This window comes from Ovis canadensis, chromosome 24 (genome assembly GCF_042477335.2).
Source record: "Ovis canadensis isolate MfBH-ARS-UI-01 breed Bighorn chromosome 24, ARS-UI_OviCan_v2, whole genome shotgun sequence".
Taxonomy (NCBI): Eukaryota; Metazoa; Chordata; class Mammalia; order Artiodactyla; family Bovidae; genus Ovis; species Ovis canadensis.
This window is the reverse complement of record NC_091268.1, coordinates 33,695,528-33,939,320: the sequence shown is the minus strand read 5'-3', so window position 1 is coordinate 33,939,320 and position 243,793 is coordinate 33,695,528. Positions and strand designations below refer to the sequence as shown.

The 243,793-nt window shown below is 39.8% G+C and overlaps 5 protein-coding genes and 1 pseudogene across 19 annotated transcripts; 2 read left to right on the top strand and 4 right to left on the bottom strand.

Annotated features, from left to right (window-relative positions):
- Positions 1 to 1,091: 1,091 nt before the first annotated feature.
- LYRM1 (LYR motif containing 1) lies at positions 1,092 to 39,983 on the bottom strand. Of its 6 annotated transcripts, none has more exons than XM_069570313.1 (5): positions 39,808 to 39,983; positions 30,295 to 30,465; positions 8,683 to 8,841; positions 4,668 to 4,760; positions 1,092 to 1,722 (listed from the first exon to the last, which is right to left on the bottom strand). In XM_069570313.1, exons 3-5 carry the CDS (start codon positions 8,839 to 8,841, stop codon positions 1,606 to 1,608), a joined length of 369 nt encoding a protein of 122 aa, XP_069426414.1. In that variant the 5' UTR covers positions 30,295 to 30,465; positions 39,808 to 39,983; the 3' UTR covers positions 1,092 to 1,605. The 6 variants fall into 6 exon arrangements, with proteins under 6 accessions (XP_069426414.1, XP_069426412.1, XP_069426410.1 ...); XM_069570311.1 differs by lacking the exon at positions 39,808 to 39,983 and adding an exon at positions 38,893 to 39,032; XM_069570309.1 differs by lacking the exons at positions 8,683 to 8,841; positions 30,295 to 30,465; positions 39,808 to 39,983 and adding exons at positions 5,783 to 5,868; positions 8,458 to 8,605; positions 38,893 to 38,983.
- Positions 39,388 to 87,898, top strand: DCUN1D3 (defective in cullin neddylation 1 domain containing 3). 7 transcript variants are annotated; one of them, XM_069570300.1, is made up of 5 exons: positions 39,388 to 39,611; positions 44,336 to 44,427; positions 45,845 to 45,920; positions 84,366 to 84,901; positions 86,281 to 87,898. In XM_069570300.1, exons 4-5 carry the CDS (start codon positions 84,471 to 84,473, stop codon positions 86,762 to 86,764), a joined length of 915 nt encoding a protein of 304 aa, XP_069426401.1. In that variant the 5' UTR covers positions 39,388 to 39,611; positions 44,336 to 44,427; positions 45,845 to 45,920; positions 84,366 to 84,470; the 3' UTR covers positions 86,765 to 87,898. The 7 variants fall into 7 exon arrangements, with proteins under 7 accessions (XP_069426401.1, XP_069426402.1, XP_069426404.1 ...); XM_069570303.1 differs by having other exon boundaries at positions 39,398 to 39,611; positions 45,887 to 45,920; XM_069570305.1 differs by lacking the exons at positions 39,388 to 39,611; positions 44,336 to 44,427; positions 45,845 to 45,920 and adding exons at positions 58,093 to 58,196; positions 59,271 to 59,537; positions 66,533 to 66,663.
- Positions 62,245 to 63,687, bottom strand: LOC138429118 (mitochondrial import inner membrane translocase subunit TIM44 pseudogene; annotated as a pseudogene).
- A 6,970-nt stretch (positions 87,899 to 94,868) lies between the features above and the next one.
- Positions 94,869 to 155,078, bottom strand: REXO5 (RNA exonuclease 5). Of its 2 annotated transcripts, none has more exons than XM_069570286.1 (20): positions 154,476 to 155,078; positions 146,305 to 146,417; positions 145,244 to 145,370; positions 144,045 to 144,141; positions 140,728 to 140,871; positions 130,433 to 130,521; positions 129,096 to 129,211; positions 126,798 to 126,936; positions 126,561 to 126,655; positions 121,855 to 121,957; positions 118,303 to 118,394; positions 117,441 to 117,561; positions 110,441 to 110,545; positions 109,820 to 109,957; positions 105,760 to 105,852; positions 101,635 to 101,851; positions 101,197 to 101,381; positions 99,939 to 100,057; positions 96,726 to 96,793; positions 94,869 to 95,152 (listed from the first exon to the last, which is right to left on the bottom strand). In XM_069570286.1, the coding sequence occupies exons 1-20, from the start codon at positions 154,614 to 154,616 to the stop codon at positions 95,121 to 95,123; spliced, it is 2,334 nt and encodes a 777-aa protein (XP_069426387.1). In that variant the 5' UTR covers positions 154,617 to 155,078; the 3' UTR covers positions 94,869 to 95,120. The 2 variants fall into 2 exon arrangements, with proteins under 2 accessions (XP_069426387.1, XP_069426388.1); XM_069570287.1 differs by having other exon boundaries at positions 101,773 to 101,851; positions 154,476 to 155,061.
- On the top strand, positions 154,812 to 169,516 carry ERI2 (ERI1 exoribonuclease family member 2). Of its 3 annotated transcripts, none has more exons than XM_069570288.1 (9): positions 154,812 to 155,194; positions 158,950 to 159,017; positions 159,102 to 159,185; positions 159,812 to 159,939; positions 160,547 to 160,703; positions 162,090 to 162,190; positions 163,848 to 163,929; positions 167,210 to 167,298; positions 167,503 to 169,516. In XM_069570288.1, exons 1-9 carry the CDS (start codon positions 155,172 to 155,174, stop codon positions 168,838 to 168,840), a joined length of 2,070 nt encoding a protein of 689 aa, XP_069426389.1. In that variant the 5' UTR covers positions 154,812 to 155,171; the 3' UTR covers positions 168,841 to 169,516. The 3 variants fall into 3 exon arrangements, with proteins under 3 accessions (XP_069426389.1, XP_069426391.1, XP_069426390.1); XM_069570289.1 differs by having other exon boundaries at positions 155,130 to 155,194; positions 159,107 to 159,185; XM_069570290.1 differs by lacking the exons at positions 159,102 to 159,185; positions 159,812 to 159,939; positions 160,547 to 160,703 and having other exon boundaries at positions 155,127 to 155,194.
- Positions 169,517 to 169,671: 155 nt separating this feature from the next.
- On the bottom strand, positions 169,672 to 226,591 carry ACSM3 (acyl-CoA synthetase medium chain family member 3). The gene is made up of 14 exons (XM_069570294.1): positions 226,096 to 226,591; positions 222,207 to 222,475; positions 221,197 to 221,407; positions 194,238 to 194,445; positions 191,338 to 191,481; positions 187,573 to 187,729; positions 187,008 to 187,087; positions 185,464 to 185,587; positions 184,230 to 184,310; positions 174,286 to 174,387; positions 173,170 to 173,297; positions 172,966 to 173,065; positions 170,315 to 170,434; positions 169,672 to 169,922 (listed from the first exon to the last, which is right to left on the bottom strand). Exons 2-14 carry the CDS (start codon positions 222,405 to 222,407, stop codon positions 169,836 to 169,838), a joined length of 1,743 nt encoding a protein of 580 aa, XP_069426395.1. The 5' UTR covers positions 222,408 to 222,475; positions 226,096 to 226,591; the 3' UTR covers positions 169,672 to 169,835.
- Between the last annotated feature and the right edge of the window lie 17,202 nt (positions 226,592 to 243,793).

Below are 243,793 nucleotides of genomic sequence, written 5' to 3'. Positions count from 1 at the left end.
AACTTTAAACATTAGAACCACCTCTTGGCAGGGAAATACTTCCACAGTGAGATCAGACAGAAAGAGACTGACTGATGGAACAGCATATTGATGTCTCCGAATTCAAGCTGGGTTGGGGTATGTGCTCACTGAATGGCTGTGGAGTGGCCAACATGCCAACCAACATATTTAATCTCTTCATCAAAGGCCTATAGCTATATTTTTATTAAATATGTATGTGCTATATCTCTTTTGACACAGTATTATATTTGCTTTCAATGTTATTGACAAACCCTGCGTCAATATTTACTTAACCTGCATGAGAGAGCACGCTCCTGCTCACAGCAACATTTTTGAAACTGAAATATATATACTTTAAATTAAAGAATCTGTGTGACAAGGGTATGGGCAGGAAGTTATCAGCTACTACTTCTGAGGGTCACAAGGCCATTTTGGTAAATGGTACAGAGAGACCAAAATAAATAGAGATTTTTCTTTATTGGTGATTACCCATCCGCTCTGGAGGTAAGAGGGAAAGTGAATGTGAAGTCGCTCAGTTGTGTCCGACTCTTTGCGACCACATGGACTATAGCCTATCAGGCTCCTCTGTCCATGGGATTTTCCAGGCAAGAGTGCTGGAGTGGATTGCCATTTCCTTCTCCAGGGGATCTTCTCGACCCAGGAATCGAACCCAGGTATCCTGCATTGCAGGCAGACGCTTTACCCTCTGAGCCACCAGGGAAGCCCTAAGAGGGAATGATGCTGATATACAAATAACCTGCCATGGGATTCTCATCTGTATCCACACATGCAAGGGTATAAGTAACTTGTTTTGATCTCTACTTGTTCCATTTCTGTTTGGACATAATTTGAAAGCCAGCTTAGCTCTTGTACTTCCTAATTATGTTAAGATAAAATTCTCATAATGAACGCAGTATGAGTTTCTAGTGAGCATTTCAGGTCTTGGGTGTATCCAAAGTAATCACAGGCTTTAAGATAAACTAAATATATGCATTTACCTAAGATATGCACTTTTGTGTATGTGTACATCTAGGGCAGAGATGTATCTCATAAAATTTCAATGAAAAACCATGATTGATCCAAAGATGATGCACTTTTTAAGGGAATTTTATCTGGAAATGGTAAGTTCCAAAAGACAACAAAGCACACACAAAAAGTCTACTTTTAAGTAAATCTATAACTTGGAAAAAAAAAAAAGGCCTAAAAATATTCTGAAGGGTAGTGTATAATCCTAAAGTAGCCATGAGAACTTCCATCAACTGGCTAATTTCTTCATATCAGCTGGCATGTCTAGTGATTGGCGTTCCCCTGAAAGCTTCTGTCACCCTTCAGTCTTCTGCCCACAGGCCTTAGTTTTGTTTCCAAGTGGTGCTTCAGTGAGGATATAAGGTCCATGACCTCTAAGGTTAGTGTTTGTCTCGTCAGGCAGCAAGATCCTCAAAAACTGTAGTGATGTGTGAACACACATCATTCGGACAGTACCAATATTTCAGAGGTTTTAAGAAGATAATTGGATTTTTGCTCCTAATCAAGAACTGTTAACTGGTTTATATTCAAGGCTTAGTTGGCTCATCATTCTCAGAAAAAAAACAACTTTATTCTGAGTTAGGAAACTTCATCATGAGATTTGAGATATATTGGTTTGGAAAATTTCCTCAGTTTCTCCTGGCTTCGAAGTCCCCGGCCTCGTAGTGGGGTAAGGCCCATCGGAGGCAGATGAATCTGAATAATAAGAATAATGATAATATTAAAAATTATAGGACTTCCCTGGTGGCACAGTGGATAAGAATCTACCTGCCAGTGCAGGGGACATGGGTTTGATCCCTGGTCTGGGAGCCACTAAGCCTGTGTGCCACAACAACTGAAGCTGTGTGCCCTACAGCCCACACATGACAAATACTGAGCCTGTATGCTGAAACTACTGTAGCCCGTGCTCCCTAGAGTCTGTTTCACAAGAGAAGTCACTGCAATGAGAAGCCCATGCACTGCAACGAAGAGTAGCCACCGCTTGCTAAAACTAGAGAAAGCCCACACAAAAGCAATCAAGGCCCAGCACAACCAAAAATAAATAAATAAAGATAATAAAAGAATTGCAATCATTGCAGTAGCTTATATTCACCAAAGATTTACTAGGTACTATGTTCTCTGCTAAGTGCTAACTCTATGTTGTTTTTCAGTTGCTAAGTTATCTCCAACTCTTTGCAACCCCATGAACTGCAGCATATCAGGCTTCCCTGTCCTTCACTATCTCCCAGAGTTTCCTCAAACTCATGTTCATTGACTCATGACGCCATCCAACCATCTCGTCCTCTGTCACCTTCTTCTCCTCTTGCCCTCAATCCTTCCCAGCATCAGGGTCTTTTCCAGTGAGTCAGCTCTTTGCATCAGGGTCAAAGTATTGGAGCTTCAGCTTCAGCATCAGTACTTCCAAAGAATATTCAGGACTGATCTCCTTTAGGATTGACTGGTTGGATCTCCTTGCAGTCCATGGGACTCTCAAGAGTCTTCTCCAACCACAGCTCAAAAGCAACAATTCTTCCATGCTCAGCCTTCTTTATGGTCCAACTCATACATCCATACATGACTCCTGGAAAAAAAATAGCTTTAATTATATGGACCTTTGTCAGTAAAGTGATGTCTCTGCTTTTTAATATGCTATCTAGGTTTGTCATAGCTTTTCTTCCCAAGGAGCAACCATCTTTTAAATTCATGGCTGCAGTCACCATCCATAGTGACTTTAGAGCCTAAGAAAATAAAATCTGCCACTGTTTCCATTTTTTTCCCCTTCTATTTGCCATGAAGTGATGGAATCAGATGTCATGATCGTAGTTTTCTGAATGCTGAGTTTTAAACCAGCTTTTTCACTCTCCTCTTTCACCTTCATGAAGAGGCTCTTTAGTTCCTCTTTGCTTTCTGCCATTATGGTAGTATCATCTGCATATCTGAGGTTGTGGATATTTCTTGAAGCAATCTTGGTTCCAACTTGCGACTCATCCTGCCTGGCATCTCACGTGATGTACTCTGCATATAAGTTAAATAAGCAGGGTGACAATATACAGCCTTAACGTACTCCTTTCCCAATTTTGAGTCAGCCTGCTGTTCCATGTCTGGTTCTAACTGCTGCTTCTTGACCTGCAGACATGTTTCTCAGGTGGCAGGTCAGGTGATCTGCTATTCCCATCTCTTGAAGAATTTTCCACAATTTGTTGTGATCCATGCAGTCAAAGGCTTTAACATAGTCAATGAAGCATGAGTGTTGGCAATTTGATCTCTGGTTCCTCTGCCATTTCTAAATCCAGTTGGTACATCCAGCTTGTAATTCTATACTGATTCATTATTCCTTATAGTCCTTATACACATTAATTCTCAATATAATCTCACAAAGAATATTATTCTAATATTCACAGATGAGAAAATGAAGGCTCAGAAGGATGAATAACTTGCTCATGATTATATATTAAGTGGTAGAATGAGGATTAGAATCCCGATCTGACTCCAAAGCTTTTGCTCTTCTTTGCCCTATTTCCTGCATGGAGGGGAAGAACTACAGATCATATAGTGAAATGAGAGTCCAAAGAAGGTGAGGAGAAGTGTGTATACAAACTTGTTCTGTGCAGAGTGAAAAACTGGACCAACATAAATGTCCACTGAAAGGGTACTGGTTAAATTAGGGTATATTCTTACAAAAGGATACAATGCATCCATTTTAAAAGATGGAAGCAGAGATATGCAAAAAAGGGAAGTAAAATAAATGGGCAATAACAGTATGCCTAGGTTCCCATGTACTTTAAGTAAAGAAAATGTATGTACGCAAGTATAGAAAAAAAGACTAAAAGGATATATTACCAAACTATTAGGCTGAGCCAATAAAATATAAAATTGCTGTTTCTGTAGGTCAAGAGTAAAATATTGGCAGTTTCATATGGTCCAACTTAAAAGTTATAGTGGTCACTCCCACAGGGTGAGAATTTTTGACAATTTTCACTGTCTTATGCATTCCTTTAAAGTTTGAATTTTATTCATTCTTTTTTAAAAAATTATTTATTTACATTTTTCTGTGCTGGGTCTTCAATGCTACATGTGGGCTACTCTCTAGTTGTGGTACACGGGCTTCTCATTGTGGTGGCATCTCCACTTGCAGAGCATGGGCTCTACGGCACCCAGGTGTAGTAGCTGCAGCTCAAAGGCTCTAGAGTGAGGGCTCAGTAGTTGTGATGTACGAGCTTAGCTGCCTTGTGGCATGTAGAATATTCCTGGATCAAGGATTGAACCCATGTCCCCCACATTGGCAGGTGGATCCTTAACCACTGGGAAACCAGGGAAATCCTGAATTTTATTTTTTTATTAACAATAAACCTGTTTTTTAAAATAATAGAAATAAAAATCTTTCCAAAGAAAAGGTAAAAGTTAGAAAACTATATAAATGTGAGCTGGATTTCCTTTCCATCTAGGGGAAAGTTTTACAAGTAGGAGAAGTCAGGCATTCATTGACATTTTAGCTTGTTGTAATGGGTTGGTGGCCATGCAAGCATAACTTATTTCCAACAGGCCTCCTTCAGGGGCTCTAGGCTTTTCGGCAAACGCGAGCCCTCCTGGTATATATTCTTGGAAATAACTAGGTTGACAAGGATAGGTACACACCACATGTTAACTGAAGTCACACTTACTGGCCTTGGATAAGGAATCTGGTAATGTAGTCCAATTTCAATCCTGGCTGTGCATTCATCTATACACTGTTTAATCAGGTCTGTGTCTGTGAGCTATTAAAAGGGAAAAAGAGGTGAGATTGTTAGCGTCTTTCCAAGGCTACATAAAGTAGAGGTGCATATTTTCTTAAACTTTTTCAGTTCATCAGCCACTAATTAAATACTGGTCATTTGAAATATCAAAAACAATTTAAGATTTCCTGTGGATTAAACTTTAAAAAATCATTTAGCTAATACAAGCACATAGTAAAAATAATTCAAATGATACAAAAGGATATAATATAAAATAAAATCATCTTCTTCTTCTTCCTGTCTCTCAATTTCCCTTCTCAGAGACAATGATCACAAGTTTGTTTTTCCAGGGATATTCTATGCATATATAAGTATACTTCTATAAGACCTAGTAGTTTTTCTTATAAAAATGAAACCTCTGAACCCTGCTTTTTCACAAACAACTTGAAGTTCCTTCTATATTTACACATATAGAGCTGCTTCATTCTTTTTAACAGTTGCACAAAATACCAACATATGACTGAATTATAATTTAACCAATCTTCCACCAATGGACATTTAGGTTATTTCCAATCTTTTGCCATTTTAAACAATGGATCTTGTATTTTTAACTCTTACAGATAGTCCCTGCAGATTCAAATTACTCTCTAAGAGGTTATACCAATTTATATTCCTATGAACAATCCATGAATTATATTCCTACCAACAAAGAACGAGAGTGCTTCTTCATACCCTCCCCATGTTGATCAAGTGTTTCAGCAACTGCTGTCTAGACACACCCTGAGTAAGATATTGGAGAATGATCCACCTTCTATTTTGAACTGTAAACTGTTTGCTCATTACTGAGAAGAAGAAATGATGTTTGAAATTTCCAAACAGTTAAACTGTGGTAGTCCAATTTCAAGTAAAGGAATAAAAAGTTCATTCTGAAAACAGAAAGCCAGGGAGTAGATGAGGAGACAATGTTTCGAGGATGGAAAATGAGTCAACACATGTCTCTACCAAGAGTCTGAAAGTGGGCTTCAAAGCAGAGGTGGGTTGCATCAGCCCCAGATGACACCCACAGTGAAGCCTGGGCTACCATGACTTGCAAATTCCAAGGGCGTTCCTGTCCTGTGGTACCTCTTGGAGCACAGAAAAGTTCTAGGACCTGCAATGCATAAAAAAAAAAAACCACAGCTGAGCCCCCTGGGACAGAGGCTCAGCTTTCTGACCTCTGTATTTCTCAGAAGCTATTCTTCTGCTTGTCTACCTTGGGGGTAGATTTCCATGTTCTCATTTGCCTATTGGGATTCAGAGCAATTAATAAAATACATTTGAGTTATTATTAAGCTCTTATAGCAAGTGAGGTTACAGGAGACTACTTAGGTCTACATGAGGGATTAGGGAGAAAGAAGCCCCTAATAAAGATATGGGGACTGAGGGCTTCTAGGGCTCCAGCTGTCCATTTAAACAAGCTGGATTAGAGTTCTCCAAATTCAGTCATTCAGAGGCGCCTGTGTGATTTTGTCATCTCCACAACTACCTATACTAATATTAAACTTTCTCTTTAAATGGACTCTGTTAAGTACAGTACTTTCAAAATTATATGATATTATGTTTCCTTTCTAAAACATGGTAAAACAGTACATATTTTTAAATGACAAACCCATGTACCTCCCCCAACACAACAACATTATCTCATTTATGTCCTAGCACATACACCTCTCTCTGGCTCATACTACACTGGGCCAATTCAAGCAGAGGCAAATGAAGAATTATTATTACCTTAACTGCAAGCTCAAAGGGTATTGAGTAGTCCTTAGGTGATCGAACCTGCAAAGCTTTACTGGTCATATACTACTATGATATCCCCATCCCCAGGTTAGACACTGTGAGGCCATGGTACCTGCCTTCAACTATCAAGGATGGTACCTGTGCAGAACAAATCTGACACATGAAGCTACAGAAAAGGCACAATGGTACATAATCAACAGGGCAATGACTGCAGACTGCTATACAGGAATTCAGAGTAGGTGGTCATCATGGGGTTGGTTGAGGGCAGAGGACTTGAGGAAGACTTCCTGGAGAAGATCAATTGAATCAAAGTATTTGTAAGTGCTCATTAATTTAGTGACAACCACAGACAGGGCCATGAGATATACTAGAAAGGTATAAGAAACTGTCTATGTGCTCAAGGAACTGACAATCTGGTTAAGGAGACCATACCAACATAAATGAAACAAATAAGTAAAAAACTTATGACTGTCTAATTAGGGAAAGGTATAGGTCAGTGGTCTACAAAGTTTCTGATCATCTACTTCTTTCAATAAAAAAACTTCTGAGCCCTGAGAATTCCACAGTGGTTCAGTGGTTAGGACTTTCACTGCCGTGTCCCAGGGAACTAAGGTCCTACAAGCCACACAGTGTGGCAAAAAAAAAAAATCCTGAGCCCATATCCATAGCTTCCATACGTGTATTTATAAATTTATTAAACTATTAATAATCAATAATATATATATATAATAGACATTTTTAAAGGAGCAATAAAAATAAATAGAAACAGCACTTACAATATTTTATTTCTATTTCTCAAAGGACTGTTCAGGACCTCAAAGGGTACACACACACTGATGTGGTATGCATGGTCTATACTAAAATCAGAAAAAGTTTGGGGAAGTTGGAGGATGGTCAGAAGAGAGGAAAGGAGTTTCACAAGCAGGTTGGTATTAAAAGCATGTAGGCTTCAGGGATTATAAGAAGAGAAGGATATTATAGATTGGGAGGGTTTCTCAGGTAGCACTTAACCCCAGTGGTAATTTTACACTTCTTTCCATCTAACTCTGAAACATCTTTCAGGGACCCTGTCTTGGTTTTCCTCAGTTAGATCCCTGATGTCTAGTCTGATGTTTGGAACATGGTAGACACTCAGCAACTTGTTGAATAAAAGAACGACAGCAAAGGGTCACAAAGTAGTGCAGAAATGGGAAATGGGCAAAATGGGAAAGGGAGGTGTTCTTGTGGAAAGATGAATTCTGCTTTGGGCTATTATGCTTGTGGTGAGTTCCTAAAGGTGGCTGATGAGAGACCAACACATGGGATCTGGAGCCATGGTCTTTGGGCCTCAGTATGGAGGGGTGACCTTTAGAGGACTCTTATAGCTGGTAGGAGAGTGTGTGAAAAAGACAGGGCAGAAAGAAGACTGAGACAGGGGTCAGAGAGGGAAAAGCAAAGAGAGTAGATTGTCAGGAAGTTTCACAAAGTGAACAGCGACAACACTGAATCCATGAGATCAACAAGAAAGAGGCAAGGAAAGTCAGGAGCTGAAAACGTCTTTCCACGCTTAGAGCCAGACAGTCTTCCCAAGAGCTGACAGATAATACTTTATGGTTTGTCAAATCAAGCCTCTTAGATGTTTTTGGCTCCCTGGTATTTGGGTTCAGCTAGCTAATGGAGGCACTATTTTACTCAATTCTGAGGTCCCAAAGGGCAAAGCCTCTCTGTTAGCCAAAGAGGCTTGAGTTCAAAGCTAAGTTATAAAGGGAACTTTTGCCTTAATCCTATTCTCTTTCCTCTTTATACTTGGAGACTCTGAATAGCTTATGAATTGAAAAAACCAAACACAACTCTGAGCACTTCCTGTGGGAGTGACCGACAACAGGCACAGTGTGTGAGGAACCGATTCTACCCTGAAAATTCTCACTGGACTGATTTACGTCACCTGGCTCACGCAGTCTTCTGAGGATGCTGAGCCACTTACCAGCTGGACTGAAACTTGAAGAAAGTGAAGACAGAAACCCAGGCTGGCCTCTGTTTTCCAGTGGTTGGGTAAGCCAGCTAGGTTGTGCCTCTGGCCCCTTCTTGCTCCACATTCTGTCCCTCTAATTTGTGCTGCTCAGTCCTCTCAACTATAGGATAGAAAAGAAATGAACAAACACCACAAGAATTGCTCTCCTCCTTGCAATATCCAACGGGGCCTACTTACATTTTTGTTTTTTTGGAACAGCGTTCTGGCTTCATTTAATATGTACTGTTTTTCTTTAATGGTGTCTTCCATCTGCCCTGATGCAGCCTGCCATTTCCTCGCAAGCCTGAAAATTCTGCGGTAGAGGCCAAGAACTTCTTGTCGTGTTGCCATTGTCATCTTCCGACCCACCAAAATAGAAGGGAGGATAATTTGCATAAAAATTCACTTTGACAGTAGGCAGTACAGCAGCTGTACATTTTAAATAATCAAGCTCTTTAATTAGTCTAGAAAATAACTGCTCTTTCTCAACAGATATGTTTGGTAACATTGCCAGAATGGTGCTGTATGAATATCAGCAATCTCTTAGATAGCCTTGTGCATCATCCCTTAGTTGAAGGTTGTTCAACCTTGCTGTTTGCCATGATGACTATTTTTATGAATATGACAAATCAAAAATACACATTTAATGTTCTTTAAACCAGTATATTCTTTCCCAGAATATCTTAGAAATGATGCTTTTACTGTATATGCTGGTAAAATTACATTACTAACTTGAGTGCACAGGAGAAGGCACATTTTGAATAACTGAATTTTCTAGTTATGTGAGAACTTGAGTTAAATGCAGGGGTGGTAAACTGAAGTGCCTCTGGGGCCTAGCAGGCAACAAAATGAGGAAATTTGGCTAGTGGAGACAGTGGCCAACTAGAGATATGCCCCCTTGAAACAGAACAGTTCTACTCAGTCCCAGCCAGCTATTCTTGTGTAGAATTGAGGTCCTAAGGGTGCCAGATTTCCTGACAGCTTAACAATAGGTGGCAGTCAAGATGTTTAAAATAAGAAATTTCAAAAAACACAGTATTTATTTTTGAAAATGCAAGTACCAAGAGGGCCAAATAAAATGAGTCTGCAGGCTCAATTCCACTTGCCAGGTTGCAATCTTTTTTAGTTCATCATAATCTTGTTGAAAAATATTTCTCAAAATTGTTGGCCTACTTCCTTCCTTCCTTGTCCACATAAGAACTGTATAATAAATACAACTGAAAATCTTTCTGATGACTGAAGATCTTGTGGCCCCTCTTGAGTTTTCACTCTTAAATACATCAGTTTTAATTTCAGAGGCTTTGGCCAAGGGAAGCAACCCAAGTATATTCCTGAAAGCTAGCAGTATTTTTAAATATTAAATTCCTGTTAAAGTCATTTTTATTATAAAATTTTTCAGATCTAGAAAATATATAGTTAATAACATAATTAACCATCATATATTCTTAAATAACCTTAAAGAGTAAATTATTTATATAGTCAAAACCCCATTGTACCCCTTCCAAATCAAATTTCCTCTCCTCTCCCCTAGAAGGAATCACTATCCTGAATTAGTTTGCCTTTCTCACATACTGGGCTTCCCTGATAGCTCAGTTGGTAGAAGAATCCACTTGCAATGCAGGAGACCCTGGTTCGATTCCTGGGTCAGATCTGCTGGAGAAGGGACAGGCTACCCACTCCAGTATCCTGGCCTAGAGAATTCCATGGACTGTATAGTCCATGGGGTCACAAAGAGTCAGACACGACTGAGTGCTACTTTATGCTTAACATAATATTGCTTAGCCAGTTAAAATTTATATATATATGAGGTATTATATCCTTCCACTTGCCTTTTTTGCTCATACTTGTACAATTCATCCATATCCTGTAGCTGTGGTTCATATATTCTAACTACTGCAATTCAGTCCACTGCATGAAGCTATCCCAACATACTTGTCTATTCTCCTACTGATGAATGTTGAATTTTTTCCCCTTCCCTCTCTTTTTTACTTTGCAAAAACTTCTGCCTATTTTTTGAAAATAATTTTATTTATTTCTTTATGGTGTGCTGGGTCTTTGTTGCTGTGTGGGCTTTTCTCTAGACTGGCAAATGGGGGCTACTCTCTAGTTGTGGTTCCCGAGCTTCTCATCTCGTGGCTTCTCTTGTTCTGGAGCACTGGCTCCAGAGCACACAGTCTTCAATAGTTGCAGCCTGTGGGCTCAGTAGTTTTAGCTCCCAGGCTCTTGAGCATGGCTCAGTAGTTCTGGTGCACAGGCTTAGTTGCTCTACTGCATGTAGGATCTTCCTGGACCAGGGATCAAACCCGTATCTCCTGCACTGGCAGGTGGACTCTATCACTGAGCCACCAGGGAAGCCCCAGCCAATTTCCTTACTGTTAACTTCTATATCTAAAAGAAATTCAGGGATCTTGGGCAAGATGGCACAGTGGGAAGACCCTGAGCTCACCTCTACAGGCACACCAAAATTGCAACTATTGATGAGAAAGCCTGGACTATAACAGAAAAGATCTCCTACAACTAAATATATAAAGAAGGAACACAATGAAATGGGTAGGAGGGGTGGAGCTGTGGTATAGTCAAGATCCATACCCCTAAGTGGATGACCCACAAACAGAAGAATAATTACAAGTGCAGAAGTTCTCAAGAAGCAATAGCTACAAGCTCCACATCAGGTTCCTCAGGTTGGGAGTCTGGCACAAGGAAGAAAGGCCGCTAGAATGATTGGCTTTGAAAGTCAGAGAGGCTTACTTTTTAGAGATCCAGAGAGTGGTGGGATATAGAGACTGTTCTTAAAGGGTACATACAGACTTTCACATGGGCAGAAGCATTTATGTGAAGGAGCCTAGGTAGACCCACATGCTGATCTTTAAGAGTCTTCTGGAGAGACAAGAGGCAACTGGAGCTCATCCTGGAGTCATAGAAACTGATGGAAAGTGTTTTGGGGAGCTCATTTCACCACGTGGACCTATTGCTGGCAAGAGTCACTTTGGAATTCTTCCTTTAGCTTATTAGACATCAACCAGACATCACCAACCTGTCTGGGATGTCTCAGGCCAAGTAGCTAGTTGAGCAGAGACACACCTCACCAACCACCAAACAAGCTGCCTTAAGACTCCCTGAACCCACAGCCATCTCAGGACATGGTTCTATCCACAAAAGGGCCAGGAACTTGCCCCACACACCACACACACTAGCCCCAGGACTTCCAACACCCTGTGGCCTACCCTGAAGGGACATTTGGACTTAGCTCTGCCTACCAGTGCGGCAACACTAGCCTCAGGACCACTACACTACAGCCCTGAAGCCTGCCATGGCGGGACCCAACCCACCTACCATCAAGCTGGTACCAGGCGCAGAATCCCTAGGCTACCACCACCAAGCCAGTATCAGCTCTGAGACATGTTGGGACCTTTAGAGCCAGCTGCCCCAGGATCAGGCCTCATCTACCAGCAGCCAACACAAGCTTTGGGACACCCTGTGCCCTGTAGCCAGCTGTGTCAGGAATCAGCTGCACCTATCAACAGGTAGATGCTAGACTGGGGAACCATGACTCTGCGAACACCCACCCTAGAACCTGGCTTTAGCCACCAGTGAGCCAGCATTAGCCCTGCAGCCCCTCATGATTTTATAGCCAGCTGTCTCGTGACCCAGTCCCACCAATCAGCAGTTGGCAGTATCAGAACAAGTCAGGGCCTAACTAGCAGTTAGACAAGGGGCCAGCCATGCCTACCAGACTGCCCAAAGCAGTCAGCCCACCATAACTGAAGGACCCATGCAGTCCACCTAGTGGGTACCCCTTGAGCATATAGTTGTGATGACCAGATAAGAGTATGGTGGAGGAATAGAATGTTTCCTACAAAAGACCATTTTTCCAAGGTCGGGAAATGAAATCAATCTACCAGATATATAGACATAAAAATGGCAAATTAGGCAAAATTAGGTGATAGAGGAACATGTTCCAAATGAAGGAATAAGATAAAACCCTAGAAGAAAAACTAAGTGAAACAGAAATAGGCATTTACCCAATAAAGAGATCAAGGTAATAAACATAAACATGATCAAAGAACATGGGAAAAAAGTAGATAAACAGACTGAGAAGTTAGACGTTTTTAACAGAGAGAAAATATAGAGTTAGAAAATATAAAGAAAACCAAATAGAGATGAAGAGTATAATAACTGAAATAAAAGACACAGTAAAGTAAATCACTGAAGGTGAACAGAAAAAAGAAGAATAAAAAGAAATCCAGGAGACATTCAGGAAAACAACAAGCACACTAACATTCACAAAAAAAGGGTCCTAGAAGAAGAGAGAGAGAGAGAAAGGGGCAGAGAACATATCTGAAGACATAAGAGCTGAAAATTCCTCTAGCATGGGCAAGGAACCAGACGTACAGGTCCAGAAAGCACAGAGTCCCAAATAGGATCAACCCAAGGAAGGCCACACAAAGACACACTGCAATTAAAATGGCAAAATTTAAAGATAAAGAGAGAATATTAAAAGCAGCAAGGGAAAACTAGCAAGTTACCTACAAGGAAACTCCCATCAGACTATCAACTGACTTTTCAACAGAAACTCTGCAGGCCAGAAAGGAGTGGCATAATAATATGTTAGTGTTTTGAGGGATGAATGGGAAAAACCTACAGCCAAGAATATTCTACCTGGAAAGATTTTCATTCAGATTTGATGGAAAGATCAAAAATTTTATAAAGAAGCAAAAGCTAAAAGGGTTCAGCACCACCCAAAACAGTTTAGAAGATGTTAAGAGAACTTCTCTAAGTGGAAAAAAAAGGCCACAACGAGAAACATAAAAATTACAAAAGGTAAAAAGCTCACTGGTAAAGGCAAATATATAGTAAAGGTAGTAAATCAACTATATACAAAGCTAGTAGGAAGGTTAAAAGACAAAAGGAATAAACTCATCTATATTTGCAATAAGTTCAGTTCAGTCGCTCAGTCATGTCCGACTCTTTGCAACCCCATGAATCGCAGCACGCCAGGCCTCCCTGTCCATCACCAACTCCCAGAGGTCACTCAGACTCACGTCCATCAAGTCAGTGATACCATCCAGCCATCTCATCCTTTGTCGTCCCCTTCTCCTCCTGCCCACAATACCTCCCAGCATCAAAGTCTTTTCCAATGAGTCAACTCTTCGCATGAGGTGGCCAAAGTACTGGAGTTTCAGCTTCAGCATCATTCCTTCCAATGAAATCCCAGGGCTGATCTCCTTCAGAATGGACTGGTTGGATCATCTTGCAGTCCAAGGGACTCTTAAGAGTCTTCTCCAACACCACACTTCAAAAGCATAAATTCCTCGGCGCTCAGCCTTCTTCACAGTCCAACTCTCACATCCATACATGACTACTGGAAAACACATAGCCTTGACTAGACAGACCTTAGTTGGCAAAGTAATGTCTCTGCTTTTGAATATGCTATCTAGGTTGGTCATAGCTTTCCTTCCAAGGAGTAAGCGTCTTTTAATTTCATGGCTGCAGTCACCATCTGCAGTGATTTTAGAGCCCCAAAAAATAAAGTCTGACACTGTTTCCCCATCTATTTCCCATGAAGTGATGGGACCGGATGCCATGATCTTCGTTTTCTGAATGTTGAGCTTTAAGCCAACTTTTTCACTCTCCTCTTTCACTTTCATCAAGAGGATCTTCAGTTCCTCTTCACTTTCTGCCTTAAGGGTGGTGTCATCTGCATATCTGAGGTTATTGATATTTCTCCTGGCAATCTTGATTCCAGCTTGTGTTTCTTCCAATCCAGCATTTCTCATGATATACTCTGCATACAAGTTAAATAAGCAGGGTGACAGTATACAGCCCTATTTGGAACCAGTCTGTTGTTCCATGTCCAGTTCTAACTGTTGTTTCCTGACCTGCATACAGATTTCTCAAGAGGCAGGTCAGGTGGTCTGGTATTCCCATCTCTTTCAGAATTTTCCACAGTTTATTGTGATCCACACAGTCAAAGGCTTTGGCATAGTCAATAAAGCAGAAATAGATGTTTTTTGGGAACTCTCTTGCTTTTTTGATGATCCAGCAGATGTTGGCAATTTCATCTGTGGCTCCTCTGCTTTTTCTAAAACCAGCTGGAACATCTCGAAGTTCATGGTTCACGTTCTGTTGAAGCCTGGCTTGGAGAATTTTGAGCATTACTTTACTAGCGTGTGAGATGAGTGTAATTGTGTGGTAGTTTGAGCATGCTTTGGCATTGCCTTTCTTTGGGATTGGAATGAAAACTGACCTTTCCAGTCTTGTGGCCACTGCTGAGTTTTCCAAATTTCCTGGCATATTGAGTGCAGCACTTTCACAGCATCATCTTTCAGGATTTGAAACAGCTCAACTGGAATTCCATCACCTCCACTACCTTTGTTCATAGTGATGCTTTCTAAGACCCACTTGACTTCACATTCCAGGATGTCTGGCTCTAGATGAGTGATCACACCATTGTGATTATCTGGGTCTTGAAGATCTTTTTTGTACAGTTCTTCTGTGTATTATTGCCACCTCTTCTTAATATCTTCTGCTTCTGTTAGGTCCATACCATTTCTGTCCTTTATCGAGCCCATCTTTGCATGAAATGTTCCCTTGGTATCTCTAATTTTCTTGAAGAGATCTCTAGTCTTTCCCATTCTGTTCTTTTCCTCTATTTCTTTGCATTGAACGCTGAAGAAGGCTTTCTTATCTCTTCTTGCTATTCTTTGGAATTCTGCATTCAGATGCTTAAATCTTTCCTTTTCTCCTTTGCTTTTCACTTCTCTTCTTTTCACAGCTATTTGTAAGGCCTCCTGAGACAGCCATTTTGCTTTTTTGCATTTCTTTTCCATGGGGATGGTCTTGATCCCTGTCTCCTGTACAATGTCATGAACCTCATTCCATAGTTCATCAGGCACTCTAACAAATCTAGGCCCTTAAATCTATTTCTCACTTCCACTGTATAATCATAAGGGATTTGATTTAGGTCATACCTGAATGGTCTAGTGGTTTTCCCTACTTTCTTCAATTTAAGTCTGAATTTGGTAATAAGGAGTTCATGATCTGAGCCACAGTCAGCTCCCAGTCTTGTTTTTGCTGACTGTATAGAGTTTCTCCATCTTTGGCTGCAAAGAATATAATCAATCTGATTTCAGTGTTGGCCATCTGGTGATGTCCATGTGTAGAGTCTTCTCTTGTGTTGTTGGAAGAGGGTGTTTGCTATGACTAGTGCATTTTCTTGGCAAAACTCTATTAGTCTTTGCCCTGCTTCATTCCACATTCCAGGGCCAAATTTGCCTGTTACTCCAGGTGTTTCTTGACTTCCTACTTTTGCATTCCAGTCCCCTATAATGAAAAGGATATCTTTTTTGGGTGTTAGTTCTAAAAGGTCTTATAGGTCTTCATAGAACTGTTCAACTTCAGCTTCTTCAGTGTTACTGGTTGGGGCATAGACTTGGATTGAATGGTTTGCCTTGGATACGAACAGAGATCATTCTGTCATTCTTGAGATTGCATCCAAGTACTGCATTTCGGACTCTTTTGTTGACCATGATGGCTACTCCATTTCTTCTGAGGGATTCCTGCCTGCAGTGGTAGATATAATAGTCATCTGAGTTAAATTCACCCATTCCAGTCCACTTGAGTTCATTGATTCCTAGAATGTCGATGTTCACTCTTGCCATCTCCTCTTTGACCACTTCCAATTTGCCTTGATTCATGGACCTGACATTCCAGGTTCCTATGAAATATTGCTCTTTACAGCATCAGACCCTGCTTCTATCACCAGTCACATCCACAGCTGGGTATTGTTTTTGCTTTGTCTCCATCCCTTCATTCTTTATAGAGTTATTTCTGCACTGATCTCCTGTAGCATATTGGGCACCTACTGACCTGGGGAGTTCCTCTTTCAGTATCCTACCATTTTGCCTTTTCATACTGTTCATGGGGTTCTCAAGGCAAGAATACTGAAGTGGTTTGCCATTCCCTTCTCCAGTGGACCACATTCTGTCAGACCTCTCCACCATGACCCGCCCATCTTGGGTTGCCCCACGGGCATGGCTTAGTTTCAGTGAGTTAGACAAGGCTGTGGTCCTAGTGTGATTAGATTGACTAGTTTTCTGTGAGTATGGTTTCAGTGTGTCTGCCCTCTGATGCCCTCTTGCAAACCCTACCATCTTACTTGGGTTTCTTTTACCTTGGGCGTGGGGTATCTCTTCAGGGATATACAAAACAAAAGTTGTAAAATATAATGTCAAAAACAGTAATCATCAGGGAGGGAAGTAAAAGTGCAGGATTATTAAATGCATCTGAAATTAAAAGATCAGCAATTTTAAAAAATTAATTTATTTTAATTGGAGGCTAATTACTTTACAATATTGTAGTGGTTTTTGCCATATATTGACATGAATCAGCCATGGGTGTACACGTGTTCTCCATCCTGAAACCCCCTCCCACCTCCTTCCCCATCCCATCCCTCAGGGTCATCCCAGTGCACCAGCCCTGAGAACCCTGTCTTATGTATCAAACCTGGACTGGCGATCTATTCCACAAATGATTATATACATGTTTTAATGCTATCCTCTCAAATCATCCCACCTTTGCCTTCTCCCACAGAGTCCAAAAGTCTGTTCTTTATATCTGTGTCTATTTTGCCATCTTGTATACAGGGTCATCGTTACGATCTTTCTAAATTCCATATATATACATTAATATACTGTATTGGTGTTTTTCTTTCTGACTTACTGCACTCTGTATAATAGGTTTCAGTTTCATCCACCTCATTAGAACTGATTCAAATGCATTCTTTTTAATAGCTGAGTAATATTCCATTGTGTATATGTATCACAGCTTTCTTATCCATTCATCTGGTGGTAGACATCTAGGTTGCTTCCATGTCCTGGCTACTATAAACAGTGCTGTGATGAACACTGGGGTACATGTGGCTCTTTTAATTCTGGTTTCCTCACTGTGTATGCCCAGCAGTGGGATTGCTGGGTCGTATGGCAGTTCTATTTCCAGTTTTTTAAGGAATCTCCACACTGTTCTCCATAGTGGCTGTACTAGTTTGCATTCCCACCAACAGTGTAAGAGGGTTCCCTTTTCTCTGCACCCTCTCCAGCGTTTATTGTTTGTAGACTTTTGGATAGCAGCCATTCTGACTGGTGTGAAATGGTACCTCATTGTGGTTTTGATTTGCATTTCTCTGATAATGAGTGATGTTGAGCATCTTTTCATGTGTTTGTTAGCCATCTGTATGTCTTCTTTGGAGAAATGTCTGTTTAGTTCTTTGGCCCATTTTTTGATTGGGTCATTTATTTTTCTGGAATTGAGCTGCAGGAGCTGCTTGTATATTTTTGAGATTAATTCTTGGTCAGTTGCTTTGTTTGCTATTATTTTCTCCCATTCTGAAGGTTGTCTTTTCACCTTGCTTATAGTTTTGTTCATTGTACAAAAGCTTTTAAGTTTAATTAGGTCCCATTTGTTTATTTTTGCTTTTATTTCCATTACTCTGGGGGGTGGGGGGGGTGGGTCATAGAGGATCCTGCTGTGGTTTATGTCGGAGAGTGTTTTACCTCTGTTTTCCTCTAGGAGTTTTACAGTTTCTGGTCTTAAATTTAGATCTTTAATCCAAAGATCAGCAATTTAAAATAATCATGTGTGTGTACATGTGTGTGTACATATATATATATACACACACACACACATATTTATGGCTATACATAAACCTATATTGCACATATATATATTTATATACACACATGATATTTTTTAATACCCAGAGATAAATGAAAACAAATACACAAAGATCCAAAATCTATGGGAGGCAGCAAAAGCAGCTGTAAGAGGGAAGTTTATAGTGATACAAGCTTACCCCAGGAAACAAGAATAATATCAAACAACCTAATCTTATACCTAAAGGAAGGAATTAGAAAAAGAACAAACAAACCCCAAAGTTAGTGGAAGGAAAGAGATAATAAAGATCAGAGCAGGTGTTTCCCTGATGGTTCAGTGGTTAAGAATCTGCCTGCCAATGTAGAGGACACAGGTCTGATTTCTGCTCTGAGGAGATCCCATATGCAGTGTAGCAACTAAGCTCATGTGCCACAACTACTGAGTCAGCACTCTAGAGCCTGTGAGTCACAACTACTGAGCCCATGAGCTGCAACTATAGAAGCCCATGTGCCTAGAGCCCATACTCTGCAACAAGAGAAGCCACCACTGAGAAGCCTGCACACAGCAACTAGAGAGCCCATGCACAGTGATTAGAGAGTAGTCCCTGCTTCCCAAACCTAGAGAAAGCCCATGGGCAGCACCAAAGACACAGCATGGCGGAAAATAAATAAATAAATCTGAAAAAATCTCAAGAGAGCAGAAATTAAAAAAAAAATAGAGAAGTCAGTGAAACCAACAGATTTCTTTTTTAAAGAAAAACAAAATTGATAAATCTTTAGCTAGACTCATGAAGAGAAAAAGAGAAGGCCCAAATCAAAAAAATCAGAAATTAACAAGGAAGAGTTACAGTCAGTTACAAGTTACAGAGTTATAAGTGATTACTAGGAATGACTATATGCCAATAAAATGGACAACAGAAAAAAAATGGAGAAAATCTTAGAAATGTACAATATGCCAAGACCGAACCAGGAAAAAAATAGAAAATAGGAACAGTTCAATTGCCAGTAATGAAATTGAATCATAATTTAAAAATTCCCAATAAACAAAAGTCTAGGACCAGAGGGCTTCACAGGTGAATTCTACCAAACATTTAGAGAAGAGTTAACACCTATCTTTCTCAAGCTATTCCAAAAAATTTTGGAGGAAGGAACACTTCCTAACTCATTCTATGAGGCCCCTCGCATCATCCTGATCCAAAACCAAACAAAGACATAACAACAACAAAAAAAATTACAGGCCTGTATCACTGATGAACATAGATGCAAAAATCCTCAACAAATTATTAGCAAACAAAATCCAATGATACACTAGAAGGGTAATACACCATGATCAAGTGGGATTTATCAATATCTGCAAATCAATGTGATACCCTACAATAACAAATTGAAAAATTAAAAACCAAAGGACCATCTCAATAGATGTAGAAAGAGCTTTTGACAAAATTCAACATCCACTTATGATTAAAGCTTCCCAGAAAGTGGGCACAGAGGCGATATCCCTCAAAATAATAAACACCATATATGACAAAATAACATATTCAAAGGTGAAAAGCTGAAAGCATTACCTCTATGCTTGTGATGAGGAACGAGACAAGGATGCCCATTCTCTCAACATAGTTGAGAGCAATCAGCGAAGAAAAATAAAAGGAATCCAAATTTTAAAGGAAGAAGTAAAACTGTCACTGTCTGAAGATGGCATGATACGATACATAAAAAATTCCAAAGATCCCACCAGAAAACTACTAGAGCTTATCAATAAATTCAGTAGAGCTGCAGGATACAAAATTAACATATAGAAACCTGCTGCATTTGTCTCTACTAACAACAAACTATCAGAGAAATCAACTAAATAATTCTATTCATCATCATGTCAAAAAAATAAAATATCTCAAAATAAACCTACTAAGGAGGTAGACTTCCCTGGTGGCTCAGACGGTTAAGCGTCTGTCTATAGTGTGGGAGACCCGGGTTCAATCCCTGGGTCGGGAAGATCCCCTGGAGAAGGAAATGGCAATCCACTCCAGTACTATTGCCTGGAAAATCCCATCGACAGAGGAGCCTAGTAGGCAGGCTACAGTCCATGGGGTCGCAAAGAGTCAGACATGACTGAGCAATTTTACTTTACTTTCAAGGAGGTAGAAGATATCTTGGACAGGAAGAATTAATATTGTTAAAATTATAATACTACTTAAGGCAATCTACAAATACAATGCAATCCCTGTCAAAATACTGATGGCACTGTTCACAGAACTAGGACAAATATTTAAAATTTTGTATAGAAACACAAAAGACTCTGAATAGCCAAAATGTCTTTAGAAAGAACAGAGCTGGCTCCCTGACTTCAGACTATACTACAAAGTTATGCTTATCATAACAGTATCATACATCACTCATGAAGATAAACTTAAAATAGGTTAAAGAACTAAATGAAAGACTGAAAGCCCTAATACTCCTAGAAAACACAGATAGAACATTCTGACATAAATTGTGGCAATTTTTCTTGACTTGTCTTCTAAGACAAAGGAAACAAAAGCAAAACTAAACAAAATTGGGCCTAATTAAACTTAAAAGCTTTTTTACAACAAATGAAACCACTGACAAAATGAAAAAACAACCTACTGAGTGGGAGAAAATATTTGTAAATAATATGACTGATAAGAGGTTAATATCCAAAAATATAAAGAGAGTTCATAGAATTAAATATCAATAAAAACAACCTGATTAAAAAATGGGCAGAAGACCCAAATAGAAGTTTTTCTGAAGAAGACATACACATGGCCACCATCACATGAAAAGACACTCAGCATCAGTAATCATCAGTAATCCCTGGCAGCTCACAAGGTACGGAATTTGCCTGCAATGCAGGAGATGCAGGATTGATCCCTGGGTCAGGAAGATCCCCTGGAGAAGGAAATGGGTACCCACTCTAGTATTCTTGCCTAGAGAACTCCATGGACAGATGAGCTTGGCAGTCTACAGTCCACAGGGTTGCAAAGAGTCAGACGTGACTGAGTGACTAACACTCAGCCTAATCATCAGAAATATGCAAATCAAAACCATAATGAGATATTACTTCACACCTGTCAGACGGCTATCATCAAAAAGAAGATAAGTAATAAATATTGGGGACGACATGGAGGAAAGGGAAAAGTTGGTAGGAACATACCCTGGTATAGCCACTATGGAAAACCTATGGAGGTTCCTTGAAAGCTAAAAATGGAACTACCATCAGTTCAGTTCAGTTCCACAGTCATGTCCGACTCTTTGCAACCCCATGGACTGCAGTATGCCAGGCTTCCCTGTCCTTCACCATCTCCTGGAGCTTGCTCAAACTCATGTCCACTGAGTCAGTGATGCCATCCAGCCATCTCATCCTCTGTTGTCCCCTTCTCTGCCTCCCTTCAATCTTTCCCAGCCTCGGGGTCTCTTCCAATGAGTCAGTTCTTCATATCAGGTGGCCAAAGTATTGGAGTTTCAGCTTTAGTATCAGTCCTTCCAGTGAATATTCAGGACTGATTTCCTGAATCAGTCCAAGGGACTCTCAAGAGTCTTCTCCAACACCACAGTTTAAAAGCATCAATTTTTCAGGGCTCAGCTCTCTCTATAGTCCAACTCTCACATCCATACATGACTACTAGAAAAATCATAGCTTTGACTAGACAAACTTTATGTCAGCAAAGTAATGTTCCTGCTGTCTACGTTGGTCATTGCTTTTTTTCCAAGGAGCAAGTATCTTTTAATTTCATGGCTGCACTCACCATCTGCAGTGAATTTGGAGCCCAGCAAAATAAAATCTGTCACTGTTTCCATTGTTTCCCCAACTATTTGCAAGAAATGATGAGACTGGATGCCGTATTAGTTTTCTGAATGTTGACTTTTAAGCCAAAATTTTCACTCTTCTCTTTCACTTTATCAAGAGGCTCTTTAGTTCCTCTTCTCTTTCTGCCAAAAGGGTGGTGTCATCTGTGTATCTGAGGTTATTGACATTTCTCTCAGCAATCTTGATTCCAGCTTGTGCTTCATCCAGCCTGGCATTTCTCATGATGTACTCTGCATATAAGTTAAATAAACAGGGTGACAATATACAGCCTTGATGTACTCTTTTCCCAATTAGGAACCAGTCTGTTGTTCTATATCTGGTTCTAACTGTTGCTTCTTGACCTGCATACCAGTTTCTCAGGAGGTAGGTAAGGTGGTCTGGCATTCCCATCTCTTGAAGAACTTTCCACAGTTTGTTGTGATCCACACAGTCAAAGGCTTTGGCATAGTCAGTAAAGCAGATTTTTTTTGGAACTCCCTTGCTTTTTGGTTTTTTGATGATCCAGTGTTGGCAATCTGATCTCTGGTTCCTGTGCCTTTTCTAAATCCAGCTTGAATATCTGGAAGTTCACAGTCTGCATACTGTTTAAGCCTGGCTTGGAGAATTGTGAGCATTATTTTGCTAGTGTGTGAGATGAGTGCAATTGTGCAGTAGTTTGAACATTCTTTGGCATTGCCTTTCTTTGGGATTGGAATGAAAACTGACCTTTTCCAGTCCTGTGGCCACTGCTGAGTTTTTCAAATTTGCTCTCATATTGAGTGCAGCACTTTCACAGCATCATTTTTTAGGATTTGAAATAGCTCAACTGGAATTCCATCACCTCTACTACCTTTGTTCGTAGTGATGTTTCCTAAGGCCCACTTGACTTCACACTCCAGGATGTCTGGCTCTAGGTTATCTGGGTCAAGAAGATCTTTTCTATATAGTTCTTCTGTGTATTCTTGCCTTATGACCCAGCAATTCTACTTCTGGGTATGTATCTGGGAAAAACAGTAGTTCAAAAAGATAAATGCACCCAATGTTCATAACATCATTATTTTTAAGACAAGATAGGGAAGTAACCTAAGTGTCTGTCAACAGATGAATGGATAAAGAAGATGTAATATACACAATGTAATACTACTTGCCATAAAAAGAATGAAATTCTGCCATTTGCAACAACATGAATGGACCTAGAGGGTATTGTACTTAGTGAGATAAATCAGACAGAGAAAGATAAATACTCTATGTTATCACTTATATATGGAATCTAAAAAAAAAAAAGAAATGAATGAATTAAACAAACAGACTCACAGATATAGAGAATGAACTATTGGTTACCAGTGGGGAGGCAGTGGGGCATCAGAGAGGTAGGGGATTAAAAGCACAAACTATGAAGTATAAAATCAGTAAGCTACCTGGATATATTATATAGCACAGGGGTTAGAGTCAATATTTTATAACAATTTTAAACAGTATAATCTATAATAATTTTGAATCATTATGTTGAACATCTGAAACTGATATTATAAATCAACAATACCTCAATTTAAAAAATGATTTAAAAAAGAAATTCAAAGAAGATAGGAAAAGAAAGCTCACTACTGGAGGGCTGTGATTAGTCAGATTTAGGAGAATGAATACTATATTTGCCTTTAAAACAAATTAGCAGGCTGGGAAGATGAGGATTTGGCAAGTGAGTAGCAAGACCAGGCAGTGGTACACCTCATTAGGAGTCCAGGACTTTTCTCAAACAGGTCATCTGTTGAGAAATATGCTGCTCATTGCCCTTTGAGAACAAGACCCATTTCGAACCCAAGGTAATACATGGAGATTCCACACTTTAGGTTGGTCCTAAGCTTATGAGGATTTAGGCAGCTAAAGAAAGCAGATGGGAGCTGGAAGGAGCTGTGTTATCTAGAAATTCTGAAGGAATTCACCTGAGAGAGAATGTCTGAATGGCTCCACCTCCTACTTATCCTGACATTGATGAGCTTTCTTAAGCAATGAGGAATAAATCATGGCTTAACCATTTCTTCAAATGGTTAAGAAATCACTACTTCACCCAAATACAAACATTAAAAGGGCTAAAGTTATATCCATTATACCTGATATTCATTTTGACATGGACTATGCTGTGCTATTATATGGCCTGGAAAAATATAAAGCATTTTATATTCTAGAAATAATTTATTTTGGAAGCACATTTTTATAATGGTCTGATCTTGTTTTTAGAAAATGAAAGTGCAGTAAGTGATGGGTCCGATTTCCGTGAACAAATGGGTATATTGTTTCAGTACAGTATTTAGTCCTTGTGCATTTCTAGTTGGTGCTTTTTGGGAAATGGGTCATGTGTACCACTTCACTACATAAAGGAGAGCATTCTTAAGTTTTATCCACAGAAGACTTATCCCCCAAGCCCCTAGCATGAAAGAAGGCTCTTAAGAGTTGAGGGGAGAAGAAAAGGCTGTGATTTTATTTTTTTCCTCTTTCTATACCTCACTGCTTGGTAGCATCTTTCCTGAAAGGCTAGACCTTGACCTTCCAGGAAAGATGACCTTGAATCAGGTTAGAGTGTTAAGTGTCAACATGAAGAATTCACACTTGGCAGCATCAACTGTTTTTCAAGTATTACCTAAAAGTCAGCTTATGTACTTGTACAGAGTAGAATATGTAGCTAGGCTTCTTGAGATTTTCAGAATGACAGTACCTTTTAAGGAATTAAGAGGGCTTCCTGAAAGTCATAAAAAAATGAGAAAGCAAAATATGCCTTCCTTATACAAAGAACTTTGGAAAATATTTTGTTAACATGTAGCTTAATGTCATGAAACGAACGAAATTGGAGAAGGTAGAGGCAGAGCTGTGTTGAGTATTAGTCGACTTTCTTACCTTAATTTTGAAGGATCCCTACTCACTAAATGTTATTCATAGTTCTTACTACAAAAATCATTAACTTATTTTTTAGAGTAGATTTTCTTACTTTGGAGGATCAGGAATAAGTCGACCTTCTTATATTTATGATATGACAGTGAAAAAAAAATTTTTTTAATATACTCAGAGGCTATTTTCGGAGAAGGCAGTGGCACCCCACTCCAGTACCCTTGCCTGGAAAATCCCATGGATGGAGGAGCCTGGTAGGCTGCAGTCCACGCTAAGGGTCAGACACGACTGAGCGACTTCCCTTTCACTTTTCACTTTCATGCATTGGAGAAGGAAATGGCAACCCACTCCAGTGTTCTTGCCTGGAGAATCCCAGGGACGGGGGAGCCTGGTGGTGAGAGAGTCATTTCCTAGGCAGGTTGATAAGAAGTTTAGGGGTCCCCAAGGAGAGAGGGGTCTAGAATTCTCAAGGAGGAAGAAAGGACAAAGTTTTTTTCCTTCTCTACATTCCTTAGGATTATATAACAACAATGTATTATGCCTGAGGACAGTCTTTGGATTAAACCTTCTGGCTAATTCTGTTATCTTAAAATGTAAATTATGGGAGTAGGTCTGGTGAGGTCTTTACAACCTCCAGACATTCTTTGGATTCATTGGAGAGTATATAAACTCATTGCTAACACTAACAAGGGGGTACTCTTTCTACCCCCTTCTGATGCCTATGTCAAAAACTTTCTCTATCTCCTTTATACTTTAATAAAAACTTTATTACACAAAAGCTCTAAGTGAGCAAGCCTCATCTCTGGCCCCGGATTGAATTTTTCTCCTCCCGCGTCGTGATTCAACAACAACCTTTCAGTGGGCTGCCGTCTATGGGGTCGCACAGAGTCGGACACGACTGAAGTGACTTAGCAGCAGCAGCATGCTGTGCTATACTTAGTCGCTTAGTCGTGTCCGCCTCTGTACAACCCCATGCACTGTATCCGCCAGGTTCCTCCATCCATGGGGATTCTCCAGGCAAGAAGAATACTGGAGTGGGTTGCCATGCCCTCCTCCTGGGGGTCTTCTCGACCCAGGGATCGAACCCAGGTCTCCCGCATCACAGGCGGATTCTTTACCAGCTGAGCTACCAGGGAAGCCCAACATCCGTTACACCTCACAGGAAAAAACACTTAAAAGGAATTCATACAAATTAAGAGAGATCATCATGCATTATGGCTAATCATAATGAAAACTCATAGAATTGATCATGTTTTCCTGGTAAAGAAACAGGTTTCTGAGTTTCTGGCTATCCTTAAAACTCCATGGTTTCATACAAAAATACATGAGTCAGTTCCTGTGAGGAGCAGAGTCTGCAACAAACTTCTATTCACAACTGCTTCACTTCCCTGTCATTAACAGATTAAACTTCCTTGACTGCACAATACCAAAAGAGGAAGGTGAAGGCGATCTGGCATATTAAAACAGCAGCAGCCTTCTCCAAAGTCTGACTTTCATTTCTTTCTTTCAACTACTCTAAGAACCACAGCTTCATACTTTAACTGATCATACTATATATATCTGATACACAAGCCTTACCATTACAATACTTGAGGTAACAAGCAGAACTAACAACTCGTATTTAATAGGACCATTTTCAAAACACTTTAATGTTTAAGTGTTTTGAAAACTAATCCTGGCACTTCCCTGGTGATACATACAGTGATTGGGAATCTGCCTCCCAATGCAGAGGAAGCTGATTTGATCCTTGGTCAGGGAACTAAAATCCCACATGCCTAGGGGCAACTGCTGAGCCCTTGTGCTGTGCTCTACAAGAGGGTCACACGCTGCAAAAAACCCTAATCCTGAAAGGGAAATAAGTGATGTCTCCCTTTCCAACACTAGGTGACCCAGAAAAGTTAAGTCCAAAAGATTTCCACAGACAGACTAAGCTGTACTACGTACTATTAACAAGTGGGTGTTACAAAGCTTGTGATTCTAGAAAAAAAATCAGCCATGTAAGTAAAAAAAAAAAAAAAAAAAATTAAGCTATTTTCTTTTTGGTTTATATTTCTATTCCTAGAAAGGAACGTATTTAGGAAAAGTGCCTTTTCCCTAAGAGTTTTCTTCCTTTTGGATTTAATGGCTTGAAACCAACGTTTACTCCCCTAATTATCAATTATCTGTCACTATTGATGCAGGGCTAAATCAGCCCTTATCCTTCTTCACTAGTATCAGGGGTTGATCTGATACAGCGGGGTCTGCTGGGATTCTACCATGGGCGATATAAGGAATATTCAGTTGTTTAGAGGACCACAAATGAACTGCAGTCACAACTGCCTGTGAAATCAGTTCTTATATTTAGAACTTCTTAAAAGTCTTGAGAAACCTATATGCAGGTCAGGAAGCAACAGCTAGAACTGGACATGGAACAACAGACTGGTTCCAAACAGGAAAGGAGTATGTCAAGGCTGTATATTGTCACCCTGCTTATTTAACTTCTATGCAGAGTACATCATGAGAAACGCTGGGCTGGAAGAAGCACAAGCTGGAATCAAGATTGCCGAGAGAAATATCAATAACCTCAGATATGCAGATGACACCACCTTTATGGCAGAAAGTGAAGAGGAACTCAAAAGCCTCTTGATGAAAGTGAAAGAGAAGAGTGAAAAAGTTGGCTTAAAGCTCAACATTCAGAAAACAAAGATCATGGCATCTGGTCCCATCACTTCATGGGAAATAGATGGGGAAACAATGGAAACAGTGTCAGACGTTATTTTTTTGAGCTCCAAATTCACTGCAGATGGTGACTGCAGCCATGAAATTAAAAGACGCTTACTCTTTGGAAGAAAAGTTATGACCAACCTAGATAGCATATTGAAAAGTAGAGACATTACTTTGCCAACAAAGGTCCGTCTAGTCAAGGCTATGGTTTTTGTACTGGTCATGTATGGATGTGACAGGTGGACTGTGAAGAAGGCTGAGCGCCGAAGAATTGATGCTTTTGAACTGTGGTGTTGGAGGAGACTCTTGAGAGTCCCTTGGACTGCAAGGAGATCCAACCAGTCCATTCTGAAGGAGATCAGCCCTGGGATTTCTTTGGAGGGAATGATGCTGAAGCTGAAACTCCAGCTTTGGCCACCTCATGCGAAGAGTTGACTCATTGGAAAAGACTCTGATGCTGGGAGGGGTTTGGGGGCAGGAGGAGAAGGGGACGACAGAGGATGAGATGGCTGGATGGCATCATTGACTCTATGGACGTGAGTTTGAGTGAACTCCGGGAGTTGGTGATGGACAGGGGGGCCTGGTATGCTGCAATTCATGGGGTCGCAGAGTCAGACACGACTGAGCAACTGAACTGAACTGAAAAGTTTTGTAACTTTTATTCTGAGACTGATAGTTCTTCAAATTCTGCTTTTCACTTCCTTAACCCTCAAATCCCAGAATGAGGAAAGGTGAGCGATAAGAAGTGTGCCTGGGAGGAACTGTGACTGGAAATTGGGCTCTTTTCTTCAAGTCATACTTCATTTATAAGCACAGTGCCAGGATAAAACTTGTTATCAAGCACCTACCATGTGCAGCCTGTACTATTAAGAAAAGGCTGATAAATGTCACTGCTAGTACATTTTGGCCTCAAGACATAGTCAGAACTTTCCCCTAAAGCAAGTATCCCAAAGATTGGTTGGTGAGGTAATTTCTCATGTATAATAGAATATTTATTTTCTTACTGTGACTCTCTTAATGTGTTTTAATAGCCCACCAAATGCATGACCCAGATAATCATGATGCTGTGATCACTCACCTACAGTCAAACATTCTGGAATGTGAAGTCAAGTGGGCCTTAGGAAGCATCACTACAAACAAAGCTAGTGGAGGTGATGGAATTCCAGTTAAGCTATTTCAAATCCTGAAAGATGATGCTGTGAAAGTGCTGCACTCAATATGCCAGAAAATTTGGAAAACTCAGCAGTGGCCACAAGACTGGAAAAGGTCAGTTTTCATTCCAATCCCAAAGAAAGGCAATGCCAAAGAATGCTCAAACTACTGCACAATTGCACTCATCTCACACGCTGGTAAAGTAATGCTCAAAATTCTCCAAGCCAGGTTTCAGCAATACATGAACTGTGAACTTCCTGATGTTCCAGCTGGTTTTAGAAAAGGCAGAGGAACCAGAGATCAGATTGCCAACAACCGCTAGATCATCAAAAAGGCAAGAGCTCCAGAAAAACATCTATTTCTGCTTCACTGACTATGCCAAAGCCTTTGACTGTGTGGATCACAACAAACCATGGAAAATTCTTAAAGAGATGGGAATACCAGACCACCTGACCTGACTCTTCAGAAATCTTTATGCAGGTGAGGAAGCAACAGTTATAACTGGATATGGAACAACAGACTGGTTCCAAATAGGAAAAGGAGTATGTCAAGGCTGTATATTGTCACCTTGCTTATTTAACTTACATTCAGAGTACATCATGAGAAATGCTGGGCTGGATGAAGTACAAGCTGGAATCAAGATTTCTGGGAGAAATATCAATAACCTCAGATATGCAGATAACACCACCCTTATGGCAGAAAGTGAAGAACTAAAGAGCCCCTTGATGAAAATGAAAGAGGAGAGTGAAAAAGTTGGCTTAAAGCTCAACGTTCAGAAGACTAAGATCCAGTCCCATCACTTCATGGCAAATAGATGGGGGAAAGATTGGAAACAGTGGCTAATTTTATTGTTTTGGGCTCCAAAATCACTGCAGATGGTGATTGCAGCCATGAAATTAAAAGACACTTACTCCTTGGAAGGAAAGTTATGACCAACCTAGATAGCATATTAAAAAGCAGAGACATTACCTTGCCAACAAAGGTCCATATAGTCAAGGCTATGGTTTTTCTAGTAGTCAGGTATGGATGTGAGAGTTGGAATATAAAGAAAGTTGCACATCGAAGAATTGATGATTTTGGACTGTGGTGTTGGAGAAGACTCTTGAGAGTCCCTTGGACTGCAAGAAGATCCAACCTGTCTATCCTAAAGGAAATCAGTTCTGAATATTAATTGGAAGGACTGACACTGAAGCTGAAACTCCAATACTTTGGCCACCTGATGCGAAGAATTGACTCATTAGAAAAGACCCTGATGCTGGGAAAGATTGAAGGCAGGAGGAGAAGACGTCAGAGGGTGAGATGGTTGGATGGCATCACTGACTCAATGGACATGAGTTGGAGTAAACTCCAGGAGTTGGTGATTGACAAGGAGGCCTGGCATGCTGTGGTCCATGGGGTCGCAAAGAGCTGAACACCACTGAACGACTGAAATGAACTGAACTGAAACCCATGACTTAAAGTGATTTGTATTTTGTAGTTCTACCTTTACACATATTACAGAAAATTTTAACCTGGTATAAAATATAGCAATATAATAGTAAAAATTATGATGTGGAGTCCCCAAAAAAACCAAGTTTGGGAAATGGAGCTCTATGGCACTCTACTGTGCTGTTTGTTCTGGCTAACCTTTTCACTTAGGATGCTTGTTTTGGCTGGCCATGGCAACTTGTAGACACTAGTTTACTCTCAAGCCTTTTTTGGAGCACCTCTTTCTCTGCTTTTATCACATCCGGTTTCACTGTGTCTTTTTCTTTCTTTCTTCCCTTCTTCTGGAGGGCAGGGACTGCATTTTGCTCACTAAAAGAATAAAAATAATAGTAATAGCTATCACCAACTCAATGGACATTAATTTGAGCAAACTTTGGGAGACAGTGAAGGACAGAGAAGCCTGGCGTGTTTCACAAAGAATCAGATATGACTTAGTGACTAATCAACAAAAACACTTACTTTGTAATCTGTGCCAGGCTTTCTAGGTACTTTATATACATATATATTAATTCCCATAATCATCACTGTTCTATAAGGTAAACACATTATCCTATTTTATAAAAGAGTATCCTGATGCAAAAAGAGGTTAAGTAACTTGAGTACAGCCACAAGGAAAGGAAGAGGTGGAGCCAGATTCAAAATCAAAGTCTGGAGTCAGAGCACCAACTTTTAATCACTAAATAGGCTGATCAATCTAAGTAAATGTGGTTGAATGTTTGCTGATTGCTTTAAAGAACTTAGCCAGTTGTGACAGTGGGAACTAAATTCTGTTCCCTTCCTACAAAGAGCAAAAAACCATTCTTTTTGCACCTAGATATGAATTGCAATTACCCTTTTATAAGGTCTCCACCTTATAAATATGTTATCCACCCCTCCTGTGCAACTGTCCTTCCTCAGTAATGATGTTACACATCAGCACCTTTAGAGGAGGCCGTGCACTTGGCTGGACTGCTTTAATCTTCTGTTTCCTGTACCAACACTGTTCCTGACACTTCAAAGGGAGCTGACATCACAGAAGAGATACCAGCACTCATTACAGTACTACTACCCTGCAGGTCTTACTCTTCCCTTCCAAGAATCTATCCATCTATCCATCCAATATTTATTCAGTGCCATGTGCCAGGTACATGCAGCTCTAGGCATACAGTGATAAACAAGGAGCCATGGTCTCTGATCTATAGTTTATATCCAAGCGGCAGAGGCAAATGATATACAAGAAAAACAATTTTTCTTGGTGATATGTATTCTCAAAGAATGAAATAATAATATGATATAGATGAGAAGAGGTGGTGATTATTTTGGGTAGTCAGTGATGTTTGAGTTGGGTCTTGAATGGTGTCAAGGAACCTATAAATGGTAAGAGTTCAGGGGAAGAAGATGCAGGAAGAAAGAACAGTAGGGACAAAGGCTATGAAGTGGGAACCAATCTCAGTGTTAACACAACTGAAAGTCTATGGGGGAAGTGAGGTGATAGGTGTATAGAATCCAATACAGGTTGGGAAAGCAGGCCTTGAAAAGCAGTTTGATTTGTAGTCTAAGAGCAAAAGAAGACATTGGTAGGTTTTAGGCAAGTAACAGTATACTGGTCTGACCTGATTTACATTTTTTAAAACATGCTGTATTTCAAACTATACCGTAAGTATTTGTGATTCTACCAACCTTGCAGATGGTGAAGAGTCTTGCTTAATGCTACCTAATTGACCTGAAAACTGGGATTAAGAGCCAAAAAAGCTATATGGTTATTTTTCTAGCTGCAACTTTTTCCCCGTTTTCATTTTGGAGTCAGTAATGGGGACTTGAGAGAAGCAATGATCAATTTCCTTTAAAAAGAAAAGCACTACCCACTCACTCTTCCACTTGCTATTGAGAATGAAAATACATGCTAAGCACTTGGCATGTCTAAATCTAGTTTTGCAGGAGGCCTATGGGAAGATTGGGCTTCCCAGGTGGAGCTACTGCTAAAGAACCTGCCTGCCAATGCAGGAGACAAAAGAGATGCTGGTTCAATCCCTGGGTGGGGAAGATCCCCTGGAGGAGGGCATGACAACTCACTCCAGTATTCTTGCCTGGAAAATCTGATAGACAGAGGAGCCTGGCAGGCTACAGTTCATGGGTGGCTGAGAGTTTAACATGACTGAAGCCACTTAGCAAGCATGCACGCATGGGAAAATCTGCTAGGACTAGGGGCTTTATCCACTTCACCATTTTCCCCACTCCTGAAACACTGTCTTTCACCTTTGGAAAGACATCAACCGCATGAACACTAAGGAGTTAAGAGCAGAGATGAAAATCCCCTTTCCTCAGATGAAATTTATAGAAGAATGACTCTGGTCTCAGGAATGTCAAAATTTCAAATGTTGCACTCCCAGGAGGCTTTGCCATCTACTGAAGAAAAAGTATTGTAGTACAAACAAGGGACAGAAAGGCAAGGGAAGTTAACTGACTTCCAAACCCCAAGTGGAAGGAGACTCTTTCCATCCATTCTTTCAAGATCTGTCCCTATGTATAAAATTTTAAAAATCGTCACCAATGAATATAATGTAGCCAAATTTCTCTCCCAACTACTTTATGATTTGTGGGGGGAGGGTGACAGGGAAACTCACAGAGAAATCCATTTTTATGTTCACCAAGCACCAGCTGTTGCCTGTCCTGTATGCTGCCTTGTCTCCTTAGACCTGGGAGTCCTCCTTTTTGCCAAATGGAAGATTCCAACTCATATAGCTGAAATATTCTGTTATTTTTTGCTTAATTGCTGATTCTCATCCTTTGGCTTTCATCACTTTTAACAGACTGTCTTCTTCACACTAAGCCAATGTCTTCATTCTAGGTTCTTCCTACTCTATTGTAATTTTCTGTTTGACCTGCATTTCGTCCTTCACTGTGTTTTGGGAGGGGGAGAGAGAATAGGTTGGGACCTTGTCTTATCCATTATACTCCCATGCCTGGCAGAGTTGGAGCTTAAAATACTTTTGTTAGAAGAAAAAAAATTACCCACACAGAATAATTACCAGTAATTTTCATTCTCATCCTGAGATATTTGCATTGGTATTTTGGGCCAGGTTTCACAACAGAAGACCCTAAGGCATTTAAAAATACTAATTAACCCTCACAATGATGTTTTCAAGAGTGGCACTGTGGGTATCAACATGAAGAACTGAAGATTTAAGTGTTATTTGGGAAAGCAGTCTTATTACTTCCACGCAATCCACTCCAGTGTTCTTGCCTGGAGAATCCCAGGGATGGCGGAGCCTGGAGGGCTGCCATCTATGGGGTCGCACAGAGTCGGACAAGACTGAAGCGACTTAGCAGCAGCAGCAGCAGAGCAGTCTACAGAGCTATTACCTAACCCTCACTCTTAAGTTCTTTTAAGGCCACTTAGGGTATGCCTATAGGACTGAAATGATATACTATGTTTCCACGAAGCTTTGAACTGTGAAATTGAATATTTCCTGCCATATCAATAAACAAGGATGTAAAAGCCATCAGCAATTTCCGGCCTCCAAATGTGAATGAGGGCTTCCAAAAAGGGACACAACGCCTATGATCTAATAGATCACATGCCCCCCCACTCTCCATGGTGATTGCTGAGGAGCTCTGGGGTTGAGGGGGTGGGGAGAAGGGAATACTGAAGAAAAAAAAGAGCAGGATGGTGGCCCCAGACAGCTGAGATGCATATGAAGAAACGACTTCAATAATCTCATATTCTTGCATCTTCCCATACGTAGAAGAGTGCTAAATTCCTTTAACTTGGTATCTGGTTTTCCTTACTTAACAATAATTGATGTTCAGTCTGCCTGCCCACTTTGTTGCAAACTTGTATGTAGCCTGACTCTCTCTTCCGCTTCCTCAGAGAAGTCTCCCGGGCTTGGAGTCCTAACATTCCCACCAAGTAAAACACTCTACTTTCAGGTTGTGAATGTATTTGTGGTCAACAGAAACAAACACATAGAAAAATGAGGTTCTGGTACTTTTTTTTCATAAAAACAATTCTTTGGGGGAATAAGGTCCATTGCACGCAAATGATCAGGGTTCAAAACCAGCTTCCAAAATTATAATTTAAAGCTTTAGTCATCTGGAAAAAACTCAGGGAATTGAAGTGTTCTTATAATGTCAAAGCAAACAGATTTTCTTGCCCAGGATAGCAGAATAGAGAATGACTACCTTGATTTCAGGCATTCAAAAATTTTCCACACATGTAAAGAAGAGAGATATAATGCAAACAATGAACTAATTGGAGTTTGAATACTGACTTCACCACATTAGGCAAGATATTAATCTTCCAGAGCCTCAATTTCTTAAAATGGGGTAAAAATAGAACCTTCAAAGAGTTGCTGTAAGGATTATTCATAATTATCTATGTAAATCACTTAGCATTGGGAGTTAACAAAGGCAAAATGTTACCTGAAATAGGAAATAAAGTAGGAACAGTGAGGCCTCTTTTATCTATGCTAAACTTTGTCTGCAGAGGAGGGAAAAGAAATGTGTTGTCTGTTGGTGAATTTATTGCTTTGTGGTAGTAATGGATTTTCCTAAAGCTGTTTCCCTCTGATTATTAATAATCCATGTACAGTAAAGAGCTATTGTTCTTCATTATGACTAACCAACCCTGCTGGAGGCATTGCTTATCTTTAGACCACAGCACATACTTCTTACTGGAAATACAATGCAGGTGCCAATATCAAGAGCATGTCCAAGCTTCCCTTCCTATTTTTCTTCCTTTATCTCTTACTCCTTGCTTACCCTTCAGTGCACTTTTCTCCTACATCTGTTATCCTTCCCTACTTTCTAATGTATTTCCATATCCTATACAGTATCATCTTATCTAAACTGAATAACTTTCAAGATAAACTATGGACCTCATCTCATTGCCCCACACATACCCCATGGACTGATTTCCTGACTGGGATTCAGTTTTTGGTTACTAGAATCCAAAAAGGGAAGTGTAATGCCACACACTGCTTTGCATATCTCAGGATATACTTGTGTGGTGTACTTAGTCATACTACAGCTATTCTCTGAAACAGCATCTTTTTACAATAAATTGACAATATGGTATGTCAGAGTTAAGGGTCATGGAGGAGAGGATAGATTATGTACATAAAGGAAGAGAAATTAAGTTAGGCTTTGTAACACAGGAAATCTTTAGAACACAGGGAAAAACTAAAAATATTTATGTCTGGAAGGTTTCTAAACTATCCCAAACAAGATCATATAAGGCACATATATTCATTCTAAATATATCATCACAGGAGCACACAAAAGATTATACTTGTAAGGGGAACTCCAATCAGGCTATAGCAACCATTGAGATGTTCGGCTATTTGCCCCCTCAGGGATAGAAACTCTAAATGGACATCAAGTTTCAGTCTCTCAATTAAAAAGAAGTGGAAGTAACTGCTTTCTTATCATACTTTAAGAGACAAAGACCAGATCAATCAGAGAAATGAGAACAAGTTACCAAAAGTAGGAGGTGTTTTTGGAAGTGTGTTGTACGTGCGGGCACTAGGCATTGAGTTATTTACTGTCGTGTCTGACTCTTTGCAACCGCCAGGGTCCTCTGTCCCAGGAATTTTCCAGGCAGAGGGTAGCCATTCCCTCCTCCAGGGGATCTTCCTGACCCAGGGACTGAACCTGCATTTTAGGCAGATTCCTTACCATCTGAGCCATCAGGGAACTTGGTCAATGCTAAAGATCAACCCCAGTCATTCATTCATAACTTAACTATCCAAGATTTGAACCCTTCAAAGGAACTAGGTAAGTCAGAGAACATGAAACATTTAAGACATTCAAACCCCTTCTTTGTGATAAGTCCTAAGGAATTGGATTAAGAAGCAGACAAAAGGGCTCTGGTTATACTTAGATACACCTGACCCCTGATCCAACCATTTGATATACAGCCCTTACTCGGCACAGGGGGTCTCCGCCTTCATGACAGTTTCCAAGTACCCGCCAACTATTGAATGAACCACTTTTCCCATCTGCAGAGGCACAGGAGCTCTTTACTAGACAAATTTCCTTCAGAGTAGGAGCAATGACTTTACTAGCCATGGATATCCGCACAATCTATCTTTAGTGTGCAGAATGATTAGACCTGAGAGCATCTTTAAGTTCTTCCAGTCCAATAGAATTTTCTTCAATGTTGGAAATATTTTCTATCTTTGCTGTCCAACAGGGTAGCCACTGGCACTGGGCGCCTGAAATATGGTGAGTACATCTGAGGAACTGCATTTTTTATTTTACTTCATTTAAATTGAAATAGTTACATGTAGTTTGTGCCTACAGACAGACAGCAGAGCTCTAAACCAAGAACTGCAAATCAAATGTCCATAGGGGTCAGGCAGGTAGAGGAAGGGAAAAGAATCTCACTGGCTCCAGCTGACTATTGCTGTGCAGGAAACTCAGGCTGGTGTTGCCAGATTGTCACTTTTTCAAATGAAGCTGAAAATTGTATTTTTTAATTTGGCAAGTAAATTAAAAAAAATAATTTAGATCAATTTATGGGCCAAACCATGTTTTCAGGCAGTTTGTAATCTGTAATCTAGGCCAATCTGTAACCCCTTAAACTCAAAGAACACGGCCATTCTGCAGGTCAGTAGTGACCCAAGATAGAAATCCGAGCCTTCTGATTCTTCTTTTTTTGGTATATGGGATTTTAGTTCCCAAATCAGGGATCGAACCAGCAATCCCTGCAGTGGAAGCAAGGAGTCTTAAACGCTGGACGGCCAGAGAAGTCCCTTCTGATTATTCTGATACTCTTTCTAGATTTTATGAAATCAACCATATCTAGTGATGGAGGCAGCAGCAACATCAGGGACAAACGTTCCTTTGACAGAAGGTGTTGAAATTCATGGTTTATACATTAAGGACACACAGTTCCTATACCCTGGGCTCTATGGGCAAAGCTCTGAACTAGGAGTCAACAGGGCACAAAGAAGAAATAGTTCACAGGATAGTCAGACCCATAAACAATAAGCAAAGTAAGGTTTGTTACAGTGAACACAAACCATCTAAGCAGGAGTCAAAAAGCACTGACAGCTGGCAGAGGAAAGGAAGAAACAGATTTGAGCCAGAACTTCCAGGCTGAGTCTCAATGATTATGAGGGTGGGTCCTATTATTCAAGAATATTACAGGGCCTTCTTTTATCTTTGAGGCTTTATATGTACAGTCTCCTCTGCTGGCTTTTCCTTCTCTGGATCATCTCTTAATGTAAAGAGCCCCAAGGAGTTTAGTGGCCTTCCTCTCTCCCACTCCGCCAAGAATATGTTTTAACACATAAACATTTAACAGCACAATAGCTAAGCCAAAATTGCCCAATTTCAAAACTTCACCAGCATTCTTACTTTTTATTCCTTGATTAACAAAGAAAAATAGGGCTTCCCACAGAGGACTTCCTCTCTATCTGCACTCTTCTTAGGTAATTTAGGAATAAATCGCTACATTTATTATCTCGAGTTTTCCCTTGATTTTCACATTTAACTTCTCAACGTCTTTACCTGGACAGTTAACAAACTTATCAAAACTAGTATGTTTAAAAGAATAGAGTGCCTTCCAAACTATTTTCTCTGAGGAGTCATCTTTGGTTCCATTCTTTCACATACACTTCATATTCAATTTGCCAACAAGTCCTGCAAGTTCTAGTTTCAGAATATATTCTGAATTTAATTCTTCCAGTTCACTGTCACCTCTCCCTTGGCCTACTGCAACACCTGCCAAACAGGTCTGACCACTTGTACCCTTCTCTATCCAGGAGCTAAGAATGATTTTCTAAAACTGTAAATGAGATTTGTCACTCCTTCTTAAACCCTCCAGTAGCCCAACAGTTAAGCTCTCGCCCTGGGCTAAGCTATGCTTGATCAGGCCATGCCACTTCTCCATCACAGACCACTCTGGCTCTTGTTCTTCCCTTTCTGATCCAAGCATCTGACTTTCTCGCCTTTTCCTTCTGTAGATACCTTCCCGTTGCTTCTTTTCTCCACCTATAAAGCTCATTCCCTAGCTTCCCTCTTTTCTGGGATTTTTGCAAACCCGGCCTCCTCTGAACAGCCCTATCCGATTTAGAGTGGTCCTCCCCTCATCTTCTGCGCTTCCCTTGTGGCTCAGCTGGTAAAGAATCTGCCCGCAATGAGGTAGACCTGGGTTCGATCCCTGGGTTGGGGTCCGAAAGAGTCGGACACGACTGAGCGACTTTCACGTTCCCCTTATTTTCTACCACTTCCCCTGATATTACTTCCTTTGGGGCATTTACTTGCTGATATCTACCTTATTGATTTACTTTTTAAGTTACTCCCGGACTCGAAAAATTCACGTAGCAACGTCTTTCGTGGACCAAGGGATTCAAGAAGCTAGTTCTCATTATCTTAGAAAATCTCAGTATCGTGCAGGGTACTCGTTTGTCAACCTTCCTCGGCTAGACGCCTCGCCTCCGGATTTGCCCCTATTAATCTCCCATTCATCAATACATTGGGGGAATCCAAAGGACTCAGAGATGCGCCCCAAATCGGCATTTCAGCGTTCCCAAACCAGGCCTCCCCTTCCTGGCCCTCAAGCCGCTTCCTTTAGCAGGTTCCTGAGGCGAGCGGCGGTGACACCAAGCAGCCCTCGCGAGGCTGGGGTCACACTGGCTCGTCTCCTAGCAACGTCGTACCCCCCACCCCCACCCCATCCCTGCCCCTGAGGAGTCCACCCCTTCCCCGTTTCCCGCGCCAGGAGTCGGCGTCTCCATCCTCAACACTCACTCTGCGTCAGTCCAGCCTTCCCCCACCCACAGAAGCCCCGCAGCCTCCGGCAGGCTGGGAGGAGGCGGCGCCGGGAGCGCAGCTGAGCGGCGGCGGACTGAGCTCTCTAGCAGGTCTGGTAGGCCAGACCGGACCGAACCACCGGACGGACTTCTGTGGGAGCATTAGTCCCAAGTCGAGGGTAGGCTCGACCTTTCGTTAAACTTCAAACTCTAGATCACGCTCCGCCGTATACCCAACAAGATAGCCAAACTAATCCTTTCTTTAATTCTCTTTTCCACTTTCCGTTCTCCTCTCGCCACCCCATTCCAGCGAAAAAAATGGTCCACTCCATCTCTTCCTAGCCCTCCCTCCGCGTTGCTAAGTCTTTGCCCTTACTTGGCGACAGCTTCGTACGTCTTTGCGTACGTCATGACGCAAACTGCCACTCGTTCCCTCCTCTCTCCTTTCCTATTCCGCCTGCCGAAGCGGGCGGCCTGCGGGGTTACCGGAAGTGATGATGCAGGAGGCGATGGAGGGGGCGGGGCTTCGGGGCGGTCGCCGCTGGTGGGCGGCAGATGAAGGGGAGGCGGCGGCAGTGGTGGGAGAAGAGGCGGCGGCGGCGGCAGTGGAGCGGGTAGGGAACCTGGAAACGCGAGCGGGGATGGTAGGTGTTTTGGACCCGCCGGGCCGCCGTCGTTTCCAGAAAGGGTTTGACTGGAGGAACCTCTGGAGCAGCTGTGAGTTTGAGGGGGGGTTTGAGGAAAAGGGGAGGCTTTGGGAGATGAAGGGGCGGGGGCTGGGTACCTTCGAGAAAGGGAGGGGGGGTGGAAGGGGAGGCGTGGAAATCAGCTTCTTGTCTGGACTGGTCCCGCTGGAAGGAGAGGCTGTGAGGGGAGCCTGTGGCGTGTCAGCCGCAGGGCTCAGAAAACTTACCTACTGTCCCTGCCTCCTCACCGCCAGCACCCCTCAACCCAGGGCCTGGGGCTCTGGTGGCCGGAGCTGCCCTGGAGGGGGTACAGACTCTGGTTCTCTGCGCCTTGTAAGCGCCGTGAGGTAGGAGCCCAAACGAGAGGTGGTGGGTGAATCTCCAGCTCCCTCCGCCCTCATCTACCTCCCCACCCCCATCTTCCTCTTTAATCATTAACAGCCCTGGAATTAAGGGGCTCAGACCTGAAGTCCTTCCTATGCACCTTTGCTGTATACGATAACCATCTGTGCCTGAGGTGATGGGGCTGGAAGCTTTGCCCCTATCCTGTATAGGAAGTGGGACAGAGTGACAAATGTATTGTGTTTTTTTTTTTCCCATTCCCCCCCCCACCCCCCACCATCTTCTCCCGTGCTTAGCCCTCCTTTCCACTTTAATTCTCCGTGACTAGGTGGTAATTGTGGTGTTTTTTTTTTCTTTATTGCTTGGTATCTTGGTTACCTCTTTTGAATTTGGTGTTCCGCCTCCATCCCAGGTCTTAACTGCAAGCTTTGTAATACTTCAGTTACAAGCTGTCTTTGGGAGTACCTCTCAATCCATGGTTGCTTCCGATTAAACGAGCGTTTTATCCTCTGAATACTGGAATTCCAAAGCCCTTGCAAAGATTCCTAAATGGCATCATAGCCCAGGAATCAAGGTCTCTTGCTCTAAATACTTTATGTGTGAGGAATTTAAATGTTGTCAACTCTTTCCAAAATGATTTGATGTTAGGCTAATTCTAGATTGCTTGTTTCTCTCCACCCACACTTCATGATGCACTTTGGAGAACAGAAAACTCCGTATTACTCTTTTGTTTCTACAGTTGGACAATAGCTCTCTTATTTTTTCTTTTGTGTGTCTGGCACACAAGTCTTCAGTGACACATTTGGCTTGTGCAGATTTCCATATTATTTATTTAGCTTATTCTTTGTGTATAGGTGGTCTTACATGAGACAGCATGATTTGCTTAGTTTTCTTTCAGGGAAGAATACGAACCAGTAACAGATGTGAAAAAATTATTTGGCAAAGAATGATTTGAAAAGAAGATCTCTTTGTTGATGTTTTGTTGGTTTAAGGGGGGAAAAAAGTGCTTCTTTAGCCTGTAGTACGGATTTCAGAGTGAAGTGTAATGATTTCTACTTTGGTGTTGATATTTTCTTTGGAAGTCCTTTTGAGTCTGGAACTGTTTTCTAAAGAACTTGAAGAGGTGGTTCCCAAATTTTAGGGATCCTTTGATGATTAGAAAGTGTCTGTAAATCCTGTCCCTCTGTAACTGAGTTTATGTGCATATTGCTAGAATTATCATAACGGGTTCCATCCTACTCATCAGGGCTTTCAGGCCTGATAAAACAATATTTAATGCTTTCATTGTACAAGTAACAGCATGTTTGGATGTTTCACAGAAATGCAACAAAAGAAAAAAATGACTACTGTTCTCACCTTAACTGATTTGAAATCATTGAGTAAAAAGTCCAAACTTCATTCATTCAGCAAACATTTATTGACAGGGCTACTGGTTGCTAGCCAGTATTTTAGGCAGTGGGCATTCACAGAGGAATATAGCAGTAAGGTCCATGCTCTCATGGAGCATACATTGGAGTGGGGTGGGGACAGATACATAAGCAAATTGGATTTTGATAAGAGCTGAAGAAAATCAGCTCTTATCTGTAATTGTGAGTGCTGTGATAGGAAGTGTCTGACTGAGATACAGTCTAGACCTTTCTGAGAAGGCAGCACTGAAGTTGAGCTTTAAATAAAAAGGAGCCAGCCTTGCAAAAATACAGGAGGAACCTTCCAGGTTTAGGGACTAGCTAGTGCAGAAACTGGGCTGGAGTATGGCAAGTTCCAAGGAGTGGGAAGAAAGGGATGATGAAGAGGAGGTCAGGGAGGATTAGGGGTAGGAGTAATAGCTAGAGCCTCGTGATCAAAGAGAAGAGTGAAAAGAGTCTAGGTCGGAGAGATGGAGGCTGAGCTCAGAATGCTATGCTATGCTAAGTCGCTTCAGTCGTGTCCGACTTGGTGTGACCCCATAGACAGCAGCCGACCAGACTCCCCCGTCCCTGGGATTCTCCAGGCAAGAACACTGGAGTGGGTTGCCATTTCCTTCTCCAATAGGTAGACAAACTAAGAGCAAGAAGGAGAAGGATATAGAAAATGATGTTCCTTTTAATTCTTTTGTTTTTCCCAGAGTCTTGCCACATACTATTTTAAGGATACTCTTAGAGTATTGTCTGGAGAAGGGAACAGCTACCCACTCCAGTATTTTGGCCTGGAGAATTCCATGGACTGTATAGTCGGACACGACTGAGCGACTTTCACTTTACTTAGAGTACTGTAGGGGAAAAAAGGTCACCTTGCTGAGAGTGGGAGAGGAGGAGGCAGTGGTTATTTGGGTCTTTTCTGGCAGATGAATCTCAAGCCATGAGTTAAGAATTCAGTGGGATGTTCAATTGAGAGGTTGCCTTTTTCCTTACAGGATTTTCTCTTATATGCTTTTTAAAATTGCATAATGGGTACCCCAAATGTGTTCTAGTATATGAATCCTCTTTTGCTTCTAGCTGTGAATTTAGGGCTGAAGATTGGGCAGATGATAATAAAATGCCCCTGTTGGTCTACAAGATGACCATTACAATCTAAGTTTGAAGTTGTTTTTCGTAGGAAGGCAGATTTTATGTTGTGCTATTTCCATTTTTGTCTGGTCTGTCTGATGACTAATAACATTCAGCTGAGGTGTGTGTGTAGGTTGGTGCTATAAGTTCACTCTGGATTACATTAGATAAGTGACCATTGTGGGCATAATCCCACTCTGTCGGCATCTTTGGGCTGGCATGTAACCAAGTGATGTAACCCACTTTTGCCTTCTGTTGGGGCCATACATCTCTAGTAGGCCAGTTGCTTCTCAGCCTCACCTTGACCAGATTGTCCACTTGAGAGGCCCAATCAGGACTCCTTAATTTAGCCCTGTTGAGCCAAATGTTTCAGTGGGCTGAAACAGTTAGAATATGCTGTTTTCTTCTTTTGAACACCACAACAGTGACTAGTGTGTTCTTTGAGTGAATTGGCTCTTTGAGCTAGGCAGTTGAGAGACTTAAATGTTGCCTGGGCTGTTTGTAGTAAAGTTAGTATCAGAAATGCTATGTAAAACTTTTTCGTGTTTGCGAAAAATGAATCAGAAATTTTGGACTTGTCACCTGTTTTAAGTTCTAACATAAGTAGATGGATTATCAAAAGTAACTTGAATAGTCCTGGGCAGTCCTGGGGGTAATGAAGGGGTTGGAGTTGAGCCTGAACTGACTTACTGAACCCAAACTTGAATGTAAATAGGAAGTCTTTGGTTAGCAGGCAAGTGAACAGCTAGTATTAGGCAAACAATAGACTCTACCCTTTATACTGCAGAGTAACTCAAAGAACTGAGAATTGATTATATATGGGGGCTTCCCTGGTAGCTCAGATGGTAAAGAATCTGCCTGCAATGCAGGAGACCCGGATTCAGTCCCTGCAACAAGAAGATCCCGTGGAGGAGGGAATGGCTACCCACTCCAGTATTCTTGCCTGGAGAATTCCATGAACAGAGGTCCCTGATGGGCTACAGTCCATGGGATTGTAAAGAATCAGACATGACTGAGTAACACTTTAACTTACACATATACACACACAGGCTTCCCAGGTGGCTCTAGTGGTAAACAACTTGCCTGCCAGTGCAGAAAATGTAAAAGACTCAGGTTCGATCTCTGGGTCAGATCCCTCCCCTGGACCCCCTGGAGGAGGGCATAGCAACCCACTCCAGTATTCTTGCCTGGAGAATCCCATGGACAGGCCCCTGGTGGGCTACAGTCCATCAGATTGCAAAGAGTTGGACAGGACTGAAGCGACAGTGCACATGTGCGCACACACACACACATATGCACACATGTGGCTTTGGTCTAGGTTGTATCCTAATGTTGGATTTTAATCTAGCTAATGGATTATTAAGCTGTCCACTATTCATCTTCAGTTATAACTTGAGTATGAAAATGCCCTGTAGGCCGAAATTTCATCAGTCAGTTTGGGGACAGGTGGCTCTTATTTGTGAAATGAGTTGGATAGGTAGGAGGGGAACTTGAATACAGGGAGAAGCCATTGACTCCTGCATTAGCCACTAATTGTGTTTGGGGAAAGAATCTACAAACCTAAATGAATTTAGATTCTCAGAGCTGAACTGGCCTTTTAATCTAGAGTACCCGTGAGTTTGTTAAACTCCTGGGGCTTTTGGACAAATTCATCTGAAGAGTTGATGCCACTTACTTTTGGAGTTGTGGGTTTGCATTGCATTAGATGACTTAAAATTAATCTGATTTCGCTGTTTTGTGCTGCAGTAAGAAGAATTAATTGTACACTGGCTGCCAGTTGTTTTAAGGTGAAGATGTGGTAACTGAGTGAAACAATGGTAATTACGTGGTGACTCCTGTTCCCCCAGCTCTTGATTACTTACAGCTACCTCTTTGTGTCTATTTACAGATGTTGATACCAGTGAACCAGGATCAATCCTCCCTAAATGTCGGAACAATGTTCTGAAGTTCTCTGCACAATGGACCAGAGTGTTTCATTGAGTTAGTGTCTTTCAATTCAAATCTAGTTTTACCAGTTCTTATGTCTATTTTTCTTGGTGATGGAGGAACCTACTTATTTTGGGGGGGAAAGGAGATTACTATAGTACCTGTCTTATTCAATTAGTGAATGATTGCAAGTAAGAACTTAGCATATTAATTATCTGAAGTGGCTCAAACTAATCTTTTGAAGTTGTGATATGTAGAAAGGGAAAAATGGGAGGAGATAAATGCCAAATCCGCTTCCTTAAGATGAAACTATTTAAATGCCATACATCAGAATAGGGAAGGTCAGTAAAGGGATCTTGAGGTGGTAAATAGCCCTTGTACCAAAATAAATCATTATGGTCAGTGAGTGCCCTGATACCAGCCTGATTATATGAAAAAAGTAGGCATCATGTTGATGACTCCTGACTTCCTGAGGGCTTGTCCTTGCTCAGCAGTGTCCTTTGACCGAAGTGTGTTGTTGGGTTTTGGGCTGGATTGCATCATGGAAGCTTAGGTTGCATACTGCTGCAGTGCATAATCCTTGTTCCTGTTCTCCCTGCTCTGCTGGAGGATTCAGCCTCAGGACCTGGGAACTGAAAATGATTCTGTCACCAAGGCCTGAAAATCCAGACCAGATATGATGACTGACCAAGGATCTTGGGTAGCAACACTGCATAGTATAGGACTTGTCATTTTTGCCTTAATCTCTGCTGGTCAGTCTAGGATACAGTGTTTTGGAAAAACTTGCTCTCGTTATTTTAAAAGTAGATCACTTCCACCATATCAAGATCACAGAGTTTGGTTATAGCTTTTAGCTCTTTTTGGTTGATGAAGTGTTTGGGTTCTGCAATGTTTGCCTAAAAGTGAGTTGATATGTGACCTATAACTTTGATTCTGAACAAGACTCAAGTCATAGCATTTACTATATTGAATGCATTTAATTCTTTGTCCAGCTAAGAATAAGCAGGAAGAAGACCCTCAAAGAATCTTAGAATATCTGGCATGATAATTTTTCAAACTGGGCTATATAGAGCCTTCTCAGGGGTCATTTCTGGAGTATATCCATGGTAGACATGGAAAACCCCGTCATCTTGGTGTCTAGCTTCCATTTCACTGCTCCTGCTCCCCACCACCACACCCATGTTTGACTCTGCTAAAGTTGCTGTTACATTGGGTTTCCCCATAAGATTTCAGTCGATCAGAATGTTTTGAGGCTGAAAACAGATCAAAAAGCAGAAGGTAAATGGGAATCTATAAAGGTTAGTAAACTTGCTTAAAGTTACAGAGAAGGTACTGGCAGGTATAGGACTTCTCTGCACTGATTTTGTTTTCTCATTTACACTGCCTTAAATATATCCTTGTAGGCACTCAATACAGTTTGTTTGAGTTTAATTGAATCCTTGGTGTTTCGTCTCTTCTATATGCTGTCCAGAATGCCTATGCAAAATGCTGACCTGCATATTCCCATTTCCAGTGACCTGCCTTGGAATATGAACAGGAAAATCCAGGTATATCCATGGACAAAACATTTTTAGAATGGCTCTGTGAAAATATCTACAATTGCTTTGTTCTTAAAAAAAAAAAAATCTGAAACAAATTTGTTTCCAATTAAACATTTACTTTATATCTACTTGATGACTACCTAGTGGCTGCCTTTAAACAGGAAGGGAAGGCAAGGAATACCACTCCAGAGAGGGTGCTGGGACTCTAGCAGCATATATTCTGGGTGGCAAGATTATAGACATGCTACAAGTTCCAGATTCTCAGAGTGGTGACGTTTTCTTTATTCTAAGTGAGTACAGTTCAAAAGTAAGGAGTGATGTGTTCATTTTAAAGGATGTTTCTGTGATTCCTTTTCTCCTAGTAAATTAGTTTTTCTTTGAAGTAACTAGTCACTTGTCCAGTCATTTACTCAAAACAATTGGTTATAGCTGATGTCAATGGTAGGAGAATTTTGTTTGGGGGTTTACTAACATTATATGAAAGAGAAAAGTCTGAAGACCTTTCCAGAGGCATTTCGATATGTGGGTTCAGTTGCTTGGGAGGAGAACATTTCAGGAAGCAGGCCTTTGGGAGTGCAGAGTGGTGGCAGTGATGATATTGTGGGCCATGTGCACAGGGTGAAGAGAAATTCCATTGGTTGTCCAGCTGGGAAAAGATGGAAATTGCTAACAGTGGCACTTGATAGGAGAAAAGTGGGTCAGGAAGGAACAGGCCCATAAGGTTGCCCAATGCTGGACAACACCATTTACAAGGAGGGGAATGGGGACCTTTGGAGTTGGGTAATCTAGTGCCCCTGACCAGGTCTCTGACGATAGTACTCTCTCCCCTGATTGAAAAGTGTGTTTGTTCCTGATGGGAAGGGATGAGTGCATTGATGCAGTGTCTGGTTTGACCAGATTGGTCTTCAAGATTGACTAGTTGGTCATGATGATCTCTCTTTTGACTTTTGTTTTTGACAAATAAGAAGTTGGCAAACCAGAGGGAACGTATTGTTCCTGGGTCCATTAGAGTTTGAGTTAAGTACATAATACTGTGTGGTGGTGATTGTCATTTTAACACTGTCTGTTATCCAAAGGGAACGGTTAGATGTAAACTATTGAGATAATTCATGATTCTCTCATGGGGACTAAATGTGAGTTAAACAACAACTAAAATAATTAAAGAAAACATATTTTGACTTCATATTTCTGTAACATTACATGGTGTCTTTAGCAGGTCACATTAAATCGTTAGTCTTTTAAAAGAAATTTTATTCTACCAGGTACTTGTGAATCTGACATAAGGCCAGATTTTCTTCTAGTGCTGAAAATGGCAAGTACTGTTCTGAATTGGTGACAGCTACAGATTTAATGATTAGATCAAGGGAGGTGGCTTCAATTAAATAAATATCAGTTAAGTTGGTTGTCATATGGACCTCTTCTCCTGAGGTTAATTATGCTGTCCCTTCAACAATTCTCTCACATCACTGAGAATCCAACAATTCACTTCTGACACAAACTGCCTGGAGTTTGTGCAGATCCCACAGGTTAGTGACTCAGTCTCAGGAGACTGCCCCACTTCAAGTGCCAGCCGCAAGTATCAGGTTGTCTCAAATTCCTCCTTGCACTTTTGCCTGGCAGACCTCAAATTTAGGGGTTCCCATGACCACCCTCCCCCACTATGGATGATTTGCTAGAACATATGACTCATTTAGCTGGTAAAACATGATATTTATGAATTCAGTTTCATTATAAAGGCTACAACTCAGAAACAGCCAAATGGAAGACCTGAATAGGGCAAGATTTGAATTAGGGGCATAGAGCTTCCATGTCCCCTCTGAGCATGCCAGCCTCCCAGCACATCAGTGTATTCACCAATTCTGAAGCTCCCCTGTGTGCTAAGTTGCTTCAGTCATGTCTCACTCTTTGCAACCCTAAGGACTAGCCTGTCAGGGTCCTCTGTCCTCTGTCCATGGGATTCTCTAGGCAAGAATACTGGAGTGGGTTGCCATGCCCTTCTCCAGGAAATCTTCACAACCCACGGATCAAACCCGCATCCCTTACGTCTACCTGTATTGACAAGCAGGTTCTTTACCACTCGTGCCATCTGGAAGCCATAAGCTCCCCTCAGTTCAGCTCAGTTACTCAGTCATGTCCTACTCTTTGCAACACCATGGACTGCAGCACACCAGGCTTCCCTGTCCATCAGCAACTCCTGGAGCTTGCTCAAACTCATGTCCATCGTGCTGGTGATGCCATCCAACCATCTTATTCCCTGTCATCCCTGTCTCCTCCTGCCTTCAATCTTTCCCAGCATCACAGTCTTTTCCAGTGAGTCAGACCTTCGCATCAGGTGGCCAAAGTACTGGAGCTTCAGCATCCATCCTTTCAATGAATATTTAGCACTGATTTCCTTTAGAATTGACTGGTTTGATCTCCTTGCAGTCCAAGGGATTGTCAAGAGTCTTCTCTAAGACCACAGTTCAAAGGCATCAATTCTTTGGCGCTCAGCTTTCTTTATGGTCCAACTCTCACATCCATATATGACTACTGGAAAAACCATAGCTTTGACTATACGGAAGCTCCCTTAGCCTTGTTTCAGTTTCAGTTGTGGTTCCTTTATGTAGGCATAATTTATTAAAGTATTGACCTTTGTTGATGAAACTTCAGCCACCCTTCCCTTCCTTAAGGGCTAAAGGTGGGACTGAAAGTTCTAGTCATTTGCCTGGGCTTTCTGACAAAGGTAGCTTCTCTTCAAACTATCAAAAAGAAACTCAGGTGTGGTCCAAACCCTGCTCCTTAATGAATAACAAGAAGTCTATCTGGGGACAAAGTAGTAACTGGGGACAAAGACCAAATGTTTTTTATTATACCCCATTAGTACTCCAGTTATATCCCAAAAGTAGGAATAAGGTTGTAAGTGTGCTCAATCGCTCAGTCCTGTCCAACTCTTTGCAACTCTTTGTGATCTTGTGGACTACAACCCAGTCTCCTCTCTCCATGGAATTCTCCAGCCAAGAATATTGGAGTGGGTTGCTACTTCCTCCTTGAGGGGATCTTCGACACCCAGGGATTGAATCCCATCTCCTTGCATTGGCAGGCAAATTCTTTACTACTGAGCCACCAGGAGTAAGGTTACCGAAAGTTGATTTTGGTGAAAAGTAACAATATGCATTTAGTTTTAATTTGATGGCTTGTGTTTTTTTGGTCAAGAGAGTGCAAATTGCATAGTTTCAGATTACAAGGAGCAAAGTCTTCCCTCAATCAGTATGAAATGGCACTCAGAATGTGTTATATATATGTTTTAATTTTATATATGCATTCCCTAACGCAATAAGGAAGCTCACTTTTAGGAAATTAGATACACAGAAATCATATTTCCTTTCACTGTGAATTTAAAGTTTCAAATGTACATAGTGCACAGGTACTATGCACTATGTGTGTGTAGAGTCTGGGTTTGCATCTGAACTTTACCATGTACTTGTCACTTGACCTTGGATGGGCCACTTAGCATCTCTAAGCCTTGTTTTCTTCATGTATTAAGTGAAAATAATCACAGTAAATAGTTGTGAGGAGTCAATAAGACATTTGCAGGACATGGCACAATGCCTGGCATATAGATAAACATTTAATAATGGTAGTTATTATTAACTGCTTGCATGTACAGTGAAACTCACATGCATTGGCAGCTTCCAACAGGCCAGGAACTATACTATTTTGCCTTCTCTTATATGGGAAGTATGGGACAGTGTATAAATCATTGCTGGGCACGTAGTAGACACACGTTATCTATCACTTGAAAATAAAACCTGGTCTGGGTATCTGGGAAATACTGGAGTAACTCTGTAATGGAAACTTCCAGCTTGTTTCCAAAGCTAGCCTAAAACCCAGAGATGGAAAATCTTCCTCCTGAAACCATATAGAGCATGCATGAATCTAGCAATGGGGACAGGAGATCAGTGGCTAGGATATTGTTGGATCCAAAAGTGGGAAACTGATCCAGGAGACATTTTTATCATTGGCAGCATGCCTTGAGATTCAGTGAGTTTGGGAAAACCACATGAGAGTTCAGGAAGGAAGCAACAGATTTATTTCAGCCCATTGAGACACTCTTTGAGAGTCCACTGGCAAATACCATGTTTTGTGTATTGCTTCTCAGAGAAAATGAAAAACCTGGATCTGCTGTCAAAGGGCTTAGCAACTCCTTGAAGTTCACTTCTTGGGGAAGTCCCTAAGGACTAATTCTCCCTGTATCTTACCCATCTGTAGATTCTACTTTAGTAGACCACCACTGGACTAAGTTCTAGTCTAGAGTCTGACACCAGTTCTGTGTGTCCTTGGGCAAGTTACACCCCCTCTATGAGCCTGTTTTCTTAGCTGCAATGAAGGATTTGGTACTAAATCACTGTTCCCCAAAGTGTGGCTTTGGTTACATTGTTAGTGTATGTGCTGCTGAAATGAGTGTACAAAGGGGTGTTTTTTAATACATGAGATTATTTTTGCCTGATGAATACTTTTTATCCTATATTTTTATTAACGTGTATTAATGAAAGTGTAACTAGCATATTAGACCTATGACTTCATGGATAATGTTACTTTCAGTTCAGTTCAGTCGCTCAGTCGTGTCCGACTCTTTGCAACCTCGTGAATCACAACACGCCAGGCCTCCCTGTCCATCACCAACTCCTGGAGTTTACTCAGACTCATGTCTATCGAGTCGGTAGGGTGATATTAAAGTGGATTTTTTTTTATCCTTTCAAGAAAAGCCTTAGAGGAACGATAGTTGGGATGGTAAACGGATGTAGAAGATCATAAAGGTTGTGTAGGAATAGCTGATGTGTTTATAAGTTCTAAGACTGAGTAATTCTAGTGCATTGCCATACTTTCATAAAGCCTTTGTGGTGATGGACTCAGTAGACAGGTCTAAATTTGAGTGGCTTTTAAAAAACTTGCCTAACTTAAGGCAAGTTGACAAATTTATTCTTATGCATTCATGGTGAAAATGCCCATGAGTTCGTTGTGTAGAATTTGAATTAGCATAGACTTTAGAAGTGGTGGCTTTTTTTTAAATAACAAAGAATGAATAATGTTGCTTCCTCTCACTTTTAGCAGATTCCTCAAAACCTGGATTGATCTTTAGTTCTTTTCACTCCTTGTTGGGGAACTCCCTAAGACAGGAGTTAGGGGTTCCCATTTGTTCTGTTGGGGGGGAAGAAAAAGCCACTCCCTATCTCTTGAATGCATGCCTGTGCCTGCTTTCTCTGTTCTGGAGATGCTGAGGCTGCCCCATCCTAATGATCTCTGCTTTACTTCTTCCTGGAAGCCACTTTAAAGGTGCAGTGTGATGTGTGCCCTAAAATGAACATAAATTCTGAGGCAAGGTTTTTGAAAATTTCATATCACTTTTTGTTGTATTGGTTTTCACATAGTGGGAATCTTGAGAAGTGAAACGAGCAGTGGTGGAAATGAAATAAACTTGTGGGAGGTACTTTCTTTTTAAGCAAAACCCAGAAAAAATAGTGCAATCTTGATTGTGTAGTAGGAGCCAAGAAATCTGCTTTCAGATGTAGTCTGTGGTTTAGATTTTTTTTTTAAAGTATTATCTGTGTTACCTTGACATTTTCTGTGTATCTTAACACTGTCATCATTCATTATCTACATTTAGTTGTTGACCTCTCTTCTGTAAATGATATTGTTCTGTTTCATTCTCAACGTAAAGGGCTATTCATTTGATATAGCGTCTTGTAATAAATTGTTGCATGTTTCAAACTGTATAGTATTTAAAAATTGCTATAAAGATGGCTTCAAGTCTTTTATTTTTCTGATCCATGTGTTATCTAGTCAGTTCAGTTCAGTTGCTCAGTTATGTCTGACTCTGCAACCCCATGGACTGCAGCATGCCAGGCTTCCCTGTCGATCACCAACTCCTGGAGCTTGCTCAGACTCCTGTCCATCGAGTCGGTGATGCCATCCAACCATTTCATCCTTTGTCATCCCCTTCTCCTCCGGCCTTCAATCTTTCCCAGCATCAGGGTCTTTTCCAGTGAGTCAGATCTTCACATCAGGTGGCCAAAGCTTTAACATCACTCCTTCCAATGAATATTCAGGGCTGATCTCCTTTAGGATTGACTGGTTTGATCTCCTTGCAGTCCAAGGGACTCTGAAGAGTCTTCTCCAGCACCACAGTAAAAAAGTGTCAATTGTTCGGCACACAGCATTCTTTATGGGCCACCTCTCACATCCATACATGACTACTGGAAAAACCACAGCTGTGACTAGATGGACCTTTGTCAGCAAAGTAATGTCTCTGCTTTTTAATGTGCTATCTAGCTTTTCTTCCAAGGAGCAAGCGTCTTTTAATATTCATGGCTGCAGTCACCACCTACAGTGATTTTGGAACCCAAGAAACTAAAGTCTGTCACTGTTTCCATTGTTTGCCCATCTGTTTGCCATGAAGTGTTGGGACCGGATGCCATGATCTTAATTTTTGGAATGTTGAGTTTAAACCAACTTTTTCACTCTCTTCTTTCTCATCAAGAGGATCTTCAGTTCCTGTTCACTTTTGCCATAACGGTGCTTGTCTGAGGTTATTGATATTTCTCCCAGCAGTCTTGATTCCAGCCTGTGCTGCATCCAGCCTAGCGTTACTCATGATGTACTCTGCAGATGAGTTAAATAAGCAGGGTGACAATATACAGCCTTGATGTATTCCTTTCCCGATTTGGAACCAGTCTGTTGTTCCATGTCCAGTTCTAACTGTTGCTTCCTGACCTGCATACAGATTTCTCAGGAGGCAGGTAGGGTGGCCTGGTAGTCCCATCTCTCTCAGAATTTTCCACAGTTTATTGTGATCCACACAGTCAAAGGCTTTGGCATAGTCAGTGAAGCAGAGGTAGATGTTTTTCTGGAACTCTCTTGCTTTTTCTGTGATCCAATGAATGTTGGCAATTTGATCTCTGGTTCCTCTGCCTTTTCTAAATCCAGCTTGTACATCTGGAGGTTCTTAGTTCATGTACTGTTGAAGCCTGGCTTGGAGAATTTTGAGCATTACTTTACTAGCGTGTGAGATGAGTGCAATTGTGCGATAGTTTGAACATTCTTTGGCATTGCTTTTGGGGTTGGAATGAAAACTGACCTTTTCCAGTCCTGTGGCCACTGCTGAGTTTTCCAAATTTGCTGGCATATTGAATGTAGCACTTTAACAGCATCATCTTTTAGGATCTTTTAGCTATCTAGTCAAAATTAGGTTAAAATAGAACAAAATGGTGACAGTGCGGTAACTTAAGATTCTTTTCTTCCTTCATTTTCTCTCTGTCATTGGTTTAATACAAAGTTTTTACATGATTTCATAATGAGAAACTCTCAGATGTTCCCCAATCGAGGTGGCATCTAATGTTCCAAGCCACAAGCTCTCAAACTTTGTAAATTTTGGTTTTGTCATCCATACTATCTTGTCTCCCGAGAAGAAGTAGTAAACTGTATTACTTAGCATATTGGAAGAATCTGTATTCAAGACTGTATTTTGCAGTATTAAAAAAAATCTCTTTCTTACTAAAATCTGTTTCATGACTTGCACAATACTCATCCTATACACACATTTACAAGACCCACCTTACTCAGGGTAGGTGTCAGGTTTTTGACAGTCTGTTTCCCTTGGGGCTTCCCTGATGGCTCAGTGGCAAAGAATCCACCTGCAATGCAGGAGGTGTAGAATCTATCCCTGGATTGGGAAGATCCTCTGGAGAAGGAAATGGCAGCTCACTCCAGTATCTTGCTCCTTTCCTGTCTCCTGAGAAACCTGTATGAAGCAACAGTTAGAACTGAACATGAAACAACTGACTGTTTCCAAATTTGGAAAGGAGTGCGACAAGGCTGTGTATTGTCATTTTGCTTATTTAACTTATATGTAGAGTACATCATGTGACATGCCGTCCTGCATGAAGCACAAACTGGAATTAAGATTGCTGGGAGAAATATCAATCACTTGAGATGCAGGTGATACCACTCTAATGGCAGAAAGTAAAGAGCTTCTTGGGCTTGGCTTCCCTTGTGGCTCAGCTGGTAAAGAATTTGCCTATAATGCAGGAAACCTGGGTTTGATCCCTGGGTTGGGAAGATCCCCTGGAGAAGGGAAAGGCTATCCACTCCATATTTTGACCTGGAGAATACCATGAACTGTATAGTCTATCGGGTCACAAAGAGTCGGATATGACTGAGCGACTTTCACGAAGAGCCTGTTGATGAAGGTGAAAGAAGAGAGTGAAAAAGCTGACTTAAAACTCACCATTCAGAAAACTAAGATCATGGTATCCAGTCCCATCGCTTCATAGCAAATAGAAGGGGAAAAAATAGAAGCAGTGGCAAATTTTCTTTTCTTGGGCTCCAAAATCACTGTGGACGGTGACTGCAGCCATGAAATTAAAAGAAGAAAAGCTGTGACAAACCTAGATAGTGTGTTAAAAAGCAAAGACATCACTTTGCTGACAAAGGTCCGTATAGTCAGATCTAAGATTTTTCCAGTAGTCATGTATATATGTGACAGTTGAGTCATAAAGAAGGCTTGAGCACTGAAGAATTGATTCTTTCGAATTGTGCTAGAGAGAAGGTTCCTAAGAGTCCGTTGGACTGCAAGGAGATGAAACCAGTCAATTGTAAAGGAAATTAACCCTGAATATTCTTTGCAAGGAATGATGCTGAAGCTGAAGCTCCCGTACATTTTGGCCATCTGATGCAGAGAGCTGACTTGGAAAAGAGCCTGATGTGGGAAAAGATTGAAGAGGAGAAAAGGGGTGGCATCACCAACTAACTCAATGAACGTGAATTAGAGCAAACCTGGGGAGATAGTGAACTGGCATGCCACAGTCCATGGGATCACAAAGAGTCAGTCACGACTTAGCAACTGAATAACAACTATTTCCCTAGGTGCAAAGGCTAGTCATTATTTACAGGTAATTGCTGATGAGTCAGGAGAAATTCTGAAAGGGGATATGTAAGGATTGTGACTTTCATCCTTGATCTGTAGACTAGAATTTGCAAACCTAGAGTGAGGTTGTTTAATACCTTCTCTTCTTGGGAAATTGCCATTGGATCAGTCAGTCTTGGTTCAGGTCTCTTGTGGGCAGCTGAATAGTTGGACTTTTAAAAATGAAAGGCACATAAAAAACACTTCTTTCCCAATCACACAAATAGTTATCTCCATGATAGTATAATCTCCATCTATGGAGTGTAAGTACTCAAGACCACACATTTAAAAAGATAAATTTAATACTGAGTCAGAATGAAAGATGTGCAAACGTAGTGGTAGAGTTCAAAACCTTTTCAGGCCATTCTTAACATGTTTCCAGCGCCACTTTGGTTTTCTCTTGGTAAACTAACCTTTTATTCATTGGGAGCCTTTTCACTTCTAAAATAAAGCCCTTTTAGGATGCTGAAACTTGAACTTTCATGGTGAGTTAAAGTAAAAAAAAAGGGGGGGGGTATACTCAGAGACTTCTCTTGACTTCAAACCTTCCTATTAGAGAACCAGAATTGCTTAATTTATTAGAGCATTTGCTTTTCTAAGTTTCCAGCTCACAACCATTCCGTGGCCTAGCAGAAAGAGATAATAAAAAGTTAAGCAACAGGTAAAAATCTTTTACAGTTGCCTTTTCCCCAGTTGGAAGCAGAGTTTTTCCTTCCCTCTGGGCAGTTTGGCCTCTAAGCTCCTCCTTTTTCTGATTTGAAACTTTACTATTTGCATACAGTGTTTAAATTGATTCACTCACCACCAGGTTCTGAATGTCTCCAGCAGTAGTACCTTTGACTCAGGCAGCTTAAGCAAAAGATTATAATAGTGGTTTAACAGGACAAAATCTTTAAAAACACACTTGAAGGTTGTTTTTACTCAAGATTTCCAAACAGATACAAACTGTTTTCAAAGAAGAGCCAGTCTCTGTGGTTTTCAACTTAGACATACATGAGCAGGGAAGCAGCTTTCCCAGATGGAATGTGGATCTTTCATAGAGAACTTGTGAAGCTGAAAACTCATCTTGTTAAGTCTTGGCCTCCAGACTTGATTCTTTCACCGTTATATTCAAAGTAAAGTATGTGTAGTCTGAATTTTTCTTAAGGATCAACTCTAGGATGGGGTGCATAGTGCTTCAGGGAAAATAAACGTGTTTATATGCTGCCAGATTTTCATTCGAGTAAATTTGAGTGTCTTTTGTGGACCTTGTTTTTAAAAACTTTATGGTAAGAAAACAGATATAAAAATAAGTGAAAGTGTGAAGGGACAGAGACTCTAGGTCAACTTGAAGGAGTCAGGAGAGGAGTCCTATAAGAAGTAAAATCTGATCTGGGATTGAAGTACCAAGAGTAGAGAGGGAGGAGGCATTCCAAACACAAGTAACAGTATGTGTAAAACTACAGCGGGTTGAGAAGCCACGGCATCTTGGGAAGCGGCAGACGTTTCAGTATGCCCGAGGGATGTGGAGTGAGAACAGGAGAATGGCAGTAATTGAGGCCAAATTTTAAAAAAAACCTTGTATACCTTATTAAGGTTGGATTTGTAGGTGAAGGGGAGCTATTAAATAATTTTGAGTAGAGGCATGGCATATTCACATGGGCTATGTGTGTGTTAAAAAGATCACTCCAGTGGCAGTTTGGAAGAGAGATTGAAGGGAGCAATCCCAGAAGCAGGTAAATACTGCAGTAAAGATGGCAGAGGCCTGAACTGTAAAATTATTGAGGGAGGGATAGATATTTAGGAGTTAGAGCTTAACAAAGTTTGGCATAATCTGTTGAAAAGTTTATTGCTTGCATATCCCACGTGGGTTTTAGGCTAAAAGGTGCTCAGCTCCTGAAGTTGCTCAGAGACCCGAGCTGATGTGGGTTCCACCATCATGTGTTGTACCATCTGTATTGTCTTGGTTACCATGGCAAGGGAAAAGATGGCTGAGATGTCTTGTGCCACCTTTAGGCTTGGGCTTGGAAATGATAAGTATCACATCTGCCTACAGCTCATCATGTCATTTCTGCCTATACCTGTTTGGCCAGAAATGGACACATTTCCTCATCTAACTGAAGAGGCTGGGAAACTGGGGGAACTGATGGCATGTTGGATGAGCTTCTCTGTCTGTGCTACAGTGTAGGGTCTTAAATAAGGTGCTTTATTTCTGAGTGTATTCCCTTATTTGTAAAATAGGAATATCAAGAGTACCAGCCTCACTCCCGAAGACTCTTAGAGGATCCCCAAGACACTTTTCGTAGAATCTGAAAGACCAGATTCTCTTCTTAGTAATACTAACATCATTTGTCCTTTAGACTTTGAGTCTACATGGTGTGTTATATCACAAAAGATTGAATGAGAAGCACATACAGGAAATTAGCTGTCTTCTAAGCCAGACCTTAGAGACATTTTCAAAAATGTAAAACAATGTCGCTGTTCTTATTAAGTTTTTGGAAATACAGTTATTTTTCATAAAATTGTCATTTATGTTAACATATAATGATTTATTATTGATATTTAGTTTTTAGAAGCTATTATTTTCTTATGTAGACTTCCTCTTTCCCTAATTCTTCAATATTTTTATTCTTTGTACTATACATACTTCGATAACCTTGCTTAAAATGCATACATATATAATAACAATTATGTGTCTTTATTTTTATTTTTAAAATTGTTATATTAACAGTGTTGTGTTAGTTTCAGACATATAGCAAAGTGATTATCCAAACACAGGTATCTATTCTTTTTCAAATTCTTTTCCCATTTAGTTATTACAGAATATTGAGCAGAATTCTCTGGGGGTGCTTGTTGAAGGTCCTTGTTGGTTATCTATTTTAAATATAGCAGTGATGTTTTAAGTGAATTAATACAGTATTTTTAAATTTTTCAGTTAAAAAAAGTACCAGCCTCATAGGGCAGCTTTAGGGATTAACTGCTGTCACAACTCTAAAACGCCTAGCATTGTGTCTGGCACAATAAAGATATTGGAGGGAATCTTTAAGTTTGATCTTGAACTTTTCTTCTTATGTGCCGTAGGTGGGTGTCCTCAGTCATATCCGACTCTTTCGCGACCCCATGGACTATAGCCTGCCAGGCCCCTCTGTCCATGGGATTTCCCAGGCAGTAATACTGGAGTGAAATGCCAGTTCCTTCTCCAGGGGATTATCCCAACACGAGTCAAACCTAAGTCTCCTGACTCTCCTGCATTGGCAGGGGGATTCTTTACCACTGAGCCACCTGTGATTATTTACTTAGTGGATTAAAAACCAAGTTAAAAAAAGAAGCAGCGTAAATTAGAGTTCATCATCGAAGTGAGAGTAAGTGTGCTTCATAAGGTGTGTGTGTGTGTGTGTGTGTGTATGGCATTTGGTCAGCGTGTAACTTGTTTCGTCACTGATTGTTGCAGTTCAAGTCGGAAAGACACTGATTTAGTTCAAGCTCTCATTTTACAGTGACTGAAAGACTTAAATATACTAAACAAAAAAATGAGTGTATTCTACTATACTTTTTTGAAAGAGGCAGTTTAAACTGCGTTAATGTGTTTACTTATTTTTGGTTGCCCTGGGTCTTCGTTGCTGTGCGCAGCCTTTCTCTAGTTGTGGCAAGTGGGGGCTTCTCTCTGTTGTAGTGTGCTGGCTTCTTATTGCAGTGGCTTCTCTTGTGAAGCTTCTGGGTGCCTGGGCTATAGTAATTGCGGCACGTGAACTCAATAGTTGTGGCTCATGGGCCTTAGAAAGTGTGGGCGCCAGTTGTTGTGCATACTGGCTCAGTAGTTGTGGTGCAGCACACTTTAGTTGCTCCACAGCATGTGGAATCTACAAATATCAAGGATCAAACCCATGTCTCCTGCATTGACAGGCAGATGTCTATCCACTGTACCACCAGAGAAGTCCATAGTTTTAAAAAGTAGGCTTGAAAAAAATCATCCTTAACTTTGAGAAAGAGTAGAACATGGATTTGAATTTCCAAAGTGTTTGTTAGATGCCAGTTAGCCCTTTTCATTTTACCATATACACTTCCTGCCTTCTTGGAACTTTAATCCAAGATGTAGTCACTAAAACAGTAACATCTTTTCTGTACTTGTCATTTTTTGCTATCTCCTTGAGAGCCATGAATATATATGTTCCATAGGGGTAAAATGCATAATGCATTCAAGCCTTGAATCCATAGTAGAAATAATTATTTATTATAATAGGGGGTCGTCATAGACAATAAAAAATATTCAGTCAGAAGAACTTACTGAGGAAGGAGTTAATGAATATTTTTTTTCTGTTTTTTTCTCTTTTTGACCTGTAAGAAACAAGTACGAAAGTTGTATTTAAGTTTAACAAAGTATTTAAGTGACTTCTCTTTCAATGAATAGTGATGTCAACCTGCTGTGTCTTTTTCAGAGCAGTGGTGGATAATAATGCTTCCATTTTGATTAGCCCATGCTGAGTGAATAGGAGTTAATCCTGGCTGCCTCGCAGAAGTAGATTTGTTACATAATTTATGGTACCCAGAAGCCCTTTGAGGAGGTCTTTATCATCTTATTATCCGGACAGTATCCATCTAGGCCTGAAGATTAATTTTTGTTGTTCTCATCTAGTTCCACCAGACTGATTTAACAGCAACTTGCTGTTAAATGCTGGCACTTGGTTTTTGCTTTTGACACAAAGGTATGCTAATCAAGAATGGCTGTTAGGAATCCTGTAATGTTTCAATTAGTGATTTATTGTCATTTAGAGGGTTCCCCCCCACCCCCATTAAACCGATTTAACTTCAGAAAAATGAGTCAGTTCAGGGTTTCAAGCATTTCTTCTTCAACTAGCCTCCAAAAAAGGTTTATTAATGATTCTGTCTTGTAAATTGCTGCTGCAGTTCATTTGTGTCAGTCCCGTCGCTGCTGAAACAAATGCAGGAGGAATGTCAGTTTAGTTTTCCTTCATCTGGCACATGGACTTCTTAACTCTATTACTGGTAGATGCCTGCTGTTAAACAAGTCTGTACTATTTTTTATGACTTGCTGAGAAGTCATGTGGTAGTGTGATCCCTGTCCCCAACTACCAGTGCTTAAACTTATAATTTTCAATGTATTGTGTTAAAACAGACTTCTAATTCTGGATATTTTTCTTTTCAGTTTTAAACCTAAAGGTGGAAGTTCTATTTTTAGAAAATACTCTCCTAGAAAAGTTACTGGTGTTGCTACCCCAAATACTAGGCCTAAGGGAAATACTAGGCCTAAGGGTGGGAAGAGCAAGAGCTGACTGTTTCACATGGCTAAGCAGAATGTGTGGGCTGGTCTGCCAGCCAGCAGAGGTGAAAGCTGCCCTTTGCTTCCTTGGCAAGTACAACTGGCTGTGAAGGCCCTGATTAGGACTTTAGGTTTTGGCCTTTTCCTGGCAGTTATATGAAACATAGTCTATTGTCTCCAGTGGTTCTGAAGAGATGCAGGGCCTTGATGGTCCACATCCCTTGTCCTCTTTGCAGGAAATGTGCTTCATCCCTCAGAATTAAAAGCCAATCTGTCATCAAGCAAATTTTTAAAAATACTACAGTGTAAAAAAATAAGTAGTGTAAAACTTGCTGTGAGTTCTTCATGTTCATTATATAGCATGCAAACAAGCTGTTGGCTTTTGCCCTTACATCTGTAGACACCTTAAAAGTCATTCCTTTGTTTATTGTGATAGAGAAAAAGCAGTTTGGACCAGCACCAGAAGGTTTTTCATTGCTTGGAGAACCCTTGGAGCTTCCTACAGTGCTGCATGGCTATGGCTTGAATAAACTGTCTGGACTTTCACCCTTGCTTGAAGGACAGGCAAGAGTGATTTCCATTATTATGTGGATTTTTCCCAGGGGACTAAGTTGCAGGTCAAAAAGAGGTACTACAGGGTGAACATCTCCCAATTTTAGCTTCAAATTTTGGCTTTTGCTGTTCGAGGTGAAAATTAACTTGCAGAATAAGGAGAGATAGGACTATATACTGCTGACTAAGAAGGTGTGTTTGTATCACATTATCTGGTTAACTGATGAGGTAGGGAATAATTTGGAACAATGAGACGATTTCCTCTTTTCTCTCTGATGGTAGTAGGGTGTTGAGAGGCAAGGTGTCCAGGAATTGGATCTTAGGAACCAGCTCTTGAGTGGTGAAATTAAGGCCTACTCTACATCCTTAGGGCTTCGGTTCCTTGACTGTTGAGTATTTGATAACAACATAGAATTGGTATATATAGCTATCATCTATTGAAAACTAACTGTGCTAGGGACAATGCTAAGCATGTCGTACTCATCATTTATTCAATCGTGAGTTAATACGTTTAAGTGCATAGACTAGTACCTTGTACAGAGTGCTCAATAAATATCAGATTATTATTCAATAGATATTTTCAAAACATTTACTTACATGATAAAGCTTAGGTGCCCAGGACAAAATGTTGAATAAAATAATTTCCACTCTCCTGGAAATTGCTTTCTAGTAGGGGGAGTGGAAAATAAATAAGTTAACCAGAATTTCAGAGAGTGGTATGTGCTAAAGAAATAAAATAGTGTGCTGGATCAGAGGGAGATGGTACTTTAGATTGGTTGGACAAGGAATACATCTCAGCATTTGAACTGAAATCCTCTGATACGAAGGAGCCATTTATTCTTCACAGTGACCCTTTGTCCCAATTTTCAGGTGAGAAAACAGAGATGCAGGGTGACTAAGTATGTGTGGAAAGTGAATAGAGCTGGGCTGTACAGACCCTATCATTCTGCATCCAAAGCATATCATGTCCTTCCCAGAAGGGCAGCTGTAGGAGTTGAACTATATGCAGTTGGTTTTGAGTAAAAGAAATGGAGTTGGTTGCAATACAGGTAAAACCCTCAGGCAATTTAGAAAAGTTGTAATTTCATGGACCCCCACAATCCTGGGATGCAAAATTTGAGTATGAGTGTGTGTATGTATGTATATTTTATTCTAGAATCCAAAGCTATCTTCAACTTCTCAAAGGTGATGACAAAAACAGCCTGTGCACCACTGCTTTCTTTTAGGATGTTTTTCATATTGTTTTTTTGGAAAGTAAGGCCTACTTGCTAGGGCAGAGTTTTGTTTTGTTTTTTTTTCACTTTGGTGATTTATTATTTACAAATCTCTGCTTCTATACAGGATAACAATTGCACTGTTTTGTTTTGTTTTTTTTTTTTTTAAATGAGATAAAATGGCATCGCTGATGTGGCCAGTGGGCCCAGGCCCCACTGCTCGGTCCTGGGAAGGAGTGCCTGGTCTGGAGCCCTCTGGCCAGCAAACCTGCCAGGGGCCAGGGGCTGATGCAGCCCCCTACCCTCCCACCTCATCCATCTGGGGTTGCAACTGGCCTGGCAGAGTAGGGGCAGAGCTGACAGAGGTCCTGGTGCTGCAGGTAGACGCCAGTCCCCCACGTGTCCTCAGTGAGGGTCAGTCCCAGAGGGCCCAGGGGTGGCCGCCGTGCTCAGAGGACCTGCTCTGTGCTGGAGGCTGAGATGTCCAGGAGCCACCTGGCCACATAGGGGTTTAGTTCGTCCTTGTCTCGGCAGAGTGTCCACATGTACAGCGTTTGCAGTACCGTCTCCAGGTCGCCCTAGACCACCTTGCCTTTGGAGTTCTTGATCACCATCACCATCTGGGCCTGGAAGGTGATGATCAGCACAGACCCCTGCTCTATTATCATGCCCATGGCCATATCGATGTTGTCAGTGTCCACGATATGGGAGTGCAACTGGAGGGCCAGACCCTTGGCCTGCTGGATCAGTTTGGCCAATTGGCTGTAGACAGCTTCATAGCACCAGTCTTTGAGAATGTCAAGCTCCTGGGAAATCATGGCCTCTAGAACGTTGGGGATGATGTCGTTCTCACACTGCTACAGGAACCAGTCCTTATCGATAGCGGGGTCTACACGCAGGATCTCTGTGAGCACCTCTGACATCTCCATCTTCGAGAACAGGCCTCCCAGCAAGCCTGTGATCTTGTCTGTCAGTATGTGGGACTCCCAGATAAAGTCGTCATCGCTCTCTTCATATTTCATTTTCATCTCGAAGAACTGATTGAACACGCATTGTTGTCCCTGAAGTTCTTCCACTGCTGGTATCACTTGGAGTCCTTGTGTAGCACGACCCCCAGTGCCTCCTCGTTGCCCTCAAACATTTTCTCTTCCTTGAATTTCTCTCTGTCGAATTCCTTCCTTTTCAAGGGCCGTTCAGGCCATTGGTAGGGTCTGGTCTGTCCCAGGATGCTCTCGTTGATCTCCTTGACAGACTCCACGCCCTGGGAGAGGACTTTGAAGGCAGTGGTCCAGCCGAGCTTCTCCCCACCTTTGGACACTGACTTGGCAGATTGCTTGGTGGTCTTGGCTGCTTCTTCCACACTCTCCTTGATATTTCTGCCAAGGTCACTTTTACTGACTTCATCAAGACTCTCTTTGACAATGCCCATAATCTCCCCTAGCTTCTTCCTGATCACCTCACTCCTCCGCTGTGTTTTCAGTTCAGTGGTTTTGTATTTCCTCCTGGCTTCCTGGAATGCATCTGACTCTTCCAGCTTCTTGGCCTTATTTCAGAACTTTTTTATACTTTGTTTCATTTCTTTGTTTTTGGCTAATTCCTCTTTGATGTTATTGAGCAAACTGGAGAGAAACCCTCTTCTGTTTCCAGAGGAATAGGATTTGGACAGGGTTAGTTCTCCCCTTGGCTGGGCAGCTGGTAGGTACCGTGGGGTAGCACCCCTAGATTGTGGCTGGACAGGAGATGGACTCCGCTGCCAAAATATCTCTGTGGGCAGTGGCACCAGCCTGCCCACAGCGCTGCCACTGCCATGGTAGAGGATCCTGTGTGCTAGGGCAGAGTTTTAATAGAAAGCATTGCAAATGACCATTCAGTTCAGTTCAGTTGCTCAGTCTATTCACCTCTTTGGGACCCCATGGTCTACAGCATGCCACACTTGCCTGTCCTTTACTATCTCACGGAACTTGCTCCAACTCATCTCCATTGGGTTGGTGTTGCCACCCAACCATCTCCTCCTCTGTCATCCCCTTCTCTTGCTGCCTTCAGTCTTTCCCAACATCAGGGTCTTTTCCAGTGAGTCGGCTCTTCTCATCTGGTGGCCAAAGTATTGGAGCTTCAGCATTACTCCTTCCAACGAATATTCAGGACTGATTTCCTTTAGGATTGACTGGTTTGATCTCCTTGTAGTCCAAGGGACTCTCAGGAAGCTCCATCACTACAGTTCAAAAGCATTAATTCTTTGTCATTCAGCCTTTTATCCAACTCTCACATCCGTACATGGCAACTGGAAAAACCACAGCTTTGACTAGACAGACCTTTGTCAGCAAAGTAATGTCTGTGCTTTTTAGTATGCTGTCTAGGTTTGTCATAGCTTTTCATCCAAGGAGCAAGTGTCTTTTAATTTCATGGCTGCAGTCACCTTTCGCAGTGATTTTGGAGCCCAAGAAAATAATGTCTGTCACTTGTTCCATTTTTTCCCCATCTGTTTGCCATGAAGTGATGGGGCCAGATGCCAGATCTTAGTTTTCTGAATTTGGGGTTTTAAGCGAGCTTTTTCACTCTCCTCTTTCACTTTCATCAGAGGCTCTTCAGTTTCTCTTGGCTTTCTGCCATAAGGGTGGTGTCATCTGCATATCTGAGGTTATTGATATTTCTCCTGGCAGTCTTGATTTCAGCTTGTGCTTCATCCAGCACAAGTACATCTCATGATGTACTCTGCATATAAGTTAAATGTCTGTTGACAATACACAACCTTGATGTACTCCTTTCCAAATCTGGAACCAGTCCATTCTTGGACTGCATACAGGTTTCTCAGGAAGTAGGTAAGGTGGTCTGTTATTCCCATCTCTTGAAGAATTTTCCACAGTTTGTTGTGATCCATAGTCAAGAACTTCAGCATAGTCAGTGAAGCAGAATTAGATGTTTTTTTTCTGGAATTCTCTTTCTTTTTCTATGATTCAACAGATGTTGACAATTTGATCTCCGGGTCCTCTCCATTTTCTAAATCCAACTTGTGCATCTGGAAGTTCTTGGTTCACGTACTGTTGAAGGCTCGCTTGGAGAATTTTGAGCATTACTTTGCAAGCGTGTGAGATGAGTACAATTGTGCAGTAGATTAAGCATTCTTTGGCATTGCCTTTCTTGGGGATTGGAATGAAAACTGACCTTTTCCAGTACCGTGGCCACTGCTAAGTTTTCCAAATGTGCCGGCATGTTGAGCGCAGCACTTTCACAGCATCATCTTTTAGGATTTGAAATAGCTCAACTGGAATTCCATCACCTCCACTAGCTTTGTTCGTAGTGATGCTTCCTAAGGCCCCCTTGACTTTGCACTCCAGGATGTCTGGCTCTAGGTTAGCGATCACATTAGCATGGTTATCTGGGTAGCTAAGATCTTTCTTGTACAGTTCTTCTGTGTATTCTTGCCACCGCTTCTTAATATTTTCTGCTTCTGTTAGGGCCATACCATTTCTGTCCTTTATTTTGCCCATTTTTGCATGAAATGTTCCCTTGGTATCTCTGATTTTCTTGACGAGATCTCTGGTCTTTCCCATCCTGTTGCTTTCCTCTATTTCTTTGCATTGTTCACTTAGGAAGCCTTTCTTCTCTCCTTGCTATTCTTAGGAACTCTGCATTCAAATGGATATATCTTTCCTTTTCTCCTTTGCCTTTCACTTTTCTTCTTTTCTCAGCTATTTGTAAGGCCTCCTCAGACAACCATTTTGCCTTTTTGCATTTCTTCTTCTAAGGGATGGTCTTTATCACTGCCTCCTGTACAGTGTCACAAACCTCTGTCCATAGTTCTACAGGCAGTGTGTCTATCAGATCTAATCCCTTGAATCTATTTGTCACTTCCACTGTATAATCATAAGGGATTTGATTTAGGTCATACCTGAATGGTCTAGTGGTTTTCCCTACTTTCTTCAAGTCTGAATTTGGCAATAAGGAGTTCTTGATCTGAGCCACAGTTAGCTCCTGGTCTTGTTTTTGCTGAGTGTATAGAGCTTCTCCATCTTTGGCTGCAAAGAATATAATCAATCTGATTCTGATATTGACCATCTGATGATGTCCATGTGTAGAATTGTCTCTTGTGTTGTTGGAAGAGGGTGTCTGCCATGACCAGTGCCTTCTCTAGCAAAACTCTGTTAGCCTTTGCCCTGCTTCATTTTGTACTCCAAGAACAAACTTGCCTGTTAATCCACGGATCTCTTGACTTCCTACTTTTGCATTCCAGTCCCCAGTATTTTTAATTTAATTGTCTGCTTATCTTTACCCTCATTAATGTGCCCTTTGGTCTCATGCCATATGAGTGCACATTTGTGAAATAAGTAACTTGACCAAAAAAAAAAACATCCAAACATTGGGGCCTCAGGTTTCAACCTACAGGGAATATATTTCCAATAAAGACACACTAATGTGAGCATTTCCTATCACTGTCTTCAAAACCTGAATACTTTCTAAATAGACTTTTTAGTACTTGACACCGAAGAGAAATTGTTTCCACCATAGTAATTGAAACCAAGAGAGTAGCAAAGTTATGGTCAGGTCTGGTCTTTCAGTTTCATAGGATGTGGTTTAGATCCAGTAGCCTATATTAGTCAGAAGATTGATCATGTTATTGCATAGGGAAAGACTTACAGGAGTTTTTACTTTGCAGTCATTCACGTGGTATCTGAGTGCTGGGAGGAGGTTTTTCCTTGGAAATGTGAAGATGACAGAAGCATACACAATAGGATAAAGCAGCTGAAAGTGCTCTGTGGTACTTTTGCTTGAACGAGGCTTAAGATGGTAAGAATTGCAAGAAAGATTCTTTTTCTCTTAGTCATATCATCTTTCAAATAGCATCCTCCTGGTCCACCCAGTTGTCATGAGATTTTACAATTTGCTCAAGCTTGGGATCATTGGTCCTAATGTTCAACTAAGAAGTTTCTTGATATATTTGGTTGAAATTGTGGCCTGCTAAGTTGGTCTCTGACCATGGTATCAGATCTTCTGTTTCTTTGCTCTGTAAGTAGATCTGAGTGACATAGTTGTGTCTTGGTCGGGACTGTTTCTGTTGTGACAGGAAAACTGGCATCTGGCTTATGCTAAAGGAGAATTAATTGGCTCATACAACTGTGAGGTTCAGGCTTTGATCTGACTTTAGGTACAGTTGGATTATACAGATCTTTTTTCTGTCCCTCTTCCTTTTCTTATCTACTAAGCTTTAGCAATCAGCTTCCATCATGGAGCTCTGGAAAAAAATGATAAATGTGGCCTTAATGAATTTGGATTTTTTTTTTTTTTTAAGAATCAGCAAACATTTAAATGTTAGCAAACATCACCTTTGTTACCATGTGATGAACATGAGAGCCGTTTAGTAGAAATGTGGCTCTAGAAACTACATCTGTACATTTGTGGTCATTCAGGTGCCCCTCTAAGAAGACAGCTGCATGCAGTCATTTATCATCTGTATATTGGATTCCTTTCTCATCTTTTGACTCATTTCATAGTTTCCTTTCTTGCCTTTCTTAGATACAAAGACCATATCTCAACTGCAGTTAACTATTTTTCATCAGTAACTACTGAATTCTACAGGTGACTGAAAAGTGAACAGTTGATGTGGCGATTCGGTGTTTGAGGAATGATTATCTAGTAAATGTAAATTATCAGGTAGATGTCTGGGATGGCTGGTACCATATGCTAATTGGAAGCAGGCAGTTGGTGCCTAACCAGTGGTTTTACCTTCAGTGTGACATAATGAGGCCTGTATTCTGAGGATGAGCTACAAGCTAAAACCAGAGTTAAAGAGTATAGCGGTCAGGCTATTTTTATTGTGGTACCATGGAGCAACATCAGGTCAAGAAGCAACAGTTAGAACTGGACATGGAACAACAGACTGGTTCCAAATTGGGAAAGGAGTACATCAAGGCTACATATTTTCACCCTGCTCATTAACTTATATGCAGAGTACATCATGTGAAATGCGGGGCTAGATGAAGCACAAGCTGGAATTAAGATTGCCAGGAGAAATTTCAATAACCTCAGATATGCAGATGACACCACCCTAATGGCAGAAAGTGAACAGGAACTAATAAAAAGCCTCTTGATGAAAGTGAAAGAGGAGAGTGAAAAAGTTGGCTTAAAGCTCAACATTCAGAACACTAAGATCATGGCATCCGGTCCCATCATTTCATGGCAAATAGATGGGGAAACAACGGAAACAATGACAGACTTTATTTCTTTGAGCTCCAAAATCACTGCAGATGGTGACTGCAGCCATGAAATTAAAAGATGCTTACTCCTTGGAAGGAAAGCTATGATCAACCTAGACAGCATATTATAAAGCACAGACATTACTTTGCCAACAAAGGTCTGTCTAGTCAAAGCTATGGTTTTTCCAGTAGTCGTGTATGGATGTGAGAGTTGTACTGCAAAGAAAGCTGAAGAATTGATGCTTTTGAACTGTGGTGTTGGAGAAGACTCTTGAGAGTTCCTTGGACTGCAAGGAAATCCAAAGAATTGGAGCTTTTGAACTGTGAGCACCAGAGAATTGATGCTTTTGGACTGTCGTGTTGGAGAAGACTCTTGAGAGTCCCTTGGACTGCAAGGAGAGCCAACCTGTCTATCCTAAAGGAAATCAGTCCCGAATGTTCATTGGAAGGACTGATGCTGAAGCTGAAACTCCCAATACTTTGGCCATCTGATGCAAAGAACTAACTCATTAGAAAAGACCCTGATGCTGGGAAAGATTGAAGGTGGGAGGAGAAGATGACAGAGGATGAGATGGTTGTATGGCATCACTGGCTCAGTGGACATGAGTTTGAGTATGCTCTGGGAGTCGGTGATGGATAGGGAAGTCTGAAGTGCTGCAGTCCATGGGGTCACAAGGTCCATGGGGACACTACTGAGTGACTGAACTGAACTGATGGAACATAAACCCAAGATGGCCCTCTGTTTGTAAACAGTAAATTTAGCTAATGAAAAAGCTGGTGCAGAAACACAGAGAGTAACCAGCTTAGAAATCTGATGCCCCTTATGATGTCCACTTTGCACATAAGTGTACAGTCAGACTTATCCAGATCAGTAGTGACAGCAAAAATATTCCAAGTGTGGGTCACTAAAATAATTCAGCTCTTTTTTGGTTATTTAGAGTCATGTGGGATTAAATATGTAGCAGTTTTGGAACCCAGAGACCAAAAATGCTTGATTCTTTGGTATTTGGGAACTTTATAATATGTATGTATTGACTTTGTTGAATTTGGCAAGTAGTATTTGTTCTGGCCAGCGCACAGTGGCCTCAGTCCTCAGACCTCAACTGCATATATATTCTCAGTATATTTGAAGTATGCAAGGTAAGGAACATAAGAATCCTTCAAAAAGAAGAGAGAAATTATTTTGTATAAAGCTAACTGGTCTTAGTCCTGTGACCTAAGATTATTTTACAGAAATATAACCAATTGGTTTATTTTCTTTAAAAAATAATTTATCTTCCCTTCCTTCCTCCCTGTGTTCCCCCATCCCTTTCTTTTTGTAGTTTTGAGATTGGTGGATTTAGAAAGTCATGTGTTCCTACCCATCCCTAACTGGAACTGCTGTCTTAGCTTGCAGTACATTTTAGGACAAAAAGTCTTAAAAACATGAAAATAGCAGACACGCCTCATTTGCTTTGGCAGAGGGAACAGCTTTTTCTTCCAAGTAGCTCTAGGTAAGACCTAATCTCCAAAGGTGATCTTGTAAGTTCCAAATGACAGAAAGCAGAAGACCTTGTGTTTTAAAGTACTCCCTCCAGTCTTTCCTCCTTGTTTGTTATTTTCGCAAGTTTACTTTCTAAGAGGTAGTTTAGAAATGGATACTACCCATTTCCTGACTGTTTCTCAGGTCATTCAGCATTTACATTTGCCAGCTGGTATCAAAGAGACTCTTGTGGTCTTGCTTTGAGACTTCTCAGGGGGATGGCTTTTGCCACTATAGCTGCTTCAGCCCCTGGCAGCTGGGTGTCTGGCATATATAGTGAGAAGTAAAAACATGTGCCCAATTAGCTATACAAATTGTTTGGATGAAAGTTGGAAAGATGGGTTTCTTACTGCTATAATATGTAAAAGCACTAACATTTGCTAGTGGCTTCTTGCTTCTGAATAGACTCTATCTAGGTGGGAACAAATGGGACAGGTGGACTGGATCATTTCCTTCTTTCAAAGAAGTCATCAGAGTAGACGTCAGGTGCCTTGCTGACATTGGCTTTTGGTACCAACATTTGCCTCATTTTTTTTTAAGCTCCCAACCAGGTACAACAATGAACCAGCTTGCTTGCTCTGTTTTCCATATCATCTGTGCTCATTCTTAGTCTTGTGTTTGACTCTTTGTGACCTCCCCCCCCCAGACAAGCTTGCCAGGCTCCTCTGCCCATGGAATTTTCCAGACAAGAATGCTGGAGTGGAGTGCCATTTCCTCTTCTAGGGGATCTTCCACACTCAGGAGTTGAACCCACGTCTCTTGCATCTCCTGCATTGGCAGGCGGTTTCTTTACCACTAACGCCACCTGGGAAGCCCATATGTTTTATGTCAGGGCCTTTTTCTTAGCCTGCAGAAATCAAACTAAGATGATTAGGAGAGCGAAGGCTGCAAAAACAGTGTCACCTCTCACCTCTTGTTCAGATTGGAATAGACTGACTTTCCCATTTTCCTTTGGCTCTAGTAGGCTTGGGCAAGAAGTATGAAAGCTGTTCACTGAGGAGGCAAAAGCCCTGTCCTCAGAAGACTTGCAAATTTAGAACTTCTGCCTCTTTGCATGTCAAAAAATAAGATTGTCCCAGAATATTGGACTTCAAAGGATTTTAATGTTGGGTACATAGAAACTCAGAGAGGTTAAGAGACTTGTTCAAGGACATTCGTCACTTAGGGACATCCCAGACCAGAACTGAAGGCTTTCTGAGACTTTACTCTGATCCTACTGATTCAGTACCTCTGGAGTACAATCACGTATTGATAATGTATTTTTTCTTCTTGGGCCATTATCGTCTCCTTAGGGGAAGAGTATATCCTGGCTTGTGTATGCTCAGTTGCTCAATTGTGTCTGACTCTTTGCGACCATGAACTGTAGCCCACCAGTCTCTTCTGTTCATGAAATTCTCCAGGCAAGCGTACTCGAGTGGGTTGCCATTTCCCACTCCAGGGGATCTTCTCGACCCAGGTACTGAGCCTGTGTCTTGTGTCTGCTGCATTGGCAGGCAGATTCTTTACCACTATGCCACCTGGAACAGCATAGTGAAGAACAGTAAGTAGTGAGACCAGTGATGTAATATGATGAGTTTAGAATCAGACTCCTGGGTTTGAATCCCTTACATTTATAGATTGGCTGTGTGACCTCAGGCCAAATCCCTTAAACTTTGTTCAGTTTATTCCCCTGTAAAGTGAAGATTTTATTTTCTTCCTCATAGAGTTGTAATTGGTTAAAAGTGATAATTCATGTCAGTCTTCTCATTACATGCAACCAACTTAAAAGATTATTGCTATTAATAAACATTTTAAAATCCTCTCTCAACCTGGACCAACCAGATTGACCGTTTGCCTCTTTCCTTTCCACTTTTATGCTCCCAGTCACTGAAGGACCAGAACAAGACTCATCATCTCTGTGAAATTTTCCCACTGAGTAGATTTTGGAGCCTGACAAACTGATTTTATTTCCTAGTCCCATTGCTTAGTGGTTAAGAAACCTCAGTTTCCTAATCTGTAAGACCTCTGACATCATGGGTTGTTGTGAAGTTTGAAGATGATGATGTATATGAAGCATATAACAAATACCAATTCCTCTTCATCAGTCCCTCCACCTTCCTCTCCATAACACTGGTTCATACTCCTCTCTCCTTACGCTGTCTCCATTTGTCTTTGTGTGGTTTAGCCCTTCATGGTCTTTCTGTACATAAGGGGTGATTCTGTTTCAAAGGCAGACTGTGAGTCCTGGAATACAGGGGCTTGCCTGATTGTCACTTCATGGAGCTGCCTAAGAATTAGAAGCACCTTCCTGAGCTCCCTTCTCTGGCTGTCTGTGGAGCCAGAGCATTCACTGGGACCGTGATCTCTGGGACTGCCCTTAGCCCAGCAGTGCGAGCCGCAGACCTGGGGCCAAGCAAGCAACCAAGCCCATTCCCAGGAATAGCAGCTGGGTCTGCCACAGGAGAGGAGGGAGGCTGGAAGCTGATGCCGAGAAGGAAAGAGAGAGGCAGAAGCAGTTAGAGCTGAGATTGGAGGAGAAAAGCTGGAGGCTTATCTTGGTCCAACATAAACTAAGCAGTTACTGCCTTTGATCTTTCAAGTAAACCCTCAGAGCTATGCCTAGAACTATGTTTCCTAGTTTGTAGCTTTTTTCCTCCCTTTATTCTTCCTGCCTTTCCTTTCTTCCCACCCCTTCTTGTCTGACTCCATTTCACTCGTGTATGCCACTTTAGCTGAAACAGACTAGAGTCACTTACTGCAAGAACAGGAGAGCTACTGTGGGCATTTGGGACATCAGCATTCCTGAACTGCCCCAGGAGACCTGGCCTGGCGGCTGATGAGCACTTTTCGAGGAAAAGAGGAGCTTGATCCTGTCACCAGCTTTCTGATAATAACAATTACAATAAAAGCTAACACTTACTGAATACTTTTTATGAGTCAGGTATTAGGGCAGAGCATTTTACATGGGACATCTAATTTCCTCTATCCACCAGTCCATGACGTACACCTGTCCCATTTTAAAGTTATATGCTGATGGTCACAAACTTGGTGCATCACCATGATTCAGATACAGGTTCGTCTGCTTGTGGAGCTCATCCTGTTAATTACTCTGCTCCAGTTTCTCCTTTTCTAGATAGCTGCTTGACCTCTGTATATTTACATTTCTTTTACTATGAAATGGCAGTAATTATTTCCTAGAGCTACACTTCAGTGTAGCTCTTACAATATACTGACAATGAAAAGTGGGATTAATTAATGATGATATTCTGTTAGTAATGAAATTTGGTTCTGGGGAGCCCAGATTGTGCTGAGGCTATCCAATTCAGAGGGATAGCAGGAGACTACTGGGAAAGTAGTTCCATTAAATGAGTGTAAATCAGTACCAAGTTAGAATCCTGGCTTTCTCCAGATCTACACACCTGGAACCTAGTGGAAAGGGAATGAAATTTGGAACTGACTGGAAGATTGCCCCAGATTAGGGGCAAAATTTAGTTCAGTTCAGTCACTGAAGCGAGCCTGACTCTTTGTGACGCCATGGACTGCAGCATGCCAGGCTTCTCTGTCCCTCACCGACTGCCAGATCTTGCTCAAATTCATGTCCATCAAATCAGTGATTTCATCCAACCATCTCATCTGTTGTCCCCTTCTCCTCCTGCCTTTAATCTTTCCCAACAGCAAGGTCTTTTCCATTAAGTCAGTTCTTCGCATCAGGTGGCCAAAGTACTGGAGCTTCAGCGTCAGCATTAGTCCTTCCAATGAATATTCAGGAATGATTTCCTTTAGGATTGACCGGTTTGATCTTCTTGCAGTCCAAGGAACTCTCAAGAGTCTTCTCCAACACCAGTGTTCTAAAGCATCAATTCTTCGGCACTCAGCTTGCTTTATGGTCCACCTCTCACATTCATACAGTTCAGTTGAGTTCAGTCTCTCAGTCGTGTCCGACTCTTTGCGACCCCATGAGTCGCAGCACGCCAGGCCTCCCTGTCCATCATCAACTCCTGGAGTTCACTCAGAGTCGCGTCCATCGAGTCCGTGATGCTATCCAGCCATCTCATCCTCTGTCGTCCCCTCCTCCTCCTGCCCCCAATCCCTCCCAGCATCAAAGTCTTCTCCAATGAGTCAACTCTGCGCATGAGGTGGCCAAAGTACTGGAGTTTCAGCTTTAGCATCATTCCTTCCAAAGAAATCCCAGGGTTGATCTCCTTTAGAATGGACTGGTTGGATCTTCTTGCAGTCCAAGGGACTCTCAAGAGTCTTCTCCAACACCACAGTTCAAAAGCATCAATTCTTCGGCGCTCAGCCTTCGTCACAGTCCAACTCTCACATCCATATATGACCACAGGAAAAACCATAGCCTTAACTAGATGGACCTTATTTGGCAAAGTAATGTCTCTGCTTTTGAATATGCTGTCTAGGTTGCTCATAACTTAACCAAGAGTTAGGCATCTTTTATTTCATGGCTGCAGTCACCATCTGCAGTGATTTTGGAGCCTCTAAAAATGAAGTCTGACACTGTTTCCACTGCTTCCCCATCTATTTCCCATGAAGTGATGGGACCGGATGCCATGATCTTTGTTTTCTGAATGTTGAGCTTTAAGCCAACTTTTTCACTCTCCTCTTTTACTTTCATCAAGAGGCTTTTGAGTTCCTCTTCACTTTCTGCCGTAAGGGTGGTGTTATCTGCATATCTGAGGTTATTGATATTTCTCCCGGCAGTCTTGATTCCAGCTTGTGCTCCTTCCAGCCCTGCATTTTGCATGATGTTCTCTGCATATAAGTTAAATGAGCAGGGTGACAATATACAGCATTGATGTACTCCTTTCCCAATTTGGAACCAGTCTGTTGTTCCATGTCCAGTTCTAACTATTGCTTCCTGATGTGCATACAGATTTCTCAGGAGGCAGGTCAGGTGGTCTGGTATTCCCATCTCTTTAAGAATTTTCCACAATTTGTTGTGATGCACACAGTCAAAGGCTTTGGTGTAGTCAATGAAGCACAAGTAGATGTTTTTCTGGAACTCTCTTCCTCTTTTGATGACCCAACAGACGTTGGCAATTTGATGTCTGGTTCTTGGCATTTTCTAAATCTAGGTTGAACATCTGGAACTTCACAGTTGACATAGTGTTGAAGCCTAGCTTAGAGAATTTTGAGTGTTACTTTGCTGGTGTGTTATATGAGTACAATTGTGCAGTAGTTTGAACATTCTTTGGCATTACCTTTCTTTGGGATTGGAATGAAAACTGACCTTTTCTAGTTCTGTGGCCACTGCTGAGTTTTCCAAATGTGCTGGCATATTGAGTGCAGCACCTTCACAGCATCATCTTTTAGGACTTGAAATAACTCAGCTGCATCTCCATCACCTCCACTCGCTTTGTTCATAGTGATGCTTCCTAAGGCCCACTTGACTTCACATTCCAGGATGTCTGGCTCTAGGTTAGTGATCACATCAGCATGGTTATCTGGGTCATTAAGATGCTTTTTGTATAGTTCTTCTGTGTATTTTTGCCACCGTTTTAAAATATCTTCTGCCTCTGTCAGGTCCATACCATTCTGTCCTTTATTGTGCCCATCTTTGCATGAAATGTTCCCTTGGTATCTCTAATTTTCTTGAAGAGATCTCCTGTCTTTCCCATTTTATTGTTTTCCTCTATTTGTTTGCATTGATCACTGAGGAAGGCTTTCTTATCTCTCCTTGCTATTCTTAGGACCTCTGTATTCAGATGGGTATGTCTTTCCTTTTCTCCTTTGTCTTTCACTTCTCTTCTTTTCTCAGCTATTTGTAAGGCCTCCTCAGACAGCCATTTTGCTTTTTTGCATTTCTTTTCCATGGAGATGGTCTTGATCCTTGTCTCCTGTACAGTTTCTTGAACCTCTGTCGATAGGTCATCAGGCACTCTATCATATCTAGTCCCTTATATCTATTTCTCACTTTAACTGTATTTGATAAGGGATTTGATTTAGGTCATACCTGAATGGTCTAGTGGTTTTCCCCACTTTCTTCAATTTCGGTCTGAATTTGGCAAGAAGGAGTTCATGATCTGAGCCACAGTCAGCTCCCAGTGTTGTTTTTGCTAAGTGTATAGAGCTTCTCCATCTTCGCCTGAAAAGAATATAATCAGTCTGATTTCAGTACTGACCATATGGTCAATGAGTAGAGTCATCTCTTGTGTTGTTGGAAGAAGGTGTTTGCTAAGAACAATGCATTCTCTAGGGAAAACTCTTTTCAGCCTTTGCCCTGCTTCATTTCGTACTCCAAGGCCAAACTTGCCTGTTTCTCCAGGGAAATCTTGACTTCCTACTTTTTCATTCCAGTCCCCTACAATGAAAAGGACATCTTTTTCTGGTGTTAGTTCTAGAAGGTCTTGTAGGTCATCATAGAACCGTTCCACTTAAGCTTCTTCAGCATTAGTGGTTGGGGCATAAACTTGGATTACTGTGATATTGAATGGTTTGCCTTGGAAAGTAACCGAGGTCATTCTGTTTTTTAGATTGCACCCAAGTACTGCATTTCGGACTCTTTTGTTGATTGTTAGGGCTATTCCATTTCTCCTAAGGGATTTTTGCCCACAGTAGTAGATATAATGGTCACTTGTGTTAAATTCGCCCATTTCTGTCCATTTTAGTTCACTGATTACTAAAATGTCGATGTTCAAATCCTTGCCATCTCTTGTTTGACCACTTCCAATTTACCTTGATTCATGGACCTAACATTCCAGGTTCCTATGCAATACTGTTCTTTACAGCATCGGACTTTACTTCCATCACCAGTCACATCCGCAGCTGGATACTGTTTTCACTTTGGCTACATCTTTTCATTCTTTCTGGAGTTACTTGTCCACTCTTCTCCAGTAGCATATTGGGCACCTACTGACCAGGGGAGTTCATCTTTCAGTGTCCTATCTTTCTGCCTTTTCATGGGGTTCTCAAGGCAAGAATAATGAAGTGGTTTGCCATACCCTTCTCCAGTGGACCATGTTTTGTCAGAACTCTCCACCATGACCCATCCATCTTGGGTGGCTCTACACGGCATGGCTCATAATTTCATTGAGTTAGAGACGGCTGTGGTCCAAGTGACCAGTTTGGTTAGTTTTCTGTGATTGTGGTTGTCATTCTGTCTGACCTCTGATGAATAAGGATAAGAGGCTTATGGAAGGTTCCTCATGGGAAAGGCTGACTGAGGGGGGATCTGGGTCTTGTTCTGATGGGCAGGACCATGCTAAGTAAATCTTTAATGCAGTTTTCTGTTGATGGGTGGGGCTGTTCCCTCCCTGTTGTAGACTGAGGGCAAACTTGACCCATGCCTTCACAGGAGACTCTTCTCCTGGCTCTTAATGTACTCCAAGAGTCTCTTTCCCCATTCCTGTTAAAGTACTGTAATCAAATCCCACTGGTCTCCAAAGTCAAATTCTTTGGGTGTTCTCAGTCCCTTTGCTGGTTCCCTAGGTGGGGAAATCTGTTGTGGGTCCTAGAACTTTCTTAACAGTGCAGGAATTTCTTTGATATAATTGTTCTGCAGTTAGGGACAGAAAGTGAGCAACAATTCAGATATCCAGAGGGCACAGCAAATAGCCAGCTTGATTTTATTCAGGATTATTCACAAGTCTTATCCTATGGAGAATCTGACCGCCCCTCCCCCCATGTATTTCTGATTGGTGGTGCATTTGAGGAGGGTTAGTTCTGTAGTTTAAGAAACTGTTTTTGAGCGATACTCATGTGCATGACTCAAGCATAGGCATCCTGTCCTGTCTGGGCCTGGGGAAGCCGAAGCCTAGACCCATTGTTCAGATGGGACAATTTGGGATTTCCATCAGGGTAAGCAGATATTACTTGGCTTTTAATAGTAGCTTTCCTCTGTGGAAGTCGTAGTGCCAGGTACTCTTTATCAGTGTATCCTGACTGAATCCTTACAACTGCTCTATGAAGTAGGTACCGCTTTTCAGGTTGATGAAATTCAGGTTTTTGATCAGGGTCAAACAGCTGGTAGCAGAGTTGGACTTAAAGAGCTAGAGCTTTTAGCCATGATGGGGTCCTGAAACATCACAGGTTTAAGGACTCTGGACTAATTCTAGTCCTCAGCCTCTGATGAGGCTGAGCCTAAGGGCATCTTGCCTGCTTGCTTCACAGGTATGGCTTGTGGGAGAGAGAACAGTGGCTAGGACATCATTCTTAGCTCTGGGCACAGACCATGTGCTGTTCTTTTTCCAGTAGTTGTTGTTTAGTCCCTAAGTTATGTCCGACTCTTTGCAGTCCCATGGTGTGCAGCAGGCCAGGCTCCTCTGTCCTTCGCTGTCTCCCACAGTTTGCTCAAATCTATGTGCATTGAGTCAGTGATGCTGTCTAACCATCTCATCCTCTGCTGCCCCTTTTTCCTCCTGCTCTCAATCTATCCCAGCAGCAGGGTCTTTTCCAGTGACTTGGCTCTTTTGTATCAGGTGGCCAATGTATTGGAGCTTAAGCCTCAGTCCATCCAATGAATATTCAGGGTTGGTTTCCTTTAGGATTGACTAGTTTGACCTCCTCGCAGTCCAGGGGATTCTCAAGAGTCTTCTTCAGCACAATTCAAAAGCATCAATTCTTTGGCACTCAGCCTTCTTTATGGTCCAGTTCTCATATCTGTACATGACTACTGGAAAACCATAACTTTGACTGTACGGATCTTTGTCAGCAGAATGATGTTTCTGCTTTTTAATATGTTGTCTAGGTTTGTCATAGCTTTCCATCCAAGAAGCAAGTGTCTTTTAATTCATGGTTGCAGTCACAGTCCACAGTGATTTTGGAGCCCACTAAAATAAAATCTGTCACTGTTTTCATTTTTTCCCCATCTATTTGCCATGCAATGGTGTGACTAGATGCCATAATCTTAGTTTTTTGAATGTTGAGTTTTAAGCCAACCTTTTCACTCTTTTTCACCCTCATAAAGAAGCTCTTTAGTTTCTTTTCACTTACTGCCATTAGGGTGGTATCATTTGCATATCTGAGGTTGTTGGTATTTCTCCCAGAAATCTTGATTCCAGCTTGTGAGTCATTCACTTTGGCATTTTGCATGATGTACTCTGCATGTAAGTTAAATAAGCAGCATGATAGTATACAGCCTTGACATACTTCTTTCCCTATATGGAACCAGTTCGTTGTCCATGTCCAGTTCTAGCTGTTGCTTCTTGACATGCACTTGTTTCTTAGGAGACAGATAAGATGGTCTGGTACTCCCATTTGTTTAAGAATTGTCCAGTTTGTTGTGATCCACACAGGCAATGGCTTTAGCATAGTCAATGAAGTAAATGTTTTTTTGGAATTCCCTTGCTTTTCCTGTGATCCAGTAGATGTTGGCAATTTGATCTCTGGGTCCTCTGCCTTTTCTAAAGCCAGCTTGTACATCTGCAGTTTCTTGGTTCACATACTGCTGAAGCCTAGCTTGGAGAATTTTGAGCCTTATCTTGGTAGTATGTGAAATGAATGCAATTGTGCCATAGTTTGAAATTTTTTTGGCATTGCTCTTCTTTGGGATTGGAATGAAAACTGACCTTTTCCAGTCCTTTGACCACTGCCAAGTTTTCCAAAATTTGCTGACATATTGACTGTAGCACTTCAACAGCATCATCTTTTAGGATTTTGCATAAGTCTGCTGGAATTTCATCACCTCCATAAGCTTTGTGGAGAAGGCAATGGCAACCTACTCCAGTACTCTTGCCTGGAAAATCCCATGGATGGAGGAGCCTGGTAGGCTGCAGTCCATGGGGTTGCGAAGAGTCGGACACGACTGAGCGACTTTACTTTCCCTTTTCACTTTCATGCATTAGAAAAGGAAATGGCAACCCACTCCAGTGTTATTGCCTGGAGAATCCCAGGGATGGGGGAGCCTCATGGGCTGCCATCTGTGGGGTCACACAGAGTTGGACACGACTGAAGTGACATAGCAGCAGCACCATTAGCTTTGTTCTTAGTAATGCTTCCTAAGGTCCACTTGACTTCACATTCCAGGATGTATGGCTCTAGGTGAGTGACTACACTCCTTTTGTTGTGGTTATCTGTGTCATTAAGACCTTTCTTGTATAGTTCTTCTGTGTATTCTTTCCACCTCTTAATATCTTGTTAGGTCCTTAACTCATTCCCATTCTTGGATGAAATGTTTCCCCTACTATCTCTAATTTTTTTTGAAGAGAAATTCTCTTCCTTAGAGAATCTTCCCCATCTTGTTGTTTTACTCTATTTCTTTACACTTCATTTCAGAAGGCCTTCTTATCTCTCCTTGCTTTTCTCTGGAACTCTGCATTCAGTTGGGTATATTTTTCCCTGTAAAGCTATTTGTAAAGCCTCCTCAGACAACCACTTTGCCTTCTTACATTTCTTTTTCCTTGTGGTGGTTTTGGTCACTGCCTCTTGCACAATATTATAAACCTCCATATATAGTTCTTTATGCACTCTGCCAGATCTAATCCCTTGAACCTATTCATCACCTCCACCATATAATCATAAGGAATTTGATTTAGGTCATACCTGAGTGGTCTAGTAGTTTTCCCTACTTTCTTCAATTTAAGACTAAATTTTGCGATAAGAAGGTCATGATCTGAGCCATGGTCAGCTCCCAGTCTTGTTTTTGCTGACTGTATAGAGCTTCTCCATCTTCAGCTGCAGAGAATATAATCAGTCTGATTTCAGTAGTAATCATTTGGTGACGTCCATGTGTAGAGTCATCTCTTGTGTTGTTGGAAGAGAGAGTTTACTGTGACCAGTGTGTTCTCTTGGCAAAACTCTGTTAGCCTTTGCCCTGCTTCATTTTGTACTTCAAGGCCAGACTTGCTTGCTACTGCAGGTTTCTCTCAACTTCCAGCTTTCCATTCCAATTCCCATGATGAAAAGGACATCGTTTTTGCTGTTAGTTCTACAAGGTCTTGTAGATCTTCATAGTCAACTTTAGCTTCTTCTGCATCAGTGGTTGAGGCAAAGTGATGTTGAATGGTTTGCCTTGGAAAGGAACCGAGGTCACTGTTTTGTTGACTGTGAGGGCTACTCCATTTCTTCTAAGGGATTCTTGCCCACAGTAGTAGATATAATGGTTACCTGAATTAAATTCACCCATTCCTGTCCACTTTAGTTCACTGATTCCTAAAATGATATTCACTCTTGCCATCTCCTGCTTGATCACATCCAATTTCCTTGATTCATGGACCAAACATTCCAGGTTTCTATGCAATACCACCAGACACATCCACAGTTGAGTGTCATTTCTGGTTTGGCTCAGCCAGTTCATTCTTTCTGGAGGTATTAATAATTGCCCTCTGCTCTTCCCCCATAGCATATTGGACACCTTCCAACCTGGGGTGCTCATCTTCTGGTGTTACGTGTTTTGCTTTTTCATACTGCTCATGGGGTTTTCATGGCATGCATACTGGTGTGTTTTGCCATTCCCTCCTCCAGTGGACCACATTCAGTACACTTCACTATGACCCGCCCATCTTGGGTGGCCCTGCACAGCATGGTTTATAGCTTCATTGCATTACAAAGCCCGTTCACCAAGACCATGCTGTGATCTATGAAGGGGCTTCTGATATGGGTGTTAAGCAGTCTAGCTTAGTGGTAAAATTGAAAGTGAAAGTCAGCTCAGTCACGTCTGTTTGCAACCCCATGGACTATACAGTAGAAGTCCATGGAATTCTCCAGGCCAGAATACTGTAGTGGGTAGCCTTTCCCTTCTGCAGGGGATTTTCCCAACCCAGGCGAACCCAGGTCTCCCGCATTATGTGTGAATTCTTGACCAGCTGAGCCACAAGGAAAGCCCAAGAGTGCTGGAGTGGGTAGGCTATCCCTTCTCCAGTGGATCTTCCCCACCCAGGAATCGAACTGGGGTCTCCTGCATTGCTGGCAGATTCTTTACCAACTGAGCTATCAGGGGTTTTTCAAGTCAGACATATCAGGTTCTTCTTGTGATCCTGGGTAATCTTCTTTGTACCCCAACTTTTCTGTCTTTGAATGGAGTTGTGGTAAGCATATATGAGTCTTATTGTCCATAAAGTGCTGTGTATAATGCATGCTGTGATATCCAGTGCTCAGTAATTGATAATTGCTCTTATTGGGAATTAGCCAACAGCTAGTGTGTTCAGGGAAGCTTGCAACTTTAAAACACTTGAAGTGTGGCCATCCTGTGACACAGGGCTGAGCCCCTGATTAAACCTGAGAAATCTCTTGGTGCAGAACTGTTTCCCAAAGAAAAGGTAGACAGTAAAGAAGGGAGCCCATTAGGTAATCAGGGGACCACACTCACCATCAGATCTGTAACTGGCTGAAACCATCACTTGCTTCAAAGGAAAGGACTGGAATGGAAGGAAGGGATCCAGCCTTCTGGCACTTTCTGACTAATCATCTGTCTAAATTGATTTCCTACTCCTTTTTTTCTTTTTATCTTTTGGATATGTAAAATACCTTCAGGTTTCAGCTGGTTCTGCTATGTCAGGTCATCAAAGATGCTCTCATGTGGAGGGCTTGTAAATGGGTAAATGGATTAGAACCTCTTTGGTAGGTCCATCTGTTCTGTCCCTACTTGAAGGCCTTGGCACCAGGATTTGGAGGAAGCCGGTATAATATAGCATCTGTCCAATGGGAGCAGAGGTGAGTGGCCTAGGGTAGGTGAGTCAGTCAGAAACCAGGAAATCCTCTTATCGTGCCAGATACCTGGGCTTTCCTCAGCAGCAAGAACTGAGCAGCAAAATCTGGTGAGTCAGCGTGTCTGGGAATTAGAGTTGCCAGTCTGTGAGTATGTGGGATTTGTGTAAGTTTGGGCCTTTTGTTTCTTTCAGCATTTCAGTCTTAGAAACACAGATCTGGAAACCAGACAATCCATGTGGTATGGTGCTGTTTGTTTTGGATAATTTGGCTTGAACAGGTTGCTTCTCATGTATTCTGGTCTTCTAAGAATTAACCCCCTTGCCTTTAAAAATTATTAATAAGTTGTGCTATGACTTACTGGCTGTACTCTAAAAGCATAAAAAGGCTTCAAAAAACTTACTTGGGTCTGTCATTTTCCACACTAAAACTCTTCTGAAGGGGCTTCAGTGTGTTTTTGAAACGTAAGTGAAACTGCAAATCCAAAAAGGGCATGTATAGTCATGTCTGTCATTTATTCTTTTTGAAGGTAGAGAATGGGACACACCCTGATACTATATGATTCCAATTAACACAGGAATGATTATGGTCTTCATTTTAAACTTGTACACTCAGAACATACCCTTAGAATCCCTTTTGAAAATAACTCTGAATTTATGCAAGTATTATTTGGAGGAAGTAAAGTTTAAAGCTTCAGCTTTCCATTAAAACACCCTTTTACCCTACTGCCAGTCTCATTAGAGCTTTGAATTTGGATTGTGAAGGTCCATGACTCTAGAGCTGGTGAGACATGGGTCTGACATTGATTTGGTCCACTTTCCCTGCTATACTTCCAAGTTTCTATTAACATAATTTCAGAGGCTGCAATTATTATGCTCTGCTGTGCTGTGCTTAGTCACTCAGTTGTGTCCAACTCTTTGCAAACCCATGGACTGTAGCTTGCCAGGCTCCTCTGTCCTTGGAGATTCTCCAGGCAAGAATAGTGGAAAGAATACTGGCAAGAATACTGGGTTGCCATGCCCTTCTCCAGGGGATCTTCCCAACCCAGCACTTGCACCCAGGTATCCCGCATTGCAGATGGATTCTTTACTGTCTGAGCCACCAGGGAAGCCCAAGAATACCAGAGCAGGTAGCCTGTCCCTTCTCAAGGGGATCTTCCTAAGCCAGGAATTGAACTGGGGTCTCTGGCATTGCAGGCAGATTCTTTAGTTAGCAAAATTTTACAAGCACTAAATTTTAGATGGATTTTCTGGTAGCCTAGTTGAAGGTAAGAATGAGTCTAAGTAGATAAAGTGTCTCCAGAGAAATCACTCCTTCCTAGCCAAGAAATTTCTAGCAATCTTCCTATAAAACACTTTTTAGTTAAAAATAAGTAAATCACTGTGATATTATGTATTAGTGCAGACTTCTCTTTTTCATCTATATGTTATCCTATCATTTAGAGATTGTATTTGGGTGAATCAGCCCTTCTTTTAAAATGGAGACACCTTCTTAGAAGACTAAGCCTGCAGGCCCTGTAGGGCATTCACATTTAGTGTGAACTTGACTTTCCTTCTACATACTACCTTTGTGAGAGGGGTATTTAGAGAAGAAGCTCAGCGGCTGGGACCCTTGGCATGGAATACAGTCCTGGTGGATGGCTCCCATAGGTGGATAGAGTCAGGGTGGTGGAGAAAGGGCTTGCAAATTCTTTACCTCATCTTTAGGGCATTATGAAACTATATATAGTTATTTTGGATGTGACCACTCTTTCTCCTTGTTCATCCTACTTAAAAAGAAAATCTGGGAATTTTGACATTAGAGACTAGAAATGAACCTTTAGTTTGTACCTTTGGTGTTAAGACAGGTTCAGATAACTTTCTTATGTGATGGCAAATTGGCAAGACAAATTTCCTTTGGAATATTTCTGGCAAACCCATAGTCTTCCTGATGCATTCTGCACATGAATTCTTTGTGATCTATGTTAACCTTAAGAATTTTAGGAATTTCCATTATTGGTTCTCCATATGTGTTATAGCCATTACATTTCCAAGGTGAAAGTGTAGGCTTATGAGGAAGGTGATGGTGAACTTGGGGTATTTCTGCTAGTTCATGGTTGACTCATTGCAAGAATGGTGTTGCACCGTGCAGTCTCTGGAGGAGAGCTTGCATACTCTGTCTTCCTGTACAGTGGTGATTGCTCTTTAATTTTCTTCTAGGTTGGCTGGCTCCTCTGGCTGATGGCATGTTGAGGCACATGGGCCAGTGGCAACGAGGGCATCCAATCCAGAGAGGGCCGCTCTAGAGGCCAGGCCACCAGCATCATGGGCCAGTGTGTCACCAAGTGTAAGAATCCCTCATCAACTCTGGGTAGCAAGAATGGAGACCGTGACCCCAGCAGCAAGTCACATGGTAGGCGGAGTGCAAGCCACCGTGAGGAACAGCTGCCAGCCTGTGGCAAGCCAGGTGGAGATATCCTTGTCAATGGGACCAAGAAGGCAGAGGCTGCTACTGAGGCCTGCCAGCTGCCAACATCCTCTGGAGATGCTGGGAGGGAGCCCAAGTCAAATGCCGAGGAGTCTTCTTTGCAGAGGTTGGAAGAACTATTCAGGCGCTATAAGGATGAACGGGAGGATGCAATTTTGGAGGAAGGCATGGAGCGCTTTTGCAATGATCTATGTGTGGACCCCACGGAATTTCGAGTGCTGCTTTTGGCTTGGAAGTTCCAGGCTGCTACCATGTGCAAATTTACCAGGTTAGTCACAAATACTTGGTGTCACCAGGTGAACAGAGGAGGAAAGAGAGCACCATTGAGCAGTGGTGCCCAGCTAGGATAGAAGTGGGCACCAACGATCCTTGCCTGAAGTTGTAAATCCATGTTGCCAAGCTGCTGTCCCACCCCACTGCTATTTCAGACTTTTATCTTTTCTTTCACTCCTTTTGTCAACTCACTTACTTCCTTACTCAGGGTTTATTGTGCACCTATCATGTGTCAGGCATTGAGTGCCACTGGGGACGTGCTTTAGTCACTGTATGAAGCTTGTTTCCCCTTTTAGCTCTCCGAACAATACCCTTAGCCACCCCATGTGCCAGTAAGGACAACTGGCCCCAGTTATCAGCTAGTGCGTGCGTGCACAGTCACTCAGTCATGTCCAACTCTTTCTGACCCTGTGGACCATAGCCTGCCAGGCTCTTCTGTCGGTGGTATTTTCTGGGTAAGAATACTGGACTGTGTTGCCATTTCCTCCTCCAGGGGATCTTCCCAACCCAGGGATCGAACCCATATCTCTTGCGTTGGCAGGCTGATTCTTTACCACTGAGCCACCTGGGAAGTCCTGTCAACCTGTAGTTATGTCCATTGTTATGATCATGCATCGTGATAGAGATTATTTGTGGGAGACAACATGGCAGGGTCACTGCAAAGTGTGGTTTGCAGAGCACTGGATTATAAGTAAGAAGAATTGACTTTGAGAACCCCTAGATAAAACTTGTAGTCCCTGGGTAGGTTACTCAGCAGATCTCAGATGTTCTATCTTCAGAACATACAGAATCTTGAAGAACATGATCAGTGTGAGACCATGTTGTAAGCCAGAAGTGTTAGATAGAGATGTTAAAAAATATGCATACAACTTTTGCTTTTTAGTAAAAGAACTTTGATCCCTGGTGGCAGTTTCCCCAGGTTCATCCAGAATCTTTGGACTCCAAAAATTTTCCTTGGCAGTAACCAAAAATATTCCCAAAACAAACAACCCCTATAGAATCAAAAGGAAAACAGGAAGACTCCCTCCCCATCTCCAAGGAAAGTCTACAGCTTAATCACTATTGTAGAATGAAAAACAGCACAGAGCAGGAGACTTTGAGTTTAGCTTTAGAAAGATGAATATATGAATGAATGAACTATTATCAGCTGCCTGGCACTATTAGAAGTTGATATAATAACTTGTTTAGTTAAACCCTATGAAGTAAGGTAGTATTCTCACCATTTGGCAGATGAAATAGGATCGCAATTAGTAGAGGAGTTGGAGTTCAAATCCTGACAGCCTCATAGTTATGCTCTTAATTATGATACTGTATCGCCTCTCAGTAAATGATATCATTTGCAATTATTAATTGTGCCCCTCCTTCCTGTTGCAGGAAGGAATTTTTTGATGGCTGCAAAGCAATAAGTGCAGACAGCATTGATGGGATCTGTGCACGGTTCCCTAGCCTCTTAACAGAAGCCAAACAAGAGGATAAATTCAAGGATCTCTACCGGTTTACATTTCAGTTTGGCCTGGACTCTGAAGAAGGGCAGCGGTCACTGCATCGAGAAATAGCCATTGCCCTGTGGAAACTCGTCTTTACCCAGAACAATCCTCCGGTATTGGACCAGTGGCTAAACTTCCTAACAGAGAACCCCTCGGGGATCAAGGGCATCTCCAGGGACACTTGGAATATGTTCCTTAACTTCACTCAGGTGATTGGCCCTGACCTCAGCAACTACAGCGAAGATGAGGCCTGGCCAAGTCTCTTCGATACCTTTGTGGAGTGGGAAATGGAGCGAAGGAAAAGAGAAGGGGAAGGGAGAGGTGCACTCAGCTCAGGGCCCGAGGGCTTGTGTCCCGAGGAGCAGACTTAGTGGCTCTGTCTCAGGAGCAGCAGCAAGGATCTGCCTGCTGCCCTGCAGTCAACCAAGGAATTGGACCTTTCTGGAAATTACTGAAGATCCGGATATTTTCTACTTTACACCTTTCTCTGCCTTGTATCTGAAAGGGCTCTAAAATGCTGTATCCTGTTTTAGGCACTTTCTTCACTTTTGGTTATTTTGGTTATTTCCCTTTTTTGGGGAGGGGTCCCCCAAAATATTTGAACCTGGCTACATGTTGTATATTTTTTTTTTGAAGCCTTCAGATAGAATAAGCCTGCCACTTCTTGCACAAGTTAGATTTTTTTTTTTTTTGGTGGGGGAGGGTGTAGAGCAGGTAGTAGGGAATGGGACAGTTAGGTTGAATTATCATTATAAAATGATAGTGCCAGATCTCAGTTTTGCATATTCTTGTTTTTCAGGGCAGGTCTGTACTGTGTGTAGTGCTGTTTACATGGTTGAATTTAGGTTGTAATAATTACTTTTAAAGATTTACACAGAGTTGAATTTTGAATTAGCAGTGTTAACTGTTAACCACATTGCATTAATTCCCAGGCGATTTAAAGTTCTTGGAGAGCCAAGGCCGGCCAAGAGCGTTTGTAGTCTGGTGACGACCCCCTTTTAAGCTAATTTATCTGAAACTCTTTATTTTTCTCACTTCTTGCTCATTCCTTCTTTGACCTATTGCATTTCATGTTGAGTTTATCCATCAACATGCTACACCTGTCAGTCAAGTGAGCAGTTTTGTTAGAACACATTGTACTGAGAACCACTTAAGCATTGAATGCAGAGAAAGCAGTGCTACCTCAGTTTTGCTGGAAGTAGACTTTGATAGTTTTCTTTCTTTGATGAATTTTCTGTATTTTCATGTTGTAAGTGGAAATACGTTTTTTGTTGTTTTTTTTTTTTCATTTGCTTTGGAGCCAAAGTTTCTGTTCCTGGTGGTCGGAAAACTGTGCCTGCCGGCCAACTGACTTGAAGGAAAACTGTGGTATGGAGCTCTGCTTGAATTTTGTTGTTTTTTTTTTTTTCCTTGAGTATCATCAGCTTACTTGTCTGGCAAGTGCAGGAGCCTGGGGTTGGCCTGAACTCTGCCAAACAAATACATAAGTGTATTTAATAGTTAAACGTGTGCCCTTTCCCTTCTTGCTGCACCTGTGTTATCACTTAACCCCCAGAAGTTATTTATTTTCTTCTTTGTTAATGTCAGGCTTATTTGGGGTAATGTGATGACTATTTAGGTTTACATGACCCTCCTCACCTTATCCTACCCCCAAATATGTATATATACATATATATGTATATATTTTACCTATATAATATATATATATATATATATATACACATATATGTATCTATATTCCTTTGTTTCTTTGCCTGCTAAAACTAGCTATAAAAGGGAGCTGCCTTCAATATACAAAGTATAAGAGTGTCAGGGAGAATCATAGTGAAGGCTTTTGAATCTGAATTTAGATCATTTTCATTAAAGATGAATTTTCTCAGTCCTTTCCTCACAAGAGGGAGTCCCAGTTCCCTAGACACCTCCACGTGCTTGCTCTGTAAGGCCAGCTTAGGCTAAACTGCCACACAGGAGCTGACTGGTCCTACCTGGTTTTAGTAGAGGGTCCTCTTATTTTTCCATTAAAAAACAATGTCTTCATAAAACTGTACTGGAAGGATGGATGGCAGGAACTTGTACCGTTCAGCTTCCAATACTTTGGAACAGATTCAAAAGGGAATTTTTAAATAAAAATTTATAAAAATATTTATACTCTTGAGGCAGTGAGAGTTTGTCTATTAAATATTTGGAGTTTCCTCCCTCAACTTACCCCCCATCTCCCTCCCAGGTATATGTTTCTTAGCCTGGGCAGGAATTGCTTATTTTGAGTTCTTTTATTACTAACCTATGGCTCTGGGCTCCCATCTTTACAAAGATGATTTAAGGAGCTTCTGCAGTCAATGCTTTTGTAAAATTGGTATTGTCATAGGGAACATATATATATTTTTTAATCCGAACCCTGAGAGTTGCCCCCTTTACAGGAGTGGATGGGAAACTAAAGTCAGCCACAGTAGTTCGCAATACTGCTGGAAAGGTCCCAGTCCAGATATCTGGCTTTGTTCTAGCCTAAGACACAGATCCTTGTAGACAGTTTCTAAGGGTCTTAGCAGGTTCTGTGGGCTCAGTTGAAGTCAAGGTACCTAGGCTGAGGTATTGAGACTGCCATCTCATCCAAGTCAATTTACAACCCCATTTTTCCTCAGTTCTGGATTGGGCAGAGGTTAAGGTTAAAACCTTAACCTAGCAAGCTGCTTCTAGCCAGGTAAAGCTTTTTCTGTCTCAGATCAGAAGGGTGTATGGAGAGGACACAAAATGCTGAGTATCCTAAGGACTCCGGAGGAACTGGATTCCTTCCCCAGCCTACAAGAAAGCATTCCATGCATTAGGTGTGCTATGATGGATTTTTAAAAAAACACTCAGCTTCCTCATCAACAAAGAGCCATTTAAATATTTTTGGTTATATATTTAATGGTCTGTTTGTTAACAAATGCAAATTAGAAACGTGAAAAGGGAGTGGTTAGGGAGGGACTTAGTTTCCTTCCAAGTTTGAGTCTTTGATGCAAAGAATTCAAGCTTATGCAGTCACGTGGACCAATGCTTGACTTTCTCGTGGCTATAGGAAAAGCAGTTTTCTGCAGAGGAATCCAAGATGGAGTGTGTGTGTAGGGTTTGCAGTTACACTTCTGGGAAATGAGAGGTTGCTGTTCTTCACCTACAGATAGGTTTGCTGCTTAATGAGTGAGCAGTAATTGTGTTGAAGAGGTCAATGCATGCCCCTCAGGTAAGCCAGTGCACACTTCACTTTAAACAATAGGACACCAGAGTGATGTGGTGGTGGTTGGTCAGGGGCAGGATGTGGATGCTATTTAGAAAACAGGCAAATACCAGAGCGACTAAAACAAACGGGGTGTGTTGGGTAGTTGTTTTTTGGCAGTAGTTTTGTGTGTGAGCTTCTACGGTATTTCTTTAGCAGTTGATTAGAAAGCAATATGAGATGAAGTGTGCTTCACTGCATTGCTCTTCCCCTATACCTGCCAAATGTGAATGTATCCTTCTTAACCCTGCCTCCTGTAATGAAACTTTGCTGTACTTAGCCTCAGCAGTTCTCCCTGCCAGATGTGCTCACATGTGTGAGTTTGGTTCAAGATTCCATTTCTACCCTTCTGGTAAGAAAAAAATGTAGAGCTAGGTAGAGATCCAAATTTCAGCCAAGCCCTCAGGTTCAAGGAAATCCAACAGAAAATGTACAAGGCAGTGTTTTCAATATTAAACTTTCCTAAGGAAGGCACAAACTAGCCTTCTTGGAGAGGAAGAAAGGATTAAGCCACACATTTATTAGTGGGTCTTAAAACAGTATGGAAATTCAGTTCTCAGTGCTGGAGCCTGCAGGGTGTGGGACTCCACAGTTCATGTGATGGCTGCATATAGTATACTACACCAAACTGTATTAAATAGTGACGGGAAATTACTTAGAGAAAGATCTGGTATAAAAGTTTAAAAACCAAAACATCTGTATTTTGGGCCATGTTTGGTTTGCATTGAAAGTAAAGTCTTCAGTGCAGTGAGCCCCAAAGGTATGAAGGCTGGAAGAAAGCTGCTGCTAGGTTTGTTTTGCTGTAGTAGCCCACTTTGCCACTCTTCTTGTGTGTCTGTTTGGTTAGTGATGACCTGAACATCTTGTTAACTGCCTAACTGACAAAGGTCTTCCCTGGGGGACTCAGAGTACCTGGGAGGCCCTTGTTTAAACAAGATGGACTAAAAGGACTATTAAGTTATTAAAGTGTTAATTGGGACTCATTTGAGAACATGTAACATTGATCCTCCTCTTACTCCACAGTTTTCTGAATCATATAGAGGGGTTTCCCACCCACTCCCCATTCAGAGTTTACACCTTTGTTAAGTTGTAATCATTAGCATTTATCCAGGTTAACCTTGACTAGCACTGCCTTACATTGAGGATCTGCAGGTGTTTTTCCTCACTGAAAAACAAAATTGAGTAACCATCAGATTCTGTTTCTGATTCAGGTGCTGGAGTTATCACATCCTTCTCCCTATTCCTCTCTTTGAAAACTGAGCCTGCTCTTTTACCACCCACCTTCCCTACAACTTTCAACATAAATCTTGCATATTGCCAAAGGAAGCCATTCAGCAGCTGCTGTGGTTTTTTCCCCCAACACATTTATTCTGGGAGAAGTGTCTTCCTTCTGACCCTGGTCCTAGCCCCTTGAGTCTGTTATTAATTGCTCTTACGTGTTGCACTAATGAATATGATTCTAGGTTTCAAAGGAGGGATTTGAAGCAATAGGCAAATGGGGCTTGGATAAACTCGTACTACAAATAAGATACCCTGCCTTATCCCGCTGAGGTGATGAGTCCACTGCTCATGTGACCCTCCACCTTTGTGGATTCCTCTTGGTTTGTGACCAGCGTGTCTGTTTCTTGAAGTTGTACAAACTTGTTGACAAAAGTCAATACTTTGATTTGTATTCTCTGCACTGTTGCACTCTCCAAATGGCTCCTTGAATATTTTTATTAACTTGTTACACACATTATTGTCTACTTTTTTATTTGGAAGGTAATCTGCTGTTGGACTTAATAAATTTGTTTACTTGACTAATGACAGTTCTGCAAGAAACAAAAAACCACCCCCCAAACAAAAAGATATTTGTGACTTCATTCTGGGGTGAGCTTTACCCACCAGGAGCCTCTTCCAACATAATGGATGGCAAATCCTGTGCTTTGGAAAACCGTCCAGATCATACAGGATCCCCAGCTACATATATGGATGTTGATCTCCCACTCACCAAGTTTAATGGCTTTTCAAGTCCCAGTACTTACAGGCAAGAAGCAAATGCGCCCTCACAGGGCCACTACCTAAACTGTCTTACCAACTGATGTGGATTCCCATGAAGAATAAAAAGTGAATTAGAACTCTTAATAGTTGGCTCCTATATCTACTAGGTTGGCAGTGATTAAGGCAAAGGAGGCAAGCTGAAAACTGTTAGGTGCTACTGTTCTGTGATCTTTGGCAAGTTAGTGAAATTCTGAGTTTCCTTTTAGTCATCTATAAAATCAAGAGAGACCGTTATTTCTATCAATGTTAGGATTTAAAAGAACATCCATGATTTATAAAGCATCTAAGACACAAAGTTTAAGGTTTCCAAAGGCTGTTAGGTAATGCAGGGAATCCAGATATTAGGAGGATTGGAATGGTCACATGACCTTTCAAAAGTCACTGCCTCTCTTGGGGACTCAACTTCCCTATGCCAAATTGGGAGGATGGTGGGCTTAGAATAACATGGTCCCTAATGGCTCCCTCTGGCTCTTACACTCTAGAAGTCTAACTGTAGTAGACCTTGTTTAGTCACTAAGTCATGTATGACTTTTGCGACCCCATGGACTGTAGCCTGCCAGGCTCCTCTGTCCATGGGATTTCCCAGGCAAGAATACTGGAGTGGGTTGCCATTTTCTTCTCCAGTGGATATTCCCAACCTAGGGATTGAAACTGTGTCTCCTGCATTGATGGGTGGATTCTGGACCACTGAGCCATCAGGAAATCTAGGGGATGACTTTTTCCTCACTTAAAAAATGGACTTATTTTGCCAGTTGGCTCTTGAACTTGTGTCTTCTTTGGCTTCTTGAGTTAAAGAGCCCAATCAGGGCCTTACAAATAAGAGGTATGGGAAATAATAAAGTGAAGATTACTGATTTGGGTGCTTGTATAGAATACGGGACCATTTACTCAAAGTGTTGTCATGGTGCTATATGGCTAAAAACCAATTTTTGACTAGATAAGGGATAAGCAACTAATACTATTACCAGATAAGTATGTGGAATGGTATACTGAAAGTAGTTCTGAGGGTTCAGAGTACTGTAGTCAACTAACTCAGCACTGGCCTCTTCCTTCCCCTCAAATCCAGCTGCCAAAGTACATGGCTGGGTTAGCTTTGGAAGTCATTCTCTAACTCTGGATTTTAACCTAGACCCTAAAGGGTTACTCTGCCTGGGAAGTTAAGGCAAGGGAGCCAGCCTAACCTCTCCCACCTCCTTTGCTATTACTTCCAAGGATGCCCTCTCTTATGAAAGCTATAAGGCTCTTCTATTACATTCTTCCTATGTAATATTCCTTGATTCTCTTCTTAGCTTGTGGGATGCTGGGAAAGTTAGTGAAATATGGCAGCAATGCAGTCAGCAGCAGAGCATCTAACGCTAATGTTTTGTAATCCGTGCTGATGAGGACTCTGGGCCCATGTTTATCTGGGGTGTTGCTGCTGAGAATGTGAGTGTATTACAATACAGAGCTACAAAATAATATGGTACTAGTGTGAGACAGGACAAAAGACACAGACATAAGGCTCTTGAATACACAGACTACAATAAAGCCTCCTTTACTGTGTAAGTAAAGATGAGTAATTGGATAAAATATAAATATTTGGTGAAAAGTTATGCCAAAGTAAGTTCTAGGAGGAATAAAGGTATATGTGTAAAAAAATCATTTAAAAAATATGTAATATAATCAGTGGATATTAAATTATCTCTGGATCAGTCAAGACTTTTTACGCATAAAAGCAAATAGAACAATATCATTATAGACAAGAAGAGACTTCTAAAACTCTTAAAAAACTAGAAACATTTTTGCAATAATTGACAAATGAACACTACATTTGTAAAGAGAACTTAAAAATTCAGAATGGAAAATTCATTATGGAAAAGACAACAGAAACATGGGCAAAGGATATGGACAACTCTAAAGAAAAACAATTGGCCAAAAGCTTCTGGAAAAAATAGTAGATGACAATCTAAAGGGTATTTGAATAAATAGATTTTAAGTCCTAAATTAAACCTAAAATGAAAAACTTTTAAATCTATCAAATTGACAGAGATTTGAAAAAATGCTAGCAAGGTAAAAACTTTTCTGGAATCAAAAAAAACCTTCAGTAGTTCATACTCTTCAGCCCAATTAAATTCACTTCTAGGAATTTTTCCTCAAGAAATAATTATCTGCCAAAGATGTGCAAGGATATAATTGGCAGCATCATTTGGGGATAACTTGGGACTGGTTTAGAAATTATGGCACACATCAGAATGTTGGAATATTATGCAGCTATTAAAAACTGCTTTTGAATAGTGGAAAATGCATGATAGAAGATTGTAAAATAGTGGTCTGGTGGGATTAGGTATGATTTTAACTTCTGGATTTTTCAAGTTTCCATTAATGGGTTTCCTTCATAACAGAGATGAGAATTTACAAAATGGGGGACAGAAGGAAATGAAAGTAACATGGCTGAGTGTTTTACTAAACAACCCCATATGGGTGAGGAGGCTAGAAAGTTTGGGAGTAGTATGTTCAAAGCCTAAACCAAGTATTCTGTGAAAATCCTTCAAGTTGCTTTTTTTCCCCCAAATGAGAAGTTGCTTCTCTAGCAGCTGCCTTGGCAGCTCAGCAGTGGCTGCCTAGAAGGGTGTGGGAGGAAAAATGTACAAACGCACTTATGAATGGAATGTGTTTTGCAAGAGGCCAAGTTGGCAGCTTTGGCTTCCAAAAGGTGGGAGCATCAGAAAGAACAATGTGTGCAGACTGGAGCCTCAAGAGACTTTATGGTCTGGGCCTATCTCTGCAGAGTTCTAGAGTTGGAGGCCCATGGGGAAACTTCACCCCACCCATCAAGAAAAAGGAAAGCCTTGGCTGCCCCTAGGAGCAAAGGGAGTGCTCTTGGCACGGGGAGCCTTGATCTGTTCTGTGAGTCTGCAGTTCAAAGATGATTCTCAATAAAATGTAGGGTTTCCCTAATTTAATTCTCATAACCACCTTATTAGGTAGGTAATTATGTTGGCATCTTTAAAATGAGGAAACAGCGTTCCCTGGTGGTCTAGTGGTTAATATTTTGCACTTTCATTGCTGTAGCCTGGGTTCAATCCCTGGTCAACCCTGTTTGGGGAACTGTCAAGGTGTGTGCTGTGGCCAAAATGAAAAAAAATTTTAAATGAGGAAACAGGCTCAGAGAGGGAAAATAACTCATAACACATTCCACTAAGTCATTTTTCACAAACTGAATCTTTGAATATTCATATCCTTAAAAGTAGATACATCCTCATTTTACAGAGCTGTAGGAATGGGCTCAAACAAGGTTAAGTGACTGGCCCAGCAGCAGAGCTGAAGTGCCAACCTTCATGCAGACATTTATTTTGTGTCTCAGGACTGGAGTCTCAAGAGGTAAACAGCAGCTAAACTCCCACAGCTTTGGAGTTCTGCAGTAGGAAAGAATCCAGCAACACTGTTTCAAGATGTTCTCAAGGCCTTGCAGCTGAGGTCAGCAGTCCACCTAGGGAATTTACAAGGGAACTTCAAATGGTAGTATCTCAATCCAAAATCAAGCTCTTCAGTTCTAGCTTCTGGTTCCCAACTTTCAAATCTTGTGGAAGTTGCATTTAAAGGATTAAACATGGACTCAAATGCCCAACCAATTTTAAGTAAATTGTACTTAAGTAAGTAAGTAAGTAATTGTAAGTAAACCAATTTTAAGTAAATTATTTTTTTCTGATTATAAAACAAATATGTGCTGATTTTAAAAAACAAACCAGCCTACTTTCAGAAAAGCATTTGGTAAAACTGAATCTGCCAGTCCCACCAGCCAGAGATAAAAACTGTTCATATTTTGCCATATAGCCTTCCAGGTTTTGTTCCAAGCCTATGCATATCTTTTTTCTACTCAACTATACAGAGTATTCTGTAACTCTCCATGCATTATACAACCTATGATATACTATGAATGCATAATCTCATCTTCACAACAATCCTGTAAGATGTATACCATTGTTATGTACCAAGCACAGAGGTGTTAAATAATTTATTCAGGTTCACACAACTAAAAGTAGGAAAGCTGGAATTCACAGTCAGGTAGTCTGGATCCAGAGGTCTGCTGCTGCTGCTTGTAGATCTTTCACTAAATTTTATTTACACACACACACATAATTTTTAAAGAATAGAATTCCACCAAATAACCCTTTAGCATATCCTCCATACATGTTTTTGAGAAACTATCTTGTTACTGTAGGATAATACTCTAGGAGTAGAACTGCTGGGTCCCAGGGTAGGGAGCAATTTACAGAGCTTTTTGGAATGATACATACTGCTTGACAGATTAGTTCATCTTTCCAGAAGGGCAGCTAGTATCAGCTATCAGTTTTGGAACTGTGTGTGCCTGTGCCCATGTCCTTTCCAACACAGAATGTTGATAATTTGAAAGTTAATTTTTTTAAAAGCAAAGGTTTTTTTAACTGAAATTGAAGCTTCTAAGTTAGGACTGCTGGTGTTGGAGGCACCTACTGGTAAAGGGTAACACTGCAGTCACTCTGGAAGGAAGCGTTCCTAAAAACTGAACTGAAAGAGGGTTTCCTGGGTTGGTAAAAGCTAAGAGCCTTCTATTTTCCTCTGTGGACCTGCCAGATTTTCAGTCAGCCTTTTTCTTTCAATTTTATAACAGTCATTCAATAGAAAGTAGTTTGCCTTACAGAAATTTGCTTCACAGATGTTACAACTTTGACAAACCACATACTGTCTGGGTTTTCTCTTCCTGGTTTCCTTACTTACATACAGTATACCATTTAATAGGAGTGCTACATGAAATAAGCACCTGCTAGAATACTTGTATATAAACCCACTGACACCAAAGAAAGTACAAACTGGTAGCCTCCCCTCACTCTTAAGATGAGGTTTGAATTTTAGGTATTTATTGAAAATTTGTACATGCCATATAAATGGACTAGACTATCTGCTATATAGAGAGGTCTGGCAGCCTGTGGAGTGCCTGCAGCCTGACCACATTTTCTGCCATTGCCCACAAGGGATTAAGAAATGACACCTGGAAAGTGGTGGGCAGACTCACAAACACATACTTGGAGTGGTGCTTTCCTCTTCATCTTTTATTCCCATCAGTCCTAGGCCAGAGAGTGATCCATGAGTGCTGTAATGGAGGAGGAGTAGACAGTTAACCATTCATTCAACCCTGTTGACAAAAAGTAAGGTAAAGGAGAAACGGTTTTTTTGTATGTGTGTGTGCCATGGGGGTGAGGGTCAGGTAGGTAGACAGCCTATGGAAAGGTGCCTGCTGAAAATAGTTCAGTGGAAAGAATACTGACTAGTCCCAGATGCCCAGAATCAAATCACTGCTCTGCCACTTAACAGATGTGAGGCACATCTCAACTAAGGGTGAATGATCTCAAACTCAGTTTCTTCAATGATAAATATTAAATATTTAAATTACTATCTCACGAGGCTTTGGGAAGGACTGTAGACTGTAACAGCTAATATTAATGTCGATGGAGCACTTACTGCAAGTCAAGCAGTAAGAACTGTAGATGTGTCCTCGTTTACTCCTCCCAAACAGCTTATGTACCTTGAGTAGGTACTGCTGTAGGTAACAACAGTCTGTCATCAGAATCCTTTTAAAACTGCTGTTAGAATGTTGTTTTGCTAAAACTACTTCTGTAGCACCTAACACATGCCAGGCACTGTTTAAAAACTTTATGTTAACTTTTAATTATGTTGTGAAACACCTAGCACATTGCATAGAATTTAGAAGCCACCTGATATATTTTAGTTTCCTACGACATCATAGTGAATACTCATGGAATTGGGTGAGGGGCTGAGGTGCTCTCCAAGGCGGAGGAGGCAGAAATGAGCAAAGACAAACACAGAATCTGTCTCCACCTAATGTCTGAACTAAGCTAACAAGCCACAGGCCTTTTGGGTATGGAGAACTGGAGTTCTGAGTACTGGAGAGTGGCTCTGGAATTAAAGACAATCATAATTCAAACACAGTAAAGAATCTGCCTGCAATGCAGGAGACCAGGGTTCGATCGCTGGGTTGGGAGAACGGAATGGCAACCCACTCCAGTAATCTTGCCTGGAGAATCCCATGGACTGAGAAGCCTGGTGGTCTCTAGTCCATGGGGTCACAAAGAGTCAGACATGACTGAACAAGTAACCGTTCACACTTCATAATTCAAGTATTAATTGTGCACTTACTAGCTGTATGACCTTAGGCAAGTTGCTTAACCTGAGCCTTTTCCTCATCTTATTAAAATGGAGATGCAATAACCTTAACCAAAACTGCATGTAAAACACTTAGCAGTACTTTGACATTTATTAAGGGTTTGATGAATTGCAGTAATTATTAAGAGCTGAGTCAAGCTCCCAGCATGAGGGAAAACCTTCTACTCTCCTTGCTACTCCTTCCTGAGCCACTTTTACTCTTTCCCAAATGTTATCTGCTGGCATCATGGAGACACTGCACAGAAGAGGCCAAAAGCAGTCAGTCACACAGAAGGCTTATAGCTTGGGGAAATAACATGCTCCTGCTGCTGGCTACAGATCATTATGACTACAGAAATGAGAGTGTAACTTTTGAAACAAAGGACTAACATCAGGTTTTGTTACTACAGGATTTGCTTTTTCCAGTTTTCTCCTGACTTGTCAAACATGCCTTTGGGACCTTTGCCTCAGTCAGAACTTAAGCTTTTTTGCTCCCTGACTCAATGTTCCCGCCTCTTAAGCCTTCATCCCCTGAGAACATCCCAACCACTTCTAGAAGAAGGAAGCTTTGACCCTCTCTTGCTTAATTTACCTATACAATGGGGGTAGAATACTTACAAGCTAAGTATTCTACTTGGTACATGAAGACTTGCCTATTTTACCTCAACCTTCATAGAACTAGGTCCAGGCAAGTTCAAGTTTGCCCCTTTTAGAGACCACACTGTTAACCAAAAAGCATTTTTTTTCTTTGGCAATTTTGGGTCACTTTTTTAACCTCTTACTATTAAGTCTACCTATAAGCCTGTTTCAAGTGTATCAGTCCAAGATTTTTTTTTTTATTTTTATTTTGATGTAAACACCTAGTAATTATTTCTGTTTCTCAGAGACAGTAATTCTCATAAGCTGCCCAGCAGGTAGCCTGTTTCACTAGTAGCCCTAATACATATTATAAGAATTTTATGACAGGAAATTAACTTCTGATCCAGGATTCAAAGCCTGAGGCATTCATGTTTCACCACCTGGAACCCTAGGCCTGTGAAATAATCCTAGAATGTCAGAATTTTAAGGGACTTATTAGAAATAATACAGTCTAGTGATTTTCAAACTGCTTATTTCAAAAGAGCCACTGCCCTCTTTCCCTCCTCCCCCAGTACACATGTTCATTCATATACCTACTCACCCATTTCAGAACTGTTCATCTTTATGCCTCAGTAAAGATTTAACATCAAAATTTTTCTCTTTAATAAAGGGTTTTATAGTTTAAAGAACTGATTCCTGGTGGCTCAGTGGTAAAGAATCTGCTTGGAATGCGGAAGACTCGGGTTCGCTCCCCAGGTCGGGAAGATCCCCTTGAGAAGGGAATGGCAACCCACTCCCGTATTCTTGCCTGGGAAATTACATGAAGCCTGGTGGGCTACAGGTCTATGGGGCTGCAAAGAGCCAGACATGACTGAGCTATTAACACTTTCATTTTTATAGTTTAAAGTATTTGAAAATTACTGATTTATTTTAAATCCCTTATCTTACCAAAGGGAAATAGATCCATAATGGGAAGGTGGCTTGGCCACTACTTGTCAGAAAAGTTAAGTGATACAGCTGGCACTAGACCCAGAGTCCTGCTCCACTACTCCTCAGGCTTAGAATCAACAAAACAGGCCTTATCTCTTAAAAGTTAACAGAACTGGTAATGGGGGAAAGGGCAGGGAAGACAGGAACACGTTCCTTATATGTGGGAAAGGTAGGCTCTGGTCACATCTGAGCCTGTGCCTTGCCTAGAACTTTTTGACCAGTTTTTACTCAAATGCTTCTTGTTCTAGAGAGGCTGTAGGATCTAAGATCTCTGCCTTTTAAACTGGTATGAGCCATCTCCTTGAGGGACCACAAAATGTAGTTATAGAAGAGCAAATACATGGAAAATAGGAATACAATAACCTATCTCTTAGAACTGTGAGAGTTAAAGAGATGATTCATTTCAGTCTTCATTTATGTGCCTGGATATCAACCAAAGGCCTTTCTCCAATAAAAGCTTAAGTCCAGAGGTCAGAATTATGAAGGAACAACCCTTCAATCCTTACCTCTTAGTTCCTGGCAGCAAGATCAGGCAGAGGGTGCCTGAACACAGGTTGTGGTAGAGCTTTCCTATCTTCCGGCCCCAGTGCCAGGCAGCTATCTTTGGGTGGTCCACCTTCAGCATCTAGAATCAAAGCCAAATATAGACACTCAGCCAGGGTACCCACTGCTCACTTTTGGACAGACGTCAACATTCCTCCTCAGGCTCCCAGGAAAGGCTCTGTTCAAATCCTCAGTGTGAAGCCAGAATCTATACTATAGGGTTCCCGGCCCATCCCAGCCTCCCCAGGCTTTCAAGTCAGTTTAGGACAGCTGCTGTCCATTCCTCCAGATGGATCTTCCAGGGCCCTGAGTTAGGGGAACCAAATCACTAAGGAGAGCTCTAGTCTGGCCTCTGCTATTAAGCATATTTGTGACCTGGGTAAATCATTCACTAGTTCTCATCTCTGTTTCTCATCTGCTAAATGTGGGACATGAGACTAGGGCAGAGTTTCCCAAACTTAAGCCACTCACCTCCTATCTTCACCTTTCTGCTGGATATTCCCTAATGGTTTTCTTTAAAGTGAATCACCTTCTTCCTTAGCTTCATCTAAGTAATACTAGGGAACCCTGGTGGCTCAGATGGTAGAGTCTGCCTGCAATGCAGGAGACACAGGTTCAATCCCTGGGTCAGGAAGATCCCCTAGAGAAGGAATGGCAACCCACTCCAGTATTCTTGCCTAGAAAATCCCATGGATGGAGGAGCCTGGCAGGCTACATTCCATGGGGTCGCAAAGAGTTGGACATGACTGAGGGACTTCACTTTCACTTTTAAAATAATACTATCCATGTAATCATAGGTTCAATGTCATGGTTGTTACCTTAAATAAATGTTAGAAAAAAAAGTTCATAACTAAAAAAAAGTGAAAAATGAGGTCCACCTATGACCACCAAAAATCATCTTCTGTATATATACACTGCAGGAAACCGTAGATTACTTAAGACTTGTCCAGCTCTCCAACTTCCTGTATCAACCCCTCAAAATCCCTTGGAGAGCCACCTCGAAAACTTGATTTTAGCAAGTTTGGAGGAGACAAAGTATGAGATATCCTGGAGAAAGAAAGGTGTGTCCAGGGCTGGAAGAGCGGGAGAGTGAAGATTAGTGCCAGGACTCTCATGACTAATTTCCATAAATATAAGAAGGCCAACACCAAGACCAAGAAAACTAAAGTATTGAGCTACCTTTCCCCTCAAGCCCCAGGATACACTCATTAACTCACTCACCTGCAAGGCCTCCTGCTCCGAAGGGGGAGGTATGACACGAACCCCTGGTAGCCTTGATTCGTGAGGTAAGCCCCTGAGCCAGGCATGGAGGTGCCTGGGTGTTAGGGCATGCCTGCCTTTCAGCTTCCAGTCCTTGCCCGTGAGAATGTTGAGGGCCCTCTGGGCACTGCCAAATGTTTTGAACCCTGAAAACAAGAATACTCTGTTCTGTTATTAAGGACCAAAAAAAAAAAAAAAAACCACCACAAACCCAAAACAAAACTGATCACCATCCAAGTTGGAGCTCACCCAGAGCCAAGGAAGAAGGACAAAATCAGGAGATGCTGACCTGATCCAGCCCAGGAGAGCCTATTTGGTAAACATTTCCTTTCTCTGATCTCATGTTATCACCATCTTTAATCTCCTTCCCCAAGGCTATATTTGGTGGCATAGACTTACTCAAGAAACAATATCTTTTATGCTTTCCACTTTTAAGATCTTTAGGCAAGATCATAGCTTCCAGGCCCAGGAAGAGGCTACACTGTTGCAACAGGTGTTCTTTGAAGGTTTCACTCACTCCAGACAGGTATATAGTACCTCGGTTCTCAGAATCTTGTTCCAACTCATTCACAAGGGTGTCACAATCAAGGGTGAGTTCTGTCACAGGCCTCTGCACCTAACCAAGGAAAGATGGCATTAGTGCTAGAATCCACACGCCTGGTACATACTAGCAAGTAACTTAATTCTTCAGATTCCTTATCTATATACAGAGGCTAATGATAACTGCCCCAAAGGACTATGGTAGAAACTTATAAAATAGATAAATAAATACAAAATGTAAATATTTTTGTGTAAATAATACTCTCTTACCTTTCCTTTTCACCTCACCACCTGCAATGGGAATCAGTTCTCTGCCTTCTACACCAATGAAATTCTGGTTTAATTACATAAGATTAAGATACCATTGATTTCCCTAAAAGCTAAAGGGCAACCATAAAACAAACAAACCATTTGGATCTAAGTAGTGATAAGAGTCCAGAAACCCAAATAAGATGGTAGGTGTTGCGAGAGGGCATCAGAGGGCAGACACACTGAAACCATTATCACAGAAAACTAGCCAGTCTGATCACATGGACCATAGCCTTCTCTAACTCAATGAAACTAAGCCATGCCGTGTGGGGCCACCCAAGACTGGAGAGTCATGGTGGAGCGGTCTGACAGAATGTGGTCCACTGGAGAAGGGAATGACAAACCACTTCAGTATTCTTGCCTTGAGAACCCCATGAACAGTATGAAAAGGCAAAATGATAGGATACTGAAAGGGGAACTCCCCTGGTCGGTAGGTGCCCAATATGCTACTGGAGATCAGTGGAGAAATAACTCCAGAAAGAATGAAGGGATGGAGCCAAAGCAAAAACAATACTCAGTTGTGGATGTGACTGGTGATAGAAGCAAGGTCTAATGCTGTAAAGAGCAATATTGCATAGGAACCTGAAATGTTAGGTCCATGAAACAAGGCAAATTGGAAGTGGTCAAACAGGAGATGGCAAGAGTGAACATCAACATTCTAGGAATCAGCGAACTAAAATGGACTGGAATGGGTGAATTTAACTCAGATGACCATTATATCTACTACTGTGGGCAGGAATCCCTTAGAAGAAATGGAGTAGCCATCATGGTCAACAAAAGAGTCTGAAATGCAGTACTTGGATGCAATCTCAAAAACAAGAGAATGATCTCTGTTCATTTCCAAGGCAAACCATTCAATATCATGGTAACCCAAGCCTATGCCCCAACCAGTAACGCTGAAGAAGCTGAAGTTGAACGGTTCTATGAAGACCTATAAGACCTTTTAGAACTAACACCCCAAAAAGATGTCCTTTTCATTATAGGGGACTGGAATGCAAAAGTAGGAAGTCAAGAAACACCGGGAGTAACAGGCAAATCTGGCCATGGAGTACGGAATGAAGCAGGGCAAAGGCTAGTAGAGTTTTGCCAAGAGAATGCACTGGTCATAGCAAACATCCTCTTCCAACAACACAAGAGAAGACTACACATGGACATCACCAGATGGTCAACACCGAAATCAAACTGATTATATTCTTTGCAGCCAAAGATGGAAAAGCTCTATACAGTCAGCAAAAACAAGACTGGGAGCTGACAGTGGCTCAGATCATGAACTCTTTATTGCTAAATTCAGACTTAAATTGAAGAAAGTAGGGAAACCACTAGACCATTCAGGTATCACCTGAATCGAATCCCTTATGATTATACAGTGGAAGTGAAAAATAGATTTAAGGGACTAGATCTGATAGACAGAGTACCTGATGAAATATGGACGGAGGTTCATGACACTGTGCAGGAGACAGGGATCAAGACCATCTCCATGGAAAAGAAATGCAAAAAAGCAAAATGGCTGTCTCAGGAGGCCTTACAAAAATAGCTGTGAAAAGAAGAGAAGTGAAAAGCAAAGGAGAAAAGGAAAGATATAAGCATCAGAATGCAGAGTTCCAAAGAATAGCAAGGAGAGATAAGAAAGCCTTCCTCAGCGATCAATGCAAAGAAAGAGAGGAAAACAACAGAATGGGAAAGACTAGAGATCTCTTCAAGAAAATTAGAGATATAAGGGAATATTGCATGCAAAGCTGGACTCGATAAAGGACAGAAATGGTATGGACCTAACAGAAAGCAGAAGATATTAAGAAGAGGTGGCAAGAATACACAGAAGAACTGTACAAAACAGAGCTTCACGACCCAGATAATCACAATGGTGTGATCACTCACCTAGAGCAAGGCATCCTGAAATGTGAAGTCAAGTGGGCCTTAGAAACCATTACTATGAACAAAGCTAGTGGAGGTGATGGACTTCCAGTTGAGCTATTTCAAATCCTGAAAGATGATGCTGTGAAAGTGCTGCACTCAATATGCCAGCAAATTTGGAAAACTCAGCAGCGGCCACAGGACTGGAAAAGGTCAGTTTTCATTCCAATCCCAAAGAAAGGCAATGCCAAAGAATGCTCAAACTACTGCACAATTGAACTCATCTCACACGCTAGTAAAGTAATGCTCAAAATTCTCCAAGCCAGCCTTCAGCAGTACGTGAACTGTGAACTTCCAGATGTTCCAGCTGGTTTTAGAAAGGGCAGAGGAACCAGAGATCAAATTGCCAACATCTGCTGGATCATTGAAAAAGCAAGAGAGTTCCCAAAAAACATCTATTTCTGCTTTATTGACTATGCCAAAGCCTTTGCCTGTGTGGATCACAATAAACTGTGGAAAATTCTGAAATAGATGGGAATACCAGACAACCTGACCTGCCTCTTTGGAAACCTATATGCAGGTCAGGAAGCAACAGTTATAACTGGATATGGAACAACAGACTATTTCCAAATAGGAAAAGGAGTACATCAAGGCTGTATACTGTCACCCTGCTTATTTAACTTTTACGCAGAGTACATCATGAGAAACGCTGGGCTGGAAGAAGCACAAGCTGGAGTCAAGATTGGTGGGAGAAATATCAATAACCTCAGATATGCAGATGACATCACCCTTATGGCAGAAAGTGAACAGGAACTAATAAAAAGCCTCTTGATGAAAGTGAAAGAGGAGAGTGAAAAAGTTGGCTTAAAGCTCAACATTCAGAAAATGAAGATCATGGCATCTGGTCCCATCACTTCATGGCAGATAGATGGGGAAACAGTGGAAACAGTGGCTGACTTTATTTTTTGGGGCTCTAAAATCACTGCAGATGGTGACTGCAGCCATAAAATTAAAAGACGCTTACTCCTTGGAAGGAAAGTTATGACCAACCTAGACAGCATATTCAAAACCAGAGGTATTACTTTGTCAACAAAGGTCCGTCTAGTCAAGGCTATGGTTTTTCCAGTGGTCCTGTATGGATGTGAGAGTTGGACTGTGAAGAAAGCTGAGCACCGAAGAATTGATGCTTTTGAACTATGGTGTTGGAGAAGACTCTTGAGAGTCCCTTGGAGTGCAAGGAGATCCAATCAGTCCATCCTAAAGGAGATCAGTCTTGGGTGTTCATTGGAAGGACTGATGCTGAAGCTGAAAGTCCAATACTTTGGCCACCTCATGCGAAGAGTTGACTCATTGGAAAAGACTCTGATGCTGGGAGGGATTGGGGGCAGGAGGAGAAGGGGACGACCGAGGGTGAGATGGCTGGATGGCATAACCAACTCTATGGACTTGAGTTTGAGTGAACTCCAGGAGTTGGTGATGGACAGGGAGGCCTGGTGTACTGTGATTCATGGGGATGCAAAGAATCAGACACGACTGAGCGACTGAACTGAACTGAGTGATAAAGAGTAGAAGAACAATGCCAATGTAGCCCAGGTTGATTTTGACAAAAATGAAAATTATCATGTGCCAGGTCACCACTATAAGAATACCGGGCTTGGATGAAGCCTTTCCATAATAGAACGTCTCATGTCTAAGCTTCTGAAGGGTGCTTTTCTAAGCTGTTATGTCTTACAGCACTGTAAATACAAGGTTGAGTAAATATGGATATGGAAAATACAGGGTTGAGTGAAGAGTACTACTTTATGCTTTCTCTGGTGACCTTACCTTGATGCAGGAACCCTCTACCAGGACGCCATCCAAAGACTCTATGGCCAGCTGGGCAGCTTCCAGGACTTCATACTGTATACAGAGATGTGGCTGCAGGAACACCAAGATTTTCTTACTTTGGCTTTGTAGGCTCAAACTGCCAGAGAAGGGGCTGGGAATAGAGTCCCCCTACACTACAGTGGCAAAGTCACCAGAATGGATGTCCCTGCTGTGCTCAGCTAGACAGTGATCACAAACTGTCATTTTAAGTAGAATCACCACATGCAGGACCTGGTTTCTCAGAAAATAACCTTAAATTTGTCACTTAAAATTGAAGCCTTTCTCTCTTTGGGTGCTATGGGGTAAGCAACAGAATTATTTACTACCTAAATTGCTTTTTATATTATTTATATTAATCACTAAAGTCATCACTCTAAGTCACAGACAGAGATTCCCATTTGTCTTATTAGCTTAATTTTTAAAATAAGCAGCTTTCCCACAAATTTCTGGAGGTTAAGTTCTTCCACTGGATTTGTGTCTTCAAATTTACTGCTTTTCCATTTGATCAAACCAGAATAGCTGAATCTATGTCATAGTCTAAGCCAAAACATCATCATAGAGATTAAAGTGCTCCCATAGAAAACCTTCATTTTATTGGATTTGACAATGATTTCTTGAATATGACACCAAAGACACAGGCAACAAAATAAAAAAAGGAGAGAGAGAACTAAATCAAAATGTGCATCAAGGAAGAACCATCAACAATGTCAAAAGGCAGCAGAAAGAATGGGAGAAAATATTTGGAAATCACATATCTACTGAAGGAGTCAAAATATATAGGGGACTTCCCTGGTGGTCCAGTGGCTAAGACTGTGTTTCCAAGGCAGGGGAGCTGGGTTTGATCCCTGGTCAGGGAACTAGATCCCATATTCTGCAACTAGCAAGTCTGCATGTCCCAACAAAGATCAAACTGCAAGTAAGACCTGGTATAGCCAAATAAATAAGAATTAAAAAATAAAATATATAGAGAACTACTAAGACTCAAACATCAAACAACTCAATTAAAAAATAGGCAAAGGACTTGGAGAGGTGTTTCTCCAAAGAAGATATACAAATGGCCAATAAACATACAGAGATACTCAACATCATTAATCATTAGGGAGATGGAAGTCAAGAAAAACCACAAGATATTACATCACATCCATTGTGAAGTGAAGTGAAGTCGCTCAGTCGTGTCTGACTCTTTGCGACCCTGTGGACTGTAGCCCACCAGGCTCCTCCGTCCATGGGATTCTCCAGGCAAGAATACTGGAGTGGGTTGCCATTTCCTTGTCCAGGGTATCTTCCCAACTCAGGGATCGAACATTGTAGGCAGACGCTTTAACCTCTGAGCCATCAGGGAAGCCACCCTGGCTCACACCCACTAGGATGGATCAAAACAAAAAATGCCCCCCAAACCAAAAACAACAAAAATAACCAAGTGTTGGGGGAATTCCCTTGTGGTCTAGTGGTTAGGATTCTGTGTGTCCAATGCTGGAGGCACAGGTTTGATCTCTGGTCAGGGAACTAAGATCCCACATGGGGTTCCCACCCCTCCACTCCCCCCCAAAAAAACAAACACCAAGTGTCAGCTGGAATATGGAGAAGCTGAAACCCTTGGCATTGCAGGTGCAAGTGTAAAATGATGCATCTACTATAGAAAACAGTATGGCAGTTCCTCAAAAAATGAAACACAGAATTATCATTTAACCCAGAATTTCTATTTTAGTGTATATACCCAAAAGAACTGAAAACAGGGACTTAGATACTTTTACATCCATGCTCACTTCATAGTAGCACTATTCAGAATAGCTAAAAGGTGGAAACAATTCAAATATTCATCAATGGATGAATGGATGAACAAAATGTGGTATAATCATACAATGGAATATAATTCAGCCTTGAAAAGAACTCTGATACGTACTACATCATGAGTGAACCCTGAAGATATTATGCTAAGTGAAACAAGCCAGACACAAAAGGACAAATATTGTAGGATTCCACTTTCATGGTAATATAGAGTAGTCAAATTTATAAGACAGGAAATATGATAGTATTTAACAGGACTGGGGTAAAGGGGACTGGGGAGTTACTGTTTAATGGGTACAGAGTTTCAGTATGAGATGATGAAAAAGTTCTGAAGACAATGTACTTAAATAACACTCGACTATATTTAAAAATGGCTAAAAAGGCAAATTATATGTGTATTATACAAAAAGAAAGAAAAAATAATAAGACTTAAAGGAACGAGTTACAGTCCCTTGACATACCCTTTCTATCCCTCATTCTATCTTCCCAGGGATGATCTTTTTATTTCTATTTTTAGGTGTAGGAAAGACATTAATAAAATATTTGTGGAAAGAACATTTTAAACACCTAGGATTCTGCACTTAGATCACTATGGAGACTTTAATTTTTGCTTTGATTTAATAGTTACCAAACTTAATAGTTATTATAATGTTATATTGAATAGACATTACATGTAATAGTTTATTGCACCAGAAAACAGTTACCTATGTCAAAATTATAAAGGTACTAAAAATTTATAGTGAACAGTCTTCCCCTAACCTGTTTCTAATCACCTAGTTCCTCTCTCCCTGGAGGCCCTCATTGTTACCAGTTTTTGTATATAATTCTACAGATATTCTAAGTTTTTATTTTCAATTCTTTTCATGGTTTTCTGTCTCTATGTACTGAGCTTATAATGTTATTATTGCTTCATATAACAATTTGTCTTTATTCAACTTCTTCTAAACCGTGAAGATGGAGGCTTGCTCATTACATCCTTCTAAAAAAGTAGGAGTTTTTAAAACCATGTATAAGTATTATTTCTTAAAAAGTAAAAGTAATTAAACTATCAGGTTTTTTCCCCCAGTGGTTCAGTGATAAAGAATCTGCCTGCAATGCAGGAGACACAGAAGATGTGGATTTGATCCCTGGGTCGGGAATATCCCCTGAAGGAGGGCATGGCAACCCATTCCAGTATTCCTGAGTGGAGAATCCCATGGACTGAAGCACCTGGTGGGCTGCAGTCCATATGGTCACAAAGAGTCAAACACAACTGAAGTGACTGAACATGCACTAACACATGCAACAAACTAATAAACAAACCTTAACTCCAAGAGATTTGAGAGCTAATAGCAACAAAAAAAGAGGTCGTGTTCCTCCGATATCTTAACCCAGTTATGAGCATACTTTGGATTTTAAGCCCTACAGACTTACAACACATGGAAGCTACTGGTCTTTTTGAAAGGGCATTTTATCATTTAAAGCTGAGGTCACAATCAGGTACCCAATGTACATAAGATACATTAACCCAGTAGATAAAATTTTTGTCTGGCAAGGCTATGGTTTTTCCAGTGGTCATGTATGGATGTGAGAGTTGGACTATAAAGAAAGCTGAGCACTAAAGAATTGATGCTTTTGAACTGTGGTATTGGAGAAGACTCTTGAGAATCCCTTGAACTGCAAGGAGATCCAACCAGTCCATCCTAAAGGAGATCAGTCCTGGGTGTTCATTGGAAGGACTGATGTTGAAGCTGAAACTCCAATACTTTGGCCACCTGATGCGAAGAGCTGACTCACTGGAAAAACCCTGATGCTGGGAAAGACTGAGGGCAGGAGGAGAAAGGGACAACAGAGGATGAGATGGTTGGATGGCATCATCCACTCAATGGACATGGGTTTGGGTGGACTCTGGGAGCTGGACAGGGAGGCCTGGTGTGCTGTGGTTCATGGGGTCACAAAGAGTCAGACACAATTGAGCGATTGAACTGAAACTGAACTGAACATGATATTTAAGAAAATTGGAGGCAATATGAGTATTGGCAGATTTCTTGATTCTCAAAAAATCAGATCTTGTCAATACTGGGCACACATTCTTGTGGGTCAACACTGTTCCCATGAAACAGAGCATGTCTCATATTCCAGTTGGTGACAGTCAAGCTCAAATCACTAGTATCTGAATGGCCCTAGAAGGCATCTGAATTTACCACAATAGATTAGAAGGTCAAAAATCTAAGTTTTCTTGTCTCATTACCTGATGTGTTTCAAGAACAAGAGTCATTGACCGGACTGGACCAAAACTCTTAAACAGCCTCTTCAGAGCCCTGAGGTTACAATTTTTGTTAAATGGCCCAGCGTAGACAGTTGACATCTCTGTCCACTTGATCTTTATCTACAAGAGAAACAACAGAATACAGTGAGGAGATGGATGTGGAAAGAGAATCAAGTCAAATCTAAAGAAACCATAAGTTGAAATATGGGATAAATCCTTTCAAGGAATTTCTCAACACAAACACCTGTCAAATGTACAAGGATTTGTTTACAGGGATTTCATGGCATAATTATTTGGAATAACAAAATTTTATCAAATCCAAATGCTGAAATTAATAGGTATATCCTACAACAGAAAACTAGGCAGCACAAAGATTATATAGTGTTATGAACAGATGTTTAAGATATACTGTTAAGTGAAAAAATAAAGTTGCAAAATAGAATACAGTCTGATTCCCATCATAAAAATGTAAATGGTAATATACCTATAGAAAAAATTTAGAGAAATATATAGTAAACTTAATATAAGTATGTATTACTTTCCTTAATTGGAGGAGATTATAATGTCATCAAATAAATCATCTAGTAGAACCCATTCACTTACCCTTTTGTTCATCTCTTCAGTGAGGTTGGGTGAAAAGGGTTCAAAAGAGAACTGCACGATGCTGAAGGGAAACAGGGGGATTTCCACTCTAGCCTGCTCAAGAACCTGTAGAAAACAGCACAGCCTGGATGAGGCAAGAATCTAGTCTATTGTGGCTTGTGGAGGTGAGCCACAGTAATATAAACAATGGTTGTCTTCTTACCCATATTAAAAAGCAAGGCTGACTTCAAGGTCTGGAAAAAAAATGGTGACACCACACAGCCTTATAAAAAACCATCTAATCAGTAAAAAGAACAGAATCACATATGACCCAGATCTCTAGCATTACTAAGAAGCAGACTATTACAACCTTCAAATTACCTCTAAGTAAAGAAGCAAGTTAAATTCCAACAGAGCTACCATCACCCCACACTGCTGCAAGCCTGTGAATAAAGAGGGAGAAGAGGTGCAAGAGACTTTGAGGGGCAGGGAACCAAAGGGCACAGAGGGCTTGGGTGAAACAAACAAAATCAGCCCCAGAAAAAAGTACAACTAAATGCCAAAACAATGAACACAGGTCACAACTTTGAAGGTTCAAGCCCTTGACTACAAGGAAGAGACTTGACAGCCTCAGAGAAACAGTGTTTCTGGGGAAAAATCAGATATATAGAGAAGAGGCAATACCCTATTGGAGCCACTGCAGTGAAGGAAAAAAAAAAAGAAATAAAGAAATAAAGACAGAAATTAAGGAAAAACGAGAAATAAAAGATAGGAAAAGATAAATACCAATCCCTCACAAGAGCATTATAAATTTACTCTTCGTAGTACATCTTTCTCAAAAAAAACCATCAACACTTTAAAAAAAGAAAAAAGAGAGCCTGACATCAGTAAGAGTACAAGGAAGCTTTAGGCCCTCAGTTTCCCACACAAGCCACTTTAATACTATGTAAGCCAAAATATCTTTGCAAGAATATAAGAGACCAGTGGAGAATTACAGCAACCAGACACAACAACAACAAGGGATCCCAGCAAAAGGAAAAGGAAAATATGCAGTTTTGTATACCCATCTATGCCTGCACTATCTGACTTAGAAGAGCTCAACATGGAGGAAACTTCCCATACTGAGGATCTTCCCTCTGGACAGAAACAAGAGTGGACCATGCACTCAATGTCATGGTTAGATTGGGCATTGCCTGAGGGACTAGTTTCTGTCTCACTTGACTCAAACCACTGATAGGACTGGCAGCCTTGTTTGTAAGCCACTGAAAACAGATGTAATCACATCTTATGAACTTGTAATCACTGCACATTAGAGCTGTAGTTCCAAAGGCAGATGTCAGGAGGAGCAACAGATTACAAGTTCTGAAAGGAAACAGGGACAAGCTGCTCAGGGAGTATGAGACAACTAAAAGCACCTGCACAAGCTCAGTGACAACACATCCTCAAAGTAGGTTTGAGAGGTCCTGAAACCTCACTCTGAGCTGATCAGTGAAAGCTTTCCTTTCTACAATGCCAGGCCCTAACAATGGGAGAGGTAGCTGCCCTAAAGAAATACAGAGTGAACTAAAAAGAGGACAAAGATAAACAACTAATGAAATCAGGAACAAAATGAGAATTTCATTAGAGACAGCAACTATATAAATAAACTCTGGAGCTGAAAAATACGTTAAGTGAATTGAAAAATTCACTAAAAGGTTTCAACATCAGACTTGATTAGGCAAACTTGAAAATATATCTTTGAAATCACTAAGTTAGAGCAAAAAGAATAAAGAAAAGCAAATAGCATCTAAGAGGCTTACAGGACATCATCTAGAGGACTAATATAGAAAAATGTAGGCATCCCAGAAGAAGAGAAAAAGGGACAGAGAGCTTATCTGAAGAAATAATGGCTGAAAAACCCCCTATATCTGAGCAAAGGAAAGAACATACAAATTCAATAAACTGAAGGGACTCCAAGCAGGATAAATCCAAAGAGACCAACACAAAGACATATTACAGTCAAATTTGTTAAAAGACAAAATTAAAGAGAGAATCTTGAGATCAGCAAGAGAAAAGCAATTAATCACATACAAGGAAGCTTTCATAAGATTATCAGTGGATTTCTTTACAGAAACCTTGCAAATCAGAAAAGAGTGAAAAATTCAAAAAGCTAAAGAACAAACAAACAAACCCCATCAACCAAGAAAACTATCCAGCAAACTATGCTTTAAAAATGAAGGTTAAAAAAAAAACACTTGAGGAACTTTATCATCACTATGCTTGCTCTTATGAGAAATGCTACGGGGGCCGGGGGGGGGGGTGGTCCTTTAACATGAAAGGATACTAGACAACAACATGAAAGTATTCCACTTAAGGTAAGTACATGAACACACATAAACATAATACACTTGTATTGATGTAATTTTGGTGCATAAATTCACTTTTAATTATCCAGAACTTAAATTGACAAAAACCTGGAAAAAATAACTACATGCCTATGTTAATTGTTGTTCTGATATGGAACAATGGACTGGTTCCAAATTGGGAAAGGAGTACATCAAGGCTGTATACTGTCCCCCTGTTTATTTACTTACATACAGAGTACATCATGCAAAATGCCAGGGTAGTTGAAGCTCAAGCTGGAATCAAGATTTCCAGGAGAAATATCAATAAGATAGCGGATGGCATGACCCTTATGGCAGGAAGCGAAGAGGAACCAAAGAGCTTTTTGATGAAAGTGAAAGTGAAAGTGGTGACTACAGCCATGAAATTAAAAGACACTTGCTCCTTGGAAGAAAAGCTATGACAAACCTAGACAGCACATTAAAAAGCAGAGACATTACTTTGCCAAAAAGTTCCGTCTAGTCAAAGTTATAATTTTTCCAGTAGTCATGTACAGATGTGAGAGTTGAACCATAGAAAAGCTGAGGGCCAAAGAATTGATGCTTTTGAACTGTGGTGTTGGAGAAGACTCTAAAGAGTCCCTTCAACTGCAAGAGAGCCAACCAGTCCATCCTAAAGGAAGTCAGTCCTGAATACTCATTGGAAAGAATGATGCTGGAGCTGAAGCTCCAAAACTTTGGCCACCTTATGAGAAGAGCTGACTCACTGGAAAAGATCTGGATGCTGGGAAAGGATGAAGGCAGTAGAAGGGGATAACAGAGGATGAGATGGTTGGATGGCATCACCAACTCAATGGACATGAGTTTGAGCAAGCTCCCAGAGATGGTGATGGACAGGGATGCCTGGCATGGTACAGTGCATGCAGTTGAAAGGAGTCAGACGTGACTGAGCCACTGAACAACAACAAATAGGTTTGATACAGCTTTCCTGACAAGAAGCAATTGCCTTCTAATTTCATGGCTGCAGTCACCATCCGCAGTGACTTTAGAGCCTATAAAGAGAAAATCTGGTACTGCTTCCACCTTTTCCTCTTCTATTTGCCATGAAATGACGGGACCACATGCCATGATCTTAAGTTTTTTAATACTGAGTTTAAGCCAGCTTCTTCACTCTCCTCTTCACCCTCAAGAGGCTCTTTAGCTCCTCTTCACTTTCTCCCATTTGAGTTGTATCATCCACATATCTGAGGTCGTTAATGTGTATATAATATATAAAAATGCAATTTATGATATCAGTAACATAAAGTTGAGTGGTGTTGAGCTTATAGGAGTAGAATTTTTGTATGCAATTAAGTTGTTATCAAGGGAAGGGGCTTCCCTTGTAGCTCAGTCGGTAAAGAATCTGCCTGCAGTGCAAGAGACCCAGGTTCGATCCCTGGGTTGGGAAGATCCCCTGGAGAAGGAAATGGCAACCACTCTAGTATCCTTGCCTGGAAAATCTCATGGACAGAGGAGCCTGGTGGGCTGTAGTCCATGGGCTCACAAAGAGTCGGGCACGACTGAGCCACTAACACAATAAGTTGTTATCAGTTTAAAATAGAATGTTTTAACTTTAAGGTAACTGCAATGATGACTACAAAGAAAATATCTACAGAACATACTCAAAAGGAAATGAAAGGGTATCAAAGTCACACCCACATACAAATACAATCAATGAAACTCAAAGGAAGACAGCAGAAAAGAGAGGAGGGACAAAAAGCTGTAAAAGATACAGAAAACAAAAAAATGGAAATAATCCTTCCAATCCAATGATTAGACAGCAAAATGTTATTAGCAAACTGAATTCAACAACACATTGAAAGTATTACACACCATGACCCAGTGAAATTTATTCCTGGGATGCAAGGATGTTTCAGTGTATGAAAACAATTCCATATAATATACCACATTAACAGAATGAAAGACAAAACCATATCATCATTCAACTGCAGAATAAGCATTTGACAAGATTCAACACTAGTTCATAAAAACAATAAAAAACTGAAAATAGGAGGAAACTTCCCAAACACAATAAAGGCCATATATGAAAAGCCCACAGATAACATCATACATACGTACAGATACATCATACATAGTCAAGGCTATGGTTTTTCCAGTGGTCATGTATGGATGTGAGAGCTGGACTATAAAGAAAGCTGAGCGCAGAAGAATTGATGCTTCTGAAGTGTGGTGTTGGAGAAGACTCTTGAGAGTCCCTTGAACTGCAAGGAGATCCACCAGTCCATCCTAAAGGAGACCAGTCCTGGGTGTTCATTGGAAGGACTCATGTTAAAGCTGAAACTCTAATTCTTTGGCCACCTGATGTGAAGAGCTGACTCATTGGAAAAGACCTTGATGCTGGGAAAGATTGAGGGCAGGAGGAGAAGGGGACGACAGAGGATGAGATGGCAGGATGGCGTCATTGACTCAATGGACATGGGTTTGGGTGGACTCCGGGAGTTGGTGATGGACAGGGAGGCCTGGCGTGCTGCAGTTCATGGGATCGCAAAGAGTTAGACACTTTGAACGACTGAACTGAACTGAACATCATACTCAAAGGAAAAAGACTAAAAATTTTTTCTCTAAGATCAGGAACAAGGATGCCTGCTCCTGCCACCTCCATTCAACACAGTATTAAGAGTCCTAACCAGAGTAATAAAATATCCTCTGAGGAGGATACCTACTAATATTTAAGTTTCATATATAAAAAACGCTCAAATTGTCCAGAAATGAAATACCCATTTTGGCTTCACAGTAGTTATTTTGCATAAATGTATAGACATCAATAGGGTTTCCCAGAAGCTGCAGTGGTAATGAATCTGACTGCCAGTGCAGGAGGTGCAAGAGATGTGAATTCAATCCCTGGGTTCGGAAGATCCCCTGGAGTAGGAAATTGGAACCCACTCCAGTATTTTTGTGTGGAAAATTCCACAGGCAGTGGAGCCTGGTAGGCTAGAGTCCAATGGGTCACAAAGAGTCAGACACAACTGAGCATACTGAAATAAAACAGGAATCCACAGGTCCACATGAAATTAATTAATGAATGAACAAATAAATAAGGTAATGGGAGGACTCTTGCTCATAGAATGCTGAGTAACAACTAGTAAATATGGAGGAAGTATATAGAGTTGGAAAGTCATCCTTGTACAACGATCACAGTAAAGTTGGTTCAGCTAAGAATCATCAGTTCAGTTCAGTTCAGTCATTCACTTGTGTCCGACTCTTCACGACCCCATGAATCACAGCACGCCAGGCATCCCTGTCCATCACCAACTCCCGGAGTCACTCAAACTCATGTCCATTGAGTCGGTGATGCCATCCAGCCATCTCATCCGCTGTCATCCCCTTCTCCTCCTGCCCCCAATCCCTCCCAGCATCAGAGTCTTTTCCAATGAGTCAAATCTTCACATGAGGTGGCCAAAGTACTGGAGTTTCAGCTTTAGCATCATTCCTTCCAAAAAACACCCAAGACTGATCTCCTTTAGAATGGACTGGTTGGATCTCCTTACAGTCCAAGGGACTCTCAAGAGTCTTCTCCAACACCACAGTTCAAAAGCATCAATTCTTCGGTGCTCAGCTTTCTTCACAGTCCAACTATCACATCTATACATGACTACTGGAAAAACCATAGCCTTGACAAGATGGACCTTTGTTGGCAAAGTAATGTCTCTGCTTTTCAATATGCTATCTAGGTTGGTCATAACTTTCCTTCCAAGGAGTAAGCGTCTTTTAATTTCATGGCTGCAATCACCATCTATAGTGATTTTGGAGCCCCAAAAAACTAAAGTCTGACACTGTTTCTACTGGTTCCCCACCTATTTCCCATGAAGTGATGGGAACAGATGCCATGATCTTAGTTTTCTGAATGTTGAGCTTTAAGCCAACTTTTTCACTCTCCTCTTTCACTTTCATCAAGAGGTTTTTGAGTTCCTCTTCACTTTCTGCCGTAAGGGTGGTATCATCTGCATATATGAGGTTATTGATATTTCTCCCAACAACCTTGATTCCAGCTTGTGCTTCTTTCAGCCCAGTGTTTCTCATGATGTACTCTGCCTAGAAGTTAAATAAGCAGGGTGACAACATACAGCCTTGACGTACTCCTTTTCCTATTTGGAACCAGTCTGATAAGAGCAAGAGGGGATTTTGATGAAAAGCAGGGTATCTGCTTTTCTTAAAGTATATCCTCACATAGTACTTATTTGAAGTAAGGAGGAAAAAGCAGTAACTCTCTAACAGAGAAAGCAGACAACATCTTGTTAAGATCGTCAAAATAAAAACAAGAGAGGGACAGATGGACAAATATGCCTCTTGATGTGGTACCCTGAAAAGGACATATTACTTATGTATGATCAGGCTAAAACCTATAGTCTGCATAAACTGAATCTAATTATAAGGAAACCCAAAATGAAATTACCAATGTCATGAGAGACAGAACTTCAACAGCCAAAGCCACAGGCCTGCTGGAATCTGGAAAAAGACACTGGCAGCTATTGGGTAACTAAGACTAAAAGTGCTCCAGACAAAACTTGAGACAGAAGAAAGACTGGCTAATGGTACACAAGGTTGCTGATGAATAACATTTTGATACTGGCATAGGTTACAAAGGGTTATATTACCCTCTACTCTGAATATAACCTTCAAAGACACAGTGGGTCACTCACCTCTTTATTTGAAAGGCACTTAATAGTTTGACAGTTTTTGGAAGAAGAAAGTGCACTAGCATCTGCCTCCCGGGTCAAGAAAAGGAGCTTCTGGCCCACTGAGTCTAGGCATTCTAAAACACTGTAAAGAAGGAGAGGTTAAGGTAGGAATAACAGTTTTCCCTAACCTAAGAGTTACTTCTTTATACTTGTACTGTCTAACATGGTAGCAACTAGCAACATATGGTTATTTTAACTAAAATTAAATAAAATGAAAGTTCAGTTCCTTAATCACAGTAGTCACATATATTAAAAGGTTCACACATGTGGATAGCACAGATACAGAACATTTCCACCATTATAGAAATTATATTTTCATTGGTGCTCTCGATTCAGGGAGAGGAAGGATAAACAAAAAATATATTCAAAGCTCTTTATCAAAGTTTAGGCTAGATTCTAAGGATCTGATATATTTACTATGCTGCAGAGACAACCCCCTTCTGAATCTGTTTTTTGTTTGTATTTTCCCCAATCTGGGCAAGACATCAAGACTATAGCTGACTCCTTTAATCAAAATACTCACTAGTCTATATCTCCTCTCATGCTACTTAGTTCAATGTTATTTCAATGTCTCACTTTTTTTGTAAAATGAGTTATTTTAAGACAAGTCAATATATTCAGAAAATTAGAAAAACATGCTATTCAGGGAAGCAGATGGTAGTTTTCCCTCCATAGTTCTTGTAATGGAAGAATCTTACTCATATTATTGGCAAACATTTCTCAGTAGACCCAAAAGGAGAAAGAAATTGCCAGGTTTTGTTGTTAAATAAGCAATCAGATACTCCATTTATCTTTGTAACTATTTAGAACTGAAAAATATTACCTTGTGTTTAGCTGCTGAACTACTTCTGCTGTATTTCTTGGCTCTTGGCTTTCCTGGTGACGAGCTAGAGCCTCCAGATTTAGTTCTGCAATCTTAAAAGAAAATAAAGTGGTAAAAATCATTTAATATCTTGTAAACTTTTTGATGGCAAATAGAAGGGGAAACAGTGGAAACAGTGTCAGACTATTTTGGGGGGGGCTCCAAAATCACTGCAGATGGTGACTACAGCCATGAAATTAAAAGATGCTTACTCCTTGGAAGGAAAATTACGACCAACCTAGACAGCATATTAAAAAGCAGAGACATTACTTTACCAACAAAGGTCCATCTAGTCAAGGCTATGGTTTTTCCAGTAGTCATGTATGGATGTGAGAGTTGGACTATGAAGAAAGCTGAGTGCCGAAGAATTGATGCTTTTAAAGTGTAGTGTTGGAGAAGACTCTTGAGAGTCCCTTGGACCGAAAGGAGATCCAACCAGTCCATCCTAAAGGAAATCAGTCCTGAATATTCACTGGATGAAACTCCAATACTTTGGCCACCTGATGTGAAGAACTGACTCATTTGAAAAGACCCTGATACTGAGAAAGATTGAAGGCAGGAGGAGAAGGGAACGACAGAGGATAAGATGGTGGGGTGGCATCACCGACTCAATGGACATAAGTTTGAGTAAACTCCAGGAGTTGGTGATGGACAGGGATGCCTGGCGTGTTGCAGTCCATGGGGTCGCAAAGAGTCAGACACGACAGTGACTGAAGTGAACTGAAAGTATTTGAGGCTAAAAAACAAAACAAACAAAATGCTCAAACCTGAAAAACCTACTCAAGTGGTATTCTTTGCTTCTGTAGACAGTGAACTTTGCTGATGCCACATTCCTAGACTGCTTCTGGCTGCTTAGCCAAGAATGGCAATCTGTTACCAGCTGCTGATGTGACATGAATATGGGAAAGGACCAAGCAGGGCTTAGTGAAAAGTAGTGACAATTCATTCATTCCCAAGTCACTTAAAACTTACTTCTCTGTAAACATGCAATCTTTTGAAATTAAAAAAGAATGGTTTTCATGGCAACATGAAGAAAAAAAGACTTTATTAATACAAAATTATTAAAAGTATTCTAGTTTATTCTCTTTGCATAAAGTGAGAGCCCTTTGGGAGTTTTCGTGTATAGAGATACAAGTTTCCTTACTTAGAATCATTTTAGATTCAATTTAGAATTATAAAGAGAGTATAGAGTTCCCAAACATATTCAACTGCCATTTTCAATTATTATTAATATCTTAGATAAGTATTATATATTTGACACAATTATTGATGTTAATTTTTTCCTTTTAAATTTTTTATTTGAGTATAGTTGATTTACAATGTTGTATTAGTTTCTACTTATACCAAAGTGGATCAGTTACACATATCAACTTTTTTATAGATTCTTTTCCAGTGTGTTATTAACTAAAGCCTATGCTTAATTCAGATTTCCTTAGATTTTACTCAAGTATATGCAGTTCTTCCTAGAAATCAAGTGGCAACTGCTGTTGAAACAGTGCTACCTCAAGAGAGCAAAAATCTATGTATTTATAATTATCACAATTATTAACTTCAGTTACAGTGACTTAAAAGTAGCACGCAGAATCTTTAGTTCCCTCAGTTTGGTTCAGTCGCTCAGTCGTGTCCAACTCTTTGCGACCCCATGAATCACAGCACGCCATGCCTCCCTGTCCATCACCAACTCCCGGAGTTCACTCAGACTCACATCCATCGAGTCAGTGATGCCATCCAGCCATCTCATCCTCTGTCGTCCCCTTCTCCTCCTGCCCCCAATCCCTCCCAGCATCAGAGTCTTTTCCAATGAGTTAACTCTTCGCATGAGGTGGCCAAAGTACTGGACTTTCAGCTTTAGCATCATTCCTTCCAAAGAAATTCCAGGGCGGATCTCCTTCAGAATGGACTGGTTGGATCTCCTTGCAGTCCAAGGGACTCTCAAGAGTCTTCTCCAACACCACAGTTCAAAAGCATCAATTCTTCGGTGCTCAGCCTTCTTCACAGTACAACTCTCACATCCATACATGACCACAGGAAAAACCAAAGCCTTGCCTTTGAATATGCTATCTAGGTTGGTCATAACTTTACTTCCAAGGAGTAAGCGTCTTTTAATTTCATGGCTGCAATCACCATCTGCAGTGATTTTGGAGCCCCCCAAAATAAAGTCTGACACTGTTTCCACTGTTTCCCCATCTATTTCCCATGAAGTGATGGGACCGGATGCGATGATCTTCATTTTCTGAATGTTGAGCTTTAAGCCAACTTTTTCACTCTCCTCTTTTACTTTCATCAAGAGGCTCTTTAGCTCCTCTTCACTTTCTGCCATAAGAGTGGTGTCATCTGCATATCTGAGGTTATTGATATTTCTCCTGGCAATCTTGATTCCAGCTTGTGTTTCTTCCAGTCCAGCGTTTCTCATGATGTACTCTGCATAGAAGTTAAATAAGCAGGGTGACAATATACAGCCTTGATGTACTCCTTTTCCTATTTGGAACCAGTCTGTTGTCCCATGTCCAGTTCTAAGTGTTGCTTCCTGACCTGCATACAGATTTCTCAAGAGGCAGGTCAGGTAGTCTGGTATTCCCATCTCTCTCAGAATTTTCCACAGTTGATTGTGATCCACACAGTCAAAGGTTTTGGCATAGTCAATAAAGCAGAAATAGATGTTTTTCTGGAACTCTCTTGCTTTTTCCATGATCCCGCAGATGCTGGCAATTTGATCTCTGGTTCCTCTGACTTTTCTAAAACCAGCTTGAACATCAGGAAGTTCACGGTTCATGTATTGCTGTAGCCTGGCTTGGAGAATTTTGAGCATTACTTTACAAGCGTGTGAGATGAGTGCAACTGTGCGGTGGTTTGAGCATTCTTTGGTATTGCCTTTCTTTGGGATTGGAATGAAAATTGACCTTTTCCAGTCCTTTGGCCACTGCTGAGTGGCATATTTGCTGGCATATTGAGTGCAGCACTTTCACAGCATCATCTTTAGGATTTGAAATAGCTCAACTGGAATTCCATCACCTCCACTAGCTTTGTTCCCTAACCAGGGATAAAACCCATGCCCCCTGCAATGGAAGCACTGAGTCTTAACCATTGGAATTCTATCAGCTATATTGATTAATACCACTTTATGGTGCTTAATATATTCATGGCACTGTGCTAAGAGCATGATACTATATAATATCTCATTTACCCTCACCAATATCCCAGAGAAGGGTGTTCCCATTTTACAGATCTAGAAACTAAAATCTATAGTTCTTCAGAGACATTGCCTTAGATATCACATATCATTTCACCTATAATATATATCATTTCACCTATAACACATCATTTCACCTACTTAAAAAGAGGTTAAGTCTAACTTCATAGAGATTTAACCACTATATTATGCTAGTGATACACATCTTAATTTCAAACATATGTTCACTTTGAATTACACTCCCATTTTTGTAAAGAAATATGATATGGTGGTTTGTGACACTGTTCTAGTCTCATAATTTTAAGCAAAGCAAAGATACTAACCTTCTTTGGGCCATACTTGAGGAAATACCGAGCCAATTCAAGGGTTGTTCTAGCATCTTCTGTAGCATCATGACCAAGCCTATCTGGACACTGTATATCCTTCCTGGAAAGTCAAGGTAAAATTGAGATAACTGGGAGCATTCTTTTTTTTTTTTTTTTAATTTTGTGGCTGTTAGGTGCAGCATGTGGGATTCCTCGACCAGGGACTGAACCCACACCCCCTACATTGGAAGCATGGAGTTTTAACCACTGGAAGGCCAGGAAAGTCCTGAGAGCATTTTTCATGACAGATTCTTTCAACCCCAAAGTTCTAGCTACATGTAAAATTTTAGCATCCCAGTAATTAGATTTGAATGACAAAAATCAAGATTCGTTTATTCCTTAGTGCCAAGATCTGAGAGGTTCTGAGAATACAGAATGATCAGGAATGGCTTTGTCTACAGTAAGCATATCATCAATGGCTATTTAATAAAAAGTCTCTGGTTCACTCCCTAGTCAATCCCTTGTCTCATTTCTTAGATATAGCTGTGGTTTTAAAGTTATCTTCCAGAAATTTTCTATTTGTATACAAGTGTCTAATATACGGGCTTCCCAGGTGGCATTAGTGGTAAAGAACACTCCTAACAATGCAGGTAGAGTTAAGAGACATAGGTTCAAACCCTGGGTTGGAAAGATCCCCTGGAAAAGGGCATGGCAACCGACTCCAGTATTCTTGCCAGGAGAATGCCATGGATAGAAGCCCCAGGTGGGCTATGGTCCACAGGGTCGCAAAGAGTTGGACATAACTGAAGCAACTTGGTATGCATGCATGCATGTCTATTATATACCTAAAGTTCTTTTATTTTAATTTTTTGACTACACTGTGTGGCATATAGGTCTTAGTTCCCTGACCAAGGATGATGCCTGTGCCCCCTCCACTGGAAGCACTGAAATGCCAGAGAAGTCTCATTATTTAAAAAATTGTTTTAAATACATCTCTTCCCTGGTGGGGCTCAGATGGTAAAGCGTCTGCCTACAATGTGGGAGACATGGGTTCAATCCCTGGATCGGGAAGATCTCCTGGAGAAGGAAATGGCAACCCACTCCAGTATTCTTGCCTGGAAAATCCCATGGATGGAGGAACCTAGTTAGGCTACAGTCCATGGGGTCGCAAAGAGTCAGGCACGACTGAGCAACTTCACTCACTCACTCACTCACTCATACTTCTGTCTATAGATGTATCTAAATCTAAGCTACATCATATCAATATCTCAAAATCTTTGAATCTTTTTCTGAATCTCCATTTTAGTGAGATTAATCTATAAATTGGAGAATAATCCCCAGATTTTTTCTCAGTAACATCTTAGACATCCCTTTATTGCACATTTCATGGCTGGAGCCACCATCTGCAGTGATTTTAGAGTGCAAAAAAAAAAAATCTGTCACTGTTTCCCCATCTATTTGCCATGGTGATGGGACCAGATACCAAGATCTTAGTTTTCTGAATGTTGAGCTTTAAGCCAACTTTTTCACTCTCCTCTTTCATCAAGATGCTCTCTAGTTCTTCTTCGTTTTCTCCTATAAGTGTGGTGTTATCTGCACGTGTGAGGTTATTGGTATTTCTCCTGGCAATCTTGATTCCAGCTTGTGCTTCATCCAGTCCCGCATTTCTCATGATCTACTCTGTATATAACTTAAATAAGCAGGGTGACAATATACAGCCTTGATGTACTCCTTTCCCGATTTGGAATCAGTCTGTTGTTCCAGTTCTAACTGTTGCTTCTTGACCTGCCATACATATTTCTCAGGGGGCAGGTCAGGTGGTCTGGGATTCCCATCTCATGAAGAATTTTCCACAGTTTATTGTGATCCACACAGTCAAAGGCTTTGGCATACTCAATAAAGCAGAAAGGGATGTTTTTCTGGAACTCATTTGCTTTTTTAATGATCCAACGGATGTTGGCAATTTGATCTCTGGTTCCTCTGCCTTTTCTAAATCCAGCTTGAACATCAGGAAGTTCATGGTTCATGTACTGTTGAAGCCTGGCTTGGAGAATTTTGAGCAATACTTTGCTAGTGTGTGAGATGAGTACAATTGTGCAGTAGATTAAGCATTCTTTTGCATTACCTTTCTTTGGGATTGGAATGAAAACTGACGTTTTCCAGTACCATGGCCACTGCTGAGTTTTCCAAATTTGTTGACATACTGACTGCAGCAGTTTCACAGCATCATCTTTTAGGATTTGAAATAGCTCAACTGGGATTCCATCACCTCCACTAGCTTTGTTTGTAGTGATGCTTCCTAAGGGCCACTTGACTCCGTATTTCAGGATGTCTGGCTCTAGGTGAGTGATCACATGATCGTGATTATCTGGGTTGTGAAGATCTTTATTGTATAGTTCTTCAGTGTATTCTTGCTACCTCTTCTTAATATCTTCTGCTTCTGAGAGATCCATACCATTTCTGTCCTTTATTGAGTCCATCTCTGCATGAAATATTCCCTTGGTATCTCTAATTTTCTTGAAGAGATCTCTAGTCTTTCCCATTCTATTGTTTTCCTCTATTTCTTTGCATTAATCACTGAGGAAGTCTTTCTTATCTCTCCTTGCTATTCTTTGGAACTCTGCATTCAGATGGGTATATCTTTCCTTTTCTCCTTTGCCTTTTGCTTCTCTTCTTTTCATAGCTATTTATAAGGCCTCCTCAGACAACCTTTCTGCCTTTTTTCATTTCTTTTTCTTGGGGATGCTTTTGATCACTGCCTCCTCTACAATGTCATAAACCTCCATTCATAGTTCTACAGGCACTCTATCAGATCTAATCCCCTGAATCTATTTGTCACTTCCACTGTATAATCATAAGGGATTGGATTTAGGTCATACCTGAATGGTCTAGTGGTTTTCCCTACTTCATTAAATTTAAGTCTGAATTTTGCAATAAGGAGTTCATGATCGGAGCCACAGTCAGCTTCCAGTCTTGTTTTTGCTGACTGTATAGAGCTTCTCCATCTTTGGCTGCTAAGAATATAATCAATCTGATTTCGGTATTGACCATTTGGTGATGTCCATGTGTAGAGTCTTCTCTTGAGTTGTTGGAAGAGGGTGTTGCTATGACCAGTACATTCTCTTGGCAAAACTCTATCAGCCTTTGCCCTGCTTCATTCTGTATTCCAAGGCCAAATTTGCCTTTACTCCAGGTATTTCTTGACTTCCTACCTTTGCATTCCAATCTCCTCTAATAAAAAGGACATCTTTTTTGGGTGTTAGTTCTAGAAGGTCTTATAGGTCTTCATAGAACCCTTCAACTTCAGCTTCTTCAGCATCACTGGTCAGGGCTAGACTTGGGATTACTGTGATATTAAACGGTTTGCCTTGGAAATGAACTGAGATCATTCTGTCATTTTTGAAATTGCATCCAAGTACTGCATTTCAGACTCTTTTGTTGACTATGATGGCTACTCCATTTTTTTCTCACAGATTCTTGCCCACAGTAGTAGATATAATGGTCATCTGAGTTAAATTTACCCATTCCAGTCCATTTTAGTTCACTGATTTCTAAAATGTCAATGTTCATTCACTCTTGCCATCTCCTGTTTGACCACTTCCAATTTGCCTTGATTCATGGACCTAACATTCCAGGTTTCAATGTGATACTGCTCTTGATAGCATCAGACTTTACTTCCATCACCAGTCACAGTCAAAATTACTGCAGATGGTGACTGCAGCCATGAAATTAAAAGATACTTGTTCCTTGGAAAAGTTATGACCAACCTAGACAGTGTATTAACAAGCAGAGACATTACTTTGCCAACAAAGGTCCATCTAGTCAAAGCTATGGTTTTTCCAGTAGTCATGTATGGATGTGAGAGTTGGACTATAAAGAAAGCTGAGCACTGAAGAAATGATGATTTTGAACTGTGGTGTTGAAGAAGACTCTTGAGAGTCCCTTGGACTGCAAGGATTCCAACCAGTCCATTCTAAAGGAAATCAGTCCTGTATATGCATTGGGAGGAGTAATGCTGAAGCTGCAACTGCAATACTTTGGCCACATGCTGCAAAAAACTGACTCATTTGAAAAGACCCTGATGCTGGGAAAGATTGAAGGCAGGAGGAGAAGGGGACGACAGAGGATGAGATGGTTGGGTGCCATCACCAACTCAATGGACATGAGTTTGAGTAAACTCCAGGAACTCATGATGGATAGGGAGGCCTGGTGTGGGGCAGTCCATGGGGTCACAAAGAGTCGGACACACTGAGCAACTGAACTGAACTATTAGCACATATCATCACATTCAATAACAAAGCATCATTTATATAGATAACCATAATTTATTTAACTAGTCTTGTAGAATATCTGAAGATTTGGGGGCTATTTTAAACCACACTATAATGAACATCATTATACATGTGTTTATACGTAGTAGGATACTATCAATATAGGAATGTTATGTTTCAAAGTTTTGGGTAACTTTTCTGCCTCTTCTGTCCAGTTCTATCCATCAACCTTCAGCTACGAATGTAACTCCTTTTTGTATTCCCAAAGTTTTTTCATTTATGAGTCATACTTCTCTCTGAAGTTAGGACCTCAGAATTCCTAATAATGTTTACAAACTAAGAGAGAGGAAGAGCAGAGAGGCCAAACTTTTGCAATATGCTTTAAATAAGATACAATCTGCTAATTTATATGCAGTCTATCAGGATAATATTATAATATTCAAACAAACTTACCCCAAAATAGCTTTGGCTAAGAACCTGAGCTTAAATCTTCTGCCCTGCTCTCTGACATAAAGCCATGATGTATCAATAACATATGGATGTATCATCTGAGGAGGAAAGAGAATAGAATGAGTAGCATCCTATGCTAAAGGAAAAAATAAGTGGACTGGGAAACAGAAGGCTTTAGATCTAAGATAGATAAAACAGGCTCATATGCTAGAAAAACTAAGTCCTAAATCAGATACTCACTTTCAGTGCTCTGAGATCTAAATCTAAGGAGTGGCCCACTAACACAGCATCAGGAGGAAGAAGGATCTTCAACTGTCTCTGTACATCTTTGAGTTTGGTTGTCACTGGTTTAAGAATCTTCTTTGTGATTCCTGAGAAACTTTCACAACAACAACAAAAAAAACAACAGAGAAATGGAAAAACCAAGATATTACTAAGTTTTCCTCCCTGGAAAGCCACTCGAAAAGAATATTTTAAAAAATTCATAAAACATTAATAAATGCTTAGTGTAATAAGGTTGAAAATAAACAAAGAAGAAATTAAAAACTGCCTATAATCCCACTACCCAGAGATCACTTTTTACACTTTAATAAATACCCTTTCATATTTTTTGATACATATATATTCATGTATGTTTCATTTTTATAAAAATGCAATGGCTAATAAGCACATGAAAAAGTGCTCAACATGGTTCATTATTTCAGAAATGCACGTGTCAGAATGGCCATCATCCAAAAATCTACAAATAAATCCTGGAGAGAGTATGGAGAAAAGGAACACTTTTGTACTGTTGGTAGGAATATAAATTGATACAGCCACTATGGAAGACAGTATGGAGATTCCTTAAAAAACGGGATAAAACTACCATAGGACTCAACAATCCCATTACTAGGCATATAACCCTAAGAAAACCATAACTGAAAAAGACACATGTACCCGAAATGTTCATTGCAGCACTATTTATGATAGGACGTGGAAGCAACTTAGGATGTTCATGGACAAATGGATAAAGAAGGTGTGGTACATATATAGAATGGAATATTATTCACCCATAAAAATGAATGCATTTGAGTCAGTTCTAATGAGGTGGATGAACATAGAGTCTATTATACAGAGTGAAGTAAAGTCAGAAAGAGATAAACAAATATCATATATTAATTCATATATATAGAATCTAGAAATATGGTACTGATGAACCTATTTGCAGGGCAGCAATGGAGACACAGACATAAAGAACAGACTTGTGGACATGGCGAAAAGGAGAGGGTGGGTTGAATAGAGAGTAGCATGGAAACATATATATTATCATATGTAAAATAAATAGCTGATGGGAATCTGCTGTATAATACAGGGAGTGCAAATCCAGTGCTCTGTGACTACCAAGTAGGATGGGATGGGGTAGAAGGTGGGAGAGAGATTCACAAGGAAGGGGACATATGTGTGCCTATGACTGACTCATGTTGATGTATGGCATAAACCAACACAATATTGTAAAGCAATTGTCCTCCAATTAAAAATAAATAAATTTAAATTTAAAAAATGAAAAAATAAATAAAATTTTAAAAATGTTATCATGGGACTACCCTGGTGGTTCAGAGGTTAAGATTCCCTGCTTTCATTGCGGTGGGCCAGATTTGATCCTTGACTGGGGAACTAAGATCCCACAAGCTACATGGCAATCATAATGCATATTACTATATAATATAAACATAACATTTTCTATATGTCATGAACAAATTTTCATATCACTAAATCTATTCTAGCACATCCTTTTAAATGGTTAGAGTACTCCATTAAGTAGATATACCATTTTAACCAACACCCCATTTTCATTTTAACCAACCCCCTATATTCATATTCCCATATTTTTGCAATACTATGACAAACACACTTATACATACAGCTTTGTACATATGACTGTTCCCTAACAATATCGTGTAATTGTCTTGTCTACTAATAGGACAGTCTTCATCATTATCATGGCCTCTCTGTGCCTAAGTAAGCCTGAACTGATAGATGTAACTACAAAGGGCAACAACAGTAATATTTCCTGGCTTTTCTTTGCCTAATAACAGTACTGTGTACATTCTGAAATTGCATGCTAATCTTTGGAATGATAAAAAAATTTTTTTAATTTCTGCTGTGGAAAAACTTAGTTTCATTTTGGTTTCTGGGGCCAAGGGAGATTAAGGCCTAAGATCATTTGACAACCAAAAGATGATTTATAGATTTTTCAGATGGGGTCTTATCAGAGAGCAAAGATATTTGGCAGTTGCTACAACTTTCAGATTCTGACAAGGAAGATAATATTCTGGCAACTTAAAGTCATAGGGAAATTAGAGCGCAAGAAGGATAAGAGCATTATATACCAACATTGTACAATTTCAGTATTAAAATTTACAGTTGTGGTACCCCAGCCTTTTCTTTGATAGTAAGTAGACAATACTTAACTAAATAGAAGCTACAGGCTATTCCTGGTAAGTCTCATTCCACCCTAGTCTGACATCTATCGAGAGCTGGAAGCAGGGTTAAAAATACCTGGTAAGGTAGTCCACAATCTTGTTGTCAGGTTTAACAAGTTCATCCATAACACAGCCGCCTCCTTCAGCAACCAGTGAGATACGTGTTAGTTCTCTTCCCTTGGATGTAAGGCACTGAAAGATTAGGATGTAGTTAGGCTGCTAAACTGTGGAAGCTCTTGCTTTCTCTCATTATTTAAGACTATATCAGCTGTCATCTATTCTAATCTACTGGGGTCCCTGAGACAACAGTACAGCTGTTTGCTGACTAAAAGATCCAATATGAATGAAATTAAAGCTAGGCAGACTACTGAACATTATTATAGTTATAGGTAACCAACACAGTACAATTTCTCTGGGAAGGATGTGCTTAAGAGGGACAGAAACAATAACATCAATTACAATTGTACCACTTACTGTGTACTACAACCCAGTATCATGCTAGATATCACTAGCATGCACTATTATCTAAACCAATACTAGGTGTTTCATATACCATCTCATAATAACCCCATGAAACAGCCTCTAACATTATCCTCACTTCACAAAGGGAGAATTAGGAAATTAGTTTGTCCAAGGAGACAGGCAAGGCCAGGATACACACCCTGATATGACTCCAAATCCTTAGATCTTATCCACTGTTAAAAGAGTTGAGAAAATATTACTTGAGCACTAAGTGAGAGGGAATACACAGCATTTGAAAGGAGGTTTAGACAAAAGTAAAGCATAAAGGAAGCTTAAGCAGGGAAATCCTTCTTCTAATCTTAAATGTGTAAAACCAAGTCAAATCAATGGTAACTGCGGCAAGTCTTCAAGGCAACAATGAAAAAACCTGTGCAAAAGAAAGAAGCAGGCTTCAACTGGTAGTCCAGTGATTTAGAATTCACCTGCCAATGCAGGGGACATGGGTTTGGTCCCTGGTCTGGGAAGATTCCACATGCTGCTACAGAGTAACTAAGCCCAAGAACTCCAATTGCTGAAGCTCATGTGCCCTAAAGTCTATGTTCTGCAACAAGATAAGCCACCACAAGAAGCCCTTGAACTGCAACTACAGAGTAGTCCCTACTCACTGCAACTAGAGAAAGCCTGTACACAGCAACAGAGTCTCAGTGCAGAAAAAAAAAAAAACAAAAACAGAAGCAATCAACTTTGAGTAATAATCAAAAATTAGATTGACTAGTTAGAAAACTTATGTGATATTTACTCCTCATCCTGAAGCAAAGATTCAATTTTCCTAAAATGTCATGAAATGGGTCCACTTTCAGTTATTTAAACTGAATGCTAGAACTGAACACAATCAAGACAACTAGACCCTAGTGTGCAACACTCCAGTTGAAAATCAAAAGTAGCACTTACCATTTCACAGTCAAGGCCAAAGAGAGGACTGTTGTCTGTTACAGAACCATTACATTTGGTAGGCACAAAGTTTTCACAGTCAGGAAAACCTAGGAGGAAAAGGAATAAAACATTTACCTTTAGAACTAGAAATGGTAAATATCACTCCTATATTTATTCAGGGAAAACTGAGATTCCACATTTGTGGGGCTTTCTCTATATTAGACACCTGAAATATGAAGATTAAATGAGATAATTTCTGTCCTTAATTTTTTATCCATCTACTCATTTTTATATTTGGGGAGAATAATGTAGGCTGCTGTTATTGGGGATGCTAGGGCCTAGGTTTCCTTGCAGTTACCAAGTAACAATTTTTTCCCCCTTATTAGCAATAACAAATTGTACCTAAATCCAAAGTCACGGGACCTTTTCCATGTATGCACTAACAGAGGATGAATAAAGTATGCAAATGACTGTATGTGGTATTGCTGAAGCTGAAACTCCAGTACTTTGGCCACCGCATGCGAAGACTTGACTCATTGGAAAAGACTGATGCTGGGAGGGATTGGGGGCAGTAGGAGAAGGGGACGACCGAGGAAGGGATGGCTGGATGGCATCACGGACTTGATGGACATGAGTCTGAGTGAACTCCGGGAGATGGTGATGGACAGGGAGGCCTGGCGTGATGCGATTCATGGGGTCGCAAAGAGTCGGACATGACTGAGTGACTGAACTGAACTGAAACAAAACAAGAAAAAGTAGGAATGAAATTCCACCATAGCAGAGATCTGAAAGGATTTCACTGAAGGTCGAAAGTTTAACTAACATTCACCATATACACTCTAGTACCCTTAAAATTTCTCTGAGATCTCTTTTTAGAAATGTGCTGCATTTTCTAGACTCCCAGCCTGAAAATTCCCTACAGAGGCTCTATGATACCCCTTCCTAAGTCAATAAATCAGGCACATTCATCTCAGAAGCCCAAAAGTGTCTGAATCACTGAAGATTCCTACCTTCAGAGAGAAGCTGAAACAGTTAAAGGTAACATTTAGATTTTATCTGACAAGAAACTAAGGGGAGTATGAAAAGCTTTGACCAGTTTCTATGTCACAATACCTTGAAATTTCCAACTGATTACAATTAAAAGAATCAAAACAGTCTAACCCAAAAGGAATATTCTCAAATCTTGGAGACATGGTACTTGCTGACCTCCTTATCTGTAGTATTAGTATCAATAATACCACAAAATAACTTTTTTAAAGCACTATGTGCCCCATGCTAAGCTTTTTCTGTACATTAACTCAATCTTCACGGCAATCCTATGATATATGAACTGTTAACTCCATCTTACAAATAGCTTTTTTACTTTAAGTAAATCTATTTTAAGAGGAAATTTATGTATCCAGAATACAAAAAGATCTCCAGTAATAAAAAAAGACAGCCCAATTAAAAAATGGACAAAGGATCTGAAAAGATATACAAATGGCCAATAAGCATATAATGAGATGCTGAATATCATCAGCCATCAGAGAAATACAAACCAAAATCACAATGAGATACTAATTCACACTAGGATGGGTATAATCAAAAAGAGTATAACAAGTGTTGGTAAGGATGTGCAAAAATTGGAAACCTTATACATTGCTGGAGGGAATGTAAAATGGTGCAGCTGCCTTGTAAAACAGTTTGGGGGGAAGCGGTCCAAAGATAGAGGAGAAATAGGATGGGGAGACCACTTTCTCCCCAACTAATTCATCAAAAGATCATTTGAATGTTGAGCAACTTCTACAAAACAACTTCTGAACACTGGTGAAGGACACCAGGCACCCACAAAGGCAGTCCAATCTCTTTGAAAGGAGGTAGGACAAAATCTAAGACAGAAGATTTAGGGATGGAGACCCATCCTGGGGAGGGAGTCATGAAGGAGGAGAAGTTTCCAAACAGTAGGAAGCCCTCTCACAGGCATGTCTGTGGGGAGTTTTGGAATCTTAAAGGGCAACACAACCAGGAGAAAAAAAAAACCCACAGAATATGTGCAACTACAAGTGGAGATGGAGAAGTGGCATAGAGGCTCATGACAAGGATCGGGCCTGAATGCCCTGAGGACAATCTGAGGGAGCTAATGTGAGACAGCAATCCAAACCATGGGCTCCACAGAGACAAGAAAAAAAGACCTTTCCCTCAAAAGGCTCTAACAACACATGGTGACCCCTGGTGTACTCACATAACAGAGGATTGAGCAAATACCAAAGGACAGCAAGCTGGCTGCTGTATAGGGCTCTCCCTCCCTAAAGGCAGAAAGATAGGCATGTGACTGCCAGAGCTGGGAGGCAAAGGGCTGCTGCAATCTTGGCCCCAGAGACAACATCTTCCAACAAACTGAGCAGGCTCCCAGTTGCTAACCATGTCTTCCTGGGATCCTAGACAGTTGACATCTGCCAGGAGTATCGCAGCCTGAGATCAGCTCCCCAGAGGGGACACATGGCATATCTGGGACTGTGCTCTCACTGCACACCTGGGAAACCAAGCAGCCAGGACCTGGGAGGTGAATAAGACACACAGCCCACCTGGGACAGTGTAGTCGCCAAACACCAGGTCTCACATAAGCTGCTTGGACCTTGGAAGGGCACAAAACGCACAGCCCATCTGGGTCTGTCCCTCCATGGAGAATCCAAGAACCTGAGCAGCTTAGACCTGGGAAGTGCACAGAATGCAGGGCGTACTTGGGACAGCGCCCTTGCAGAGCACCCTGGAGCCTGAGAAGTGTGGACCCAGGAAGTACATGCCGCCTTGGGCTGTGGCAAACCCAGTGTGGCCTATCTACCATGAGCACTCCCCACATGCCAGCAGTATTTGTTTGCAGTGTCCCTCCCTCCCCACAACACAACTGAACAACTGAGCCTAAATAAGTGGCCACCTTTGACCCCTGTGTCAGGGCGGAAATTATACACTGAAGAGATTTACAAAGAGGAAGCCAAAATAAAGAAGGAGGAACCACTCTGGAAGTGACAGGTGCCTCAGACTAAAACTCGGCAGTTAATACTGAGACTGTGCACATTTGAGGGGCACCTATAGAACTTGAGAACAACTACAAGCTGGAACAAGGGACTATCTGACACTGAACTGACCCCACACTGTTCATAACAGCTCCATAGAAATTCCTAGATATATTTTTACTGTTATCGCTTCTTAATTTTTTAAAAAAATTTTAGTTCTTTATTACTCCTTTAACTTTCATTTTTATAGCCTACTATTACCTTTCAAAAAAAACTTAGTTTTTTAAAACAAATTCTATATATATAATTTTTTTTAATTTTTGTGATTGATTTTGTTTTATATTTTTTATATTGTACTTATAAGAGTCTAACCTCTATTCTAGGTTTTTAATCTTTGCTTCTTGATATTTGTTAGCAATTTTGTACCTTTAAGAATCTAGTGTTCAGTATCCATTTTCATTTAGGGATTTGATTACTGGCTTGATTGCTCTCTCCCCTTTTGACTCTCCCTTTTTCACTCGAGGTCAAGTCTATCTCCTTCCTCCATCTTCTCTTCTCTACATAACTCTGTGAATCTCCCTGGTGTCCCTGGCTATGGAGAATTGTTTCGCCATTAACCTAAGGGTTTTATCTTCTGTGCTGTATGGAAGGAGAAGTCTTAAGGCTACAGTAAGAGAAGGACTGAAAGCCAGAGGCAGGAGGCTTAACTCCAAAACTTTAGAACATCAGAGAACTCTTGACTCCAGGGAACATTAATAGACAAGAGCTCACCCAAAAGTCTCCACAACTACACTGAAACCAAGCTCCAACCAAGAGCCAGTAAGTTCCAGTCCAAGACAAGCCACACTAATTCTCCAGCAAAACAGGAACACAACCCTGAACATTAAAAGACGAGCTGCCCAAAGCCATGCCAAACCCATTCAGTACAGTTCAGTTCAGTCGCTCAGTCGTGTCCGACTCTTTAACTACTGGACACTTCATTGCACTCCAGAGAGAAGAGATCCAACTCCACCCACCAGAACCCAGACGCAAGTTCGCCAAACCAAAAAAAAACTTGACAAGCCACTATTCCAACCCCATCCACAGGGAGCAGACTTCACAATTAAGAGGAACCACAAACTTCCAGCCTGCAGAAAGGGCACCCCAAACACAGTAATCTAAACAGAAGAAAAACGCAGAGAAATATTCAGCAGGTGAAGGAACATGACAAACCAAAGAGGAGGAGATGGGGAGTCTACCTGAAAAAGAATTCAAAATGATAGTAAAGATGATCCAAAATCTTGAAAACAAAATGGAGTTACAGATAAGTAGACTAGAAACAAGGATTGAGAAGATACAAGAAATATTTAACAAAGACCTAGAAGAAATAAGGAAGAGTCAATTAATAATGAACGATGCAATAACTGAGATTAAAAGCACTCTGGAGGGAACGAACAGTAGAATAACTGAGGCAGAAGAGAGGATAAGTGAGGTGGAAAATAGAATGGTGGAAATAAATGAAGCAGAGAGGAAAAAAGAAAAGAATTAAATGACGACAACCTCAGAGAACTCTGGGACAATATTAAACACCCCAACACTGGAATCATAGGTGTCCCAGAAGAAGAAAACAAAAAGAAAGGGCAAAAGAAAACACTTGAGGCGATAAAAGCAAAAAACTTCCCAAAATGGGGAAGGAAATAGCCACCCAAGTCCAAAAAACCCAGAGAGTCCCAAACAGGATAAATCCAAGGTGAAACACCCCAAGACACATATTAATCAAACTAACAAAGATAAAACACAAACAGCAAATATTAAAAGCAGCAAGGGAAAAAGCAACAAATAACACACAAGAGGAATCCCGTAAGGATAACAGGTGATCTTTCAATAGTAACTCTTCAGGCCAGAAGTGAATAGCAGGACATAGTTATGAAAGAGAATAACCTACAACCAAGATTACTCTACCCAGCAAGGATCTCATTCAGATATAAAGGAGGAAACAAAAGTTTTACAGACAAGCAAAAGCTGAGAGAATTCAGCACCACCAAACCAGCTCTTCAACAAATGTTAAAATATCTTCTCTAGACAGGAAACACAGAAAAGGTTTATAAAAAAGAACCCAAAACAACAAAGCAAATGGTAATGGGATCATACTTATCAATAATTATGATAAATGTAAATGGGTTAAATATTCCAACCAAAAGAAAAAGACTGGCCAAATGGATACAAAAACAAGACCCCTTATATATGCTGTCTACAAGAAACCCACCTCAAACCAAGGGACACATACAGACTGAAAGTGAAGGGCTGGAAAAAGTTATTTCATACAAATGGAGACCAAAAGAAAACAGGAGTAGCAATACTCATATCAGATAAAATAGACCTTGAAATAAAGACCATGATAAGAGATAAAGAATGACACTACATAATGATCAAAGGATCAATCCAAGAAGAAGATACAACAATCATAAATATATATGCAACCAACATAGGGGCACCTCAATACATAAGGCAAATGGTAATGAGTATGAAATAGGAAATTAACAGTGACACAATAATAGTGGGGGACTTTACTACCCCACTCACACCTATGGATAGATCAACCAAACAAAATTAGCAAGGAAACATGAGCTTTAAATGATACAATAGACCAGTTAGACCTAATTGATATCTATAAGGCATTTCACCCAAAAATAATGAATTTGCCCTTTTTCTCAAGTGCAAACAGAACATTCTCCAGGATAGATCACATCCTGGGCCATAAATCTAGCCTTGGTAAATTTTAAAAAATTGAAATCATTTCAAGCATCTTTTCTGATCACAATGCAGTAGGATTAGATGTCAACTACAAGAAAAAACTATTTAAAAATATAAACATATGAAGGCTAAACAACACACTTTTGCATACCAACAGATCATGGAAAAAATAAAAAAGGAAATCAAAATATGCATAGAAACAAATGAAAATGAAAACACAACAACCCCAAACCTATGGGATTCAGTAAAAGCAGTGCTAAGAGGAAGGTTCACAGCAATACAAGCCTACCTCAAAAAAGAAGAAAAACATCAAATAAACAACCTAACTTTACACCTAAAGCAACTAGAAAAAGAAGAAAAGAAGAACCCCAAAGTTAGTAGAAGGAAAGAAATCATAATAATCAGAGCAGAAATAAATGAAAAAGAAACAAAGGAGACTATAGCAAAGATCAACAAAACTAAAAGCAGATTCTTTGAGAAGGTAAATAGACAAACTTAGCCAGACTCATCAAGAAAAAAAGAAGAATCAAACCAATAAAATTAGAAATGAAAACGAAGAATCACAACAGACAACACAGAAATACAAAAGATCATAAGAGAGGACCATGAGCAATTATATGCCAATAAAATGGACAACTTGGAAGAGATGGACAAATTCTTAGAAAAGTATAACCTTCCAAAACTGAACCAGGAAGAAAGAGAAATCTTAACAGACCCATCATCACAAGCATGGATATCAAAACTGTAATAAAAAATCTTCCAACAAACAAAAGCCCAGGACCAGATGGCTTCACAGGTGAATTCCACCAAAAAATTACAGAAGTGGTAAAACCTATCCTACTCAAACTCTTCCAGACAATTGCAGAGCAAGGTAAATTCCCAAACTCATTCTGAGGCCACCATCACCCTAATACCAAAAACAGACAAAGATGCCACAGAAAAAGAAATCTACAGCCCAATACCACTGATGAACATAGATGCAAAAATCCTCAACAAAATTCTAGCAAACAGAATCCAACAACATACTAACAAGATCACGCATCATGACCAAGTGGGCTTTATCCCAGAGATGCAAGGATTCTTCAATATTTGCAAATCAATCAATGTGATATACCATATTAACAAAATGAAAGATAAAAACTATATGATTATCTCAATAGATGTAGAGAAAGCCATTGGCAAAATTCAACACCCATTTATGATAAAAATTCTCCAGAAAGCAGGCATAGAAGGAACATACCTCAACATAATAAAAGCCATATATGACAAACCCATAGTAAACGTTATCCTTAATGGCAAAAAATTTAAAGCATTTCCTCTAAAATCAGGAGCAAGACAAGTCTTGTTCACCACTTTCACCACTACTATCTAACATAGTTTCGGAAGCCCTAGCCACAGCAATCAGAGAAGAAAAAGAAATAAAAGGAATCCAGAATGGAAAAGAAGTAAAACTCACCTTTTGCAGATGACATAATCCTGGACATAGAAAACCCTGAAGACACCACCAGAAAATTACTAGAGCTAATCAATGATATAGTAAAGTTGAAGGATATAACATTAACACAGAGAAATCTCTTGCATTCCTATACACTAACAATGAAGAAACAAAAAGAGAAATTAAGGAAATAATCCCATTCACCACTGCAATGAAAAGAATAAAATACTTAGGAATACATTTACCTAAAGAAACAAAAGACCTATATACAAAAAACTATAAAACAATGATGAAAGAAATCAAAGATGACACAAATAGATGGAGAAATACCATGTTTGTGGACTGAAGAATCAATATAGTAAAAATGAGTTTACTACCCGAATTAATCTATAGATTAAATTCAATCCCTATAAAGCTACCAACAGTATTTTTCACAGAACCAAAACAAATAATCTCACAATTTGTATGTAAACACAAAAAAACCTCAAATAGCCAAAGCAACCTTGAGAAAGAAGAATGGAACGGGAGCAATCAACCTGCCTGACTTCAGACTATACTACAAAGCTACAGTCATCAAGACAGTATGGCACTGGCACAAAGACACACACCTATGGACACCTTATCTTTGACAAAGGAGGCAAAATATACAATGGAGAAAACACAATCTCTTTAACAAGTGGTGCTGGGAAAACTGGTCAACTACACGTAAATGAATGAAACTAGAACACTTTCTAACACCATACACAAAAATAAATTCAAAATTGATTAAAGATCTTCATGTAAGACCAGAAACTATAAAGCTCTTGGAGGAAAACATAGGCAGAACACTCTGACATAAATTACAGCAAGATTCTCTATGACCCACCTCCCAGAGTAACGGAAATAAAAACAAAAAACAACAAATGGGACATAATTAAACTTAAATGCTTTTGCACAATGAAGGAAACTATAGGCAAGGTGAAAAGGCAGCCGCCAGAATGGGAGAAAATAACAGCAAATGAAACAACTGACAAAGAATTAATCTTTAAAATATATAAGCAGTTCATGCAGCTCAATACCAGAAAAACAAAAGACCCAATCAAAAAGTGGGCCAAAGAACTAAACAGACATTTCTCCAAAGAAGACATACAGATGGCTAACAAAAATGAAAATATGAATGAGTGTTTTAACATCACTCGTTACTAGAGAAATGCAAATCAAAACCACAATGAGGTACCATCTTATGTGGGTCAGAATGGCTGCCATCAAAAACTCTACAAACAATAAATGCTGGAGAGGGTGTGGAGAAAAGGGAACCTTTTTACACTGTTGGTGGGAATACAAACTAGTACAGCCACTATGGAGAACAGTGTGGAGATTCCTTTAAAAAACTGGAAACAGAACTGCCATATGACCCAACAATTCCACTGCTGGGCATACACACCGAAGAAACCAGAATTGAAAGAAACACATGTACCCCAATGTTCACTGCAGCACTGTTTACAATAGCTAGGACATGGAAGCAACCTAGATGTCCATCGGCAGAGAATGGATAAGGAAGCTGTGGTACATATACACAATGGAATATTACTCAGCTATTAAAAAAAGGATGCATTTGAGTCAGTTCTAATGAGGTGGATGAAATTGGAGCCTATTATATGGAGTGAAGTGAAACAGAAACACCAATACGGTATACTAACACTGTATATATGTAATTTATATGGAATATATATGGGATTTATAAAGACAGTAATGACGACCCTATCTGTAAGACAGCAAAAGAGACACAGATGTAAAGAACAGAGATTTGGACTATGTGGGAGAAGGCGAGGGTGGGATAATTTGAGAGAATAACATTGAAACATGTATATTACCATATGTAAAACAGATGACCGGTACAAGTTTGACGCATGAAGCATGGCACTCAAAGCTGGGTCAACCCAGAGTGATGGGGTAGGGAGGGATGTGTGAGGGGTGGGTTCAGGATGGGAGGACACATATTCACCCATGGCTGATTCATGTTGATGTTTGGCAAAAACCACCACAATACTGTAAAGTAATTAGCCTCCAATTAAAATAAATAAATGAGTAAATTATTTTAAATTTTTAAAAAAGGAAAAAAAAAGACAGTCTGGTAGTTCCTTAAAAGGATAAACAGAGTTACCATAGGATTTGGTAGGTATATACCCTTTGCTACATACTTATGAAAAATGAAAACATATACCCATGCAAAAAACTTTCATCTGGATGTAGCATTATTTACAACAGCCCCAAAGAATAAACAACTCAAATGTCATCAACTGATGACTGGATAAATAAACTGTATAAACATACATGGAATATCATTAGAATGAAAATAAATGACATAATAATACATGCTACAACATGGATAAACCATGAAAATTTTATGCTAAGCTAAAAAAAAACAGTTACAAAAGACCACATATTGTGTGATTCCATTTATGTTTCATAATAGGTAAAACTATTAACAGAGAGTAACTAGTAGTTGCCTTGGGCTAAAGGGCATTGCAGGAAATGATAGTACAAGGTTTCTTTTAGGGTGAGGAAAGTGTTCTAAACTGATTGTGGCAATAGTTGACGAAATCTGCAAACATACTAAAAACTGTTGAAATTGTATACTTTAAATGGGTGAACTGTATGATAGGTTACTTATATCTCAATAGGGCTTTTTTTTTAAAGAAATTATAACATTACTGCTGTGATTAAGAGGTAATAAATAAAAGAATTTTTATTAAAGTCTTACTACATAACTGACCAAGGCTCTGAGCCTAGACCTATTTATTAAAGAAAATGGAGGTGGGGGTGGGTGGGAGGAAGATTAGAAGTACTAGAGAAGTGTTAAAATGTTAAAGACATACTGACTTCAATACACTAAAAAGGAATGAAAGAAAAATAAAAAAGGAATATTTTTTTATTCCCACAAAATATTTCAATGTTATTTAAGGTCATGTTCATGTACTATGTAAAATCAGTCACAGTATACATCCTATACTTTACGAAACATTGCACTTAAAGTATTTCCTCTTTAATAGAGGATGGAATAAGTCACTTGGAAAGCGGTCCATAAAAACAAACTTTCAACAGTAATATTTTTAAACAAACTGACAGATATTCTTCCATTGTTGCCAACACAGGATAAAATCTATACCAACCTTGTAATGGAAAGTGATATGTTTTCATTTCCTCCTTTGTGAGAAGGCATCTAGTCAAGCCCACTTTCTTAGAGCCATACTTTTGAATGATGGGGTCTTTCTGCAAGTTGATGCTAATTTTTGAGCTAGCAAAATGTAAAGACCCTGAAACAAAGACAATCACATATGTTATAAAGTATATTTATAAGACCTCAGAGGACATGTCTTTTAATGATGTATAGATCAAAAGGTTTATAAGCCCAATCCCAACTTTAAAGGAGCTTGCATTCTAATATATTTACAGAAGCACAAAGCAAAAATAACTCTCAAATGGGTTGTAACAATAAAAGCTATAAAAGGGAAAGGGAGAATACACTGGCTGAGATAGTCAGAAATGGTTCAAGAGAGGAAAAGACTAGCTGAGTCTAGTCTTAAAGGGCAGAATTCAGATATTTGCTGTATTAAACTAGCCTGTTAACAATGGACAGAGAAGCCTGACATACTGCAGTCCATGGGGATGCAAAGACTCAGACATGACTGAGCAACTAAACTGAACTGAAACTAGTCTGTTACAGTGTCTGCCACTCCTAATAAGTCTACTGCACCCCTAACCACTTACTCAAACACAAGCCTGTTCTTTAAGAAGCAGCAGTTACTGATTGGATTAAGAGTGGGGACCTGGCTAAAGAGGGAGCCAATTATAAACTGACCAGTAATTTGGTATTCCTTGCCATGCTCAAAAAGAATAAGGGTATCAGCTAAGCTGATCAGCTTTCTTGCTTCCAAAACTGAAGTAGAAATACAGAGAACAGACCGGTTAGAACAGAAAACAAAGAAGCTAAGATGCCATGAAAAGGATAAAGAAAAGGTCTTCACCAGAGGCACTTAGATTCTTGATGTCTTTCTAGTCCATAGGCATCCTTCAAATAATATCCTCTCACTTAAGGTGGCCTAAATGGGTATCTGGTCCTGGCAACCCAAACAGCCAAAATATCAGAAATAAGAAAAGAGGGCATTCCAAGTAAGAGAAATGTACAAACCAAACTTGGTAAGGTAATGACTAGACAAGTCAGGGAGGACAAAAGATCTTTGTAGAAGAGCAGTATAAGAAACAAGTTGAAAGAAGAAGGAAAAAGTGAACTGTAGACCACTATGAACTTCAGGCTCAAGAGTTTGGACTTATGGAGCAACAGAAAGCTCCTGAGAAGGGAAGTGGCATAACCAAACACTACTTTAAGAAAGATCAATCTCAAAGATATGTAGAAAATGTAGTAGAGAGAAAAATGACTTTGCAATAATTCTGGCAAAAAAAAAAGTCTGGATTAAGATGGTGGAGGGATGAAAGAAAAAGGATAAAAGAAACATTACAGAAGAAAAACTGATAAAGCATAGTGACAGAATAATTCAATTCAGTCAACAAAATATTTACTGAGTACTTATTATATGCCTGGAATTGCTCTACCCAGTAGATTCCCCAATGAACAAAATCAACAAATTCTCCTAAATTCTAGTTGAGAAGATGTACAATAAACAAATACATAATATATTAGGTGAGGATAAGGTAAAGGAGGAATGGGAGTGCTAGGGCAGGAAAAGGGTTAATGTCATATATTTTATAATCAGGGAAGGTCTCTTATAAAGTAACATTTGAATAGAGATTCTTAATAGCAAAGGGAATGAGTCATGCAGATTGGGTATGGGGAGCCAAAATAAAAGAAATTCTAAAATTCAAGACTGGTGTCTTAGAGAAAAACAACACTAACAGGAAAGAGGATTTGAAGGTGGAAGTCTATTATTTAAGGATGAAAAAAAATGCTTTTAATTATGCTACAATTGAGGGTACAATGGAATATCCAGGTAGCAACATCCAGCAGGCAGATGAGAAAATGTAGGCCTGGAATTTGGGACATCAAAGCCAAAGATACGGGAGTTATCCCCAGAAGAGGTGGGTAAACTGGAGAAGAATAGATGAATATTTCAAAGAAAGACTAAAGTGAAGAAAGATCAAAGTGCTATGGACTTTGGACTATAACTTGGACTTTGATATTTAGGTTGGGAAACTGAAGCAAAATCCTTAGGACAGAGAATTAGCTATAACCCTCTAGTTCCTCAATGCTTACAGAATAAACCCAAAATTCTTAGCATGGCATTTACAGCCTGCAAAACATTTAAACCTACCTCTAAGCCTCATCTCTCACTACTACATCCCCTCTTATTCCATCTCCACCCCTAGTCACCCTCAACAATCCATATTCTTCAGTCACATCAATTTCTTTTTTTCAGATTACATCCTTTCTTTTACAACTCAATGGTTTTACATGAGTTTTGAATCTCATAATGACTACTCTGTAATTCACTCAAATATGTCAAAACATAGTAGATGTCAAATTAAATGAAATTGCAGGTCTGATATGGACATCTATTAGAAAGAAGGAAAGGGAAACAATGCAAAGATAGGAAGTAAGATGCTTTTGAGCTAGAAGATAATAGGAAACACAGTGATGGAGAATATGGAAAGGAATCATTGGTTCTTCCTCACCACTTTTTCATGTTCCCTCAGTGCAACTATTCAATAATTTAAATGATTTCTGAATATACATACAAAAAGCATTATTGAACAATACTTACCTTACTATCTGCAATGAACTGTTAAGGTCTATTCCATCACTCACCTCCTTGCCCCTCAAAAGACAAGGTCAGCTATAACTTGCTAATGGGACACAACCCAGTCTGAAAAACACTGCTATTGTGGATATTTATACTTTAGCTGGCCAGCATCTAAACTTGCCTATTCCCCATTGTGGGTAGTATTAGTGAGCATCCCCTCATTAGTAAGAGGTAAGATCTTCCTTCCCATTTGTACATTTGTGTGTACAAAGACCCAGGGACAGTTTAAAAATGATTCACAGTGATTCATAAGAATCTACTGTCAGTGATAACCAGGGAATATACTTTTCTTTTTCCTTAAACACACACACACACACAAAATCGCTTTTCTGCTTAATTTAATTGGAATTGAGTTTTGTTGTTTGCAAAAATAAACTTGACTGATAAACCTACTTGTAAGCATATCCAAGGGCTTCCCCGGTGACTCAGCAGCAATGAATCTGCCTGCAGATGTGGCAGGAACCGGGGGGTTCAATCCCTGGGTCAGGAAGATCCCCCTAGAGAAGGAAATAGCAACCCACTCTAGTATTCCTGCCTGACAAATCCATGGACAGAGGAGCCTGGTGGGCTACAGTCTATGGAGAGGCAAAGAGTCAGACATGACTTAGTGACTAAGGAACAACAAAGCATATCCATATGAGCAAATCATCAAACCAGAGTCATAATCATACCTTCCATTGCTTTGGGCAGATTCCCAATTATTTGTTTCTTTTGCAGCCCGATGATATCAGCTAGGAAATCAGATGAAGGGGGAGGCAAGCGGAATTTCTGAAAATACATAACAGGCTTTTACAAAAACGTTTGAAAGCAGTTAAAATACTGTCAAAGGTCTAGACTCAGTGCTATGCTATGTAGACTCAGCTCAGCGCTATGAAAAATCTGGACCTTAACTGTTTGCATTGTAAAATGAGAACTGTTTCCTTAATGTGTAAAAATGACTGAATAAGTGAAATACCATTTATCCTACTCTAGCAATTTTCTTTGCTTCACATTATACTAAAGAAATAAACATTAAAAAACTTGTAACTCAGAAAAGCAAAGTACCCTTTATTTTTCAAAGCACTTTCATATGCATTACTTTAGTGGATAACATGCCAGGTAAAAATGACACAGAAAAGCAATGATTGAGAGTTCAAGCCTCAGGCTCACCTGGGCTTAAATTCCAGCTCAACCACTTACTAGCTGTAACTCGGACGCATTACTCAGTTTCCTTACGAATAAAATGGGAATTTTAAAAAGTATCTCTTATAAGACTATTCTGAGAATTAAAGATGATGCATGCTAAGTATGAGTAATAAAGGGCTGAGCACATAGGTAGTATTCAACAAATTAAAGCAGAAAAGAAAATGAAGACCCAAGGAGAATTAGGTTAGGGCTAACAAATTCAAATGCTCTCCAGGGTAAATGGATGAAACAGTCTGATAAAGAATGGAGGAGGCTATGGGAAAATGAAGAGTACATGCCCTTTCTAAAGAAGACAGCGGCTATTCAGCTCCAGATACTGTTTTAAGGGAACTCAATCTTGTGATATTGTCAAGAGAGGCCAAGAAATATGGATTTTATATAAATTTTATAATTTTCAAAAACACCAATGCCCAAATAATATGTGACAATGTCAACTACAATTTGGGAACTATAGATTACAGCCTGGGAACTATAGATTGCAATCTGAGATTCTGCCTAGATAACCAAAAGGAAAAATCAGAGACAAATCTAATCCCAACACAAGGTATCAATTGTAGCCTTTTTAGCTTTCTACAACTTCTACTTCTTGTTCAATGAGGCTGCCAAGCAGCACAATTAATATATGCACTAGTCTCGAAGTGTGAGAACCTGACTCAAGTCCAAATAAAAAGTTTTCTTGACTTACATGTTTGAATGCCTTTCGGAGAAATCCAAATTCCAAATAGAACTTGTAAAAGTGTAGCTGACTCAATCCCTGCAGTATAAAAACCACCACATTTTTCAGGTGGTTTTGGTGAAAAAGCTGGCACCAGCTGTTGAAAAATCAAACCAATACAGCTAAGACTGAAACTTTTAAGTCAGTTACAGGCATTCAGAAGGGAAGTGTGAAAAATGCACTGAGCAACAGCTATCAGAGTTTATCACTGCTCATTGACTGCCTGGAAATGAAGAACAGCAATTACAGCACAGAATTTAAACAAAGATCTCTTGAGGTAATTATTTATTTCATTCAAATCAAGTAGAATACCAAGTGAAACACAATGAATTCAAATCTAAAATCTTATTAAGATGTGTTTTAAACTGGAACTAATTAAGCTCAATTTACAAAGGCGTACCTTCAACACCCTAATCTGCTCTACAATCCTTTCTATGGAAGTAGCACATGACTGGCTTCAAGAAAGCCAGTTTTAGATAAAGTAACAGAGCAATGGCAGTATCTATTAATGCAGAGAGGGTTTTTGAGGTATTTAGCTACCCAACCCCCAGACAGAAGTATATATCTGAAAATCTCTCTATTGGCACATACACAAACACAATTTTCATTAGACATTTAAAAATGGCACTAAGGATACCAGAACAGTCATATTCTCTTTGCCCTTGATTTGTAAAGAAGAAAAAAGATTGGAATTCTTAATATATGATGTTATTTCAATCAGGTCTCCATCAGAGGTTATAAACTAAAATACCTATAGCAGCCAAACAGATAATATAAATAAGGGAAGCAGGCCAGATGGGACATTGAAGTATACATCTAAAATGAGAGGCCAATATTCATAAGGACAGTTGTCAGAATTTTTTCAAGAAATATGGATTTTTACAAAGGAATTTCCAATTTAAATTGCTGGTAATTTTGTTTAAAAAATTAGGACATTCTGGGTGGGCAAATAAAAAATGTCAGGCAGATATGGTTCCCTAGATACAAATTTGAAACCTCAGGTCTATATCCATCTAAAGTTCATCTCATACCTGGGTTTAGGAAAACTGGATTTGCCCAGAACTGCATACTTCAGCAATTCACATAGCTGGCCATGGGTTACTTCACAGTTTTCAGCAAATAAAATGGTAGATAATCGAGCTTTCTGCAAAAGTAAATCAAGGCATGACAGATTATTATAAACAACAGCAACAAAAACAAGGCAAATTTTAAAATACTCTAGTTTCTTATTATTTTACCATAATATAAACATAAGGAGGGTTCTAATTAATTAGAAATGAAGGCCTAAAACAACCTGTGATATGACAGTATTACTAAGATATTTAATAAACACTGATACGGAACCTTAATTATAGATATCCCTAGCTTGTTATGTGCTAGTAATAGCAGGATGAATAAAATATGCTGTTAAGAAGCCCATTCTACCAGGGAGAAAAAATGCAAAAACAGGTAATTCCTGTTTAAGATATAGGTGCTGTTCTAAAGATAAAGGAGCAAAGAGGCTAAAACTAACTGTCTTGGGGGGTTGGAGAATTTTAGAGACAGCATAACTGAGATGAAAATAATGGAACCGGACCTTGAAAGTAGAGTCAGCCAGGTAGGAGGAAACATTGTGCCTAAATACGTAGTTTGGTTTGGCTGGAGCCAAGACTGCCTGTTTCGTAGAGCAATGGAGATATGAGAGGAAAGTGAAGTTGGAGTCAGATCATAGAAGACCAACGTGGCCTAAACAAAGGAGTCAGACTTTAAGCCTCTCCTTAAAACAGCTTTGTACTTACATAAAGTTATTAAAGTTATTCATGCTTATTAAAAAAGTCAGATAATAGAGAAGAGTAAAACTGACAATAGATAGGTGAAAATAAGTCACCTGTACTTGTACAATTCAAGTACAACTCATATCATTTTTCCTTTGGTCTGAGAGGCCTCAGAGTAACAGTGGTTAGGAGTTCAAGCCCCGGAGTTCCACTACCTAAGGTCAAATACCAAGCTCTACCATTCTAAGTGCCATAAGATGTTAAGAGGTTAGGGACAAGTACTTTGATCTAAGACTAAGGTTTTTTCATTTATAGAATAATTATAATTCTATCTTATGAGATTATTGGGAAAACCAACAAGGTAATGTACTGAGGCAAGAGTAATGTACTGAAGCCAGTGCCCAACATACCCTAAGATAAGTAAACACCAGATATTATTACTGCTATTTTCCCATGTGACTATTTAAAGCTAATGCTGAGCACTTACCCACTTCTTACCCACATCTATAAAATCATTTAATTCTTTGTAAGTAGGCACTACTATTAACCCCATTTTACAAATAAAGAAATGGAGGAACGACAGAAAAGTGGAGAACCAAAATCAGAATGCAGGCTCCAAAGCTCAAACCCTTTTCATCTCTATCCTATACTGTCCCCAAGGGATTACAGTTTACATTGTTTTGTAACCAACTCCCTCCACGACAAAAAAACAAAAACAAAAAACCCCAGGGAAGTCTAGTGGTTAGGATTTGGCACACTGTAATTGCTATAGCTCAGGGTTCAATCCCTGGTAAGGGAAAAGAGATACTGCAAGCCGCTTGGTATGGGGATTGGGGCGGGGCGGTGGCGCGGAAATCTGTAAATATCTTTCCATAGCTGTTAAATATAACAAACATCAACTTTAATAATCTACTCTCTCAATTCACCTAAAAACTTACAGCTTACCTAAAAAAAATTACCTATTGATGACACTTGTTTAAATTAAAACAATATTATGATGAGGATCCTTGTATAGACATCCTTGCACACCTATTTTCTCAGGATAAATTCCTGGTCAAATAATCATGTACATTGTACAGGAGGCAGAGATCAAGACTATGCCCGTGGAAAAGAAATGCAAAAAAGCAAAATGGCTGTCTGAGGAGGCCTTACAAATAGCTGACACAAGAGAAGTGAAAAGCAAAGGAGAAAAGGAAAGATATAAGCATCTGAATGCAGAGTTCCAAAGAATAGCAAGGAGAGATAAGAAAGCCTTCTTCAGCGATCAATGCAAAGAAAGAGAGGAAAACAACAGAATGGGAAAGACTAGGGATCTCTTCAAGAAAATTAGAGATACTAAGAGAATATTGCATGCAAAGCTGGACTCAATAAAGGACAGAAATGGTATGGACCTAACAGAAGCAGAAGATATTAAGAAGAGGTGGCAAGAATACACAGAAGAACTGTACAAAAAAGATCTTCACGACCAAGATAATCACGATGGTATAGCCAGACATCCTGAAATGTGAAGTCAAGTGGGCCTTAGAAACCATCACTACGAACAAAGCTAGTGAAGGTGATGGAATTCCAGTTGAGCTATTTCAAATCCTGAAAGATGATATTGTGAAAGTGCTGCACTCAATATGTCAACAAATTTGGAAAACTCAGCAGTGGCCACAGGACTGGAAAAGGTCAGTTTTCATTCCAATCCCAAAGAAAGGCAATGCTAAAGAATGCTCCAACTACCGCACAATTGCACTCATCTCACACACTAGTAAAGTAATGCTCAAACTTCTCCAAGCCAGGCTTCAGCAATACATGAACTATGAACTTCCAGATGTTCAAGCTGGTTTTAGAAAAAGCAGAGGAGCCAGAGATCAAATTGCCAACATCCACTGGATCATGGAAAAAGCAAGAGAGTTCCAGAAAAACATCTATTTCTGCTTTATTGACTATGCCAAAACCTTTGCCTGTGTGAATCACAATAAGCTGTGGAAAATTCTTCAAGAGATGGGAATACCAGACCATCTGACCTGCCTCTTGAGAAATCTGTATGCAGGTCAGGAAGCAACACTTAGAACTGGACATGGAATAACAGACTGGTTCCAAATAGGAAAAGAAGTACATCAAGGCTGTATATTGTCACCCTGCTTATTTAACTTATATGCAGAGTACATCATGAGAAACGCTGGGCTGGAAGAAGCACAAGCTGGAATCAAGATTGCCAGGAGAAATATCAATAACCTCAGATATGCAGATGACACCACCCTTATGGCAGAAAGTGAAGAGGAACTAAAAAGCCTCTTGATGAAAGTGTAAGAGGAGAGTGAAAAAGTTGGCTTAAAGCTCAACATTCAGAAAACGAAGATCATGGCATCTGGTCCCATCACTTCATGGGAAATAGATGGGGAAACAGTGGAAACAGTGTCAGACTTTATTTTTTGGGGCTCCAAAATCACTGCAGATGGTGACTGTAGCCATGAAATTAAAAGACGCTTACTCCTTGGAGGAAAAGTTATGACCAACCTAGATAGCATATTGAAAAGCAGAGACATTACTCTGACAACAAAGGTCTGTCTAGTCAAGGCTATGGTTTTTCCTGTGGTCATGTATGGATGCGAGAGTTGTACTGTGAAGAAAGCTGAGTGCCGAAGAACTGATGCTTTTGAACTATGGTGTTGGAGAAGACTCTTGAGAGTCCCTTGGACTGCAAGGAGATCCCACCAGTCAATTCTAAAGGAGATCAGCCCTGGGTGTTCTTTGGAAGGAATGATGCTAAAGCTGAAACTCCAGTACTTTTGCCACCTCACGCGAAGAGTTGACTCATTGATGGGAGGGATTGGGGGCAGGAGGAGAAGGGGACGACAGAGGATGAGATGGCTGGATGGCATCACCAACTCGATGGACGTGAGTTTGAGTGAACTCTGGGAGATGCTGATGGACAGGGAGGCCTGGTGTGCTGTGATTCACGGGTTCACGAGGAGTCGGACACAACTGAGCAACTGAACTGAACTAAACTGAATCATGTATACCTTACATTCTGACAATATTGCTAACTCCTGAAAAAATATACAAATTTATACATATCAAATAAAAATATACAATATTGACTATGTATGAAGGACTCTATATGTAGCAGTAAGTAATCACAGTTCCCAAACATGGGATGTCAGAGCCTGAGTAGGATGGGGAGAGCATACTACACAGGAGGAAGTCCAGGTGAATGCAGAGTTCCAGAAGGAGTGGTAAGAGAGCCTTCTTAAGTGAATAGTGAAAAGAAATAGAGGAAAATAATACAATGGGAAAAACTACAGAACTCTTCAAAAAAACGGGAGATGTTGCAGAGAGGCAGCCAATTCTGACTCCATGTTGAAACTGTTTCTTTGACTTGGTTTTCATTGCTTTTGTTATTATATATAACCATACAGAATGGTTTGCCTCAGAGAATCCTGCCCCTCTGCCTGACTGCTCTGAACTAAAATGTCTTTGTCAGAACCCTGTCCACCTGTGGATGGCAGGAAGGAAAAAATTAACACATCCCCTGCCTGAGGCTTGCCATTCTAGATGTTTGCAAAATTAATGGCCTTTTTACTTTGCTTCTTTCTCTCTACTTTTAAAAGAACCTGGCATCCAGCCCCCAATAAAATGGTTACTTTGAGGTGCTAGTGGCCATCTTCTCAGTCTGCCAGTTCTTCCTTGCCTCAACACCTCGTCTTGGATTCACTGGCCTATTGTGCAGTGAGCAGAGCAAGCTTGGACTCGGTAACAGAGATACCAAGGAAACATTTCATACAAAGACGGACACAATGAAGAATAGAAATGGTAAGGACCTAACAGAACCAGAAGATATAAAGAAGAGGTGGCAAGAATACAAAGAAAAAACTGTACAAAAATAATGACCCAGATAACCATGATGGTGTGGTCACTCACCTAGAGCCAGATATCCTAGGAGTGTGAAGTCAAGTGGGCCTTAGGAAGCATTATTATGAACAAAGCTAGTGGAGGTGATGGAATTCCAGGTGAGCTATTTCAAACCCTAAAAGATGATGCTGTTAAAGTGCTGCACTCAATATGCCAGCAAATTTGGAAAACTTAGCAGTGGCCACAGGACTAGAAAAAGTCAGTTTTCATTCAAATTGCAAAGAAGGGCAATGCCAAAGGATGTTCAAATTACCATACAGTTTCACTCATTTCACATGCTAGCAAGATTATGCTGAAAATCTTTCAAGCTAGGCCTCGGCAGTACGTGAACTGAGAACTTCCAGATGTACAAGCTGGATTTAGAAAAGGCAGAGGAACCAGAGATCAAATTGCCAACATCCTTTGGATCATAGAAAAAGCAAGAGAGTTCCAGAAAAACATCTACTTCTGCTTCTTTGACTATGTCAAAGCCTTTTACTGTGTGGATCACAACAAACTGTGGAAAATTCTTAAAGAGATGGGAATACCAGACCACCTTACCTGCCTCCTGAGAAACCTGTATGCAGGACAAGAAGCAATAGTTAGAATCGGACATGGAACAACGGACTGCTTCAAAATTGGGAAAGGAGTACGTCAAAGGCTGTATATTGTTATGCTGCTTATTTAACTCATATGTAGAGTACATCATGAGAAGTGCCAGCCTGGGTGACTCACAAGCTGGAGTCAAGATTGCTGGGAGAAATACCAACAACCTCAGATAAGCAGATAATACCACTTTAATGGCAGAAAACAGAAAGGAACTAAAGAGCCTCTTGATGAAGGTGAAAGAGGAGAATGAAAAAGCTTGCTGAAAACTCTACATTCCAGATACAAAGATCCTGGCATCCAGTCCCATCACTTCATGGCAAATAGATGGGGAAAAATGGGAACAGTGACAAATGTTATTTTCTTGGGCTCCAAAATCACTGTGAATGGGACTGCAGCCATGGAATTAAGATGCTCCTTGAAAGAAAAGCTGTAACAAACCTAGACAGTGTAGTAAAAAGCAGAGACATCACTTTGCCAACAAAGATCTATATAGTCTAAGCTATGGTTTTTCTAGCAGTCATGTATGGATGTGAAAGCTGGACCATAAAGAAGGCTGCATGAGGGCTAATGCCTGAGAGTTGTTGCTTTCAAACTGTGGTGCTGAACAAGATTCTTGAGAGACCCCTGGACAACAAGGAGACCAATCCAGTCAATCCTAAAGGAAAACAACCCTGAATATTCACTGGAAGGACTGATACTGAAGCTCCAATATTTTGGCCACCTGATGCAAAGAGCCAACTCATTGGAAAAGACCCTGATGCTGGGAAAGAGTGAGGGCAAGAGAAGGGGGCAACAGAGGAAGAAATGGTTGGGTGGCATCTCTGACTCAATGGACTTGAGTTTGAGCAAACTCAAGGAATTAGCAAAGGACAGAGATGCCTGGCATGCTGTAGTTCATGGGGTCACAAAGAGTTGGACATGACTTAGTGACTGAACAACAAGGGTTAGGAAGTCAGAACATACATTGCAGGACAGTGGCCCAGTGTAAAGTGTCAAAGCCTGAGCATTATGAGGAGGAGAGCAGTGAAGCTGGCATCAGATGTAAGAATTTAGGGTAAGGAGGGCACCAGTCCCAAGGGACAAATAGTAGTGTCACTGAATTCAGAGCCTGAAAAGGGTATGTGCAGGCATCCACCAAGTGAGTAGCTTGTCACAGTAGCAATGAAGGCATTCACAATGGAGAGTGACCTGGTACATTATGCAGAACGACCAGAGCCTAAGCTGGGTGAGGAGGGTGTGAGGGTGTGAGGCAACGGCAGGAAGAGGGGACCAAATCAAATATATTTCAAGGTAACAAGAGTCAAATTTTTCAGCTATATAAGGAAGTTATAAATATGAAAAGAGACAACTAGAATGAACTCAGTGGAATTGGACTGGAAGCAAAGATTCTGATATGAATTGACAGTTTTTCAATATATATAGATATATCTATATATATATAAAAGTATTTTAATGTAAACATATGTGTGTATAAACCTATACACACATATTTCTTAGCTCTCATTTGGAATATTGACATCCCAACAGCAATCAGCATATCTAGCACCCAGATCTTGAATTTCTAAATGTCATTCTCCACTAAAAAGAACCAAGTCTCCTCAGAGAGATGGCTGATTTCAGGGCTAAGACAGGGGAAGCATAGACGAGTCTGAAATATCTTTTTGTGCCAGAAAAGTAAGAAAATGCTCAAGAATGATTAGGTCCATGTCAAAGGGACACAGAAGCTAGCTTAATGACCAAATCTGGGATATTTTGAACACCAAAATAAATATAGTAATGAATTATAATTAATTGAATAAAATAAGTATCCACAAATTCATACTAATAAAAAATGAATAAACTGAAAGTTTAATGAGGAAGCATCTCCCCACAAAATAACAGAAAAAGAGCAACTTTAGAGAAATTTAGCACATATTTTCTTAATCAAATTATCATGGTTCATATTATCAGTACTGGGACAAGTCAAATTAGGGTACAACCTGATAAAATACAAGAGAATATAGTATCACTTCTGTGAAATTCCTGTCAAAGATGTATAACCTGAATCTAATAATGAGAAAACAAACCTAACTTGAGGGACATTCTGACATTCTACAAAATAACTGGTACAGGTTCTTCAAAGGTAGTAAAGCCACAAATGTCAAAGACTGAACAATTGTTTGCATCGAAGGCAACATAACAACTAAAGTAACACATTTATTCTAAACTAGATCTTATTGCTAAACAGGACGTTATTAGAACTGGAGAAACCTGAATGGGATCTGAGAATTAGATGGTAGCATATATCCATGTTATTTCCTGATTTTGCTGGTTGCATTTTAGTTATGTAGATATTAGAAAATATGTAAACACTAAAATATGTGGGTGGATAAAAGTTTCTGATACTGTCCTCGCAAATTTTGAGACGGTTTCAAAACAAAGTGATGAGATTGTCAACTTCCTTCAACTTTCTACCACGTTAACCTTTAAAAAAAAATCTGTTTTGCCAATCTGATAGGCTCCTCCAAAAGGAATCGCATTTTAAAAGACTTCATAGCACTAATTCCCTTACTATTGTTTATCTTCTCTCTCCACTAGAAAGGCAGTAGCGATCTTTGTTTACTCACTAATGTTCCCCCAAGTGCCTAGAAAGACAATAGAAATCTGATGACTATGGGGATGAATGCCACAGAATACTCAAGAAATGACAGATTATCAGCCTTATTATTCCATTACTGGAATGTAAACTGCACGGGGGCAGGAAATTTTGTGTATGCACTGGTATATTTGCAGAACCTAGAACAATTCCTGCACACAGAAGACTTCAAAATATTTGTTGAACATTCTTCTCGCGTGCCAGGCACAATACCGGTTTTAAACTGCCAATACCAGCCCCAAAGTAAATGGTATTGTATTATTATTTGGGAGTCCCAAACTGCCTCGGGCTGCCCTGTCGGGATCCCCCCCACCCCACTGCTCACCTTGGCTACAGGTTGCTGCCTTTCCTCAAGATCCCAACGGGATCTCATCGCCTCAGCGGCCCCGACCAGCTTGCTCGGAATCCGCCTCCTCTTTCTGCCCTTCTTGAAGGTGCTCCCGCTCCTTTCCCTCTCTGGCTCCATGAGCTTGTTGAGAAAGATCGCTTTTAAGCGCTCTGAGAAAACCCCGACGCCCTGATGGCCCAGGCTGTCTCCACAGTGGGGAGGAGCAAGGGCTTCGACAGCCTACCTAGCACCTTTCTCAGATCCTCTCAAATCAGTTTACGGAGCGCTCCCCGCCCAACGCAGAAAGCTAGGGCGCCAACCGTCTTCCCCGTTACTCCACGCAGAAAACGACGCAGCACCAAGCCAAACGGCTTTACTGCCGACGCTGGAGGCCGAATTCGAAACGGTCCCCCAACGGTGCAAACGCGCCTCCGTCAGTTAGGAAGAGAGAAGGGGGGGCTTTCTAACTGCTTCTCTGTCAAAAACCACTCTCCAAACCCCGTATCCCCCTCCCCCCCCAAGACGCCAAAAGAAGGCGGGAGGGAGAGTAAAGATGACCGCCGCCTCTGCCTCAGCCACAGGCAGAGAAGCCGCTGCAGCACCCTCCCCAATCGCGCGGGGAGTTTGAATGGGCGGAAGTGGGGCTACAGAGACTTCCGGCAGTTGGGCTGAGGCAAGGAAGGAACGTCAGGAATGGCGACCAAGAGACTCGCACGGTATGCAAGGCGGTTCTGGGCGGTGGCGGGGGATCGCTCCTGATCCGGCGCTAGCGTCCACTCAGTGTCCCCCGTGTTCAGCCTCCATTCTCTGCAGTTTGGGCGTGCACTGGCCAGCCTGAACTGGAAGGTCACTCTTCTGGGACTTCAGTCTCGAGCCTCAGTCAGCTCTTTGTTTTTGTTGGAGCGTGGAAGGACTAGGGAGGGCTCTTTACTCTGTGCCCCTGCGCCAGTGTCTGCCTATTCTAGGTCTCCGGGAACATTAAGAACGGCCCTAGGGGACCTTGTGGAGGTCACCGGCAGCTATCAAGATCACTCCACCTATCAAGCTGTTCACCCTACCACTTACTAGTGATCTGTTTAATTAACAGTGTGAATCATGCTATAGTGATCTGTTTAATTCACAGTGTGAATCATGGCCTTTTTCCTGATTCTTGGACAGGCTTTTCACATTCTAATTAATAGAAACGGTGGAATGCATTCTTGAAAGCATGGGTTTCACAGTTGGATCATCCTGGTTTCACATACTAAATACGTGTTTTCTAGCAAATTGCCGAATTTGATTTCTCACCGATTAAATGTAGGTAGCAGAAAGGACTATTTTGTACGGTTGTTGAGGATGAAATGAGATCATCATCTTGATTCAGTGTGTAATATGTCCATAAAGAATCTGCCTGCAGTTCAGGAGACCGGGTTTTGATCCCTGGATTGGGAAGATACCCTGGAGAAGGAAATGGCAACCCACTCCAGTATTCTTGCCTGGAGAATTCCATGGACAGAGGATTCCAAGAGTCAGAAGACTGACTAAATTACCACCAGCATTATATAGTAAACAATCAATAGATGTTAGCCATTATTCTCAACTTCCCATCACAGGTCAAACAGGGAAACTAGAATGAGTGGTGTCTGCCTGGTTAAACTACCTAGCAAAGTATTGAATAGTTTTGTCTCAGGACACTTAAGATGTCAGTAAGCCTAAGACCGCAATAAGCATGTAAGCAGATATTCACTGGAGAAAGACAACCATACATGACTTTCTCAATATTAGAGAAGTCATGTTTGGCATAAGCCATTTTGTGGTCTGAGGCTGGCCACAGTGATCCTTTTTTAAAAAAATTTTTTTATTTTTTTTTTTGGCTGCACTGGGTCTTTGTTGCTGTGTGCAGGCTTTTCTCTAGTTGCAGCAAGCAGAGGCTACTCTCTAGTTGTGGTCTGCAGGTTTCTCATTGAGGTGGCTACTCTTTGTTACAGAGCACAGGCTCTAGGGTGCACTGGCTTTGGTAGCTGGGGAGGGCAAGCTCAGTAGTTGGGCTCCATGGGCTTAGTTGCTCCTCAACGTGTGGAGTCATCCTGGAGCAGGGATTAAACCCATGTCCCCTGCATTGGCAAGTGGATTCCTAACCACTGGACTGCCAGAGAAGTTTAGAAATTACTGGTATTAAAGAAACAAAGAATGCAGAAACAACTGTTACCAGGCAAGAGAAGTAACAGTGGCAAAGATAATATCTCAGAAGTAAAGACTCTTCGTCCTGGGAGTTTCCTGGTGGTCCAGTGGTTAGGGCTCCCAGCTTCCATTGCAGAGGGTACAAGGTTGATCCCTGCTCTGGAAACCAATATCCTGCAAGCTGCCAAAAAGAAAAAAAAATTCCTAGTTCTGTTTCAATGGTATAGATTAGCCTGAAGCACTCAACCACCCGATCACCTGGAACCCAAGGGATGATAATGTTGAGCTTTTTGACTCTCTTGACTTCAATCAGCTCATGTTTGGAATCTCAACCACCTAAGCCCCTACATGAAATATACATGTACCCTTAGCTTAAACTTACCCAGTTTTGCAGTTTAGGGGTGACGCTGGTGTGGGAAACACCAGGAAATATCCCTGGTGTTATTCTTACTTGCTGCAAGTAATAAATCCTTCCTTCTGCTCTTTGCCTTGGTGGTTTTTTGGCTTGACATCTACCAAGAGGCTTCAGGTAACAAGCTCTTCCCTTTCTGTGGACTTAGAATATCGCCCATAAGGATCCTTTATTATATATTACCTTACACTAGTTTTCCATGAATATCTAGTTTATTTACCCAGATTTTTTAAACTCCTAGAAGACTGGACCTGCCCTCTCTCCTCTCCACTGTGCTCTTCACATAGCAAAGGCTGGAAAAATACGAAAGCAAAATTAACTTAGGTTTTCAATGCATCTTTACAACCACTTGAGTTCCTCATTATTACTATAAAATAATAGGAGCACAGAGAAACAGTCTGTTTGCAAATATGCACTTTGAAGCCCATGAGGTAGAATGACTTGTTGTTCAGTCGCTTAGTCATATCTGACTCTTTGTGACCACATGGACTGCAGTACGCCAGGCTTCTTTGTCTTTTACTGTCTCCTAGAGTTTGCTCAAACTCTTATCCATTAAGTCGATGATGCCATCCAACCATCTCATCTTCTGTTGCCCCCTTCTCCTGCCCTCAGTCTTTCCCAGCATCAGGATTTTTTCCAGTGAGTCAGCTCTTTGCATCAGGCAGCCAAAATATTGGCTTTAGCTCTAGCATCAGTCCTTCCAGTGAATATTCAGGGTTGATTTCTTTTAGGATTGACTGGTTTGATCTTGCTATCCAAGGACCTCTCAAGAGTCTTCTCCAGCACCAGAATTTGAAAGCATCAGTTCATCAGCATTCAGCCTTCTCTGTTGTCCAACTCTCATATCTGTACTTGACTACTGGAAAAACCATAGTTTTGACTAGATGGACCTTAGTCGGCAAAGTAATGTCTCTGCTTTTTAATATGCTGTCTAGGTTGGCCATAGCTTTTCTTCCAAGGAGCAAGCATTTATTGATTTCATGGCTGCAGTGATCGTCTGCAGTGATTTTGGAGCCCAATAAAATAAAGTCTGTCACTATTTCCATTGTTTCCCCATCTATTTACCATGAAGTGATGGGACCAGATACCATGATCTTCATTTTTTGAATGTTGAGTTTTGAGCCAGTTTTTTCACTCTCTTCTTTCATGTTCATCAAGAGACTCTTTAGTTCCTCTTCACTTTCTGCCATAAGGGTGGTGGTATCTGCATATCTGAGGTTATTGATATTTCTCCCGTCAGTCTTGATTCCCCCTTGAGCTTCACCCATGTCAGCATTTCTCATGATGTACTCTTCATATAAATTAAATAAGCAGGGTGACAATATACAGCGTTGACTTACTCCTTTCCCAGTTGGGAACCAGTCTGTTGTTCCATGTCCAGTTCTAACTGTTGCTTCTTGACCTGCATACAGGTTTCTCAGGAGGCAGGTAAGGTGGTCTGATATTCCCATCTCTTGAAGAATTTTTGACAGTTTATTATGATCTACAGTCAAAGGCTTTAATGTAGTCATTGAAGAAGTAGATATTTTTCTGGAATTCCCTTTTTCTGTGATTCAACAGATGTTGGCAATTTGATCTCTGGTTCCTCTGCCTTTTTAAAATCAAACTTGTACATCTGGAAATTTTGAGATCACGTAGTTTGAAGCCTAGCTTGAAGAATTTTGAGCATGAGTGTAGTAGTTTGTGTAGTAATTTGAATATTCTTTGGTAGAATGACTGCTAAAGTCAGAAGAGTGCAAAGAACCAAAGTCTTTTGCCCTCAAAGTCTAGTTTAGTTTCCTCTCAATCACAATACATTAGTACATTAATAATGAGGGTTATACCATCAGTTTGTTAATTTATGTAAACAGGAATATGAATGATTTTGTTGAACATACCTGGATTGCTTTACGTTTTTAGGCAGCTTGGATTAATTAGGAGAAAATCAATTCCACCAGCAAATGGAAACCTAGGAAGAAGCAAATCTAGTAAGTAATGTGCCTCATTTCTTTACATTCTGTAGTTTTGCACTTTTAACACTGGTGATACATAAGGACACTGATCTTTTGCAGAGCAGTTGTTTGACTACTTAATCATCATTGATTTTGAGTCAACATGTTGGAATGATGGGAAACACCACCGGAGTCAGGAAATAAGTAAGTCTGAACTTGCCTGCCAATGGCCAAAGATCCCCTGGAGAAGGGCACAGCAGCCCACTGCAGTATTCTTGCCTGGAGAATCCCATGGACAGAGGAGCCTGGTGGGCTGCAGTCTATAGGGTCATTGGACATGACTGAAGCAACTTAGCACACAGTACAAGCAATGCTAAATAAGAAAACAAAATGATCTGTGGATTGGTAATTTACTATGAAATCTGATGACAAAAAAGACCCACAAACCTAATACTTAAGTGTGTCACCATATAAAATAATTGTTTTGGGATTATATTCAAAATCTCAACTACATAGAAACTGATAAAAAAAAATACCTTTGTAAAAAGAACTATGTTTCAACTTTCATATGGTCTTCTAATTATGGAAATATATTCAAGAGTTTTAAATAGATATACCTGTAACTTTAATAGTTTGATTTATTCTTTGGCGTAATTTTATATAACCATTACATTACACTGCTTTGGTCATTTTAATGTGCTTTCACTAAAACAATGATTATTTAATAATACTATGTGAAGGTAATATCAATATATACTTAATTTAAAATGATTGCAGCATTAGTTTAGCAATTATGTATTCAGCTGTCAATTGATGATTCTTTCATGTAGTTGAATTTCCAGCTGTATTACTGAACACATCAACTGGAGAGATTGAATCTGAGTTCCATGCTTATGTTCAGCCTCAGGAACATCCAATTCTCTCTGAATTTTGCATGGAACTGACAGGCATAAGGCAGGTATGCCCTCTCTTTTCCCCACTTCTCATCCTCCCATTTCAACAAAAAACAAGCAGGAAAGATGTAAATATTAAAATTCAGAAAGAAAATAAAAGCTATATGCCATGTGGAATTAGATTTGTTCACTGTTAGAAGTCCTGTCCCCTTCAGAAGCCCACTAGAATCTTTAAAAATCAGAAAAAATTACACTCCCACGGTGGTCCAATGATTATGACTCCGTACTCCCACTGCAGAGGTCGTGGGTTTGATCCCTGGTTGAGAAATTAAGATTCCCCCATGTTACAGCCAAAAAAAAATTGGAAAGAATAGTGTTATAAAAATGTATATCAAATATATTTTATGGAAATTAAGTGATATCAGATTTCCAGCTATCAGGATATCTTTATTGTATTTCTGTGTGATTTTAGATTAGTCAATGTAATTTTTCTTATCTTGTAGAATTCTAATTGTTGTATTATCTCTCTCTTATGTGTTTTAACATCTTTTCAGTAGATAAACTGCCAGTTAAAACCTCTTCCTTGTTGTATATCTTCCTCATAGTGCCTAATTATGTGTGCAATAATTATGGAATTCAGTTATTGAATTCATATTATATGACTCTATTCAGGCTCAGGTTGATGAAGGAGTCCCTCTGAAGATTTGTTTATCTCAGTTCTGTAAATGGATTCAGAAGATTCAGCAACAGAAGAAAATTATTTTTGCTACTACAGTATCAGATATTTCCACCTCTGAAGTAAAATTATGTGCATTTGTTACTTGGTCAGGTAAAAAAATAACTTATATTTAGCAATCATTAATGAGTAGCATTGCCACTAGTTAATTCTTTATCTCTAGTAAGAATTATACTTGTTACCTTCCTGGGCCACAAAAAGAAATCTTTAATGTCTAGCATGATATTAACCAACAAAAGTAAACTTATTCATATTTTTAAAATTTTAAACACCTTTAAAAGTTAAGCTCTAACTTTTAAGAATCTTTCTAGATTTCTCTATTCTCCTGAATCTGGGCAAAGACTGGTAAAAGTTTTTTTTATCATGGTATTTCTACAATTTTGATAAAAAGAATCCATATTCACGTTGAAATCTTTGCTTTTATACTTTCACGCTTCTAATGTAGACACCAAGGGAAAAAAATGGGCCATTTAAAGTAGATCTTTTATATGCCCTAATAGAGCATTACCATTAATAGTCATTGTTAACAATGCTGTCATTGACGCATAGCATTGATAATTGTGTTTGGGTCTGTATGATCAGGCCATTCAAGATGGCTGTTCTTTTGTTCTCTCTATACCACTGCTTGACCTACACCCTACTCATATGACTGACCTCCCCTCTTAATACATACTTGCCCTTAGCCCCGGCTAGTGATTGTTCTAATCTTTAGATCTTTAGACCAGAATCTTTATCTCCACCATGATAACTTATCAAAGGAACATGAAGGGCTTTCTCCTCAGCTGGTTTCCCTGATAACTGATGAACCAACTGATGTCAATTCCCTCTATAACTGGTAACACCTTGCCAAAGACTGCTGCCGTCATGTCCTGCCCACCATCTGCTTCACATGATGGAGTATGCTCCAAGACCTTGCTTCAGACATGTACAGTCCCCCTGTTCATTAAACCCTTGATGTCTCTGTCACTGACTTTGGGCTCTTTCTTTGGTCTTGAGGTTGGGCAAGTACAGTGCTTACATGGCTGTGGGGTACAGCCCAACAGGGTCCCTGTAAGATGTTTGGTTTCTCAGTTACATTAATATTTTCTACAATGTTGAAAGCAGATAATCTTTTCCATCTAAGCCTTGTAATGTGACACCTAACTCTTCTTTCTGAAATGTCAGTGTGTTTTACTGGGCTTTTAAGAAATCATTTTGAAACTTAGTTACTGACCTAATTTCGTACTAGTAAGTTATGAGTAATTTTTAAATACTAGGGCAACAAAATCTTACTCTTCTATTATATGTTGCATAGTATATAATATATACAATATGTTGTATATGTATATACTAGATATAAAATATAGTATAGTGTATGTTATGTATTATTCTAAGTCCTGTTATTCTGTTTTATGTCGACTTTCAGCATTTTGTTTATAGATAATAGCATAAGTAAAAACCATTAGCATCATTGACTTTGTTCTAATATTCTTGATGCAGACTGGGACTTGGGGGTTTGCCTGGAGTATGAATGTAAAAGAAAACAACTGTTAAAACCTGTGTTCCTTAATTCTTGGATTGATCTCAGAGTAACTTACAAGGTAAGGGGGCATGTTCACTTTCCTTCTATTGAAAAGTTATTAAACTTTATCCTACACATAGGCTTCCCTGATAGCTCAATTGGTAAGAATTCACCTGCAATTCAGGGGACCCCGGTTTGATTCCTGGATCAGAAAGATCTGCTGGAAAAGGGATAGGCTAACCCACTCCAGTATTCTTGGGCTTTTTTTATGGTTCGGCTGCTAATGCAGGAGACCTGGGTTTAATCCCTAGATTGGGAAGATCCCCTGGAGAAGGGAAAGGCTACCTACTCCAGTATTCTGGCCTGGAGAATTCCAAGGACTGTATAGTCCATGGGGTTGCAAAGAGTCGGACACAACTGAACTACTTTCACTTCACACATGAGTATCAGTTCATTTCAGTCACTCAGTCATGTCCTACTCTTTGCGACCCCACGAATCGCAGCACACCAGGCCTCCCTGTCCATCACCAACTCCCGGAGTTCACTCAGAAGACTCACGTCCATTGAATCAGTGATGCCATCCAGCCATCTCATCCTCTGTCGTCCCCTTCTCCTCCTGCCCCCAATCCCTCCCAGCATCAGAGTCTTTTCCAATGAGTCAACTCTTCGCACGAGGTGGCCAGAGTACTGGAGTTTCAGCTTTAGCATCATTCCTTCCAAAGAAATCGCAGGGCTGATCTCCTTCAGAATGGACTGGTTGGATCTGCTTGCAGTCCAAAGGACTCTCAAGAGTCTTCTCCAACACCACAGTTTGAAAGCGTCAATTCTTTGGCGCTCAGCCTTCTTCACAGTCCAACTCTCACATCCATACATGACCACAGGAAAAACCATAGCCTTGACTAGACGGACCTTAGTCGGCAAAGTAATGTCTCTGCTTTTCAATATGCTATCTGGGTTGGTCATAACTTTTCTTCCAAGGAGTAAACATCTTTTAATTTCATGGCTGCAGTCACCATCTGCAGTGATTTTGGAGCCCAAAAAATAAATTGTGACACTATTTCCACTGTTTCCCCATCTATTTCCCATGAAGTGATGGGACCGGATGCCATGATCTTAGTTTTCTGAATGTTGAGCTTTAAGCCAACTTTTTCACTCTCCTCTTTCACTTTCATCAAGAGGCTTTTTAGTTCCTCTTCACTTTCTGCCATAAGGGTGGTGTCATCTGCATATCTGAGGTTATTGATATTTCTCCTGGCAATCTTGATTCCAGCTTGTGTTTCTTCCAGTCCAGCGTTTCTCATGATGTACTCTGCATATAAGTTAAATAAGCAGGGTGACAATATACAGCCTTGATGTACTCCTTTTCCTATTTGGAACCAGTCTGTTGTTCCATGTCCAGTACTAATTTTTGGTTCCTGACCTGCATACAGATTTCTCAAGAGGCAGGTCAGGTGGTCTGGTATTCCCATCTCTTTCAGAATTTTCCACAGTTTATTGTGATCCACACAGTCAAAGGCTTTGGTATAGTCAATCACACATGGGTATGGGTTTCTACAAACAAAATATTTTGTTTTGAAGCATCCATATAAATACTTTTCCTAAAGTATATAAAAACAACACAAAAATAAGCACATTTCAAGTCTAATAGAATAAAAATCATAAGAAGTAAATGGTTAACTGTATAGCCTTTCACATAGTAATTATTTTTAAAAATATATTGTCTTTTATTTGACTAGATTTTCTATAGAAGAAAACCAAAAGGACTCAGTGGTGCCCTGCAGGAAGTGGGAATGCAATTCTCAGGGCGAGAACATTTTGGTTAGTATATCTTGAGATTAATTTTATTATGTAAGTCATTTTATTTTTATACACTTTCATTTGCATCTCATTTTTCAATGATGTCATTAATAAAGAATATCCTCAGCCTGAAAAAGCCCTAGTCTATACATTCAGATTGTTTCCAAGATTTTCAAATTATCATTTCCTTAAAATATTGTAAGGTTTTATATAAGACCGTTATCTAGTGGATTTCTAGTTTCTTTAAAAAAAAATGTGTATATGTGCCACATCTTCTATATCCATTCCTCTATTGATGAATATTTAAATTGCTTCCATGTCTTGGCTATTATAAACAGTGGTGCAGTGAACATTGGGGTGCATATATCTTCAGATTATGGTCTTCCCTGAATATATGCCCAGAAGTGGGATTGCTGGATCATAATGGTAGTTCTATTTTTAGTTTTTTAAGGAATCTGCATACTGTTCTGTAGTGGTTGTACCAATTTACATTCCTACTGACAAGGTAGAAGGGCTCCCTTTTCTCCACAGCCTCTCCAGCATTTATTGTTTGGAGACATGTGCTTTTGGCCACCTGTATGTCTTTGGAGAAATGTTTGTTTGGATCTTCTGTTCATTTTTCAATTGGGTGATTTGCTTTTTTGGCATAGAGCTGCATGAGTTATTTATTTTGTTTGTTTGTTTATTTTGAAGATTAATCTCTTGCTTGTTGCTTCATTTGCACATATTTTCTCTGATTCTGTGAGTTATCTTTTCATTTTGTTTATTGGTTTCTTTGCTATGCAAAAGCATTTAAATTTAATTAGGTCCCAATTGTTTATTTTAATTTTCATTTTCATTACTCTAGCAGGTAAATCAAAATAAATACTGCTGTGATTTATGTCAGAGAATGTTCTGCCTGTGTTTCCCTCTTAAGAGTTTTATTGTGTCTGGGCTTACATTTAGGTCTTTGATCCATTTTGAGTTTACTTTTTGCGTATTTTGTTGCAGCATGCAGAATCTTTAGTTACCAGCATGCAGAATGTAGTTCCCTAACCAGGGATTGAACCCCAGCCCCCTGCAGAGTGTTAGCCACTGAACTACCAGGGAAGTCCCCATCCATTTTATTTTGTTTTAATTTTTATTATTCTTTTTTTTTTAACTTTTTATTTTGTATTGGAGTATAGCCAGTTAACAAACTATGTTATGATAGTTTTAGGTGAATAGTGAAGGGACTCAGCCATACATGTAAATGTATCCATTCTCCCCAAACTCCCCTTCCATCCAGGCTGCCATATAACACTGAGCAGCATTCCATGTGCTATACAGTAGGTCTGTGTTGGTTATCCATTTTAAATATAGCAGAATGTATATGTCAATCCCAAACTCCTAACTATCCCTCCCCCCACCATTCCCCCTGTTACTGTAAGTTCTTTTTCTAAGTCTCTGAGTCTGTTACTATTTTGTAAATAAGTTCATTTGTATAGATAGATAGATAGATTGTACATGTAAGTGATAACAGGATATTTCTCTAACTTACTTCAGTCAGTGTATCTGACTCTTAAGTCCATCCATGTTGTGGCAAAGGCATTATTTCATCTTTTTAATGGCTGGGTAATATTCCATTGGGCTTCCCTGGTGCCTCAATGGTAAAGAATCTGCCTGCAATGCAGATATGAGTTTGATCCCTGTGTTGGGAAGATTCCCTGGAGAAGGAAATGACAACCCACTCTAATACTCTTGCCTGGGAAATCCCTGGTGAGCTATAGCCCAAAAGAGTCAGACAAGACTTAGTGACTATAACTACCACAAACAATATTCTGTTGTATATATGTACCACATCTTCTTTATTCAATGTTCTGTCAGTGAGCATTTAGATTGTTTCAATGTCTTGGCTATTGTAAACAGCACTGCAATGAGCATTGGGATGCATGTATCCTTTCGGACCATGTTTTTCTCCAGATACATGCCCAGGAGTAGGATTTCAGGATCTATGGTAGCTCTGTTTTCAGTTTCTTTAGGAACTCACATATGTTTTCCATAGTGGCCGTACCAAGTTTACATTCCCACCAACAGTATAGGAGGGTTTCCTCTTCACACCCTCTCCAGCATTTACTGTTTGTGAATTTTTTGGTGAGGGATCTCTAGTTTTAATTTGCGTTTCTCTGATAATTTGCATTTCTCTGATAATTAGTGATGTTGAATATCTTTTATGTGCCTCTCGGCCATCTGTATGTCTTCTTTGAAGAAATGTCTATTTAGGTCTTCTGCCCATTTTTTGATTGGGTTGGTTATTTTGATGATATTTAGCTGCATGAGCTGTTTGTAAATTTTGGAGACTAATACCTTGTCTGTCATATCATCTGCAAATATTTTCTCCCATTCTGTGAGTTGTCTTTTCATTTTGTTTATGGTTTCCTTTGCTATGCAAAAGCTTTTGAATTTAATTAGATGCCCTTTATTTCTTTTGTTTTTATTTCCATAATTCAGAAGCAGATCAAAAAAGATATTGCTGTGATTTATGTCAAAGAGTGTTCTGTGTTTTTCTCTAAGAATTTTATAGTGCCTAGTCTCACATCTATGTCTTTAACTCATTTTGAGCTTATTTTTATGTATGGTGATACCTAGAGACAAAAAGAACGAACAGTGATCTAAAACCTATGGGCTGGAGCCAAAGAAGTTCTAAGGGAAGTTTGTAGCAATACAGTCTTACTTCAAGAAACAAGAAAGTCTCAAACAACCTATTCCTATACCTAAAGCAACTAGAGAAAGAAGAACAAACAAAACCTAAAGTTAGTAGAAGGAAATGAATCATGAAGATCAGACAGAAATAAATGAAATAGAAACCAAGAAAACAATAGCAAAAATCAGTTAACCTAAAAGCTGGTTCTTTGAAAAGATAAAATTGAGAAACCTTTAGCCTGACTCATCCAGAAAAAAAAGGGAGAGGACTCAAATCAACAAAATTAGAAATGAAAAAAGAATTATGGCTGACATCACAGAAATACAAAGGATCATAAGAGATGACTACCAGCTACTCTGTGGCAGGAAGAAACAGAAAATAATTATGAACAGACCAATCCCAAGTACTGAAATCAAAACTGATTGAATCAACTAACAAACAAAAGTTCAGGACCAGATGACTAAATTTGGGAAATCTTTCATTGGTGAGGCTGCCACAGCTTTCCACAAGACCATTTTATATGATGAAAATTAGTAGATGATCATAAAACCAACTGTATGTTCCAGTTTCTGCTTAAGTGTTAGTATGTTTCTTTACATAGGTACCACTAAATTTAATCTTTGATATCTGTTTCCTCAGGGTTGGATGATTCTCGGAATACTGCCCTTCTTGCTTGGAAAATGATCAGGGATGGTTGCTTAATGAAGATTACAAGGTCTTTGAACAAGGTTAGTGGTGTCTTGCCTCTTTATTCTATTATTTCAAACTGCAGAAGAATTGCAGGCTAACTGAAATGTAGATGTTATGTATGCTGTCCTTTACAGATCAATCAGTGCTGATGTTTTTCTTTTTTGTCATATCGTATAATGTATACTAAAGAAATTATGAATGCAGAGTTTCTAAAGTTGTTGGTTTTGTCTGTGGAATCATAGGTTTCCACTAAGAGGAATCCTAATATTTTCACCAGAAATTTGAATATGGAGCAAGTTGAAGAAACATCAGCCTGTACCAATAGCACTCATGATCCCAGCATATATGGTGGGGAGCCTAAAAATTCAATAAAATCTTACAAGAAAATTCAAATGAAGTCAGTTGGTGTGAATTCTCCTATAAAGGTACAGCAGGATCAGTTACAACAAAAGGACAGCATAAAAGCAGGTCTTTGCAGTGTCAGAGGCTGTTTATCTCTCTTTAATGCTACTAAGTCCTGGACTTCTTTGGGGCAATTGCAGTCTTCCAGCCGGAATACACCTATGCAGAAGCAAATAAACCAACATCTTGCATTTAATACCAATTCTAAGTCTTCAACAGTTGGTTCAGAACTGGTACCTGTTTCAACTACCATTTCATCTTTTAATAATGTTTCTGATATGGAAGTGAGTTCTGCTCTTGACTGTTTACCTATGTTGGCTGATTGGGAGGATGTAGCTTTATTGCCAGCATCTCAGCCCGAGCAAAATATATATTGTATACCTCGCATTAGTGACTCAAATGTAGACACTTCACTTAATTCTGGAGAAAAAGTAATGGTTTTAGAAGAATCTGAAATGTTAAGTCATGAAAACTTTGGAGGCACAGAAGAAACTCCTGAAAAATCTGTTACCTCTAAGTCTATTGTATATAAGAGTCCCCATACCACTATTTATAATATAAAGGAAGCCAAAGATCCAGGTTCAGATACTTTTGGCTTTAAATTACCTGAATGTAAATCAAGTAATTTTAACAGTGTTAATTCCAATGTGTCTCATCCTTTAGTTTTGGGGAAACATCCTCTTTGTTTAGATGATAGTAAAAGGAATCCATCCAGTCCTCCACTTTTCCCACCAGCAAAAAAGCAGACTTTCACTATTCATGAAGAAAAGCCTGCATCATCTAATGACTCCCCAGGAGCAATTTCTTCCTGGAAGATTCTCCCTTCTGTCTTAACTTCTACAGTTAATCTGCAAGAACCTTGGAAGAGTGGGAAAGTAACACCTCCTTTATGCAAGTGTGGCCGAAGATCTAAGAGACTTACTGTTTCTAATAATGGACCAAACCATGGAAAAGTCTTCTATTGTTGTCCTGTTGGGAAGTACCAAGAAAAGAGAAAATGTTGTGGTTATTTCAAGTGGGAACAAACACTTCAAAAGGAAAGAGCAAACAGTATAGTTCTATCTCATTCCCCAGGAGGACTCACTTTTAGTTCTCTAGAAACAAACCTTATTTATGACAGAAATGTAAATTTCTCTACTGAAAGTTCATTGAGACTCAGACCTTCAATGAGAAATTGACCTTTTTTGTGTCTAAACTATGTTTTTACTTCACTGTGACTTTTAGTGCAGTAAAGAGAAAAAAATGTGTATAGGGCTACATGTTGTGAGGACTCTGCATATCTGAGCTCTGTAAGCTACTCTGGGGCTATTCAGCACATTCACACACACACACTGAAAATAGAAAAAAATAATGTCACAGCCTTCTAATTTCATTCACCAGTTATCTAATTTGTCTTCTCTCCATGTATGAATCCTGATTGTCCCCTGAATTTCCACACATGAGTATGCTGATAATGTTTTATACTGTTTTATTTATATTTCATATATTAACTGTTACCAAACATCACATTTTTTTGAAGAACCACAAATTAAAACTTGATAAACTGTATTTATTAGATTATAATAGCAATATTAATACATGATATCCTATTTATTTATATTGAATTATAATGTCATACAATATTATATAAGTTTCAGGAATACAATATATGATATCCTTTTACACTTAGACCTTGAAATGAATTTTAAATTATTTTTAAATTGTTTGGATAACAATGTGACCAATAAAAAATCCCTAGACCAGTTTCAGGTAGATACTTGTACTTTGAGAATTACGATAATCTATTATTTAAGACTTTTCTAAAAACTTTATAACTTGTTTCATTTTATTTCAGCCATTAAAAATTGGTTCTGATTTATAGTCAGTGTATCAGTAGAATTACTCAGCTAAGATCTGGAATTCAATAGGTCAGAGATTTAGTTCAGAAATTGCATCTACACTCCTCAACAACTGATGGTATTCTTTTTATATTACCAAATTATAAAAACATTGACACCGATGCAGAGGAATTTATTGAATGTTTTATTTCAGAATCCAGCCTATGAGGTGATAACCACAGGATATTTTAAATCAATTAGTTTATAAGCATACTATCACGTTTTTTACCACCTTTTCATAATCTTTGATTTTACAGTCTTATTTTATAGAGACCATCATAATTAATGGAATAGGCTTAAGTTGTTTCCCATTCTTTCTTCCTCAGTTCATTTCTTTTTATCTTCCCACTAATAGTCTTTGGCAGCTCTTGAATAAATTCTACCTGTAGATATCCAAGGGAAGAAAATTAGGCCAGAAGTTTTCATCTTTAGACAAAGTCAATTATGTTATGAACTCTAAGTGAAAGAATTAGGACACCAGTTAGGGGGTTTTCTGGTAACAGCCAAAAAAGGGAAAAGGGATATTGTTGAGGATATTTTTTTGATATTTGATATTTTTTAGTATTTACTATAAGTCCAGTAAGCCAAATGACCCTACAAATTAGGTTAAGAGTTTCATTTTGATCTCAGATTCTGTTTCTTATCCATGTCATTAGTTCAGTTTGAAATGTTTGGTATAGCACATTTCAAGAGAATGTTCATTAAAATGGAAAAAATAAACAGCTGAAAATTTCCAGAATACTAAGCTAATATTGTTCTTAATTAGAGTACCTACCTTTCTGGGATACTTGTAAGGTGCTGTATTTCTTTTTACATGCTCCTGAATCTCCTTTTTCAGTTGTTCTTGATCATGTGACTTGTAATCAGGATTCAGAACAATGAAAGCCTTTACTACCTAAAATAAATATTTGAATGATGAGTTGTATATTTTTATGTTTCAATGTATCTTTCTCTTAACTTGAGAATCTAAATAAATACCTCATATGGTGAGCCAAAATGTTTATTAGGGTCTGATCTCAGCTTTACATTCTTAAGCCAGCCAGTTGACTCCCATACCTAGATTTTATATCTATTGTGTGTGTGTGTGTGTGCTCAGTTGCTCAGTCGTCTCCAACTCTGACCCCATGGACTGTAGCCTGCCAGGCTCCTCTGTCCATGGAATTTTCCAGACAAGAGTACTGGAGCAGGTTGCCATTTCCTACTCCAGGGGATCTTAATACAACCTAGCTTTTGGAACCCCTACTTTGATTTTGATCTGTACTTGAACTCCCTCATCTCACTACATCTTAAACTACTTTCTGACCTGTTTCTGATCATCTCTGCTCTTGACTTCTTGCCTCATCTGTTATCCCCTTAAAAAAATTTTCTTTTGGAAACTTGGTAGTGCACTAAGCACAGTCTTTTATAAAACAACCCATCCTGATCTAGTCTAGTTTATAGGTCACCACCCTCAGTATGGTCTTAATAAACAGTCTTCTGACTGAGTTTGCCATATCCTTGTTAAAAGAAACAGTTTGCTGAGACTGTCCACTCTATTCCATAGACACTTCTGTTGATGCAAGGCAGTTGTGTATGTGTGTCTATGCATGTATATAATTTTCTTGTATTCATTGTTTGACATTTCATAAAATTTATTTGTATTTTGCTTGTTCTATTGCTTATCAACATTTTTATGAATTAAAAAATTTCATCCTTGCTATAAGTGAATTGTGCAAAGGCAAGTTATTTTAAGAACTAGTGTTTGTAATTACTGGTTTGTATATTGGTGACTCATGCACCTTGGATAAAATCTAACTTTATCTTTATAGAATTCTTTATAAACCATCATAGAAAATGATAAATTAATAAAGAGAAATCTAACATGGTTAAAAGTATGAACTCTGAAGTACACAACCTGGATTTGAGTCACACTTTGCCTATAGTCTCAGACAAGTTAGGACACATCTGTGCCTCAGTTTCCTTCTCTGTGAAAGGAGTTTATGAGGATTAAGTAAATTAACATAGGTATAGGGCTTATAACAATACCTGGAACATATATACTAAGTCATTAAAAACATGAGGTATCAGTTGTAGTAATTTCTTTTGCACAGAATTTCAGGGAAACTTTGAAGCCCACTTATAGATTTTAGGTTAAAAAAGTCTTATATTTCTACTATTACAACTAATACCTAATATTTTTAATGACTTAATATGTTCTGAGTATTGTTATAAGCCCTTTACCTATGTTAACTTGTTTAATCCTCACAAACTTTTTAAAAAATAAATTAAAAATCATTTTTAATTTTATTCTCCAGAGAAAACCAGCAAAGTGGTGTGAATTATTCCTATTTTTCCTAAGACATTTATACTTAAAAATGGAACCTTGCTGTACATTACAACTTTATATCCTTCTCTCTTTTTGTAATTTTTTTTGTTGAAGTATGGTTGATTAACTGTTGTTAGTTTCAGGTGTACAGCAAAGTGATTCAGATATAGATAAGATAGAGTTTTTTTCAGATTCTTTTCCCTTATAGATTTATTACAAAATATGGAGTGTAATTCCCCTCACAGAATCCTTTTACAGAGGAGGAAATGATGACTGATGTTAAGGGAAAGACTCATTCCACCTACTGATGGCATTCAGAACAAAGGGACAATCTTCAATAATTACTGAATCTTTTCCCTACTTAAATTACTAGAATGTGGAATATTATTGACCATGCCTGGCAAAAAGTACCTGAAGAGTGGCATGGAATCTTTAAACCCAGACTACCAGGTGATCAACCCCAACAGAAGTGAGATTTTAGGACTTCTGTCTTATTTATTATTTCCTGAAGCCTCTACTTACTGACCAACCCAGCTTGCTTCTAGTTACTTAGTTCCTATTTCTGACCTTGTTCCTAGTCCTGATATCTGATGCCAGCCTATCCTCAGCTACACTAGGGGCTATGTTAGTTTCCAGATCTGGGTAACAACTTGAACCTATCTAATTAGCTTCTGACTTCCCTGGTGGCTCAGACGGTAAAGTATCTGTCTACAATGCAAGAGACCCAGGTTCAATCCGTGGGTGGGGAAGATTTCCTGGAGAAGGAAATAGCAAACCCACTCCAGTATTCTTGCCTGGAAAATCCCATGGACGGAGGAGCCTGATAGGCTACAGCCCATGCGGTCGTTTCTGGTGTGAACCTGGGTTGTTGGCATTCACACTGTCTTGCCCCAGTACTCCATGGAGATGATTCAAATTCTTTATAGAGTGTATATTTTCAGTCTCATTCTGTAGCAGTTCATTCTAATTAGCGTATTTCTATCTGACTAGCATATTTAATAATGAGTCTCTAAATTACATAATTAGTGAATGAATCATTTAGGTAATTCTGTTTCAGTGAACTACTATTTAAAAGTATGTGTTAGACTGCCAACAAACTAAGGTAGAGGCAAATCAGTTACCTCTCCTCTGATGGGATCTGGACTGCTGACAACAGCTGACTCTGCAACTGCAGGATGTTCAATCAGGGCACTTTCTACCTCAAACGGACCAATTCGGTAACTGGGAAATAAAACATAAGGCAGGAACTTATAAAGGTGAGCAAAAAGTTCACTCCAGACTACTAACAAACAGTCAACATAGACATATCCACAGATGAAAATTACCCAGAAGATAATATGATATCATCTGCTCTTGAAACAAACCAGAAATATCCATCCTCATCCATATAGCCTCTGTCCCCAGTGATATAGAAATTGCCTCGTAGAGTTGAAGCTGTTTTTGTAGGATTATCCTGTAAAACAAATGATAATTTTATTTTGAATGTTATTCTTTGATCCAGTTGGATTTTTAAATATTTAAGGAGAAAAAAAAATTTTAGTGTTTTTGAGAATTCTTAGAATGAAGAGGAGCTAACATGAGAAATAGAGATGGAAGTCTAGCATTGAGCCAGCCCAATATAAGATAGGTAAACTATAACTACAAAGACTAGGCATGCTGGGAATTTTTTTAGATTGGTTACAAAATAAATATTGCAGGAAGTCAGAGGAGTAGGCTAAATAAGTCTTTTGATAATTGGTTAATATCTCAACACTCATAGGAAAAAAGAGAAGTCAATACACAGAGTTAAAGTACCAATACCTAATGAGTCAAAGAACAGGGTTTTATTGTGTGTTTGTTATGTATTTTGTTTGGCTTACACAAAAATAGAAAATTGATTCTGTAAATTTGGCAGGAAGTAAAAGGAAGTATTGTTACATTATGTATTACTGACAGAACCTGGGCCTTTGATTATATTGGTGTAAACTTTTCTCTAATTTGTATACTGTAATTAGAAATGAAAGTATGTTTGCAAACAGGAGCTTGGGAGGCCTCTAATAAAAGATATTTACTTCAGTTCACTGCCTCATTCCTTGTTTCTCTCACTCTTTCCATGAAGAGAGACCACTAATCAGATTTCAGGAAGATTATTGCGTGCTGATTTACAGTGGAGTGGATTAATGATGTTAAGAGGGCAGTCTTCTTTCTAGGACCCCCTCCCTTTTACCTTCATGGGCTTGGAGCAGTGATCTAGCCTGTGGGGACCAACATGCCCTTCTTTAATAAGCATTTGGGTGTTTCTTCTGTTCCCTGTCCAAGCGATTACTGTTCAGGACAACGAATCTCTCAAGAAAAGGCCCAATACCTATCCTAGTTGTATTTTGTGGCAAATAGGGATAATTACCAGGCACTTCTGAGAAATAATTAGGAAATGAGATGCTATTTAGTAATAAGTCTCTTACTATATAATGGGTAAAAAGGCCAAGTGGTCGGTTAGGTCGAACTCGAATGCCAATATCTCCTTCTTTTCCAGGTGGTAGAACATTGCCATTTACATCTAAAATCTAGGATGAAACAGAGTAATTTATTTAAGGAAATTTTTATTTAACGCCACATCTGAAATATTTGCACTGCAGATTTTTTTTGGGGGGGTTGCTATTTAAGAATGCAGACTTCAGAAAAATTTTAAGTTTAAAAAATTAAGCAAAATTAAAATTAAAAACTTTAAGTTCCTAAGAGAAATATAGTTATTTAAATTCTTATTGTAAATTATATTGTAAAATACAGGTTAGCAAAATGTGAAAGAACAAAATTTTTCCTTAATTCTGTCATCCAGCAATAATCACATTCTAGTAATATCCTTTGAGATGATATAGACAGAAAAATAGGATCACTTTATAAAATAGTGTTTTGCAACCTGCTTTTATCATTTGTGATATATCTTATTGTCTTTTTCTTTCATAAGTATTTCATTACTGGTTTTCCAACTTTGTGAAACAAACAAAATCTTACCTCAGAAGCCAAATGTGAGTTATCAGGAAAAGGGAACTGTTTTGTGGCTGAGACAGTGGTAGGTAAGCTGAAGCCTTGCTCTCTTATCCTCTCCTGTTCTCTGAAGTACCTAATAGTAGCTGGCATTTATTAAGCACTTACCACATCCTAAATAATAAATGTTAATGCTCTATTTCACATATGCTATCTTCTTTAGTCCTTACAACAACCCTATCTGGTTAGGAGTATTATGCTCATTTTACGTATAAGGAAACAGAGGCACAGAGAGTGTAAGTAACGCCAGAGTGCATGCTTGAGGTGAAATTCAAATCTTAGCAATCATACTGTAGTACCTGTGCTTTTCATCATTATACTTCTCTATGTAATCTTTCCAGAGAGTTAAATTCATTTTCTAAAAATATAACAAGCATTTCTCAGATTGCTTGCTTACCTATTCTGCTCTTTTAGCTGTTTCTAAATATGAAAACTCCACACTGCTTTTATATACACCCTTCAAATCTGAGATATAGTTTGTTAGCAAAGGATATTTTTATGTGGCCCTTTCCAGCACAAAAAGGGCTTATGTCCCCAATAAGAAACTGAAAAGGCAAAGGAATTCTAAATGTAAGAACTTATTTTTAAATTTTTGCAAATAAAAAAGTGTAAATTCCCATCGAGTCATCTAATATTTGGCCACAGCTATCAAGGTATTATTAATAGAAAAGAGAAATGTTAAAGAGTTCTGATTACTTTACACAGACTACTATTTAATAGATGCGAACACAGATAAAATATTCTATCTCTGGGGAGAATCACATACCTCCCTGTTCAAGGGGTCTTAGAATGTTTAAATATGAAAATTATGAGCTTTGATCTTTGAAATTGCAAATGTCTGACATCCAGCTAGTTAGAGTACATGCTCAGATTTTAGAATATCACTAAAGATGCTCCTAGGTAAGGAAGGAGGGGCACAATAACAAAAGCCCATGGGAAAGAGTTAAAAATGAAGGTGGCCACATGAGACAAATGCATATCAAAACTACAATCTCACACCTATTAGGATCAGTTCAGTTCAGTTCAGTCGCTCAGTCATCTCCGACTTTTTGCAGCCCCATGAATCGCAGCACACCAGGTCTCCCTGTCCATCACCAACTGCCGGACTTCACTCAGATTCACGTCCATCGAGTCAGTGATGCCATCCAGCCATCTCATCCTCGGTTGTGCCCTTCTTCTCCTGCCCCCAATCCCTCCCAGCATCAGAGCCTTTTCCAATGAGTCAACTCTTCACACGAGGTAGCCAAAGTACTGGAGTTTCAGCTTTAGCATCATTCCTTCCTTGCAGTCCAAGGGACTCTCAAGAGTCTTCTCCAACACCACACTTCAAAAGCATCAATTCTTCGGCCCTCTGCCTTCTTCACAGTCCAACTCTCACATCCATACATGACTACTGGAAAAAACAGCCTTAACTAGACAGACCTTAGTCGGCAAAGTAATGTCTCTGCTTTTGAGTATGCTATCTAGGTTGGTCATAACTTTTCTTCCAAGGAGTAAGCATCTTTTAATTTCATGGCTGCAGTCACCATCTGCAGTGATTTTGGAGTGTGACACTGTTTCCACTGTTTCCCCATCTATTTCCCATGAATGGCTACTATCAAAAAAAACAAAATAACAAGTGTTGGTAAAGATGTAATGCAAAATGGTACAGCCACTGTGGAAAACAGTACGGCAGTTTCTCAAAAAATTAAAATTACCATGTGTACAAGTGATTTACTTTGTTGTATACCTGTTGTATACCTTTGTTGTGTACCTTTGTTGTGTGTTACAACATTGTAAATCAGCTATACTCCAATAAAAAAATTTAAAAATAAAATTACCATATAATCCAGCAACTTTACTTCTAGGTATCTACTCAAAAGAATAAAAAATGGTTTCAAAGAGTTGCTGATTTACTGTGTTTATCATAACATTATTCACAATGGTTAAAGTGTGGGAGCAACCCAAGCACTCATCAGTAAACAAATGAACAAGCATAATGTGGTACATATATGCAATGGAACATTATTCAGCCTTCAAAGGAAGGAAATCCCAACACATGCTACAACATGGATGAAGTTTTGAGGACATTATGTTAAATGTAATAAGCTGATTACAAAAAATGACTACTGTATGTATTATATATAGTATACTTATATATAGTAGACTGTAGCATTATATATAGTATACTTATATATATTATACTGTATGTATTATATATAGTACTTAAAGTAGTTAAAATCATAGAGGCAGAAAGTAGAATGGTGATTGTGAGGGTCAGGTGGGAAGAGGAATTGAGTTATTATTCAGTATATAGAGAGTTTTAGTTTTCCAAGATGAAAAGAGTTATGGAGATGGATAGTGGTGACAGCTGCACAACATTATTTAATATGGTATTATTTAATACCATTGAATGATGCACTTAAAAATGGTCAAACTAATAAATTTTAAGTTACATGTTTTTTACCACAATAAAAAAGATTTGGATAAATAAATGAAGGCAGAGATGCTATTGCACTGTTCCTCTCGCCCACACAAGTTTTCATTCAAAGACAGTTGGGCTTGAATCACTGGGGATTCAAAAATCACTGGGCTTGAATGAATGGGGAACTGGCAGTACATTGCAGTTGAGATGGCTATGAATACAGCTATGCCTGTGAGACCCTGTTAGCCATGTATGTTGGGGGTTGTCATCAAGAGAAAACATCTGTGTGAAATGCCAATTTGATTACTTGTATTGCAGATAATGCTTAATATATCTTTCTCTAACTTAAGGCAGCCTATTAATATTAACCAATGAACTATTAAGTCTTTCTACTGAATATAACTAGTGCTGCTCTACCATCCCTTCTTAGAAAAGCTTTTCAAAGGAAACAAATTCGAGGGAGAGGTGAATATAACAATAATAGCACCTATCTTTTGCTTTTTATTATTATTATTATTTTATTTTTAATTGGAGAATAATTGCTTTACAATGTTGCACTGGTTTCTGCCATACAACAACCCAAATAAGTCATAACTATAACTATCCCTCCTTCTAGAGCCTCCTTCCCACCCCTCTATGTTATCATGGAGTGCCAAGCTGGGCTTTCTGTGTTGTATATTAATAGCAGCTTCCCACTGCCTATCTGTTTTATACCTGGTAGTATATATATGTCAATGATATTCTCTCAATTTGTCCTACCTTTTCCTTCCCCATTGTGTCCACAAGTCTGTTCTTTACTTCTACATCCCTATTCCTGCCCTGCAAATAGGTTCATCAGTACCATCTTTTCAAAATTCAGTATATATGTGTTAATAAATAATAGTTGTTTTTCTCTTTCTGACTTAACTTCAGTCTGTGTAACAGGCTCTAGTTTCATCTACCTGACTACCACTGACTCAGATTCATTCCTTTTTATGGCTGAGTAATATTCTATTGTATATATGTACCACAATTTCTTTATCCATTCATCTGTTGATGGGCATCTACTGTGCTTCCATGTTCTAGCTATTGTAAATAGTGCTGCTATGAACTTTGGGGAACATGTGTCTTTTTCAATTATGATTTTCTCAGGGTATATGCCCAGTAGTGGGATATGGGGTACTGGGTCATGTAGTAGTTTTATTCCTAGTTTTTAAAGAAATCTCTATACTGTTCTCCACAGTGGTTGTATCAACTTTTGATCCTACCAACAGTGCAAGAGGATTCCCTTTTCTCCACATCCTCTCTAGCATTTATTGTTGGTAGATCTTTCAATGCTGGCCACTTTGATCATTGTGAGGTGATACCTCATCGTTTTTTTGATTTCCATTTCTCAAATAATGAGCAGTTTTGAGCATCTTTTCATGTGCTTGTTGGCCATGTGTCTTTGGAGAAAGGTCTGTTTAGATCTTCTGCCCATTTTTGATTAGTTTATTTGTTTTTCTGATATTGAAATGCATGAGCTGCTTATATATTTTAGAGATTAATCCTTTGTCAGTTGTTTCATTTGCAATTATTTTCTCTCATTCTAAGGGTTGTCTTTCCATCTTGTTTATAGTTTCCTTTGCTGTGTACAAGTATTCAAGTTTAATTAGATCCCATTTGTTTACTTTTGTTCTTTGTATTACTCTAAGAGGTGGGTCAAATAGATGCTGCAATTTATGTCAAAGAGTGTTATGCCTATGTTTTCCCCTATGACTTTTATAGTTTCCGCCCTTACATGTAGGTCTTTAGTCCATTTTGAGTTTATTTTTGTGTATGGTGTTAAGGAAGTGTTCTAATTTCATTATTTTACACATAGTTATCCAGTTTCCCCAGCACCACTTATTGAAGAGGCTGTCTTTTCTCCATTGTATATTCTTGACTCCTTTGTGGATAAGGTACCTATCAGTTCAGTTCAGTTCAGTCACTCAGCCATGTCTGACTCTTTGCGACCCCATGAATTGGAGCACACCAGGCCTCCCTGTTTATCACCATCTCCCGGAGTTCACTCAGACTCAGGTCTATCGAGTCAGTGATGCCATCCAGCCATCTCATCCTTGGTCGTCCCCTTCTCCTCCTGCCCCCAACCCCTCCCAGCATCAGAGTCTTTTCCAATGAGTCAACTCCTCATGAGGTGGCCAAAGTACTGGAGTTTCAGCTTTAGCATCATTCCTTCCAATGAAATCCCAGAGCTGATCTCCTTCAGAATGGACTGGTTGGATCTCCTTGCAGTCCAAGGGACTCTCAAGAGTCTTCTCCAACACCACAGTTCAAAAGCATCAATTCTTTGGCGCTCAGCCTTCTTCACAGTCCAACTCTCACATCCATACATGGCCACAGGAAAAACCATAGCCTTGACTAGACGGACCTTAGTCGGCAAAGTAATGTCTCTGCTTTTGAGTATGCTATCTAGGTTGGTCATAACTTTTCTTCCAAGGAGTAAGCATCTTTTAATTTCATGGCTGAAGTCACCATCTGCAGTGATTTTGGAGCCCAAAAAATAAAGTGTGACACTGTTTCCACTGTTTCCCCTTCTATTTCCCATGAAGTGATGGGACCGGATGCCATCATCTTCATTTTCTGAATGTTGAGCTTTAAGCCAACTTTTTCAGTCCCCTCTTTCACTTTCATCAAGAGGCTTTTTAGCTCCTCTTTACTTTCTGCCAAAGGGTGGTGTCATCTGCATATCTGAGGTTATTGATATTTCTCCTGGCAATCTTGATTCCAGCTTGTGTTTCTTCCAGTCCAGCATTTCTCATGATGTACTCTGCATATAAGTTAAATAAGCAGGGTGACAATATACAGCCTTGACATACTCCTTTTCCTATTTGGAACCCATAGGTGTGTGTATTTATCTCTGGGCTTTGTATCTTGTTCCATTGGTCTATATTTCCAATAATACCTATCTGTGGATCTTTATTATGTGCCAAGCACTTTTCTATGCTCTTTAGAAATATTATTGCATTAATCCTCACTAGAAACCTATAAAATCTGTCCTTTTATTATCAGAGTTACTAACCATCTTGATTTGCCCATGACTAAGACAGGGGTGTATCCTCAGGACATACTATCAATACTTTCAGGCCTAAAGCTAAATAGTGAAGGTTGCTCTGTTGTGTCTGAGTGTTGCGGCCCATGGACTATATAGTCCTTGGAATTCTCCAAGCCAGGATACTGGAGTTGGTAGCCTTTCCTTTCTCCAGGGGACCTTCCCAAAGCAGGGATTGAACCCAGGTCTTCCACATTGCAGGTGGATTCATTACAAGCTGAGCAACCAGGGAAGCCCAAGAATACTGGATCTTGCTGACCCAGGAAACGAACCAGGCTCTCCTTCATTGCAGGTGGATTCTTTACCAACTGAGCTATCAGGGAAGCACTGGTCATAGCAAACACCCTCTTTCAACAACAAAAGAGAAGACTCTACAAATGGATATCACCGGATTGTCAATACTGAATTCAGATTGATTATATTCTTTGTAGCCAAAGATGGAGAAGCTCTATACTGTCAGCAAAAACAAGACCGGGAGCTGACTGTGGCTCAAATCATGAACTCCTTACTGCAAAATTCAGACTTAAATTGAAGGAAGTAGGGAAGACCACTAGACCATTCACATATGACCTAAATCAAACCCCTTACGATTATACAGTGGAATTGGCAAATAGATTCAAGGGATTAGATCTGATAGACAGAGTACCTGAAGAACTATGGACAGAAGTTCATGACATTGTACAGGAGGTAGTGATCAAGACCATCCCCAAGAAAAAGAAATGCAAAAAGGCAAAATGGCTGTCTGAGGCCATAAAATAGCTGAGAAAATAAGAGGAGAAAAAGGAAAGATATACCCATTTGAATGCAGAGTTCCGAAGAATAGCAAGAAGAGATAAGAAAGCCTTCCTCAGTGATCAATGCAAAGAAATAGAGGAAAACAATAGAATGGGAAAGACTAGAGATCTCTTCAAGAAAATTAGAGATGCCAGTGGAATATTTCATGCATAGATGGGCACAATAAAGTGCAGAAACAGTATGGACCTAACAAAAGCAGAAGATATTAAGAAGAGGTGGCAAGAATACACAGAAGAACTGTACAAAAAAGATCTTCACGACCAAGATAATCACGATGGTATGATCACTCACCTAGAGCCAGACATCCTGGAATGTGAAGTCAAGTGGGCTTTAGGAAGCATCACTGCAAGCAAAGCTAGTGGAGGTGATGGAATTCCAGTTGAGCTATTTTAAATCCTAAAAGATGATGCTGTGAAAGTGCTACACTCATTTTGCCAGCAAATTTGGAAGACTCAGCAGTGGCCACAGGACTGGAAAAGGTCAGTTTTCATTCCAATCCCAAAGAAGGGCAATGCCAAAGAATGTTCAAACTACCACAAAATTAGACTCATCTCACACACTAGCAAAGTAATGCTCAAAATTCTCCAAGCCAGGCTTCAGCATTACGTGAACTGTGAACTTCCAGATGTTCAAGCTGGATTTAGAAAGGCCAGAGGAACCACAGACCAAATTGCCAATATCCGATGGATCATAGAAAAAGCAAGGGATTTCCTGAAAAACATCCACTTCTGCTTTATTGATTACACCAAAGCCTTTGACCGTGTAGATCACAACAAGCTGTGGAAAATTCTTAAAGAGATCGGAATACCAGACCACCTTACCTGCCTCCTGAGAAATCTGTATGCAGGTCAAGAAGCAACAGTTAGAACCGGACATGGAACAACAGACTCTTTCCAAATTGGGAAAGAAGTACATCAAGGCTGTATATCGTCACCCTGCTTATTTAACTTATATGCAGAGTGCATCATGTGAAATGCTGGGCTGGATGAAGCACAAGCTGGGATCAAGATTGCTGGAAGAAATATCAGTAAGCTCAGATACACAGAGGATACCACCCTTATGGCAGAAAATGAAGAGGAACTAAACAGACTCTTGATGAAAGTGAAAGAGGAGAGTGAAAAAGCTGGCTTAAAACTCACCATTCAAAAAATTAATATCATGGCATCTGGTCCCATCTCTTCATGGCAAATAGAAGAGGAAACAATGGAAACAGTGACAGACTTTATTTTCTTAGGCTCCAAAATCACTGCAGATGGTGACTGCAGCCATGAAATCAAAAGATGCTTGGTCCTTGGAAGAAAACCTATGAGCAACCTAGACAGTATATTAAAAAGCAGAGATATTACTTTGCTGACAAAGGTCCGTCCAGTCAAAGCTATGGTTTTTCCAGTAGTCATGAATGATCCTGAGAGTTGGACTATAAAGAAAGCTGAGCATTGAAGAATTGATGCTTTGGAACTGTGGTGTTGGAGAAGACTCTTGAGAGTCCCTTGGACTACAAGGAGATCAAACCAGTCAATCCTAAAGGAAAACAGTCCTGAATATTCATTGGAAGGACTGATGCTGAAGCAGAAACCCCAATACTTTGGACACCTGATTCGAAGAACTGACTCATTTGAAAAGACCCTGATGCTGGGAAAGATTGAAGGCAGGAGGAGACCTGGATTTCATCACCGACTTCAGTGCACATGAGTTTGAGCAAGCCCTGGGAGTTGATGATGGACAGGGAAGCCTGGTGTACCACAGTCAACGAAAAAAAAAAAATGAAGTCACTCAGTCGTGTCCGACTCTGCGACCCTGTGGACTGTAGCCCACCAGGCTCCTCCATCCGTGGGATTCTCCAGGCAAGAATACTGGAGTGGGTTGCCATTTCCTTCTCCAGGGGATCTTCCCAACCCAGGGATCGAACCTGGGTCTCCCACATTGCAGGCAGACGCTTTAACCTCTGAGCGTAAGGTCACAAAAAGTCAGACACGACAGCAATTGAATTGATCTGAAAGCTAAGTAAGTTCCAGTTAAACTGGAACAAGTTGTTCACCTTGGTCCCTGTTTTATATATCAGGGAACAGACTTTAACAGCTTACCCAGAGATACTCAGTAATGAATAGCAGAGCCGGAATAAAAGCCATCAGGCAATCCTACCTTTAGACAAGTTTTCATAGCAGAGTTAGAATTACCTGAGGTGCTTGTTTAAAACACCTTAGGATTTTAGGATCCTACCCTAAATTTATTGAATCAGACTCTCTAGAGAAGAAGAAGCCTGAGAATTTGTGTTTTTCATATGTACCTATGTGATTCTTTATGATCAGATAAGCTTGGGAAACTGGTCTAGTCTACAACTAACCCTCAGTTAAGTTTGATACTGAGATCTCTTTAAACTCATCCATTTTGTGTTTTTGTTGGTATTGTTTTATGTATTAATATAAGTTCCATATTGTTTTATGTATTAATATAAGTTCCTTTGTCTACACTTAACTTTGGCTGGGTTGATCTGAGAACAATTGTAACTCTGAGCAAAGTACACTAATGGGGTAATAGGATGCCCCCTCCAGATCAAGTGATGAAGATAGTTTCTTGACTTCCAGGAACTGGCCAGGCATGCTGCAGGAAGAGGGAGAACCTGTAACTACTGTTAAATTGTAGCCTCTTTTGTCCTAGTCAACCCTTTTAGAAGATCTGGAGCTCCCTAACCAGAAGGGGCAACATAATGTTGCAGTCAAGAGTATGGATGTTCGTACCAGATTGCTTAGGATTGAATTCTAGAACTAGCAGCTACTAACTATGTAACCGTGGGTGAGTCCTTTAACCTCTCTCAACCTCATCTGTAAAATGGTTCTGATATTGCCATGTCTCTCATAGGTTCCTTCAGGAATAAATATTTATAAAATGCATAAAATTATTTGGCACAAATAACTGCTTTGGAGAAACAAAGACAAGCTACTGTTTCTAAACCTTTTCCATCTTTATATGGAGGTTAAGATATCTGGAAGTAGCATAATCATCACGAAAACTAATAGTGTAAGGAAGTAGAAGTGGGATAGGGGTAAACAGATTGGGTTGTTAAGTATTTTCCTGGAAAGGGATATACAAACCTTAACATCAAAAGCAGGAGAAGGTTTTCCCATTGAGCCAGGCTTAATTTTCATTCCCTTAAAATTTCCACAGATTAGTACCTAGTTAAGAATGAAAAAGAGTAAAGTAACATTACAAATAACTTATATCTATTTATTTATCCACTATGCATTCATTCAATAAATATTTATTCAGAGCTTACTATGAGCCAGGCTCACATTAAAACATATTTTCTGCTCATAGACAGACACTAATATTGTTAAAATATTAAGTAAATTTGTAACTACTAAAACATTCATATTTATGAAAACATTTATACTCATATTCACATGATACTTGTTATACTATTTCTGTTTAATAAATTCATTTATTTTCATTTTTATTTTATTTTTTGTATTTTAATTTTTGACCAGGTACTACTTTCTCATGGTTCATAAATTGAAGCAGTATATAAAGATAATGAAAAATTTATTTCAGTCTTTCCCTTATCTGTCCTATCTTATCCCTCTCTTTCCTATGTAACAATTTTTGTTATTTCATTTCCTCTAGAATTTCTTCTTATTTCTATGAGCACTTTAGATAAACCTTTTTAGAGTGTTCTTATGAAGGAGTTTTCCAGCAAACTTAATATTTCAAGTAACAAGGAGCTCAGCATTTTCTATTTTTTCAGCAAAGCCCTAAGATATTTCCTTATTATACAAAGAGAAATCTTTTTATAGACCTAGTATTTTTGAATTAAAATTTGTTAATGCCCTGGTCCTAGTCAATTATATAGTGGCTTTCCTCAGTGAATGACTATCTAAACAATTGCATCTCTTACAGAGCTATTTTGTAACCATCTTCCCTCATTTTTTTTTTAAGAAACTGTTTCTTCTAATCACTCCATTCCCTCCCTATCCCTCAATCACAAAGCTACAATAAACAATTTGTTTTTTTTTAATTGAAGGATAATTTCCTGACAGTGTTGTGTTGGTTTCTCCCATACAACAATGCAGATCAGTCATAATTTATATATATATATATATATATATATATATATATATATATATATATATATATCTCCCCTCCCTCTTGAACCTCCCTCAACGCACACCCCCATTCCACCCCTCTAGGTCGTCACAGAGCAGTAGGCTGAGCACCCTGTGTTATATAGCAGCAGCTTCCCACTAGCTGTTTTACACATGGTAGCACTTTGGTTTTTATTTATCTGGCTGAATTGAGTTCAGCCGTGTCTTTTCAGTGAAGTCTGTATACCGTTTCAGTCTGTCCATATCCTTCGTAGATATCCAGACCTGTCCTGTTTCTCCATTGTTCAGTCACTTCAGGGTTGATTGGTTCCCCACCACTTACACAGTGCTTCAAGCTTTTGAACTTATAGCTTCTCAGAAGACAGATAAGGAGTTAAATTTAGGAGGAAAATGGATAAAAATGAAAATTAGGATTATTTCTAGTGAAATTTCAGTACAAAATGTTTTAGTTTTTCCCCTAAGTTTCCTCTCTGGTACAAAATAAACAATTTTATCATGAAATGACTCCAAAACACCAAGTTTTGTTTTTTCTTTTTCTCCATTTTATTGGTGGAGGGTGGAGGGTTGGGGGAGGATTGGGGGTGGTGTGACTTTTTGCAGAGAAAGACCATGCCATCGCTAGGGAAGGTACCACAAAATATTATGTTAAATCAGTGATAAAAAGCTTCCAATTGGTTAAATTGACTGTGGAGCATTTATACAATAGAACACTATACAGTTGTTTAAAAAAAAACAGAAGGAATGAAGATGCTCCTGGGTTGTACTATCCAATAGAATTTTTTGTTATGACAGAAATTTCTCTACTGAGCTGTCCACTGTTGTATCCTCTAGTCCTGTGTGACTATTGAGCACTTGAAACATGACTAGTGTAACCGAGGCACTGAGTTTTTTTTCACTGAAATATAATTGACTTACAATGTTATTTACTTTTTGGTTTATAATGTCTTGATTTGATATTTGTACATATGGTGAAATGACTGCACAAGTCTAGTTAACATCTGTTACCCTACAATTACAAGACTACTGTCTTAGCAACTTTGAATATGTAATACAATATTATTAATTATAGTTTGGAACTGAATTTTAATTTAATTAAAATGTAAATAACTATATGCAGCTAATGGTTACCAAATTGGACAGCACAGTTTCAGGATGTATTGTAGGCGAAGAAAAGAAGGGGCAGAACTGTGTGCATATCATGTCTCATTTTAAAAGAGTTGGGAGAGAACATATGCATATTGGCTTGTGCCTGCATAAATCTCAGGGAGAGGGAGAACTAAGGCTGAAGACAAGGTGTGGAAGAAGACTTTTCACTATATATTCTTATATACCTATTGAATTTTATGTCATGTGAATTGTTTCCTACTTAAAAATTAAATAAAATCAATTTAAAAGTAGTGACCAAGTAATACTTTCAAATGGAATCAGTAATAAAGTAACAGACATTCATTTTCTTTCCTGTTTGCTGGGATAGGGTTTTGAATAAGGGTGACGTGTATTTTCTCAGCTCATGTAACAGACAAAGGATAAACACTGGGCTCAGAGCTATACATGTGGCTTGAACTGTTTTTCCTCTCTCTGCTTGAGGGAACTGGATATAGTAGTTATCATGTACAGAATATAAGCAAGAAGGACGAGGAAGAGAAAAGATTACTAAATACCATACCTACTGATCTGGAGATATGTTTTTAGGCAGAGAGATCTTTTATTTTGTATCTTCCTCTTCCTTTCTCCTCTGCCCATAAGTGCCCATTTACCAACTTTGCTTACCTGGCCTTATCATTCTGTACAAGCATTCTATATGCAGTTGGTGCTGAACAGAAGACTGTGATGGGAAACTCGGAAAGTGTCTGCAATTTAGAAGAAGTGGTCTTACACAACTTTTAATAAGTGCTTAAATACCTATGCTAGACATAATAAAACTTGGAACATTATTTATTCTAATGTAAACACTCTCATGGGCTTGCCTTGTGGCTCAGCTAGTAAAGAATCCGCCTGCAATGCGGGAGACCTGGGTTCGATCCCTGGGTTGGGAAGGTCCCCTGGAGAAGGGAAAGGCTACTCACTCCAATATTCTGGCCTGGAGAATTCCAAAGACTGTATAATACAGTGCATGGACTCGCAAAGAGTCAGAATCGAATGAGCGACTTTCACACACACACAAACACTCTCACAGCTTTCCTCTGTATATCTTTTCAGGCTTATTGATTTTCCATTGTGGAATACCTTAAATAACATTATCTACTCTGATTTCTACAAGTTACTTTATTCACTAGTCCTGTCAGTAATAGTGCTAATTCACTTCTAAATATCGACCTCTTGTGCTCCGCCTTACTTGCAAGATGGAAGCTGGCTCAAACCGTGGCAAATAATGTGCAAATACACATGCTCCCTGGATCCATGGAGAAAAAACACTACTCCATGCAGATTTTGCCCAGCCTGTGTCAGAGGTATTCCACATGACATCCAAAGGGGTCAAATCCAGCCAGAACCTAGGTAAACAAAGAATCATTTCAGTTTAGTCGCCCAGTCGTGTCCAACACTTTCCAACCCCATAGCCTGTAGCATGCCAGGCTTCTCTGTCCATCACCAACTCCTGGAGCTTGCTCAGATTCATGCCCATCAAGTCAGTGATTTCATCCGAGCTTCGATTCCTCTGTCGTCCCCTTCTCCTCCTGCCCCCAATCTTTCCCAGCATTGGGGTCTTTTCCAGTGATTTAATTCTTCAAATCAGGTGGCCAAAGTATTGGAGTTTCAGCTTCAACATCAGTCCTTCCAATAATATTCAGGACTGTTTTCCTTCAGAATTGACTGGTTTTATCTCTTTGCAGTCCAAAGGACTCTCAAAGAGTCTTCTCCAACTCCACATTTCAAAAGCATTAATTATTTGGCACTCAGCTTTCTTTATAGTCCAACTCTCACATCCATACATGACTACTGGAAAAACCATAACCTTGACAAGATGGACCTTTGTTGGCAAAGTAATGTCTCTGCTTTTCAATATGCTGTCTATGTTGGTCATAGCTTATTTCCCAAGGAGCAAGCATCTTTTGATTTCACGGCTACAGCCACCATCTGCAGTGATTTTGGAGCCCAAGAAAATAAAGTCTGTCACTGTTTCCATTGTTTCCCCATCGATTTGCCATGAAGTGATGGGACCAGATGTCATGATCTTAGTTTTTTGAATGTTGAGCTTTAAGCCAACTTTTTCACTCTCCTCTTTCACTTTCATTAAGAGTCTGTTTAGTTCTTCACTTTCTGCCATAAGGTGGTGTCATCTGTGTATCTGATTTTATTGATGTTTCTCCCAACAATCTTGATCTCAGCTTGTGCTTCATCCAGCCCAGCATTTCACATGATGTACTCTTCATATAAGTTAAATAAGCAGGGTGACAATATACGGCCTTGATGTACTCCTTTCCAAATTGGGAACCAGTCTGTTGTTCCATGTCTGGTTCTAACTGTTGCTTCTTGACCTGCATACAGATTTCTCAGGAGGCAGGTAAGGTGGTCTAGTATTCTGATCTCTTTAAGAATTTTCCACAGTTTGTGGTGATCCATGCAGTCAGAAGCTTTGACATAGTCAATAAAGCAGAAGTATATGTTTTTCTGGAGCTCTCTTGCTTTTTTGATGTTCCAACGGATGGTGGCAATTTGGTCTGTGGTTCCTCTGACCTTTCTAAATCCAGCTTGAACATCTGGAAGTTCTTGATCCACATATTGTTGAAGCTAGGCTTGGAGAATTTTGAGCATTACTCTGCTAGTGTGTGAGATGAGTGCAGTTGTGCAGTAGTTTGAACATTCTTTGGCACTGCCTTTCTTTGGGATTGAATGAAAACTGCCCTTTTCCAGTCCTGTGGCCACTGCTGAGTTTTCCAAATTTGTTGGCCTATTGAGTGCAGCACTTTCACAGCATCATCTTTCAGGATTTGAAATAGCTCCACTGGAATTCCATCACCTCCACTAGCTTTGTTCGTAGTGATGCTTTCTAAGGCCCACTTGACTTTGCATTCCAGGATGTCTGGCTCTAGATGAGTGATCACTCCATTGTGGTTATCTGAGTCATGAAGATCTTTTTTGTATAGTTCTTCTGTGTATTCTTACCACCTCTTCTTAATATCTTCTGCTTCTGTTAGGTCCATACTATTTCTGTACTTTTGTGCCCATCTTTGCATGAAATGTTCCTTTGGTATCTCTAATTTTCTTGAAGAGATCTCTAGTCTTTCCAATTGTGTTTTTTTCCTCTATTTCTTTGCATTGATCACTGAGGAAGGCTTTCTTATCTCTCCTTGCTATTCCTTGGAACTCTGCGTCCAGATGGGTATATCTTACCTTTTCTTTTTGCCTTTAGCTTCTCTTCTTTTCTCAGCTATTTTTAAGGCCTCCTCAGACAACCATTTTGTCTTTTTGCGTTTCTCTTTTGGGGGGATGGTCTTGATCACTACCTCCTGTACAATGTCATGAACCTCTGTCCGTAGTTCTTCAGGCACTCTGTCTTTCAGATCTAATCCCTTGAATCTATTTGCCAATTCCACTGTATAATCGTAAGGGATTTGATTTAGGTCATATGTAAATGGTCTAGTGGTTTTCCATACTTCCTTCAATTTAAGTCTAAATTTGGCAATAAGGAGTTCATGATCTGAGCCACAATCAGCTCCCAGTCTTGTTTTTGCTGACTGTATTTTCTGTGCTGTGCTTAGTCATGTCTGAATCTTTGCGACTCCATGGACTGTAGTCTGCCAGGCTCTTCTGTCCTTGGGATTCTCCTGACAAGAATACTTGAGTAGGTTGTCATTTCATTCTCCAGGGGATCTTCCCGACCCAGGGATTGAACCCAGGTCTCCCACATTGCAGGTGGATTCTTTGCTGTCTGAGCCACTAACTGTACAAAGAATCAACTTGATACATACAACAAACTGGAATTCTTGAAGAGGTGGGACACCAGACCACATTACCTGTCTCTTGAGAAACCTGTATGTAGGTCAAGAAGCAACATTTAGAACTTTATTTGGAACAACTGACTGGTTCAAAATTGGGAAAGGAGCACAACAAGGCTGTATATTGTCACCCTGCTTATTTGCCTTATATGCAGAGTACATCATCGGAAATGCCAGGCTGGATAAATCACAAACTGGAATCAAGAATGTCTGGAGAAATATCATCAACCTCAGGTATGTAAATGAAACCACACTAATGGCAGAAAGTGAAGAGGAACTAAAGAACCTCTTGATGAGGATGAAAGAGGAGAGTGAAAAAGCTGGCTTAAAACTCAACGTTTAAAAAATTAGGATCATGGCATCCGGTCCCATCACTTAGAAGGGAGAAAAGTGGAAGCAGTGACAGATTTTCTTTTCTTGGGCTCCAAAATCACTGTGGACAGTGACTGCAGCCATGAAATTAAAAGACACTTGCTCCTTGGAAGGAAAGCTATTTCAAAGCTAGACAGCACAGTAAAAGAGAAGACATCACTTTGCTGACAAAAGTCTGTATCAAGGCTATTGTTTTTCCAGTAGTCATGTATGGATGTGAGAGCTGGACCATAAGGAATGCAGAGCACCATAGAATTGATGGTTTCAAACTGTGGTGCTAGAGAAGACTCTTGAGAGACTCTTGGACAACAGGGAGATCAAACCAGTCAATTCTAAAGGAAATCCACCCTGAATATTCATTGGAAGGACTTATGCTAAACCTGAAGCTCCAATACTCTGCCCACCTGATACGAAGAGCAGGCTCACTGGAGAACACCCTGATGCTGGGAAAGATTGAAGGCAAAAGGAGAAGAGGGCAGCAGAGGATGAGATGGCTACATAGCATCACCAACTCAATGGACATGAGTCTGAGCAAACTCTGGGAGATATGAAGGACAGAGAAGCATGGCGTCCTGCAGTTCATGGGGTCGCAAAAAGTTGCACACGACTTAGCAACTGAACAACAACAACATATATACGTTTAATATATAAATATATATATATGTACACAACACACTTGAGATACATATATATAGACAACTATATATATATATAGAAACATTTAAAATACAAATAAAGGAATCATCATTTTTGTAGCATTGACACTTCAAACTACAGTTCTGTGAAAATACCTTCCATTTATAGATAATCCTAAACCAAAACTGCTGTGGGTGTGTCCAGTCATTTTAGGATAACCACTTGTTCCACTGGTAAAGAAAATGGCCATCATCTCATTGTGTTTTGTCTTCACACAGGTGTGGTTGTCACTGGCATGTCTGTGAAGGAAGAATTACAGTGATTGTATACATTAAACACAGTATCATAGACTGTTACCACACAAAAGGATTTACTCAGACCTCTTCATCTCATTGATTAAGCTGCAGGGACTTAGGTTGAAATCCAAGGTAAAAGCCATCTCACTCCATCTTTTAAGGTGCTTTCTGGAAACAGGCTAAACTTTGCCATCAATAGCCCGTTTATAACAGGTTGACTTCATAGCTTTTTACTGTGTAATGAAGAGTGAAAGCATTACCAAAAAAACTCAAGAATTTTATCATACCTTCTACAGAATGAGTATTCTATGATCTTCTAATCATGTATATGTGAGGTAAAATGTAATTTTTTAAAAATGAGTATGTTAATAGAAGTCATGGGTAATGGTATAAGGCAGGGATCATTAAACTACAGGCCTATGGGCCAAACATGGCCTGTCTTTTGTTTTCACAGATAAAGGTTTATTGCAACACAACTGTGTCCATTCTTTTACATATTGCCTATGACTGCTCTCTACACTATGACAGTTAGTAGGTATGATAGAGACTACATGGCCTGCAAATCTTATATATTTACTATCCATCCCTTTTGTAAAAAACCATTTGCTGACCCCTCAAAAGGATGGTTTTTCTGTTTCCCACAAGAGAGTCTACATAGTTCTGAATATAGTAAGCAAATAGACTGAAGAGGATCTAAGTATCCACTTAGGGAAGGAAGGGTTTCAGTTAAAGAAAGAAAACATTTTGGTTCCAAAGGATAATTGGGCTTTTATATATGTCATACATCAGGGCAGCTGAGAGGAAGTAAACTCTGTACATTTGAGTGTCTAAGAATCATACAGAATTTTATTAGGAAATATTGAGCTGAAAATGAATGAATCAGAAATATTCAGCTATGAAAACTATTTCTATTTTTAAATCCTAACATAGCTAAACCAAATGTTTAGGCTATGATTCTATAATTTTTTTGTTATAAAGCTAGTACCTATAACTGTGTACCTATCACTTCTATCACAGATATTGTTGCTCATGAAACCTAAGGTAGGTTTATTGTACCAATCTCTCAGAAGCAGTAAACCTAGCAGATAGTAGTGTGGGCTTAGAAGCTAGACTGCCTGAGTGTGAAACCCAGTTCTGCCAGATCCTAACATTTGACCTTATTTATCTGTCTAACCAGAGAATCCACCTGCAATGCAGAAGATGTGGGTTTGATCCTTGGGTCAGGAAAAACCCCCAGAGGAGGGAATGGCAACCCCACTCCAGTATTCTTGCCCAGAAAATCCCATCCATAGTGTCGCAGAGAGTTGGATACGACTGAAACGATTGAACATGAGCATCTGTATATTTAACAGTTCCTACCCCATAGTTTGTTGTGATATTTAAACGAGTTAATATTGAGTTGGCCAAAAAGTTTGTTTGAGGTTTTCCATAGTATCTTATTGAAAAAGTCTAATGAACTTTTTGGGCAACCCAATATATCTGAAGTGCAGTTTTTGGCACATAATCAGTGCCATATAAGTGTTAGATATTATACAATTATAACACTATTTTTATTAGAACAGAATTTGGCCTTTGGTAAGAACTCAATAGAGAATCCGCCTTCCAATACAGGAGACACAAGAGACATGGGTTCAATCCCTGGGTTGGGAAGATCCCCTCGAATAGGAAATGGCAATTTCAGTATTCTTCCTTAGAAAATTCCATGAACAGAGGAGCATGGTGGGCTACAGTCCATGGGGTCTCAAAGAGTGGGACACAACTGAACAATGTAGCATGTATGCACGCAATAAATGTTAGCTGTTTTAGAAGAGTCAGAACAAGTCCCAGTGGGCTACAGTCCATGATATCACAAAGAGTCGGACACAACTTAGCAACTAAACAATGACAAAGAACAAGTCCCTAGTTGCAAACTTGCTCGAAAATCGTTGAGTAAAGGTAGGAAGCTCATTCCAGAGAGGGAATTTGCTACCACCCTAAAGCTAAGATAACCAATACTTGACAAAGAGTTCCAAGTGACCCCTAGAAGCACCCCATAGCGGGGCTTGAATATCTGTGTAACAGTTTTATTAATTGCATCTATTAAGTATTCTTCCTACTATAACCTGATAGAAATGTCACTGTCAGCAAGGGAATAATACAGCACCCACAGAAGGATTGATTCTGATTAGTTCCTATGGGAGATGATAATTGCTCTGTGGTTGATGCTGTGATGCACCTCCTAGATCCTGCTGCAGAATTTTAAGACATGCTTCCCTTCATGTGCTAAGATCCCTCTTTAGATATTACCTTGGCTGAAGATAGTTGCCTTGCTCAAGGTCTTGCCTCCTTCTAAAGACAGTTTGTATCCAGTTACTGATTAGCATTGGATCTCTTGCTTTAGCTGGAAATAGCTTTGAAGGGCTATCTAAACTACAGTGATCTCTGTAGGTTGACTGATGGCTTTTTTGAAGTACATGGATGATAAATTTCAACTGCTGCCCAATCCCACATTGTTCCCTTTCCTTCACAGGTATTGGTCCTAAGGTAACTTCTTAATAAACTTACACAACTAATGTCTGTCTTATAGTGTGCTTCCTTGAGATCCCAACCTATGAAAAACACCACCAGTTCCTTGCCTCAGAGCTTTGCACTATAATCACCAATTGTTCCCTTTGTGTATTATTTTAATTTTCATTTTTCTGGTTAATCCAGGGTTGACTATCTTATCAATGTTGTGTTTCTTTTTGGAAAGCTGTTCTACAACAATTATGGTTACTCACTTCATCATCTCCTTTAAGTTCTCCCAACCCTCTCTGGGGCTCTGAGACACAATTAGTTTGGAGTGCAGACTTTCACATTTAGATGCAACAGCATCAACTGCTGGAGCTAAAACTTCATTGGTAATAATGCACTTTGCTTTTGAAGATTGTAGTCGGTAGAGGATGTCTTTTTGGGTCATCTGAGTGGTTCCTGGAATTAGAACTGTCCCTAAAAGAGAAGAAAATAAAGTATTTAGAAAGGATTTCCTTCATCATGTTAATTAAGGTAGTATAGATAACCCATGTATATTCAGTGTTTCTCAGGGTGAGTTAGTTGATTTTCCAGGCAGGATATCTATTTGTCTTCCTTTCATTACTATACTTTTGCCTTTAAAGGAATCTCAAAGTCTAGGACACTTTTGATCTAACATGAAAGGATGTTAAATCCTGGATAATTATTTTCTATCTGGAGACCATTCATAACATTTAACTTGAAGAGGGTTTTGAATTGAAAAATAATAAAGGTGAAGGTGAAGTCGCTCAGTCGTGTCTGACTCTTTGCGACCCTGTGGACTGTAACCTACTAGGCTTCTCCGTCCATGGGATTCTCCAGGCAAGAATACTGGAGTGGATTGCCATTTCCTTCTCCAGGGGAATCTTCCCGACCCAGGGATCGAACCCGGGTCTCCCTCATTGGAAGCAGACGCTTTAACCTCTGATTTATTGAGTACTTTGAGTGTCAGGTGCTGTGTAAGTGTTTGCATATTTTAACATTTAATCTCTACCTAAAACACAAATGTTATTGTTAACTAGAAAATACACAACATAAAAGTTGAGAATTATGTTTTATTGGGACGACTTTCTGAGGGCTTTCTCAGATAGCTCTGAGGGACTGCTCTGAAGGGTGAAGGGAGAAGCCAGAATATACAGGGGGTTTTGCAACAAAAGCCAGGTAGTTGGAACATCAAAAGATTACTGTTAATTAAAAGCCAGACATGGCAAGTTAATCAATTTAGTGCTTTTCTATGTACCGGAAGATGTAAGAGTCTAGGCTCACTGATCTCATTCCTTTGATATGCACCTTAACTCAGTTCAGTTCAGTCGCTCAGTCATGTCCAACTCTTTGCGACCCCATGAATCGCAGCACGCCAGGCCTCCCTGTTAATCACCATCTCCCAGAGTTCACTCAGACTCATGTCCATCGAGTCCGTGATGCCATCCAGCCATCTCATCCTTGGTCGTCCCTTTCTCCTACTGCCCCTAATCCCTCCCAGCATCAGAGTCTTTTCCAATGAGTCAACTCTTCGCATGAGGTGGCCAAAGTACTGGAGTTTCAGCTTCAGCATCATTCCCTCCAAAGAAATCCCAGGGTTGATCTCCTTCAGAATGGACTGGTTGGATCTCCTTGCAGTCCAAGGGACTCTCAAGAGTCTTCTCCAACACCACAGTTCAAAAGCATTAATTTAACTATCTAGGGCTAATCTGTTCTTTCTCAACCTGAGTTCCCTCAGGGCTCATCACTGGAGGCAGCTGTAGTAGCTGATGGCTTGATGGCCATAACATCCTTTGTTTGCTGATATGGCAGGCAGCATTCTTAGTCCACCCTATAAATAATTTGCCTGAATCACTGAAGTAGTAGGGGCAGTGCATGGACTGAACACTGCACCCTGACTTAAACTGTAATTTAACCACCTTGGTTCAGTGCATCTTTTGTTGTTGTTCTGTTGCTAAGTCGTGTCCAACTCTTTGTGACCCCATAAACTGCAGCACACCAGGGTTTTCTGTCCATCACTATCTCCCTGAAATTGCTCAAACGTTATGTCCACTGAGTCAGTGATGCCATCCAACTTCTCATCCTCTGTCTCCCCCTTCTTCTCTTGTCTTCATTTTTATCCAGCATCAGGGTCTTTTCCAGAGAGTCAGCTCTTTGCATCAGGTGGCCAAAGGGCCTCTTAAAACATACATTAATTTTATACCTTCTTTCCAAAGAGAAGGATTGAGGCATTCATCTTTTCTGTGCTTCTAGTCCCATCTGCTATAAACTATACTGTAAGGTACAGTAAGGTACAGTGCAGTGGTCAAGAGTGTGTCCTTTAAGATACTCTTAAAGCTTGGTCTTGAACAAGACTACTTCACCTCTGAGAGTCTCAGATTCTGCATCTGTAGAATGGGGATTATAATAACACTACCTTCTTTATAGGATTATTAAGGATTAAATGAGTTAAACTTTTTAATGAGGTAAATTGGAAGTGGTCAAACAGGAGATGGCAAGAGCGAACGTCCACATTTTAGGAATCACTGAACTAAAATGGACTGGAATGGGTGAATTTAATTCATAGGACCATTATATCTACTACTGTGGGCAAGAATCTCTTAGAAGAAATAGAGTAGCCCTCAGAGTCAACAAAAGAGTCTGAAACGCAGAGCTTGGGTGCAATCTCAAAAACGACAGATGATCTCTGTTTGTTTCCCAGGCAAACCATTCAGTATCACAGTAATCCAAGTCTGTTCCCCAAACACTTATGCCAAAGAAGCTGAAGCTGAATGCTTCTGTGAAGACCTACAAGAACTTCTAGAACTAACACCAAAAAAAAAGATGCCATTTCATCAATGGGGACTAGAATGCAAAAGTAGGAAGTCAAGAGATACCTGGAGTAACAGAAAAGTTTGGCCTAGGAGAACAGAATGAAGCAGGGCAAAGGCTAACAGTTTTGCCAAGACAATGCACTGGTCATAGCGAACACCTTCTTCCAACAACACAAGAAACAACTCTACACACGGACTTCACCAGATGGTCGATACCAAAATCAGATTGATTATATTCTTTGCAGCCAAAGATGGAGAATTTCTATACAGTCAACAAAAACAAGACCAGAAGCTGACTGTGGCTCAGAGAGTTCACAAACTCTTATTGCAAAATTCAGACTTAAATTCAGGAAGAAGGGAAAAACACTGGACCATTCACATATGTTGTTGCTAAGTCCATTCACATATGACCTAAGTCAAATCCCTTAGCAGTTATACAGTGGAAGTGACAAATCAGTTCAGTGGATTAGATCCGATAGAGTGCCTGCAGAACTATGGACGGAGGTACATGACATTGTACAGGAGGCAGTGATCAAGACCATTCCCAAGAAAAAGAAATGTAAAAAGGCAAAATGGTTATCTGAGGAGGCCTTACAAGTGGCTGAGAAAAGAAGAGAAGCTAAAGGCAAAAAGAAAAGGAAACTTAAACTCATTTGAATACAGAGTTCCAAAGAATAGGAAGGAGAGATAAGAAAGCCTTCCTTGGTGATCAGTGCAAAGAAACAGAAGAAATAGAATGGGAAAGACTAGAGATCTCTTCAAGAAAATTAGGGATACCAAAGGAACATTTCATGCAAAGATGGGCATAAAAGTATAGAAACAGAATGGACTTAACAGAAGCTGGAGATATTAAGAAGAGGTGGCAGGAATACACAGGAGAACTATACAAAAAAGATCTTCATGACCCACATTACCACAATGGTGTGATTGCTTGCCTAAAGCCAGACATCCTGGAATGTAAAGTCAAGTGGGTCTTAGGAAACATCACTACAACAAAGCTAGTGGAGGTGATCGAATTCCAGTTGAGCTATTTCAGATCCTGAAAGATGATGCTGTAAAAGTGCTGCACTCAATATGCCAGCAAATTTGGAAAACTCAGCAGGAGCCACAGGACTGGAAAAGGTCAGTTTTCATTCCAATCCCAAAGAAAGGCAATGTAAAAGAATGTTCAAACTGCTGCACAATTGCACTCATCTCACATGCTAGCAAAGTAATGTTCAAAATTCTCCAAGCCAGGCTTCAGTAGTATGTGAACTATGAACTTCCAGATGTTCAAGCTGGATTTAGAAAAGGCAGAAGAACCAGAGATCAAATTGCGAAAACCTGTTGGATCATCGAAAAAGCAAGAGAGTTCCAGAAAAACATCTACTTCTGCGTTATTGACTATGCCAAAACCTTTGACTGTATGGATCACCACAAACTGTGGAAAATTCTTTTTTTAAATATAAATTTATTTATTTTAATTGGAGGCTAATTACTTTACAATATTGTATTGGTTTTGCCATACATTGACATGAATCTGCCACTGGTGTACATGTGTTCCCCATCCTGAACCCCCCTCCCACCTCCCTCCCCATCCCATCCCTCTGAGTCATCCCAGTGCACCAGCCCCAAGCACCCTGTATCATGCATTGAACCTGGACTGGTGATTCATTTCACATATGATAATATACATTGTTTCAATGCCATTCTCCCAAATCATCCCACCGTCACTCTCTCCCACAAAGTCCAAAAGACTGTTCTTTACATCTGTGTCTCTTTTGCTGTCTCGCATACCAGATCACCTGACCTGCCTCCTGAGAAATCTGTATGCAGGTCAAGAAGTAACAGAACCAGACATGGAACAACAGACTGATTCCAAATTGGGTAAGGAGTACTTCAAAGCTATATATTATCACCCTGCTTATTTAACTTATATACAGAGTACATCACATAAAATGAAGGGCTGGATGAAGCACAAGCTGGAATGAAGATTTCCAGGAGAAATATTAATAACTTCGGATATGCAGATGATATCACTCTTATGGCAGAAAGTGAAGAGGAACTAAAGAGCCTCTTGATGAAAGTGAAAGAGGAGCATGAAAAAGCTGGCTTAAAACTCAACATTCAAAAAACTAAGATCGTGGATCTGGTCCTATCACTTCATGGCAAATAGATGGGGAAACAACGGAAACAGTGACAGATTTTATTTTATCGGGCTCTAAAATCATTGCGGACGATGATTGCAGCCATGAAATCAAAAGATTGCTCCTTGGAAGAAAAGTTATGACCAACCTAAACAGTGTATTAAAAAATATAGCCATTACTTTGCTGACAAAGGTCTATCTAGTCAAAGCTATGGTTTTTTCCAGTAGTCATGATTGGACGTGTGAGTTGGACTATAAAGAGAGCTGAAGGCCAAAGAATTGATGCTTTTAAACTGTGATGTTGGAGAAGACTCTTGAGAGTCCCTTGGACTGCAAGGAAATCTAACTAGTCATTCCTAAAGGAAGTCAGTCCTGAATATTCACTGAAAGGACTAGTGCTGAAGCTGAAACTCCAATACTTTGGCCACCTGATGCAAAGAATTGGCTCATTTCAAAAGACCCTGATGCTGGAAAAGATTGAAGGCAGGAGGAGAAGGGGATGACAGAGGATGAGATGGTTGGATTGCATCACTGACTCGATGGACATAAGTTGAACAAGCTCTGGGTGTTGGTGATGGACGGAGAATCCTGGCATACTGCAGTCCATGGGGTTGCAAAGAGTTGTACACAACTGAGGGACTATAGTGAACTGAAGGGTGTTCCCTGAAATAGCAGCATCCACATCACTTGGGAACTTGTTAGAAATGCAGAATCTCAGCATTCTCCCAGGCTTCTTGGATCAGAATCTGCATTTTAACAAGAACCCAGTGATTCATATGCATATCAAGGTTTGAGATAGTGAATTAGATGATTTTTTAAAATTCCAGTAACATTGATTTATCACATATGTTTTGTGTGCACATTTTAATTTGACTTAGAAATTATAATTTGACTAATAATTGTAAAGTTACTTATAACTTGACTTATAAATTGACAACATTATAATTTAACTTATAACCAAAGACTAGTTTCCATGCTTGTCTTACCTCCTTTACCCATTTCTCCCACCCCAAACCCCTTGCCCTTTGTAACCACTATTTTGTTCTCTGAGTTTGTTTTTGTTATTTTATTTTTGTTTATTTTGTTTTATTATTTGTTTTATATTCTACATATGAGTGAAACCATATTATATTTGTCTTTTTTGTCTGCCTTATTTCACAACTTTGGCTTATGGACCCTCAGTGTCCATCTATGTTGTTTCAAGGGCAAGATTTCATTCCTTTTTATGGCTGAGTAGTATTCCATTCAGAAAACAAAGATCATGGCATCCGGTCCCATCACTTCATGGGAAATAGATGGGGAAACAGTGGAAACAGTGTCACACCTGATTTTGGGGGGCTCCAAAATCACTGCAGATGGTGACTGCAGCCATGAAATTAAAAGACGCTTACTCCTTGGAAGGAAAGTTATGACCAACCTAGATAGCATATTCAAAAGCAGAGACATTACTTTGCCAACAAAGGTCCATCTAGTCAAGGCTATGGTTTTTCCAGTGATCATGTATGGATGTGAGAGTTGGATTGTGAAGAAAGCTGAGCACCAAAGAATTGATGCTTTTGAACTGTGATGTTGGAGAAGACTCTTGAGAGTCCCTTGGACTGTAAGGAGATCCAACCAGTCCATCCTAAAGGAGATCAGACGTGGGTGTTCTTTGGAAGGAACGATTCTAAAGCTGAAACTCCAGTACTTTGGCCACCTCATGAGAAGAGTTGACTCATTGGAAAAGACTCTGATGCTGGGAGGGATTGGGGACAGAAGGAAAAGGGGACGACAGAGGATGAGATGGCTGGATGGCGTCACCGACTCAATGGACGTGAGTTTGAGTGAACTCCGGGAGTTGGTGATAGACAAGGAGGCCTGGTGTGCTGCGATTCATCGGGTCGCAGAGTTGGACATGACTGAGTGACTGAACTGAACTGAGTATTCCATTGTTTGTGTGTGTGTGTATATAAAACATTCCCTATATCCTATATTCATTCATCTGTTGATGGATTAATGTGTTGTTTCCATATGTTGCAATGAAAATAGAGGTATGTGTGTCTTTTATGTCTAAAATTAGTGTTTTTATGTTCTTTTGGTTAATAACCAGAACTGGAATATTTGGATCATATGGTAGTTCTAAATTTTTTAAAGAATTTGCATCCTGTTTTCCACAGTGACTGCACCAATTTGCAGTCTCACCAACAGTGTATGAGTGTTCCTTTTTCTTCACATCCTCTCCAACATTTGTTATTCCTTGTTTTTTTTGACAATAGTCATTCTAATAGATGTGAAGTGATATGGTGGTTTTTATTTGCAAATACCTGATAATTCAAGCTGATGAACATCTTTTCATACAGGTGTTGAACATCATATATATTCTTTGGAAAAATGTCTATTCAGATCCTCTGCCCATTTTTCAATTGGATTGTTCGTTGTTGAGTTTCACGAGTTAACTTTTTTTGGGATGTGTGTGTGGTTTTGGCCATGCTGTGTGGCACATGGGGTCTTAGTTTCCCAACCAGGGATCAAACCCCTGCCCCCTGTAATAGAAACACAGAGTCCTTCAATAGACCACCAGGGAAGTTCCATGAGTTAATATATTTTGGATATTAACCTTTTATCAGATATGATTTGCAAACATCTCCCATTTGGTAGGTTTTCTTTTTTGTTTTGTTGATGGTTTTCTTTGCAGTGCAGAGCTTTTTATTTTGATGTAGCCTCATTTGTTTAATTTAGCTTTTGCTTCCCTTGCCTGAGGAGACATATCCAGAAAGATGTTGCTAAGAAAAATGTCAACAAGCATACTGTCTATGTTTTCTTCTAGGAGTTTTATGGTTTTAGTTTTTACATTCATGTCTTTAATCCATTTTGAGTTAATTTTTTATGAATGGTGTAAGATAATGGTCTAGTTTCATTCGTTTGAATCTCTAGGGTTTTCAATATACAAAATCATGTCATCTACAAATAATGACAGTTTTACTTCTTTCTTTCCAATTTAGATGTGTTTTATTTCTTTTTTTGCCTAATTGTTGTCACTAGGAGTTTTAGCACTATGTTGAGTAAGAGTGGTAAGACTGGGTACTCTTGTCTTGTTCATGATCTTAGAGGGATAGCTTTCAGTTTTTCACCAGAATTATGTTAGCTATGGGTTTGTCATAAATGGCCTTTTGAGGTACATTTGTTCTATCCCCTTTTTGAGAGTTTTTATCATAAATGAGTGTTGAATTTTATCAAATGCTTTTCCTGCATCTGCATCTATTGACATGATCATATGTTTTGTTTTATTTTGTTTTTTACTTTTTTTTTTTTGGCTGTGCCCTGTGGCTTATGGGATCTTAGTTCCCTGACCAAGGATTGAACCTAGGCTCTTGGCAGTGAGCAAGCAGAGTCCAAACTACTGGATTGCCTGGAAATTCTCGATTATATGATTTTTATTCTTCACTTTGTTAATGTGGTGTATTACATTGATTTATTTGCAGATGTTGAATCATCCTTGCATACCTGGAATAAATTCCACTTGATCCTGGTGTGTGATCCTTTTAATGCATTTTTGTATTTGGTTTGCTAATGTTTTATTGAGGATTTTTGCATGTATATTCATCAGAGACATTGGCCTATAATTTTCTTTTTGTGTGTTTTCATTGTTTGATTTTGTAATCAGGGTAATGATGGCCTTGTAAAATGAGTCAGGGAAGCAGTCCCTCCTTTTCAATATTTTTGAAATAGTTTGAGAATTGCATGTGTGTGTGCTAAGTTGCTTCAGTCATGTCCAACTCTTTGCAACCCTATAGACTGTAGCCTGCCAGGCTCCTCTGTCCATGGGGTTCTCTAGGCAAGAATACTGGAGTGGGTTTCCATGCCCTCCTCCCAGAGATCTTCCCAACCCATGAACCAAACCTGCGTCTCTTAAGTCTCCTGCATTTGCAGGCAGGTTCTTTACCACTAGTGCCTCCTGGGAAGCCATAGTTTGAGAAGGATAGCTACTAAATCTCAATGTTTGATAGAATTCACCTGTGAAGCTGTCTGCTGGAGGACTTTATTTGGGGGAAGATTTTCTATTAATGTTTCAATCTCCTTACTAGTAATCAGTCAATTCAGATTTTCTATATCTTCATGCTTTAGTCTTGGAAGATTGTAGGATTCTAGAAGGCAATGGCACCCCACTCCAGTATTCTTGCCTGGAAAATCCCATGGATGGAGGAGCCTGGTGGGCTGCAGTCCATGGGGTCGCTAGAGTCAGGCACAACTGAGTGACTTCACTTTCACTTTTCACTTTCATGCATTGGAGAAGGAAATGGCAACCCATTCCAGTGTTCTTGCCTGGAGAATCCCAGGGACGGGGGAGCCTGGTGGTCTGTCATCTCTGGGGTTGCACAGAGTCAGACACGACTGAAGCGACTTAGCAGCAGCAGCAGCAGGGATTTATTCATTTATTTTAGGTTGTCTAATTTGTTGGTGTATAGTAGTAGACTTCATAGTAGACTTATAATCCTTTGTATTTCTATTGTATCCATTGTAATCTATCCTCTTTTGTTTCTGATTTTATTTATCTGAGCCTTCTCTCTATTTTTTTGGTGAGTCTAGCTAAAGATTTGTCATGGTTATCCTTTCAAAGAACCAGCTCTTTGCATTGATCTTTTGATCAATGAACTAGTTGCATTGATCTTTTTTCCATTGTCTTTTAAGTCTCTATTTCATTTATCTCTGCTCTGACTTTTATTATCATTTTATTATCATTCCCTTTCTCATACAGATTTTGGGCTTGTTTTATTCTTTCTTTTCTCCTAGCTCCTTTAGGTATGAGGTTTAGATTATTTGAGGCTTTTCTTGTTTCTTGAGGTAGGCCTAGATGACTCACTCTTAGTACAGCTTTTGCTGCATCCCATAGATTTTGGCATATCATCTTTTTCTTTTCATTTGTCTTTAGGTATTTTAAATTTTCTCCTTTGATTTCTTCATTGAGCCAATAGTTTTTAAATTGCATGTTGTTTAGTCTTCACATATATGTCATTTTTCCAGACTTCCTATAGTTGATTTCTAGTTTCATTTTATTGTGGTCAGAAAAGATGCTTAATATGGTTTTAATTTCCTTGATTGTATTGAGACTTGCTTTGTGACCTAACATGTGATCTATCCTGGAGAATGTCCCATGTGCACTTTAGAAAAATGTGTATTTCATTGCACTGGATGAGTTATGCGTTATGCTATATTCATATAAATCTATTAAGTTTATCTGGTCTGATGTTTCATTTAAAGTCAATGTTTTCTTATTGACACTCTGTCTGAGTGATCTGTCCATTGATTTAAGTGAGGCATTAAAGTATCCTTCCATTATTATGCTCCTGTCAGTTTCTCCATGTAGGTCTTTATATGTTTTGCTACTCCTGTGTTACATGTGTATGTATATAGATAGATAGACAGACAAATAGATACAGATATATAGATACATAGATAGATATCAATTATTTGTATCTTCTTGAGGGAATGTTCCCTTTGTCATTATGTGATGTCCACCTTTATCTCTTCTGGCTTTATATCTTTTGGCTTGAAAGTCTATTTTCTCTGATATGAGTATGACTACACCCACTGTTTTTTGGCTGCCATTTGCTTGAAGTATCATCTAACATCCCTTCAATTTGAGGCTGTTTTTTACCTTAAAGCTGAGAGAAGTTTCCTGGAGGAGGTATAGCATTGGGGCTTATTTTTAATCCATCCAGCTACTCTTTTTTTTTTTTAACTTAATTCTTTTAATTAAAAGTTTTTTTAAGGTTTTTACCCATGAATCTACATTTAGGGTAATTATTGATAAATGAGGATTTAGTAGTGCCATTTTATCTTTGTTTTCTGGTTGTACTATATCTCAATAGTCCTTTTACTACCAATAACATCGTCTTCACTTGGGGGTTTCCCTGATAGCTCAGTTGTTAGAGACCCTGGTTTGATCCCTGGGTCAGGAAGATCTGCTGGAGAAAGGGATAGGCTACCCACTCCAGTATTCTGGCCTAAAGAATTCCATGGACTGTATAGTCCATAGGGTTGCAAAGAGTCAGACATGACTGAGAGATTTTCACTTTCACTTTCTCTTCATGTATACAGTTTCTCTCCTTTCCCTCTTCCCCTTTTATTTTTCTGTTGTCTCAAATTATTTTGTTGTTTCAAAATTATCTTTTTGTGTTGTGAGTTCATTATCAAATTGAAGTAACTATAGTTATTTTTTCTTTCCCCCATTAACCTTTATGCTATAATTGTTTAACAATCTATTCTGATGTACAGTTGCGATTTTCTGATTCTATTACCTTCCTCAAGGTTTTGTGTACTTCTGCCTTTTTGTTTTGGTAGAAGAGCCTTTCAGCATTTCTTTTTTAAATTAAAGTTTAGTTAATTTACAATATTACATTAGTTTCATGTGTACAGCAAAATGGTTCAGTATTTTTGCAGATTATACTCCTTTCTGTTATTGCAGATAATGGCTATAATTCCCTGTGCTATACAGTATATCCTTATACCTTGTGTATTTTATACATTGTAGTTTTTCTTTCCCCTCCACTCTGTTTTATATATCTGTGAATCTGTTCTGTTCCTATTTTGCATACACATTCATTTGTGTTATTTTAGATTCCACATATAAGTGATAACATATAGTATTTGTTTTTCTCTGTCTGACTTATTTCACTAAGCATAATATTGTCTAGCTCCATCTATGTTGCTGCAAATAGCAAAATTTTATTCTTTTTAATGACTGAATAATATTCCATTATATATCTCACATCTTCTTTCTCCAGTTATCTATTGGTGGGCACTTGGGTGTCTTCCATGACTTTGTAAATTGTGTTGCTATTAACATTAGGGTGCATGTATCTTTTTTCTGAATTAGTGTTTTCATTTTTTCCAGATATTTATCTGGGAATGGAATTGCTGGGTCACCTGATAGTTCTATTTTTAGTTTTTGAGGAACCTCCATACTGTGGCTGCACCAATCTGAGCTCCCACTAACAGTGTACAAGGGTTCCCTTTTCTCTACATCCTCTCCATTTGTTATCTGTAGGCTTTTTGATGATAGACATTCTGATAGGTATGAGGTTACATCTAGTAGTTTTGCATTATACTTTTCTAATAATTACTAATGCTGTGTATCTTTTCATGTGTCTGTTGGCCATTTGGAACTGGCACTGTTCCATTTGAATGTGTGTTTTCCTTCTTCCTACACCAGGACCTTTGCCCCAAAGGTGGGAAGTGATAAAGGAAGTAGGGCTCGTGTGTCTAGAGGTCCAGTGTTCTGTCTATGTAGGTGTCTGGGGCTCCACTTAGATGCAGCTTATTGTCATGTCTTTTCCTGGGTTGTGGTTACCCTATATCTAGTTCCATGCTGTGGTGTGGAATGAGCAGGAACTGGTCACCTTGGACTGGGGTGCGCAGTGAGGTGGTCTCAGAAAACCTGGTAACCCCTAGGGCAAACCTCTCTCTGCCCTGCCCAGGGACAAACCAGCATCTGTGTGCTCCTCACGAGAGGAACTAAGCTTCTCCAGCCTTTCTATCTGTACCAATAGTTCTCCAAGCAGCTAATGGGTATTGCCTCCTCCACATGGGTCCCCAGGGCTGAGATGCCCAGTCTGTGACTTGACCTACTCACTCCCTAGGGCAGATGTCCACCCCCAGAAATCTCCTTTTTCCTCTAAGTTCCCTCCCAGTGGCACAGGTCCCAGTTCAATCACTTCTATTCCCATCCTACCCTTTAATATGTGCATCTTTCTTACAGCCTTGGTTGTATAGAAGTCCTTCTGCCAGTTTCCAATTAGTTTTTTTGATGTGTTCATGGAGGATATTATTGCCATGTACTCTTACTCTGCCATCTTCAAGAAGCCCTCAACATTTCCTGTAAGGCAGCTGTGAAGTAAAGTGAAGTCGCTCAGAGGTGATGAACTCCCTCAGCTTTAGTTTTTCTGCGGAAGCCTCCTTATGTTGCCTTTCCTAATGGAATCAATAGATCTCTTAGAAATTCTGCATTAAAAAAAAAAAAAACTTAGTTATCCTTTCTGGTCTGGATCATTTCTAGACTTCTGAAGTCATGCTTGCTAATTTTTTCTTCTTTATGGTCTGCTCTGATTCCAGTGCTTTCTATTGCATTATTGATATCATTTATTGAGTTCTTTGGAAATTCTGTTTGTATCTCTTTTAGAGATCCAACCTTTTGGTAAAATATCCCTTCTGTTTTTATTCTATTTTATTCCTGAGCTCATTGAAATGACTTTCTGAGTTTTCTTGTGCGTATTGACAGCTATTTTGAATTCTCTATCTGATTGCAATCTTCTATGAGTTTAAGTTTGGTTTCTGGAGAAGTGTCACTTTCTTTTTGTGATACCTTATTACTGTGGTTTTTCACAGTGCTTGATATGTTGTACCTCTGCCCACACATTTGAAGGAGTGAATATCTTTCTTATTAGGTAAGATTGTTGTGTGTGTGTGTGCTCAAACATATCAAACTCTTTGCAGCTCCATGAACAGTAGCCTACTGGGCTCCTCTGTCCATGGAATTTTCTAGGCAAGAATACTGTTGGTTGCCATTTCCTACTCCAGGGGATCTTCCTGACCCAGGAACTGAATCAGCATCTTTTGTGTCTCCTGAATTGCCAGGCAGATTCTTTACTTCTAGGCGCCACCTGGGAAGATTTGTTTACTTTGATTATAAAAATTCAATACATTGGTAATTAGAGGACCTTCTTTTTTTCCAGCAGGTGGCACTACAACACGAGTCTTTGTTTTCCCTAACCTGACCAGCCTCTGACAGTACTATGGAATCAGTATTTTCCACCCTATTACCTGTCAGGGGTGTGCCTGGAGCCCTCATTGTCACTGCTTGTGCCTTTGGAGTCTTTGGTGCCTTCTGCTGCAAGTGTTGCTGTTGTTGCTTATGTCACCACTGGATGCACCATGATGGCAGGCACCTCTGCTACATCTGGGGTTGTTGGGGTTGTCAGGTTTGCAGGCACTGCTGCCTTGTGCAGGGGTGCTGGAGCCTTAGGCATCCCTGTAGCTGGTAGGGCTGGGGTTGCAGGCCCTGCTGCTGCTGCCTAGTTCCCTTTAGCTGCAGGTACTGCTGCCACTGGGAAACTAGAGTTGTGTACACCACCTCCCCAGCTACCACTGAGTTCTTTCTCAGGTGTGTGTTCATCCACTGTGGTCGGAGAGCCAGGATCATGGGCACTCCTTCACCTTGTTCCCTTGATTCCACCTCCTATGTACCATTCCATCCACCTTCAGATGTACAGATGTGTGGATCTCTCTGGTATCCTGGTGTGTTGGGCAGAGGACCTTTGTAGAGTTATATATGTTTTACTTGTTGCAAATTGAAGGGGAGAGAAAAAGGAAACATCTCACACTACCATGATGTTGAATTACCACATCTAGATGATTTTTTTTTTAATTTATTGAGATACAGTTGATTTTTTAAAAACTGTTCTTATTTTCAAATTTTCTAAAAACGTCTAGAAAATTCTAGAGGGTACACTGGGCTCTACACTGAGTTTCTGAATGCCTTTGGGCAAATGACTTAATGTTCCTTTTTCCCCAACTATGAAAGCTTTCCCTTCTCTGTTTATAAAATGAGATTTTCTCTTCCTAATCATAAGGCTCTTGTGATGATAAAATGAGCAAATTGAGAGAGTAACAGGCAGGAAGCCCAGGGGTCTCCAAACAGAGGAAATAGGCTGCAAGTGTCAGACATATTTTCTCTCTCTCGTAAGCGGCAGGAGGAAACAATGTCACATTTTTTCCCATCTTTGTACAAAATTAAAAGGAGGTTTCACTTAAAATTCTGTGTTGCCATGATGACACCTGGCTCCACCTGAACTTAACTTTTCTCAAATCTTGAGCTAGCCAATGCATTTTTTCTTATGGAAATGTTTGTCTTAAGCTATGTTAATGAACTATGTATTCACCCTAGACTCTGTCTTTCTTCAAGTCAGTTCAATTAAGATTCATAACGATAAGGGCTCAACAAACCTGTATGTTTTACTCATACATTGTTCTCCTAATCTATGTTAATAAAACTATATTTACTTGGAAAACTGTCTTTCTTCAAGATTCATGTCAATCATTTTATGGCCCGGGATGACTCACCAGGTGCCAATGTTATCTTAAAATACATGTGTGGGTGAGGGACCTGGTACCTCTCTGAATTTTAGAATATCTCCTTTATCTAATTAGCAGCTTGCTGATAGGTATATAACATGCTGCTAAAGGCTAGCAGAGGGGGCATTCTTTCTGCCCCCTTCTGATGTCTATGTCAGAAGCTTTCTCTATCTCTTTTATACTTTTTTAAAAATTTATTTATTTGTTTTTCCTCATTTAATAAAAGTTTATTACACAACAGCTCTGAGCGATCAAGCCTCGTCACTGGCCCCGAATGAATTCCTCTCCTCCAGAGGCCAAGAATCCCAGCGTCTTCACAGCTCAGCAACAATCTTTCAAAATGAGTGAATGTTTATTATAATTTCGGAGGGACCACAAGTATTATATAAACTTCTTCAAGAGACTGAAGTGGGATAGTAGATTTTTGTGGTAAATGGCACTTAAAGGAACATATTCTTGGCAATTACTATTTTTTTAATGATTATATACTGAGATTTCTGTTGGAATTTGACCTACAGTACGTATGCAAAAGTTTGAAAATGAAAATATGATGAGTTTGTTGTTGGCCCTGGAGACTATAGGCATATCTAAGAACTTGGAAATAAGGAAAATAGATTGCCTTCCAAGAGCTAAACTGTAAACTCAATGTAAAATAGAATAGAGATATTCATAGTCAATATAAACAGACATATGATTCACAGAGTAGCAAGATTAAGCCATACCCTTATATATAACATATTAATATAGAATTGGTTTCAGAAAGGGATATTGCAGCCACAGAACATAGAAAAAGGAGACTTACTAGGGCAAATCCTGATAGTACTCATCTAAGCCTGTCTAGAGGAGAAGTCTCTGTTAAGGGATTTTACATATTATAGTCCCTGGGATGAGGTGGCCCCTAGCCAGTACCTATATTCACACTGCACTGTTTTCATTTTCTCAAATCTACAAATTATTTCTTGCCTCAGGACCTTTGTAGAGCTTTTCCATTTGCTTAGAATGAATGCTCCCATCACCCATACCTTCTCCCTCTGGCTGACTCATCCCTCAGTTTCAGCTTAAATTATGCGCCTGACCTTCTCTCAGTCTGTAGTAGTACCCCTCATACATTACAGTGGCTCTTGTGCTATTTCCTTTATAGCACCTGTCACACTTTTCAACTCTGTGTTGACTTGACTCCTGACTCTCTCTCCCACTGGATCATAAACTCCACAGCTCCTAAAACATAGCAGTTGACCAATGAACACATTGCTTGAAAGGATGATGGGTATAATAAGATGAGGTGGATGAACTGAACTTTCAAACCCCAGTGCCAATAAATTAAATTATGAAAGTTACTTGTTTTATCCGCTAAACAAACGTCTGGCTTAATTTTGTCTTATGTAGGTCCGTTAGCAGGGAGAGAGGGCTACTCATGCCAGAGTCTTTTGGCCCTTCAGGCAAATTAATAAATTGGTAATTTTATACACCCTGAATCATAAACAGGATAATGAGAGGCCTCTCCTAAGATGCAGAGCTCCACTCTCCACACACTAACATAAGCTGGTTAGTGACCAGTAGCAAAATCTGCCAGTTTACCCAGGTCTTTCTTGTCATTCTCCAGGCCCCCAGAGGGAGAGAGGCTTACTTCTTTTAGTTCTGTGGTTCTCAAACTTGGACATGCACCAGAATCACCTGCAGGGCTTAATAAAACAGATTTCTAGGTTTTTTATATCTCAACCCGTTTTAGATTTGGTAAACCTTGAATGGAGCTAAAGAACTTACATTTCTCCAAGTTTCCAGTAATTCTGATTTGAATGCTATATTGTAACATTATCCCTCTTCAGTACTATGTACTTTTCCTTTTTTGAAAGCACAGTAACAGTTTTCTCACTACTATACCCTTTAGTAATGCATCCCCAAACATTTTAAGACTCCTCCAAAGGCACAGTTCAGTTGTATATTTTTCTTATTTCTTTGAAAAAACTACCAATTGTGCAACAGAGCTTATGTAGTGTATCCCCTTAAAAAAATATGAAAATAAGAATTATCCACCATCTAGCTTTAAAAAGAGAGTTTAACAATATGTTTAAAACATTCTGTGAGCTCTGCCCCAAATTACCAGGTAGTCATGATCCAGAATATTGTGTTAACCATTCATTTGCATTTCTTTTATCATTTTGTCACATGTATATAGCCCTATGTAATACATAAATAGCTGAGGCTACTTGCAAAAATTAGTTAAGTTTTATTAAAAGGGAAAAATTACTAAGAAATCCAATAACTATAAGTTCATTTTTAATTCTACTATGAAGACTAACTATAAGTTCATTTTTAATTCTACTATGAAGACTAGCATTGTTAATATATTAGATTTACCATTTATTCCTCCTCATTCTAAGAGAACCTGCCTTCCTTCTGCCCACAGCCCCAATAACCAAGCTTTATCAGTTGAAGCTGCCTCTGATCACTTCTGATTGGCCTAATCTAAGCTGTGCCAATCAGATTCTGCCTTAAATTTTAAGAGACTGAGTGGATTAGAGGATGTAATATATAGGTTAGGATCTGAGATATTTGTCTGGCAAATCAAAACCATGCACCAACCAAAATGAAGAGAAATTATTCCTTAGCAAGAAAGAAGAGGTCAAAGGGGCAGGAGTTTGAGAGAAGCAGAGAGACAAGAGGCCCTGTGGCTTTGTTAGGGGAAGCACACTGACAAACCGCCCACCCTGACCAGGCACCATAGTAACTATTTGCATGAGTTGTTTTATGACAGAAGGTTCTGATAAGGAACACAGAACTAATAAACCTTCACCAACTGAACGAGTTTGGGAAAGGTCAAAAGGAGACACCACATGTCAGACCACCTCCCAGAATCCTTCTCTCTAGCATCCATCTTGGTTGAACAAGGCATGCACCACCAGGAAGTTCTCTGAGTCAGAATGATTGGCTAAAGACAACCCATTAGAAACTAAGCCCATCACCATAAAACCCAAGACTGCAAGCTATGTGACCCAGCTGTTCTCCTGGGTTCCCTTACCTTTTGCTCTCTACTCGGGTGCCCTTTCGCAATAAAATCTCTTGCTTTGTCAGCACATGTGTCTCCTCAGACAATTCATTTCCGAGTGTTAGAAAAGAGCCCAGTTTCGGGCCCTGGAAGGGGTCCCCCTTTGTGCAACAGCTTCAGAGCAAAAAAGGTAGAGACAGAAACTGCCTGCTGAATAGCCTGTCCTCTTACAGAGGCCAGTTTTTCTTTGTTCACTTTTTCCCCTGTAAAATTCTCCAGTAAATATTCAGTAATTCTTCTTCACTATTGAACTATTGAATATGAATGGATTTCTGGTCCTGGTACTCAAATAGTCTGTTACTGGGGCTTCCCTGGTGGTTCAGTGGTTAAAAATCCACCTTGCAAGGCAGGGGATTGATCCCTAGTCTGGGAGGATCCCACAAGCCACGGGGCAACTAAGCCCGTGTGCCAAAACTACTGACGCTGCACTCTGTAGCTCATGAGCCGCAACTACTGAAGACCTCGTGCCCTAGGGCCCATGCTCCACAACAAGAGAAGCCATCACAATGAGAAAGTTCACACACCGCAACTAGAGACTAGCCCCTAATCTCTGCAACTAGAGAAAGTCCGTGCAGCAAAGAACTACTGCAGCCATAAATAAATAAATATATATATTTAAAAAGATTAGTCTGTAACTAAGCTGTTTTTTAGTTGCTAAGTTGTGTCCAACACTTTTGTGACCCCATGGATTGTAGCCCACCAGACTCCTCTGTCCATGTGATTTCCCAGGCAAGAATACTGGAGTGGGTTGCCATTTCTTATCCAGGGTATCTTCCCAACCCAGACTGAGCCTGCATCTCCTGCATTGACAGGCAGATTCGTTACCACTGAGCCACCAGGGAAGCCCTGTGTTATTAAGACAGTGAGCTTGGACAGTATTCATGAAAGCAGTCATTTTATTAAAAAACTATGCAAAAGTGGACGGTGCAACTCCGGTGAATAATTTACAAGTACACATGTGATTAGAGAATATAGCTCTCCTCAAATGCAAGTAATGATTATAGCAAATTAAGACAGTTAATATAATGATTTATTACAATAATAAAGATATTAATTCAACATATATTTTGCTGAAATTTACTGAAGCCAATCTTTGGAGTCCCAGAGATGAATATATCATAGTCATTGCCTTTTAGAAGCTTTTTCACAGTCCTATGAGAATGACTGAGGAGCAACCCCACGTCCAAGGAGTGGTGCCTGCATGGGTGCAGGATGGACGAGAGAAGCTACTCCACATTCAAGGTCAGAAGGGGCGGCCGTGAGGAGATACCCCTCGTCCAAGCTAAGGAGCAGTGGCTGCACTGTCCTGGAGCAGCCGTGAAGAGATACTCCATGACCAAGGTAAGAAAAACCCAAGTAAGACGGTAGGTGTACCGAGAGGGCATCAGAGGAGACACACTGAAACCATAATCACAGAAAACTAGCCAATCTGATCACATGGACCACAGCCGTGTCTAACTCAATGAAGCTAAGCCATGCCGTGTGGGGCCACCCAAGACGGGTGGGTCATGGTGGAGAGGTCTGACAGAATGTGGTCCACTGGAGAAGGGAATGGCAAACCACTTCAGTATTCTTGCCTTGAGAACCCCATGAACAGTATGGAAAGCAAAATGATAGGATACTGAAAGGGGAACTCCCCAGGTTGATAGGTGCCCAATATGCTACTGGAGATCAGTGGAGAAATAACTTCAGAAAGAATGAAGGGATGGAACCAAAACAAAAACAATACCCAGTTGTGGATGTGACGGGTGATAGAAGCAAGGTCCGATGCTGTAAAGAGCAATATTGCATAGGAACCTGGAATGTTGGGTCCTGAATCAGGGCAAATTGGAAGTGGTCAAACAGGAGATGGCAAGAGTGAACATCAACATTCTAGGAATCAGCGAACTAAAATGGACTGGAATGGGTGAATTTAACTCAGATGACCATTATATCTACTACTGTGGGCAGGAATCCCTAAGAAGACATGGAGTAGCCATTATGGTCAACAAGAGAGTCTGAAATGCAGTACTTGGATGCAATCCCAAAAACGACAGAATGATCTCTGTTCATTTCCGAGGCAAACCATTCAATATCATGGTAATCCAAGCCTATACCCCAACCAGTAATGCTGAAGAAGCTGAAGTTAAATGGTTCTATGAAGACCTATAAGACCGTTTAGAACTAACACCCGAAAAAGATGTCCTTCTCATTATAGGGGACTGAAATGCAAAAGTAGGAAGTCAAGAAACACCTGGAGTAACAGGCAAATTTGGTCACGGAATACGGAATGAAGCAGGGCAAAGACTAATAGAGTTTCTCCAAGAAAATGCGCTGGTCATAGCAAACTCCCTCTTCCAACAACACAAGAGAAGACTCTACACATGGACATCACCAGATGATCAACACCGAAATCAGATTGATTATATTCTTTGCAGCCAAAGATGGAGAATTTCTATACAGTCAACAAAAACAAGACCAGGAGCTGACTGTGGCTCAGATCATGAACTCCTTATTGCCAAATTCAGACTTAAATTGAAGAAAGTAGGGAAAACCGCTAGACCATTCAGGCATGACCTAACTCAAATCCCTCATACAGTGGAAGTGAGAAATGGATTTACGGGACTAGATCTGATAGACAGAGTGCCTGATGAACTATGGATGGAGGTTCATGACACTGCACAGGAGACAGGGATCAAGACCATCCCCAAGAAAAAGAAATGCAAAAAAGAAAAATGGCTGTCTGAGGGGGCCTTACAAATAGCTGTGAAAAGAAGAGAAGAGAAAAGCAAAGGAGAAAAGGAAAGATATAAGTATCTGAATGCAGAGTTCCAAAGAATAGCAAGGAGAGATAAGAAAGCCTTCCTCAGCGATAAATGCAAAGAAATAGAGGAAAAAAACAGAATGGTTGTTTTCTAGAGACTAGAAAAGATCTAGAAAACTAAATCTTTAAAAGATCTAGTCTTTAAAACTCTTTAAAAGATCTAGTCTTTAAAAGTCTATAAAGACTAGAGAGCTCTTCAAGAAAATTCAAGATACCAAGGGAACATTTCATGCAAAGATGGGCTTGATAAAGGACAGAAATGGTATGGACTTAACAGAAGCAGAAGATATTAAGAAGAACTGGCAAGAATACACAGAAGAACTGTACAAAAAAGATTCACGACCAAGATAATCATGATGGTGTGATCACTCACCTAGACCCAGACATCCTGGAAAATGAAGTCAAGTGGGCCTTAGAAAGCATCACTATGAACAAAGCTAGTGAAGGTGATGGAATTCCAGTTGAGCTATTTCAAATCCTGAAAGATGATGCTGTGAAAGTGCTGCACTCAATATGTCAGCAAGTTTGGAAAACTCAGCAGTGGCCACAGGACTGGAAAAGGTCAGTGTTCATTCCAATCCCAAAGAAAGGCAATGCCAAAGAATGCTCAGACTACTGCACAATTGCACTCATCTCACACACTAATAAAGTAATGCTCAAAATTCTCCAAGCCAGGCTTCAGCAATACGTGAACTGTGAACTTCCAGATGTTCCAACTGGTTTTAGAAAAGGCAGAGGAACCAGAGATCAAATTGCCAACATCTTTTAGATCGTTGAAAAAGCAAGAGAGTTCCAGAAAAACATCTATTTCTGGTTTATTGACTATGCCAAAGCCTTTGACTGTGTGGATCACAAGAAACTGTGGAAAATTCTGAAAGACATCGGAATACCAGACCACCTGACCTGCCTCTTGAGAAACCTGTATGCAGGTCAGGAAGCAACAGTTAGAACTGGACATGGAACAACAAACTGGTTTCAAATAGGAAAAGGAGTACATCAAGGCTGTAATATTGTCACCCTGCTGATTTAACTTATATTCAGAGTACATCATGAGAAACACTGGGCTGGAAGAAGCACAAGCTGGAATCAAGATTGCCAGGAGAAATATCAATAACCTCAGATATGCAGATGACACTGCCCTTATGGCAGAAAGTAAACAGGAACTAAAGAGCCCCTTGATGACAGTGAAAGAGGAGAGTGAAAAAGTTGGCCTAAAGCTCAACATCCAGAAAACTAAGATCGTGGCATCCGGTCCCATAACTTCATGGGAAATAGATGGGGAAACACAGTGGAAACAGTGTCAGACTTTATTTTGGGGGGCTTTAAAATCACTGCAGATGGTGATTGCAGCCATGAAATTAAAAGACGCTTACTCCTTGGAAGGAAAGTTATGACCAACCTAGACAGCATATTCAAAAGCAGAGACATTACTTTGCTAACAAAGGTCTGTCTAGTCAAGGCTATGGTTTTTCCAGTGGTGTTGTATGGATGTGAGAGTTGGACTGTGAAGAAAGCTGAGCACCAAAGAATTGATGCCTTTGAACTTGATGTTGGAGAAGACTCTTGAGGGTCCCTTGGACTGCAAGGAGATCCAACCAGTCCATCCTAAAGGAGATCAGCCCTGGGTGTTCACTGGAAGGACTGATGCTAAAGCTGAAACTCCAATACTTTGGCCACCTCATGCAAAGAGTTGACTCATTGGGAAAAAACCCTTATGCTGGGAGGGATTGGGGGCAGGAGGAGAAGATGGGGGGCAGAGGATGAGATGGGGGACAACAGAGGATGAGATGGCTGGATGGCATCACCAACTCGATGGACATGAGTTTGAGTAAACTCCAGGAGTTGGTGATGGACACGGAGGCCTGGCATGCTGAGATTCATTGGGTTGCAAAGAGTCAGACACGACTGACCGACTGAACTGAACTGAAGTGATGAGAATGACTAATGACTATGTTGATCATATTCTTTGCAGCCAGAGATGGAGAAGCTCTATACAGTCAGCAAAAATAAGACCAGAAGCTGACTGTGCTCAGATGATGAACTCCTTATTGCAAAATTCAGACTTCAATTGAACAAAGTAGGAAAAACCACTACACCATTCAGGTATGATTTAAATCAAATCCGTCAGATCTATACAGTGGAAGTGGCAAATAGATTCAGGGGATTAGATCTGATAGATAGAGTGCCTGAAGAACTATGGACAGAGGTTTGTGATATTGCACATGAGGCAGTGATCAAGACCATCTCCCCTCCCACCCCCCCAAAAAATGCAAAAAGGCAAAATAGTTGTCTGAGGAGACCTTATAAACACCTGAAAAAAGAAGAGAAGCTAAAGACAAAAAGAAAAGGAAAGATAAATCCATTTGTAAGTAGAATTCCAAAGAATAGCAAGGAGAGATAAGAAAGCCTTCCTCAGTGATCAGTGCAAAGAAATAGAGGAAAAAAATAAAATGGGAAAGACTAGAGATTTCTTCAAGAAAATTAGAGATATCAAGGGAAGGTTTTATGCAAAGATGGCCACAATAAAGGACAGAAATGGTTTGGACCTAACAGAGCAGAAGATTTTAAGAAGTGGTGGCAAGAATACACAGAAGAACTATACAAAAAAGATCTTCATGACCCAAATAACCATGATGGTGTGATCACTCACCTAGAGCCAGAAGTCAAGTGGGCCTTAGGAAGCATCACTAAGAACAAAGCTAGTAGAGGTGATGGAATTCCAGTTGAGCTATTTTAAATCCTAAAATATCATGCTGTGAAAGTGCTGCACTCAATATGCCAGCAATGGAAAACTCAGCAGTGGCCACAGGACAGGAAAAGATCCGTTTTCATTCAAATCCCAAAGAAAGGCAATGCCAAAGAACATTCAAACTGCTGCACAGTTGCACTCATCTCACATGCTAGCAAAGTAATGCCCAAAATTCTCTAAGCCAGGCTTCAAAAGTATGTGAACCATGAACTTCCAGATAGTCAAGCTGGTTTTAGAAAATGCAGAGGAACCAGAGATCAAATTGCCAACATCCATTCAGTTCAGTCGCTCAGTCATGTCCAACTCTTTGTGACCCCATGAACCACAGCTCACCAGGCCTCCCTGTCCATCACCAACTCCCGGAGTCCACCCAAACCCATGTCCATTGAGTCGGTGATGCCATCCAACCATCTCATCCTCTGCCGTCCCCTTCTCCTCCTACCCTCAATCTTTCCCAGTATCAGGGTCTTTTCAAATAAGTCAGCTCTTTGCATCAGGTGGCCAAAGTACTGGAGTTTCAGCTTCAGCATCCGTCCTTCCAATGAATATTCAAGACTGATCTCCTTTAGAATGGACTGGTTGGATCTCCTTGCAGTCCAAGGGACTCTCAAGAGTCTTCTCCAATACCACAGTTAAAAGGCATCATTTCTTCAGCACTCAGATTTCTCTATAGTCCAACTCTCACATCCACACATGACTACTGGAAAAACCATCCTTGACTAGACAGACCTTTGTTGACAAAGTAATGTCTCTGCTTTTCAATATGCTGTCTAGGTTGGTCATAACTTTCCTTCCAGGGAGTAAGTGTCTTTTAACTTCATAGCTGCAGTTAACTTCTGCAGTGACTTTGGAGCCCAGAAAAATAAAGTCAGCCACTGTTTCCACTGTTTCACCATCTATTTGCCATGAAGTGATGGGACCAGATGCCATGATCTTTGTTTTCTGAATGTTGAGCTTTAAGCCAACTTTTTCACTCTCCTCTTTCATTTTCAGCAAGAAGCTCTTTAGTTCCTGTTCACTTTCTGCTATAACGGTGGTGTCATCTGCATATCTGAGGTTATTGATATCTCTCCCAACAATCTTGATTCCAGCTTGTGCTTCTTCCAGCCCAGCGTTTTTCATGATATACTCTGCATATAAGTTAAATAAGCAGGGTGACAATATACAGCCTTGATGTACTCCCTTTCCTATTTGGAACCAGTCTGTTGTTCCATGTCCAGTTCTAACTGTTGCTTCCTGACCTGCACACAGGTTTCTGAAGAGGCAGGTCAGGTGGTCTGGTATTCCCATGTCTTTCAGAATTTTCCACAGTTTCTTGTGATCCACACAGTCAAAGGCTTTGGCATAGTCAATAAACCAGAAATAGATGTTTTTCTGTACATCATTGGAACATCCATTGAAACATCGAAAAAGCAAGAGAGTTCCAGAAAAACAGCAACTTCTGCTTTATTGACTGTGCTAAAGCCTTTGACTTTGTGGATCACCACAAACTGTGGAAAATTCTTAAAGACATTCAAATACCAGACCACCTTACCTGCCTCCTGAGAAATCCATATGCAAGTCAAGAGGCAACAGTTAAAACTGGACATAGAAAAACAGACTGGTTCCAAATCAGGAAAGAAATACATCAAGGCTGTATATTGTCACCCTGCTTATTTAACTTCTATGCAGAGTACCTCATGCAAAATGAAGGGCTGGATGAAGCACAAGCTGGGATCAAGATTGTCGGAAGAAATAGCAATAACTTCAGATATGCAGATGACACACCACCCTTATGGCAGAAAGCGAAGAACTAAAGAGCCTCTTGAGGAGAGTGAAAAAGTAGGCTTAAAACTCAGCATTCAGAAAACTAAGATCATGGCATCCAGTCCCATCATTTCATGGCAAATAGACAGGGAAACAATGGAAATAGTGAGACAGTTCATTTTGGGGGGCTCCAAAATCACTGCAGATGGTGACTGCAGCCATGAAATTAAAAGACATTTGCTCCTTGAAAGAAAAGCTTTGATCAACCAGAGAGCATATTAAAAAGCGGAGACACTACTCTGCTAATATAGGTCCATCTAGTGAAAGCTATGATTTTTCCAGTAGTCATGTATGGATGTGAAATTTGGACCATAAAGCTGAGCGCTGAAGAATTGATACTTTTGAATTATGGCATTGGAGAAGACTTTTGAGAGCCTCTTGGACTGCAAGGAGATCAAACCAGTCAATCCTAAAGGAAATCAGTCCTGAATATTCATTGGACGGACTGATGCTGAAACTGAAACTCCAATACTTTGGTCACCTGATGCAAACAACTGACTCATTAGAAAAGACCCTGATGCTTGGAATGATTGAAGGCAGGAGGCGAAGGGTACAACAAAGGATGAGACGGTTGGATGGCATCACTGACTCAGTGGACATGAGTCTGAGCAAGCTCCAGGAGTGATGGGCAGGGAAGCCTGGCATGCTGAAGTCCATGGGGTTCCAAAGAGTAAGACATGACTGAGCGACTGAACTGAAATGAAATTATGAGAATGACAGCTTTATAAACAAATAGTATGTCCAGACAATACAGTACAGGTTAAATTAGAAACATACTATTTCTTTAGGGGAGCCAAAAAAGAAAGCACCTAGACTGGGAGATCAGGGTGATGTTGCTGAGAAGGTGACATTAGAACTGAGACTTTTAAGTTTAATAGGAGTTGTCCAAGGGATTAGGTGTGAATGAAAGACTTTCTAAGCATAGGAAATAGTGTGCACAAAATCAAGGAGACAAGAAAGATCACAAACCTTATAGGAAACTATTTGAGATGGCTGAAGAGTAGGAGTATGGGAAAATGAGAAAAACAAATGGAAGATATCTAGAGCCTTCCACAATTCACCTCAGATTTTATCTGGTAGGCAACAAAGAGTTACTAAATACTATCAAGCAACAAAATAAAAGGATAACATATGTGTTCTAGAAAGAACACTGCTGTGGAGGATGAATTGGATTGAGATGGGGTATAAACACACACAGAATCAGGAGTAGGGATTCTTTGGGGAAAATCCACTCAAAAGATAGTAAAAATGAAGTAAGGAAAGAGCAATGAAGTTGGAGAAGAGGAGGTACTTTGGAGCCATGTAGGAAGTCGAATTTATAAGATGTAAGAACTGATTAGGAAGGAGGAGTAGCAGATGCCTGGCTTAGGGCACTAGATGAATGGTAATGACCCATGAGAGGAATAAAGGTTTGACACAAGAACAAGGATGGGTTCCTTGAGTTTGCGACTGATTGAGTTGCAGATGATTGTGGATCCTATAGGAGGAGAGAAGAAGTTGGTATATAGGTGTTCAATTGTTGATTGGTATTAACTTAAATGTATTTCATTATTAAAAAAAAAAAAAACCAACTCATAGTTAGGTCAAAAGATAAGACATGTTCCCAACACATTTCTAAGGTTCTTGAGAATAATACCATGTTGTGTATAGTTCTTCAAATAATTGGCCAAAATAAGTGTCTCATGTTTACTTAGATGTTCTGGAAAATCTCTCATCCACCATACTTTAAATATCGCAACACCAACACTACTAACCTGTGCGCAGACAGGCTATATTTGCAAGCCACCATTCAGGGATCCTGGGCAAAAGCAGAATTACTCGATCGCCCCTTTGCAGGCCACAGGCTTCTGTAAGTATATTTGCAAATTTCCTCGATAAATATCCTAGTTCCTCAAAACTCCATCTCACTTCTTCTCCGTTTCCATTTATCCACCAGAAGGCTGGATTGGAAGGTCTCTTCCCAGCCTGAGAAAAGACAAACCAGTCATAGATTTAAAGGTGGTTATGCAGCTAAATTCTATTTCAACTGACTTAATGTAATATTTTCTCTGAAGACAATTCACAGGTCTTTAGTTAGGACATACTTGGAGTATTTGGGAGTAACTCTGGGGTCCTTATTTCTAGATTTTGGGAGCCATGTCGCTTCTTTCAGCACATGTGATTTCTCATTTAGCCTGATTATTTTTCTTTCCATAAAGGTAGAATTCTTGCATCCCTTTATATTTCTCTCAATGCTCTTTGCCTCATTTCCTACCATTTTTTTATTCTTGGATTCACATTTCATTCTTAGTCCTTTATATTTATTTATTTTTAATATTTATTTATTTATTGGGCCACTTCAGGTCTTCGTTGTGGCACACAGGATTTTCACTGCAGCACATTGGATCTTTTGTTGTGGCCTGTGGCCAGCAGGCTTAGTTGACCCATGACATGTGAGATCCATGTTCCCTGCTTTGGAAGGTGGATTCCCAACCACTGGACCAACAGGGAAGTCCCTACTCCTTTTTATTTAAAAAAAAAATTTAACCTATAATCATACATTTTTATAACCCAGGCTTTTTCAACCATGGAACTCTTGATGGTGAACCAGATGTCCTGTGCATTACAGGGTATTTAGCAACACCCCTTAGCCTCCACCGATTAGCATACACCCTCCCCCAACTCATAGCAACAAAAGTGTCTCCAGACATTACCAAATGTCCCTTGGGGGGAAAAAATCACTCTCAGTTAAGAAACTGCAGTCTGACTGGTCCTTGCTCCATACCTTTTCCATATTGGTCCATTGGTCCAGGACATCTTTGGCAAAGTTGAAATACTCTGGGATCTCTAGTTTAAAGTCCTGTTTCATGGATTCATAGTTGGAGAAATTCTGAGGGGTCATGGTTCTGTAATCTTTATGCAATGCTCTCATAGAGCCAGGAATTGCTAGGCACTGAAAATATTTGGCACAAAGTAATATCTTCATGGTGACAAGGGCTAACGTCAGTCTGGCTAAGTATTTTAGCACCCAGAATTTCTACAGATACAATCCATCTAAAAGACAAGCAAAAAGACATGCATTTGTTTCAGACATATCCCCAAGCAGCCAAGTTTTATTATTATTAATCATCATATAGTACTATTTTCTGAGAACTCACTATGTCCCAAATACTGTGCGCAATGCTTTACTTACATACAATTTATCATTAAATCTTCAGAGTAACCCTGTAAAGTGGATGCTATTATCGTCTCTGCAGATGGAGAATATGATGAGTAAAAGGTTGTCTCAGTCGTCTCTGGTTTAAACAACAGATAATTATTTCTCACAGTTCTGGAGGCTAGGGAGTCCTAGATCAAGCTGCTGGCTGGTTCAGTTATCCCATGAGGGCTCTGTTCCTAGCTTGCAGATGGTTGCTGTCCCTCTGTGATCTCACATGATGGAGAGAGAGAGAACCCTGCTCTCCCTTCCTCTTCTTGGAAGATACTAATCCCATCAGGGGCCTCACTGTCATGACCTCATCCAAACCTAATTATCTACCAAAGGCCCCATCCCCAAATACCATCACATTGGAGGTCAAAGCTTTAACATAAGAACTGTTTTGAACTGGGATAACATTCAGTCTGTAACAGATGCACTGATTGAATTTGAACCTAGAACTGTCTCATTCCAGCCCATTCTTCTGATGAGTAAGGGCTAGTGCCTCCCATATACATTTCTCAAAAAGAAAAGGTCTGGGTCATCCAGTTACTCTCGATGAAAGCAGAGTTAAGCTTTTAATCTCTTTCATCTAAGGATTTCAAAAGGAGTGTAGAAATGTTAAGGAGAATTCTTCGCAGTGGATAATCCATAGATGAAGAAACAGGTAGCAAAGTACCAGTTACTTATGAAAGCACTGTCAAAAGTCCTCTAGTTTAAAGACTATAATTCCCACACTCCAGATAGGAGCCAACACTACCTTCAGGCTTGGAGCTGCATTTACCAGATATATGAAAATAGAGTTTAGCCTTTTGTAGGAGAGGCCTCTCTGGGCCACCCAGCCCTCCCTCCTTCTGTGGGAAATCATTTGATCACAATATCATTTATTTGGCTGAGGTCTCATAATTGAGGCTATTTAAAAACAGTTTTAGGGACTAAGGGTTTTCTTTATACTTTCTGTAATCTTCCAAATTTCCTGCAATGAAACACTACTTTCACAATCATTGCTGCTAAGTAACTTCAGTCTTGTCTGACTCTGTGCAACCCCATGGATGGCAGCCCACCAGGCTCCCCCGCCCCTGGGATTCTCCAGGCAAGAACACTAGAGTGGACTGCCATTTCCTTCTCCAATGCCAGAAAGTAAAAAGTCAAAGTGAAGTCAATCAGTCGTGTCCGACCCTCAGCGACCCCATGGACTGCAGCCTACCAGGCTTCTCCATCCATGGGATTTTCCAGGCAAGAGTACTGGAGTAGGGTGCCATTGCCTTTCTAAAAGTTTAGGCTTAGTAAATTATTTACTCATCACTTTCCTCTTGTCTGAAGCTGTGTGAGGAAAAGTGTTAACTATTAACAAGAGATCCCTTGGCAGTTCTCTTAGGCTCTAAAAGAGGCTGCTTTTTAGAATAGAAATGAACCCCTGGATCTTCAAACATCATTCTCTTTGGCAGTGAGGGTTGAGTGGAAGGAACAAACCTTTTCTCTTATTTGCTGGCAAGTTATATTCTGCACATTTTGCAGCTCTCTTCCTTCTTACAGAATTAACAATGTTTCCTTCGATGGGAAGGAAACAGTTAAGTAGTCAACACTAAGTTTTGGCAACCTGGTTCCAGTATTCTTGCCTGAGAAATCCTATGGATAGAGAAACCTGGCAGCTACAGTCCATTAGGCCACAGAGAGTCGGACATGACTGAGAGACTGAGCACAGCACAACACTATATTTAGTACTATAACCTTGTTTTTAATTTTGGAGGATAATACCTTCAAATGATTTAAAAAATTATAAAAGGTGCACAGTGAAAAATCTGCCTTCCACCCCATCAAATAGCTGCCCAGTTTCAGTTCAGTTCAGTCACTCAGTCGTGTCCAGATCTTTGCGAACACATGGACTGCAGCACGCCAGGCCTCCCTGTCCATTACCAACTCCCGGAGCTTACCCAAAATCATGTCCATCGAGTTGGTCATGCCATCCAACCATCTCATCCTCTGTCGTCCCCTTCTCCTGCCACCAATCTTTCCCAGCATCAAGGTCCTTTCTAGTGAGTGAGTCAGTTGTTCGCATCAAGTGGAGTTTCAGTTTCAGCATCAGTCCTTCCAATGAATATTCAGGACTGATTTCCTTTAGGATAGACTGTGCTGTTTCTTTATATATATTTAAGCAAATGACTATAGTTTCTTTTTTCTCCACCACTTCTATACCACATGTAGTCCAGAATACACATGATTTTGTCCATAATTTTTTTTTTTTGGTAATACAACTTTGGAGTTGTCTGTATCTGTACACAGATCTTCCTTATTTTGCTTTTTTGTTTTAAATAGCTGTATGGCATTCAAGAACAGCTGTACTATAGTATCTTAAGTCAGTCGCCTATCAATCTTCATTTGGACTGTTTCCATTATTTTGCAAATAAAGTGAAAATTTCAAACAATTTTCTCCTCTGCATTCAGCATCCTTCAAACATATGTTGAAAAGAAAATTGGCCAGGCATTTGGAGCTTAAAATGGCCTAATCATTTTGTTCTACCAAAAAGAAAATCCCAACATCTTTTTCACCAAAACTAAGACCACCTTTTCCCCAACAAAGTTCCTTTCCTATGTTTTCAGTGATTTTAACTTTTCATAATGTCCATTTTCTAGGCTTTTAGTATTCTCTGTAGGTAACAGAGCTAAGTTTCCCAGTGTGAGCCTGGATTTTTATAATGAGCCATAGAAAACTCTTGTAATAAAGACATCACCACTTCTGGCCAGATGAACTTTTCAGGGCCTCATCTGCAGTGTAGCCTCTACATCCATATAAGCTGCAGTGCCAAGAGAGTTTTCACCACCCCACATCTCCATAACTATCTTTCCTATCAAGTAATCCAAACAATAATGGTAGCTTGCCATATATAGCCTGAAAGCAAGGTAAAATCCCTACTATTTTCCCCAACCTAACAAGATCCTACCTTAAAACTTCTATACAGAGTTTTTAGATCTACGCTTGACCACATAGCAGAGAAAAGTGGCTGCCCCCAGGTTATTTCCTTGAGTTTGCATGCATGTTTCCTAAAAGTTCCTAGAAAAAGTTTGCATACTTCCTGGATGATGCAGAAGATGGATTCTTATTTGCCACTGAGCAGGGCAGGGAACTAAGTAGTACAGTGAAAAACTCAGCTGCTACTTGGACTCAACTGAATTTTTAAAAAAAACATTTTAAGAAATTAACAAATGAACATAGTTTTAAAAAAATTAAATAGCAATCGAAGCTTAAAATGAAACACTTACCTGCTATGTTTATAGCCTTTTTGTGTACATACTCCTGGTCACTTATTCGATAGTATTACACGATCACTGACAAATTCTGATAGAAACACCCCAGCTGCCCAACATTTCAGTGAAACCATTTTTGATATGTTGGTCTTGTTTGTTTGCTATCTTTGTTTAAAAGTACATGTGCCAGCCCAGCAAACCTTACTTAGAAGACAGATAAGGTGGTACTCACTCAAGTGGCAGCTTCCAACACAGCTGGAGATGACGGATGGCGGCAGACTTATTTCCTAGAGGAGGATCCCTGAAACTTGAACTCTTGCATCTGCTTTGGTGGTGGTAATAATCAAAAGAAGAGAGAATAGCCTGACAGTTGGAAAAGGTTAAATTATGCTCAGAAGTGTTTTGCTTGGATTGGTGAAGACATTCTGGAGGGAGGAGCAAACTCTCTGGGCTAAGTTTACACTGTAAGTGTACACAATCCCCTGAGGTCACTTATCCCTTTTATAGTTAATAATTTACACACACCACAGGCTTTTGCAGGAATGGGAAAATAATGTATTTATTAGAGGGAAAATGTCCATGGAGTTGCTGGAGGGGTTAGTTTCATAAAGGGATTGAGGGAATTTTCTCTCAGAAGTAGGAAAGAAAAAAGGGTGAAAGAAAACAAAGCAGTTTTGGATAGAAAGGAAAGAAATTAAGATATAGGTTGCTCTAGGTCTCAGTGAACCAGTTGCCATGTTTATTTTTGGACCTGTTGAACCGGTCAGGACTAAGAATAAATCGTATCAGCTTGCTCTTCTGGTTACATCCTTTTAAAACTTTCTAGTTCATGCCAGGTAAAAATTCAAGTCTTTACATGGACTACAAGAAATTGCATGATCTGGCACAGTGTCCTTTCTGACCCACTGCCCTCTCCTTTTCTCCCTCACTCTGCTTGCAGCCACATCAGCCCCCTTACTTTTCTTGTAACATACGTGTTCCAGCCTTTGGATCTTTGAACTTACAGTTTCCACTGCCTAGAACACTCTTCCCTGAACTATTGCCTTCACCAAATCCCTCTTTTATGAGATGTCCTTTCAAAGAGGTCTTCCCTTACCACAGTTTCTAAAATAGCATCCCTCATTTTTGTCTCTTTACCCTATTTTAACTTTTTACATCTCTTACTACCACCCTTAGAAAGAAAGGAAGTGAAGTTGCTCAGTCATGTCCGACTCTTTGCGACGCCATGGACTGTAGCCTACCAGGCTCCTCTGTCCATGGGATTCTCCAGGCAATAGTACTGGAGTGGATTGCCATTCCCTTCTCCAGGGGATCATCCTGACCCGGGGATCGAACCCGGGTCTCCCACATTATAGACAGGCACTTTACCGGCTGAGTAAGCAATTCTTTTTTCCATGGATGTATCACTATCATCAAGAACAGTTGTTGGCAAATTTTAGGCATTCAATAAATATTTGATGGGAAGATGAAAAGATAAATGACTCAGTTACACATGACAAAAACCCAAATCAAATTCACTTAAACAAGATGAGGAATTTATTTGTCCCTTTTTAGTTCTAGGAGTTTGTTGTTGTTGTTGTTGATTCCTTGGGATTTTCCCAAGGAATAATAGATAATTATAGATATTATCTATAGATAGATAATAATAGATAATATAATAGATAATTATATCATCTACAAGTATGGACAGGTTTACTTCTTCCTTTCAGATATATGCATTTTACTTCCCTCGTCTTATTAGACTGCCTAGAATTTCCAGCACTATGTTGATTAAGAGTGTTGAGAGCAGACATCCCTGCCTTGTTCCTGATACTAATGGGAAAACATTCAGTCCTTCATGTTTAACTTGATAAAGAGCATCTACAAAAAACTTTATCAAGTGTAGGAAATTCTCCTATGTATTCTTATTTTCCTGAGAGTTTTTTATCATCAATGAGTCTTGAATTTTGGTAAATGCCTTTTATGCATCAATTAACACCATCACGTGATTTTTTTTCTTCTTTACCCTGTCAATAAGGTAGATTATGTTGACTGATTTTTAAATACCAAACAGCCTTGCTTCCTTGGAATAAACCCCACTTCATCCTTTTGTATAATTATTTTCATATATTACCAAATTCTATAGTTTATTTTTCTTGCCAAAGTTTAGAACTTTTTAACCATTCTTGGAAGAAAGACCTGCCCTAGTTTTTTCGACTTCTGAGATTCTAATGACACAAATGTTACTTTTTTTTTTTTTTAATGATAGTTCCACAGATCTCTGGGGCCCTGATATATTTCTTTAATTATATGCATTTCAGGTGTACAGCATTATAGTTCATCATCTATATTCACTACAGAGTGATTACTACTACAAGACTAGTTACCATCCATCAGCATACAGTTGACTTTTGCATTTCGCCTACCCTAAACCACCTTACCCTCTGGTAACCACTGTTTTGTTCTCTGTACCTGTGAGTTCTTCACTTATTTGTTTTATATTCCTGACCCAGGGATCAAAACCCTGTTTCCTGCATTGCAGGCAGATTCTTTACCATCTGAGCCACCAGGGAAGTCACTCATACATGAATAAAAATCATATGATATTTTTCTTTCTCTGTCTGCCTTACTTTACTTAGTATAATACCTCAAAGTCAATCCATGTTGTCACAAATGGCAGGATTACATTCATTTCTATGATTGAGTAGTATTCTATTTAAACACACACACATATATGAACATATATATGTTTATCCATTATCTGTTACCTTCTTTTTCCATTTATCTGTCAATAAGCACTTAGGTTGTTTCCATATCTTTTCTGTTGTAAATAATTCTGCAATGAACATAGGGATGCATATATCTTTAAAAATTAGTGGCTTTTTTTGTTCTTCAGATAAACACCTGGAAGTAAATCAGCTGAATCATATGGCAGTTCTATTCATAATTTTTTGAAAAATCTCCATACTATTTTCCATAGGACTATACCCAAAAACTGTGTAAGAGGGTTCCCTTTCCTCCACATCCTCTCCAACATTTCTTATTCCTTATCTTTTTGATGATAGTCATAGGTCTGAAGATTTTATTGTGGTTTTGATTTGAACTTACCTGATAATCAGAGATATTGAACATCTTTCCCTCTTCTCTGTGTCTTCTTTGGGAAAATGTCTATTCAGATTCTGTACCCATTTCCCACCTAGTTGTTTTTTGTTGTTGTTGTTGTTGTCACTGGATTAAATGAATTCTTTATGTATTTTGGATATTAGCACTTGTCAGATATATGATTTGCAAATATCTTTTCCCATTTTAGTCTGTTGCCTTTGCATCTTGATAATGGGTTCTTTCACTGTGCAGAAGCTGTTTAGTTTGATGTAGTCCATTTGTTTATTTTTGCTTTTGTTTCCCTTAATTTGGAGTTAGAGCCACAAAAAAATATCATTAAGGCCCTTGTCAATGAAGATATTGCCTACATTTTTGGTCTAAAAATTTTATTATTTCGGTTATTACAGGTATTACAAGCTTTTCATCCCCTTTTAACTTTTGTGTATGATATATCAACTCAGTTCAGTTGCTCAATCATGTCCAATTCTTTGCACCCCCATGGACTGCAGTATGCCAGGCTTTCCTGTCCTTCACCAACTCCAGGAGCTTGCTCAGACTCATGTCCATCAAGTCAGTGACACCATCCAACCATCTCATCCTCTGTTATCCCCTTGTCCTCCTGCCTTCAATCTTTCCCAGCATCAGGGTCATTTCCAATGAGTCAGTTCTTTGCATCAGGTGGCCAAAGTATTGGAGCTTCAGCTTCAGCATCAGTCCTTCCAGTGAATATTCATGGTTAATTTCCTTTAGGATTGACTGCTTTGATCTCCTTGCAGTCCAAGGGACTCTCAAGAGTCTTCTCCAACACCACAGCTCAAAAGCATCACTTCTTTGATGCTCAGCTTTCTTTATAGTCAACTCTCATGTCCATACATGACTACTGGAAAAAAAACCCCATAGCTTTGACTAGACAGACCTTTGTTGGCAAAGTAATGTCTCTGCTTTTTAATATAGTGTCTAGGTTGGTCATAGCTTTTCTTCCAAGAAGCAAGTGTCATTTAGTTTCATGGCTGCAGTCACCATCTGCGGTGATTTTGGAGCCCAAATGTAATAGTCTAATTTCATTCTTTTGCATGCGGCTGTCCAGTTTTCCCAGCACTATTTATTGAAGAGACTGTCCTTTCTCCATAATATGTTCTTTTCTCCTTTGTTGCAAATTAATTGTCTCTATGTGTATGGTATGTTTCTGGGCTCTCACTTCTGTTCCATTGATCTATGTGTCTGTTATTGTGCCAATACCATACTGTAAGGCTCGGAGAACCGCCCTCTGAAAAGGACATTCAGGGACAGCCTCTAGTGGACTGACAAATTTTATTATCCAGCTTTTTGCAGATATATGGTCTCAGGGAGCAGAGCATTAAGCAGACTTGCACATAGCCTTTCTTGATAAAACATCAAAGCATTCAAGCATAAAATACAGTTCCCACCGCCCAAGCCATAACATAGCTTTGGTGAAACTCTAAAGGGAGTCTTATCATGAAACAACAGTCCTTGCTCCCAGAAACCTGTGGTCAGAAGGAAGCCTCCGAATGCCTCAAGTCTGGGCGAATAACCCTTCGTTATCCATTCCCAGCCTTGGGCACTCGGTGAATGCTCATAACCCTTTGTTATGCTCGTTCCAGCTTCCAACCTGCGTCATGAGTGGAGCAAGTACATTTTCAGTATTTGCTTAAAGCCTTCCAGCTCCTCCACACCATACTGTTTTTATTACTGTAGTTTTGTGGTATAGTTTGATCAGAAAGTGTGATACCTTGAACTTTTTTCTTCTTTCTCAAGATTTTTTGGTTATTATTCTTTCTTGGCTCCAAGTAAAATTTAGAATTATTTATTCTAGTTATGTGAAATATGCCATTGGCATATTGGTAGAGATTACATTGAATCTGTAGATTGTTTTAAGTAATATGAACATTTTAACAATATTATTCTTATATCTCATGAGCATTATATATCTTTGCATTTCTTTCTATCTTCTATTTCTTTCAACAATGTCTTATAGTTTTCAGTGTACAGGTTTTTCACCTCCTTGGTTACATTTATTACTAGGTATTTTATTCTATTTCATGCAAATGTAAGTGGGATTATTTTCTTAATTATCTTTCTGATAGTTTGTTACTAGTGTATAGATGCCACTGATTTTTATATATTGATTTTGTATTCTTTGGTTTTACTGAATTTGTTTGTTAGTCCTAATTGTTTTCTTTTAGTGCAGTCTTTAGGGTCTATAGGATCATGTCATCTGCAAATCAGAGAAGGCAATGGCACCCCACTCCAGTACTCTTGCCTGGAAAATCCCATGGATGGAGGAGCCTGGGGGGCCGCAGTCCATGGGGTCGCTAAGAGTCAGACACGACTGAGCGACTTCACTTTCACTTTTCACTTTCATGCATTGGAGAAGGAAATGGCAACCCACTCCAGTGTTCTTGCCTGGAGAATCCCAGGGACGGGGGAGCCTGGTGGGCTGCCATCTTTGGGGTCGCACAGAGTCGGACACGACTGAAGCAATTTAGCAGCAGCATCTGCAAATAATGATAGTTTTACTTTTTCCTCTCTGACTTAGATGCTTTTCATTCCTTTTACTTGCCTAATTGTCAGGGCTATGACTTCAAATATTATGTTGAATAAAAATGATGTAAAAGGGGCATCCTTGTCTTTTTCCTGACGTATGATGTTAATATTTGTTTTATGTATCTTGATGTTTCTATGTTGGATGCATATGAAAATTATATCTTCTTGCGGAATTGGTCACTTTATCATATGTAATGCTCTTCTTTGTCTTTTTTGAAAATTTTTGTTTGAAAGTCTATTTTGTGTGATATGAGTATAGATACTCCAGCTTTTCATTTCCATTTATATGGAATATCTTTTTATCTCTTCACTTTCAGTCTCTGTGTGTCCTTACTTCTGAAATGAGTCCCTTTTAGGCAACATATCAATGTATTTCATTTTTTTTTTAAATTCATTCAGCCACTTGTGTCTTTTGATTGGTGAATTTAGTCCATTTACATTTAAAGTAATTATGAATAGGTGTGTGCTTATTGCCACTGTGTTGATTGTTTTCTGGTTCTTTTTGTGTTTCCTCTCTTTTCTTTTTTCTCTTTCTCTCTACCCTTATGTTTTGGTGGTTTTCTTTAGTATTATATTTAAATTCTTTTGTGTATTTACTATAAGTTTATTCTTTGTAGTTACCATAAGATTCACACACAACATTCTATTAAATAGAAGTCTGTTTTATAGCAACTTAAATTTTAGCACATTCCAAAGCTTTATGTTTTCACTCCCCACCCCAACATTTTATTCTTTTGAGGATACATTTTATATCTTTTTATTTGATGTATTACTTAACTAATTATTTTAACTTTGCTTCATTTTACTACTTTTATCTCACAATCTTTTTGCTTGCTTTATAGGTAACTGATTCACTACCTTCATTATACATTTACATTTTATAGTGAGATTTTAATTTTCATGTGTTTTCTAATTATCGTAGTGTTAGTTTAATGGTGATTAAATCCTTTTGTTTTGGTTTACCTAGGAAACTCTTAATCTATCCTTCTATTCTTTTTAATGATAAACTTCTTGGGTAGAGAATTCTTGGTTGGAAGTTTTTTCCTTTTAGAACTTTAAATAACTCATGCCACTCCCTTCTGGCCTATAAAGTTTCTGCTTAAAAATCTGCTGATACCCTTATAGGGTTTCCCTTGCACATAACAAGTTGTTTTTCTCTTGCTGATTTTATGGTTTCTTCTTTATTCTTAACTCTTAACATTTTAATTATAGTGTGTCGTGATGTGTTTATCTTTACATTCCACTTTTTTCCCCCTGAGATTCATCTTATTTGTAATTCCAGAGTTTCCTGGTTCCAGATGTCTGTTTCCTTCCCCAGATTATAGATGTTTAGCCACTATTTCTTCAAATAATTTTTTCTAGACCTCTTCTCTTTCTCTCTCCCATCCTGTTATTCCTATATTGTGAATATTAATATCCTTGATGTTGTCCCAGAAGTTCCTTAATTTATCTTTACTTTATAAAATTCTCTTTTTTATTTTTCTCTCTTGTCTGAGTTCATCACTTTGTCTTCCAGGTCACTTATTCATTCTTCTATCTTATCCAGTCTGTTGTTCAACGCCTCTAGTATATTTTTCAGTTCATTATAACTTCTGTCTGATATTTTTAGATATTTTCTGTCTGTTTTTTAAGTTCTCACTTAAAATGTTTGTGTTTGTCCACTCATCTTCCAAGTTCAATGTACATGCTTGGAAAGATTACCTTAAACTCTTTATTGAGTAGATTGCTTGTGCCTGTTTCACTTGGTTCTTTTTCTGAGGTTTCATTTTGTTCTTTCAGTTGGACTGTATTCCCTCATCCCCTCATTTTTCCTAATTCTCCACGTTTGTTTCTATGTAGTAGATAAAGTCATCTACCTCTCTGAATCTTGAAGGAGTGACTTACGTAGGAGACATCCTATGGGGTTCAGAAGTGCAGTCCCACCTGGCCACAGAGCGAGGTGCTCGAGAAGTATCTTTTATGTAGGCTATGTTCACCTTCCTTTGTGTAGAGTTGCCACTGCTGCTGTGGGATGCTGGTGGGTGAGGATGGCCCCTACCTGCAGGGCCAGGACATGGCTGCTGCCAGGTGCTGGTGGGCAGAATTATCACTCAGCAGGCATAAGGCCCAGCTGAGGCACAGATGTGTGCTGAGCTCTTGGCAGAGTGCAGGTACAGGTCCTAGCAGGGTTAGAGGAAGAATTTCAAAATGGCACCTGCCAGCTTCAGTATTAGCAACATAGCCTGGGATTGCAAAAATGATTTACACCAGTGTCTCAATCCCCAGGGAGCATGCCAACAGGTTCTTGACTCCCCAGCAGATGCTTCAAGATTAGTAGTTGCATCACATTCACCTATGATCCTTGTGCTTTTCAATCTGGTGTTCTTGTGCTGGGTTTTGGGTTGAGTGAACAAGCCCTTTTAAGAGTGGATTTTCTGTTCCATTTAGTTCTATAGTTTTCCTGGGTAGTTTCCCCATTGGTTTTCAAAGCCAGGTGTTTTGAGGGCTTGTCTCTTTTTTGCAGGATCAATGGATTAAGATGTCTCACGTTGAGCTCAAATCTCTAACTCCTGAGGGAAAATAAATATACTTTTGTAAGCCTTCCCATCTGTGGATCACCATGGTTAGGGTGTGGTTTTCTTCTTTGGTGAGTCTGTATCTGTTTCTCCTACCATCTTGGTACTGTCCTTTTACTCTTTGTTGTGGGTACTCTGCTTACCAAATTTTCAGGACCCTTTCAGAAGGAGAATGATAAAACTGCCTTAAAACTCAACAGTGAAAAAACTAAGATCGTGGCATCTGGGCCCATTATTTCATGGCAAACAGAAGGGAAAAAGTGGAAACAGTGAAATATTTTATTTTTTAGGCTCCAAAATCACTGTGGACAGTGACTACAGCCATGAAATCAAAAGGCATTTGCTCCTTGGAAGGAAAGCTATTACAAACCCAGACAATGTATTAAAAAGCAGAGATATCACTTTGCCAAGAAAGGTCTGTATAGTCGAGGCTGAGGTTTTTCCAGTAGTCATGTATGGATGTGAGAGTTTGACCATAAGGAGAGCTGAGCCCTGAAAAATTAATGCTTCCAAACTGTGATGCTAAAGAAGACTCTTGAGAATCTCTTGGACAGCAAGAACATCAAACCAGTCAATCCTAAAGGAAATCGACCCTGAATATTCCTTGGAAGGACTGATATTGAAGCTGAAGCTACATTACTTTGGCCACATGATGCAAAGAGCCATTCTTTGGACAAGACCAATGCTGGGAAGGTTAAACGCAAAAGAAGGAGGCAGCAGAGGATAAGATTGTTAGATAGCATCACCAACTCAACGGACATGAATTTGAGCAAAATCTGGGAGGTAGTGGAGGACAAGGGAGCCTGGCATGGCAGGCTGCAGTCCATGGGGTTGCAAAGAGTCAAACTTGACTTAGCAAAAGCAGTAACAGCAAACTGTGTTGTATTCATGAGCACCACCTTGAAACCCCCGTTTTGTATATTCCGTTTTCTTTCTGTCATAAATATTGGGTAATTTCTATTGCCCTACCTTCCAGGTCACTGATATTTTAAAATGTTCCTTTCATTCTGTTTTTTAGTCCATCTAAATAGCTTTTTATTTCTCTTATTGTATTTCTTATTTGTAAAATTTCCTTTTGATTGTTCCTTTTTTTTTTTCATACTGTACAATTCCATTTATCTGACATGTTTGAGACAACATTACTACAGAAGTGAAAAACACATTACATAGTAGTTGTGGGGGCGCATTAAGGAGAGGGTCAGGGTGGGAGGTAAGGGATGTGGATATAATAAGTCAACATGAGGGATCCTTGAGGTAATGGAAATATCTTCTTTCTTGATTGTATCAAGTCAATACAAGTCAATATCATGGTAGAGACATTGTGCTATAAAATTTTGCACAATATGATAAAGTGGTAAAGGACAGTGGGTAAAGGATACATGACCTCTTACAATTCACATGACTCTACAGTTGAGTTCAGTTAAGTTGCTCAGTCGTGTCCTGTGGACTGCAGCATGCCAGGATTCCCTGTCCATCACCAGCTCCCAGAGTTTGCTCAAAGTCATGTCCATCGAGTCAGTGATGGTTGGATGGCATCACCAACTTGATGAACATGAGTTTTGAGCAAGCTCCAGGAGTTGATGATGGACAGGCAAGGTGTGATTCAGTCCATGGGGTCACAAAGAGTTGGTCATGACTGAGTGACTGAACTGAACTGATGCTTAATTCTAGGCTGAGAAATTTTCTTTCAGAAAGTACATCTTTCTAGAAATTATTAAAAAATTTATGTTTGCCAAATTACCGAATGCTAATGTAAAAAATAGTTTGTGATCATGTACTTTTTAGTTTTCATTCAAAATTAAAGATTTCTAAGAGTTAAAAATTCTAATATATGTGATTAAAGCTATTGGAAATTATAAGGGAAACATTTCCATGTGCATGGGAAGTAGGACATGTGTTTTCAGTAAAAGAAGATTTGTAACAAAGAAATCTTTGGAAAGGAATATTTTTGTGTAGTCAAAACTGGCTAAGATTGGAATTTAATTAAGTATGAGAGTTTTAATACCAAAAGTAAACTGCTGTAAAATTATCATTTGGTTTTCTCTCTGCTGTAAGGACAAAGTCTTTTGGGCTATTGGTTTGCTCTTGATAACAGATTGCAAAAGGTTTTTATTTACCTTTCAAAATCATCTTCCTAAAAACAGGGATTCTGTGTTTTGTCAAATAAGTTTCTGTGTTGAGAAATCCTAATCTTCTCTAATAAAAGAGCTAAAGTTAAAAAGGAATCCATTTAACTTTCTGTATTTGCTTTAACATTTTCTGTTGTCACTTTAGTTGAATGAGTAACTGAATGCTGTTTCACAGTGACCTATGATCCTATTTAACCAAGTATTTTAAAACCTTTGTTGAGATCTTGCGACAAACTTCTCCTAATCAAATTCTGTATGTAGTCCTTTTTGACCGCAAAGTATCTTTGAAAATTTCCAAATGGTCTCTAAAACATTTCAAAAGATTTGTTCTCTCTCCTTATGAAAAGGTAGAGAGCTTTTTTAGGTTTATTTGGTATGTTAAGGGGCCTTCTCCTGATTCTTGGACAGCAATACCATAGAAATGAATATTACTTCCATAAGACTTTAAGACAAGCAAAGCTTTTTATTAAAAGAGATAGCATGTGCTCAAAGGAAAAAGTGGGAACAGGAGTGCCAATTCGAGGGATAGAATGGGCAGGTTGCTTTTATAACAAAAGGGCAAGTCTGTCTCATGATCACTGATAATTTCCAGAAACTGTCAGACTTCTTGATCAGTACTAGATGGCTTCAAGGTGGCTATCAGGAATAGGGAGTGCTTCTATTAGGGGAGAGGAGTACATGAGAATTTTCTGCAAGAAAACATCAAAAGACATAAAGTTAAAGTTTATAGTTGAATTTCTAGGTACACTCCTTAGTGTAACAGAGATTAAAGTTAATATTTTATTTCTGATTCTTGTCGCTGGGACTCAGACCCCAGGGCCTCTGTGCATTAGCTTCTAAGGCCTGTTTTGCCCAAGCCTGTTTCCCAGTTCTTTTCCAAAATAGCTATACTCTTGTCTTCCTGTCTCAAAATTTCACGGGAAGTAGGGTCAAATAAGTAACACAAAGCCCTCTTTATGTTTTGTTTATATGGGTTAGATTTGTTTCAGAAATTGTATGAAATTCCTGGAAATCTGATGTGTCCTGATAGTATGTCTTAATTCTATTTATTATCTTAAAATTATTATTATAATTCTAGCTATTATCCTGGAAATCTGATTTGTCCTGGTAGGATCAGCCATAATTCTAGTTATTATCTTAAAATGTTGTTTGTCACAGATATAACCAAATTTCCTTATTAATTCCATTATAATGAACTCTCTTCATAATGGGCATTTTAAACTCATTGTCATTTGCAGAGAATTATTGTTTTACTCTGATGCTTTCACAAAAGCACTCCTGAAAAAGTGCTTCATTCTCAAAGAGAATTCATGGAAAAGAACTTTGACAAGTGCAGTTTTCTGCTAACTTTAAGATCATGAAACTGAACTGGTAATTCTCTTCTCTTCCAAGTTTCTTCTAGAACCAGGAGGAAAAGAGGATTCAAAAATAAGAATTAATAACATCAGAGTGAATAAGCTGAGGAAGATAATTATATATCTTATGACTTTTTTTGGGAAACATTGCCAGTTCTCTAATATTTTCCTATTCCAGATTTAAGTAAATGTTTTCTCCTAATCTTTTTGGACTTACATCAGTTTGATAAAATATACCTTTGTAAACAAAAATGAAACATTTACTTTTTCTCCCTACCTGTCTCCAATATATGGAAACTGTTTAGTGTTCTTTTCTGGCAACATAGTTATTTACATAAGTTCAATAAAAATCTGCTGTCCAGTAACAGGACAATTAGAAACATTGTAATTAGAAACAATGCTTTGACTGTAATAACATTTGAAATAAATATGAATAGACTCAGATATGATCAGACAGCTTTAAGGACTTACTTGAACTTTAGTTTGGTTTCCTGGCCTTGAAAGTTTAAATTTATAAAAAGGTCTAGCAAAGCAGTCCTCAATGGAATTTATATGACCAATCACTATTCTTATTGTATTTATGTAGGCTAAGTCTTATGTAAACAGATTCATTTTACTTTAATTATCCTAGAAAAAAAGAAAAAAAAAAGGAGCAATTGAAAGAGAAAAATTATGTTTAGACTTTTTTTGTTGATGTTAGATTATAATCCTGTTAATCAACTTTGGAGTTTTCTTTTATACTTGTAAACTGGACTGGATTCTTTCATTCTTCCTTTCTCTGGCTGTGGTAGTTTGTGGGATCTTAGTTCCTTGACCAGAGATTGAACCCAAGTCACCAGACTGAAAGTGCTGAGTCCTAACTGGACTGCTGGGGAATTCCCTGAACTGGATTTTAAATTTTTTCAGCTTCCTGAAATCTGGCTACAACTCTCCAAACAAACATTTACATTTTTTACTCCCCATCCTTCTGATTTGGGAATAGTAAGAACTAAGACTGCTCTTAAATCTCCTTGGAAGAGACTGTTTCAGGTCCTCTTCACTACCCAGATGGCAGCCAAACTTCAGGGACTTGAACTTTGTATGTACATCTCACAGCTAAAGAAGGCTCTACCTGACATCTGATCCAATAGAAACACTGGAGAATGCCAAATCAAATTGACTGGGAAGATAAGTAGCTGACATCAAAGTAGACAGCTTCCTTCCAAGATGCCAGATTAAGACTTGATACTTTAACTAGATATAGTTAGACCACTTCCTTCCAAGATCCAGATTAAGACTTGATACTTTAACGAGATATAAAACCCTCTCTTTTTCTCTTTCTTCCTTTAGCCTGGAAAGGTGACACCATTGATTGTATCTCCCAGGCCTTTGTTAAGGAGAGGGAAGATATAGGTAATTTCTCAGACTGATGGATTTGTCATTAAAAAAAAAAAATCATATCTGCCCTGGCTGCCAAAGAACCCCTATCTCTGCTTAACTACTGGAAACTTGGGGAATTTTGCATTCAGGATCTATACAAAGAAAGGAATATAAAGTAAGGGTAACCAGAATAAAACTACCTGTGTGGCCTACAAACCCTTATACAAATTCAAATGGAAATTATCAGGAGGCATTCAAGATTCAAAATTAGCTCCCTTTGATAGATTTCTTACTTCCCTACAAACAAGGAGCCTCTCCTTAACTCTTAAAAGTGTTGCAGAATCTGCTGCTTTAGCAATAATCGTCTAACAAAATCTTTAGATTCTTTGGCCAAAGTCGTCCTTGATAATAGGTTAGCCTTTGATTGCCTTTTAGCTGAACAAGGCAGCTAAAAGTGCCTCGTGTCTGTCCAAAGTGTCTGTGTTGTAGCCAACACCACCTACTGCATGTAGATGAACACTTCTGGGGAGGTTAAAATTCAGTTACACAAGACCACTGAAATGATCTAACTTGGCTTAAAAAGATGACTACTTCAGAGTCTTTTTCCAACTTATTTGATTTTGATTGGTTTGGTCCTTAGGGACCATGGCTCCAAAGTACCCACCAAATGTTGGGAATGATCCTACTTATAATAATCACAATAATCTCCCTGGTTCATTGTAGTCTTTCAAAAGCTCACAATATTCTCCAAGAATGTAATACTAACTGGTCAATAAGAAATTTATTGATCAGCACCAATGAGGTAATCCTTTCCATCCCCAAAAGAAAGATGAAGTCATCTGCCACTTAGACCCCTTTTTCCCCCACAGATAAATCTGAAGTAATAGCTTTTGTCTATGATTTCCTTGTCTTGCTTTTAAACACCTTTCCCTCTCTGTAGTTCTTTGGTGTTCCTCTCTGTTTGCTCGATGGGACACCTTTCAATTCATAAATTGTTCAGTGAAAACAATTAGAGCTTTAAAATTTACCCATTGTATTTTGTTAACACCTACATCCCTCATTTTACAGGGAGATCTGTTTTCTCTGGAAGTATATCAGGTTTTCTTCTCAAGCATGCAACTCAAGTATAATAACCACCGTCACTCCAAGTTTAATCCCAGAGACTAACCCATTGCACTTGAGTCGTCTTCTAAGATTATTTGAAACGAAATCTCCTGGAGAATTCTAACCTAAGTGATTGGAATCATTCTTATACCCACCTGTCTTAAGAAAATTCTGAATAAATAAATGGACTTCCCAGTCAACACCAGGTTTCTGAGAGATTCTTTTAACATACCTCCTTTTCCATCATAACAACAAGAAAATGAGTTAAGTGTTGGAACTGATATCTTACAGTGAACGGTGCTGCCAGATTCGTGGTCTCCAAAGAATATTTAACACTGGGATCGAAGACAGTCTCCGTCACTCAGAGCTTTGTGTAGATTTTTGTTTAAAGTGAAAGTGACAGAAAAAGCTACTGACACAGACATTAGAAGGGGGTAGTAGAGTACCTGCCTCACTAAGCAGGGCATTGCAAACTTCTCAACTGGCTGCTGAGAATAGATAAAAAGAATACTTCAAGGTTGTACAAGTTCCATTAGACCCTTTCCCAAGGCATTAATCCTGAGATAACTTCAGTACAAAATTAGTCAGAAGGAACGGGTTCTGGGCAACATGTTTCTGGGCGAGAACAGGTTCCCAGGCAAGATTTGTTACAATTATAATTATTAACATAGAGTCTAAGAATAGTATTTCCATGAGTAAGATATTGTGCTGCATGATCGTGAGCTGGGGTACTTTGCCAACAAAGGTCTGTCTAGTCAAGGCTATGGTTTTTCCAGTGGTCATGTATGGATGTGAGAGTTGGACTGTGAAGAAAGCTGAGCGCCAAAGTATTGATGCTTTTGAACCGTGGTGTTGGAGAAGACTCTTGAGAGTCCCTTGGACTGCAAGGAGATACAACCAGTCGATTCTAAAGGAGATCAGTCCTGGGTGTTCATTGGAAGGACTGATGCTAAAGCTGAAACTCCAATACTTTGGCCACCTCATGCAAAGAACTGACTCACTGGAAAAGACTCTGAAGCTGGGACGGATTGGGGGCAGGAGGAGAAGGGGATGACAGAGGATGAGATGGCTGGATGGTATCACTGACTTGATGGACATGAGTTTGAGTGAACTCTGGAAGTTGGTGATGGACAGGGAGGCCTGGCATGCTGTGATTCATGGGGTCCCAAAGAGTCAGACATGACTGAGAAACTGAACTGAACTGAACTGAAAGAAAGGCCAGTTCTTAGGCAAGATACATTGTTGCACAAGGCTTAAGGAAAGCTTGAGCCAAGAATGCTCACCTCCTTCTTAAAGGGTCCTAAGCTTTAATTCCCTCAGAACATCTCTTACATAGAGTGGAAGAGGATTATCATTTCTTGAATGTTTTTCATAGGCCGTATAGCATCTCTGTAAGGTAAGTAGAGCTATGCCCTTTTTTTTTTAAAAAAAATGAGGAAATAATGTTGAGCAGAGAACAAATAACCTTAAAATAAATCATACAGCTTGAAAGTGACTCTGTTAGAAGGGTAATATCCTTCTACTTTAATGTCAAGTCATTTGATTACATTTAGAATCAACTTGACTGGAGCAAAGATTTTGATAATGAACATGTCGAAACAGTCCTTATGTTGCCTACCCATAAAGTTCCCAAGGGAAAAGAGAAGGGGGAAAGGCAAGGTAATATAACCAACATGTGTTTAGACCCCATCTTTCCATTTTTATTCTTCCCAGTAGACCCTGACTCCTATGTAGACCAACTCTGGTATACAAAACCAGAGGGAAAATGGCAGGTCTTTTCTGAGCCCCACTGAGGTTTTTCCATCACTCGCAAAGAGCTGAGTGTGTGTGCTTTGTGGAACTGGCACAATTAAGTCAAATAGGGGAAAATGTTACCTGGAATAGTCTCCATCTTGCCTGAGTTCCTATTGCACCAGCCAAGGTTGGCTAAATATTTTCTCAAAATGTATTAGTAAAATAGTCTGAAGTTATGCATATATTCCCTAAATAATTTAAACAACAATAACCAAAAAATTCTTCAAAAATAAAACATTTTCATAAATGGTTCTACAGAAAAAAGGAAACAATTGTTATAGAATTGTCTCAACCATTTTGTAATCTACTTCCAGACAGAGGTCTACTTCATATGCATTTTCTAAGGAGGAAGTAAGAAGTACAGTGTGGTGTTTTGGCAAGAAAACAGAGGCCTGGCTAACAGGCTAAAATTTCCCTCTGAGACTGCCAAAGAAACAACAGGGCTGGGCTGTCTACTCAGGTCAGATCTCAAAACCCACACTCTCTTCATTTTGTTATGAGGCCTATTCTTTTAATTTATCAGAAAGACAGTGTTCATAATCACTATAGACAATAAGACTTTAACAAGAATAGTAAAGACATTCTGAACAAACTTTAGATTCCCAGTATATTAGTTAAGGTGTGCTAGGCTGTGCTGCACACAGGCTTAGACTTCCCTGGTGGCTCAGATGGTAAAGCGTCTGTCTACAATACGGGAGACCTGGGTTCGTTCCCTGGCTTGGGAAGATCCCCTGGAGAAGGAAATGGCAACCCACTCCAGTACTCTTGCCTGGAAAATCCCATGGACACAGTCCACAGGTTCGCAAAGAGTCAGACATGACTGACCGACTTCACTTTCTTTCTTTCATGCTGTGCTGCAGAAACAAACCCGGAACTCAGAGGCTTAAGTCTAATGCAGAAGTTCCTGGTTGATGGACTTTCCTAGATGGCTCCGCTCTATACAGTAGTCAGAGTCCTTATATTCATAGATTTCACTCTCTCCTAGGCTTCCTAATATTCCTCTATTGGATCCTCTAAAATCAGCAAGTTGACAAGCAGGAGCCAGAGCAAGGGAACATCACAAGAGTACATTTGTGGAGGATCTCAGGAATTTAGGCCTAGAAGCATGCATCACATCTACCCATGTTTCTCCACCCTTACCTACAGGGGGCTGAAAATTAGTCTAGCTGTATACTCAAGGAGGAAAGAAATACTTCGGCAAATATCTGCATCAAGAAAATGGCACTTTATTTTAACTTGTAAAAAGAACATATGCATTATACATGCTGTATAAAAGATACAGAATGACATAAAGAATAAAGTCATCACGAAATGTGTTGTGAAACAGTGTGTGTGTGTGTGTTTAGGGAGTGCAAGGGAGATATATATAGATATAGATATGTAAATCTATATATATTGAATCTCTATAAAAATTAGTTAATATGCATATATTTATATGTAGCTTTTCAAATGACTCTTAACTCAAAACTATTTCCCCCTCAATTTCTGTTTTCCCCCTCAATATTCAATATCCCTTTTCCATCACTTAAGGACTTCTTGGAGGGGGGGTTGAGCTCAATATAGTGGAGTAGAAGGACATGCGTTCACCCCTTCTTACAGAAACACAAAAATCACAACTAACTGCTGAACATTTATTGACAGAAAGACACGGAAACCTAGCAAAAAAGATACCCTACAACCAAAGATAAAAAAGTCACAACAAGATTGTCGAAGGGGTATAATCACAATAAGACCAAATCCCATACCTGCTGGGTGGAGACCTACAGACTGGAGAGTAATTATACCACAGAGGCCCTCCCACAGGAGTGAAAGTCCTGAGCCCCACATCAGACTTCCCAGTTTGGGGGTCCAACAAATAGGAGAAGGAGTCCCCAAAGAATCTGTCTTTGAAAGCCAGTATGGTTTGATTACAGGTAGTCCACAGGACTAGGGGAAACAGAGATTCTACTCTTGGAGGATACATGCAAGGTCCCATGCACACAGGAGAA

Coding starts and splice junctions, on each gene's coding strand:
- LYRM1 (XM_069570309.1), bottom strand. CDS start 8,569: ATGTGGAGCAAGAAGGGGCCAGAGGCACAACCTAGCTGGCTTACCCAA. Junction 5,869..8,457: donor TTCAAGTTTCAGTCCAGCTG/GTAAGTGGCTCA, acceptor TATGCATTGCAG/GTCCTAGAACTTTTCTGTGC. Junction 4,761..5,782: donor ATGGTAGCCCAGGCTTCACT/GTGGGTGTCATC, acceptor CCCTTTTAATAG/CTCACAGACACAGACCTGAT.
- DCUN1D3 (XM_069570301.1), top strand. CDS start 84,471: ATGGGCCAGTGTGTCACCAAGTGTAAGAATCCCTCATCAACTCTGGGT. Junction 84,902..86,280: donor ACCATGTGCAAATTTACCAG/GTTAGTCACAAA, acceptor TTCCTGTTGCAG/GAAGGAATTTTTTGATGGCT.
- REXO5 (XM_069570286.1), bottom strand. CDS start 154,616: ATGGAGCCAGAGAGGGAAAGGAGCGGGAGCACCTTCAAGAAGGGCAGA. Junction 144,142..145,243: donor TCCGAAAGGCATTCAAACAT/GTAAGTCAAGAA, acceptor ATGTATTTTCAG/AAATTCCGCTTGCCTCCCCC. Junction 109,958..110,440: donor CTGAAGAGATGAACAAAAGG/GTAAGTGAATGG, acceptor TTTCTCTTGTAG/ATAAAGATCAAGTGGACAGA.
- ERI2 (XM_069570288.1), top strand. CDS start 155,172: ATGGCGACCAAGAGACTCGCACG. Junction 159,018..159,101: donor CCTAGGAAGAAGCAAATCTA/GTAAGTAATGTG, acceptor GATCTTTTGCAG/AGCAGTTGTTTGACTACTTA. Junction 159,940..160,546: donor AACTGACAGGCATAAGGCAG/GTATGCCCTCTC, acceptor GACTCTATTCAG/GCTCAGGTTGATGAAGGAGT.
- ACSM3 (XM_069570294.1), bottom strand. CDS start 222,407: ATGAAGATATTACTTTGTGCCAAATATTTTCAGTGCCTAGCAATTCCT. Junction 187,730..191,337: donor GGATTATCTATAAATGGAAG/GTATTTTCACAG, acceptor TTGTTTACCTAG/GTTCTGGCTGGATTTGACCC. Junction 173,066..173,169: donor GATATCATATTATCTTCTGG/GTAATTTTCATC, acceptor TTTATTTCCCAG/TTACCGAATTGGTCCGTTTG.